General features: G+C 44.1%; 18 protein-coding genes and 1 long non-coding RNA gene across 45 annotated transcripts in view; 5 read left to right on the forward strand and 14 right to left on the reverse strand.

Moving 5' to 3' along the window:
- Positions 1-372: 372 nt before the first annotated feature.
- Positions 373-25,943, forward strand: LOC115577265 (radixin-like). The gene is made up of 15 exons (XM_030410241.1): positions 373-582; positions 4,057-4,147; positions 13,257-13,340; positions 13,609-13,704; positions 14,705-14,827; positions 15,196-15,347; positions 15,592-15,675; positions 16,001-16,147; positions 19,311-19,407; positions 19,511-19,674; positions 20,133-20,263; positions 20,666-20,826; positions 21,320-21,412; positions 21,648-21,884; positions 22,950-25,943. The coding sequence occupies exons 2-15, from the start codon at positions 4,136-4,138 to the stop codon at positions 23,112-23,114; spliced, it is 1,746 nt and encodes a 581-aa protein (XP_030266101.1). The 5' UTR covers positions 373-582; positions 4,057-4,135; the 3' UTR covers positions 23,115-25,943.
- A 1,634-nt stretch (positions 25,944-27,577) lies between these two features.
- LOC115576540 (uncharacterized) lies at positions 27,578-28,766 on the reverse strand. Its single transcript, XR_003982880.1, has 3 exons — positions 28,677-28,766; positions 27,810-27,918; positions 27,578-27,702 (listed from the first exon to the last, which is right to left on the reverse strand). It is a non-coding gene; the product is annotated as an uncharacterized LOC115576540 (long non-coding RNA).
- Positions 28,767-29,208: 442 nt separating this feature from the next.
- Positions 29,209-47,346, reverse strand: LOC115577263 (probable ribonuclease ZC3H12C). 2 transcript variants are annotated; one of them, XM_030410237.1, is made up of 6 exons: positions 47,193-47,346; positions 35,462-36,339; positions 35,204-35,343; positions 34,861-35,095; positions 34,439-34,545; positions 29,209-34,299 (listed from the first exon to the last, which is right to left on the reverse strand). In XM_030410237.1, exons 2-6 carry the CDS (start codon positions 36,268-36,270, stop codon positions 32,708-32,710), a joined length of 2,883 nt encoding a protein of 960 aa, XP_030266097.1. In that variant the 5' UTR covers positions 36,271-36,339; positions 47,193-47,346; the 3' UTR covers positions 29,209-32,707. The 2 variants fall into 2 exon arrangements, with proteins under 2 accessions (XP_030266097.1, XP_030266098.1); XM_030410238.1 differs by lacking the exon at positions 47,193-47,346 and adding an exon at positions 41,543-41,666.
- Positions 47,347-49,902: 2,556 nt separating this feature from the next.
- LOC115576952 (mitogen-activated protein kinase kinase kinase kinase 4) lies at positions 49,903-93,800 on the reverse strand. 12 transcript variants are annotated; one of them, XM_030409669.1, is made up of 33 exons: positions 93,508-93,800; positions 93,093-93,158; positions 77,744-77,800; positions 72,941-73,066; positions 72,556-72,666; positions 72,370-72,460; positions 71,354-71,484; positions 71,156-71,210; positions 70,991-71,069; positions 69,979-70,154; positions 69,789-69,861; positions 69,484-69,694; positions 69,212-69,373; positions 68,514-68,600; positions 67,331-67,786; positions 65,946-66,098; positions 62,691-62,966; positions 61,675-61,775; positions 61,330-61,469; positions 61,021-61,115; positions 60,841-60,849; positions 59,784-59,962; positions 58,588-58,696; positions 57,859-58,167; positions 55,781-55,898; positions 55,135-55,305; positions 54,726-54,869; positions 54,237-54,371; positions 54,011-54,111; positions 53,752-53,901; positions 53,506-53,665; positions 53,242-53,381; positions 49,903-52,583 (listed from the first exon to the last, which is right to left on the reverse strand). In XM_030409669.1, the coding sequence occupies exons 1-33, from the start codon at positions 93,562-93,564 to the stop codon at positions 52,500-52,502; spliced, it is 4,512 nt and encodes a 1,503-aa protein (XP_030265529.1). In that variant the 5' UTR covers positions 93,565-93,800; the 3' UTR covers positions 49,903-52,499. The 12 variants fall into 12 exon arrangements, with proteins under 12 accessions (XP_030265529.1, XP_030265526.1, XP_030265535.1 ...); XM_030409666.1 differs by lacking the exon at positions 67,331-67,786 and having other exon boundaries at positions 61,342-61,469; XM_030409675.1 differs by lacking the exon at positions 67,331-67,786 and having other exon boundaries at positions 55,135-55,302.
- Positions 93,801-97,348: 3,548 nt separating this feature from the next.
- chst10 (carbohydrate sulfotransferase 10) lies at positions 97,349-101,814 on the reverse strand. 2 transcript variants are annotated; one of them, XM_030410388.1, is made up of 6 exons: positions 101,667-101,814; positions 101,080-101,223; positions 100,883-100,992; positions 100,482-100,707; positions 100,078-100,183; positions 97,349-99,241 (listed from the first exon to the last, which is right to left on the reverse strand). In XM_030410388.1, exons 2-6 carry the CDS (start codon positions 101,183-101,185, stop codon positions 98,689-98,691), a joined length of 1,101 nt encoding a protein of 366 aa, XP_030266248.1. In that variant the 5' UTR covers positions 101,186-101,223; positions 101,667-101,814; the 3' UTR covers positions 97,349-98,688. The 2 variants fall into 2 exon arrangements, with proteins under 2 accessions (XP_030266248.1, XP_030266249.1); XM_030410389.1 differs by lacking the exon at positions 101,667-101,814 and having other exon boundaries at positions 101,073-101,223.
- A 903-nt stretch (positions 101,815-102,717) lies between these two features.
- Positions 102,718-105,736, reverse strand: rpl31 (ribosomal protein L31). Its single transcript, XM_030409285.1, has 5 exons — positions 105,588-105,736; positions 104,960-105,063; positions 104,463-104,588; positions 102,874-102,986; positions 102,718-102,790 (listed from the first exon to the last, which is right to left on the reverse strand). Exons 2-5 carry the CDS (start codon positions 105,061-105,063, stop codon positions 102,759-102,761), a joined length of 375 nt encoding a protein of 124 aa, XP_030265145.1. The 5' UTR covers positions 105,588-105,736; the 3' UTR covers positions 102,718-102,758.
- A 2,024-nt stretch (positions 105,737-107,760) lies between these two features.
- On the reverse strand, positions 107,761-119,717 carry zc3h13 (zinc finger CCCH-type containing 13). Its single transcript, XM_030409887.1, has 20 exons — positions 119,553-119,717; positions 118,699-118,869; positions 118,379-118,482; positions 118,139-118,253; positions 117,837-117,948; positions 117,535-117,701; positions 117,289-117,437; positions 116,678-116,878; positions 116,287-116,454; positions 115,859-116,202; positions 115,083-115,571; positions 114,726-114,974; positions 114,051-114,582; positions 112,975-113,087; positions 111,276-112,529; positions 110,507-111,175; positions 110,266-110,409; positions 109,865-110,065; positions 108,969-109,132; positions 107,761-108,854 (listed from the first exon to the last, which is right to left on the reverse strand). The coding sequence occupies exons 2-20, from the start codon at positions 118,858-118,860 to the stop codon at positions 108,645-108,647; spliced, it is 5,547 nt and encodes a 1,848-aa protein (XP_030265747.1). The 5' UTR covers positions 118,861-118,869; positions 119,553-119,717; the 3' UTR covers positions 107,761-108,644.
- Positions 119,718-120,727: 1,010 nt separating this feature from the next.
- Positions 120,728-125,117, reverse strand: cpb2 (carboxypeptidase B2 (plasma)). Its single transcript, XM_030410363.1, has 11 exons — positions 124,988-125,117; positions 124,586-124,661; positions 124,377-124,501; positions 123,715-123,823; positions 123,437-123,538; positions 123,241-123,345; positions 123,014-123,124; positions 122,829-122,919; positions 121,570-121,772; positions 121,353-121,437; positions 120,728-121,263 (listed from the first exon to the last, which is right to left on the reverse strand). Exons 1-11 carry the CDS (start codon positions 125,062-125,064, stop codon positions 121,049-121,051), a joined length of 1,299 nt encoding a protein of 432 aa, XP_030266223.1. The 5' UTR covers positions 125,065-125,117; the 3' UTR covers positions 120,728-121,048.
- A 289-nt stretch (positions 125,118-125,406) lies between these two features.
- Positions 125,407-128,882, forward strand: alg11 (ALG11 alpha-1,2-mannosyltransferase). Its single transcript, XM_030410362.1, has 5 exons — positions 125,407-125,515; positions 126,183-126,404; positions 126,723-127,094; positions 127,181-127,746; positions 127,914-128,882. The coding sequence occupies exons 1-5, from the start codon at positions 125,469-125,471 to the stop codon at positions 128,195-128,197; spliced, it is 1,491 nt and encodes a 496-aa protein (XP_030266222.1). The 5' UTR covers positions 125,407-125,468; the 3' UTR covers positions 128,198-128,882.
- A 1,371-nt stretch (positions 128,883-130,253) lies between these two features.
- Positions 130,254-132,472, forward strand: spp2 (secreted phosphoprotein 2). The gene is made up of 6 exons (XM_030409421.1): positions 130,254-130,473; positions 130,557-130,684; positions 130,784-130,906; positions 131,285-131,395; positions 132,116-132,164; positions 132,312-132,472. Exons 1-6 carry the CDS (start codon positions 130,422-130,424, stop codon positions 132,404-132,406), a joined length of 558 nt encoding a protein of 185 aa, XP_030265281.1. The 5' UTR covers positions 130,254-130,421; the 3' UTR covers positions 132,407-132,472.
- A 344-nt stretch (positions 132,473-132,816) lies between these two features.
- Positions 132,817-179,168, reverse strand: raph1b (Ras association (RalGDS/AF-6) and pleckstrin homology domains 1b). 5 transcript variants are annotated; one of them, XM_030409700.1, is made up of 18 exons: positions 178,889-179,168; positions 163,909-163,992; positions 152,686-152,805; positions 152,217-152,322; positions 151,884-152,078; positions 150,325-150,755; positions 149,478-149,549; positions 147,841-147,915; positions 143,955-144,032; positions 141,995-142,154; positions 141,528-141,649; positions 141,123-141,188; positions 140,880-141,023; positions 140,109-140,219; positions 139,206-139,304; positions 138,960-139,080; positions 138,561-138,697; positions 132,817-137,590 (listed from the first exon to the last, which is right to left on the reverse strand). In XM_030409700.1, the coding sequence occupies exons 3-18, from the start codon at positions 152,803-152,805 to the stop codon at positions 134,738-134,740; spliced, it is 4,890 nt and encodes a 1,629-aa protein (XP_030265560.1). In that variant the 5' UTR covers positions 163,909-163,992; positions 178,889-179,168; the 3' UTR covers positions 132,817-134,737. The 5 variants fall into 5 exon arrangements, with proteins under 5 accessions (XP_030265560.1, XP_030265562.1, XP_030265561.1 ...); XM_030409702.1 differs by lacking the exon at positions 178,889-179,168 and adding an exon at positions 178,655-178,789; XM_030409701.1 differs by lacking the exon at positions 178,889-179,168 and adding an exon at positions 178,479-178,592.
- A 1,826-nt stretch (positions 179,169-180,994) lies between these two features.
- LOC115576793 (T-cell-specific surface glycoprotein CD28-like) lies at positions 180,995-184,152 on the forward strand. Of its 2 annotated transcripts, none has more exons than XM_030409361.1 (4): positions 180,995-181,361; positions 182,584-182,871; positions 182,986-183,119; positions 183,958-184,152. In XM_030409361.1, the coding sequence occupies exons 1-4, from the start codon at positions 181,274-181,276 to the stop codon at positions 184,066-184,068; spliced, it is 621 nt and encodes a 206-aa protein (XP_030265221.1). In that variant the 5' UTR covers positions 180,995-181,273; the 3' UTR covers positions 184,069-184,152. The 2 variants fall into 2 exon arrangements, with proteins under 2 accessions (XP_030265221.1, XP_030265220.1); XM_030409360.1 differs by having other exon boundaries at positions 182,584-182,898; positions 183,958-184,145.
- Positions 184,153-185,056: 904 nt separating this feature from the next.
- Positions 185,057-192,826, reverse strand: fastkd2 (FAST kinase domains 2). 2 transcript variants are annotated; one of them, XM_030409677.1, is made up of 12 exons: positions 192,783-192,826; positions 191,526-192,149; positions 191,324-191,430; positions 191,050-191,158; positions 190,058-190,181; positions 189,738-189,877; positions 189,386-189,558; positions 188,526-188,689; positions 188,027-188,263; positions 187,747-187,837; positions 185,909-186,020; positions 185,057-185,316 (listed from the first exon to the last, which is right to left on the reverse strand). In XM_030409677.1, the coding sequence occupies exons 2-12, from the start codon at positions 192,138-192,140 to the stop codon at positions 185,194-185,196; spliced, it is 1,995 nt and encodes a 664-aa protein (XP_030265537.1). In that variant the 5' UTR covers positions 192,141-192,149; positions 192,783-192,826; the 3' UTR covers positions 185,057-185,193. The 2 variants fall into 2 exon arrangements, with proteins under 2 accessions (XP_030265537.1, XP_030265536.1); XM_030409676.1 differs by lacking the exon at positions 192,783-192,826 and adding an exon at positions 192,491-192,685.
- Positions 192,827-192,840: 14 nt separating this feature from the next.
- mdh1b (malate dehydrogenase 1B, NAD (soluble)) lies at positions 192,841-196,433 on the forward strand. Its single transcript, XM_030409679.1, has 10 exons — positions 192,841-192,929; positions 193,017-193,129; positions 193,972-194,106; positions 194,184-194,326; positions 194,424-194,592; positions 194,690-195,038; positions 195,164-195,305; positions 195,756-195,931; positions 196,041-196,180; positions 196,308-196,433. The coding sequence occupies exons 1-10, from the start codon at positions 192,908-192,910 to the stop codon at positions 196,326-196,328; spliced, it is 1,410 nt and encodes a 469-aa protein (XP_030265539.1). The 5' UTR covers positions 192,841-192,907; the 3' UTR covers positions 196,329-196,433.
- A 306-nt stretch (positions 196,434-196,739) lies between these two features.
- retreg2 (reticulophagy regulator family member 2) lies at positions 196,740-206,019 on the reverse strand. Its single transcript, XM_030409678.1, has 9 exons — positions 205,766-206,019; positions 205,177-205,280; positions 204,546-204,576; positions 204,018-204,147; positions 202,083-202,167; positions 201,624-201,761; positions 201,269-201,357; positions 200,560-200,695; positions 196,740-199,775 (listed from the first exon to the last, which is right to left on the reverse strand). Exons 1-9 carry the CDS (start codon positions 206,017-206,019, stop codon positions 198,991-198,993), a joined length of 1,752 nt encoding a protein of 583 aa, XP_030265538.1. The 3' UTR covers positions 196,740-198,990.
- Positions 206,020-207,451: 1,432 nt separating this feature from the next.
- prkag3a (protein kinase, AMP-activated, gamma 3a non-catalytic subunit) lies at positions 207,452-211,831 on the reverse strand. Of its 4 annotated transcripts, none has more exons than XM_030410100.1 (13): positions 211,290-211,831; positions 211,095-211,134; positions 210,560-210,660; positions 210,368-210,449; positions 210,177-210,235; positions 210,009-210,069; positions 209,857-209,911; positions 209,606-209,732; positions 209,322-209,487; positions 209,165-209,202; positions 208,833-208,979; positions 208,636-208,729; positions 207,452-207,706 (listed from the first exon to the last, which is right to left on the reverse strand). In XM_030410100.1, exons 1-13 carry the CDS (start codon positions 211,305-211,307, stop codon positions 207,684-207,686), a joined length of 1,011 nt encoding a protein of 336 aa, XP_030265960.1. In that variant the 5' UTR covers positions 211,308-211,831; the 3' UTR covers positions 207,452-207,683. The 4 variants fall into 4 exon arrangements, 3 of the variants coding, with proteins under 3 accessions (XP_030265960.1, XP_030265961.1, XP_030265959.1); XR_003983040.1 differs by having other exon boundaries at positions 207,574-207,706; positions 208,537-208,729; XM_030410101.1 differs by having other exon boundaries at positions 207,452-208,729; positions 210,024-210,069.
- A 115-nt stretch (positions 211,832-211,946) lies between these two features.
- On the reverse strand, positions 211,947-216,461 carry cnppd1 (cyclin Pas1/PHO80 domain containing 1). The gene is made up of 8 exons (XM_030410098.1): positions 216,174-216,461; positions 215,455-215,557; positions 215,119-215,200; positions 214,912-215,032; positions 214,616-214,744; positions 214,448-214,509; positions 214,214-214,331; positions 211,947-213,975 (listed from the first exon to the last, which is right to left on the reverse strand). The coding sequence occupies exons 1-8, from the start codon at positions 216,234-216,236 to the stop codon at positions 213,328-213,330; spliced, it is 1,326 nt and encodes a 441-aa protein (XP_030265958.1). The 5' UTR covers positions 216,237-216,461; the 3' UTR covers positions 211,947-213,327.
- Positions 216,462-216,680: 219 nt separating this feature from the next.
- Positions 216,681-227,266, reverse strand: abcb6a (ATP binding cassette subfamily B member 6 (LAN blood group) a). 2 transcript variants are annotated; one of them, XM_030410295.1, is made up of 20 exons: positions 226,928-227,266; positions 225,933-226,456; positions 223,888-224,028; positions 223,575-223,764; positions 223,036-223,128; positions 222,460-222,652; positions 222,215-222,336; positions 221,995-222,104; positions 221,808-221,873; positions 220,599-220,724; positions 220,290-220,366; positions 219,994-220,057; positions 219,811-219,896; positions 219,657-219,714; positions 219,433-219,537; positions 218,933-219,107; positions 218,584-218,696; positions 218,231-218,325; positions 218,046-218,114; positions 216,681-217,944 (listed from the first exon to the last, which is right to left on the reverse strand). In XM_030410295.1, the coding sequence occupies exons 2-20, from the start codon at positions 226,446-226,448 to the stop codon at positions 217,785-217,787; spliced, it is 2,559 nt and encodes an 852-aa protein (XP_030266155.1). In that variant the 5' UTR covers positions 226,449-226,456; positions 226,928-227,266; the 3' UTR covers positions 216,681-217,784. The 2 variants fall into 2 exon arrangements, with proteins under 2 accessions (XP_030266155.1, XP_030266156.1); XM_030410296.1 differs by having other exon boundaries at positions 217,785-217,944; positions 227,147-227,259.
- A 17,579-nt stretch (positions 227,267-244,845) lies between these two features.
- The window catches only part of nrp2a (neuropilin 2a), a 64,020-nt gene continuing 26,315 nt past the window's right edge, over positions 244,846-282,550 (reverse strand). Inside the window, exons 4-18 of one of the 4 annotated variants that reach the window (XM_030409734.1) lie at positions 279,019-279,249; positions 277,445-277,600; positions 276,663-276,832; positions 275,482-275,637; positions 268,168-268,312; positions 265,609-265,784; positions 264,882-265,061; positions 264,643-264,787; positions 259,084-259,161; positions 258,756-258,857; positions 254,729-254,994; positions 254,061-254,157; positions 252,282-252,314; positions 246,721-246,789; positions 244,846-246,467 (exon numbers count right to left, since the gene is read on the reverse strand). In XM_030409734.1, the coding sequence (XP_030265594.1) occupies positions 246,163-246,467; positions 246,721-246,789; positions 252,282-252,314; positions 254,061-254,157; positions 254,729-254,994; positions 258,756-258,857; positions 259,084-259,161; positions 264,643-264,787; positions 264,882-265,061; positions 265,609-265,784; positions 268,168-268,312; positions 275,482-275,637; positions 276,663-276,832; positions 277,445-277,600; positions 279,019-279,249 (2,309 nt within the window). In that variant the 3' untranslated portion in view covers positions 244,846-246,162. Of the gene's footprint in view, positions 246,468-246,720; positions 246,790-246,985; positions 249,814-252,281; positions 252,315-254,060; positions 254,158-254,728; positions 254,995-258,755; positions 258,861-259,083; positions 259,162-264,642; positions 264,788-264,881; positions 265,062-265,608; positions 265,785-268,167; positions 268,313-275,481; positions 275,638-276,662; positions 276,833-277,444; positions 277,601-279,018; positions 279,250-282,550 lie in introns of those variants that run through there. The other 3 variants (XM_030409733.1, XM_030409735.1, XM_030409736.1) reach the window with 3 other exon arrangements.

A 282,550-nucleotide genomic window follows, 5' to 3' on the forward strand; every position in this document is an offset into this window, starting at 1 on the left:
GTCCTTCAAAGTAAACTAGAAACATGACCGTAGGTCTACAGAAATAAGACATCTTTCAGAGTATCTTAAAGCTGTTGGTTAGATGGTTAGCGTACGAAGTGGAATTAACTCTTAGGCACTCTGTTGTCAGTTTTTCATGGATGTTTCTCTCTCGTGTGATCCAACAGCGTCAGATTTTTGCAGAGTCACAGTTGCAACTCTTTCTATTTCAGCTATTATTAAAAGTTAATAAAGAAGTTCATTACTGACTCATTTTACTGAGAGAAAATAATTGAAATTGTTGCAACAGCCTAGCCATAAGTTACTCATTTACCCGCCGGCTGCCATGCAGCTTTTATTTTTAAAGGTGGGACCGGATGCCGCTGTGTTTTAGCACGTCTGACTCGACGCTGGCACCCCAAATCGCCTTACGGTTGTTAAGACTTCCACGGTTTTTCTATGTCTGCGGGAATTTGTTTCGGCGAAAGCATCAGTAGATAAGGAACGAGAGGCAGCGCGGACTTCTCGTCGTGGATATTCTGTTACGTCTGAAGATACCGGGGCTCTCCCATCGATTCGAAGACAAGATACTTCGTCCCTCCGGTGAGTTGCCTCTCCCTAAAAAGATGAGCTACTCTGCAAGTTTGATGCAATAGCGGATATCCTCGTGCTCGACCGATTCATATTTGATACGGCACGGTGGAAATGCCGACTTGTTGCGAAGTTGTACCCCCGAAAGTGCCTGTAAACAGCACTGCAGCCTGCCTTACGTGTTCTTTGAGGCACAATTTTGGAAATGTGTCTGTTTTTGGTGGCAAGTGTGGCTGATAAATTACGGGCAACCCTCTTTTTTTAGGCTTTAAAACTTAACATGCACCAACGAGGCAAACCTTAGCGAGGCTTGTCCCGTTATGTTAGCTAGACTACACCCACTAGCTTGAAAATGTCAGCCTTTCAGCGGGGCCACCTCGACTTCATGGAAAGTACTTTGGCGTGAAGAGTTGGAGAAAGGTTAACAGTTGGTGCGTAGAAGTCGAAAAAGAGCGTTTTGACACGACAAGCTTGCGTACTTGTATTTTTTATTCATTACATCGTGTCACGCTGTCGTAGCTCAGAGTGTTGCAGTTCCCCACCGCTTCTTCAAAATTGTGGTTAAATTACAATGCAGCTGAAGACAAACTCTCGGCGGGCAAAATAGGCAAGCTAATTGCGTACAAGCTACAAGTGGGCATGTCTTCATCTGGTGTACTCAAGCTAACGCAGCACTTCAGATGTTCAGTGAGCGTCCTTAACTTGCACACTTTTCTTATACAGAACCATCATTATGCTCACTGTCGTCCTTTAAGGCCACTATCATTGAGTGCTAAGAGTATTATTGTTCTTTTTTTTTTTGTTGCCAATCTGTATTTTAGACTTTTTGGCCCCAATCTGGATTGTGCTGTAACAGAGAATCCCCTGAGCCTTGGTTTAAAAATAAAGCAGGTGGAATTAATTTAGGTTAGTGACCAACCTGTCACTGCAGGATTGTACGATAGAGGAACTGCATGTCACTTTAATCTCTCAGTATTGCCAAGCAAGACCTCGGGAATGCCTCATTATGTCAAAATAGCTTTCCCCCCCCCCCCCCCCCTAAACACAGGTGGCTTGTTCAGTCATTTGCCTATAAAAGTCATTTTTATAGTTTTGGGATCAGACTTCGTCTATGACATTGCACAGTATCATTAGACCAGATACAAGAGCATCCAGACTGGGCTGATGTGACATGTCCAAATAACAGAGAACTCGTTTCTTGGATCATTTCAGTATCATGTGGCAGGTCAGCAGAGGTCATGCCCAGACTTTAAGGCTTGTGTTTCAACTTTAGAGTACCAAGTTTTTGCCAGATTGGTTAATTGCTCTCCAGCTCAATAACTGCTCAAAATATGCCTAAATTGAAAAGAACAAAAAAAACCAAAAATGTACTCTAGTTATAATGATGATAGATGAAATAGAATAATATATTTAATTATAAAAAATCAAATCAATTCATAAAGGAAAGCAACAGCATTACGGCTTGTCATGATTTTTCAATATGAGATAATAATCAGCAATTCAAGGGTTCACAGGTGCATTAGAACACAGATAGAAAGCTACATTGTAGCTACAATGCAACTGTAAACTTTATCCATTTCTGCCCTCCACTTTGAAAGTTAAGAAGAATTACAGGGACAGCTCTAATAACAAAAATACTGTCTTTTTTTTATCTTAATCTGTAAACTCCAACGGGCCTTGACAGTAGCCTAAAGCTCCCTCACATACACAAAACTGTGTACCAAAAGGTGGACAGAATGCAAGAAGGAGAAGAGAGAGAGAAGTATGCACGCAATACATGCTATCAAAGAAACAAACAAATAAACACAATGATGGTGTAATGCTGCTCGCATAGAGGTTAATGTTACAAAACAGATTTACAAAAACACCGCAGATTGTGTGGTGGGTTTAAGCGTCAAGGGTGGTTGGTCATGATGGTAAGTCATGTCTACTTTGAGCAGAACAGATAGAAATAATGTCATGTCAAAGCTGTGCTGAGTTACTGAATGTGTTAGCATACTAAACATTTACAGTTTATGAAAGTATGTTAGATACTGTTGCCTATACTGTAGCCTAGTTTAAAAACCTGGCCATTTCATGCTTAATCTAACCAAATTGTGTCAACTCAGCCTGGCCAATTTTACCCATCACACTGACCCAAAATCATAGAGTGTACCTAGACGTGAAAACCTGGCAGGGACTTCATCAATGACAGCAGTCCAAAGTTAGAAAAAATCTGAATGGGAAATCTGATTTTTGGCTTAATATAATTAATGGGCAGAATCAGGTGGGGCTTTCATGATACGAGTGATATATGTATAACAATAACCTTATATAGAATATCCAGCAATGTGGTTTTTCCATCTTGTGATGGAATTCCATACAACGTGTTGGTCATTTTAAATATATATTGCAGTGTAAAATGAAAGCATTTTGATTGTGCATTTTGAAGTCTTACAGTGTGCCTTGGAATGCTTTTGAAGGAGACTTGCATTTTATGTTTTTAATACAGAGTATATTTCCTATGCAATGAACCCTTCATAAAATGGAATAAGCAGAGTGCATCTTAAGTTTCCAAACAGCACCTATATGTCATCACCAGAATTACCCAGCAACGCTTCCACTCCATTGTCCTTTCATCCGGTAATTTGTGTCAGGAAGGTCTTTTTATTATGATGAAGTATAACTGCTGGTCACTTTACAGTGTCCATGAGACGTAATGTAATGCATTATGTTTAAAGTAGTTTCCCCATTCATCTTGCAATAGTTACCGTATGCACAGACTGCACGTTGAGTCTGCAGTATGTTGAGACTGCATGCAAAACAACTTCTCTGTGCATCTGGCTGTTTTCCTTGAAGTCATTAACAGATTAAGGAATGGGAATCATTTCATTTATTTTTTCATTCTGTCAGTTCTCTGGAGTAATCTACTTTTGATCAGTTTAATGTGTTTCTTATTTAACCTCTCCACAAACTTCATGCTATGCATCTTCTTCTGTATGCATTCCACTGTCGGCACAGCTAAATTCCAGGCTTGATAATTGAATTATTATCAATTATTTTTTTGTCAATCATTTACTTACAGAGACCATGCGAAAAACTTGGGCTGCAACTTAGAATTATTTTAATTGTTAGTTAGTTGTTTGATCAATAAAATTTCTGAAATTTTAAAAAATGTTGATCAGTGTTTCCCAAAGACGATGTCCTCAAATGTCTTGTCTTGTCTTCACAACCCAAATGAATCTAGTTTACGGTAAAAGAGGAAACCTGAAAATATTTCCAGTTTAAGAAGCTGGATAAAGAGAATTTTGACTTGTCTTAAAAAAAATACTCAAACTGCTGGTTGGTGATTTGTTTTATGGCTGACAACTACTTGATAAATAATTTCAGCTCTAACATACACAAGTTATGTATAACATATTTAATATTTTTCAAAGGCAGCGGCTCATAATTTTTCCCCCATGTATACTGTGTGTCCGACTGAAAGGTTTTCTCTTCTGCTTTCAGGTTCTGTGATACAGGTGTTGTTGCCGTCCTGTGACGGATTTATCCTCTCAGCTGTTGGGTGTAAGGAGAGGAAGCAAAGATGCCGAAACCGGTAAGACGCTGAAAGGCTGTGGATGACATTTGGCATATAAATGTCAGCACCTTTTAGTCAAACTCTGTTCTACAGGAATAAAAGAAAAGTGCAATTCTTTGCAATTAATTTAGATAGTTTGAGGTAAAATGGTTGAATTGCAGTGTAACAACTTATCAGGCAGTAGACAAAACATATAAGTTGCTTTTTTGTTTCCGACTAGTCTGTTTGTCTAAACTGAATCTTCAGAACTGCTCTCTAGTTGTCATAATAGTTGGCCTGCACTGCCGCTGAAAGCTATATTTCTGCATTCTGGGAAGTGGCAGTTTGTTCCCCAAGGCTGCTCCCACTTCTCATACTCCTCTTCTAAGTCCTTCCAAGTCAACAACAGCCAAAGTGTGAAATGAAGTGCCTGGCCCGCAGGCCTCACAACTGCAACACTGCTGCCATTGTTGCTTAAAGGGTGGAGAGAATGCCAGAGACTGGGATGTGAACAACGCCAAAACAAAACCAATTTGATGCAGCCCCTTCATGGCTGTCCCACCGCTGTCATGCTGTTTTTTCATCACAAACAGACTTGGGTAAAACTCACAGTGCAGTCTGGGGATATGCATGTTACTCAACTAGTTTTCAGGTCACAGTAAGAGATTTTTAAAGTATGAAAGTGTCTAGGTGTCTTGTTCCTCTAAGTAATCAAACTATGTCACAGCAGTATTGATTATTTAGTATTACATCATATTTGATTTGAGTTATTCTCTTGAAAAGATTTCAGGGTCAAGTTGCTCAAGATTACATCAGATCTTTCCTAGGAACTGTAATCAACAGGCTTCAGGCCAGTCCTGAAGTAAAGTACATCTCCAGTCCATCTCTTGAAGTGGTGGGTGTTTGTGTCGTCTGTGGGTTGGGGGGGTTTGGGAAACTACAGAAGAGGAACAGCCAGGCACTGATGTCATCCTCCACTTCTCCCTCTAGTCAACTGATTCATGAGGGCACCAGCCCAAAAGCAGCTCCTAGGACAGAGCTGGCCGCTCTGCTGAGAGCAGCATCTCTGTCACAGACAATAACTGACAGAGAAAGTACAGCTTGTCGCAGGGAGGCACTGAAATAATAAACAGAGGAAGCAACAGACATGACCTACTCTGGGACTGATGCCAGACATCAAAACTCTTGAAATGGTCTCAGTGTCAGTACTCATCTATAACCAAGACATAAAATACAGAATTTTGTTTTCAGTTGTGGTTTTACAATGACAATCACAACTTTATTGCAGTTCCTTTTAAACCATAGGGTTCTTGTTTAATGTAATGCTCAGTTTGGAGGTAAAGTTGTTGCAGTTTTGATTTAGATTTTTGGTTGAGCAAGATCCCAAAGGTCAAAGGTTATGGTCATGTTACAGGGATGAGAGAGATGCAATTTTTGCAATATTGATACTTAAGAGGTATTTGGTCAGAAATATTGTGATAGTTGATTTTGTCTTCCCAATCCATCATTTATTTAGTGCTTTTGAAGGCATTTCAAAATTTTGAGATTGTCTAAAAATATTGTGTGATTATTTTAAGGCCATATTGCCCAGCTCTTCCTGACATCATATCCCACCCCTCCTGTTTAGTGCTCTCTGTAGGCTGCGTTGCTGGATGAATTATGAGGTGATAGCACCCCACAGGAAGAGGGCCCTCTCTGGCTTACTAGCTCGTGGCTGCTTTCCTGTTTGCTCGAGAGGGGCTTTGCTGTGTATATTGGGGCCCAGTCTATGTCAACATCCTCTCTCTGTGGAGGTACAGAAGCAAGCTAAAGAGAGACGATTGTCACTGAGGCACTGTCAGGAAGGGAAGGAGTCAGATGGATGAATGTTAAATTAGAAAATTATTGCAAATCAGGAGAGAGAACTGGACATGGGAAATTGTTGAAACTTAGGAGAAACAGCAGTTGCAGTACTAGTGCTTGGCAACATTAAAACTCTGCCATTTTTGTATGACCATTCACAAAACAAAAGATATGTACACAATCAGGTAGACTAAGGCCCTCCCTCTGTATTATCCTTTTAGTGTACCTAGTAAAATCACCAGAGGCATTTCAGAACCCGTCTGTTCTACAGTCAGCTGGACATCAATCAAGCAGATTTTTTAATGTCTTCTTGTGAAAGGGATACTTGCGATTAGGACTGGGCAATAAAACAGTCTCTATTGGATCATGATAGAAATTTATGTTAATAACAATGAGTACATTTGCACATCCTTTTTCATTTGATATGGATGGATCTAACGACATAAATAAACCCAACCACTGCCACTCTGCACTTTTTGGCTTGCACAAAAAGAAAGTGGATGTCATCTGGAAAAGAGGTAAAAAAAAAAGATGACAGGAACCCAGTGGCACAAATGCGACTTTTGCCTTTCTGCTCATTGTGTCGTTGTCTGTTTGCAGAGTGGACAGCAATTGAACTTCAGGACAGAGCCCACAGCTCAGGGAACCAAACAAGCTTCAGGATGGCTTATTTTTTATCAAAGTTCATCTGCAAGTGTGCCAAAAAAGAGAGTGTATGATGCCCAACCATTATTTCTTGGGAGCCAATCGAACACGTGCTAAAGATATGTAATGGAGGTTGGATTTTTGTACAGTTTAACAATAAACTTCATTGTCTAAAATGACACCAGTGCAATGAAGCAGTAACTTTAACAAAGAATTAAATAAATGACAATAACCCAAGGCATCTTTATCTGCCATATAATCTGTTTTTAAAGAAAGTTTTCATATTGGCACATATCGTGCAACGTTAGGCGAATATTGATATTGACATGTGATAGGCCAGCCAGTATCAGCCTCTATCAAATGCCTATTGAATTAACAGAATGCAAACTTTTAGCTATGTGACGTTTTTTAAGACATAAATATTACAAAAACAAAACACTTATCCGTCTGCAGTGCCTTTCATGTTTGTTGTACAATAATACTATTATATTGTTCCTCCTACATAAATAACGTTAGCTTAATGTCCGCCCACAGTTCAAAGCATGCGTGCAACGTTGCGATGTAACTTTATTGTCCAGCTGAGGCCAGCCATACAACAATCAACATAAGCTGCAGACTCTTGATTATTCTCTCTCTGCATCGCTGCAGAATGTTCCACATTCCACATCATAATGCATCTTTCTAATCAAGATATTTCCACACATCTTCTCTCCTCCCCAGTCTTATCATGTTTCTGTATGAAGCGGGAAAAATATTAGCTTATAGTTTCTATCAGAATACACAATAGGCAACCATGATTGCTTGGATGAATTGTTCCCATGCCAAGTCCATTTTGTCATGCATTTGTGCTCTTGTAATTTGTAACCCCCCCGTCACTGATCCAAATACAGCAAGTTGTGACTTGTGAACAGCACAGCGATCTTATGACTTTTAAAACTGTGGCCAAGGCATCACATGTCACACCTTTTTTGCTTCCACAGTGCTTGGATGACTGGGTGGAAGGGTCTCATGGTGGTAGTATTGTGCAATCTGTGGTGTTAACGGGGCTAGTGCTTCCTCCTCCACTCTAACTCCTTCCATTCCCCCTCCCTCTGAAGCCTGCCTCACACTGCAGGGGGGTTAATCAGAGGGACAGACAGCTGCTCAGAGCCCAGCAGGCCAGATTAGTAGCTCTACTGATTGAAGTGTGTATGCAAGTGTGTGTGTCTCTGTCTCTTAAGGCCTCACTCAGCAAAGCTGCTCTTAACAGCTTACAGTAACTAAACAGCTGCACATTTAACAAGGGACCTGTCTCAGTTGGAACTCATCTTGACAGCTGAAATGGAGAGGGGATTTAGAAACATCCCAAAAGTGCAAAGAAACAACAAAAAATGTTAATGAGACCCCTTGAAATATTCATTAGCCTTTGATGTTATTTGGCCTTATTTGTTTACTTGCTTGTCAAGTCAGTGTTTTAGAGCATTCTCGAAGTATGAGGTCTGTTTAGTGACACTGTACATGGAGGAGGGACAGTAAATCATAGTGTTTTGTTCGAAATAGGCGGAGATGCAGTTTAAAATACAGAGAAACAAATACTGGAAGAAGAGAAACTGCTAGCCAAGAAAAATACAGAAAATGCAAACAAGTTAACAAATTTAAATAAACATTGTCATATCTTCCCCATTTCCTGCCATTGGACCTTAGTGTCATGTGAATGTAGATGGACATGCAGATACTCACAATGTCAGCTGGGTTGCATTTTGACTCTCCTGTGGAGATGGATATAAACTGATGATCTGCTCCCATTCTAGCCAGTGTGCACGGTATGTAAAGGAAGTGTCTCGTTGTAGGCTCATGAAAAATAAATTCTCTCTTGCTCCACTCACACTGCCCTTTCAGTGCAGGGATCATGTGCCGATCCTCTGCCTTGCGTTGAGGCGAGACGGTGTCGGCAGAACAGAGGTGTGTCGGTTTGATGGTGTTCACAGTGGCACTGATTCTTCACTCATCACTCATAAAAGAGAAATGTCCACACTTCAACCCACAAAGCAACGTAGCAATGTTACAGGCCCAAACAGTAATGTGGTAACTGTTAGTGTCTTTGGTAATTTTATATAGGAAATAAAATGCTGCATCCATTTGTCTGTCCTACCATCTCTTCATTACATTTCTGTCCAGTAAACAGCGTTCGTCCCTGGCAGTGAAAGCCAGTGGCTCCCGAAGTTGAATAGCGGGGTTTATGTGACTTTTTTTAAAAACTTAAACTCACCATGTCTTTGCTGCCTTCTATTGTGTTGTTGTTGTTGTTGTTGTTACTGTCTCTGGAAACCTGTATTGAAAAATAATTACTGCGACGGTGAACCCTCTAAGATAGGGTCTTAGATAGGGTCTTCTATCTACTTATGGAGATTATGTAATTATGTAATTTAGAACAATACGGGTAACTTTAGCAACCACCATGCATCAGTAAGAAAGCAGTGATGATAACAATTTGTTAGATTCTCTTTATATATTGTAACCTGGAGCACAACAGTGTGACTTGTGAGCTTCCCATCCTCGGCGTGATGTCAGAGGAAAATAGCCACCTTGTGAATGTGGTCTGTTAAAGTCAACAATCAGAAATCTAAACCTAACTCTCCATTTCAAGCACCTATAAAAAGTTATGTAGACAGGCTGTACGTTCCCCACTGCTGTGCCAACTGGATGGATAATGTAACCGATCTAAACGTGTTTGTTGTGTTACCATTCAAAGCTAGGCTACCTGTTTTGTTGAGGATGGATGAAAGTGAGCAAAGGTAATGGGATTGAATTAATCTGTTTACGTTGATTATGGATCATAACAAATACGTTACGTTTTAAAAGTAGCACATAGTCTCACAGTGAGAAAAAACATAATTGTGTATGGTAATCAAAACTGTGGTGCATTGAGATGCATCGATTAAGTTTTATAATGGCATTGTCGCCCTCGGCATCAAATCGTAGGGTATATAGAGAAACCCCACCCCTGTTGTAGGTCACTGCTGGTCTAACTCCTCCCTCTAACTATAACTGGTCTTACTCTCTTTTAATAGGTAATTTGGTCCTTTTAAAGAATTTCTCCCCATCAGTGTGTTTAGCATCACCAGACAGACGATGTCATATAAGGACAGGCTTACAAAAGTTGCTCCTTTGAGACTTCTCAGTTGTCAGCATGTGTGATTAGCAGTGTCAGTGCCTCGGCATGTTGTTGTCCCTTGTCTCCTCCCCCCCTTTTTCCAAGAGAGAGAGGATTAACTGACCGTCTGGTCCATACAGGATTCCACCTCTCTGTGCTCTGTGTGTTGGCTCTGTTTTGGCAGACACACACACACACAAAGGCGGGCCTTACACAAATGCTGGGGAAGGGGCATTCAAGGCCGTTCACTTGGTAACCCCAGCTCAGCACTACATTCTTCATAACGGCTCCTGTCTTAGAAAGTTAATGAGGCATCTACTCTTGAAACTAGTCTTAATTCATCTGTCAGTGAACCATGAAGATGTTCTTCCTGACTTAGCTTGATTTTTATCCCTTTGACACTGGACAAAAAAACACCTACTAACAACTGTTTCTTGTCTTGGCTGGGTGCTACTGGCATTCATTCCTACATCAAATGACTCCAGTAGTCAGAGGTTTATCATCTCTAGCTTGAACTTTGAATGACTCCACAAAGTTTTTGTTTGTGTTTTATTTGTTTTACAGTGCAAAGAACCACAATCAGTTGACTCACTACCACAGACTCACAAGCGTGGAGTAAACATCCAATCATGGAAAACGTGAAAGACACTGGCAGAATGTGTTTATGTCAAAGTCTCAATCATATCACACTGTGTGGGCAAGATGCATAAGCGCAGAGAAGAGGGAGGAGGTGTGAAGGCTTAGAAGTGTTTTTTTTCTGGGTCATAGTTCCTCTTGGTTCTAAGTTGTATTATCTACTGTGCTGTGTTCCCAATGGCTGACATCAGTTACGAAATAGGGCGCGGAAACTTTTTGCCTTATACCAGCTTCCGATGGAACTTTGCAAAATATAATTGGCTTTAGTTTGAATAGTTTTTTACTTTTTTTTTGGTTAGGTTGATTGTGGATTTTTGTCAATGAAACTGTATGAACAATTTGTTGTTAATGGTTAGTATCTGAATCTACAAAGCTAACTGGAGCCAAGAGTCCTTTTTAGCTGTAGATCGTGTTCTGTCATGTAACCATATCCTCAGCATCCTCATTGAAATGATGTTGACAGGGCTGTGTTGTAATAAGCAGCCAATGTCATTGGATGTCAGTGTCATTGGTTTAGAGTGCCATGAGCAATCTAGACTCGCATTCATAAAACATCTCAGAATCACTTGTTGGACTTGCACAAAAAAATAAACTGGGACTAGAAATTATCCAACCTCCAAAGTGGCACTTGATTTAATTATGAAGCTTACTACAAAGGCTGCAATATGTTGGGGGAAAAACATTGCAATATTTTTGTTTTCTCCGATATACAGTTTATTGAAATATGAAAAATACGGAAATTTTCACCAGATAATTTGAATAACTCAAAAGAGGCTAAACAAATGGTACTATAGTAGGATGTGTGTGTGTGTGTGTGTATGTGTGTGTGTGTGTGTGTGTGTGTGTGTGTGTGGCAAGGGAAACAGTTTGGTAAGGAACATACTAAATAAGACTCAGAACATAATGCCACTGATATGAAAAGCTAGTTTCACACACCTAAAGAAATCTGTGCATATCATAAGAAGTTACCTGTTCCACCCCTCTACTACATACTGAACTCTGATTTCATTGTAATTGCCTGAGAGGCTATCCTTTTTGTGAATCCATTAATTGTTCCTCCCATGTAGATAACTGGCATCTATTACACTGTGGGTTAATTTCCCAGTCAGGAATTAAGTCTCGGTCTTGGTGTGAACTCAAAATAAAGTGCCTCTCTGTGTGGAATCTTCATTGAAAGACACATTGGCAACAAGCATGTGAGAAATTTGTCTCAAAGGGGACAGATTTGAAGCTGTGATACAGCAACTGAATCAAATGAAAATTTACCCTGACTGAAGGCAAAATACAATCGATTAGTCACTTAGTCTTTCTTTTGGAAGATGTCCACATTTTCCAGCCAAAATGAGGCCTGGCCTTAAGCAAGTCAGATTATGAACATGTGGAATTAAGTTTAGTCCCTTTCTAAAGTCATGTTATATAAATTAACGCATTACAGTAATAGTGAAGGCCAGGCTGAAGAGTTCATGTAGGATGTCCATGGTGAAGAGAAAGTGCTGCAACCTTTCATGGGTAATTAATGAGAGGGAGACTAAAGGCAGATACATTGTGGTCTGAGCTCCATGTGGCGCGGGGGAGTCCAGCTATGTGCTGTATAGACACAAGTTTCATGGATTATTCATTGCCGGGATATTGAGAGAAACAGAGGGATAGGGCAGGAGAGACAGTGAAGAGATACTGAGAGGAGCGGGAGGAAAATGCAAAGTCAGCGTTCCTGAGGTTTGGTGTATAATTGCTTACAGGAAATGGAAGGTTCTCTTCCTTAGTTTCTTTTTCTGTCCTTTTTCCTTCCCCTCCTTTTTTCTATGGCTGGCTCCTCTACATTAACCTCACTGAAACATAATCTCAAAGTGAGCACATTTAGATCATCCCTCATTCTTCGTGTTACGCTCCATCTGCCCTGCTTTTAGTTTCTCTTTCTTCTTGCACACTTGCAAAACTTTTTGCTTTTGCACTCTGCCTCTTACTTAGGTTTTCGCCTCCTCTGTACCGTTTCTCTCCTCACATGTTGTTAACCGCTACTAGGGCAACATAAAGCTCAGTGTGTGTGTGTAGGTGTAGGAGGAAGGATGTCAGATGCCTCAGAGGTCAGCCCTGCTCTGTTCTGCAACATCAGCTGCTGCTGCTAGGCCCACTGCCAGTGCAGCTTAACAGAGCACAGCCAATGAATGAGTTTCATCCTCTGCTCCACCCCAACAGGCTTTCGAGTAGTAGGTTTGCCTTGAGCATGAGGCTTGCTCACTCTGGCAGTGGAGAATGGAAAGAGGGGGAGAGACACATTTACACAGTCCCTTTATTGAACTTGGGTTAGAATGGAAGGAAATGGACACATTGCACACACACTGAGTAAACATTCTTCTATTCTCTGTTGTAGGAATTCTGTCATTTCCTGGAAGACTCTTTTTAAGACGTTTTATATCACAAAAGATAACAGGGTGAATGATGTCAGAATTAGCAGTGATCAGGGCTACCTCAGATTTGGAAATATAACAAATAATTCCTGATATTAGCTTTTCTCTTTGTGTAGACCATAGCTGTGGCTGGAGACATGATGTTTTTTCAAGTTGTCTGTACATGTCTTGTGAATGTGTTGTCTCAGAAACACCATAAAGGAAGTTCTAATTTGGACGAAATGTCCACTTGGACTGAAAGATGAACTCATTCGATTTTGGTAGTCAAAGGTCAAAGTCACTGTGACCTCATGGAGTCCCATTTTTGTGAATGCAGTGTCTCAGAAACACATTGAGGGAATGTCTTCAAATTTGACAGAGATATTTACTTGGACTCAAGTATGAACTGATCAGATATGGTCAAAGGTCACTGTTGCAGCACAAAATGTAAAGTCTTTGTCTGTGTAGTAGGGCAAACTAACTTCTTGTTGTGTTTATTTTCTAGATCAATGTCCGTGTGACCACCATGGATGCAGAGTTGGAGTTTGCTATCCAACCTAATACCACAGGAAAACAGCTCTTTGACCAGGTGAGGATGAGTGACATAACCAAAAATGTTGACTGATTATTGCTCTCAAAAAGGCTAAATCTTTGGTAGTAGAGGTCATCTTTGTAACTACTGAATATACTGAAGATATTACACACAGTTTTTATATCTAACAATGCACTATGATGGACTTTTTTGGGAGCACTCACTTGACTTCCACCTTTGCTGTTGGCCTTCTCAAGGAGGAGCCGAAAGCAGTACCCCCCCCCAAAAAAAAAAAAAATCAGATTGCATTTTGTTTTATTCTCAGGTGGTGAAGACAGTTGGACTGCGGGAGGTCTGGTTCTTTGGCCTGCAGTATGTTGACAGTAAAGGCTACATCACCTGGCTCAAACTCAATAAGAAGGTCAGTCTCCCCTTGCTTTAAACTTCTCCTTTGTTATAGTAGCCACAAAGAGACACGTCCATTTACATGCCTTCTCTTTTACAGTCTTCTTTCTTTTACTGTCCCTCAGCCTTCTCTTTCGAAATTTATGTCAAGTCAATTTTATTTAAAAGCCCAAAATCACAATCGCATTGCCTCAGTGGGCTTTACAATCTTTCCAGAGAACGACATCCTCTGTCCTTACACCCTCTTTTTGAGTAATGATCTTTCTTTTTCATTTTATTCACACTCTATCTGTTTGTCTTTGATCCAGTCAGTGGCTGTTGTCTTTCTTTCCTTGAAGCTTTACGGCGGTCTCAAGCTTCAGATGTGCTCTTTTACAAGGCTTCCTCTCTCACTATGGCCAACACACCCTCCGGCCTTAACATCCCTGCTATTACAGAGCATCTGTGTTTCAGTGTGCATGAAAGAAATTTACCCTCAACACTCTACACCTGTTTGAGAGGGAGAGAGAGACAGAGTGAGGCAGTGACCACAGAAAAATGTAATGGAAACATTATCTTTGCATTGTGTAGAGAGACTGATGTGTTTCTGAGCAGAGAGGTGTATGCATATGCATGTTGAGGCGTCCTAGCCATGATGTCAGCCTGATCTGTGACAGGATTTCTTCTAACAATGGAAACTATTTTGTATGTGCGTGGGTAACAACTGCATGCATACAGTATGAATAGCACACATCCCCAGACATCCAAAGACTTGTTCAGATTCAGACAGTGACCAGATTACAGAAGTTTATGTCATGAGTATGCTTGTTTATTACAGCCCCCTATTGTGCTTTGATATTGATGAAAGGAAATGTATTTACAAATGATGATTTGAATAGGCGCACAATTCACATGACAAACCAGAGTCCAAAGCTTTGTTATGACTTGTTCTTCCATCCAGGCCACTCACTGTGCAGCTGTACACAGTTGATGTGTTGATTACATGAATGGATGTTGATGCTGTCTTTATTGTCCAGGTGACTCAGCAGGATGTGAAGAAAGAGAACCCTCTGCAGTTTAAGTTCAGAGCCAAGTTCTTCCCTGAAGATGTCTCAGAGGAACTAATCCAGGAGATCACCCAGAGACTCTTCTTCCTACAGGTAACAAGGCACTCACCTAGTCAAGTGTCCATCCAAATGTAGTATAACTGTTTCCAGAAATTGGCAAGAGCAAATGTGAATTAACATGCATTTACATTATAAAATGAAAATCCTAGGAGATGGATGCTTGGAGATGAACAGTCTTTAGTTGCCTGGTGTTAAACCATTTGGAAACATTTTCATATCGTGTAAAGTCATTACCACCATTCAGCTCTCTGCTTGATTCACATTCGCAAGCCATACCGGGTAAATAGTGTATTTAATTGATGATTATCAATACATTTATTTGAAAAAAAGAGTGGAATAAAATCAATAAGTTCTATTGATCTAAAGTTTGTCAACTCCTTAATTCCCACCTGTTCTGCCAGGTGAAGGAGGCCATCCTGAACGATGAGAACTACTGTCCCCCAGAGACAGCAGTGCTACTTGGGTCATACGCTGTCCAGGCCAAATATGGAGACTACAACAAAGATGCACACAAGCCTGGATACCTTACTCATGACAGACTGCTGCCTCAGAGGTACACACACAACTACACACACACATATGTCACACTCTATGTGGTGCTTCTGTGAGCCGAAGTGACTGAAAGCAGAGAGGGATGTGTTGGAGGTGTTCCTTGAGTTTTCACACGCAGACAAGATCCGTGGAAACCTGGAATGTGGCTCGCTCCCTGCTGGAATTTTCAATGATTTCCTCCTGTGGAAACAATTATGTCCCACTCGACATCCCTTCAGGTGAATACATTGTGTTTGTGTGTGCAGAGTCCTGGAGCAGCACAAGCTGACCAAAGAGCAGTGGGAGGACAGGATACAGACTTGGCACGAAGAGCACAGAGGAATGCTCAGGTATGTGTGAAACTTTCCACATCACATTCTTTACCTGAAACACCCCGAGAGTGTGAAGAAACATTTGTGTCTGGGTGTACACCTCTGGGCATGTTGTGTCATGTAGGATGAAGAAGTATTTGTCATCGTCTGTTCTATTGCTTATTGTAGAGTAGATCTGAGAGTGTTGCCTACGTGTATGGCAAGGTGTAATTTGATGGTATGATTTAGTGGTAATTTACTTTTTATAATATGAAAAATTACAATGCAAAAAGATCGGATCCTGGACATTATCCAATAAAGCATATATAACATACAATCTCCTGCTCCTTCTCCTCTTCTCTAGGGAGGACTCTATGATGGAATATCTAAAAATTGCCCAGGACTTGGAGATGTACGGTGTTAACTACTTTGAGATCAAAAACAAGAAGGGCACACAGCTGTGGCTGGGCGTGGATGCCCTTGGCCTCAACATTTACGAACACGAAGACAAGTAAGGGACACACACACAGCACACACAGCAAACAAAGGGATTTGTTCAGTTTATTTACAAAATAAGTGATTAAGTGATGATAAATGACCTGGGCAAAAAAAATGAAAATCAGCATAATCCTTAAAAATACTACATTGTTAACCTGAATAGGCTTCACATTCAAGTTGCCATTAAGACTGAGACATGTTGAGACCTCAGCATTTAGATTCAGATCCCAGTTTATTCAAATATCAAAATGTGTGTGTGTGTGTGTGTGTGTGTGTGTGTGTGTGTGTGTGTGTGTGTGTGTGTGTGTGTGTGTGTGTGTGTGTGTGTTATTTGGGTTTTTTTTTAATGTTCGGATTACATACAGACATGTGCCTGCAAGGGGATCAGAGCTGTGGTTTGCAGTTGATTACAAACAGCAGCAGACACAAGAACAAGTGGTGGAGGCTTTTTTACACAGCATGTCACAACGGATGTGGGTCTACAAGTGTCGTCATAACAGTATCTCTTATACCTGCTGTGTCAAACCACCTTACTACAAGATCAGAATTTTGTAAAGAATTTAGGATTTTGGAATTGAAATCAGTTCTTGACTAAAACTACAGGCAACTTTTAGTTGGATTTATTTAACCCAGCCCTGTCTGGGGTAGGGATGTAACGGTATGAACATTTCACACCGCGGTAATAGTGACCAAAATTATCACGGTTATCGGTATACTGCGGTATTTTCTAAAATGTCTTCAAAATGTTGAAAAAACACTGATAAATTTTAATAATTTCATCAAGATTTATATTTAAATATATTTATTATATATTAAAATAGTCCAAATCCAAAACCTTAACAAAACACTGCAAAATCAACATTAAATAATTATAAAAGAATGTATCAAAACTGTGCAAAATAGGTCATTGGCTTTTTGTGATGAGGGCACATAAGCAGCCTGTTTTTGAAACGTGTCCTTTAATGTCTGCGTTACAGAGGTAGAATGAGATGTAGTGGCAGCAGCACTCGATTGGCCAGCAGACCCTCTCTGTGAAAAAATGAATAGAAAATGTCATTATTAATTATTACTGTCATTGTTACTTAATACTAAGGGAGCAACCAACAGATCACAAAACTCACAATTTAGATCACATCACTTTTGTGAGGAACAGGTTGGATAATTTTTTAGATCAAAACAAAAAGGATTATTGTTAAATTAATTATGAATACTCTATTTTGGCTCTTATTTCTATCTAGACACTTGTTATATTCACCATTTTATATTCTTTATATATAGTCTATTCTACAAATAATCCACAAGTGTTATATATTTCTGATATTACTTATATATTGGCTGTCTGTCTCTCTGTCTGCCTGCTCGTCTGTTGTCAATGGACTTGGTCAATCTGATTGGTCAGATATCTGCTGAGCCACAGGTAGACGCTGCTCAGGTGAAGGGAGCTGAGATGAGTCAGTCATCTCAGTCAGTTTGTGTTCACTAACTCAGTCCACCCAGTACGTGTTAGTGTCACATCCTCCTCACTGCAGCTCTGCAGCAATGTTTGGGGAATTATTAGGTCGACTTTAAAAAGTGAAATCTACAATTAATAAGCGGTTCAGATAACGAGCCAAATCACGGATCAACTTCGTTCAGTTATACCACTATTTGTTCATTTTACATTAGTGACAACAGCAAATTAGACAGATAAAACTCGACATACACACACATCATGCACCCGAGCTTAAGGTTAGCTTACCTTGCATTCGCTGAACAGTTGCGGGTGATGGTCGTAAAGTGAAAGTAAGTAAATTGGAGGTGTTGCCGCCCCTCGCAACAACTTTCTTCTCGCAGCTCCTGCAGACAGGGCTGCCATCCTCGACCAGCTGTCCCTGAGCATTCTTATAACAACCACTATACGCCCAGACTGCAGATTTGGTTCTCTTTGAAGGCGGAAAAATGCTGTGAGGACCGCTACTATCACATCCTCCCCCCACCATGTCTTCTTCACTACATAACAAGTGCACGTTGCCCTCTTGCGCATGCGCCGCAAGTTTTCCACACCGTGGTTACCGACCGCGGTGGTTACCATGGTAATTAAAACTTAAACGGTAACCTTCACCGTCGGGAATTTTACCATGGTTTACCGTGACACCGTCACGGTCTGGGGACACTCCAATGTTTAGATTGTTGACAAATGTTCATTTAAATTATGACACATGTATTTTGGTGTCAGGAAGAATATTTGGAAACAGTTAGAATTGGCACTATCAATGTGTTCACATACCAGACTGCAGTAGATCCTTTTGCCAATAAATAGAACACTGTTTATTTAGTGTCCACAGAGCTGCTCTTGCAGTTACTGTCAGTAAAGCATAATTGAGTGTGTTCTTGTGGAAAAACAATGTAATGGTGACCATGTTTCCAAACTACCCCGAACTAATCTTTAGTTTTCTGCTTTGCATTTCATTGTTCTTTGATATTAACTGAGCCCATAAATCAACCAGACTTGATCTACTATTTTCTCCTTTTGTTGGAGGCTCAGTGCCAAGATCAATGAGAGACGAACAATGTCGAACAAGTTTAGAGGAAGCGAAGATATTTTTGGAGGTGAAAACTGAGGGAGAGGTGGAGAAAGGAAGACTGTATCTGTCCATAGAAGAGTCTTTCCTGTCCTCTGGTCAGATATTTTTTTCCGCTTTAGTGAAAGGATAGATCTAATCACAACTCCTGTAGCATTTCCTGTCACTGCTTTTCCCTTCCTGTATGTTATCTTGGGTCATCACAAGTGCCATCCTCCTTCTCCTGTCCAGGTGACAAAGGAAGGAAATGAGGGCTAGTTTCCTTACCTCTCTTGAGGCAGCGACTCCCTTGAAATTACTTCATCCCTTTTTTCTATTCCTTTTTTAAAACACCCAACATCCTTTTAATTCTTGGCAGGAAGTGACATTGTAGGTTTCATCCACCTCCTTTGCTTTCCTGTTGCTATTCTTAACCAGTATACTGAACAAATTGAAGAATGAGAGTATTCGGTCTCCTGATTTCTTGAACTGTTGTCTGTTTATACAAGGCGCCGTCTGCTGGCTGAATGTTATCAAACATTTGACAGCCAACTGTCTAACATCCTGTGCTGTTTGTCATATTATGAGGTGAAAAGTTTAAAGTGTACATTGTTAACCACTGCTGTCTTTTTTCAGGTTGACACCAAAGATTGGCTTCCCTTGGAGTGAGATTCGAAACATCTCTTTCAATGACAAGAAGTTTGTCATCAAACCCATTGACAAGAAAGCACCTGTGAGTGTCAAATTCATCAGAAGTATATAACAGATAGTCAACAGATATCTGACTTTTTGCCTTATAATAAAGAGTATATTTTCTACCCCTATTTTTTTTGTAGGACTTTGTGTTTTATGCACCACGACTGCGCATCAACAAGCGCATCTTGGCATTGTGTATGGGTAACCACGAGTTGTACATGAGGAGGAGAAAGCCTGACACCATTGAGGTGCAGCAGATGAAGGCTCAGGCTCGGGAGGAGAAGCACCACAAACAGATGGAGAGGTACTGCAGAGGAACATGACCAACCATGTTATCATTTTGTCCCTGAGGTCAGAGGAAAGCCCTCTGGAATAATAATTCAAATATTATTATTAATATAAAATGTTTGAACTTAGAACTGCTCTAAAATAAGACCTGTAAAATTCCAATTAGTCAAAAGAGACCTTTTAATCAAGGCAAATAGTTTGTAAGACAGTTACCCCCCCCACTTTGCTGACGTTTGACAATACATAAAAATATGTACAAACAGTAGCTGTTAGAGATTTTCCACTGGAGGGCAGTGTTGCCTCTTTTACATACATTATCTGAGGCAGGAGGGGTAGTTTAAACCAGTTAAAGGTGCTGCAGCCTCAGCTAAGTTGTATTCAGGTCAGGATACAAGTGTTGTGCTTAGAAAAATATAGATTGTCCCCTCACAAATACTCAAGTATTCTAAAACCTGTCATTGCAAAACTTCTCAGGGCTCAGCTGGAGAATGAAAAGAAAAAACGCGAGTATGCTGAGAAAGAGAAGGAGAGGATAGAGCGCGAGAAAGACGAGCTCATGGAGAGGCTGAGACAGATTGAAGAGCAGACGATGAGAGCTCAGAAAGGTACTCACTTTTCCTTTTATCCTTCCATCTGTTCACTTATCTTTGCTGCTGCTGCCTCCCACTCCTCTCCTTGTTTCAAATTTAGAAAATCTCTCTTTAGCTGTGAGTCATGTCTGTTCATCATAATCAGGAACTGTACAGGTGACTGACATTTCTCTCTTAACCCACTTGTTATTGTTATTACTGTTTATAATTAAGAAAGGCCTGTTTTCCAAGTATCATATTCAGGGAAAATTATGGTTTGGTCAAACCTGATCACCAAATCATACTTTATATGTTTGTAAGTGCAACAGATTTCTCTTCCTGAATTAACAGTATCTGAGCTCGCCGCACATTTATATTTGAATGTGGTGAAAAATACATTGGAATAGAAAAGACGATATTGTTTGTGTCCTTCTCCAGAGCTCGAGGAACAGACTCGCCTGGCCATGGAGCTGGAGCAGGAGAGAAAAAGGGCGAGGGAGGAGGCTGAAAGGCTGGAGAGAGACAGGCGGGCTGCCGAGGAGGCCAAAGCAGAGCTTGCCAGACAGGCTGCAGATCAGCAGAAGACCCAGGAACAACTGGTATACACACACCACAGGTTTTCCTAGTTGATTTATTAGTGCACCTTCATGATATTATTTTATATATATAGAGATTTTATATATTGTACAATGCACAACAACCTGTAGAATCTGACAGACCCACTTTGGTTCACACTTCTAATCAAGGAAAACCTGCTATTCTTTGATCTAGCAAAAAAACCAACATTCAGATTCTCAACAAATGTTTTCTTGGTTGAAATGCTCCAAACGGTTACAAATTAGGAGCTTAACTGGTATGGAACTGGTCCATTTTAGTGGAAAAGGTGTATGGGAGGCTGTTGAGCCCAGTTCTATTGGCCACTCACCTGGCTCAAGCGCAAGCTGCACTTCCACAAACCTCCTCCTGCCGCTGCTCAGTCAGTACAGTCAGCAGCAGTTAACAGCAAGGGGGGGTAGCCCTAGTTAGCTTATTTAGGATGGGTGTTTTTAAAAGTACAGTATGTGTAACAGCAATGTCTCTATCTTAACTCAGGCCTCTGAACTGGCTGAATTCACAGCCAAGATCTCTCTCCTGGAAGAAGCCAAAAGGAAGAAAGACGATGAGGCCACAGAGTGGCAGCATAAGGTCTGCACACACACAATATTACATTGACTAACATTGGCTCCATTATGTAATTTTTAGAGTCTGTTTATAGTTTAACTTACTTAACTTTAATCTTAGTTTAATCAACAGCAGATTTGTTTACAACATGGTAGAACCCCAGACAATCAGCCTTCATTTTCTGTTGGCACATTTTACTCACAGCTGTCCGGTGTAAATCCAGTATGTGTCTGTGCCTTACTTTTTCCTTCTTCTGCAGGCCATGTCAGCCCAGGAGGACCTGGAAAAGGCCAGGGAGGAACTGAAGACTGCAATAGTTGTGGTGCCAGCACCTCTGGGCAGCAGTGCTGAGAGCGAGCATGATGAGCAGGATGAGAACCATGCAGAGGCCAGCGCTGAGCTCTCCAACGAGGGGGTCAGCCAGCTCGACCTCCGTAGTGAAGAGGCACGCGTCACAGAAGCACAGAAGAATGAGAGGGTCAAGCAACAGCTGCAGGTGAGAGCAAGGGGAGAATCTCTTCAGGCGGGTTGGGAAAGTGGCCGCTTGGGAAGTCTGAAAAAATATTTTTAAACCTTTAACATATATACCAATGTAAAGTTTCTTGATAAAATTATAACAACCATGGGAGCTACTCCTTAGGTCAATGAACTGTCACACTCAATATTAAGTTCATTCTAATCCTAAAGAAAATGACGAAAACATTTAAAACTAAACCACAGTACAATATATACAAACATATTATCCATCTCTTTAATCTTAACAAAAGGTTAATCACTTTATTTAACCAAAAGAGATCTGCATCTCACAAACAAGAATAACAATGAGACAATATTATTTTCTAACAGCAGTTTTGTTGCAAAGAAGAAACCCCAGCAAAGAAATGGCAAATCAGGGTAAGATAAGGTATACGTCTTTGTCCATTCTTCTTTAAACTCCTGCTTTTAACAGGAGTCAATGTGCTGGCTTAGACTGTAGCCCAGACCTACTGGTAATTAATTGATCAAACTGAGAAAATCATATCCATCTTCATGTTTTACATACCTCTAAATCTCTTACACAGGCTGTAGCTGGGCTACCGTATAGGCCAGGACTTGTACTGAAGCTATGGCAAGAAAAATTCCAAATTCAACCAGACAGTTTTATCAGATATATCAAGCAAAACCAATTCAAGTGCAGGCCTGTGTCTCCACTGCATCTGTAAGCCTGCGTTGGGCTCCCCGATCAACAGCACTGAAAGCTACTGCACTGTAACTGCAGTGTGGAGTAAAAGATAAATTGTTAACCTCATTGGAAGAATTAATTTTGATCAGTGAACGTGAATGTTGACATACATGGGTAAGTATAGACGTAGATAACGCTTCGCGTCAGTCAAGTGTTTACTTTGAAATGACTGAGCTGTTTTTCCTCTTTTTTGTCTCTTCTTCTTTGCAACCTCAACATCTCTTAATCGGCTACTGTTTTTTTCTCTCTTACAATTATTTTACTTGCTACTTTTCCCTGTGTTGTATTTTTCCTTCCTCCTCATCCCATTCTCATCCGTCCTTGTCTTTGATCTCTCAGACACTAAGTTCAGAGTTGGCCGAGGCCAGAGACGAAACCAAGAAGACACAGAATGACGTCCTACATGCAGAGAACGTGAAAGCGGGCCGAGATAAATACAAAACGCTGCGCCAGATCCGACAGGGCAACACAAAGCAGCGCATTGATGAATTTGAGTCCATGTGAGAACAGCACCCACATCCCCCTCGCCCCCGTTTCCCTCTGGGGTGTCTGCTCCCGAACTTTCCCCTCAGCGGCTGCTCAATTTTCATGGACAACAGATGCTGCCGTCCTTGTAATCCCAACAAGTCCCCCTCAATGCACCAAGGAAATCTTGAGAAATCATCTTGTTAAAAACTGCCAAAGTCCTGCCCCACATCTTGACTCTGAAAGTTATGGATATCTCCGTCATATGGAGCTGCCTCAACACCACTCTAAACAAGCAAATACCATCATACTACAGAGATGATCATTAATCCTCAAGAGTGTACAACCAAAATGGAAGCAATTGGATATTTTTATTTTGAGAAAACATGGCCATAGCAAGCTACTTTCGTTGTTGTTTTTTGTTTTGCTTGACGACTTGTATGCAAAGGTTTAGTATGATTCCATGCCTTCAGTTTAAGATTAACCGTCCTCTCCTCGTTTTTAAGTTGCTTCCCTCTGCTTTTGTTTGACTCGTTTTATTGATTACACCCTCTTTTTTTTTTTTGAGTTGTCTATTGAACACATTGATGCAAGGTTTAGTCCCGGCCTATGAATAAAGAACTGAGTTTTTGGGGATCACTATTTTTATTCAGCTTCAAACGTGCTGCTATGTTACATAATGTCAAAACATATTTCAAGCTAACTGCCATTCAAACTAAAAACAAACACTGCAGTATTTTAATAGTTTAATCTCAAGCTGAATATCAAGTAAAGCAGTATTTTCCTATTTTGATGAACAACTCCTTCCTGTGAATAAAATTGAAACAAATTGACCCTTGTAGGGAAAAGAGCCACCCAACTTGTCACGTGGCAGGTTCTGATGATTGAATGTAGCAAAGGTAACAAAGGGAATGTGTTCTTTACATGCCGAGCTGATGGGATAGCATGTAATGAGCTTGTGCCACTGAACTATCGCCCTCGAGCTTAAAAGTGCTACGGAGATAAGCTAACTGGTAGTTGTGTAGCCTTGCGTGTGTTTTCCAGACGCATCTAAGTGTTTGATTCCCGGTCACCATAGATGGTTTTCTCTGCCTGCCAGCTCACAAAGGAACCCAGGGCGTTACATGGACAGACAGAGGAACCGAGATATGAGGCCGTTTGTCTGTCTGTCCGAGCGTTTGAGTGTTTGGATGTATTTGCGTGTGTTTTGAGTGCGTGAAAGGAGAATGTGTGGATGATGAGGCCTTGGCACCTCTCTGACTTGGGGAGCTTATGAAAACATCGGTCCTCGACCCGGGACAAATCTCTACCTCAGTTATGTTAGCAGTGGTGACTGACAGTCAAACACTCGGGATGCTCACCTCCTCCCTTTCAAAAAGAACAAAGTGGGGTCATGATTTTACTCTGTTGCTGTTGCATCCTCAGGTGGTTCTCCTGGACAGGCTACATTGTGTGAGAGCGCGGGTACATTTGTGGCTGAAATTTCACCCAAACTTGCATTGCCGTGAAAGGAAGTAGATAATCTCTGAAATTTTCAGCTCCGGGTGAAGTTTTCCTTTAAGGGTATATGTAAAACATGCCTCCAAAGTGAGATCTACAGTAGGCTGGAAAGTGTTATTTCTTACCTTTGAAGCTAGCTTTACCCAGCAGTCTCTCCTCGCCCTTGGGCTCGCTCAGCTGTTTTGGTCCATTTTTGCCCAAGAAAAAAACCCAAACAATGTGGAAGTTGAAAATAAATAATACTGCAAACACCAGAATGGAGATGCACTGTACAATAGAGATATCTTTGGTAATCACCTGTCAGGGTCCTTTGAGGCATTTAGGAGCCAAGAGATGCTGTTGTGGTTTTACAGAGCCACCTGGACTGGACTCGTTCTGAGGATGGCCCTCCTGTAAAACATTTTAAATTGGTCTTCAATGCCCGCTAAAAACTTTTGTGTCCTCAGTTGGTTTCACTTTAGGGAGACAGTTTGCAGAACTGCGATGATTCATGGGACTGAGAGGCTTGTGAATACGTAAAGAGATGAGTTATAAATTTATATATTTGTCGATGTAAAGGGACTTTGCTATTGTGATCAAATCTCCCCAGGCTCAAACAGAGAGGAGGCCAGTGTTATTCCTTAAAAATCTGATGATAAATCCTCATCTCACAACATTGTTTATGCTCAGAAAACAAATTGACTCCATCTTTTGTCGGGTGGAAAATATGTTCCTGTTTTTTTTTTTTTTTAAATACATGAAGTTTTCCATTTTTTTCTTTCTTTTTTTTAATTGTTAACAATATGGTGTAAAATGTTTATGGTATTATTTGTTACGATATACTTGACAGCTGGTGTTGCTTTGATATTTTTTTTTCTTTTTAATGGTCAGTTTTAAAGTTAAAGCACTTGTATGAAACATGACACTGAAGCCTGCCTTTTGTGTTTAACTCCGCAGTGTCTGTTGTTCGTGTTGTGTTTTGCCATAAGCAGGTGGAAAAGAATCATCTTGTGCTTCCAGCTCATATTTTTGTATTGTGCTCAAAGACCCCTAAAACCAGCGGCGCGCATTGCCACACCGGACGGCTTCGTTGGAGGGGAAAACTCCTGTTGACATATCCGCACCTCCCCCCCTCAAACAATCAAGCTGTAAGGCTTCAGTTTTTCTTCACAGCAACATGTTAATGCCTGTCCTGTCCCCTCCAATGAAGCCAGCGTCTGTGATGATGCCAGCCCTGGCACCAGCTGTCACCTTTCAACGTTTATTTTCTTCTGTTTTTTTGTTGTTTTTTTTGTCTTCTTATGTTCATGTTAGTATTCTTTGAGGTAGAAGGCGCTGATGGATTACAGTCCATTTCATTGGTTCACAAATAAAAGTTTTAAATTTTGAGCGTTGTGTTCTGACCCGTTTGTATTTGTAATATCCATGCTTATTATTTAGTGTGATTTTAAAAGCATTGAAGAAGCCTTCTTTCAATTTTGGACATTTTGTGGTATTATAGGCTTGAATAAGAAAGATTAGCTAATATAAGGAACTGTCATGTTTTGTCCACCAAAATCAACAAAAAGATGAAAAACTGTAAAACAATGATTAAAATAGTTGCGGATAAACAAATCAATGCAGCTTTAAACTTTCCTTGAAAGTCCTTTTAAACCCGTCTGATTGGTTGGGTGCCTCACTGACCTGTGATCTGCTGATCTTAAGGTCTTCCCGCAGATTATCCATGGGGTTAAAGTCCAGGCTTTAACTTGTCAAAGACCTGACAGTGTTATATTGGTTCTGAACTCGGCTTGTTTCAGTATAAGGAGTGAGTTTTAGCCCTGCTCTGAGATCATGCACCCTCTAAAGAAGAAGCCTTTTTGTATTTAGTCTCATCTATCATGCTTTCAGTGAAGACTGGGTCTCTGTCACACAGAGAAGCATCCATGTGACATTACCTCCATATTTAAGAGCTGCAACTAACAATTCTGTATAAATATTAACCTTCTAGATTTATCAATCAGTATTTTCGTCAGGAAAAGAAAATCTTGAAAACCAGTAGGATGGCGTCCTGATATGAGCTGCTGTTGAACTGATGTTTGGGCTGGACAACGATCTGATGGAGACACAGACGGACACAAACTAAAGTTCAGGTTCAGACACCTGATGTGCAGGTAGCTCAGTGTGTTGGAGTCATGAGGTTGTGGGTTTGATCCTTCAGTCAGTCTAACTTTTGAAGACAGCTCTTCAAATAAAAGAGTCAAAGGCAGGTTCAGGTATCTTGATTGAAATTTGAGGGTTGATGTTCAAAAAACTGCAAGAAACAAAGAGCAGCTCTCAGATCCAGTAGCTCAGGCTGATAAGAGGCCCGGTCAGCAGTTCTGAAGTGGCGGGTTTGATTCTTGTAATACTCAGTGAAGTCTGGAGGTTGTGGGTTCAAACACTGGATACTTCATGTGATTTTTAAACCTGATGTCCAAAACAAAGAGTGAAATCCTCTCGGAAGCAGCTCTTCATCCCCAACTCATTAGCTCAGGAAGATAAAGAGCTGCTTTGAAGACAGAAGGTTGTGGGTTCAAACCTTGCCTTGAGTTTTGAAGGCTGGTGTCCACCTGTCTGATCCAGCAGCTCAGGTAGACACTCTACAGGTCAGAGCCTGACTCTTTTTATGAAGTTACTGCTCAGAAGGAGTGAAAACCTCTGAGAGACTATTTCATTGTTGCATCATGTTAGCTCAGCAGGTTACGACTAGGGTTAGAAGTTCTGAGATTGCGGGTTCAAGTCTTTATCGAGTTTGGGTTTGAAACTGAATCTTATAGAACTCTGTGAAGTCTGAAGTGCGGAATGAAAAGTGCCCAGAGAAGAAGCTCCATTGCTCAGTTTCTCAGAGATGAAAGCAGGGGGTTATGGGAAAATGAACCATCAGCAAGTGAAGTTTTATGATGTGACAGTTTTAAAAAGATGCTGCAGGTCATCACAGCAGGATGAAGTCTTTGAGTTAACCCTGGACGAGCTTCATGAAACGCGCTCATCGTTCAATCAATCTTTATTTGTTCATTTCATATCTGACAACAAAAATCGTCTCATGACACTTTCTACATTGAGCAGGTCTAAACCAAACTCCTTGATCGCTTCATCTGCAGAGAGACATTTCCCTCATGAGCAGCACCTGGTGACAGGGGAGAGAAAAAAAAACAGGGTGAAAGGTTGTTCTGTATGTGAAGCAGTCAACTTTTAGTAGAGTCGGACAACAAGACGAAACGTTTGAAAGTTCACCTCGTCTGTCAACACCTCGGATAACTCCCAACTCATGTTTAACACCTCAGTAGTAACTTGCATTTGCTGCGATAAGTCCACGTTGGATGTGGCAGCTCAGCCCCGTGACCTGAAACAAGTCAATGGAGTAATGTAATAAGTTAATGCCTCTCATTAACACATTCACAGCTGTTTACAGCTGCCAATGTATATTACTGTGGTGGTAAATAACAGTTAAATATTGAAACTGTGTACAATAATAAGACATACTAATAAATACTAATTACAACACAGCACTGTAGCGTGTATGACTCAAAATGAATAAAAAAGTAGTTAAAACAGTGTGTTTGTGCAAGGAGCTACTTACCTGTTTGTTGACATCCGTGTGTTCCGGTAGCTAGACCAAACTAGTCAATCCGTCGAGCGTGCGCTTACTCCCTCACTGGCGGAGATGGAAACGTATTCCAGCATTTTCGTGTTTCTGTTCATAATGTACATGTCCATGTTACAGCCTGTCATGAGCCATGAGCCTTACAATAGCCTGTTAAGCCTGTTAAGTGCACACTCGGTGGATATACTAGTTTGGTCTAGCTTCCATTGACTTGTATCAGTTCATGGGGCAAAGCTGCCATATCCAATATGGCGGCGACATCGACGTATCGCAGCGGCGGGCCAACCAATGAGGCGTCTCTGTATGTCTGTGGCCATAAAGACAAAGCTAAACACCGGAGTTAGCATACAAGCTAACAAGCTACATTTACCAACTAGCTACGTAGCTCGACTGCAACATCGGTGATATGCGCTGTTGCACTTATTACTGCAACCACCGCCATCTTAGCCTTATGGTTGAAACATAGAATGACACATATATAAAGCAGCAGTTCTTACTTGTCCAGCAGAAAGGCCGCTAACTCTGCTTTGCTCTTGACTTCTTAGGAATCCACAGCTCCCTCAACCCTTCGACATGACGCTCTTCCGTCTTCTTATTTCTTCTCTTCCATGTGGGCAACAGTGGGGTATCATTTGATATTGTTTACAATTTGAGTTTGAGCTTGAACCCATCTGACCAGGTAAGAGCGGCACTGCACCTGCGCGGGGGAGGGACACTGCCGAGTCAGCAGCTTATGATTGGCACTTCTCAGACACTCCCCTTTGCTCTGATTGGTTGTGTTGATGCACAGCGTTGGATTCTTGCAAATCAAATTAGGGTTTTTACACAGCTGACCTGTATCTTATTCTGCTGTCAGATCATATGTCAGCAGATATAACAAAGAATAGTTACAGACTACAACGTTAATACCTACAAGATATAAAAAAAAAAAACAGAGCATGCTTAACACAGTACAAAAAACGTCAAATGTTTCTGTCATAAGGAAAGCACGGTTATTATTTAAACAAGCATTTCTTCACTACAACAGTGTTGATGGATCGCAGGTGTTTTATAGCAGTACTCTCTTTAATGAACAATCACAGGTACAGGTGAAAATGTTACAATAATCAATTAGTTACACTGTTTTTCTACTGGTAAATTTTAATAGAATTCAAAACCAAGGATTTTCAACCTATTAGTGTACTGGCCTGTATAGCTTTGAGATATCTACAGCACAGAAGTAAATTCATTGTAATGGTTTCAGTTATCACTAGCTATGGCCAAGTGCACTTCCAAAGCAAACGGCACTGAAATTGAGTGGGACGCATTCCAAAACATGCTTCCTGATACTTTGGAGTAAATGTCAGGCCATACAGAAAACAAGACAGCACTCCCATTTGACTTCATATTGACTGTCAAAGGGTGTTTGTACTGAAACCAATACTAACTGATATATGCAATAAAACATTAACGGAAGCATAAACGTTAGCAGGAAAACAAGCCAGTTTCGTGTATAAGTAAGCCTCGAGGGATCTCAACAGCTAGCATCATGTCACAGTGACGGCAAGACAAACTTCCAGGACAGAAACACAGCTATGTACACAAATTAAACACAAGGAACCATGCAGAAACCAAAAATAAATCAAAACATGCATAACAGTTAGCTGAACATAGTTCAGAGTATTGGATGTGTCATAAGCACAATGCCATGAAGAGGCATTACTTTGGGCCCACTCTCAGGTGCCACACTGACACACAGTGCCAGGAGGCCAGAGAGAAGGCGCTTCTTCAATACACACAAAGGTTCTCTCATCAACAGCACGTGTTATTGTACAATTAATCATCCTTTGTACAATGTGACATGTTGGACAGGAAAGAAACCAGTGGGCTTTATGTAGCTGGCTTGTGATGAACTGTATGACGAGCTCACTCTGTCGACTTTAAATTCCTTGGCGGCCATTTTGAATTTACGCTTTGGTTTTAGTCTCCACCTGATCAAGTAAGGCGGAGCTACGTCCTGCTGCTAGCCAGTTAGAAACCTGACAAACATTAATAGTCGATTACTTATTTATTAAAACAAAAGAATAAAAAAAAAATCTGATCAATCGGCAGTCGGCTAACATTTGACTAGCCATGTAGATCTAAGTACGGCGACCTAGCGCACTCGTGAGCACCCTATGAGGTTGTGATCGACACGGATTTTATATTGTTAGGGATTTAGTTGTTAGAATATTTAACAATCTACTTATAAAGGTGCATCCGAGCATGCAATAAGTCATAGACAGACTGGTTATATCCTGGACAGGTCAGGCAAGGTAATACTAAGGAAATGTTGGCAATAGCTTACTAAGTGCTCAGGTATTTTCCACAGTCCTCATTTTTTTCTGTTTGCGGTGAAGTTTAAATGTAATTTATTTTGAGATACCACCCTTCAAAACACCGTGGACAAATAAGAGAAAAGAGACATTATGTTTAACCCGACAATATTGAACCAAAACTCACCATTTGTGTCTGGAAAGTAGCTACCACGTTAGCTAGCTAAACTTCTTGCTACATCTAAGCTCGCTGTAGTTTTTACCCCAAGTTTCTTAAGTAACTTCATAATTACGGATTCTATGAAGACCCCCATCTTTCTGTTAACTTCAGGCAGAGCTGTAGTGTCACAGACATTCAAAATGGCCGCCATGGGATATGGGACTGACCCAAATATAAAACTTTACTTGTCAAACATGGTTGGGGTCTATTCACTCAATGTTATGATGTTATATTTAATAGAAACACTAGATTAGTTAACAGAAATCTTTTCTTAAATTATTATTTCAAGCATAATGTATTATATGTCTACTTACTGGCTTAATAAAGAAGCTTAAAAAAAAAAAAAACTTAAAATGAACTGACCCCAACCTCACTGAAAAAAACAGACTAATTCGCATCTGTTTTGTTTTTTTGTTTTTTTCCAAATGGCCAGTTAACCAGTGAACCAAAGAATATTTCTCACACATAATTTAATTGGAGCTCTTGTAGGAAATAAGCCAGCTTCAAACCCAAAAGCGCAGGTTAAAGAAGTTGCGATACCTAAACATAGTAGGCAGACAACTCCTTTTGTTTCATAAACATATGTGAAATAATTGTCTCAAAGCAATTTCCACAAGATTAAAAGTTGGAACATCTCGATTGGAACGTAACTGCTGTCAATGCACTTCATCATATAGCAATACATCAAGAGTGTTTGATAAATACAGATCAACAAGTCCATGTACTGTATATAACATCAGCGACTTAGTTAATGATACAATTTGTATCAAACAAGGTTTTTCTCCGTCTAGCATGGATTCAGCTGGGATCTGCTACAGACAACAGTGAGACGCTGTTTAGCCAAAAGCCCGGCAGAGGGAGTCCGTTAAATATATTTACAATACATACATGTTTTTGATTTACCGATGTCCTGATGTTGTCTGTCTGTAGCAGATGCCAGAGTTGACCCAAAATAAAGGGCCAGAGAGCGAGAGAGAGATAGATAGAGAAAGAGAGAGAGAGATGTCCCTTACTAAAACTAAGGTACACACGACAGGGTCACCCATCTCTACAGCTACAACTCTGACCGAAATACTGACGGCATCTCAAATAAGACGACCATCGTTCAGACACCCAATTTTTACCAACATGGAAAAAAAACCCACGAAAGGCCGCACAACACAGACAGAGATTAACACGATACACAGACCTCTGCAAAAAAGTCGTTTGAAACTGTGGTGAAAGGTGATGATGGAGTACCAGATTGGGGATGTGCGACATAACCAATTAAGAGAATCACAAATTGGATGAGGTTTGAATGCTCATCTGCGATACTTTTTTAGTTATGAAGTAGAGGATCCCATCCGTCTGGTGCTTTACAAGAAAGAAAACACCTTTTGACTCAGGTCTGAGCTGAAATACAGTGTACTTTGCACATAATATGCGTGCCTAGTGCCTGTAAATCAGAATCTGGCCATAAAGGTGGTGGAAATGATCAAATCATCCTTCATTTCTGTCGTATTTGATGTATGCAATACCAACTTTACAAGATTTGGCTGAAAAAGTGCCTTTTTAAATGTGATGCATAACGAGTCCTACATGTGAACGCACGAAAATATAATATGCTACTAAATAAATAACAATGAATAACTGGGCAGGTCTAGAAACTTTCTCCACAAGTCGCACCTACTGTCAGAGATTTCGTCAAATGACTCGCTCTCTCCATACTTGGTTATAGTTGAGTTGATTTAGTTGTCGCTGCACAGTGACCAGAGCTGGATTTGGATTATCTTCAGCATTTTCTATTCTTAAATCCTATGCAATGTCTCATTAATGTCATAAGAAAAGATAAAACCCTCCTTGCAGACGATCCGGAAGCGTTCCAGTATTTAAAATTCCACTATGCAAACCCAACGTGCTTGCACAGGCAAATTCCGGTTTGCTCTGATGCAAAACACCCACAGTTTGTGTTTTTCTACTCAGACAACAGAACTCCTATTGTCTCCTAAGAGGAGATCACATTTCCCTTCATTCTTCAGTAGCCTGTTTGGGCTTTCTCTGCGAGGATGGCGGCTGCCAGCTGCTGGGGGTCTGTGACATGGGGGCTCCTGGCCATCACTCGGCTCACCAGCTCCGAGGGGAAGATGTTGCACAGGTTGACGTACACTTTCTCCCTGACGTCCCCGTAGCGGCTGTGTGCTGGGGATTCGGGGTGCTGCGGCATGTAGGAGGGGGGAGGAGCGTGGGAGGGCACTGAAAGGTGCGCACTATGGGGCGGGTACGGCGGGAGAGGGGTGCCGGCTGGATGAGGCGGGTGAGGAGCGTGGGCTGGAGGCGGCGGGTGGTTCAAGTAATGTGTCGGGGATGGGTGGAGGGCTGGGTGGGAGGAGTGGTGCTGGGCGTAGCCGTCTTGCGCCCAGGGAGGAGCGTGCCAGGACGACTGGCGTGTGTCCGGCAGGCTCTGATAGGCAGACGGCTCATACCTGGACGGCGGTAGCGGAGGCTGTCTGTAGTATGTGTCCCAGCTGGGCAGAGCTTTAGCCCTGTGGTGATGGTGCGGTGTAGAGAGGTGTTCATACAGATGTGAGTCTGACACACTCTCCCCTCGTGTCGGGGCCAGGCAGCGGCCAAGGGGGGAGCCAGGAGGGTGGGGGTTGGACTGGGGCAGAGAGTGGTAGTCGCCCGGGCAGCTGGAGCGTGCGGCCAGCGGCTGGTGCTGGAGGTGAGGGGGCAAGGGGTAGAGAGGGCGCTTCGGGGGTGCCTCTGGTGGAGGCTGATCGTGGGAACAACCCTGCCCACGTGCCACACTCAGGTGGTAGCTGTGTACTCCGGCATTAGATGAGTGGCTGTGTTGGATGTTTGTGTAATCGGCAGGATGAAGGCCACAAAGTTCATGGTTCGACAAGGCGTGATGGGGATACAGCCGGCTGTGGGGGTTAGCAAAATGGACGCTGTCTTCCAGTAAAGTGTCTGGGGGGCATGCGGGACACGACCTCTCGCCGTACGAGTCGCAGCTGCTCCCGCAACTCACGCTGCTTTCACTGCCACATTCCGAGCCGGCTGAGCCCATAGAGCCCAGCCGCAGGTCTGTGTCATTGGGGAAGCGACAGTCTGGGCTCCTTCTGGAGGAGAGGCTCAGGCCCGAGTAGGCACGCGTCACTGAGTAGTAGCTCAAGTCTGGAGACTCACAGTGAGGGTAAAGGTCATGGCTGGGGGCTGGTAGAGCGTGAGGAGTCGGTGCTCTGGACTGTTGGTCCTGAGGAAGGCTAAGACCGGATGGCGGGCCGCCTCCTGGGGCCGGGGACATGGTTCTGCTGCTACTGCTGCTGCTACACAGACTGCTCTTCTGGCTTTCGGCTCTCCCCTTCGCCAGCAGCTTCTCCTCGGCGTCGCTGTACGACAGAGCTCGGATGCTAGGGTCTGACTGCCTTTTCGGAGCGCCTTTCTTCGCCTCTATGCAGCCAGCTGGCACGCTGTGGCTCTTCACTAGCCCGGTGTCCCCCTGGTTTTTTGTGGTGACACAGGTCTTGGCGATGGCACGCAGCTCATCGGCCACGGCACGCTGAGGCTGAGCACCTCTTTCGGGGTGGTAGTACTTACACTTGTGACCGTAAGTGCACTTCTTTCCTGGAGAATGACAGAAGGTCTCAGTTTCATTACATCGTAGATATACAGAGATGACCCCCACCAAAAACAACACATCAAAGATACACACTGTCATCAGCCACATTTGTATTCATAGTCTGATCTATAATATTCTTCTCACCATATGGGCACGGCTGTTTTTTCTGTTCAGGCATGACAGGTCTTTTCCTCAGGAAGTTGTCTAAGCTGGGGCCATGACGACCAAGTGGGTCATCCGGGGGCATGAATCTGAGAGACGGGAGAGAGGATTAGAGAGGACAAGACAGTTACATGACCATAAAGTCAAGGACAGTGGTGCTTTTTAAAAGATGGGGCACATTATTTAGATGCCATCTCTCAATTTCAGTATAAACTTAATAGATAGAATAAAAAAATTATCGGTAATTGTCATTTTAAAACCAAGTGAAATGGGATGTGAAATGCCGGATGTGACAAAAGCAATAGCTGCGAATGTGATATGAAAGGTGATCAGTAACAGAGATCTGAATTCAAAATTAGTCATCAAAGTCATCAAGAGCATAGATCCGACCCTCAGTCACTTACTTGTCATTTACAAAGGAATACATGAGAAGCCGCTCGTCGATGAACTTCTTCCACTCGGGCTTCTCATTAGCCAGGTCTCTGTAGTTGTCGTTGGAGACGATGATGCCGTCTGACTCATAGGCCAGCTTGACGATGAAGCGGTCGTCATAGCAAACCACGCGCCGGCCTTGGACGCGCCGCGAAGGAGTGAAGACCAGGATCTTTTCCTTCTCAAGGCGACGCAGGATTTCCTGATCTGTGTGAGAGAGGGAGAGAGCCACGTCAAGGTTGAGAAAAAAAAAATCCTGCGCTAGAGTTTTCTTTAACGACTGCGTGTGTGTGTCGAACAGACTCTTGCACTGACCTGTTATCGGGGCATCGGGGCGGGACTGCTCTTTCCTCCACGCAGGCACAAACACCGTGATGTCATGATGGCCACGCTCCAAGAACCAATCGACGGCCAGCTGGATGCCCTGGCAGGAAAACACTTCCTTGTTGCCATGGCTACGGGACACAATTACGAAACAATTAATATTTTGGGTTATTTTTGAGGGTTTTTACTGTGATGTGAAAGTCTGCTGTGTCAAATCAATAAAGGACATTTTGCTCGTAGGCTGCTCACCTCATGGCTACGTTGCTGCCATCCACCACGATTGGCCGCAGGTTGTCCTGGTCACACAGAGAGTCTGAAGGGCAGGGTGAGTCCGACCTCTGGCTGTCCAGTAAATCAGAGCAGCCGCAGGACGAAGAGGAGGATGATGATGATGAGGTAGAGGCTAATGATCCGGCCGGCTGCTCGCTGTCTGACTTGGTTCCCAGTTTGACCAGCTCTCCCAGTATATCATTGATTAGGGTGTCAGGGCCCAGCTTGGACAGCACCAGTCGCACCGTCTCTTCTGAGTACCCCAGCTTCAGGGCAAACTCCAGCTTGGCCTGGTACTCCTTCCCACCAGCCTCAGGTGCTGGTTCTGGATTGGGTGCAGGTTCAGGCGGGTGCTTACATGGGGAGCTGGGTGAGGACTGGGCAGGGGTGTCATGTTCAAGCTCTGGTGTGGGTTCAGATGGGGGCTCAGGAGGACCCTCAGTGCCTAAGTCCACACACTGGGTCCGACAAAGTGGCTGGTGGGTGCTCTTGCTGTGAGTCAACGCTCCCTCTGCTCCGTCTGGGTCAGAGCCGGCAGCAAGGGTGGCACTGGAAGAGGATACCGGTTCGCCCTCCGCGTCAGACCCAGCGTTATCCTCCACCGCGGTCGACGGAGGGGAATTGGCTGCGCTGCCGGTGCTGGAGCTCTCCCCCTGCTCCTCCATAGCAGGGGGCCCGTCAGCGGCGCCAGCCTGACAGTCAGCCCCCGCTACGTGGAGATACTCCAAATCCAGTCCCAGGTCGAGGATGTGGCCTGCTCCTGCCTCCACATGGTCCTTCTGGCCCATGGATCTGTCACAGACATCCAGCACACGGGGCCGACTGCTGCCCACTCACAAAGCTCGACTCATTGGTGCCTTAAGGAAGAGACAGAAAAGGAAGGTGGGCTGTGAGATACAGACTACACTGGCGCCTAACACCAGTTTATCTCAGTGGAAGGCAGTGTTCAACGTAACTCAGTAAATTGATGATACTTGAATATTTGGCATTTTTCTTTTCTAACGATCAGCAACGATGAGCAAATGAAAATCTGTTGTCGTATATACAGACCAGCCACACCATTAAAAGAACTCACATGTGACGTGAATGACAATGATAAGCACCGCCCACTTACACTACTGGTGACCCCGCCATACCACAGAAACTGCCCAGGAATGGAGGAACATGACAAATGTTAGCTCAAGGCGTCGATCTGACCTCACCGGGAAGTACCCGAACCACTCCATTCCATGAATCAGAATCAGAAATACTTAATGATGAACATCCTGGATTGGACTTGGCTCTGACCCATCGAGGCATGGAAGCAGGACTCCCGAGGGTGTCCAAATTCAAGTTACCTTTTCATTGGCAGGGATTTTTAATGATTTTAATGCCAGGGCTAACCTCTGCTCTGCACAAAACATGTTTCCCCCCCAACACAATATTTTGCAGCAGCACCATCGCTGAGTCCTGGTTAGCCACAGTGTTTTCCCCCCTACCATTGTGAGAGCTGGTGCAGCCAGACTCAAGCCCTGACACAGTGACCTTGTTCCTCGGACCATTTGCACTCAGGCTGTATTCTTACATGATAACTTAGAGTCAACACTAACTGTTATTTTCGGTCAATCAGATTTTTCACCTTTAGTTAAATCAGAACATTTTTGCCTAAGACTTCCAAACACTATAAGGCTGCTGTCGTTTACTCTGGCTCGGAATGGCTGTTGCGGGCAGTTGGGGACTCCGCCGCGGCACGGACTGGCTAACACAAAGAGCCGACGGGGCCTCTCACCCTAATTAATGGACTCCCGCGTTTTTTTCCCCCAGTCTGGCCCCAGTGTGTTTTTAAAGGCCCCATCGCCACAGCACATTAATCCAAGGGGGTAGCAGAGGGTGAGCCGTTTAAGAAAGGACAGCAAGCCGTTAGTGATGGGGCAGACAGACCCTTCCCCCCCTCGTATTCTACCTGGTAATTAAGTTCCATATGCCTCTTCCAACTGGGGAGTGCAGAGTCACTCGTTAAAAACACTGAGGGGCTCCGAAGCTACCGAGCCAATCAACAAATTGCTGTCGGGCAACAAGGGAGTAGGATCTGGTAAGGCTAATCTGATTGGTGTCAAAGGTTTTAGCTGCAACACAAATTGCAGGGAGCACTTTGGAAAGTTAATCCGAGATCACGAAACTGATATGTTAATCTCTAAGAAGGAAAATTGCAGGCCAGGTGTATGAGTATTTTTTTTTTTTGGATATATATTTTCACTTCTCTAAACATGTGCTGGCCCCAGCTTCCTAAATGTAAAGGTTTGCTGCTTTCCATTGACATTTCTGAGAGTGAATAAATCATCTTTGTGGTCCGGACTGTTGGTTGGACAAAAGAAGCAATTTGAAGATACTACTTCGGGCTATGGAAAAATCGGTTGAGCATTTTCCCAATTTTTTGGACATTTTATAGACTAAACAGTTTGATTGTGAAAATAAAGACAGATTGATCTCTAACAAGACAACTCTTTTCTTTTTTTTACAAACTTAATTTAGTAAACCCTCCAGAATAAAACAATACTAGGAATTTCTATGATGTAAATTTACAGTTGGATGTTCCCTCAACCTGGTTGCACTTGAGTATCTCACAACCCAGGAATACAGCTCAGGCCCATGTTGTGTGGACAAAGCAGATGATGGAAAGGGAAGTGACTTAAAGATGGTGGGTTGGAGGGGGTGGAGGAGAGGGTGTATGGGGGGGGGGGGGGGGGGGGGGGTTGGGTTGTCTGGGTGGAGTGAGTGCGCATTTTATGAAAAAGGGCTGCCTAGCAACGCGGCTGAGCTACTGTTGCTAAGCTACAGCTGTTGAAAGCATTCTTCCTTCCAAATGCCAAGACAGAGGCTGCGGCGTTCAGCCGGCGACCCGCCCTCCATGCACACACACACATGCAGACACACACATTGCAAAAAGGTCTGGTGTGGGGGAGGGAGGGGCTTACGTGTGCCTCACTGGCAACCCACCCCGCCAGCCAAGACAGCAACAGAGCTGCAGGAGTTATAAGGACAGGGATCTCTGCATCAACCAGTGTGGGCGTTGATGGTGCCCATGAACACACACAGACACACACGTACAACGTCTGCCTCGCAAAGTGACTCATGTTTCTGTAGAGAGAGTGGGGCCATTGGGAACATTTCACTCGACACTGTTGTGGTCTGAAAGACGGCCAAACTACGTTTCCATTGAAGTTTCTCAAAGCTTTTCACATCATGCAGCCAAAGCATGAGTAGCACCGTCAACGCTGTGTAGACATGACAGTTCAATGACTGGTCAAGGACACAAGCAGAAGGAGAGCATTACTCATATCTAACTACACTGAAAGTCTTTTAAAAGAAGCTCTTTGTGACAGAAAAGTCTAACTAAATGACTCAAATTTCCACAGAATGTCGCTGAACTGAGATCTGGTGTCAGCAGTCGGGTTGGTTATCTAACTACTGACACCGACCTGATTAAGTCAGTCATATTGGTCATGATGTGATCCATCCTTATTAATGAAGAACGTTTCTCTTCGCTGTCATTCTAAAATTCAGTGTTTCCACTCTCAGTTATAGTCACAGTCAGTCAGTTATGGCTGGATGTTGAAATAGAGTAAAACGTTGAAGAAATGTGCGCTGTCGCAACACATTAAAAATGAGTTCCGTGCAATGAAGTGCACAGATTTTAATTAGGGATAAGCCGAGCACTGGTATGAAATTGGTACAACTCTGTAATGGCATATACTAAGTTTAGGTATTGTAGTTGGTACTGGAAATGAAAAAGTTGTATCAGTACATGCCTGCAAAAAATCTCCTTACTTCTGATACCGAATCTGAATGTGACAATAGCGCCACATATTAAAAATACAGTGGTGTCCAGTGTGTGGTCAGATTTGTAATCTTGTGTATTCTTTAATCAGGTAGTCAGGTATTTCAGATTTGACCAACTTTAAACTATTTTGTTGAGGCAAATTACTTGCACAGCTGCTTGGGGTTGTCTATGTCTTCGTTAATGGAAAAACAAATCTAAATATATATAAAAATATGTTAATGTCCCTCAACATGAGGTAATGAACAATAATTGATTTGCATTGATACCAAAACGTAGATGACATATTGGCATTACATTTAAATATTTCAGACGATCCCCAACCTTATTCAACAGGGGACCACAAATCAAAAAAAACAAGAAAATATTAAATAGAATGAACCAATGAGAGTCACTTCGAAGAAACTGATACGGCTGAAGTAGGGCTGCCAATGATGATTATTTTTACCAGTTATACTTTGAATTAGTTATGTTAAAATTCTCAAATAAATATTGATGCCTCCATATGAACTACATAAACGGACTAAGCCATCAAAGAGAGGAGATAAAATAAAAAGATAAAATGTCAGCGACGGAGAACGGTATAAGAAAAAGTGCCACAGTTCACAATTTTCAGAGTGTTGTTTTTTAGAACCTGAAGACATAAACTATTAACAGCCTAAAAAAAAATGCTTTTGTTCACATAATACACAGGTGTGTGAAACATGTGGCGGATTATCATGTCTGATCTTCTATTCTGCGGAGGGGTTCAGACTGCCTGTTTCTTGCTCTACAAGCAGTTGGTGCTGCGGTTTCACATCAACCTCATTTGAATTTTCACAGTCCGGACAAACCTGATGATAACACAGGCTTCTAGTGTGGTCCGAGCCCTATAGAATAACGCATTCAGCGCTTAACAGAATCCCCGAAACAGGCCTCGTCTTAGCGGACCAATGGTGGAGCGACCTCATCGCACCGTCTCCAGACCTCCAGGCTGAGTGGGTGCATCTTTCAAACATCAGCTCCCACACATAGAAGCACCGGTGGCTTTGATGGAGGCAGCAATGAATATGTAACACAAGTCCTTACAGCGCTTTGTATCTGCGAGCTTTGTGTAAAAAGTGTGTGTGCAGTGGGCGAAGGGTTTGGGGTTTGGAGGGGGTGGGGTTTGGAGGGGGTGGGTGGGGGTCTGGGAATGGCCGTCTGCTGGCGGTGAAGCGCTGTAAGCCTGACACTGTGCAAAACTTATTGTACAACGGGGGGGGGGGGGGCTGTCCAATAATAGTCAGCCAGGGGAATACTGATTGTAAGTGTGTGTGTTGGTGCGTGTAGATGATGCGCTAGGCTTTCCCCGCCAGCAGCAGGGCAACAGATGTCGGCTGAGCTGAGCGGCAACTGGTGTCTCCCTTTCACACACACACACACACACACACACACACACACACACACAGTGCACCCCTGTCTCCAAATATCCAATAGAGCGAGGATAAAGACGCAGCAGGACACACGGGCACTGACACACACAAACTGAAGACGCCGAGTCAGATGGTAAAGTTGCACACGCACGCACACACGCGCGCGCACACACTGACACTTTTTCGAGGCTAACATCTTTAACCAATGCGCTCTTTGCTTCATCCAGCCTCATGTGACCCACATAAGAGGACGCTTGCTTTTTGTTACCCCCCCCCCCGTCCCGTCCCGTCCCGCCCCAAAACACTGGCCCCTTCCCCCCCATCAACTTTCATATCAACAGAGATCAAACTGAAATTCAAACAACTGCAGTGTCAGTGTAACAGCTGCAGGCCGGTGTACGACAGTGCTACAAACTCCAATGACTGAGGAAGATATCGTCTAATGTGGAGGTTGAACAGTTTAGACTGCTGTTATACATCCAAAGCCACCATCAATCAGGCCGAGCCACTGGACAGCCACCATCCCCTCTTTAGTCTGAACATTACCATGTGAACTCTACATGACTCGGGCCAAACTCAACAGAATCCAGTCATTCTGGTGCGTCCGCAGCAAAAAAAAAAGTGACTTAGAGTGCTGCAGCTCGGCAACCTGTCATGCAGGTAACGCTGATAGGGCTGATAACACCTTTGCATCATCCTGACGGTCCTAGTATCAGTGCTTTATCAAGACAGAAGAGAAAACAGCCTCAAAAAGTGGATTTTTTTTATATTTAATACAGGCTAGAATGTAAAATTTTAAGTATAAAAGTCAGGTTTTAGGCAAAAAGTGGGGGACTTCATCACACTTACCAGATCTTAACAGATCAATAAGCAATGAAGAAAGGAAAGTTCATTTCCACAGATTTGAATCCTTGGAGACACTGCAGGTGAAGCTGAGAAAAAAAAAAAAAAACAAGTCCCAAAGTTCCAAACAGCGTTTATATCCGAGGCTGACGGTGCAGCGGAGCATCCAACTCCAGCCTCTGTCCTCAGTGTCTTCCAGGGCCGTATCCTCTTTCCACAGAAGCAGGCAGGTTGGACAATGAGTGGCAGAACAGATGGACCAACAATGTCTGCCATTCCCTCGTCTAGAGTGGCCGCCCTTCCACCAATCAGACGGAGCGGCCTCCACAATGAGGCGCAGAGACAAGGGGAGGAGGAGGAGGAGGAGGAGGAGGAGGAGGGGGGGGGGGGGAGTGGCTGTGGGCAAATGCCTGCAACACCCAGTTTCCCCAAGGCACGCGTACTCAACGCGCACCAGCACACACACACTCCTCTCCTCAGCCTGAAAGGGCTTCCCCTGTGTGGCCGATGAATCAACGAGGGGTGGGCGGCCGAACAATGGAGCTGCACAATGGGAGGCTGGGGAGGGCAGCTGCAGTGTGAGGGCTGGTGCTATTACGGCCCGGGGCAGCAATGGAGAACACCTGGCTACAGAGCACCACAGTCACTCTCCTCTCTTTGTTTGGAGCTGGGGGTGGTGGTGGTGGCGGAGGGGAGGGGGGGGTTCAAAAACCGAAAGAAAGGGCCGAGGCTGGCTGAAAGACTAGCGTGGCCTTTAAGAGAGTGCAAAAGGAAAGAGGAGAGTGTGGCCAGGCTGAAAGGGAAAAAAAGGACAAGTGTGGGGGGGCGAGGGACATCAAAAAGTTTTATGTCCCAATGAGTATGAGGAGGGGACGTGTTCCTCATTGTTGCCGCACACTCAGGGCAGATGACTCGGAAGCGCAAATCTTTGCCTTTATGTCATTTATGAGATTACGGAGCCTGTGTGCAAACAACGGAGCCTGAATGAGTCCAACAAGTCACATCCACGTTAAAATGAGTCATGTAAATATCACATATTGAAGACATCAGAGTTGAATATCACACAGTTACAGATGCTACAAAGAACAAAAAAATGGTTTAATTGGGGGGAAAAAAACACTAGGTGTGACAATTTAATATATTTTTTAGCTATTATGATAGGATATTTCTATGGTGGCCCTGAGGATCAAACCACAACCAGATTTCACAAAACACGACTTTTCAGAAAACACTTTTTCAGAAGGTTCGGTCCGATCGAATTTCGCCTCTCAACGCCATGCCGAGCGATTCTCAATGGACCTTGAAGCCCATCTCAAATTTGATCTCAATTTTCCTGCATTACCACTAGGGCTGGGTATCATCAGGTACCTCGCGATACGATACTATCACGATATTTTGCCCACGATAACGATAATATCACGATACAGCGATTCTGCAATAATCGATATATTGCAAGGAATTTCATCCACAATACATCACGATATCTGTGTCACTGAAGAAATTCAGAATTTATTGACTGCACTGAATCCATTTCACAGGAATTACAAAACATTGTCAATCAATCAATTTCACATGAATGACAGCCAAGTAAACAAAGAGTATATTGCACAGTGTCTCTTCTTAACACACACACTGACTACAACTATCATTAAATATCTATATGTGTGGGTTTCAGAGCTACTTAAACCATTTTTTTTTTATTTTATTTGGTTGTATACCTTTGTTCGAATAAAGATAAAGCTGTCCTCTGAAGAGGGGTGGTGGGCCAAAAAAAAAAAAAATCTTTTTTTTTATTTTTTTTTTACATTTTTAAATATCGATATTTGGCACCAGTGTATCGATAACGTACCTCAAGACGAAATATCGCGATATATCGTAGTATCGATATTTTGGCACACCCCTAATTACCACACAGTTCATCATTTAAATCCCCCTTTCATTCATAAAGCCCTTTCAGTGATTATTATGCTGCAACATCGCCAACGTGAACAGCTAAGATAGGATGATCCTTTTTTCGATCCCCCGGAGGAAGAAATTGGGATGTTGCAGCAGCATTTTGCAGACTGACTGACTGATCGATCAACACATCATCATCAAATCATTATCGTTGAAGCTGAGATTTAAGCAGCTACAAGGAACTTTCACGTGTTTGGTGATTCATTTGGCACCATGGCCTGGTGTCTAAACATCTTTGTCTGGCTAGCACGTGCATTTGTTTTGAAAGTGTATAAAGGAAAAGGAGCAATGCATTTTCTGTTTCGAACACGGCTGTTGGTGAGGTCATGCATCGATCTGGGGCCATGTGGATTTGATAATCATAATAATAATAATAACATGACCTCAGCTTTAGAACCACACCACCACACTACAGAGCAGCTTCATTCAGACACACTCAGGCTGAGAGACTCTTAGATTCATCCTCAGCGCTCAAATTAAAATAAAACAGTTGACCCACATACATCTAAATCCAACTCCACCAATCTAACTCTAACAATTAATCAGTTATTTAAAAACATTAGTTACTCAACCAAGGAAATAATATCTAGTTACAGGCAGTATACAATATAACACTACAGAGCAACCTGTGGAAAGCCCAGTGTGATCCAGCCTCTAAGTTTGTAAAACCACCGGAGGGCAACATGTCTGCCAAGAGAAATATCCATTCAGAGAGATAAGGCTCAATATCCGGCAGAATTTATCTTGGCAGCCAGAAGTTAGCATGTAATGAACAGCAACTAAAATCAGCCCATGGTGTCAGCGCGTCTTAGCGCGGGGCTCTCAGTCGGCTCGCCAAATGAAATAAGTATTCTTTCAGCTCGGCGGCCTCGGCAGGAAAACAACCGCCTGATTAAATAAGAATGTGCCCTGAGTCAGCTTGCAGAGTCAGATAAGGGTGACGAGGGGGAGATACAACAGCTGACCAACTGCACGGTATCCAAACACGCAGACAGAGGAGCGCTCTGTCGGCCATCTGTCGGACACAAACAGGTGTGTGTGTGTGTGCTGCTCCCGACAACTGCAGCGGCAACAGGATGATCGTTTTTCTCTGCAGACACAGATAAGGCTGAGCTGCAGACTTCAGTAATGGCTGAAATCGGAGGGATGGGGGGGACAGCAGAGACATAGAAGATGTTTTGATATCCTCTAGAGCTGCAACTATTAGTCCACCAAAAGAAAAGTAGAAAACTTTTCAAAAATATCAAACATTTACTGGTACTGGCTTCTTAAACACAAGGATTTGCAGTTTTTCTTTGGGATTTAAACTGCGATGAGCACTCAAAATGTATTTATTTTTTACATGTTAGAGAGAGAAAAAAAAGATATTTGTGAAAATAATCATCGGCATAATCGGCATATTGACATACACGCTGTGCAATACACACTGACATAAAAACTTGTATTTTTTAGAGACCAGAATGCAAAAAAAAAAGATGCTTGGAGTGATTTCTAATCATTAAATCTATGAGTGGGTCAGCTTTACTGAATTAAAGGGGGCTGTTGGGCCATGGCGGAGGTATGCGCTCTATGAAGTGCGATCTAGTTTTCATGTTGTTGGGGTTTTTTTTGCATATCACTCAGTCACATAGATAAATCTAGTCCACACAAGTTCCTAAAAAAAAAGGCGCTTTTTTAAAATTCCTTGCTTTAATTGAACAACTGTCCAAAACCCAGCAACAAAACAAATCATGTACTCAAAATTGAAAGGTACATTTTAGGATATATTTAATTATCATGTTTATTAGCATCTAACCCCTCCAGCAGGTTAAAACAAATGCTAAAAAAGATTTGCATCTGTAAACCGACCCGGGTCTATGCAACAGAGGGAGACCTGCTGCCCTCATGCCCTCTCTGACCTGCCCTCTGACCTCTGACCCCTTGCATTTCCAACGAACGCCGAAGAAAAAAGAGAAAACAAAAGACAGTATAGATTCATGTTGATGGAGGTGCCTATATGGAAGGCGACCGGACGCGTTTCGGTTTGTTGAAGACGTTTCACCTCTCATCCAAGAGGCTACTGCAGTTCTAACTAACTGGAGGGGGAGTTGCAGGCTTTTGAACTCTGTGTGGGAGTGTCCTTACAGAGTCATTAAGGACTTCTGTAATGAGTTACAAAGGCAACACGTCACAGTTATATATTGCTTTCAGTGGTATATAATATAATGGTTTACTTATTTATATAATATTTCAGTAATATATCACTATAGTTACTTAACGCTTTACTTTGCTGACCGGAGTGAAGAGTTTATTGTTGTTTTTTTTAAAATCCATCCGCACCAACATGGTGTTATTAATATTGGCTCTGTGTGTTTAATATAACCGAGTTTGTACGTTCTTTGTTCAGTCTCTGTGTTGCTGAAATGAGCTGTATTACGTAGGCGTAATGATGAAGCCTAATCCTCCACTTTAACTTACATTCTTGAATCATCATTGTCCATGCATTCCTTGTTCTGTGGACTATGATCAAAAGGCATAAAAAAAGAGATTTTTGTCTCACCGTGTCATTATGGGCTACATTATAGAAGATATAGGTCTAATGTGTTTCATATGAGTGAGCCTACAATGATTTATTCCTATCTAATAATATATCAGTGATCCCTTGTCTCCCTGTGTCAAAGGACCTTCGTTTATGTAAAAAAAATCTTGGCTATTTAATTGTTCTATATAGGTTATGTGGGCACTTTAAGTAACTAAAAGTGATTTATTACTCTACACAGACAGTAATATTGTAACTGAATACATTACTTTAAAATGAAGGTAGCCAGTAATATGTAATATAATGCATTTTGAAAGTAACTTGCACAACCCTGCTCACCATCTCATGGCAACACTCACCAGCTCGGTGTGTCTGCTGCATGCATGTGTCATTCACATCAATCCTCATAGCAGTGTGGAGACAACTGAACGTACAGTATTTGTGGAGATCACTAAAACCAGGACAATACAAAAGAGTGACTTTTGATTTGTGCGAGTGAACTTTGCGACTGATGAAACTATGGGATGTAAGCCAGATGCAGAGATGCAGAAGGATCCTTGTTTTTTTTGTTTTTTTTGTAAAGACAGAAGCCCACATTTTTTTCAAAGTTGATGGACAGAAGTTAAAAGGAAAGGATGGAATAAAAGACAGCTGCTGCTGCTGCTGCTGCTGCTGCTCACTCCACCTCCCCCCTCCTGCCCATCATAAAGCTCTGAACCCAAGCCTGGACTGCCACTGCTCTGATCCTCCTACACTATATGTAGCAAACACACAGCTGTCAGAGAGATGAACGCCAGACAGGTGGAGCACACACAGACAGCGTCTACTCCATCATCAGAGAAAAGACAAACACTGGAAGCGTGTTTTTTTTTCTTCTTCTTCTCAGGCCTCCTTCTCTCCACAGCACGCAAACTCCATTTCCCCTCCACTAACCGCATCTTCACCTGTATTCCGAGTCAAACAGGTGATAAACAACACAGCAGCAGCCTCCCCGTCCTCCGCCTGTTGAAGGGGCTGCGATCTACACAAACTATATTATGGATGTGGTGGGCGCGCGCAGGGGCGTGCACGGTCACTGCAAACCAACACCGTCACGACCTCTCTGCAGCTGTCACCCACACCAACCTGCAGCTCCTCCAGCTAACGAGTCGGCTCGGCCCGACGCCGTGTGGCGGTACTCACCCGGTGAGGGCCGCCGCTCGAGCCGCACGATTCGCCTTGTGAAGAAAAAAAAATGAGCGAATGTTTCCCCCCCATCACATACTGGCGACGCAAAACATCCGGCTGGATTGCAGCGTGACCCAGCCAAACTGCGTCAAGGCAGAGAGAGGAGCGAGGCGACTTCCGCTCGCAGCGCGTTTCAAAATAAAAGACAGCGAGTTACGGGTAAGAAATCCGGGTGGAAAAAGCACGGCGCCCTGCTTATAGGAGCTACATGAAGAATGACCCGAGGGCATCCCTTGAAATCCGCTTCCTGTTTGAAAAACGCACCACATATCGTCAACAAAATTGAAGATAATGCCTTAAACCCATTGTTCCATGCCTTACAAAAAACATTTTTGGCGTAAACCGGAAACTGTATTGTGACGTCCTAAGGCTAGCTTTACGAAACTGCTAACGTTTGGAAGCGGGGTGGTGAAGTAAAGTGCGCAATGGCGCCATCTTGTGTTCACATTTTTTTGTGTACTGTGTGTCCACATTTATTTTTTGTTTCTTTGTTTCTTTGTTTTTATATTCATGTTTTAACTATGTTTTAAATTAAGAACAATCAAATTTGAGACAATGTTGTCAGAGGACAAAGCACCTCATGTACCTGTAAATTAAATAGGCTCTATGATTATTTTACTGAAAATGTAAAATAAAAAAAAATATGTATTTGTGCCCATATAACTTACCTTACCTTAATCATATTACTGAAACAGGTAGGAATGCTGCTTTGTGACCCTCCTTTCACTGTAATATTTTTTGTTAAATGACATAAAGGATGAATGTTTCCGCAACAACTATAATGGCCCAGTTGGTGTATTTCTGATCAATACAACTAAATCACAATGAGGACATCACACACGCATGACTGACACTTCTCAGATACTCCCCTCGGCTCTGATTGGTTGTATTGATCCGTGGTGGTGGATTCTTGCAAATCAAATTACAGCCACTGGGTGGAGCCACAGACAGTGGATTTTTTACACAGCTGACCTGTATCTTATCCTACTGTCAGATCATAATGACAATTTTAGCCAATATAACAAAAAATAGACTACAGCTCTAACTACCCTGAATGATAACGTAACTTGCAAAACACAACATGTTTATGTAATACACTCATGCATTCATTCTTCTTAACAATCTTTGTGAAATGCAGTTTCTCCAAATGAAGTTTGTCATATGTATAGGAAACGTTTTTGCATTTTTACACATTTATCAACCAATCACTATATAAAATGGTGACGCTTGTTATTAATAATACTAGCTACTTTAAAGACACCAGCTCCACCTCAAGCACTGTAAACACAGGACTTCTACTTGTTTACATTTTACACGTACTTTTGCTGTTTAGTACATTATAGCTACTTTAATGCAATTAAAGCTAAGCTGCCAGGACACTATTGTATTCCTAGGAATTCTTTCTTTCTTCTTTCTTTCTTCTTTCTTCTTTCTTCCGAGGAAGTCATACTTCCCAAGGGCGAAAACTCACCAAACTTTACAGAAATGTCCGGCCCCATGCCAGACTTACTTAATTCCAAGGACATGTCTATATTCCTCCTGGGGGGGGGGGCACAATAAGCGTGTACATTTTAAAAACTTAAAAATACCTACAAAATCAACAGTACATGCTACAGTTTTGAAACTTTCACCAAACTGTAGCCCCAATACTGCTGAAACTTTAGTCCACTTAAATTCATTACAAATTATGAAGTCCATCACTCAGTTTTTTTCAAAACCAGTCTAATCTGGCATGAGACTGGACTGCATAAAAATCCAGTCTCATGCCAGATTACCTCAAATGTAAACCCAAGCCAATAGTCCTGATGGTGGCACTACCGCAAGCATCTAAAGTTCAAAACATTGAAAATTCATAACAAATCAACCTGCTAGAACTTCACACTTTCATCAAACTGTAGCCCCAGTACTAAAGAAACTTTTGTACATTTAAATCTATTAAAAGTTATGAAGTCCATCACTCAGGTTTTTATAAGTTTTACAGTTAAAATCTCCTCCCACAATGTTTGCCTACAGTGCACGAAAATGTCTGACTGTAAACACTACTGTAAACATATACCTGCAAATTGATAAATAAATCTTCAATGTTCATGAATGTTCATAATTTTACCTAAAAAACTGAATTTTTGAGAACATTTTGAATTCCGCTCTCATGTGAATAATTGCAGTCAATGCCAGCAGCATTTTTAAACATCAGTTATTCACTTATGGAGCAAATCAATCATTTTTAAAAACATTTTTTACAGTGGTTTCAAATCTGCCTGCACAACAGTGAATGGCTTACTCAATTTGTGAAGCCACTGTTGTATTGCCACTTCCCAATTAGCTCAGAGTGATAGATGAGTCTTTGGTTCCAGAAGTTGTGACTTCAAGCCTCAAGTGGTCCAAAATGAACATTGTTGTCAACTGTCTTGTCTTCCTATTCTCCTGTTTGTTGCTCAGAATTGCCTAAATTTGCCAAAAATAGCCCGGACCCAACCCATCGCTGCGCAGCAGCTATAATGTTTCCTTTACTTTTCCCAGTATATTTGCCTGCCAGAAGTCTTTTACTGTCTTGTGCAAAACCTGAAACTTTTATACATGTTTTTTATGCATAGTTATGATTCAGACCCTTGAGGGTATCCAAATGTCTTCAAAACAAAACTAATGCAAGGAATGACGCCACACAGTAAATTACTTCTGATTTTATTCAATGGAAAAAAAGACCTTCAGGAAAATACAGTAATTCCCATAGTACACACAGAGAGGACATAAATTAGAGAGGCATGGCAGAGAGACGTTTGAGGGGAAAACATGTCACCTGGCACCTGGGTGGTAGAAAACATTTGATCCACGCTGCCACACAGCCAGGGGGCACACTGTGCACTATGCAGGATGTAGAGGATTCAGTGAAATGCCACACTAGAGACTTGAGTGTAATTCGTAATGTGAGCAAAAGTTGATTATTCCTGTACACAAACGTCTAAATGATAGTACAAAAAGGGAATAATACAAAATACAAAACAGGGAAAAAACTGCCCTCAAAATGAACCATAAATATTTCATATCGATGCACATTGGTTTAACAAAACAATTGCTTCTTGTAAACATTTTCAACAAAAGGTGTGCATTACAATTTAAAAACCACTGCAGTCTCATACTTATCTGAAGGGTTACATAATAAAAATTGCAGAAACAAGACTAAAAACTAAGTCAGAGTTAAAAAATATGCCGCTTAGTTCATGCCGTCTGAAGTGGTTTTGTAACACTGCAATTAGAACGTGTGACTACTTTTTTTTTTTTTTTTACTTTTTTCGCTGCCTTCGTTGTTTTTCACAGATGTTCAGAGAGCGAAGGCATCTCGTTGCCATGTTCTGCAGCTCTGAGCGGGTCCCACCTCGGACAGTGAAGGTACCACCCTTGCAAAGAGCAGAACAGGAGAGACCAATTTCATAGACACACAGCCGCAGGATGGATTCTACATTTTAACAGTGGAATGAGTCTAACATGAAGTGACAAACTAGTCTTGCCTTGTCGAGGAAGAAAAGTAAAAATGAAGACATAAAGTTCATATCCGGGATGGAACAATGATCCAGTTCGTGTTGCGTATTTGCCTTTTTCAGTGAGTGAAAACGTACTGCCTGTCTGAAAGCCCAAACGGCGGAAAAGAGAGGTCCAATATTGAATCGTGTGGCTGGTTCAGATTCTTCCTACGGTATGCAAAATCCAAACTTCTTCACTTTTAACCTTCAGAGGATTTTGAGCAGCTTTAATCAGCTGGAGACTCTTCTAAGCAACCATCAAGCTATATGTTAAGCCACCGTCTCGTTTGAAATACAGAGTTGGATGATCGTACGTGTCAGAGACGAGGCTGATGTCATCCCCTTCGTGGAGTGTGGTGTTCAAAAGCTTCTTCTCAGCCCTATGCACACTTCATTCCCTCACCGTCACTTCTGCCCCCCCCCCACCCGGCCTCCATGCTACCTTAACGGCCACCTGCTAATTCTGCATGTCTAATTCACAGTTTATCCTAGCCCGACTTATGACTGATGTTAAAGGAAAAATCCACCTGTATCTCACATTTCTGGGTCCATTTTGTAGTTTTGTGTGTTTTAATATTTCAAGTAGAACAGCAGAATATGCAGAATTTGAGCCAGTGACAATGGGGAAAATGAGCATACACAAAGCCAGTCGGGCAAGAGACATTGCAACACTACATCACGGTATGGAAAGCCCTAAAGAAAATGGCAGATTGATGGCAATTAGGTGGATTTTTCCTTTAAAACGCATCTATGGGTGTGTCCTGCATTCTTCTGCTTTATTTATGTGCAGCAAATCACATAGAAAATATACAGTGTATGAAAAAGCTGGGGCTAATTGTGTCATGCTGTCATAAACAGGGCTACTTCTGTCCGACATAACCTACAGCAAGTGAGGCAATGTGGTAAGAAAGTGTCTGTAAAACCTGGGAGAGTTTGAAGCCCACGACGTGGATTGTAGTTAGTATGTACAAGGTGATATCCAGTACCCTGTATTTAATGTATATAACGAGAAGGTCCCTTAAAAAAAATCTTCACTTCCGGGAGGAGAAGGCAAAAAAGTGAAGACACAGAGGCAGATTTACAAGTCAAGCTTATGAGAGGGAAACTGTGGCGGTGAACTAGTGTTAAATGACATGCTTGACGTGAAAACCTACTGTGGTGGGAATAGGGGTTAGTTTTACCTGAACGGGACCTGGACTAAACACAGCTACGGACAGCTACACTCGAGGTGTGGCACATACAGTATTCTTTGATACAGCAAATGGCCGCGTTTAAGCCCCCCTCCCTCCCCTCCCCAACATCCCGTCATTCACATGCTCAGTGTTTCCTCCGTTCACACAAGTACACGATGCAAAGTTTTACTATGACACATAAAGATTTTACCATCAACAGGCGACAGATCCCACGTCCTGGAGAGGAAGAGGAGGACGGGATCGGCTCAAAGTTTGGTCAGCGGGGGTGGTGGGGGGGGGGGGGTTGGGTTGAGACAAACTTGGAGGCTGGTGGGGGTTTATGAATATACCTCCCCTGCCCCCCAAAAACACACACCGGCCCCTCGCTTCTTTTCGTGATTACAGTCCAATCCATTGTTTGTTTGCCTAAGCAGGTGAGAGGAGGCTGTTCTCGCCGTCGAGATGCTTCTCCAGCTCAGGCTCAAGGCTCGCCTCTTAATCATCGTTGTCAGTCATAGTCACAATCGTCATCTGTTGGTCTTGTCGCGTTGGCTGGTGCGGTAGTATGTCAACTACCAGCTCATCAGTGAGGTGCGTCCCAGGGTCATGAAATACACCTGGCTGGCACCTCCTTGGCGCACAGAGGCGAAGAAGACCTGACGGACAAGGGACAAAGGCAAACATATATGACATGAAGGGTGTTTGGTGGCAATTCTGGTGCAGAGGGTTGTACACAAGGAGGCCAAGATGGAGAAATAAGATCAAAATGATCACTGTAAGACAAACAACACAGCTGGAAACCATCTGAAATAGAGAGAAACCAAAGGAAGGAAGCAAGAAAGGAGGGAAGGAAGTAAGTAAGCAAGGTGTGTATAGAGGGAAGGAGGGAAGAGGGAGGGGAAAATTAGGGAATGATTAGGGGAAGAAGGGAAGGAGGCAGGAAGGAAGCAGTTGGGATGATAGGAAGGATGGAGGTAAAGGGGAGTGGAGAGAGACAAATGACTGGGAAAAAGGATTGAGGGATGAAAGGGAGGCAGTGTGGAAGGATGAAAGGAAGGCTGGAGAAGGGAAGGAAAAAGGAAAGGAGGGAGGAAAAGAAATAAAGGGAAAAAGGGAGGGAAGAAAGGGAGGAAGGCAGGCAGGAGGGACAGGGGGAGGAAAGAGGGAGGAAAGGAAGGAAGTAAGGAAGGAGGAGGGAGGGAGGGAGGGAGGAAAAGAACGAAGGAGGGAAATAAGTAAGGGGGAGGGGAGAAAGAAAGAAAGAAAGAAGCAAGAAAGAAAGAAAGGAAGAAAGAAGGTGAAGAAAGTTCTCACCTTGTCATTCCTCTCACAAAGGAACTTGAGTCTCTGGGCTCTCTTGTGCATGAAGACACCGTCCAGGTGACCCGTCTCCACGGAGCGGATCTCTATGGCCTTCTCACCCCAGCCCATGATCTGGTTTGACCTAATGTAGGCTGCTCACACACAGGGGAGGGAGCATTAGCGCATTCATAGAGATTCATCAGATATAGACAAACCAAGCTGTTTGCTGGAATGAGTTCTACTCTCTCGTTTTCAGTCTTTAATGGTGCCACTTACCCACTGAAGTTGGCATTTCTCCCCACTGCAGCACCACATCCTTGGTGATGCGTCCGTAGGTGTTGACGTAGACACCCTCGTCTTCGTAACACACCAGCAGCTCAATTCCGTCAGTGTTGGGCAAGATGATGATGGCATGGCACTGAATGTGGGTCTGGATCTGAGGGAGAAAGGAGAGAAATAGTTGAGAGAAGACAGCAAGGTAAGGTAAAAACAAGGTAGGATCAGACTGCACCGAGCACTTACATGTGTGGGCAGGTAGATGTCGTAAACAGCACCGGAGTCCACATCCACAGCATGGAAGCCTGAGCAGGAGCCGTAGATGACCTTTAACCTCTGCCCTTCCTCCACCGTCAGGTCGACCAGCAGGGGCTTGTGCACCAGGTCACCAAAAGACTGAGAACAACCATAAAAAAATAAACTCTTCGGGTCAAAAAACACAGAAGGGACACCAGAAACATCAATCTGTGGTGGGTGTAACTCTACAGCCTGAGACCAAGCTTACCTTAAAGGCCATGAATTTGTGGTATGGTTTGGGTGCCCAGGCGTACACCTCCACAGCATTCTTCAAGGCCAGCACCAAGAACTTAATCCTCTCGTACTTCACTAGAATAAAAAGTGAGTCATTTGTGAGTGATAGTAATGCTTAAAGCAAATCCTGGTCAAGTTTGAAACTCTCTCTGTGTGTATTTTATTATTTGAGGTTCGAGAATCTTTGACAGGCAACGTACCGACTTTGTAGTGGACGCAACCCTCCAGGTCGCCTACGTTAACCCAACCCTGCTTCTTCTCCACCTCAGGGTCATTGTGCAAAATCTTGTTTCGCAGCCACGACAGGTAATATACTCGCAGCTTGTTCTTTTTACCTGCAGGAGGTGGAGATTGATTGAGAGAAAGCAGAAGAATGAAACATGGTTTTCACGGCTATATAGTCACAAATCATATCCTTTGAATTGCATATAAAATGAAAAGTCTCATTATCAGTGTTGCAAGTGTTTACAGTTATGGGTTAGTTTTCTGTCCCTTCTCGAAGATGAGTCAGACTTTGAAAACTGTCAGAAAATGAAAGATGAAGATGAAAGATGTGACAGCAGCTCTCAATAGTCCAATGAATAAATCCACCCACCTGTCATCCAAACCTTCATCATTACTTCTGCATTAAAAAAAAAGTAAAAAAAAAAAGTTTGTGTTCAGCACCAAAGGCAGCACATGTAACGTACCTGATATGGTGACTAAAACGTTGAGCCCCTCCAGGACATCCATCTGCTGGATGCGTCGTCTATTGATCAGAGGGTAGACCTTCCCCTGACCGCTTCGGTCCAGGAGCATCAGACCGCTCTCTGTCCCCACCAGCAGATTCACTCCTGGGAGTGCACAAACCAACAAAATACAGTCATATTTCAATTATTACAGCAATTATTACTATCGTGGTTGGGATACATCTCCACTAATCAAAGAGTTTGGTATAGACCTGCTCCAACTAAAAAGTGTAATCATAAAACGTCTGTCTTGAATTGGCTCGACGTGACTGTTAGGATCTTGCTCGGACACATTCGCAAGGTAGTAATTCTATCCTTATATCCATCAAGGCAGTACTGATTCCCAAGCAGAGTTTTGAGATACACTTACCCCAGAGTGCAGCACACAGGATCTCAGAGTTGAACCTCTTCTTGTACTTGCGGATCTCTGGCGTGTCGCTTGGCGGGCGCGTGTTGACTGGGTTGACGTTGACCACTGAGCCTTTACGGGAAGGGTCAGACCTCAGCGGGTCCGCCAGCCGTCCGTCCTGACCAAATGCTGCTGGAATGGGCAGAGAGGTGGTGGAGGTCAGGCTGGATACTACCATGTTGTTAAATTATAAAGGTCCCATATGATGCTCTGCCAGTGTTTTTGCAACCATGGCTGTCGCTGGGGGCACTGCCCAAGGTGGTGACTGATTAGTTGTGGGTACAGTGTGTTGAGTGTTTTGATATTGTATTAATAATATGTATTAATAATCGAGAGATGCTCTGTAATCAAGAAAAGACATGGAAGACTACAATATGGGACCTTCAACGACACTCTAACACATCAAACTAACCTGCAAATGTCCTTTTGCATAACGCTGTAATATAACTATTAGCGACTTGACGCATCACCTTAGATTTCATTTCACATTTCAATTTTTTTCTTTTTAATCAGTGCTGAAAAATATTGAATAAATCCTTCTGTCACTGGGGAAATGACACAGGCTCAGGATTTTTACAATATCGAGTTTGGTTTGTTGGGGACCTACCCATGTTGTTGAGGGAGCTGCCGCTGGATGGAGAGATCTGGAGAAGACGAGGGTCGATGAAGGGAGTGAAGGAGGAGGAAGACTTGTGTTTGGACATGGAGTTGCTTTCTGACTGGGACTGAGAGAGATTTAAGACATTTAGAGTACAGAGCTTTTCAACATGTACTTAACCGGCATAACAAGCAATGGTTTCTCATTATCATTTGGTCTTAAGCACGACATGGATTTATTACACTGTAATTTATAAAACTCACTGTGACTGTCTTAATTACAATAACAACAGGCCCCCTCAGTTTTGAACCTCTACCGCTGGGGGCTCATAAAATAGCATTTAGCTGATCTGTCTTCAATAAAACTACATTTTTGTAACAAACAACTGGGAATACATAGTTGGCACTGCCGTTTAAGTTTATTACAAATCAAAATGAAAAAGATGGCGTGCAGTTGTGTTAGTTGTTTTGAAGCCAACGAGGACAGGAGACGTTAGAGGAAAAACAACATGTGCAACAAGAATGAAGTGTGTGGAGGGAAATGAGAAACGATCCAAACACCGGCTGCTGGGAAGTGTTAGATGAAAAGGCTGTTCCTAATAAAGCACAGAGGAGGAAAGCAATTCCACCACCCAAGATGCATGTTGTTTACAACTCAATCAAACTGAAAAAGAGGTAGTGTTTTCAATTAATCAACATGAAAATTAAATGCGATTTCTTCTCTTTAAGTAGGTCATGTGTGCTTGAGGACTTGCAGCCCGTCCTGAATTTGGCACACAACATGTTCTAATATATTTTCACCTCTACCATCACACCAGGCATGCCACCACCCAACACTGCTAAGACTACTCTAAGTGGCTGTAAAGAGAGATGCTTGTCGGCAGTTCACCCCGCAGAAGCTCCAGTTTAGCTTCCACCATGCCATGAACGCGTTCTACCACCTGGAGGCGCCAGTGTTAGCAGCGACACAGTGCAGTGCAGTGCAGTGAGTTGCAGGAAGGGAAGGAGGTTGCAGCCCAAACCAGGTGTGAGCCAAGCCAGAAGGGGTCAGAGGAGAGCCAGAGTGAAGCCAGGTGGACACAGAGGGGGCAGGATAGGGCGCAGAAAGGCTCTGACCAACAATCAAGAATGGATGCTGAGTTTGTACAGGCTTAGAGATGGAGTTGTGCTGACTACAGATTGAATTACCCAATCCACCTTTTAATAACTAGACAGAATAGCAATTGCAAATCATTTAGGAAACACTTTATGATAACCATCATGTCAAATTTGTTGTCAGTAAAACTTTTACAAATAGTTATTCCACCGTTAATAAACATTTAAATGCTTTATAAATAGTACACTATATAAAGATAACTACACTATCAATTAAGCAATTAAAAAGTATTATAAAGTTAATTTGATTTGCAGCTTTACAATTAACAGCTGCTTGATAAATGGTTTATTTTTCACAGTGAAAATTAATTACAAACTTCAGTCTATTTATCTATAAATCTACCATTTATTATTAATGGTTATTATAAATGTTACCATATTTTACCTTGCTTCACGTCCAGCGGATGGTGACGTAAATATTTATCGGTGACACTCAAGCAAAAGACTTCAAAATACTTCCCTATAGTGGACAGCATAAAGGATAAATTCACCCATAAATTAAAATTAAGTCATTATTTATTCACCCCCACAAAACATTTCGGGAACAACAACAGAGAAAATGTTGCAGATTTACTGAACAACTGAAGGAGATGGAGCTTCTATTAAAACGTAACATATTCTAAGTCTCTGTAAGCACCATGATCCCAACTTGATTTGAAACGATGTCATGGAATTTGGGATCTCTGAGCTTCTGGAGACTTGAATTAGCCCTCAACTTCAGTTGTTCATTTGGCATGGAGGCGAGTAGATATTGACTGAATCTACAATTTTGAATGAACTGTTCCTATAAGCAGTAAATCTTTTACCATCTTGGACTTGGAAAACAAAACACCTGCTATTTAACCCCAATCTGCTCGCTACACGTCTAAGCCTGTACTCTATGCAACAGTCCATTCCTCCATTGTTTGTCTCGGTGGTGTGAGGGCGACATACCTCGATGGCAGTGTACTTGTCCATGGGGTTCTGTGGGGACATGGCAGGACTGGCATGGCTAGATGATGAGGGGAAGGAGGAAGAGGAAGAGGAAGAGGAGGAAGGGATGGTTGTGGAAGAGGAAGGGGAGTGATGGCTCTGCTGGATAAGATCTGGTAGGTGGTGTATGCGACCGGCAAAGCCGTTTTTCTCTGCCAAGCCATGGCCGGGGTGTTGGGGCTGGCCGTGGTTGTGACCAGGGCCAGGCGAGGAAGAGGGGGATGAGGATGAGGATGAGAGATTGACCAACCGCTTTATGTCAACGGTGCTCTGGAAGCAAGAACAGGCACACTTGGGCTCGAGCAAGCAGGTGGAGAAGAGGAGGAGATGTATATTTGGCTGCTAACATGATTCCCATTTCAAAAACTGATCCTCTTATCCACACAGGACACATGAGATATGTTTTAACTCATCTTTGAAGACTATGTTGGCTAAGTGCAATCTATAATACACTAATGTACTAGTTTAGAAATGTTAAATGACAATACCATTCAAAAGGCTCAGTAATACACAAGAAGACAGGAGAAATGGTTGAGAATGAGTGGATAAACAACATGGACACTGGACAAATGATAGTTCTATCAACTAGATAATGCAGAATATGCCTTCCACTAAACAAGAACTTGTCTTGACGATGAACTAAAAAGTTGGCCGTCTCAGTGAATCAAATTCCGATCTCTTCCTCTTTACCTGTCTGATGACCAGTGTGCCATCCTTGGAGGGCGTAGTGGCTTGGTCGCTCTCCGAGTCCTCGACCAGCATGGTCTTAGCAGACTCCGTCTCACCGTTACTCAGCCTCCTGCAGAAGCCATGGGGATATCTGATGTCCATAATCAAACCAGTGTTAACAGTCATGCAGAAAAGCCATGCAACATTGATGCCACTGACAATGCACATCTTAACAAGTGATCAAAAGGGGAAGGAAACACTAAAAACCCTTTATTATAGTGACTGGTCATTAAATGATGTAGCAACTTAAACAAAGACTTTGTAATATTTACTTCCTTGTTTTCTTTTTATTATTTGGAGTGCCTGAATTGCCTGTGGTTTTTGAAGTACTGTTTTTTCCTTTTCAGAGGCCTGAGAGAACTCTTATCTACATTGTATTAAATAGAGTAACCAGTCGGCAAACATTTCAGGCAAATTATTTCTCAGAATGAGAGATACATGCAAGAGACATGGGGCATTTGTTTGCATATGGAGCGCAAGTCATATGGGTTCCTATCAATATTTTGGAGGGATGGAATTGTCCCTACCATGATGTTCAGAGTGACAAGATAATTCCAATGTATGTCATGTGTATAAACAGTCACATAACGTGTTTTATAAATAGCATGCATCATGCCAACAAAAACGAGAATGGGAACCAGGAGCTTTCTCATTATAAAGAGCAGTAATCTGTAGCCAGTAGCTGCGTAGATTTAAAATGAGAGCAGTCTAGCTACCTAACATCACAGGCCTTTCCAAAATATGTCCACTGATGTTATATAATCATGTTAACTAGCATTAACTAGGAAGCTAACCCTGCCATCTGTCATTCGTAGGCTAGTAGTGAGGAGTACACATTAAATGGTTGTATAAATAACAATATCATTTGAATTTCAGTTTATAAACCTCATTAAAATGACACTATTTATGAATATTTTGCTTACAGGAAATAAGCAGAAGGCCAGAGAAGCAGAACAGGATGCGACTCTTCAGGGTGTCAGATGTTACAGGGAGGCTACAGCATTAAAGTTGATGTTCAGCAAATATAACCTTGGCCAGACCTTATGTTATTTAACCTTTCTAAGGCTAATGCATGGTTTTGTGTCCCAACCAATGTTGAGAGCAAACCTACCCCCTCGCAACACACCGCAGGTCCACACTATCACAGTTGTACCTACCCAGCCCTGGAATCCTCAGCTCCAGAAGTGGACTCCTCTCCAGCCTCCTGGTCCACCTCCTCGTCATCTTCTTCATCGGTGGTGCCCGACTCCTCGCTTGAGGAGGAGTAGTCGGTGACCTTGTGGGGAGGCCTCACGTCATCTACTGCACGAAGCTCCTTAGCGAGAGCAGTCAGGTCCTAAGAAGCAAGGCAAGGAACTGTTAGAGAGGCTCCAGTCTTAAATAATTGGCAAAACCCAGGTTGTCTAGAATGATGCTTATTATGCACCAACTAAAACAAAACGTCTCTAAATTGGTGCATCACTTAGATAAAAATTAATTCTCCAAGAAAAAATATAACCAAAGTCATTCAATGCATGACAGGCTCTCGTTTCTAGACAACCTGTAAAAAGCCTTGAAGTAATCCCTCCTAGCTTTATATAAGATAATACCTACAGTGTCAGTTTGAAGAGCCCAGGGATAAAAACTAAGATTTGGTTATGTGGCATATTATTACGAAAATCTGAGAACAGTTTAATTGTTTTCTACTTCCTAAATTAGTTGTACCCTCTTTGTATCCATGTTGCCCTTGACTTGTTTTCCCTTGTACAATCTCAATAATGCAGCCTTGTTAGGTCAGTGACGAGCAAGAAAGGGAGGAGGGATTCGTTCCTGACATGCTTAACAGCGAATAGACCACGTTTTATCCGACAACAAAGCCAGGTGAGATTAGGAGGAATTCTGGCAAGTACAAGGAAACAGAAGGTGCGTGTTTGCATTCAAATGTGCTTGCATTCAGATCCGGGCTCAGGGAGCTACTGCACAGGATTAACCCTTCTCGTGCCATCGATGACAAGCAATAAGGGAAGAAAGAACTGTGCAGGAGCAGGGAAAGATGCCAGCAGGAGGCGATCACATTACAGGCAGAAAGACGGAACTGAAAAGAATTACTGCATCCGTCCTCACAAGGGAGAGACAGTTATTTCATCGCAAACCTTTATTGTATAATGCAATGAGAAGGGCAATGGTGCAGGCATAGCATAGGTGTGATTATGTAATCTCATTTAATAGTCTTACCGCATCACCCTAAGAGGTTCCCCAACAATCAGGAACCATTGGATTCATGAGAAGTTGGACACACCAGGTGGTTGAATAATAAGAGTAGTAGAAAATAGAGAAAGTGGAAATAAAGAAAACAGTTTTCACCTATTCAGCATCAAACAAGATTAAGTGGCACTCTAGTGACAGTGGACTTACAGCTGGTCGACTAGGCCTGGCAAGGTTCTTTTCATCTTGTTTTTTGGAAACGTTTTCAGGCCGCTGGAGAGGCGACCCTTCGGATTTGGAGGAAGCTTTGGGGGAACAAAAGGAAGCAGCATTAGCAAGGGGAAACAGAGGGAGACAGTTGGCTCTTCAATCTCGAATTGCCCGCATCAAAATGGCAGAAATCCTACTACAGCATGAGCAGACAACACAGTAATGAGTAAGGAAGGTGTTATCGCAGTAATGATGATGATGTGCTAATAAGCAGTTAGTTGGGTTAGTAAAATGTAGCCAGTACAGTACCAGGGGACTCACAGCGTGGCCTGAAGCGGTCACCAGGACTAGCCTGGGAGCCGGAGTTAGAGGAGCCGGAAGAGCTGCCGCTGCCTGGCCGAGGCTGGAGCTTCTCCACTCGGTCCCACAGTGGGCGCTGCTCCACGTTACTGTTGCAAATAACAATGCTGCATCAACAAGGACAGTGGAAACACTATTCACAGTAAAAATAGAACATTGCTGGCAATACTTCTCTATCATTATATTTCGATATATGCCAATATAACATGGATTGAATTGAATATTAGCTGTAACAACAAATAGCTGTTGTACAAAAACTACATAATCCAAACTAAAAATACATTTTTCACATACCCGCCAGCGTTCCTCTGCCCGCCCTGGTTGCCAGGCTGCGATGGCAGAGGAGACTCTCGGCGTGACAGCACTGGAGACCTGGATGTTGTCCTTACTGGGACCTGGAGGAGACAGATTTAAAGATCCTCATACATTGACGAATACGTTTGTGTTAGATTATCCCGTTAAAGTGACACCATCAAAAAAACCATAATAAATACCAACTGTACCTCATCAAAAAAAAAAATCAACAGTGTCATAAATGCTTTATTTAGATCCAAAACCCAGGGCTCAAACAGCTTAAGAGTGAAATTCAAGCTTTTTTAAAACCCATTTATGAAACCTAAATTAATTTTCAGACTTTAAAGTATTAATCATGACATCTAATTAGTCATAAGTGCAACTACAAAAGACCTTTTTTTAACCACAGCATATAAGTGTATAAGGTTTTAATTTGTTTTGATCATCATCTTTTAATCCTTTTCCAATCCTAATCCATTTTTCGAGGAGTATTTTCAAATTCAACAGTTACAATTAAGCATTTTCCAGACCTTCAAGACTGTGTGAGAACCCTGAAAGAAAAACATACCGCTGCATCATGAAGCATTAGCTCCAATGGGAATTCCAGTGGAAATGACAAAACGCTTTCTCAGTGACAATAGAACATCTCCGACATCAGCACCCCCGCAACACACCAAGAACCAATTTAGGCCTGAGGAATGCGTTTCTTTAAAATTAATATTGTGTTAAATCATGACAGAGCTTTGAAATACGCAATGTTCAGAACCTTTTTGTCATTTGTAGACCTATACATCCAAAGTGTCCTGGTTAAATTTGAATAATATATTTTGAATAGTTATTTTTGAATTATGTTCAATGGTAATGAGAAATGAGACCAAACACAACACGGCAGACACAAAAAGACAGGTTGTGGTTGAGCATGAAGATTAGTTAAGTGATTGTCATGAAAGGATGTGAATGAGGGAGAGACAAGGTCGGGAAAGGAACGGGGTAGGGGGCCCTCATCAGCTCCTTACCTTGGGAGGTATCTCCTCGCTGCTGGCCTGGTGCTGGGCCTGAGGGTGATGGAGGGGAGGTTGGGGCTGGGGGTCAGTGCGTGCGGGCGATGGGTGGTGGTGGTGGTGATGGTGGGGGTCCTGGGAACGCAGGTGGAGTTGTGCAAAGCTAGAGGTCACGCCGCTGGGCTCGCTGAAGGACTGGGAGCGAGCGACCACGGGCGGAGGAGGAGGAGGAGGAGGAGAGGGGGCGGCGCTGTTGCTGCTCTTTAGAGCAGCCAGGTGGGACCACTGGACCTTTTAGGGGGTGAGGGAGGGGGGAGCACAGAAGGAAGAGTAGGAGGAGGAGGGGGGGAGGTGAAACAAGCAGACAATACAGTGAGACATGAGGGAAGATGTGTGTGGCTTTTCACATACATGTGCTTAGATTGATAACACATGCATACAAGCAGACAGAGCACAACATGATATGATGATGTGTTTGAACTCATATTCATTGTCTGGACCTCAGATTGATGTAAATGCTTAACCTCTTAATGAACGCCCCCATTCTAAGGTTCTTTTTCCAAAACGACATACCGAAATTAAAAGCATGACAGCTCCCACAGTTTGAGACTCAGGGATGTGCTGTACCATTGGAAAGGTAACACCCTCAAGTTTTTTCTAGAAGTGTAAGTGTGATTCTATGACATACTGACACAGAGTTACAGAGGTTGGAACACAGGTTTTGGTTTCCATCCAATTCAAATATCAATAAACTGACTAAAATATAAGGTTTCAGGTATGTCAAAAGACTAAAAAAAATTGATTTTTCACAATTTTTTTTCTAAAGGCATGTCTGTGCGTTTTGCTTGGGTCCTTTTTTTCCAAGAGCGCCTACTGAGATTCAAAGGCTTATAACTTGAGAACCACTTTACCTAGAAACATAATCTTGGCCTCAAATGAAAGCTAAGACCCCGGGGGTTTCTTGCTGGTTCGACACTTGTAGCTAGTTTCGGGTAAAATGACATGGATATTCCCATTCTATGGACTCTTGGCGAACTATGAAAAAAAAATGTGGCATGATGTTATAGCTGTGGAAAAAGGGAACACTCCGAAGGTATGTAGGCATTCTTGCTTCTTGCGGTAGAGGGCTCTTTCTAATGTTGTGTCATGGTGACTTTAGAAGGCTATTACATGGTCTGGAAATAACTTTTTTGGGCTTAAAATAATCACGACAGTCTCAGCTTTCCAACAGTGAGTATATAATGTTAAGATCTGATGCTTAAAACTATTAGCAAAAAAACTATTAGTTTTTACGAAGGGTGTTCGTTTAGTGAAAGGTGTTCCTATGTTGGAACGGTGTTCCTTAAGAGGTTAAAGGTATAGTCAGGGATCATTTGGGGAAATATGACGCCTACACCAAGCGCCTGTTTTTAAATTTTTGATTTTGTACAAATGAAACAAACAAGATACAATGTGTTTATTAGTGAGCTTCTGAGGTGCTGTTCGGCAGATTTCTTTACTTTTGCACAAAACCAGGTAACCTGCCTCACCCTGTTTTCAGTCTTTATGCTAAGCTAAGCTAACTAACCAATGGCGCCAGTCTTATATTTGGCATAGAGATTTGAAAGTGATCTCCCAGAATTATCCCTTTGACCATGTTTTAAATGATTATTTTTTTAGAAAAAGACATTGTGTGTTTAAATACATGTAATTCAACTGTATCAGTAGTTATCACTTTGCAAAAAATACACAAACCTGTCATATACAGGGTTCGTACACATTTTTCAAGGTCAAATTCAAGCACTTTTCAAGCACTTTTAAGGGTCATTTTTAAGATTTTCCAGCACCTTACTGCTGGGGTAAAACACGTATCTAAAGGAATATATATACTTGTGATTTTTTCTTCACTTTTTATCACAATTAAGTACATTGTATTATGCTGTAAACATCTAAAATTATATTCTATAATAGCAAAAACTTCAGAAATTAATTATCCAGTCTGATCCCAATTTTGTAAAAGACACAGAGTTATAATGTCAAGCACTTTCGAGCACTTAAACTAAAATCCAAGCACTTTTCAGACCTGGAAAACACAACATTGAAATTCAAGCACTTTCAAGGATTTCAAGCACCCGTACGAACCCTGCATATAATAAATGGCGTAAAGTGGAAATTTGATTGATATACCTAAAATTGTTCAATGATGACCCTCAATGGTGACTATTTAAAAACACTCTAATAGTCTCAAAAACAATTCCCTCAGACTGGTCCCAGGCAATACAATAGAGATGTGTTCTGTTTTGTATTCAAAAAGGGTTGCACATCTTCTGCACCAGTGATCGAGTGTGCACTTGGTAGTTGCTCACTGGAAAGAAAAATGTTGTGGGAAATGAATGGAGCAGGGTAGGGTTGAATCTTAAAGGCTGTTGACACCTGACATAAACATGCATTTTTGTGAGTCATTTTGTTAATTTTGACATGTATACAATCAATATAATGTTTAATAAATCTAGTGTAAATGACGGAATCAGTTGAAACCGTATGTTCAAACAGCTCCTATATATTACAGGTAACAAGTTTTATGCATGAAAACAGACGGGCTGGTTCAGTGATGCCGCTACAAACTTACAGTTTGTACAAGGAAAGAAACAAGTTTACAGGAAGGCACGGATGATTTAGAATTTGCCAAAGTTTGTTTAGTTTCTCCTCTCTCAAAATTGTGCTTATTTTTAAGCGAGTCTGAGGATATTGTGGTTTCTAGTTCAGAGGTGAAAAATCAGTTAAAACTGACGCTGTGTTCACAAACATCTGCTGCTCCTTGGCAGGTGAGACAGCTCAAACACGTGTTTTGCATCACAGTGAACCACATTGAAATCAAACATTGTGTTTTGTGTATATGAGAATCCTGTCATGGCTTCTTCTTCTGTCTTACCGTGGATGTCAGTTGAGTAGGGGGCCTTTTAATGTGGCCCAGGAAACATTGCTAAAAGAATGTGGTCATACAGTATATGCATATCCCCAAGTGATTAAGCTTCAATTTACAGATTAAATCATCTCTTTCCAAATATGTCATTAAGGCATTGTTATAAACAACTTTCCAGTTTTCATTGCATAATCTTTTCATCATCTAATTCTAAAAAGAAGGAAGATATCAGGGCTCAAGAAAATTTCCTCTCAAGTCCTCTGTCCCTCACTGCTGGATTTGTGTACCCTCGGGTTTTGTCAAACAGCTTAGCAACAGAGAGAGCATCAGGAGACAGAGGAAAAGGCAAGGGAGGAGGAAGGAGTTACCTGAGGCTCCATGGGCCGGTGCATGGCGGAGGCCTCAGAGGAGGAGCTGCCGTTGGAGAATGGTTCAGAGGAGCGGGGAGGCAGAGGGGGCTGCTTGGGAGGAGGGGCAGTCTGAGGGGAGCCCTGAATGTTCTTACGGTACCGCTCGTCGGCCTGGGATGAGGGGAATGGTAAAGGATAGAGATGGGTCAGGTGAAACATTTAAATGACTGAAATAAAGTAGATAAAGATCAAGTAGAAGGGAACCACTTCTGAGGGATTTTAAGTCAAAATTGACTGCTTTCTTTTCCGATTCAAAATGGTTCCCATCTCCTTGTTTTTTCTAACGTCCCTTAGGAGTCATTTGTCACACTCAAAAACCTTCATATTTGACTGACAAAGACATCCGTTGACAGTGATCTTAAACATGCTTTAAGCCCATTCGAGGCAGCCGTACAAACAAGTGTATGTGCACAGACAGAGGTGTATACGGGACTTTTTAAAACACATTTGAGTGTTTAACGGAGGAAAAAAAATCATTGTTAATGACACGGAACAGCTCAGTTGATGACAGGAGAAACTGCTTTCGCATCCTGCATGTTAGTCTGGGCCTCAGCCGTCGTCATGCAATGGCCCAATCCACACACATCGATAGTCAGAACAGCCTAATTGAAGAATAGTATCATAGGTAGGCCATTCAAGATCAAGAGAAATTCCTAGAAACTGTGGGTCTGTATTGTTCTGAGGAGAAAAACCTCTACGAGACGATGACAAAAGAGACAATTGACTTTTGTTTCTTCTGGTCAGTGGATACAAAAATTTAAAAACGATGGAAACTAAAAAAATAAAAGCTTAGAGGAGGGTAACGAATCATCTTTATTTTAGTGGGGAAACAAAAATAAAAGATCTGAAAAGGGAGCCTGGAAATAGGTAATCTTGCTTATTTTTTCACTTTCTCCCAAACCTACCAAAGTATTATTTCTCTTTCTCTTGTTCAGCCTGTTTAGAATGACAACTGAGACGATGGTTTTATTAGTCGAGGAGACTAGCAACACTGCAAGTGAGAGCGAGCGCCGAGAAAGAGTGGAGGAGAACAGCCCGGTTTTATTCAGGACGTAAAAAGGCTGGTGCTGGTGGCTGCGAGCCCGTAGGTTTCCCTTCTCTACCATACCCCCCATTTGTTTCACCAAAGGGGTCTGGCTGAGAGGGCCTGCGTGGTAACAAATTAGTTACTGCTTTGGAATAACACTATAACAGAAAACGCCAAATTATATTAATCTATTTTGGCTAAAAAGAAAAGCATTATTTGCTGCTCGCACCACCTCTATCATCATGGTCGCTGAGGCCATTTGAAAACAAGCAAGAAAAAGATGAAAAGAGCAGGCAGCGCCAAGGAGGAGGTTCACCTCTCTGATAGGCTGAGGGGGATGACTGTCAGGCTCTGTGGACCTATCGAGCTCCAAACTTTCTGCCTGGGGAGGTTCAGAGTCAGTGGGGGTTTCAGTCTGAGGGGGGGCGGGGCTGGGACAGGTCTCATCAGAGTCGGTCCCCTCTGGCACCGCTGCCTGGGATATTTCCGAGGGGACTGTCTGAAGGGCTTTGGAGGAGGTCTCATAAGCACCTTTTGGTACAGAAACAGCACTGTCGAGGACATGAGCTTGAGGGGTTGTGGGGAGGACTCTGTCGGGGGGAAGGGTGGAGGTCTGCGGAGGTTTGCTATGGTCTGAGGAGAGTTTGGTCTTATCGCCAGGCTGCTGTTTGGATTCGTGCTGGAGCGACAGCAGGTAGGCCTGCTCCTGCTGCAGGCGCTTATGGAGTCGCTCTGCCTTGCGCTGCTCCTCGAGCTCCCGCCACTTGAACTCCTATCGCAGAGTGTGGGGTTGATTCAAGGTGGTGAGAAGAGACGGAGAAGCTGGCAGCCTGCCTCAGCCTGACAATCTTATGCTGACTAAAAATCAGTGCGTAATCTTTCAAATCCCTCTCTAAAACACACTTATACAGACAGACTTTGGCAGCATTTTTCAGCTTTATAGTCTACTATCTCCATTTTATTTATATGCAATACTTTACTTAATAGTATCTCTGGCTCTGAAGGTCACTTGACTGTGTATTTAATGTTTTGTAAAAACATACTGTTTTACTCTTGACAAGAATAACATGAAATTGAATGAATCTAATAAAATATAAAAATGCAGTACCAGTAGCATATATATAAAAAAAAAAAAATAAAAAAAAATAAAAAAATGTGGGTTGGTTAAAATAATATAGAATGTGATTTAAAAAATCCAAAAGTAATGCAAAGGTTTGTAATACAAGGGATTTAACAATTTGACGATCTGAAGATGACTCTCTGATTTGCCCAGTTTTTAAATCAAAAAGGAACTCATAGTTAAATAAGTCAAGTCCATAACTGTGATGCCATGTAATTTATATGAAAAGTTTACCTTAAAAACACTAAATTAAACTCCAGGAAACCAAAAAAGCAAATGAATAACAACACTACTGAAATCAATCCCTCAGGAGAACATCAGGGATCATTTGCAATAATAACATATTTGATGCCGTATGTAAGGTCTGTGTGTGACTGACCAGTAGCATGGCCTGTTCACGGAGCAGCTGCTCCTGCAGCATCTCCAGGTGTCTCTGCTCTTCCTCCAGCTGACGCCTGATGTACTCCTGTCAATCAAAACAAAGCAAAGCAACCATTGTTATCAGTGGGCATCCAAAGAGACCAAGTCATGAGTAGGAATACAATGCTGAGCTATACATTCCATTGCCGTTTCTGATGTTTCTGCCTTACAATGATCGTCTCATTCGAATAACAATTTTCAAGTCTCACAGGAGACATTAAAGGCACTTAATCTGTGCACCATAGTCAACAATGTGTCAGCTGTGCAACCTTACTCCCTGACTGCAGAAGGATCTGGCAAGGACATTGTATCTTTTCTGCCACTACACAGCTTTATTTCCATTCAAGTCAAGATACACGGTAAAAGCGTACACAGTAATTGCAGAGTTACATAATTATTAAGTTTACAGAGCTTTGGTGCCATTTCCTTTTCTGTGATGTGGTTTTTGTGAAAACAGTGCTAGAGCCTGTTCTTAATCATAACCTTAGCACAGCCACAGCTTGTGTTTCCTGCATTTTAGAACTAACCTAAAAAAAAAAATCATTTCTTCCCAGCACAACAGATATCGCCTTCTGCCGTGAAAGGGCATACTATTGCAAAATTAGTATGCCACAGCCCCTAGAGCATCCCAGCTTGATAAATCAAAAATCAGCTGACCTGTTCACGATCATTCCTTCTCTTCTCGTCCTCAGCACGCCGGCGTTCCTCCTCTTCCTTACGTCGACGATCCATCTCTTCAACGCGCCTCTTGTCCTCTTGCTCACGGCGTCGCTGCTCACGCTCCTGTTGCCTCCTCATCTCCCGTTCGCGTCGCTGTTGCTGCAGGTGGCAGGAGACAAAGAATTGTCAACATTTCTCAACAAGAAACCTGATTTTAAGTCATCCGGTCACATCTTTTAAAAGCACGATGAAAAAAAAAAATAAGCTACCTCCTCCAGCCTTCTCCTCTGTTCCTTCTGCTGCTCAATGCGTTTCTGCCTTTCAGCCAGTAGTTGGCGCTTGTACTCCTCCTGCTCCCGAAGCTGCTGCTCCTGGAGGAGCTGCTGGCGACGGAGGGCCTCTGATCGTTCCTTGTTCTCCTGCTGCAGGCGGATGAAGTCACGTCGCAGAGTCGACTCACCTGGTACATTGACAATGGAGCTGCATGATGGGAGGAAATGGGACAGAGCATTAGTTTAGATACAAGAGAGACTTTAAATACACTGATTTTAGTGCTGTATCTAATGGACCATACCTGGGCTCTCCCTCCTGCTCTGGGGGATCCTCTTCTTCCTCCTCACTGCCACTATACTCATACTCTGTCTCATCTGCATAAGAAATAAGAATCACTCTGAGTTCAAGAACTTCAGAAGAACACAAATTTGAAAGGTTTCCAGGTTTTCTGTGATATTAAACAAAAAAGAGAAAGACGGAGACATACGCACCCTTTTCTCCCCTCTTCTTCTTGGTACGGTCGATGTGGTCTTTGAGCTGAATGCGGACTTGCCTCTCGTTGGGTTGGTCTCGGATGAAGGGGTGCTTCAGGAGCTGCTCCGTCGGGGGGCGCTGCGTGTAGTTCTTCACCAGACAGCCCTCGATGAAACTAAAAAACTTTTTGGACCTTCGGGGATTGCAGAGGAAGAGCAGGGAGTTAACAGAGAAAAACAATGCGTGGCGGAGAGGGTGACGTATATAAAAGGAGACAGTGGGTGCCAGACAAATATTTCAGCCATGGAAAGATAGAGCACATCAGTGGATCCTAAGTAAAACGGACATTTCTGCAAACAAGCTCCGAGTCCAAATTAACAACAGTCCCTCTCCTACGGCCTCTGGTTTCTCTGTGTTCATTGAGGTTTATCCATATGGACAGGCATCATTGAATCTTTCATCACATGTATGCCATGAAAACTCTGAAATATTGGGCACAGTACGATGAAATTATCGTCACAATTGCACCTGCTGATGAAGGCGCGGGTTCATTTCACTTTCGATTAAAAAAAATTAAACGATCAAACAGCAAATAATCATTTTTTGTTAATTCAAGATAATAATCTATCCATCTATAATAAAGTCAAAGCTGATCCATAACATAACTTCTGTTAAAATAGGAACTAATCCATCTTAGCTCCGCCAGCTACAAAAAAATGTTAGAAGTTGGGAGTTTTTTCTGCTGTGTGTGCCAGGAGAGGCTGAGCCTGCCAGAGCAGGTGTACCACAGATGTTCACCGAGGAAAGGCCAACAAACTTCAAGCCTCTGTAGCTGCCTTGTCTGTTGTCAGAGATAAATTCAAAATGCACAGGCACACAGAAAGAGGCCAAGTGGGAAATATATAGAAAAATATCTTATCTTATAGAAAAACCTCCTGTGTTCCGATTCATTAAGGTGTAAAGAGGATTGGAAAGGATAGAAATACTCACACATGCACAAAGAACACATCTTTTGTGCATGGTACTCACCATTTTTTAGACTTGAGCCTGGGAGGAGGATTTCTTGGAATGAGGAAAAGTGCACGCATAGGGTGCATGTCGCAAAGCGCTGAAAGAAGACACGTACAAAGCAATAAGATTTTAGAGACCAGTCAAACACAAACACACCAATATTAAGAAAAAAATGCTACTCACGTGGTGCTCCTTCAGCCATTTCAATAGCTGTGATGCCACAAGACCACAGATCACTCTGTGAAAGCAGAGGATGCTCATTAACCAAAACCACACAAACACACATGCCTAGACAAATCAAGGTGCTCACAGGTACGATGCACCTGTTTCACACAATAACATCATGTCATGATTGCCTGAGACTTCTGCAGAGGCTCTTACCCTATAGTCGTATGTGGCATCTGGGTTCTCGTCACAAGCGATGACCTCAGGGGCCATCCAATAAGGGGTCCCGATGAAGGTGTTTCTCCTGCCTACTGTCCGGTCCAGCTGAGCACTCACGCCAAAGTCAACTACAGAGAGTGATTAGAGTGATCACCGTCAGACTCAACTTGGAATTAGACGTTCCTTTCAGGAGAGACTTAGGGTTTTCATCACTGTTATTTTCATACTTCATCAGTCACACCTGAAGCAATTTAGAGCTAAGAAATAGACATTCACACTATGGCAATTTTCCTCTGGTGTGACATTTAGGGGTGGGAGGCTCAAATGATGGAATAATGTCATAATTCTGCATTCACTATCATTTCACCGTTATCCTATTATTCCGCCACTGAAAAGACAAATTATAATGAGGGACACTGATCATACATATGTCAACAACTCCTGTGATTCATTTGCAACAACAGAATTTTGGTCACCAAAGCTTTAAAAGAACTAAAAACACTTTTTCTTAATCAGCTTTATTTCCACATTTGTCACCCTGTTTCTTATTTCTTACAGCTTCTAAGTGGGTGGGGCTTAGTTGGGAAAACATGATACCATGTAAATCTTTGCTCCCATCAGATTGTATGGAAATGTGGATTGAAATATAAAGACAGCTGTGGGGTTAATTGCTTTTATTGTCGGTACTGTCAAATCTAATCAAACCACGCCACACTCACTCATAACTGAGCAAACTCTTTATATAATACCTAAATATTTTTTTCTTAGATTTTTGATAACTTTGTCATAAATACATAGAATATGCACAGGATTTGTCTCATCCCACAATCAAGTCAAGAACGTGGTTTTTGATTGACAACTAAAAAATTCACAAAGCGTGTCTAGAAGTTGTATGCTTTCCTTAGGGATATGCCAAAATTGCACAATGAAAACTGACAATGGATCCTCAGTAGCACGACTGTGATCTGACAAAAAGTTAGCGAACAACAGGAAAAATCTACATTGCCACTCACCAAGTTTGACTTCAGCATTCTCTGTCAACAGGACGTTCTGGCCTTTGATGTCACGATGGATGACGTGGTGGGCATGTAGGTGAGCAAGACCCTGAGGAGAAGGAGAGAGAGGAAGAAAGGCACAGGACATGAGTAAGGGGAGGTGAGGCGAGGCGAGGAGAGGAGAGGAGAGAAGAGGAGGCTCACCCTGAGGATCTCTCTGGAGATGTAGGCTATCCAGTCTTCCTTGAGCTGGTTCCCTTTGGTGTTCTTCACCAGGTCTGTGATCGAACCAGCTCCACAGAACTCCATCACCAACTAAGCGAACAGGTACAAAATATGAACGATCAGGAGGGAAGCCCATGTTATTTGATCAAACAATGATAACATTAATATGCATAATGCTCGTAAACACTGCCAAAATATAGGAGACCCCAGTGGTATGAAAAAAAAGAAAATACCAGAGGGCAAGGGAGAAATGAAAAATTTGAAATTTCATAGAGCTTAAGATAACTGAAAAATTAAAGTGGTTGGAAGAAATAATCATTGCGGCTGGTCATCTTCACTTCCTGGAATGGATTTGAGGGCTTACCCATAGCTGGTCGTCGTGCCCCGGGGGGCTCTTCTTAATGAAAGCACCATAGTAGGTTGCTATGTTTCGGTGATGGGAATACTTCTTTAGCATATTGATCTCAAGTTTAATTTCCTCCTCTTCATCCTGTGAACACAAACAAACACACACACATGTTACGGAGGCACAAAAACACAAGTGTGTTTATGTTTTATGGTGAAAATAACATCGTTGTGTAGGCATCATTGGTCATCCTTTGGCCTTGAGTGACATTTTATGTCAGATTCAAATCAATGCACTTCCATAATTAGGGTCATGGTAAGTGTCAAGCTGTGTGACAACGCCCTGGTGTTTTCATTTCAATCTGACCAGGCCTCATCGGGCCAATGCGTCTTGGACTCAGCTACATCACAATGCAGTAGGAGTCGTCCATCTACTGGCAAATTATTCCTTTGTTTAGGGATTAATGATGCATGAGTGAGTCTCATTGTGACTTGATGTGTACAGTAGCCATTATCAGTAATCCCTTTTAAAAGGAAAACTAAATATACATTAGATCGATGGCAAATCCCCCACAGATACACATTAGTGTGGGGCTGACATTATCCTAAATGGAGTTAAAGAGTCCAGCCCTGCCTTACCTACAAAAACACAGCAAATATCATGTATACTGGGAGTAGAATCCCTTAATGAAAGTGCAATAAATCACTAGGAAAGGGATGGCTTTAAAAATAAGCAACCTAAAAATTAGAAACGAAAACCAAAGAAGCGAAATCAGTGAGTTTATCCAGAGTTTAAAAGCTAAATCAATGCGGTGTTTAGTGTCTATTGGAAATGGGCCTTTAGTGCAAGCAAACGGAGTAAACCTGTCCAGTATCACAACTTGATAAAAAGGTCAAAGCTAGCTGCAGCGCTTGCTCCCTGCTTGCACCCAATAGCAACTTGACAATGATTAACAGTGACACACTAATTGAACACATGCAGGGAGATCAGCCCGCGAGTGGTTTGCTTTACGGTTACACAGCCTCTCCTATAGGAAGTACAGTGGGAGGAGGGGGACCGAAACCAAAGGCGGGGGGTGGTTGCACAGCATTATCACTGCAGACTACAATGTGTTGGGTTCACTTATTCTATTCCACTTATCATCAAACCACACAGAAAAAACTGTGGCGAAATGAACAGAAAGATGATCATGCCATGTGTATGCATCACCAATAGCAAAATGGCAGTTGGCTGTCTATGCAGGCAGCCATACTGCTGCTGCATGACTCGTTTGAGTTGACGTAAGCCTTTCTGTTGTGCGCACCCCCAACCCCAGCCCTCCCCCTCTCTGCTTTGCAGCTGTTGGATTATCACACTCCCCGGCAGTGAAAGCCTCCCTGCCACAGGTCAGGTGGGGAGGTGAGGGAGAGAATGACACACTCATACTCATGATGTGTGTCAGAAAGGGAGAGAGAGAGAGAAAGAGAGGGGAGGAGGAGGTGTAGAGATTTGTAATCTGACAGCACTGAGGATATGAAGGAAAACAATGTGTCGGTGTACAATACACAATTATTAATCTGTGGTACTGGATCTCTACCTCAATGTCGAGAGGTCTGGCAGCTACACAAGAACCAAGTCACTATCTGCAAACCGTCCAGTCACCTCTGCACGAGAGGATTGGAGATGATTTTAATATAAAACATAATAGAGCTTAAGTAGAAACGGCATCCATTTTTAGCTTCAGGGCTAAATGGCAGCACAGAGGAGGAGTGGAGGAGTGTTCGGATTTGGGAATGTGGAGCAGGGATGAGAATGTGGGTCAGAGTGACACTGGACAGGCAAGCGTGCCTGTGGATGAGCTCTACAGCCAGGACAGAGGAGGAGAATTGCATCATGGCTTACGAAACCTCAGTGGCGATGAAAATAAAATGTGGACAACCACTTGGGTGTAATTAAGATACAATGAAGCCTTAATGGGCTGGCCCAACATGTTTCTGCACTATACACCAACTTTGAACATTAAAGCAGCTACAAGAAACTTGCAGCGACAAGAAATGTTGATTCTGGTCGCCCCTGTGGACAAAAATAGTAAAGCACCACTACCTTGTGTCTTAAGATCTTTATCTGACTGGCACGTGCATTTGTTTTGGAAGCGAAAGAAAGAAGCAACGTATGACATTATTTGTAGGTATCTGTATACATTCTTTACTGTTGATGAGGTAAAGTAACTTTTTCAGGCTATGCAAGATCAGTACCTGTAACATGATGAGGGTGAAACAAAGTCAACTGTGTTTTAGTACCGTGCCACCGGACTACAGACGATAAAAATAAATTGAAATTAATGATGTATCTGTGAAATTAGATTCCCCTCATACTTGTGCTTCCTTTTAATGACTTCTAACATAGAAATTGTCTTTGGAATGTTTCACTATTTTCTGACATTACAATCAATTATTCATGAAAAGAATCTAAAACTAAAAAGTTTCACAGTCTATCCTACCAAATAATATTTTTTAATTTAACTGCAATTTTTAATGATGCTCTTTGAAAGTCTACACATCCAATTCATCTTAAGTACATGTTCAATGCTGTCATGGCTTATCAATAACAAAAAATTTAACTAACATTTGGTTGTAGACCTTATTTACATGTTGTGCCACAGACTACAGAAAATTACAGTTTAAGTTAACAGAAACAAGCAGTTTGATATGGGGCACTAGCAAAGCAACGCAATACATAACATAAGCATAGTAGAATACGTCAGATAAGTTGGACCACCATATTTAACTATATAACTCTTTAAATGTTGCAGTACAGCTTAAAAGGGCAACACAAATAAACAAGTTTGCCATCTTCACATATCTCCACAATGCAAATCATAGGCCAGTTTTCTATCTGAATGCAACAGCTGTTGATACCGTGATGTTACAGTGATTTGGTCTATAACCTTTGATAGTGCAGTTTAATGCAATTCAATCAAAGCCAAATGGACTTAACAAACTTTTTTTATTGGTTTATTGGTGGAAAAAACACAATGAATCATTCAATGTTGCGCAGGTAATAAACATCTGGTTTACAATAGCTCTAGCCCCAGTGAATGTTACAGGCACACACCCAGTAATCATATACACTGCTAACTGGAGCAAACTCTGTAGGTGGGTGCAAAGCCTTTAAGATGCAGATAGGTGACAAATGACAGGAAATGATCAAGAAGCGCCTCAGTGGCGTGCTGGCCCACCATGAGCCTCCAGAGCAGCTTCAGTGCACCATGCAACAGATTCTACAAATCTCTGAAGCTCTACTTTGATTGAGATGATTTTCACTTATTAAATCAGTGAGCCTAAAATCATTTTCATTTCTCATGTTTTTCAACACAATTATTGACCGTTAGTTGGATATCTTGTATATTAAATAATGGGCCATTTCACTTTAAAATGAGAAACTACTGCAGAATTGATTTAAAAAAACTAACTTATGGTAAAATTGGTTAAGCCTCAGTCTGTACCTGCTTTTTTCTGACACATGATTCCTATGAAACAGTAGCATTGTTGATAATAGGTTACTACATGTCGAGAAGGCACACCTACAGCAGTATACTGTCACGCAGAAGAGGAAGCTGTTGGGCAACATTTTATATGCAGGTCACACATGATAACGAATCAGACAAGTGTGTCAGTGTGACTCATCATGACGTAGCTTGATGTGAGGAGTGGCAGCAGGCAGGCAAGTTGGGGCATACGGCTTTCTGCTGTTGCATCAGTAGCCTCTTTTACCTCCTCAGGGTTATGTTGATCACAGTACCAGTGTATGTTGGGAATATGTGGCCCTTAGTGGTGGTAAATGTGTCCTTATAAGGGTTGTGAGGCAAGGCTGAAATTTAATTGATGACTTTATATTTTGCTCCTCCAGGGAAGTTGATGAACTCAAGGCCATAAGTGCAACCAGAATTCACCAGAGAGGCGCATGTTGTGCACAGTTACACCCATATTCCTCCATCATTATTATCGCTGTGTGGGTGGTTGGCCCTGCTGGCCTTCACTGCCACTCTGAAACCTTCTGCTTTGTGTTTCTGCACATGTGCACTGCATGGTTGTGTGCGTCCTCTTGTCTGCAGACAGGACCTCCCACAGCTGAGGGCAGCCTGCTGGCTGCTAAATGACGCACTTCACTCAATAAGCATCCTGTTGCCTCTACCCTTCTTCTGCTGTTTATTATGGGGAGGGGGGTCATTACAGAGAATGGCATTTTCTCCTCTGTAAGCTTAAAAACATTTAGACGTCAGATCCAATGGAATGTCTACTAATTTTAATATCAACCAGACAAAGACCCAATTTATGATATAATGAGGGTTGGGTAGGGGGGTGGGAAAACACTTCTAACAAACACTTCTAACAAACAATAACCTTATGGAACTTCATGGATTTAAGCTGCAACAAAAAACTCATCAAACATCTGACGTTAATGATCTGTAGATAGAAAGACACACCGTACCAGTATATATTTTCTATGTGTGTTTAACAAAAAAAAAAAGAGGCTGTAAAAGTTAATTTCCCCAAGCTGTAATAATACATTTTAATGAGGTGTTAATTAAATAGAAGCGCATATGTGAAGCCAGTAACCAAAATGTGATTGAAAAGGTAAAATTGTATCATTTCTAAGACGGGTCATTCTGACTGCCGACGTCATTAGTAATGACAAAGTAAAGTTATCAAGCTCTAATACTGAAATAAAGCCCATCATGGTGTGCCTAATTTGTCGGCCGTTGTACCCTCTGCACAGGGACTGCCGTTCATGCTTATGTTGTGACGTCAAACTAAAATAATATCTTGAGTTTATCCTTACCTCCGTGACATCCATGACTTTAATGGCAGCCAGCTGTCCAGTCTTGACATGACGTCCCTGTGAAAAGACAAAAACAGAGGTGAGCGAAAAAAAACATGTAATCTTATTAACTGTCAAATGAATGGTTAAATGAACTGGGAAATGAGTGCAATGTATCACAGAGAGTAAAAGCATTTCAGTAAATTTCATCACATTCCAAGTTATCAATTTGTATTTTTTGCATATGTAGGTCTGCAACTCACAATTAATCTGCACATTGGTTTTCTGCATTATTAGTTAACCGCATTAACACATTTTGCACATAAAAGAAATTTCAGGATATAATTCACATCAATTGATTAACTGAAATCAATTGTTCAATTGTTTCCATCATCAAAAAGTACAGTCTATATCCCATGGTTTCATAAACCTATTATATAAGTTACATACCACAAATGAGTTGATTATTCCCAAGCTATACAGTCCCAACATTCCCAGACTCCTCTGCTCTCCTAACACCATACTGCCACTCCTTACATAAACAAAGGACAGAAATAGAGGCCTCTACTCTATGTCCATTCCTCCCATCCCCTGCCCCGAAACATAAAACATGGGACATTTTTGGGAGCTGGTCCCACTGGGTACGGGTATTCCCCCTTCTGACTCTTTAAGACAACACTGCAGCGATAAGGCTGCCGTGTCTTTGCTGGTCACTGCAGCAACTGTATCAGGGGACACGTACATCAATACCCTGCACAGACCTCGTGCACGGCTGCGGAAGGAAGAGGCATGCAAATGCACAGTCATACCGACTCAGACTCACATATGAACACCCCCACCAACACCATCATCTTAGCCAATGCATTCCATAGTCACTTGAAACTGTATGGATTATGACAATAAAAGCTATGCAGGCTTAGGGGCCCCTTTCTTTTCACTGGGCAGGAGAGGGGGATGACAGAGACACTTTACAATGCCTTTAATCCTCTCCACTTTGATCCCATGGGTCGCCACAATAAAAACAACACTGAAACTGTCATGATGACTGTCAGCTCCCTGGCTACTACTAGTGCTGATGCAGGCCGCAATACTGGGTTACCCGTCATAGGTGTTACAAGACAAACTCAGTAGTCAACCTATGCCTTAAGTGCAATTGGACTGTTTGTCATTTGAAAACATGTAGTGACAGGAGTTTATCAATTAAACTAAAGCTGCAACAATTGATAACTAGGTGCCAACTTTTAAATCTATTGCCAACTGATTTGATCGTTAATGGATTTGAGTAGTTTTTTTAAAAAGAAAATATGGCAAGATTCCCTGATTCGAGCTACATAGATTTGCTATGTTTCTGATGTCTTTCCTCCTCTAATGAACCAAGTATCTTTGTGTTGTGGAAAAATGAGGGAATGGGTCCTCGACCTGCCTCATCTATGGACTCAATTTGACTTACTTTGACTCACAACCTGTGACTTGACTTGCCCAAGAAAAAATTACTTGGGACTTACTTGAGTCTTGGACCAACTGATTTGATCATTTGATCAATGATTTGCTCTGAAGATGAAAACAGTCATGCGATGAGATCTCTTAAAATCTTATTTATCAATACTATTGTGATGCCACAATTTTTTGACTGAATGTTATTGTAATTTGCTAATTTGCATTAAATTTATCTAAATACTTGTGTTACATTTGCTTTCAACTTTAAGTAACAAATCAACTACAAATAATTTTGTTCAGTTGCTCTAATAAAGCTTAACATTTTTTGACAACATTTTTAATATTACGCTAACATATAGCTGCATAGTAACCTACCTACTATGGTGATTAAAAATGGCAACTGTATTTTCAGTTTCAGCAACCAAAAGCTGATGTCTAGTTGCCAAACTTGCTGTCTGTATGAGAAAATGCAATTGCCATATTTAATTTGTTTCAGCCCAAACAATTAACTGATCATTTTGATTATACTGGTAGTAATACTAATCCATCTAAGCAAACAAATAACCTCTTAGTAAACAACAATGAATCAACCATGTGCACTAGTTTTTGTATTACTATGTAAAAATTAGCATCTTAAAAATAATCAAGAGATTTCAAATTGCAGAAATTATTAATATGTTGAATTAACATCTTATTTGTAGCTATAAACCGCAAATTAGGACTCAACACCACTGACTAATTACCACCAGTCTCTCTCTTTTCTATGACAGGAATCAATGTTGATTAATACCCTCTGGCACACACTCACCACCAGGTGTACACACCGCACCTTCATAGGTTAAATGAATCATAAAAGTGGGCCAAAAGGAGAAAGATCAGGAACCTTGGAATTCAGACACTTTCTTGTCTGATCTCTAGCATCCCTCTGCTATTAGTACTAAATCTAATTCTGAAATGAATACTTTTTTTAGACAAAGTTTGCTTTGATAAAAGGACATATTCACATTGAGGCCATCCAGGTATTTGAAGGATACAGCTGCCATTAATCTCTCGTTTTGGCTGTTAATAAACAAAAGCTGTTAATTCTTCCAGTTCTACAGTTGACTGGACAAATGTAAAACCTCTGACAGCATCAAATGCCTGTCTATATTAAATGTATTGATGATTTATAGACCAAAGGGTTTGGAATAGATACCAGGAGGTGAGGATATGAATGTGCCAACCTTTTTTTGCTATGATTTCTTTTCTTTGAGCCTGAAGAATTTATGGTTGCATAAACCCAAACGTCTCTCGGCTTCTGGGTGGAGATAGGGTTATCTCGACCACAAAGTTATTGCATTTTGATACCACAAAAGAACCGGGTTACACAACATTAGGACATGAGTAATGAAATGAGAGCCTGGATTACACACAAGTTTCTTGACAGGCTTTATCCCCCCACATCCATCCGTCACTGAAATGAGGAAAACACTGAGCTGCTGCTTTGGAATTAACACTATACCCTATAAGTAATTACAAATGATGTGAATATGTATAAGTTCAACAGACAAGTTTTTGGAAAGTTGTATTTGGTAAAACTGTGCTGCAAAGTCTGTTCAACAGATCCTATAAATCTACTATTAAGTAGGCTTTTCTAGGAAGGACTGGCAAACAATATCCTAGTGCGCACCAACAGTCATGTATTCTCAATGCAACTGTAAATTCAATATTATAAATAGGTTTTCAAAAAACATCTCAATGTTGTGACTGCAGATTAGGCCTATGACTAATGATTACTGTTATTATCCATTCATTTGCAGGACATTTTTTTTTTTATTAATCTGTTCTACAAAATGTCAGAAAATGGAAAATAATATCCATCATGTCATCTCTAAATAGTTTCTTTTGTCGAATCATAACAGTCTGAGACCTTTATTGTCACATATGACAAAGATAAGCAGATACTCCTCACAACTGAGAGGCTTAAACTAGGTGATGTCATTTTAGCATGGCAGGGATAATAAATAGCTGTGGCTGTAAATGTAGCTTTTCTGTACCTTTAGACTTGACAAACTCATCTGTTATGTATCCTTTAACAAAAGATTTGTTTCCAATGTACTACAGCATGTTGACAGTACATTTTCTGGGGCTGTATGATACGGTCAAAAAAATCATATTGTGATTGTGTGGGAATGGTCAATATCAGCATCACAAATTTCATTTTCACTGAAAAAACTATTAAATCGTGATGATGTGACATTTGTTGGGGTCGTTACCAAACACACATCTTTTCTTACATCTGGAGAACAAGATTTGGACGGCAAGACATCTCTGCAGCACTACACTTCCTCATAATGTTTTGTAACAGATTTTATCCATAATAAATTGCAGCTTCTTTTGATATTGAAGTTAGCCATGTTTCCCTTTCGATTATACTTTGATCAGTTGATCCTCATATCTAGGAGTTCAAAAACACAGTAGTTTAAAAAAGACAAACAGAGAGGGATGTTTTATAGTTGAACTTGGTGATACATTTTCAAAATTATTCCAAACCTATCTTTGGCATTTACACCCTGTACTTATCTGCTGACATGTACACTAACACCATAATAACAACAACAACATTGGATATCAATATCAATATTGAAATTGAAATGAAAAAAAATCTGTAGCCAAAATATATCATTCTATATCTTTTTTTAAATTCCCAAATCAACAGTTCCACCAGGCCCTGAAACCATTCTCCTGACCCGAGTTTCAACATAGATCTGGCACTCCTTGGCTTTGGTAGGGAGGGGCTGGTTTCTACAGTGACTACACTATTATTAACTTATTACAGATATTGGTGACCACATGCAGCCCTCTTAGCCGTAAATGATGCCCTTCTCAATCATAAGGACATTCAATCATCTAGTCTAACAGCTCATACAGGAAGATTTGCGGCATCCAATGACTGACTTGAGGAAAGAATAGAAGTATCTGACATATTGACGTGATGATCCCGCAGGGAACAAAATTCTTTGCCTGGCATAGTTCTATGGCAAGAATAGTGACTGACCAGATTTTTGCCTGTGACAGTGTGCTATGATGCATTTTAAAGATGCAGATTGTTAGTATTCAATCATTTGGCGTTGAAGAGACATCATTATTGTAAATAAAGACCCTGGTTTATTCAGATTCAGAAACCTTTCAAATTGAAAGTGATATATGGTAATGTCTGTGCTTACTTCCCTCATGTAATCTCATCAGAACAAAAACAGAAATTTTCAGTTACGATAATATTAAAGAAAGCAGTAAATTCTTAGATTTTTCGAAGAATTAAAAAGCAAATGTGTACCATTGACTGAACCAATAATCTAACCCTTTAAACAGGCTAGGGTTGATCACAGGAGGGGCTGCAGTGCGGCTCTGAAGGGCCCCCTCGAAGCAGCCAGTTACTGCTAGGCGGGGCTGTGGAGGGGTTATCTGAGGCACTGAGCTATCACTCAGCCCTCCCTGGCCTCCATCTCCACTCCTCCCATCACAGCTCCACTTAACCATGGCCAGATGTGCTGCTGGCCTCTCTCCAGCTCAGCACTAAACCACTGACTGACTTATTGCCTTTAGAGTCAGGGACATTAAGTTAAAATCTACCCTAAAACTAAATGCACTATTCTATGAGAGCTCAATTAACAATGCTGTGAGAAGAAATCTCACTCAACACTAGAAACTCAATGTGAGGCTCTAAAAGGCTGCTCTATTAAACTAAGTGCTGACATAAGGGATTTGTAGAATTTCAACATCCCAATTTAATGCACATTATTTCAAGAGCATGTATAAACCAGAAACTGTGCCTCTTACACTGTAGGTGCTTTCATAAAAGCCATGTTTTACTTTTAACTAAAAAAGGTTTCTTCCGTTGTTGTCTGCGTTCCCATTGCGGTGTAGCAATGTACATTTTAAGAAATTTCTTAAATCGATAGTGGATTAATTATCAATAATATAATGAAATATGCTGGACATTTTTCCTTTAGCAAACGGTTTAAACCACTGACATGATATATGTTTGGTGTAAAATCAGCTGGCTACATGAAGAGATAAACAAAAACATAAAGTTAATTGAATTTTAAATGAAATAACCCAAAATAATGATAAATAATTAACATCCCTATCGTGGTGTAAAGACCCGTGAAGATGAATTAAATTATCCCACTAAGGTTATCAAAAGCCACAGCTGTTTTTACATGCAATTTTTCCGCGTGACTTCACAACAACAACAAAAACCTGGCAGTTGTTGATGGTCCATTTGTCGGATGCTTTCTTCAGCAACACCATGTTGATGTGTTGAAGCACTATGAACAATAAAACAACTGGTTTGCAGCTGCAGATTTTTAAAAATCTGTGGCTGAAATTTTACTGGATTGTACCGGATTTATTAGAAATGTTTTGCAATGCAAACCCCACTCCAAAGATGCTGTGCTTTTGGAAAGCACTAACCAGCAAGCAGGGACTTTTTTGGAGGTGAATATCGTCCGGTAACCTAATACAGATCCTGGTCCCTGCTATGGAAACGTTCCTCCAAAGTTTCCTAGTCCCAGAGGAAAGTTCTTGCAGCGGAAACGCTGCTCATGTCCACAGTGCTTCACTATTCTAACTAGAGAAGGGCCAAAATCTTGATACATCAATATATCGTTATGTTTACTCCATTGAAATGATCCTCAATTTTAATGAGCCATAGCTATGTCCTGCCTTTTAACATAATTCTAGTAGTTCGGCCATTGGCCAGTTTATTGCCATTTTGTTGGACAGGACTGCATAAACTTTTTTATATGTTGTTTCATTTCAGTTCATGTCAACTTCTTTGAAACTGACACTGCAATGCAGTAAATACATAAATTCCTGCACATCGCCTTTTTAATGGTATTTTGTATTTATTCAATAAACAGATCACTGTTATGGGCAACATATGGTAAATCATATCACATAGTGAGTTACTCTTTGATTCCCAGCTCTTTTACTAATTAAATTAGTATTTATGTTTTCGTGTGGATTTTCACTTAACAGAAGTGAGCAGTAATGCCCAGCAGTAATGTTAGTGGTCTGCCTGCAGAGACGGTGTGGACAAGGGGGGGAGAGGACTGTTTCCCATACAGTTTTCCACATAGCTGTTATCTGCATTCACATTGATCAGAACACAAAGAAGCTTTCCCTCCCTGTATCTTGCACATTACTGTAAGATCAATCACACTCAGCAACCATTTAAAAATTCTGTCTAACCAGGTCAACCTTTTTGTTATCCAACAAGACTCTGGGCTCACGCCCCCAATGATTGGACAACACAGTGCTCAAACTGAGTGACACGCTTTCTAACTAGCCATGTAGGTGCAAAACAAACTCTGTGTCATGTTATTAGTTCACACAGTGTGGGAGGGACAGAACTGCTGGCTGCCATGGTTTGGTTCTTTGAAAGGTCACTGGTGAGAGTGTGCATGTGTGTGTGTGTGTGTGTGTTATGGGTTGTTAACTACCAGTGAAGCTGTAGTAATGAGGGCTGGATGACTGGCACAGGGTCAAGCAAAGATCTGAGGTGACATTTGATCTGGGAGAATGAGTGGGTGGGTGGACAGAAGGTAATAAACGGCTAGTCACGACCTCCACCTACCTTGGGAAGCAGATACAGCCATTATGAACCTACACCTCTTACTAGACACATCAGAAAGAAATGATCAATCAGCAGTAAGCAGCAGCACATGACATCCAGGGCTGTGCCTTGCCCCATGCCTCTCCGGGCTGAACCACTTTATACTGCTACTGCATACCAGCACACTGACCCAGTTCTCACACACGCACACACATACAACCTCAGCACCGTTGCCTTTGCTCCGGCACTCCCCAGAGAAGTAAGGATGGAAGTGGCAAAGACAAAGACAGCAACGGAGATGAGACTGGATGGAGAATAAGAGACAGAAAGTGAATGGAGAGAGGAGGGGAGAAGCTAGGTAGCGGAAAGGACGACAACGCAGTGACAATGCATGCAGAAAGCTGAATAAGAGTCTCAAACAGGAGGCCAGCTGATGTGACTGTATGCCTATTGATCACAGTGCAGTGGCTGGCTGCTGTAAGTGATCGGAGATGCATGGTGAAGTCTTTCCTACACAGGAATTTAAACATAAAATGTTATTTTATGTTTGCATACAAACATTTTCATAGGTAAGTTGTCCTGAGCAAAAGAATAGGCCGATCAATGTTAAGTTTTGTTATGTTCATAACAACATTAACATTAGCAAACATTTTACAGAATATGACATCATTGACATAATGTCATTGATTTTACTGTTAAAGAATAACTAAAAAATCATTCAAAAGAAAACATTTATCCGCAGACTAACATTGGCTAACGTTAGATGCCAGATAACCATCAAAGAAATAGAAAGCCATATTCATATGCCGTCATAACGCAAAATTAGCCAATGTCCATTATAAGATAGGACTGGCTAACAGTTGCATGTGGCATTAACACAAATGGACATATGATTTGATTAACGTAAGCTTGACAACGGGTCTTGATCTTACTGAGTCTGTGCAATAAGTTTGTAATTTTATTGATTTATTCATTTACTTATTATGTATCTGTTAGCACTCACTTACCACATATTGTTAATATAAATGGTTACTTTCTTGAAAAAAAAAAAAAAAAACATAATAAAGTGGCATACAATTTTTCTTGTGCGTCTTTGATTTGCCAAAATCAAAAGAAGTGATTGACAGTTGCCCTGCCCATTTGAAGCCTCTGGTCTGCAGAGACACAAAGTTGACGTCACTGGAACTAGCTGGCCCTTGTCAGTGGCTTTTCAGCAGACTGAGCAAGTAGAATCGGCGACTGAGCCGGTGGTTGAGAGAAATCACTGATTTCACACTAAATCAGTGCATGAGTAGAGAAACAGAAAAAAGAAAAAGAAAGGGGGAAAAAAAGAGAAAGTTTGTAGCTATAGTATGACCTCACCCATTTAGCGCACATTTTTCCACTTTGCCTCTGTGCAAACGCCATTTGCAACTTTTTTAATCACATATTCTTGGTTAGAAGTGGCTGTATCAGTGAAAGCGAAAGTTTCTCTTATGCGAACGACGAATACACGCCAACGCCATGTGGTTGTATGACGAGTTACTACCTCTAACGCAGACATAGAACATACAAGCCATTTGGCTTCGGCTGTAGACTTTGCAGCACGCTTAAGTGCATCTTTTTGGCCAGGACACAGGGGTCAATAGGTGATGCAAAAGTCAGCCTTTGTGGCCACAGGTTCTTTGATGTCGATTAGGTGCGTCTGCGCCCTTTAAGAGAATGAGAATTTCCTCCTGAAAAAAACCCAGTCCCTTGATTTGGACTGAGGTGTTTCCCCATTACATGAGGGGATCTACTGGTCCCTGCGTATTAAGACATTTCTTAAGGAAAAGTGATCTTGAGGAGGGAAGAGCTGTCAAGTAGACGCACTGAAGAAAGACAGGCAAGAGACTGTCTCGCCTGCCAGCGCCTTTGTGTCTCATCTCAACGCCGCTCGGGTAATGAGGTGGCTCAATGAGCTACACACAGACAGTGGGGTTAACGCACACACAGACACACACACGGACCGACAGACACAGAGAGTTTTGTTCAGGCAGCGTGGCCAGTTAGGGGACGTTGTGGGTCTTGTGACACCCATTAGGGAGAGGGTCACTGTGAGGGACAAAAGAGATGCACACTGTGTTGGCCGGGGAGGCTGCAGAGTGGAAGAGTGTGTGCTTGCGTGTGATATTTGCCGCTTTAACTTGAGCTTGAAATGTTTCACACATGCCTTTCAGCTATTTAAAAAGAGCACAAAACCAATGCAGTTGCTCGCCTGCGTGCTAACACAGTGTGTGCATAATAGAAACAGAGAGCGACTGTGGGACAATATGGGACCCTGGCCCCTGCTGCAGCTTGGGTGACACATTCAACACCCCCTGATTCTGACCTAAAAGCTACATAGCCAATCAACAACCAGGCTCCCAGGACCTTTACCAATGGGCACTACACACGGGTCATTCATTAGGAAAGAAGGCAAGTACTCAAGGTCCGGCAATGTCACCTAAACCAATGGACCATGTCATTAGATAATATGTTCATGACACTTAGTTTGACTAGGAAAGTAGTCAAAAGCCTATATTCCTACATATTAAGTGGTAAGACAAGAATTCTGCTAGCAATTATTACAATTGTTATTTTCATTAAGTACAATCTGCATAGGGTTAGATTTGGAGAGTAAATACTGTATTAATTCGTTCAGTGCAGATTAAATATTTTCAATACTATGGCTATACCAAAATCTTGCATTTAATTTCACGTAGAAACAAAACCAGTGATGTGCAATTCACACATAGTTCCACCCCACTGCCTTTAATAAAATAAATAAATAAATAAATAAATAAAAAACACGAAGAAGGTGAGAAATGTTTCAGTTTAGCACGGCTGCTCCCACACGGTCTGATGCTTTACAACAAAAATACAGAAACCTCAAGTCTGTTGAAATATGTACGCAAATAGAGTAACGCTTGAGAGATCCATTTCCAGTTACAATTTTGGCCTCCAACGATTGTGTAAACAACATGACTGAGATAAAACGATTATTGTGATGTATTCCACAAGACAATGATGCTTTTGTTTAGCTATAGTACACCCATATCTGAGTGGGAAATCAGCAAAAGCCACCAGCCAAATGCTATTAAATTATGAAATTGGTCGACACAAAACAATGATTTACTATTCAGTGGCTGGTCATTTTGATTTATCTGTTAATGGCTGGCAGATGTTCACATATCTATTTTTTTTTTTTTTTTTTTAATAAAAGCCCAAACTCACTTAATTTTTCACTCTTTTCTCACATTTATTAGACCAAGCAACTACTAAATTAATTGAGAAAATAAGTGACAGAACAATCAAAGATGAGCATTATTGGTATAAGAAAATATTGTTTTAATTTGTTTTCCAGCTGAATTATATCAAAGTTCAATGAATTATGTCCATGTAATCAATATTGACTAAAATGATTGGGATTATGATTTTTGCTATATTTGAGCATCCCTAATCCAATGTGTTACCAAGTGAAACATCTGATTTACTGTTGATGTCAACTTTAATTAAAACTTTTATCGTCCAAGTGTAAAATATCTGCCACATTTCAGGAATCCCTGCCAAAATTCTTTGCTTTGTGAGCATGTTAAAAATAAACAGTAGCCAAATTAGCAAAAAGACTGGTGATTTTTCTGTACTACATATATTAATACTGACTGACCAATCCTGGTTCATTAACAGAGACGGCTTAATAATTCCGCCCTGCTCTGTTACAGGACTGAGGCTGGATACCCTACAGGCAGTGGCACAGGGGTCGATGAGGATTAAACTGTAGTCAGACATCACCTCCCACCCCCTCTACGGTGAGCTGATGCATGGCATCGCCGCATTGAAGTGACACCTGGAGCGCCATTCACTAGTTTAAAAACTACATTAAGATTTCAGCACCAGCCTATTTTATAAAACCCACAATCCTCAGTTTCTTAATTTCTGAACAAACATTCAAAGCACCTTGCTGCTTTGATCACTGCCCTGAAGTAAGCGCCAGTCTCGCCCAGCACCATATGGCACCGGTGGGCATTTAACAGATTGTATGATAGGTTCTGCTCCCTTCTCGGCAACAGTCTCCACCCCCTGAGCCCGTCAGGCATTGCTGCTAGCCCCCCTGAGGACAGAGCTTCTTGTCCTGAGGGCAGGGGCGAGGCTGCCCCTGTAGTTGAGGGACAAAACAAAGGAAGGAGACGGAGGACAGGGTTGCTGAACTACCAAAAGATACTGTAAAGTTATTTTGTATTAGTTTGCTGATGGATATTTGTCTTATTACTGCAAGTGCAGTGCATGTGCACATAAAATATGAATCATCTTTCCATTTGGTGCTTGTGCTTTGGTGAGTATTTGGCCACATGACCCTGCCTGTGATTGTACCAAGTACAGCCCCCAGTCTAATCATCAGAGATCGTAACCATTGAATAAACACACATGCATGCTCAATGTAACATAAGGACATGAGACGGTATGAAAATTCTGGTGGGCACAGCCATGGCACACCCTATGGATGCAAAGCAGGCGGGGAGGCAGGTCAGCAGGGCCCCTGAAGCCTCAGGCCTGACTATATATGGCAATTCTGTAGAGCAGAGGGGATCTTCCCTGCATACCACAAACAATTTCAGGAATTATGTCTTTTTCTAAGTTATCATTACTCTCCTTTTTTTTCATTCCTACATCCACAGTGCACCTGAGATAGTGTGCAGAGCCAGCTGGTTCCGTGCCAACTGATAAAGAGTGAAGAGAAACTCAGAGAGAATCACTTAGTGCAGTGCTAGAGCAGTCCTTTCTAAGAGTGTGGCTATAAATGCATCAATCAATGCTCTTCTATTGAAAAATAAAGCCTTTTCCTGTGGATGCATACAGAATCAAAGATATTTCCATTTGGCAAGTAAATCTCTGCAGGCTACCTGCCACACTGGCGGATAAATGTCTGCACCAAAACAGTCATGTAATTAAAAACTATGCTGAGAGTCTCAGAGGCATTTTGTTGTCATTTAGAGGTGCTTCTGTTTTTCTATTTTTACCATCGCCAAGGAGGTTATGTTTTCAGCCTTGTCTGTTTTTTGGTTGGTTGGTGTGTCAGCAGGATTACACAAAACACTACTGAAGGGATTTCAACGAAACTTGGATGGAGGATGGGTCTTGGCCCAGAACAGACCCCATTAACTTTTGGTGTGGAAATGTCTTCACATTTTTTTTTTATTGTGAGTGTCAATTTAATGCCGATATTGAATCAAAACTGAAATCAAACAGGAACTATGTGATTGGAATTAGACTGATTTGGGCATTACTCATCACTAGTAATGCATCCAATGAAAAAATATTTACAACAAACATGGAGGCCAATATATCAACATGAATCATCTGCTGGATTACAGCACTGTCCTTGTGAGCCACTTTAAACACAAGTGAGGAATATGGCTACAGATGCCATGTGAGAAGTTTGGTTCTTATTTCAACAATGCAGCAGCATTTCACTGGTAATAAATAAATAAAACGACGTGGTTAAAATGCTGGTGTTGTAATAAATAAATTCCTTTTATGGTCTAGTTTTCAGAACAAGCATACGATAACAATACCTTTCAAATTGATCATTCACTTCTGTTGATAAGACTGTACTCCAGCAGTGCATCCAATCTGTAAATAGTTCCAAGCATCCATTCTGTATAGCTGGCTGCCCAGAGCAAAATAAAGTGATTTTTTTTTTTTTTTTTTTTTTACCCATAACGTAATTTTCATTATGGCCGTCATTCAGAATCTGCTGTGCTGCATTTTCAGAAGTTGACTGTAATCTGGCACCTCTCCAGGGGCAACGGCTGCCCTCTTGGCAGAGAGTCCAGCTGGAGAGCCAGCAGCACAGCATGGCACACAAGAACCTTGACACGGCTTTTTGGGTCTTAGAGATCAGCTTGGTTCTTTAATTTTCTGCGGAAAGCTGCACGTAGTGCAACACAACAGAGATGCACAAACAGATTTAGGTGGAATCTGATCCTAGGCCGGAAGTGATAGGTCTTAATCAGGTCTTTAGCTTCATGTTTTTTTTTGACATATATTGATACTATGTCTAAAATTGGAGCAAATTTGTTTTTCTACCAACTCTATCTAACAAATGTATCCAAAGTCCAGCTGTTGAAGAATATGTTTTGACAAAATAGGGTCTACAATAATCAAAATTGTGATTTATATCAGGAACTCTACGATCAAAGGATAAGTGAACAAGATTACAGATCTGACCAGACATTCTAAACAGGCAGCTATGGACCAAAAAAGCTTGCAAAACAGCTTTTCTACATAGTATCATAAAAGGTTTTTATGACAAAACAATAACCCTTAATATCATCTCACAATAACTGATCAATACATTATAATTGGCTGATTGGGAGAGTCATAAGGGGAAGAAATAAATTAAAACTTATACACTTGACATCTGTCGTGAAAACTAACTTTAAACTCAATATTTATCAAGATTAGACATACTACTCCCTACAGTCCACCTTAAATGACAAAAAAGTCAAAAGGCAAATGCCTCAAAGAAATCAAAAGTCACCACAAATCAAAGAGTAAAGAACGTTGGTCACATTGTGTTTCCTAAAAGGGCCTTGCAGTCTGTGACCAAGTGCTTGACAAAGCAGAAAAAAGCCCTCAGTGGGAAAAGAAACTCCACCCCGTTTTCAGTTGGGGGGCTGCTGTGATTATTCAGTCGGTTGGCGTTTTGAAACCCTGCGGACAAACTCCTCCTTTCTATGGATCCGACTGACTGACGGACTGAGAGAGACCCAAAGAACGAGGAGACAAACTCAGCTTTGTGAGAGTGGTGGGGCAGGTTCTGTCTGGAACTGGACAGCTGCTCTTCTACCAGTTGCAGCCACCCCCCCTTCCCTCCACCACCACCACCACACTCCCACTGCACATGCTCACAGGCCACATGCTCATTCAACTGGTTAACATGACTGTCAATGCACCGATCGAAAAAAAGAGGCTACTGCAGCATCGGGCTCCACTTTGCTACAGACAGTTTGGCTTATCTCAAGCGGGCTGTTTACGACCGTGTCTTTGTGTCAACTGCAGGCTAATCTGACAGGCCCTCTCTTGTACGAGCTCCATTCCCACACAGCAGCACTCGCAAATAGAATTAGCATTGGACAGTGAATGGAGCGAGAGATTAAACTGGACAAAAAGAGGGGAGAAGCAGTAATTCTCCGTCCCATACGCCCGGCTCAAAACCATCTGGTGGGAAGATAGCGCGCGAGCCTCACACTTCCTAATGACAATCATCCGCTCCGTCTCTCCACGAGGGCTCATTTCAGGTGGGGCGATCGTATGAGCGCATGCACACCGATGGGTTCGCTCTGGGAATTGAGGCACATGCGGGGGGTGGGGGGGTGGGTAACCTGGAAGTTCACTGCACTAGGGGATTGAATGCAGGTCACTGGAGCACTGTAGGCTGTCAGAATTAAATACACAGCTTAGCTTGCTGCTTAGTGCACAAGCAAATTGATGTATTTTTTTTTTTGTTTTTGGCTAGCCTATTAACAGTCTGCGCCTTGGGGAAACTAGATGTCTGCTCAACGTATAGGTATGTGGTTAAATGTCATGAAGGAGTGTGGCAGCCGGCAACAAAATGGAGCCTCCACTGACTAGCTTAGCTGCAGCAATAACAACACAAGGGGGCCCATTACAACATTAATAGGCTGGGAAAGGATGTCTCTCTAATCCAAGGCCATTCCCTTTAAACAGACTGACCACATCTTCCTCCTCTACGTCCGCCGCCTTTCCCTCTCTCTCCCCGGCGATGCCTTTCGACAGCCGCAATGTTCATTTTTCTACAGAGAAATGTGACACAGAGAGCAGATGGCCCAGAGATGTTGGATTCCCATCCGCTGAACTGAAAAGAGTCCTGGATTTGGACAGGATGTGAAATTAGGTTTTGTTAAAGAAAGAAAAGAAGAATGAGCTGCAGACAGAGACACGAGGCCAGCAGGATTATGACAGACAGATTTCCCCATCCTCGCCTCCTTACCTACTTTTCAGTAAGGCAGGTGATGTAAGATCGGTGATGCATCAGACTGTAGACTGTCTGATTCACTCTTTACACTAACCTCCCTGCTGAATAACACCCTGATCAGACTGATAACCAAAACAAGCTACTATCACCAGAAACACCATTACAATCTCCCCATTTCCTTTTACGTGTGGTGTGGTCTGATGGCAGCATTTGTGAAAGACGTGTCTTTTCACTGTCACTTCCATTGTTCCCAGGCTTGATAAGGGGAGCAAAAAAAAAAAAAACATTGAGCACTGTGAAAACAGGACAGGCCATGCACTGCGCCTCCAACCAACCTTGTATACTTGTCCATAGGTGCCATTTCCAACTACCTCCACCAATTCAAATATCCCAGCTGGATCCTGAAAAGAAAAAAAAAGACAGAAGGACGATTCAGGGTAAATAAATAGCAGTGTTAATATTTTTTTGTTCTTTTACACACACAACATTGTCCAGTGTGAGCCAGCTGTTGCGCCCTGGTCTACCCTACATGCCAAATGCATCTCGAACAAAGGAAAACCAGACACTGGCAACACCTCGCTATGGCTCAGCGGTCATTTTCAATACTTCGGCTCTAACAAGAAGGGACACTGGAGAGCAGGTTAAATCTCGCCAACGCTAGTCCGACCGAGGGACGTGCGTTCGGTCGAGCCCTGTGAAATAAAAGAGAGCGGCGAGCAAAACACACGGGCTCGGTTCGGCAGCACTCACCCGCAATGAAGCCAAGTCTATGTCTACTAGACTTTTAGCTGGAGAGTCGTTCGCCATCTTTCAAATAAAAAGCCGAGCTTTCCTTTGCGTGAACAAAAAACAACTGCCGCTGTATCATTGGAGGGGACTTCGGCGTGCAAACGAGACAGAGGCCGTCGCGTATTCCTCTCTGTGGGCTCTGCTTCTTAGCAGCAAATGCTGGGATCTCTCTACTCCATGTTGAGGTGGCAGCAGCGGGCTCCCTGTCCGCTCTCTCCCAGCTCGTGCCACTGGCGACAAGCTCGAGCGAAGACGTCGACTTCCGCCGAGGCGTTTCAGCATAAAAGCCTCGCTGATGTCCCTGTCTCGTTTTGCGAAACACTGACATGCAAAGTATCCTTAAACAAATAGGCCAACATATAATGTCTCATCAGAGTGTGCCTTCTTTAACCAGTAGTGGAAGAAGTACTCAGATCTTTAACTTAAGTTGAGATAGAAGAAGAAGAAGAAGAAGAAGAAGAAGAAGAAGAAGAAGAAGAAGAGGAATCTTTATTTATGGCAAATATACAATAGACGCAAAGTATCCTTAAACAAATAGGGCAACTGTTTTGGGTTTTTTTTTAAGCCAAATAATGTCTCATCAAAGTGTGCTTTCACTAACCAGTAGTGGAAGAAGTACTCAGATCTTACTTACTAACTTAATTTGAGATAGAAAAAGAAGAAGAAGATTTTTATATGTTACATTATGGAATTACAATCAATGATGTATCTACATGTAAGCATTACTTACTGGTACATCCATTTTTGATTGTATTTAGTGCAACCAACCTTAATCAGTCAATCACTTAGGAATTAAAGCTCTCGGATAAATGTATTGGAATATTAAATAGCTATATTTATATACGAGTACCTCAAAATTGTATTAAAGTGCAATACTTACTGTGTATCTTGTTGTTTTTTTTTTTGTATGGACCTTGAGTCTGAAAATAAAGCTTATCTATCTATCTAACTAACTTAAATGTAAGACTACAAATACTTGTGTAAACGTAGTTAGTTTTTGACAATTCGCAGTCATAGCATATTCTCGTGTATAAAAGCACAATGAATGCACATGTCTGGGATAAGTCTCGTGCAATCTGTGTCAGCCAGTTTTCTATGAAATGAAATGAATTGCAGTTGTTCGTTGATTTTTCCTACAATTTGTTGTTTTTCCTTCCGAGTACATTTTATGTTGAAAGTACGCCAGCTAGGTTTCCGCTTTTCTCCTGCCCTCTCCGGTCTGACTTGACGCAGCCTCGACTGAGAACCGCACAAACACAGGAAGCCGGTCGGCTTCACGCAGAAAAGAAAAAAGGGCTGGGCCTCGAAGCATAAAAAACGTGGACACGGAGGTGATCTTTAATGCACCCTGCACACATACGATCCTCATCACCTGCACACCGCCCCGCGTGTTTTCATATATACAGTCGCACCAGCAGGAGGGCCGCTGAGACAAATAGAGGCAGACAGGAGGATAGGAGCCCCCCGCCCCCTCCTCCCCTCCGCACAGCATCCTCATGGACATGCGCATGTTCGACTTCAGTGTCAATATTGGTAATCATGGGTGTGGCAAGTGAGCAATCTGAGAAGTGATGTTGGGTATGTTAGTTCCCAAAGTGGACTCTAGGGAGGAGCATGGGACAGAGGGAACACATAAAATCACTTCATCATACTGGCTTCTCATATGAGAGCTTTCACTGTGTACCCTCTTCAAATAGTGTTTTTTTTTTAAAAAAGATCCAAACATGTTTTCATTTTGAGTGTTTCGCCAGGGATGTTTTGCATCACTCTCTGTGAAGATTTGTGATAATCACCTCCTTCATAATATTAAATTGGTTGGAGATTAATCAGAGCACAGTCTCCAGCCTCAGCTTCCCACCAGGCAAATCAATGTATAGGATGCTGAATTATTAAGGGGAAAAAAAATCAGTCATTATCTTTTCATCTCCATCTCAGTGTAAAGTAACGGGAAGTTTTGGGTCAACAAACTCTTTTCTGGATCCTCACAGCCAGACAGCGTTGCAGCAACTAGAGTAGATGGGGGGTTTAAAAAAACCTTAAAAGCATTAGAAAAAAAAGAAAAATGGGTCCATTAAGCTTGTCCAGTGTATTACAAGTCTCTAGATCACAAATCGATTTTTACATTTTTAAGCCTAAACCTTATTGTTATTACAAAGCTACTGAGTACATACCCCGCCTGAGAACTTGACCGTTCATCAAGGGTGAAAATAACGCGTTTTCAAATCAGTTTCAGCAACAACAAGAGATTCGCTTGAAAAAAAAATTAAAAAAAAGGAGAGTTAATAACGCCTTTTTAATACATTTGTGATAGTAGGGTCCCGGAGGATGAGCTGTTTTGTGAACCACGAAACTTCACCTAGCTTTACGTCAGCATAGGGATTTACATTTTTAGGCATAAGTTAATAGCATATGGTGGTAATACACTATATCCTGGAGTGGTCACATAAACAGAGGGCTGTTTGAAACCCAGTGGCACTCCCCCAGCATCTTACAGCCCTCGAGGGCAAATGTTCAGCCGCAGCGCTCCAGTTATTTATCACCACTGTCAAACAGAAAAGAGCTAATCTTTTGCTTAAACAAACTTCTACCCAACATTCAAACGACAGGACGGGACGAACCAGTCAGACAGGGCGATAGAGGTAACCACACATAACACACAGACACACAAGAGCATACAAGCACAAAGCCTCACTCGGGGGCACCAAGTGTAATACTCGAGACACTTAACTAACGCTTAAGCTCCGTAAATCAACTTAAATCCATCCGCAGTAATGCAAAGCTTATACAAATGACCCTGGTAATGTCATCCCTGTTCCACCCCGCATCGTCTTGAGGTGTTTGTTGCTGACATGTGGCTGTGAAGTCATTATTTTGCCCTCATTCATAGGGTGCAAGTGTCAGTCGCGATGACATTTATTCACTAGTTCCACAGAGATTGTGGCCTCATTACCAAGCAGTGGTATTTTGAATGTTTTACTGCCACCTTGGGGATATTTGATAGTGTTGCAGCAACACACAGCACACATTTAAACTGAGGATGTGACATACAGTAGCTTTACTGCTCCTTTTCAGCGCTCACATACATTTTTTTTGGGCCGCAAACAACTATTTTTTATTGTCTGTTCATCTGCTGCCTGTTCGCTGTTTGGTGTATGAAATGTCAGGAAATGGTGCAAAGTGTCTGCTTCACCAACCCTAAGATGATGCCTTCAAATGCCTTGTTTTTGTCCGTAAGGAAAGATGTACAGTATAGTGTCATAGAGGAAGAAAGAAACCGGAAAAGATTCACATTTAAAAAGCTGGAATCAGAGAATATTGACTTGTTTTCCCTAAAAAGAATTTAAAAAATCACTATAACCAATTTATTGAGATATATAGTATCATCGCCAATAGTTGGATGGTAGGTGAATAATTTAATAGTTGACAACAGGGCTGGGCGACATCGTGTAGATATTTTGTTTAAGTACCCATTGGTCAACCCTATAATATTTTTGCAATATCAATATTGACATTATGTATTGCGATATATTCTAGAAATATTCAAAATCAGTTTGAACGTTATATTGCACAGCCCTTCTTTCAGCTGTGGGGTGTCACAACTCGCTAAATCCACAATTCACTTTGTTTTTTCAATTTTAACGCCCCAGTTTGATTCATTTCATATTTCTTTTTTAGCACAGCTGATTTTCAACATTTTGCCTGAGAGCAAACTAGCAAAAAAAAATATTGTAATAATTTAAAAATATATTATATGAATGCCCAGCCCTAATGGACAGCTCATCGACCGAGCTCTAATGCAAACTCACACATAAACACCAACACTTTTCTACTAGCAAAGATGAAAGAATGAAGCCTTAATGAATCCTGTATTCTCACTGCTAACAAAAAAGCAGCAAAGAGCACTTTTTTTCCCCCCACATGGAACTTTATTACTAACTAGCTCTTGTAATATGACCACCTGTCCAAAAGGTCACCAGGTGGGTGCATGGAGGCAGTACCGTCTGACAACTGAGACACTGTTTGCACCACCCGTCAGCAGGTTAATATTATAAATAGCAACATGTAATACAAATGTTGAGTCGCAAGTCATGTTAAGAACATTTACACAGTACATGTCTGATAGAAAAATGACCCTTCAAAATACAGTGCCAGTTTCCTTCATTGTCCCAGTGCAGTTAACAGCTAAATAAATGCATAAACAAAGCATTTGTTATCTTTTGTCAGTTTAAATAAAAGGCAGAGCAACCAGAACAATGGCTACAATACAGATCGGGGCATCGCCAAGGTTGTCCTTCGTTTTCATTTTTGATGCCACACCATGACATTTGAAGAGTCATTTACTGTCCTGTGAGACATTAATACGCCTTGTATGAAGTCAAAATGGCAAAAATTGTAAAAAGTTAACACGGATTTGTAGCTCATAAAAACTTCAATGAAAACTATCATTTTCCAGCCAGTTCCTATTATATTCTTTTTTTTTCTTCACATTCCTTGTCCAAAAATGTGAGCATTCCTGATACAGATGGTCCTCGCCTACATCTAGTATGACAGGAAGGAGTGCGGGAAGGACACGACATGTCAAAACGAGTAGCACTGTCCACAGCTTTCCTCGACATGATGAATCATTAAACTGATTATCCATACAGTGTGGTATAATAGCTACATTACAGGTTGACGGGCCTGTACCCCTGGCATTACAGAGAATACCCCAGACGTACGAGGATAATTAAGTCATAAACATTAAATATAAAGATGACACGTGTCTCAATTTGAACTGTACCTGTACTTCGTCTTTATATTGACCTTTTTTCCCCACACAAACTGGTAAACTCTGTTGAATCTCATTATGCGACTGTGTGGCCAGCACTGACATGCCATGTTCTGTAGCAACACTGTCCGCCTCCCTTCGGCGTATGGTGACTCTATAGGTTTGCTAACGGCACACTTACAGCTTCTCTTTCATAAATATTGTTAATAGGCAGGGCTTTTCAGTCACTGCAAATATGTAACAGTGAGCAATCTACTGCATACCAGCCTTGTAGGCATGTCAGTCAGCTACGATACACCTCCGTCTCAGTAAGTCAAAGATGTTGAGAGGATTTTATATGAAAACAGGTCAGGTTTTAGTCAGTGTTAATCATTTTAGTTCAGTAGAAAGTCTGGGCTCGGGTAACCGAACAGCTGGAAATCGCCCTGGTAACGTGCGTAGAGACGCCTGACGTCCCGCTTGCTGATGCCTGAGAAGTAGTGCTCGACCTTTGTCCTGTTGTAGCGGGTGATGCCTGGAGGAATGGCGGGGTACGACACCAGCTGATCGATGCCCGCTGCTTTGAGGATGTACGGGGCGTCTTGCTCCAGTGTCTCATGGTGGCCCACTGCGCTGTAGTGTATCTCGCACGGTGCGCACAAGTCCGCATACGTCACCCAGTGAATGATGTGTTCACCGAATTGCCGGTCCATGCGGCGGCGCCCTTCCACGTCGCCCAAGTACCGGACAAAGTCTTCAAAGTGCAGGCCCGAGGCCGAATGGTCGCTGTCACGATGGCTCTTGCGATACTTACGGATGATGGCTGGAGCGATGTCATGCTTGTACCAAGGTTCAAAGCGAGGGTTCTTCACAAACTTGTCCTTGAACGCAGATATCAGGCGCTCAAAGGGATCTCTCACGATGAAGAACTTAAAGTAAGTGCTCAATCTGTTGGGACACAAATGTTTGGTCGATCAGTCAGTTGAAAGAAAATTAGTTGCAAACTGTTTTGACAATCGATTCATCGTTTCAGTTTTTCAAGCAAAAGATGAAGGCTTACTGAATTTTTTATTCTTTGGGTTTTGGACTGTTTAGATATAAGCAATTTGAAAACATCAGTTTGGGCTCTGGGAAACTGAGACGAACATTTTTTACATTGTTTGGCATTTTATAAACCAAACAATGAATTGAGAAAATAATTGGCAGATTAAGATTTTTTTAAACAAAGCTTTTTCTTTGCATTTTGGCATTTGAACACACCTCAACAGTGTTCAAGTTCACTGAAAAGATTTTGGAAAACTCCTTCCTGAGTGAAATATTCAGAAACGTCACGGTTCACAGCAGGACGGACAGAAATGGAGATTTTTGGAACTTTCTAACACATTCTAACTGGGCCTTACCAGTGTATGTAGCATCACTGGTAAAAGTAAACTTGGATTATGTGTAATTACATTGTGGAGAATGACATTTGCACATTGACAGAATGGATGTTAGTAGTCAAATTTAAAGGAAGATAAACATACATTAAAACACAATGATGGAAAGAGGGAAAAATAGCTGACAATGTTTTAGTAAAATTATTTCTGAAACATGACTTTTTTTTAAAAATACCTGTATACGTGTGGGATTAGGCCTATTTAAAAAAAAAAATGTTTTAAATTAAAACAATCCTTTTTCGCAGCCCTGCCTCGCAATGGATAATACAGTTAGCCAAAGGTTGTTGCTTCATCAGCAACTGTCATCCAGCCAACAGTGCACATCTATCACAGCGACTCCACACCAACCTGTGAGTAATTTCCTGCGGCGTGAGTGAAGAGAGACGGGGCAGGCCGTTCTTCTCGTGATCGTGAACAAGGTTTTCTGGGATCTCCTCCACTGTGGGGAACGCTCCTGCCAAACATGAATAATACAAGTCATCAACTGAGTTCTCTAATTAAACAAAAAGAAGATGAGTCAATACTGCAACCTCATGTTTAACAAAAATGTGTAACTAGATATTTAGAAGACTGATGGCTAAATTGCAAATGGTATTTATCAGATACTCCTTGTTATTAGATTAAGGTGTTCATTTATTGATGCCCCTTGGGAGAAATTTGCAGGTAACACAGCAGTACAGAGGGAAATAAGTGGTATTTACAGAGGGAAATAAGTGGCAGTAGAGTCAACATGTGCAGAGTCCCACATTTACCATTGAGCACAATTAGGACCTTCTTCCACTGTGTGTTTCCAACTTTAGGTGTCTGGCAGAACAAGATCTTGTGTTTGTCGCAGACAAAAATGCGGTCCAGGACAAACTTGCTGATGGAAACGTGAGTCAAATTCCTGAGGCTGCTGTTCTTGCATACAGTCGAGAGCAAGTCGATTCGCCTCTCAGAAACAGACTGCCAGTCTGACATTGTAGGTATGGCTGAGGGCTGAAACACACACACACACACACACACACACACACACACACACACACACACACACACACACACAATACTAATGTGACTGATAGCTTAGTTTTTCATCTGACTGTATAGAAAAGAAGTGATCGTTTCAAATTGAGTCAGGGGTGGAGGACATCTGGTAACAAGCTGCATTAGTCACCTGATCAGATGGCTTTGAAGCTGGTTTTTCTGGGTTGGAAACCGAAATGGGTTTAACCACCTTGGTTCCTGGCACTGTCCAACTCTGACCACCAGCCCTCTCACCATAGTCTGAAAACACATATAAGACTGGGCTGATCACATGAACCTCTACAACTGTCCCGTCTTTTGTGATCAACATGCGAACTTACAGCTTACCATCCACTGCTCTGAAGCTGATGAACTTGCTGACAAACATCAGGATGAGCAGCACCCAGCCGCAAGCCCCGAGGAGCAGCCAGTGGTGCCGCATCGCTTCGCCCATCAGCCGACGGCCATGGAAACACTGTGCGGCGCTCCCACCTGGACACACAGACAGCTGACTGTAGACTGTACTGGACGAGCTAGCTGTTAGCTTAAATATTGGCTGACAACACTAATATTAACAACCGTCTACAAAAGCCCAATATCAACTAGCTAAACTACTGTAACACCTAACCAAGCTAGCATTATCAGCGTGTTAAGTTAGTATAGCGTTATGAGTTAGCTGGAGAGATGACATTGCTTAGCTACTTAGCCTATGTTGTATATGGTTAGCTACCAACGACTAGCATTAACGTATCCAAATAACTGAATTCAAGCTAGCTAGCTGGTCAGTTATTTAGCCAGCCAGCTAGCCACACCTGTCTATACCACAGTGAGTAGTCATGAAGAAGACAACTTCAACAGTGCTAACGTTCATTTTTCTAGTTGGTAAATTCAATACGTGAAAACCGACACAGCGCCAGAGCAGCTCCATGACTTACCTTCTTGTTTAGTTACAGCTAATTTACAGTTGGACAAACTCTGGAAGAAATGTTTGACGATGCCATCGCGTCTATCCTGCTGCTGCCTCCCTGTTCCCTCACAACAACATCCGACTGCTAATAAATAAGCAGCGCCCCCTACTGACTGCTCTGCACCAAAGGACGTTTAAAGGGACAGCGTACATAACATAGTTTGTATTAAGCTTATCCAGATGTTTTAATTCATGGTAATGATACTATCTCAAAACAGATCATAAAGCTGCTCCGTGCAGTCAGGATACTTCAGACTGCAGAAACAGTGATTCTAATAGGAAAAATTACCATAGTTTAATTTCAATTAGTCAATCCCACACAGGTTTGAATGATTATCATGTAAATGTCACAGCTGTTTGTGTGCCACACCATTTAGGCATTGCAACTGCACTTTACTTTCCATTAAAATAATGTGCTTGAGAATCAGATGCAATCCTTTCATTATGTAATCATGACAGCATATACAAATACAATGGGTCAAATGCAACTCATGATTGTTGCAGTGCAAATAAGTATAATATATGACTACATTTCATAATTTTACACATGATTGGAAGATTTCAATGAGCTGGCAAAGCTGCCAGCCCATTTGTGTACAAAATATAAAAAATTCAAATAGCACCCCCTACTGTTTTAGGGATGGGACACAGACAATTAGGTACCAAGACAGCATCATCACTGTCAAGAGAACATTCTAACAAGATATTTCTTTGCCATACAGAGACAAGGTCTGCCTGCATTACTAAAACACTCATTAAATGGTGGAAGCAGTCAAATTACAGTCTCAAACATGTCATTACAAACAATCTGTTTGCAAGGAATGTGATTATATTTAGACTGATGAAGAGCAGGTTTGCTCTAAACATCAATACTTGACTTGGTGCATAACTAATTTGGGCATTGGAGCTGTGTTTCATATACAATCCCCCACAATCATTATAAACATGAATCTAAATTCAAGATAAGTAAATGACATTCAGTTAAGTGCAGAAGCAGAAATAAAGACAGAAGACAAGAGTTCATTTTATTTCATTTATTCCACTCGCAGAGGGAACAAATTTAGTTTTCATCAACATTGACTGTCTGCAGACCTGTAGGAAAAAAAGGGAAACAATTAGTGAAATGTTTATTGCTTCAGGTGGTGAATGACAACATGAGTGAGTACCATATTCACCTTTGCAAGTGGTGACAGGAACGTATGTGACAAGGGTGTACAGTTTGTTGGGAGAGTCCTCGTCCTCATTACGCTTCCTTGACAGGCGTACGCGCATCCTGTATGGCACGTTCCTGCAAAACAGACGTTAACATGGTTACTATTTTTACTAAATTCAAGCCACTAGAAATGGTTTCACATCTGTGCACCGATCAGCAGATTTGTCAAGGCTCCAACTTTATGTTCATGTTGGAGTATTTGTCAAAATATTTATTATACACTATAATAGAGCTGCAATAATTGGTCTATCAACTGGTTGATCAAGAAACGAGATCCCAGACTATTTGGATGACCTAATTGTTTCAGTCATTTGTCCACATAAAAATGTCAAAACATTTTCTGGCTCCAGCATCTTCAGTTTAAAGGGTTTGTTGCTTTTCTTTGTCATTTTGTTAGTAAATGAAGAGTCTTTAGCTTCTGAACTCAATGATGGACAAAAGAAGCAACCTGACGACATCACTTTCAGCCCTGGGAAATTGCGAGGAGAATTTTTCACAATGTGTTTGACATTTTAAAGGCTAAGCAGTTTAATCGAATAATCCAATTTATTGATTATGAAAATATAGATGCAGCCCTACACTATCCTGTTGATGCCATTTTCAGAGAAGAGTAATGAACATAGGATATCCAAGATATGCAGACAGCTGGGTAGCATTGTTATTTCTCATGTCTTTTTCGCTTCCTGGCAGTAATTAAGAGAAAAAAAGTGCTTACAACAGCTCACTCATAGTAACAGGACCCGTCACTAAGTCCTTCCACCATCAGCACAGAATTCGAGGATTTCTAATTTCTATAAAATTGTCGTGTGTACCGAAGGCACTTCATGTCGGAGCAAGTTTAACATTTTTATCTCACAATAGTCACCAGCGACTTAGACTTGAATTACAAGCATAAGGTTACACCTGTTCTTTTTTTCCCCCACCCATTATATTTTTTTTGTGTTGTATAAGCTGAGGGTAGAATTTCTCAAACCACATGTTGGAGCATCATGTGGCACAGACATTACTATAGCACAGTCACTGCTTATATCAAGATGTCCACAGCAACACTTGGAGAGGCAGGTCAATTTAGGAATATGGTCATTAGAATTAACTTAATCTACATTTTCCCAACAGGTTAAATGACTGCATCAGGTGAAAAACAAATGAAACAGAATTACACTTTTAAGACTTTAACATCAAGATGTGGACTTTCACGAAGAAGAACTTGACTCACCTTATTAATTCAATTAGAAACAGAAATAGTTTTAAAGTCTTACTGACAGTGCTACACACTTTAAGCTGCAGCTTACATTGTGTATAAAAAAAAAAAAAACACTACAGTTTAGTAGGCGATGGCGCCAACAAAAATACACATTTCTGCTATATTATGCCATCTCACAGAAACAGTCTCAGCACACTCTCCTTCAGGTAGCACATGCAGGACAGCGTGCAGAGTAGTTTAATACTTAAAACGACGTTTATTTCATTATTTTATGACCATCAAGACATCAGTCCATGTTGGGTGTGTGCTCTTCCTAAGATGTGTGTACCAACAGTGCATCATCTCACCTGACACCCTTGCTCCACACTGCCTTGTTGAGGCGAGTGTCAATGCGGACATCAGGGGTTCCCATCTCCTTCACGGCGAACTTGCGGATCTCCTTGATGGCGCGGGGAGCCCTTTTCTTGAAACCACTGCAGGGAGACGAGGCCGTTAATGATACAGAACGCAACCACTCCAATGCTGACAATCATTTTGCAATCCATCAAACAACATTGAACACTTGTTGCCTGAGCTTTCTGCTTCTCTACTCTCAAGGATTCAGGTTGATGTGAAACACTGTCAACGACACCAACTATGCTAGCAGCACGGCTAGCAACATTTTAGCATTGAAACCACTTAGAAACACTATCATTATACCTTAATAACTTGATTAAAAAGATGAGATGAAATAACAGAAGAATCGTTGCTTAGAAACCTATAACGCCGTCTTTAAAGCAGCAATTTGCAGCAATGTCCCTGAATCAAGCACCTCCAGAGCCGTCAGTGTCCGTGCTGTACTTACATTCCATGGATGCGCTTGTGGATGTTGATGGTGTACTCTCTGGTCACAACCTCGTTGATGGCTGAACGCCCCTTCTTTTTCTCTCCTTTCTTGGTGGGGGCCATCTAGTAACAACATACGTGCATTACTGCTTGAGCATATTATTCAAAGTCACTTATTAGCTTCAGAAAAAAAACACCACCACCAGCAGCTTCTTTGCTAGCAGAAACAAGGCACATTTTCGGATACACTGACGCCCAATGTTAGCACAAACCTTCCTTGCTTAAACACAATTCAACGCAAGCCAACCTGCGGGCTAAACGAGGGGATAAGTAGGACTTGCGTTAAAACAGCACTTTAGTCAAGTGCGAGCGTTTTAGGTTATAAGCTATGTCACACATTGTCTTTCTTGCTAATGCAAAATGTGAGCGCTTCACAGCCGGGCAATATGAAGCCCAGCGCTCGGTCCAACGCTACCATTCACCGCTTTTAACTATCTTTCAAGACGTTCGAACACACCAAAACCCTTATATTAACGACAATGTAACACTATTATAAATGTATTGACTATGTGTGGTGTCAATTGCGGGTTTAATATCGCGGGATGGCGTTAGATTGTAGAAATATAATTCCCGACAACAATACTCACTTCGGCTCGTAGTTGAGACGGAAGTCGGAAGGACGGATCTAAGGCACAGGATTGTGGGTAAAGGAAACCGGTCCGTTTTATATGATGTTCGTCAGCAACAAATGTACGAGTACAGGTTCCTCTTGGTATTACCTTGCCTTGTTCAACACACTCGCACTGTTAATATTTGTACTGATATGCCAGCGTAGGAGAGAACACAAGACACATTTCCACCATTCACAGTATATGTCATTTTTTATTTTGTGTATTAGACTGAAGAGATGGTGTTCAACCGGCAATTAGTCACCTGGGGCCTCATTTATTAACCAGGCGTACAATGACTTGAACAGAAAACCATGTTTAAACGGGTGTTTATAAAATATCAACTTACCTCAAAGTCTAGACTAAAGATATTTTCCTGCTGGTTATGGAGGGATATACAGGACACATATGCATCCAAGCCGGTGGTAGACTTTGAATGAGCTTTATAAAAATAATATGCAGCTGTGACACACTCAAAAGAAGCGCGTGTAGCTTTGTTTTTCAATCCCACTTCATACCACAGAAACATATGTGTTGTCTCGCAGTTTCCTCTAAATCGCTGTGATCTCGTTTTCCAAAAAGATACATTTTCTCTTTGGGTCCATGGCTTTTCCTGGCACTATATAAGACGTGATCACAGGCGTGAAAGTCACAGACGGGGTTCTTAGAACCTGCTGAAGCAAGGTTTTTATTACTCAGCATGTTTTATGAATCGAACTTAAGCACACTAATGGAAATCGTCTTAAGACTGAGTACAAGTAAAATTCTGAGATCGCTTTCATAAATGAGGCCCCTGGTCTATTTTATTGTCTTTCTCAGACAATATCTACCGCAGCATATTGCTGCAATGCCAGACAAACAAAGCACTATCATGTAACGTAAAGTTTGTTATAACAAAATGTTTTTATATCATTAGATATTTACATGATTACATCATAAAAACTTATTATCATAAAATGAAATATTTTAGGATATAACAGTGTGTATTACCTGATAACAAACTGTTAGAAAATAAAAGTTTATAACATAACTTATATGTTAAAACATGTGTTTCACATTATAATATAGTAATATTACATGAAAAAATATTTTTAATATGAAAGAAAATAATGTGAATAAATGTCATAAATTATCAAGATGAATGTTTAGGTGCTATATCATGATAAATAACATATTGTAAGAGTAGATTACCTAATAACTTGAAAACCTCTTGTTATAACAAAACTATAAACTTTTCACTTTGTAACATGATACTAATATTATTTTATTTTTTTCCTGACATGGCAGCAATAAGCTCCCACAGCTATTAAACATAAAAAACAATGCTTGATAGCTTACACTTTAATGCCACTGCATAACACTTAAATTGTGACTTACTGTCAAAGTTTAGGAGAAATGTTATTTTGGACAAATTTGCAAGAAGTAGCACCGAAAGAATTCTTAATGAAGATTCATTCTTAAGAGGTAATGTGTGGTAATGTGTCAAATTCATCACTTAAACCTCAAAATGCAATAGTTTGCATCGAGGAGCCATCCTCACAGATCTCGTTAATTCAACAGGATGATCTAGTGCTACATTTGAAGTCCTCCAGGTTCCAAGTCGTCCTTATTTGACAAAATTTTAAATGTCATTCTACATTTATTTTACAGTAAAAAAAAAAACCCAAACAAAAATACAGCGTCAAACCAGATATCATTATTTGCACATCTCAAAACTGAGTTGGAAAAAATAAATATGTAGTAGAAAAGTGTTTTCCGACAAGAGTTGTGGGCTGACTAAAAGATGGCGGCTATATCAGAGCCCAATCTCTTCATGTCTGTAATGTCACTTAGATCTCAAGTCACAGTTGCATGGGTGGGGGGAGGCATCATGTTGAATCCAGGGCTCTAAGATAACAGCCTTCCCCATTCTTATTAGGTTCTTTAAACTGGTCAGTGCATCACTGACGCTGGCTTTGTCCATTGATTTTGTGTCCGAGCACAACCTTCTCTCTTTTCAAGTGTCAACTGCTGGACTAAGAGTGTTGATATAACCACATCCCAGCAGAGGTTCAGTTTATCCACTTGTACCAGTCTTTTATTGTGACTCTGGACGGTCAACCACTGGAACACAAACGTGATGTGAGGTTGAAATTAATTATCTTTTCAGGCATTTTTTTTTTTTTTTTTAAATCTAAGCAGCCTAGTGTCTTTTCCTATAGCGCACATTTTTGGCTCCTTTTTGGATGGTGTTGGGCTGGGGAGTTCCACATGGCAGTGTTGGGAGATCTGGGACTCTGCAGTCTATAGTGTGCTCTGCACTCACTTCAGTTCAGTTCAGGGAGACATTGCCAAACCATTCAAAAACAAATACATCAAGCAATAATGTTTTCCAATGACTGACAGATGTAACAAATTACATTCAATAAAAGGAATAGTTTGGCAGTGCTTATTCATGAGAAAACATTCAAGTCCCTGCAGGATGTTTCAGTGTCGTTGGTCAGTTACACTCTGCTGCAAACGCTCAGCAGATATTTTGTAATATGGTGTAAACAAAATGGTAATATCATCAAGAGTCACGTTGTCAGAAGGCTGAACAGTCACTTCATACAAAGCAAAAGACCCATTACAAAAATGAACATCTAACCATTTAATGCACAGTTGTAGTAACCAAATGCACGATATATGAAAACAAAACAGTCATTAAACTTGGTTAGGCGGGTGAAACAGACAATTAAAAGCTGCTCTAAAACACTTGTAATGCAGAAAAAAAAAAACATGACGTCATTTTAGTTTGCGTTTTTTAAATTTCTCGTACATGGTTCATTACATACCTCCATAGGCTAGAATGTCCAGTAGTCTATGGCACAGCACTTGCAGATCATCCAAAATATGTAAAGCATCACTGAGTAAGAATCACAATGTTGCCGTTTGTCTTTATTCTCATGACTAAAAAGGCTAGGTATGTAATGAAATGGGACAGAGTCAGGGGAAGAAGGAGGAAGGGCTTAGAAGTGTTCACTTTCATGTGTTTTGTCTGAATAAACCCATTTTCTTTCAGGACACACACACCTCAGGCTGTGCAGTGGTGAGCTTACTACTACTACTACTACCAGCTGCAGCCACGTCGGCTGCTGGGGCTGACCCACCGTCAGACCTTTCTGGGCCTGAGGCCTGACCGGCCATGGTCCTTCTGAAGAGACGCATGCTCATCTGTAGCAGCTCGTTGTCTACCACAGGCGGAACGGGATACTGCTTGGTGAGGCCCTGAAGAAGGAGAAGTAGAAGTAGATTTAAATGACGTCTGGAGAAAGCCAAGATTGGCAAAGGATAAATGCAGTATTCAATTCAACTTCCTGACAGCGGTGAGACGACGTCTACCTTGTCATTTTTTAGCAGCTGCCGGCGTATGGCGAAGTCTCTGCGGGCACACAGGGCCTTGCAGCAGGGCCCAAGGTTGCTCAGTAACCCTGCCCTCTCCACCCGCCTGTTGAGGGCTGCCATATTTAGAGCCCCCAGATCATGTTCAAACAGCTTTTCAGCATCTGGCAGGAGAGAGTAAATCAGCATTTAAGGATGCATCGCACAAAAACAGACTCAATTACTCTTTCGAATTTCTAAGTACAAAAACACACACACTGTACAGAAATGGCAGGTATAATAAACCCCATTATGATCAAAATGACTTGTTTTGCTGATTCAAACAATGTAATCATGTAACTAATTTAAAATTAACAAATGAAAAAAGGGCAAGCATTGATGTTAGGTCATGAAGAAAAAAAAAAAAAAATCAGCGATTGAATTTCAAATGATTGTGACAAATACAGGTTTCAGCAGCCTTTCAAAGCGCTTTCAAGGTACCTAAACCGAACATTTCAAGCCTCTCAAAGCCTTCATCATCATTTACATTTAGTCATTACAAAATCACTTCTACATTGTAGCTATAAATGCGATTGCAAAAAATAAAAGTTTACTGAATCCCTTTAAACCAATCAATGTATGTTGTCACTTATTTTACCAGCTGTTAATATTAACTTGGATGTTATGATCATGGTTATTTAAAAATTAAATACGTTTAAAATATTACAAGATTTTCGGTTTACATGAGTGATTGTGCTGAGGATACCTTTCGATGGAAACAAACATTTTGTAAGTATATCAGAATTTAAGCATATTCCTCACCCTGAAAACACAACGGTTATAATTAAGCCAACTTTCAAGACTTTGCACAAACCCCAAATTAAATATTCTAGGGTTGCATGATGTATAAAATTCACCTTTGGGGTCATCCAGTTCAGACTTGCACACCTCTCTGACCTGCTCCAGGAGCTCAGGCCCAGCAAGTCGCTTGGAGATGCCCGCCCTAAGAAGCACCGCCCCCGGGGTGAACCGGAGCAATGCCGCCCCTGCTGCCCGTGGCTCCTGCTTCTGCTTGGGCATCAGACTGGACCAGTCCACATCAATTACATCCAGAGGTCCTGTCGGCACATAGATTAGGGGATTCATTTAAAAAAGGAAAAACCTGTTTCTTCACAATCTTTTTGATTGTTTGTTAATGAAACAATCAATCCTTCAATATATCATGATCCAATATATATATTAAAAAAAAAGGAATACAGAAATTAACTTGCAAATCATTTCTATACAAGACTCTCAATAAAGATGCATTTCCTCTTACCTGTGATTTTCTCATCATCTTGCTGATCCTCTTTTTTCTGGCTGTCGGCCAGAATTTCATCAAGCTCATCATCACTGATTGGTTCATACTCCTCTCCAACAGATGCAACAGACTGTCCATCGTCTTCTTTCCCATCATCGTCTCCTGAGAACACAAAGTTTCGTTTATCTTAATATTGGGAGATTTTTTAAGGACAAATGAAATGCACCTGAAAAATGCGTACAAGTTTCCATCTTCCTACCGTCGATGCTGTCCGCCTTCTCCAGCTCCCGCGGCTCTCCCATCAGATGGTGACTGTTGCTCGGTTTCTCCGGCTCTGCGGGGCTGAAGGCTTCTCTTGGCAGCAGAGGCTCATAGTCACTCCTGTCCTGTCTCATCATATCCCCTCGCAGGTCTCCTCTGATGTCACCTCTCAGTTCCCCTCGTCCTGGAGCCCTGGGGTCGCCATGGGGTGGTAGGTCCATCATCATCATCCTCTCCCTCTCTCGATCGCCGCCTCTGTCACCTCTGCTGTCTCTCTCCCGCTCCCTCTCCCGCTCCCTTTCCCGCTCTCGTTCGTGCTGCTGGATGAGTCCTTCGGGGAGTAAGCGTTCTCTGTCCCTGATATCCCTCTCCCTCAAGAGAGGCTCGCGGCCAGGTCGCATCAGAAGAGGCTCCCGTCCCCTGCTCGGCCAGTCCCTAGGTTCGGGCTCCCAGTCTCTCTGCTGCTGTAGGGGCTGTTGGAGGAGGAGCGGCTGCTGCTGCGGTGGCTGCTGCTGCGGCCTGAGCTCCTTTCGCTCTCGCTCCCGCTCAAAAGGCTCTCTATCTCGCTCCCTTTCTCGGCTGTCGTAAGAGCCGGCACGGGACCTGGCCTGCCTCTCAGAGTCAGGAGAGCTGCGCCTCGAGCTGTGGCTGCGGGAATCCTGGCGGTCTGTAAGACAATAGTAACAGATATGGGTCAGGCTCGGATCAGTTTAACAAAATGTTAATTGTTTTGTGTTGATACAGGTTCATGATGTGTGTTCATCTACCTGAGGAGGTGCTGCGGCTGGGCTCTCCTCTCCTCAACTGGTCAATTCGAGACTTCCTCTCGGCCCCTGGAGGGTCATTCACGACCGCCCGTTCTCTCTCCCGCTCTCTCTCGCGCTCTCTTTCCCTCTCACGCTCCCTTTCTCTCTCACGCTCCCGGTCGCGAGAGTTGGTGCCTTGCAGTCGGCCTCGGCGGGACCGTGGACCTTGGGGATCTTCTCTGTGGGCGGACTCGTTGGAGGGTGATCGCAGGCGTCTGGATGATGCGCGGCTCTGGTTGCTTCCCATGCTGCTACTGCGCGCCTGCTCCGGTGGAGGTTTGCGGAGCAGGGGCTGGGACATGAGGGGCTGTGGAGTGAGAGTCTGCAGTAGCATCGGAGGATCCTGGGGGATTAGAGGGGCAATGGCAGGGGGGTTGCACCGGTCCCTCTCCCTGCCGCCCCTGGGAACACCTCTCCTTAGAGGCTCAGCGGGAGCCCTCTCAGCAGGAGCCGGGGGAGCTTGCGTTTCAATTGGTCGGTCTGTGACCTCCTCATCTGACCAGTCACTGAAGTTGTCCATTTTGGACAGTGGAGACGGCTCAGTGTTGCCTCCAGTTCCGCGGTTATCAGGCCTCATGGAAGGCGGCGGTGTCCGCGGGCCTCTCTTTCTCTTACTATGCGGCTGATGAGCTGCTGTGTCCTCGTCAGACACATCAGATTCTCCTCCTCGAGACCGTTTCCTCTTCCGTTCAAGCGCCTTCTTCTTGGCTCCTTTCCTGGGGGAGTATAAGGGTGGAGGTCCATCTGTAGAACTGCCAGTTGGCGGTTCGGGGTTGAAACGATCTCCTGCACCAGCCAAGCTGCTGGCAGCGGCAATCTCCTCATCTTTGCGACCCTTCTTTAAGCCCTTCCTCTGCGATTTTGTCTTCTTTTTGCCCTCCTCATGGGACTGGGAGCCAACGATCTCTCTGTCTTCGCTGACAGCGACAGGAACCGGAGGTGGAGTGGACTCTCGCTGGTCTCTGCCTCTGCTACGGGAGTCAGTGGGGGTGTCTGCAAGATGCTCTCCACGCCTTTCGCCGCCTCTGCTGCGTTCTACGCGTGGCTCCAGGTCCTCGAGGCGGTTGCGTACTTCCCTCTTGTCCCCGCCTCCTCTGCGCTCCTCATCCTTCCAGTGACCGGGCTTTTCATCAGATGAAAGAGTCCTTGGTGGAGAACGTAGCAAGGGCTCCTGGGGGCGCACCACCTGGCTCAGCAGACGATGCTTGTCACTACCTGCACGTACACACAAAACAGTCACATAACCAAAGTTTTAAAGCGTTCAAGCAATAGCAGACGGCCTCTCAGCGCCACTCCTGGACTAACAGATGAGGCTCTTGATGGGAGGCATTTGCAATCCTTTATGTAACAGCAAAATATCATGTAAAGCAGCCCTTTGATATGATTGCCCTTAAATCTAAGGCAAAGATAATCTGGTTTCCCTTATTGGAATGCATGCAACCAAAAGACAAGAAATTGAGGTGAATTAATACCAAAGAGAAATAAAACTTAAAATTATTGATCATTGCAGTGCAGTATAGGAGAGATGCATTCCCATTTAAATAGGGGTGTGTCCTTTCAGAAAGAATATCCCTACTGTCAGATGGAGGCGGACACACTGGGCTGGGGAGGAGGGGCTGTGGGTGGAGCTTGGCCTGCCCTCGGCCAATTGGGCGCTCACTTTTGTCCTCTCCACTGTTGTAGCCGTCGCTGTCTGCCGGACTGAGGTCTCGCGTCACCCGCTTGGGCGATGGTCGGGGGCTCGGGCTGCTCTCCACCCTGGTCCTCTTACGACTAAAAGGGAGATGGGGAGGAGAATTATAGCAACAAATGTAGAATTATCATGGTTATCATTATTACAAACAAAAATGCATACGTTAGCATTTATCCCATTATTGGAATCCGCGTTGTTGTTTTAAATCAGAATGCTGAAAAAATAAAAATAATTAAAAATGCACTACGGTAACTAAAGTGATCTGATTAATGTAGTGGAGTAATAAGTACAATAGTCACATTCAAAATGTAGTGGAATTGAAGTATGAAGTAGCACAAAATGGAAAAATTCAAGTGAAGTACAAGAACCTCAAAACTGTAGTTAAAAAGGTGCAATACTTTAGAGATGTCCACCTGTCGAATTCATACTCAAAACAAATAGAGGGCAGCATATCACTGGAGTGGCTAGCTGCTGCCAACACTGTAGCTGCTCAGTTAGCAGTGCAGCTAGCAGTCTGGACTGTGAGCTCAGAGCACCAGGGCAGTGTGAGTGTTTAGCATGCTTAGAAGATCATTACATTAAAACTGTCATTCTTCGTTTTCTGTTGATAATTTTAATTGAGTGTTTTCAACTAACAATCTTACATATTGCACCTTTAAGTACAGCCCTCAAGTAAATGTACTTAGTTACATTCCATCGCTGCTCGTGGCTGGGTAGCCATTTGAAAAATTGTAGCTGGCTATATAATAAAATAAAATAAAATAATGTAATGTAAAGAGTGGTGTTCCACAGGGCTCACATCTAGGACACTGTAAATTGTACAATTTTAATATCTTAATAATTTTGAGTAATCTTTGCTTTATTCCTTTACTGAATAACATTACTTCCTCTGGCCTCTACAAATACAGCACATTTCACACATTATTATCATTATTAATACCCACGTAAAATTCAACATGGCAAATTTCAAGGAAGTAACATTAACTTAAAGGAATATTCAAAATATTTAAACAATTAAGGGGTAGGTCAAATAAAATCCATACCTTAGTTTGCGGTCGTCCCGGTTGTCTCGAACAGACCGGTCATCCCTGGTGTCCTCTCTCCTCTCCCGCCTCTCCTCTCGTCCTCTCTCTCGCTCCTCCCACTCTCGCTGCCTCTCCCGCTCCCTCTGCTCCCGCTGCTCCCTCTCTCTCTCCCTCTCCCTCTCCCGCTCCTTCCTCTCCCTCTCCCGTTCCCTCTCTCTCTCCCTCTCCCGCTCCTCCCTTTCTCTCTCCCGCTCCTCGCGCTCCCTTTCCCTCTCTCGCTCTCTCTCCCTCTCCCGCTCTCTCTCCCGGGCCCGCTCCCTCTCCGCCTCCCTCTCCTTCTCCCGCTCCTTTTCCCTCTCCCTCTCTCGCTCCCTGTCCTTCTCCTTCTCCCTCTCTCTGTCCCTCTCCCTTTCCCTCTCTCGCTCCCGGTCGCGGGCCCTGTCATCTCGTCTGTCTTCTGTTCTGTCGTTCCTGCGATCGTCCCTCCTCTCATCCCTCTCAGACTCCTCGGATCTTCCCTGGTGTCTGTTGGGAGAGGCTGCTCTTTGATCTGGAAAAACCAAAAATTAAATGAAATAATGAGTAACTATAATGCAATTGGTTCTTCTATTTGATTGGCTGTGAATTATTTCAACACATGCATTTATGTCTCATTTCAGTTTTCAAAAAAATGAAGCAATCCCTTCGACCCACCTCTCTCTCGGTTGTCTCTGCGGTCCCGCTCTCCGTGCCCTCCTCTCCGGTCGTAGGAGGAGTCTCTGGCCGGCTCTCCTCTCCTTTCAACCTCGTAGCGGTCCCGGTCCAAACCCCTCTCTGAGCTTCTCTCAGTGGCGCTGCGGTCTGTGCTCCTCTCGGCGCTCCGCTCACGCACCCCACTGCTTCTTGACTCCCAGTTGTCGTGGCTGCTTTCCAGTTGGGAGCTCCGGGAGTTTCTGTTTGAGCCTGGTAGAGGAACAAATGAGAGAAGGGATGACATGACACCCGCTGAAAAAAGGTTCAGTGGTGATGTATTAGCTATAGCGCAAGTTTACATGTAATGTCGGTTCTTGCCTTTATCAGACGTTTCATTGGCACGCCCTCTCCCTCGTCCGTTCCTCTCAGCTCTGTCCGTCCTGTTCTCCGTTCTTCCTTCAGCTCTCCCTCCATCTTCCCTTCCATGACCTCTTCCATAACTCCTATCCTCCTGAGCCGGTTCCTCCTTCCTGTGGGTGTCAGTCCTCTCCCTTTCCCTCTCCTTTTCCCGCTCCCTTTCCCTCTCCTTCTCCCGGTCCCTCTCTCGTTCACGTTCGCGGTCACGGATCTCCAGCGACTCTCGACTGGAGCGGGTCTCTGTCCTGCTGTCTCTGGAGTCCTTCACGTCCCTGGTGTCTCTGTGGTCACGAGAGTCTCTGGTTGTTTCCCTTCCTCTTTCACGGGCGTCCCGTCGCTCGCGGGCCTCTCTGGTCTCCCTGTCATCGCGGGTGTCCCGTGAAGAGACCTGCTCAGAGTCATAGTCGCGGTCGTCGCGGATGCTGTCCTTCTCTCGCTTGCTGCGGCTTTCTGTAAAAAAAAAAAAAAGAGAAACAAAGCTTAAAAGTGATCCAACGTATTATATAAAATTCAATACTGAATTCTCTCTCGCCTGCTTCAAGAGGGAGGAAAAAAAACTAGTCAATTGCTACATTTCCAATCACAACTCAAGGCAGAAATTGTCAAAATTGTTACATATTTGTGTGCTATAACGTTTAATCAATACAGACACGCCACAAATAACCCAAATAAAAAAAGCTGCAAAAACAGACGAGAGAAAAAACACAGACAAATACAGTCTAATTACACAAAGTTACCATCTCTCCGCTCATGTCTTCGCTCCTGGGCGGGCGGACTCCTCTCTCTTTCACCACGGCTCCTCTCGCGGCCTCTCGAGTGCCGCCGGCTAGGGCTCGACCGGTCAGATCGGCGGTGGGGCGAGGAGGCTTCGTGGGAGGCAGGAGGTGATCGGGAGCGCCGGGAGCTCGGAGGGGAGGGGGCGGAGGCCTGGGCTGCTGTGCTCCGGTGGTAGGCTGGAGAGGAGGAGCGACGCCGACGCGGAGACGGAGAGTGTCGCTGAGCAGAGGAACCCGAGTGGGATGAGGGGGAGTGGTGCCGGGGAGGCGTGGGGGTGCGCTGGCGGCGTGGAGGAGAGGGAGACCTGCAGTGACAAAGTATGGTTATTATCCTGTATTCTCTGGTTAAACTCTACTGTTATAAGGAGGCATAATGCGCATGCGCTAACCTGCGAGGAGGGGAGGCCAGTGCAGGGGCCTTGTGGGACAAAACTTTAGGCGAGGTGGATTTCTTCCTCGCTGAGGGAGAAGTGCCCCGAGAAGGCGATGACACGCTGCCAGAACGCTCCTCTGATGTAACTGACCGCTTGGCCTTGTGTGAACTGTCTGACCGGTCCCTATAAACAGCACATGTGCAGAAGGATGAGTGCCAAAGATAGAACATAACTGATGAGAGTTTCCTTGTGTGAATGACCACAAAGAACACCAGCGGGACTCTCATCTTAATAGCAACAACTCAGTAAAATTGAAAGAATATTAACATGTAACCACATTTAGAGATAGTCATTTTTTTTTATTCTAGACCGTAAAATGTCATCTGATGGTCAGTCCACACTGTACCTGCGTTTTTCCTTCTTCTCTTTGTGTTTCTCTGTATCGCGTCCCCGATCTTTCCCCTCCTTCTGCTTCTCCTCGGACTTCTCCTTGTTCTTGTGCTTGCCTTTGTGTTTCTTCCCCATCACAGGAAGGTCCAGAGGGACTGGCGGAGGAGGACTGGGGGTACGGGGCCCCTTCTTCTTATTGTGGCCGCCTTTAGAAGACCTGGTTAGAAGCGGAAAGAAAACGTCTTTTATTACGTATATTAATAACAATATCATTCAAAGATGGCGTTTTTCCGAAATACAGATGAAGTTGACGACATCAGTTTAATTCATTTGTTTCAGGGGGACAGCTATCTTTTTTTGCACTAACTTAATAAGCAATTGTTGAAATGAATAAAAGAAAGCAGGCCGTTAAAATCCAATTTGTTTTCATTTTAGATGATTAAATATACTACAGTTCACACACATGACCACCCGGGTTATTCAAACTCATACATACATACATACATATATACAGTATATATAGGTGTGTTTCCTGCACGCAATCAGTTCTAACTTACGATGAGATGTCACTAAAGTCTGTCTAGTAGTTTTTGGGATTAAAAAACAAGACCAGTCCCAGACTCCTACCTGGCAGTTTCTGTAACCGGGGAGGACACGGACGCCTTCTTCTCTTTCTTCCCAGAGCCCGGGCCTTTGGTTCCACTTTTATGTTTTGGGGATCCACTTGACTTCCTGGATGAGGGCGAATCTTTACTGCTCAACTGCTCTGGGGAGGCCTGAGGGACAGAAGAGGACAGATAAGGCTGAACTCTCTACAAATACAGCTACTTGAGCAAACGAAGCGATGGCACAAACATTAAACTAGTGACTTACCTTCGACATGGCAGTGGCTCTTGTTTTGATGGGGGCCTCATCTTTCTTGATAACAATTTCCTCCCTCTTTTCCAAGTTCTCTTGCTCCAGTTTCATCAGCTCACGTTGAATCTTCTGGCGCTTCATCTCTAAGGATAACTCGTAGTCGTAGTCACCGATATCTGAATCTTTAAGTCGAACAAAAAAAAAAAAGTGTGTCAGTTCAATATTAATGCTCTTTGGTTAGTTTCAAATGACATCAAATGGAGAGCATTTGTAGCATGAATAAATCCTTTAAACTTGAACAAAAGGAGCTACTGAACCTTCACGATTAGTTTCCCACTCTGTGGGCTCTTCTTCACTGGCTGGGGTGCGCTCCTTTGTAATCTTTATATCCTCCTTTTCCCTGCGTCGGTTTCTGGAGGAGTCTCTCGGCTGTAGATGGACACACACACACACACACACACACCGTTCCAGATTTAATACAAAATAATTCAGATCGTTCGCCAAAATCAGCTTCAGATTCAGGGTCAGCGGTGTCACCAGTCTTTATTTTAAAAAAAATCAGCCATCATTTATCGCTATTACTTTAAACACGTAGAGACTAAAGGAGCGGATAACTCACTCTAACTGTGGGGGATGTGGGCTCGTCTAGGTCTCGCTTCAGGTTTTCTGGGTCAACATCCTGTCTTTTATTCTTCATCCTCTCCCGCAGATCACCTGTGGGTCTCTCGGCTGACCTGCTCCATTAAGACGTACACAGGCACAGACAAAGAGGCAATGTGTCAATAAGGAAAAAAACAGTGACACACACACACACACACACACTGCGATTCCCATGCTAAATTACAGCAAGCCATCTTACCGACTAAAGCTAAATCCTTTGCCCCGTGGCTGAGTTCCATGTGTGTAGCGACAAGTGTTGCCGTAACTGCAATTACCTGTCTTCAGCCAGTTTCTACAATGACTCTGAAAGACACAAGCATACAAGTCCGATCAGATGAAGGTTCATCCAGTTAAGAGACTATGTATGACTTATGAGTGCATTTGCTGCATGTGGTTATGGTTTGGTGTAGGAGAAAGTTAACTGCACATGAACAAAAAAACAAACAACACAAACAGAGACAGCCTCAGGCAGTGTTTGGGAATCCTTAGGCCCATATGGGTATTTTAGGTTATACATACATCAGCAGCATTACTCCCAGTACTGGGGCCAAGTCTTTCGAATACACTGGGCCGGCGGGAGGGGGCGGCGGGGTTGCTGGTGCTGCTGGTCGTGGTGCTGCTGCTGCTGTCAGATATGGTTTTTGAATTCTCCACTGTTACCTTCCGCCTGATCTTGGACATTCTGCAGGACTGGACACATGACAGACAATGCTTCATCAAATATCTGTGAGTTATCATTCGGAGCAGTACAAAACACACACACACACACACACACACACACACACACACACACACACAAACACACACACTAAGACTTGCGCAGAAATGTAAATGAAGTGCTGATCAGAACTTCCTCCTCCTGTTGTTTCACTACACTGCATTCATTCATTCTATTCCACCGGGTCTGATCACTATAATAAAGCAACTTTTCTGAAAGTTTTTAACTTCTGCACACGAGTGCCAGCATGTTTAGCTCTCCCCCGGGTAGCAACATATCCAAAACATAGATGCACGCAAACGGCCTGTTGTTATCCGTGCAGCTGCTCAGCGCTTACTTCCAGCGAGCAGTCTTGCATGCTAGCTTGAGGCTAGCTAAAGTTCCGAGCCAACTTCGCGACGTAAAAGCCATTATTTAAGTCGTTCGCATTCACATTAGCGTGTTCGTGAGACTCAAATGTCAAGTCGGTCACTGGCTGACGTCAATTCTTTTTTTTTGCATGCCTCAAGCTGAAAAACAACAAGCGAACGGAGGCTAATGCTAAAGTTAGTTAACCAAAGAGCTAATGACTTCATGTTGTATCTTAGCGCGGGGCCTTCAAGACATCTTCACCGGCGTGCCTGCTGCATACTGTGAACACAAAGAGCCGTCTTACCCAAGATATAAATTCGGCGTCGCATCTAGTTAAGTCCAGTGAGTGGATTCAGCCCTTGTAGAAATAACAAGGCTTATTCTATAAAATCAAAGGCAGAAGCTGCCCGGAGTGCCTTCATATTGGCGGAGGGGTGCGCATCATATGCCGCGTTCTTCTTCTCTGGTTTATTACGGCGGGTTTTACTCCGCTGCCATCTACCGGACATCCGCTGCACGCTTTTTCATTTTCCCAGTTCTTCTCGTGCTGTAGCTTACAACCAAAACGTACCCATGAAAGCCCTTTATCTATAGATGGCAAATTAATAGTCGTGCTGGTAGTGATAACAGTGTTCAGTAGTTATTTGGTTGTTTGTAAACGTCTTGGCTCGCAAGGCGTTATACCGAAAGTTTAAACCGGAAGTGTCATTATTTTATCGTGTCTGCCTTGATAAGGGCTTTTCACGCATGCATAACGTTAGTCTCAACCCGTGCTAACATTAACGCAAGTGCGGTATGAAAAACCCTGTGGTTTAACGGGGGGTTGTTTCTCATTTGGCTCCAGTATGTGGGTTTACATTGATCAGGTTGCTAGAGTATGTACTCGTTCTGTGACTGTGTAGTTACTATTTGCAACCACCAGAGGGCGACACATCCCACGATGTTGAGATCCCGGTTTCCGGGATACTCCTACAAAATAAAGTCCCCCAACTGGCTCAAACAACATAAGGTAAACAAAAATAACAAAGTAACATTTTTTTTTTAGTTTTTATGAAGCAGATGTGTTTTATTGGAATGCATTACAGTGTACATGCCTTGACAATGTGTGGATAAACAAATGTATGCACAGACTACACCACTATATACTCACAGTGTTGTTTTCATGTTAACACAGTGTCACCACTACAAATAACACCACTATATCCTTACTATTGATATTGCCAATGTTAATAATTGTGGGATATTCTCACAGTGATCTAGTTCTCATTGGAACTACTTTCTGCTTAAATGGAAGGAATGTGAAATGGAGTTGCATCACTATGGCCCTTTTTTCAGGGTACTAACCGCTCAAAACACTTTACACACCCATTCACACACTGATGGAGGAATTTGGGTTTAGGATTTTGAGTACACAACGACATGCAGGCAGGGGATTCGAACCAGCGACAAGTAATCTGTAACTTCAGTCAGTTTAATGTGTTTTTCTTTTTTTTTTTTTTTTTACAGTTTCTTTTACAGTTTTTATTCCACAAAGCGTTTCTTAATCAACACACTGCAGTTACTTTTCCGTGCCATTTTTATACTCATGTATGCATACACTTAAAGGAATCTCCCATGATACATGTTAAAGGAATGCTACAAAAACATCTCCTTAAAGCAAAAAAGAAAAAAAAAAAAATACCTTGAATAACTATCAGATTATACTTAAGGCTGTGATTAAAGGCTAGCTGATCTGACAGTGGTACAACAAAGTCTTTGTTAGCAGGCTTTCACTTCAACTTTAAAGTCAGGTGTGACTGCTTATAGGGCTGGAGCAGGACTTGTTGGCGCCTGTGTTTTCTCTATAACCTTGAGGGCGATGGTCTTCGCGGCGGTCAGTGCTTCATTGCAGGCCTTGGGAATGTGAGATGGCGGCAGCAGGAAGCCATACCGCCCGCGATCCTGGAGCTCGAATGTGAAGGAGTACTTGATGCCGAGGTTGTATGCCCAGTCGTCGGAACCTCCAGGAGCCAAGTCTGGAGAACAAACGTTAAGAGTGACATCAATATATTTTTGACTGATTCAAGTAAAGATACATTTTCTATTCAAAACAAGTCTCACTTACATATCGTCTTTGCTCCGGAACCATATCGATAGTTGTTCCTATAATATCTTCGAATTTTCTGGGCAGCTTCTTGGGCCATCTCAAGCTTTAAACAGAGAACATCCACACAATCATCCAGACAGAACATTAAGAGTCTGTCTTTAATGCCAAGTTACGGGAATCGACGTCGAGTGGGACGCTTGAGTGTCTGGCTGGGCCGTCCACTCGGACCACTCACCAGGTCTCTGTGGTTCTCCGCTTCCTCTACGGTGCAGGAGTACGGGAAGAGCAGCATCTGAGAGTAGGAGTGGATGGTGAGGTAAAGCTGAACCGTGTCCTTGTTCTTGCGCAGGAAGTCGGCCACGGCCTGGGTCTCTGGCTCCGACTCGGGGAACTCGCCGCAGTAGATCTCAGTGCAGGGCTCGTCAGACGCCCCCTCCGCTGGAAGAAACACATCGCTGGGTCTCATAGATGCTGCGACAATGTGTATATGAATGCATACGAGATATTTCTTTTGAATTTAAAGTGAGGCACTAACATTGAATAGGTGAAAAGGCCATTTTTGCAGTTGAGGATAGATTTAATGGGATTTAAGATATTTAAAAACTACTGTGGCTCTACAGAGTGTTTAATATTAACCGTGACTGAGGACCTTCAAAATTGTGATTAAATATCGCAAAATAATTTCCTCATCACATCAAGAACTTTAGACATTAATTTGAGATAAATAATTTTTTTTGGAAAGTTCCGCACTTTGAGATTATCAACCATTATTTTGAGATTGTAAGACATTATTTTTTTAATAAAGTTCTATTCTTTTTGAGATACTAAGTTATTTTGAGACTCCTCGTGGTCATTTTGAGATTAGTCAATATTTTGAAAAAAGTTGGATCATTTTGAGATACTGAGTCATTATTTGAGATTCTCAGTCATTTTAAGCCACGGACATGATTTCAAGATAAGCAAGTAATTATTTTGAGTATTTCGAGGAAAGTCATTATTCGTTTTATTATTTTTGAAATACTGCGTCATTATTTTGAGAAAGTTAGACTGTGTTTGAGAGAGTCAGTCATTACTTTGACAAAAGTGAATATTTTGAAATTCATAAATCAATTTGAGACACGAAGCGATTATTTTAACGCACCAAGACATTATTTCGAGATAAGTGAGACGTTGTTTTGAGAAAATTAACATTTTGAGATTATACATCATTATTTTGAGATACTTTTTAATAGTCATTATGTTGAGAAAATTCACCGTGTTATTATTTCGAGATCAGCGAGTCTTCATTTTGAAAATGTTTTGCATTTGAGCTTATTAGTCATTATTTGGGGGAGGTTTCGATTTGAATTAAAAATAGTGATAGTCAGTAATTATTCTGAGACACTGAGTCATCATTTCGGGAAAGTTGCTCCTTACAAAAACTTACAGGATCTTTTTTCCCTCCCTCACATTTCCCTCCTTTGAATTGGACAGTAGTGTGAGAGGAAGACTTACTGCACCAGTTGGCATCAAAGTTTCTGTTGAGGTCGACTCCGATGCAGCCGCCTCTCTTGCTGACGGAGCGGTTCTTCCTCCACATCCTGTTCTGAGACAAACAAACACAACAGGGGCGGGTCGTGAGTCCGGCTGAAATCCCTCCCTGTAGCGCGGAGTACCGGTTCCGTTTCATGCATTCTTACTGTTGTCCAGGTGTAGTAGTATCCGTCAGGGTTCATAACAGGCAGGACGTAGACATCCATGTTGTCCAGGATGTGAGTAATGTCTTGGTTTTGCCTATAAAATGACAAAGACTGTGGGGAGGAAGGGGGTTGATGTGAGTGTTAGCCAACAGTGAAACTGACAACCTGACAGCAAACACACACAAAAAAAAAAACATTTTTGTTTAGAAGAGATTAAATGTACTCACGTGGCGTACAAACCATAAGCAGAACGCAGGAGAGACCCACTCCCTGGCGTGGATCCCACAGTCGATCCACATTGCTTTTTTGTTCGGCCTGTTATTCATAGACAACTGAGGAGACAGGGGACGTCAAGCGTGAGGAGGGCATTGTAGAATTCACGTCACAAGTCAGCTGAAACACACAACTTGATCATCGCGGCACCTTCAGGACGTAGAGGGGCCGCTTCTCGCTCGAGGAGCCAATGAGAATGACCTCCACCGTGGCCGGGTTGTCCTGCTGGGTCCTGTTTATCCAGTAGTAGATCTACAAATGGAGACAGCGTGCTTAAATGTAGACTGTAATATGTGCAGCGCCTCATGACATGCCAATGCAATCCAGTCCTGCGTAATTAGCCCCGATTGGGGAGCTTAAAAATTGAAAATTGGCCCCCGAGAAGGCGCCATATCAACAAAAGCCGAATGTTCAACGGAAATGCATACATCCTCCAGACTGTGATATCTCTCGTAGAAGGTGGAGCCGCTTCTTGGGTCGGTGGAGTCGTTCCTCGTCTGCATTTCAATCAGCTCATTGGCGTTGGCCAGTAACACCCTGAAACGAACACATCATGTTGTAACAAGAGATTGTCACATTTGTTCAAAACTGCAAACTTTTCACATTATAACAAGAAACTTTGCATCACAATATACTATTTATTATAATGTGATGACGTATGAAGTTAAGAAGAGGCTTTTCCTGTTCAAACATTTGACTGTTTATGTTGTTGTCACCTTATAATGTGGACAAATTCACATCGTATCAAGGTAAATAGCATATTTACATAAAATATAGCTTGATTATAACGTGTAAAAAAGTTTTTTCATTGTGAAAATATCTTTTTATAACGTGAACCGCTATGAGGAAAAAGTTTTCGCCTTTAAAAGTTCGCATCCCACCAAGGTGAGTAGCATATTTACACGACATAACAGTAAATCGAGTAACATAATTACACGTTTTCTTATTTTAACATGCAAATATACATGGAAACTTCTTGTTATTGCGATAATCTTGTCACATTGCAGTCTAAAAGCCTACTTTTATCCATTTTTTCTTTTTCTAAATTTGGCAGCAGTGAGCTTCCGTAGCTGTCAGGCCGGCATCTTACTCATGAGTGATGGCGTGTTTCTGCAGCAGGCCTGCGACGGTCTCTGAGCTGTTGGCAGGTACAAACAGGTGGACCTCAGTCTCTTCTTTGATGAACTGAGGTGCGGCCGGCTGCCATAAGGCTGTCTGGGAGAAAACATTTCAAATAATGATTCACAGGAGGACAAAAAAAACCCCCACTCAATCACGGATAAAAGGAGAATCTCCCACCTCATATTGTGTGGACACATTCTTCAAGATGTCCACTTGCTCTTTCGTCGTCGGCGTGATTGAGAGAATCTGGTCACTGGATAAAAAGAAAACAGACATCAGTAAAAGGCATTGTCCCCCATGAATGATGCAGACACCTCTGGACCAATCAGGCACAAATATGTCACAATGTTTTAGACAGCGACAGAGGCGAAGAGAGTCATTTTTTGGGGGGGTTGTGGTTTTGTTAAAATTGTGTCAGTGTTAGGAATAAGCGCCCTCGTTCTGGTCCCACAACATTCATGGTATACGGGCGTGTGTTTGCTTTACTGTTGTCATGAGATAGTTTTTTTCTTTGTGGACAACAGCAGATAACAAACAACTATAATTCCTTGGAAAAGAAAATGTCACAAGTCAACGTACCGTGTTTCCGTGCAGTGTCCTGTCCTCGGGAGCTTGCCCAGATTCATCAAAACAAACAAAATCAAAAGACCCTTCATGATGTCAGACTCAAGACTATTAATGACTGAGGTTTGTTCAGAATGTGGGGATAGGGAGACGTTATTGATCGGAACAGTGTTTATTTAGAGTTAAACATTACTTTTTTTTTTTTTTTTTGAAAGACGAGGGCATAGATCAGCCATCATAGCTGAGAGGGAACGGCCAAGTGGCTCATTTTGTTTCAGCTTTAAATTCAGCACCTTAAGTCACAGTTTATGTTTAATTAACACAGGTCTGAATTAAAGGAAGCTTCTTAATGTGGCCGTTCATCAAAAACGAGCTGGAAAAGTGGTTGTAGTACCACCTCCTCGCCGCTCGGTGGCGCCCGCTAAATGTAACAGCAGCTGTAAAAACAGGGCAGGAAACTTGGAAGGCGATGTGTTGTTAAATTTCAGTTGGCAAGATGTCGGGCCACGATCAGCTGGTCCACTGCCTGTGTGAAATAACCAGGTAAAACATAATATATTTTATCATATTATACAGTACGCTTGTTTTGCTTCATTGACGCGACATGTTTGGTGCTGTACGTGTAGTGGCTTTTACCGGACGTCAACACGGTGGTGACATTATAAAGAAAAACTTAGCTTACCTAGCAAACTTGGCTAACATTTAGCCAATTCATTGCTTATAGCCCTGTAGATAAATACAAGGCTGATGTGTTCCGGTTACTTAATCATCATAAATAAAAAGCTCTTTACTGTATCACGCAAATGTAGGCAAGTCCTTGTTTCTAAAACCTAGAAGGCAATATTTTTTCATTGTGACTAAATTGTTGTGTTATATACATGTGTGATGCTAGTAAGGGAGTTACTTTTGATCAGCCACAATGTTACAATAATATTTCAAAAATACTTGGTTGTAGCTGGGGTTTTGCTGTGATCTTTTCCTTCAATCCTCTTTAAAAAAAGTATTTTTCTTTATCAGAAGAGTATTTCAAAGTATGATCTTATAATTCTGACCCCAGAGCAGCCCTCCTCAAAGTCCCAGAAGCCAATCAAACACACGCCTCACAAGTATTAATTTGTTTAATCCCTCTGAAACTTGTTTTTTTTTTTATGATATACAATGTGCTTGCTGTTGCCTGTAACTCCCTGCGTTGTGCCTCTGTGTGTCTCAGGTTGCTGTGGAAGTTGCTGCTGCCCCTGGTGTTTCTGTGCGTGCTGCTGATCGCTGTCCTCGTCCTGCTGGTGCTGGCGGTGCGTCTCTGGCTTCAGAGCAGCAGGAACGCTCGGCGGGCGAGAGATGGTCGTCCCACGGTGGCCTTCTTCCACCCCTACTGCAATGCCGGTGGCGGGGGGGAAAGGGTGCTCTGGTGTGCAATCAGGGCTCTACAGAACAGGTAAAGCGGACGAATATATTTTGATGACCTTTTTTTTTTTTAAAGTTTACAGTTTGGTGTGTCCACTTTCCCTCACAGGTTACTGATTTACTGCATTTACCAGTGTGCTGTCACACAGTCTATTCAAACCTGGGTCTGTGGTAAAGTTATTATAAAATCATTGGGTAATAATTTTATAGCTAAATAGTTCATAATAACAGATATAAATTGAATAGAGAGGAAAAATCAGTTATGAATGCAACCAAAACAATCTGTAGCACACAATACTTAATGGCATCAGAATACCCTGTTGTGTAAACTTAACCCACATCTGCACAGGTATGTGGACATCAACTTTGTGGTGTACACGGGGGACCTGGGTGTGACGGGCCAGCAGATTCTGGAAGGGGCGCGACGCCGTTTCAGCATCGTGCTTCCCAGGCCGATTCAGTTCGTTTTCCTGAGGCACCGGCTGCTCGTGGAGCCCGGCCTGTTTCCTCACTTCACCCTGCTGGGACAGAGCGTGGGCTCCATCTTCTTGGGATGGGAGGCGCTGACGGAGTTTGTCCCGGACCTGTACATCGACTCCATGGGCTACGCCTTCACTCTGCCCCTGTTTCGCTACCTGGGAGGCTGCAGCGTGGGGAGTTACGTTCACTATCCCACTATCAGCACTGACATGCTGTCTGTAGTGAGAGAAAGGAACCCCAGGTAATCGCTGCGTGTCTAATGAATTGCCAATATGGCTGTGATAAATAAACATTTCTGTTAAATAACACAAACTGCTGATGTCCTAGGTTCAACAACCCCGACTACGTCTCCAACAACCTGTTCCTGAGTGCTTTCAAGGTGGTCTACTACTGCCTGTTCGCCCTGCTCTATGGCATGGCCGGCTCCTGCAGCGACCTCGTCATGGTCAACTCCTCCTGGACTCTCGATCACATCCTGTCACTGTGGCGCGCTCCCAACCGCACCAGCGTGGTCTACCCGCCCTGCAACGTCAGTGCGTTCCTGGACGTGCCGCTGGAGGAGGACGGGGACAGGAAGTGCCACTCGATCGTCTCCATCGGGCAGTTCAGGCCGGAGAAGGACCACCGGCTGCAGATCAAAGCTTTCAAGAAGGTGTTGGACAGGAGGAGGGAGGGGCTTGGGGGCAGGGAGGCTCTGAAGTTGGTCCTGATTGGTGGGTGCAGGGACCAGCAGGACGAAGACAGGGTGCTCATGTTGAGGGGGCTGTGCCAGGAGCTGGGTATTGGCGACAGGGTTGAGTTTAAACTGAACATATCCTTCGAGGAACTGAAGCGAGAGATGGGGGAAGCCACCATCGGACTGCATACCATGTGGAATGAACACTTTGGAATAGGTAATTAATGCTTCTACTGTCTTATTCCCATTTCTTCTTCTTTTTTTGATTTCTAAAGAAGGTCTAGGTGCTATTTTGATGCTGTGAAAGTATCAAATCGCTCAATCCACAGAGAAAAACGTCTGTGATGATATTCAAGGTGCAGTTTAATTTCTTTCCCTCTCTAGGCGTCGTGGAGTGCATGGCAGCAGGGAAGGTCATGCTCGCTCACAAGTCCGGCGGCCCCAAGCTGGACATCGTGGTGCCTTTCGAGGGCGGCCAGACCGGCTTCCTGGCCGACGACGAGGAAAGTTACGCCGAGGCCATAGACCGGATCCTAGCGCTGCCGCCCGCCACGCGGCTGCAGATCAGGCGCAACGCGCGTCAGTCTGTGGCTCGCTTCTCAGATCAGGAGTTTGAAGCATGCTTCCTCGCTGCTATGGAGCCTCTGATGGGAACACTTGAACGATGAGAGGGGGACTCATTGCGTGCGTGTGTGTGTGTGAATAGTTACGGTGGATAGTTACTCTGAGCACCTTTTCTTTGATGCACTTAGGGCTGCGTTCACACTGTACGACTGGTGACAAAATGGGATTATGTTGATGCACTTACCGCTCACATGCTCGTACAGGGCAGACCAAATTATCAACACATGCCGACACCAAGCATTAGCGCACATTAATTTGTTCTAAAAGCAGAAGAAAATGTAAAACTCCCACATAAGACGACCTTATATATCTCCGTAATCCACTACACCATGTTTTGAGGAAGTGCTCTTCCTCTTTTCAGTTTCTTATCATTCTTATGAAAAACCTGTGCACAGTTTGGGTACATGGCCCCTATCAGAAATAATCTTTTTAAAAGGTGAGCGCTTATTAGGTACGAATAGGATCTAATTCTGTCTACAGAGTAATGAATGCAGCTGCAGAAAACTGTGTAGTTCTGTCACACATGTATCTGTAAATACTAGATTATATTATTGGCTTTTTTTTTTTTTTTTTTACAAGACACATTCCTTTTGTTTGTAGTGTCGGTTTAATTAAAGAGATTATATTATATTTAATGTGACGGTAACGGGACTCAATGTCATGTTCAAAATGTGAAGTATTTTTTTATATTGATGATGAATGTAATAAAGATGAAGATATGATGAATAAGGGGTTGTTGTATTGATATTTCTTGATCTTCTTGATGTTGTTGAAGACGTTTCACCTCTCATCCAAGCGGCTTCTTCAGTTCTAACTCACTGGAGGGGGAGTCGCAGGCTTTTAATCTCTGCGTGGGAGTGTCCTTCAGAGTCGTTAAGGTGTCCAGGGGTAGAGGATCGGGTTGCTGAGCAAATACTCTACAGCAGTGATTACTGTTGGAATATAGAACTATTTAACACTATTTAAGAAAAAACTTCAGTCATCAAAATTTGGGCAGGAATTATGAAACTAAAATTGGTGAATGCTTGGTATATTCAGGGTTCGTACGGGTGCTTGAAATCCTTGAAAGTGCTTGAATTTCAAAGTTGTGTTTTCAAGGTCTGAAAAGTGCTTGGATTTTAGTTTAAGTGCGAAAATCATAGATTAAAAGTGCTTGACAATATAACTGTGTCTTGGCAACATTGGGATCAGACTGGATGGTTTTCTTATTACAAGGAGAAATAAAATCAGTCTGTGTGTGTGTGTCGTCACGCACGCAGCCTGGTAGAGAAGGATGGCTGAGGAGAAGGTGAATTTGATGCAATTTGGACTGATGACACGTTCAATATTAATAAACTTTGATGAATAAGCGAAAAGCTTATAAAAGTTTATGTCAAAAAAGAAAATTACAGGGTGCTCTCAGGTCTCTCTTTGTCCCAGTGCAAGTGTACCTGAAGAACGCCAAGTGTTTTTCCTATCATGAAACATCATTTTAGATGTTTACAGCATAATACAATGTACATAATTGTGATAAAAAGTGAAAAAAAATAATCATGAGTATATATATTCCTGTAGATATGTATTTTACCCCAGCGATAAGGTGCTGGAAAATTTTGTAAATAACCCTTAAAAGTGCTTGAAAAGTGCTTGAATTTGACCTTGAAAAATGTGTACGAACCCTGTATATTTGTTCAATTGATTATCAGAATTGTTGCGGATTATTTTTGTCAGTCAATTATCTGATCGGTCAACTGTGTCTTTAAGCTCTCGGCATTCTAGACATTAAGAACCTAAAATAACAAAATTGTAGTTCTTTTGGTATGTTACCAATGCGACATATCGGTCAAAACCTGTGGTTGCTTACGTTGATGAGACCCCAGTTGTCTTTAAACGAAAGTGTTGAGTCAGCAGTGAATTTTAAGACCCCAAGCACGTTATATTTATAGATTTAAACTCATTCAAATAGATACTTTTACGGGCCTATTTTGCCTTGATACAAAAGCGAATTGGAGTCATACTGCGCACATCTGAACATCTTCATTGAAAACCTTTGAGAGAGAATCCGGTGGTGCTTATTTAATTCACCCTGGAATCAATAGTGCTGTACAAAGGTTAACGGCCACTGTGTGAAGGAAGCAGGACGGACAACAGGGAGAGAGTTGTGTTTTTTTTTTTTAGGGGGTTATTGAGGACAAGAGGCGGTGCAAAGGGGTATGAGGACGAAAGCTGAACATATTTAGAGGACGGTGAATGCAGAACTGGAGCTACTGAAGTTTGGTGCTAGTCAAGATGAAGTCCTACGTGATTCTCTTGGCCCTTCTGCAGACTCTGGGCTGCTCGGGTGAGTGCTTCTGCTTGCAGACTGACTTAAGATGGATCCAGTAACTGACTGAATTTTTTTTTTTACACATCCTTGTCCTGTAGGAATCCCATTGTACAACTCTGAACTGGAGTCCATGGCAAACCGGGGTCTTGGTGCAGCTCTGGAACAAGTGAACTCTGTGTACGCTGTCAGCCATCTCTACCGGGTCACTCGAGGCTCTGTCAACAGGGTGAGTCTGCACATAAGATTTATTAAACTGCTTTTTACAGGTAGTAGTCTTAGGGATGTGTTATTTGTGGGATTATGACAAATGTCGCATGTATTCCAGGTTATTCCCATGGGCCTGAACACGGTTGATCTGCTCATGACATTTGGCATTAAAGAGACAGAGTGTCTGAAGGCCTCTGCAAGCGACCCCCAGACGTGCGCCTTCAGACCGGGCTTCTTTGTGGTGAGACACCCGAGTTCACCAAGGCGTGGACACATTGAATTTCACTTCATGATGGTTTGTTTTAATTTGGTGCCACAGAGGTATAACACGTGTGAGGAAATGCAACAAACCACATAAAGCTTAATGAAATCCTGATATCCAAGTTGTGGGCAGGACACATGTTGACACACTGATGCTGCCCACTGTTTGCCTTGGCACGAACTGACAGGAACAGAGTGTGTCGAGCAAATCTGTTTTTTTCCAAAGAAAGCGGTGACGTGACAGTGACGTGTGATCCGAAGAAAACCAAATTAGCTGTAACAAATACTTAGAGATGCTTGTTTTTTTTGTGTGCAGAATATCAAAAGCACCTTCCTCTCCCCCTTTTTACCTCTCCAGCCGTCGTTTTCCTGCGTCAGTAGGGTCCGGATGTTGGAGACCTCGGCTCAGGTGGTTGCTCTCAGATGCGGCCACGACGGGAGCTCCAGCTCCAGCTCGTCCAGCGAGGAGGTGAGGGCACAGAGGAAGTGTTTTTCCCAAACTCTTTTTTTTTTTTTCCCATTTTCTGTTTTGAGACTCAGTATTAGTAGTAATTATATTGGCTACATTTATTATTATTAATTTTTTTTATAGCTGCTGGTACCAAACATTAACTTGAATTATTACATTTTTTTTCTTATAATCCTCACATTTAATTATTACAAACTAACTATGATAAATAAACCCATACCCTAATTTAGGACTGGGCAATATTGCTTTAAAATAACGCTCTATACAGGGTATCATGTATCGTGATATATATACAAACTAGGACTCGATGCCAAAAATCTAATTTCATGATATTTTTGACCAAATATCATGATATTGATATTGTGACAGTACGCTACTGTAGGGATAAGTTTTGGTAGTTTTTCATGAATAGTCATCAGTGATGTGGATGTAATGGCGGTAGTGGGTAATAGCAGGTATTTGAATAAGTAGAACATAACATAATTCTACATAAACATAACATAATTCTACTTTAATGTAGTCTTTCAAACCAGTAAAATATCTACACTTATCGTTAACCTGATATGAGGCTATATGTCATCTTAGATTTTGGGTGTCATTATATAACATCAACATATTGGCTTGCCCTAATGAAGGTAAACATGCCAAGCTTTCCAATGCATTCCAGTGTCCTGAGCTATAAGGTGCATAATGAATAATGCCAAGACTTTGATTCCACAGATATTCTCAAGAGGGAGACACCAGTTAACCGTCCCATTTGCAAACAGAGGTAAATGCATGTTTACAGATGTGATGGCACGATCGGTAACCGCAACTTAAAATTCTAAACCAAACTAAAGATAATGCATATGATTTTTGCCTTTTAGTTTTTAGCATACATTATCACTGCATGTCACTGACCGATTGCTCTCAACAGCTCCGGCTCCCTCTGCACCTCCTGGTCGGTCCCTCCACGGCCAGACGGTGGAAGTCCAGCCCAGAGGAGACACTTTCAGCAACTTCCTGGTGTAGGTTCAACTTCAAAATTCAGACGCTAATCAGCCGACAAAATTGAATTAAAAAGTACTTTGCACATGATGTCTTTTTGTCTTTTTTTTTTAAAGGTATTTAATTGGTTAAATGACAGAGCTGCTAATGATTCATCAAGATTTCAGCCCATATAATTTAACTTTAAAGGACTCCCAAATGATGTGTTAGTTGATGCTAAAGTTTTTTTTTTTTGTTGTTTTTTAATGCAGAGCTTGATAAGACCACTAGAGGGAGTACAAGATCCACTGACCAAACAAATATGATCCCATTTGAATTATTTGTGCTTAGATTGCGCTGCTTAAGGGCATTACAATGAGTGCATTACCTACACAGATCTTCCCAGCCACGCCTCACCCAAACCACTCGAACAAATGAGGACTCTGAGACAGATCGAGGTCTGGTTTGAACATTTATATTGTGATTTTTCAGTTTAAATGCAAGAGGACACATTTACTCATCTGCAACCACGTTTCTTCATTTCACCTGGCCCCCTCACATGTTCACATCAGCACATCAATAACTTACATACTGTACTGTAGTAAACATCCTGTTAAGGACAATGATAATCAGTTATAAGAGACGGCGGCGATCGCAGCACCGTAGCGGAGTAGGACAAAAGAACAGCATGTTAAACTTGGTTTGTGTGGAAACAACCAAAACCAGCTTCACGATGAGCTCGATGAACCTGTGGATTGTAATGGTCACGTAAACCATTTTCACAACACATTTCCACACTATAAACCAATTCAGAACCAATTTGAAACAGTAATGATATGTCATCCTGGCACACAAGGGCGTGTTGAGATCGCGTTTCCTCGAAGGACAGCACTAGCACCCTAAAAATTAAGGCATTGCTGCTAGAAGTTAAAACCCTTCATGATCCACTCCGTGCACCACAGTTGAAGCAGTAATGGCACCTTAAAGAAACAACATACAACAGACACACAAAGTTGAAAACATTCAGTCTAATGCCAGTCAGATGATTTCTGTTATTGACTACATGATGCTCTGTACATTAACCAGACAAATGTATCTTTTTCAAACTGGGTATACTTCACATGACTGATTCCAATCTGTACATTCTACTTCCTGATTTGTAACACCGTGTGACTTTAAGAAGGCGGCGGGGTGGGGGGGGGGGGACCGACATTTAACGGAGTAGCAGCTGCGACTGTACAGACACAAACTGAAGGATAAGGTCCAAAAATCAAGCCAACGCACGGGGAAACTCACACAGTCCACAAAGATACACCATCACAGCCCCTCCCCTCTTCATTTACAGACGTCCATTAAATAAAAAGTGGATTTTATTTCCAGTTGCACAGTCCAGATTCCTCTGGAACTTTGGAAGAAATCTCCTTTCTGCTTTGACCTCTGTGCAAGACTTTGGGAGTAAGGCTTCCTCGTAGTGGTGAAACAGTCTAGAATTGTTTGAGATTTTAAAGTTTTTTGTTTTTTTTTTATTACTGAATCATTGCCTTCATGTGTGTATTTCAGGGTTTCTTTCAAATATGCCTTCCCCTATACATTCCATTGTGCCCTAATATCGTGTTCCTCTGTAGACTTTGTTGACCAGCTGTTAAAAGACAGACTTATAAAAAAATCCTTCCGTTTATCAATCATTAAATAATTTTATATAAAAGCAAACCAAACCGTCCCCGCTCCACAAAGGCCTTCCCTAACTACTTCACCACCATATAATCATACATACATGCATGCACACGATACATGTATGCATACGCAGTCTCTCTTTCTCACTCATGCACACACCAGCTTGTCCTTACATGAGGTCCATGCAGTACCAAAGCAGAAAGATCCTGATGTGGTTTTTGTCTCGTTTTTCGTTGGGTTTTTTTTGTCTCCAGTACGTGGCACAAACTTATGGCAAAGAAGCGGATACATGGTTTGGCTCAGACCTGGATCCAGTAATATTTGCACAGTTCTTATTAATGTTTATTTTAATCTGCTTGGTGTACCAGAAGGGTGAGGTTTACCATACAGGGTAAAGCAATGTCTCCCAGAGAGTTTAGACAATCACAGAAACTTTTCTGTGACCTCAAACTTACCTGCTCCAGTCTTAATTGTCCCAGTATTGTAGACCCCACAGACCCAGAATGCCAAGCATGATAAAAATAATTAGCAAACACTAATTGATCATGGTCTGGTTTGGGTTTTAGTATATACACAGTCATCCATTTAACATTATGATCCCAAGAGGACAGATGGAATTCAGGAATTTGCTTATGAATGTTTGCTTCCATATATTTACTCATTGTCTATTCGTCCATCTTTACTGTGTCCAGATCTGCAAGTTCAACACTCTCCAGTAAGTTTGGTGGTGTCCCCCCGTTTTGGTGGTGCAGGCGGGGGTCCTCTTCGTAGCGTTGCATAGCCTGAGATGTTTCCGGACATATAGCCGCCGTTTCCCCCGTTGCTTTGCTTTCCTTGGTCAAGCAGCAGCTCAGGGGGAGGTGGAGGCAGTGCCATGTCGTCCATAGTCCCCACAGGGTCCAACTTGCCCGTGAGACCAGCTGAGTTGAGAGAACCTTGGCGACCCACCGACTTGCGCTTCAGTGTCCGGTTGAGATCCGCCAAGAAATTTGGCTGGCCAGAGCTGCCCTTTGGGGAGGTGGGTGGAGGTGGTGAGAGCGGAGGGGGCTCTGGGGTGGTGTTACTGCGCCTCACAAGTGTGGGTGGAGGAGTCTTTTTCAGTGAGCTCTTCCCCCATGTTGAGTTGCTGACAAGGGAGACAGGCGGAGGAGGAGGAGGAGCCTGGGGCTGTGGGTTGACCACGGCTACCCTTGGAGGTCCTCCGCTGTGGGCATCGCTACCAGGTGGTGGAGGAGGTGGGAAGAGCTCAGAGGCTGGCGGAGGAGGTGGGAAGTAGGCGCAATCAGGTGGTGGAGAGGGGAAGTCTCCGCTGCATTGCTTTACTTGGCTCACCTTGGCCTGGAGCGCCATGGGCAGGTTGGCCAGGTTGAGCTTGCCTGGTTTTGGGGGAGCAGGGGGTCCAGTTGAGGGGTCTTTGGATGGTGATCCAGTAGAGGAGGAGGAGGGACATGGGGAGGAGGGAGGGGTGCCCTTCTGTGGGGCAAACTTGCTGAGCAAGTTTCTCCTGGATTCCTCGTAGGAAACTGAGGCGTTTAATTTTACACTGGAGTTCCTCTGAGGAGTGGGAGGTGGTTTCTTGCCTCCTAAATTGAAGGAGGGCGAACTCCTCGTGGGGGAGCCCAGATTTCCAGGAGGAAGGGGAGGAGGAGGCGGAGTTGGGCCCGTGACAGGAGCTGGAGGAGCTGGAGGAGGTGGCGGAGGAGGAGGAGGAGGAGGAGGAGCTGGGAAGCCAGCATTGCTGTCTGGTGGAGGAGGAGGGAACTCTGGAGACTGCAGCTGCTGACCTCCTCCAGGCTGCCATTTTGGTTTGGTCTTGACTGCAGGGGGGGAGAGAGGGGCTTTGGGGCTGTCTGTGTTGTTGGCTACTTGGGATGAGGCTCCTGGAAACTGACTTGCCAGTTGTTTCACCAAAGACATGGCTGGGGCCCCTCCCGTGGAGATGGATGTCGGCTTTGACAGGCTGTGCTGCTTGGGCAGAGTTGGAGGTGGATGACTGGAGGTGTGGCCTGCCTGAAGGCTGAACTGCTTCTTGAAGGGTGCAGGTGGAGGAGGGGGTGGAGGTGGTGGCGGGGCCGGGCCACCCAGGACAGCAGGAGGTGGGGCAGGGGGGAATGGGGAGACAGGTGACACTGGTTTAGGAGCCCTATGAGGGACAAAGCCTGGGGTGAAAGTTTTGGGTGGCGCTGGTGGCGGTGCAGGAGGGGGCGGGAACTGGGATGGCACTGGGAACTGCTGAGGAGGAGGAGGAGGTGGTGGTGGAGGTGGGGGTGGAGGAGGTGGAGGTGGTGGAGCAGGGGCAGGTGGTGGAGACTCCTCAAGGCCTCCGTTGGGAGAAAGGAGGTCCCGTGGGGGGCTAGGAAACCTTTCCTTCAGTGTCTGCTTCAGCCCGTTATTGTAAACGGGCTGGCTCATAGGAGCTGGTTCAAAAGGGGGTGGAGGGGGAGGAGGAGGAGGGGGAGGAAATGCTACTCCATTGGTCTGCGGAGCAAATGGAGGTGCTGGGGGTGGAGGAATGAAGGCAGGTGGGAGGGAAGCTGGGCTGGGAGGTCCCAGCCTCAACACAGCCATGGCTGACCCAGGGGTTGGCATGGATGGTGGAGGGGGAGGAGGCGGTGGAGGTGGAGGCGGGACATTAGTCCTTGCCGCAATGTGATTCACATTGATTGGTTTGACCTGTGCTGCAGGTGGTGTCGGAATTGGGGGGAGAACTTGCTGAGCTGTTGCATGGAGGTGAGCGGGAAGCTTGTGGTTGCCACCCGGGAACGCCTTCTGGTTCTGCAGCCTGGTGATGGTGCTGTACTTGTACATGGTTGGAGCCGGTGAGTGGTGTGACACCATCTGAACCGGTGGAGGAGGGGGAGGCGGCGGAGGAGGAGGTGGGGGTGGAGGCGCCAGCTGTTGCTGCTGCGGGGGCATATGGTTATAGTTGTTGCAGGTCTGTGACTGTTGTGGAGACTGTGGTGTTGGCTGAGGGAGCTGAGGTGGAGGCTGCGGGGCCTGTAGAGGAGACTGAGGAGGCATGTGCTGGTGTTGTGGTTGGGTTGGTGTCTGGGGGTATGTTGACTGGTGCTGAGGCTGGGTTGGTGTCTGGGGGTATGTTGACTGGTGCTGAGGCTGGGTTGGTGTCTGGGGGTATGTTGACTGGTGCTGAGGCTGGGTTGGTGTCTGGGGGTATGTTGACTGGTGCTGAGGCTGGGTTGCTGTCTGGGGGTATGTTGACTGGTGCTGAGACTGGGTTGGTGTCTGGGGGTATGTTGACTGGTGCTGAGGCTGGGTTGCTGTCTGGGGGTAAGTTGACTGGTGTTGTGGCTGGGTTGGTGTCTGGGGGTATGTTGACTGGTGCTGAGGCTGTGGTTGGTGCTGTTGGTACGGCTGCGGCTGAGACTGAGGCTGTGGCTGGAGCTGGGGCTGAGGCTGAGGCTGAGGCTGCGGCTGCACCTGAGGCTGGGGAGGGGGCGTCAGGGCCGGGTGATCGACTGAATGCTGGCTATGATGTCGGTGACTGTGAGAGCCATGCGGCAGGGTGCCCGATCTGGATGCCTCCATCCTCATATGCTAGAAAGAGACGGTGTTAGATTAGTTTAGTGCATGACATATTCTGGAACAATTATACAACAGGTTTTTGGAAATCTGTCTTTAAAATAGGGCTTTCCCGAATACTTCATGCTTCATCAACAACATTGAGATAACAATTGTAAACCAATTTTATTTATTTTGCATGTCAAATTATTCTGTTTAAATCAGGTATTTTCCGTACTCAAAATATGAGTGTTATACTCTTAGTGGAATTAGATTTTACTGGTGGCTGTGTGGGATTCATGTGGTGACGTAGAGAGAAGGGAGGAGATTGCTATCTGCAAAATGGACAAGTTAGCTAAAACTAAGAAAATACTCAGCAGCTTTCACAAGCTGTATAGCGGCAATCTAAAGCCATTTTTAATACCAAAACTAGCATGTATATGTGGGTTTATTAAATGTGGTAAAGCCAGCTAAAAATAGGTGATTAACTCCTTTCCCATTGTTTGAGTTTGCCCTTCTTTTTTTTCTTGTGCTTCACATTTAATGACATGAAAAATCTTGCTCTTTTTCATCTCAGTTCAGCTGCTTGAAAAAAGACAGACAGAAAGCTATTTACACTCCTACAGAAAGGGGCGAGTTAGCATGTCAACATGAGTGTCATGTTCCCATCACTGCTGATCAGCACTGTAGTAGCACACCCATGGCTACAACAGAATCATCTTACCAGCCTATGAATGGATGATTGTTATAAGGGTTATATTTATGTATGAGCATTCGCTTGGCGTCCAATCCAGACATCATCCCTTTCATACCCAAGATGTCGAAGAAATCCAGTTGGAAGCATTTTAAGATTGCGGATGATGAATGACTTTTTTCTAAATTGAGGATTTTTGGTAATGTTATAAAAAATAATAAACATTCTAAACTTCATTTGAGAACCTCAGTATAAGCTTTTAATGTAAAAGAAGGAGATTTTGTACAGCCCTACTTTGAAAGAAAGCCATACCTTGGTGTTTTCCTCGATCTGGGTACCTCTCTTCCAGGCCTCAGAAAAAATGGAGCTCACCACACTCTGGGACCGGCCATGAGACGAGCCTGTGTCCACCCCACTGTCGGAATGGCCTGAGTGATTTGACTGGGACTCTGGAAGGGCACAAAAATGACAAAAGACTTTCTGAGCGAGGTGTACTTTTTTAGTAAAGTCAAAGTATAATTTATGTCAGGTTATAAGTTCTTGAATTACACCAGAAGAGTAGTATACTTTTATTTGAAGGAAGTCTAACACAAGATGCTAGTAGGTTGCATTATGGGAATTATAGGATCTAGTGTTTTTGGAGCTTGAGCTTTGAAGAAGTAAAGATCAGATAATCTATTAAATCTACTAAACTTAAGACAATGAACTAACCAGGTATGCTGGCAGAACTGGAGCCTGATCGGATGCTGGAGGTAGAGAGCGAGGACCAATCGTAGGCTGCCTCTGTCCTCTTCATGGCCTCCTGGTAGTTCATATATAGTTGTTTCCCATACTACACAGAAAACATACGCACACGTACACAGTGAAAAAACACAAGAATAGAATGTAGAAAATTAATAAACACAATTTGTTTCAGAAGTGTTGGATGTCAAAGCAGAAACTTGGGTTTAGACGCACCTTGGCGATGCGAATTCCGTTCACCCATTGGTGCAGGGTCCTGACATCATCACAGCACAGATACTTGATGTACTGTGACTTCTTCTGGATTTGTGGATGCTGAAAAAATAAGTAAATATGTATATAACCATCACCAGTTCCTCACGTCAGTGTTTTTCTGGTAGAAGGGTGGAATTTTTTGTATTTGTTTAACATCCATCCCTGTTGGTCTTAATTATGGTCCTAGTGCTTTAACTGGTTGCAGCACTAATATTTTCATATTTAGTTACTTAATCATTATCAGGGCTATTTCTACACACCAAGACAGATGCTTTTTGTTTGTTATTTCCATTCTATTTAGCTGTGCTGATAATGTTCTTATGTTAAGTGTCCAAAGGATCAATCATGTCCCCGCTTCCCATTCACTGTCTAAGTAAGCAGCCTTCCAATGCAATCTGGCAGCACATATACATGGTATATGAGTGGCTGCAAGTTTATTGGCTTTAATGCATTTTTAAAACAAAAGAGATGACACTTATTAAATGGCAATCAACCTAAACAATTCTATGGTTGTTTTTTTAAAGCAATTTGCGAGTGGTGTTATGCAGTATAATGTTGTACTGGCTGTGAAAACAGATCTCCCTTTGAGACAGTAAAATCTAGATAGGTATTTTCTAATGGAAGGCTAATGGCTGTAAATGCATTGAGGATTTCCGTCTGCTCTAGTAAGTCTCTGGGGACCATAACAATGATTGTACATATTCACACCATTATTTTTAATCCATACATAGGGAGAGAAATTCACAATTTGTCAGTGTACTTGTTAACATGCTACATATTTGTTGCCGTGCAAAACGCTTCCATGACATTTGCAGGACACAGAACACAACATTTCTCAACTAAGATAGCGGAACAGTGCTTCACCTTCAGGGCCAGGCAGTAGTCGGTAGGAGCCTTGTATTTGCTGCGGTAGTCCTGGCCATAATACACGTTAACGTGGTCCAACTGGAGGAAGCACACCAGATCTCTAGATGCCTGCAGGGAGGGAGACAAAGGAGGACGGACTGAAACATGGTTGTCTTTAAAAAGGGACTGAATGAAGCTGCTGCCCTGTGCAAGGTGGAGAAGTCGTGTGTCAGTTTGGATTGACTAGATGTATAGAAACATGCAACGCAATAGTTTAAACTACATATTAATGGTCTAAAAGTATTTTTGGAACAAATGTTGTTTTTGTGCTTGAAGAAAATGGCTCTAGATGGGCTTTAAATATGTTATAATATTTGAGAGGGTGATTACACAGATCTAAATTAATTGTATCATGCTTTTTTCACAGCCTGAGCTGGCACTCTAATGTATTGTAGGAGTCAACCTACTTTTTAGCTCACACAAGACTGCAGGATTTAAATAAGGCAAGAAAGTAATGCAGCTACTGAATGCTAATGTGGTGTTACTGAAGACCGTGCAGAAAGTGTTACAGTTTGAAAATGACTTTGGAGGATGATGGTGCTAAAAATAGAGCACATGTGCACAACAAATCGTGCAGTTTCTGTTGTGTTCAAAGTAACCCGGCTCTAAACAGGAAATACCACAGAGCAGACTGTGTGAATCTGGTTCTCATAACCCCAACCCACATTTCTGTTCTCCATCTTCATTTAGGCTGGGTACCATGACTTGTGTGCCTAAAGTCTCACTGACCTTGGCTTTGCCTTTGGGGACGTAGTAGATTCCTGATGCCCTGAGGAGGAAGTAACGTTTCTTCCACGACTTCTTCCCATCCTCTTTCAGCCACAGGACACCCTCTATCTCCGGTACTGACACAGAGCCGCCACAGAAACACTCCTGATACATACACATGAACAGAAATTGATGTTAAAAGTTTTCCTTCCGAGTCCTGACTTGCATTTATGTTAGGGAAGTCAGTAGTTTATATAATCTTACCTCTAATAAAGCCTCCTTATTCCTGTCAGCCATTTCAGATGTCTCCTTCCGTCCCAACAAATAGTTCTGGAGACGATTGAGAGCAACAGTAAATACAGGACAGGGAGAGGAGGGAGGGGGGAAGTGTAAAATCGGTGGCTCACCTTGTCTTATGTTAAATAAATTATTCACCTTTACTCGCTTTAGAGCTTTGACCTACTTCCATCCCTCCTACACAAACATACTCCCTTGTTCACTCTCTGGGCTGTGCAGGCACTGAGCATGCATAAACAATGTGTTTGTGTGTATAGCATATGCTTTCAGCATTTATACGCTGAATGCAGAGCGGCTACAGAGGGCACTGAGAAGATGATCCATCCTCGAAGACCTGTAGTCTATGTGTGTATTGAGGTGTAAGACAGTCACCTGAGGGTTCTTGAAAAGAGCGTATTTCTCAATGCGTTCGATGAACATTAGCTTGTTGTGGCTGTCCCGGGTCCAGTTTAAAAGGTTCTCCACCAAGTTCTCATGATCTTCAAAGATACGCTCTGAGAGAGAGACAGAGAGAAGGAGAGAGACGAGGGAGTAATGACGATGAGATGCAAGATACGCACTTTTTTTGCTGACGTGCAAATATGCACGTAATTTCCTCCCTCCAGGGAGTTCTGTTATTTGGGTGGGGCAGAACCTTTAACGGTGAGCCTGGTAATTAGCCTGAAGCCACAAACAGACACAAAGATCACAGATAATGAAAACACATTACGTGATTGTCACCCACATTGTTTACTTTACTGTGCATTCTACTTTGTGCCACCGGTGCAGACTAAAGCAAACCATAAACGATGTTTATTTGACGAAGGTGTGGTGGAAACGATCTGCAGCTGCTCCCTTACCCATCTGTAGTTCATTGATGGTTTCCACAAGAGACCAGTCAGGGCTGTAGCCACAGTGGGACTTATCCAGCAGGCTGTCCAGCACCTGCCTGACTGTCTGCCGCTCATCCACCATCATGGTCTTGGAGCTCTCGTCTGACATGTGGACCCTGATCACGAGCTGAGGAAGAGGAGAAAGAGGAAGGAGATTTAAAAATCCATGCAGACATAATTTGCACTCCCGATCAAATGTTGCTTTATAAAAAAAAAACTGCCACCGATTACGTATGTCAACAATGTTTTTCTACATTATTGAGGATTATTTACCAAAAATCTCATAATGTTAATATTTAGTCAAAGTACGATTAGTATTTGGTCAGTAACAGAGCTATATTCAATTTTCTCGCCCACTCCTAGCAGTTTTCAAATGCTTTTGAGGAGATTTCAAAATATCAAGATACATATCACGTACGGTTACACAGACTTTAAGTGTTGCAATATCACTTAGCACAGTGTAGCATGAAACAGGAATCTATGGGGACAAATGGGTGATTATTTTCACTCATTTCTTTGGAGGAAGCACACCCAAACGAGCAAACCCCTTGAAAATTCATGTAATTCCTTAAAGGCCTCTGGAGCACAAAGTGCTTGGAACATTTGGCAGTCGGTTAATTTCATATGGACATATTTCAAGGCACAATGTTTTACAGGAACAGTCCAACTCAAATCAAGCCAAAATCTGGTTTAGAGTACTGGAAGGACGAAATCAGATCTTGTGCTTGTGAGTCTTGTTTAAATACTTTAATCTATTAAAGCGGTCAGTACAGTCACAATGTTACATATACACTAAACACCAAAATCTAATAATCTTGCAAAAGTTTCGCATCCATAGGCAACAAAGTCTCCCATAACAAGCAAGCTTAAACTAAGCTGTATAAGACAAACTCACACGTGCCAAATCTAGCCTTACACAATTGCAGCCCACATAAGACTTGTCCTAGTGGGAAACCAAATAAAGCCCTCAATTCCTTGACCTCCTGTTTGTGCCCTCCCACTAGGAGCCTGACACCCAATCAGCGTGTGGGTACAGTGTACTGAGCGGAAACTTGGACCAATGAGAATGCTGGGGGGAGCTGTGAGACTAAGACATGGGGAGTCTGACCTACATTTCTCACAGGAGAGACCCCACAAACCCCCTCGTCTGGCAGCAAAAAAGTTTAATCAAACCAATAATCCCACCGCTTAAAAAAAGCTATGACTTTGAACCCTTTATCCAATACAACTGTTTCAATGTCAAGAATCCAAAATAAAGTAAAATGTGTGGATGTGTAGACTGCTGACACAGACAGGACTTATAATTTAACACATCACAGCATCACGCTATGCTGTCCAAAGGTCTTTATGTCCCAGCTGTACCAGCACTCTTTATCCTGTCGTATTGTATTTACTTGGAAGGATGAAGTCGAGCCCTGTCCGTCGAAACACTATTGGGTCTCAACCATTCATTGCATTTTAAAAAGGCCACCATTCTGTTGCTCTCATTCACAAAGACAGTTCATTCACTGGCCGAAACACTGGCAAAAAAATGGCCTGCCTGTGGAGTCCCAAGCCATCTTCCCAGCGGACACGTCATGGCTTTCAATGGAGCAAGGCGCCCCGGTTGTTCACCAAATACCAGCGCTCCTTTGGTTGGATTGGGTAAATAAGATGTTTTGTTTAGAATGTGTCTGCATTGTCTCGCAGCGCTCCCTTTCGGATTTCTCGCTCCCTCCCCGCTAGATACACACACATAATCAAACACTGCAATGACCTATTTTCTCTGCGCCTCACCGCCTCGCTGTGAATGAAGTTCACAAAGAAATGCAGTGTGCAGTGAATATGACAAGACAGCGATTATAATGAGTCAGAATGTTTCTTTTAAAGGAGAAACTGAGCCAGTGAGTGAAAGCCTGCGTGTACAAAAGGACAAAGGTGGTCCTACCTTTTTGACCTGTGCCTCTTTGATTTTTTCCAGGGCGACTCGTATCCTCTCTGCCTTCAGTTTGGCAGCCTGCTCCTCCTAGATTGACAGACAGGAAAATGTTAAATATAGTTGTCAAACAATAATAATAAAAAAAAACCCCAACACACATACACAGATACCCTGACAACTAAGAAAGCGTTTTTGGATTTCATAACCTTGCCTCATCCTCTTCCCGCATGTCTTTCATTACTCGCTGGCAGGAATAAGACATCGTGCACACACAACTTCATTAAATAGTAAGCAGACGTCTCAACCATTTAAATGCGCAAGCCTCGGGGCATGATGGCGCATGGTGTCATGTGCAAAACCTAATCCAATTGCTCCATGCTCTGGGTCGCTTACCTGCCCCCGCCAACAAGATGCCATCACCTCCATTCCGCAGGTTGCTTCCACGTGTGTGCGGTGGGTGTGTTTTATCACTTTTGTGTGAATATCGGATCAATCCCTAATAATCACCGTGATGGCTAAAGTGCTGCTATTGCGACATCGCTACGGTGTTCCCTCAAATATGGCGCTCCACTTGCCGTCTATGGTTCCATATTGGATTCATATGGAGCTGCAGCGGCTTCCTTTGATCTCGCTATACAGCAGAAGGGAAACAATAGTAGAAGATCCCCGAAGGGCGAGAGGCTGCGGATGAGTGTGGGATCAGTTCGGAAAGCCTCTATGCCCTCCACTCAAAGATGCAACGATCTCCTGCGAAGATCAGTCACATCTCAAGGGCAAAAATGAGGGAAATATCCAGATTCGTCCATAGTTAAAGCCTAAAAATGACCTCTTTGTCAGTCGTCTTAACATAGAAAGATTGAGAAAAACAAAGAGAGAAAAAAAAAGGTGGTCCGCTCCCCACCTTTCACGTTGAGCTACTGGCATTGAAAAAAAAAAGCAGATAAGCTAGCCGAGACTTAGCTGTGACTTGGTGACAGCCCAGGTTCACAGACTTGCAGACATGTGCGCCCGAGACGAGCACAACTTGACTAAAACCCTCAAGTGAGACAGTGGGGAGGACGCCCCTCCCCCTTCTACCATCCCACCCTCTCTTCCTGCTTCTCTCTCTCCCCCTTCTCCATCACTCTCTTCCTTCCTCTCTCTATACATCAGATGCAGGGGTCTGGGAGCATGCCCAATCGATGGAGCGTAATCCCCACGAAAAAAACAGTACAACAGGGGGGTCGGCCAACCAGCGAGCCCCGACTGCAAGACCCTGCTACTCCTTTGTCCAATCAGGACGAGGTGTGGAGAGTGTGACCGACACTGGCCCCTGAGCTAACCTACAGTGACAAGGAGGGAGGTAGGAATTTGGGAGAGTGAGAAGCCGAGGTGCTGAATATTTGAAGTCATGTGCATGTACACACAAGCATGTGTGTTAAAGTAAAAGGGGGTGAGGGGTATTAACAACCCCAAGCCTCTTATCTCAAGAACCCCCATCCCCTCTCTTTGACCCAGACTACCTTTTCCACATGACCAGCTCCAGGGCACATGCACATTAGTACAATGAAGCCAACACTCTGTTTGGCCAACACATAGTGGCAGGCTTTTAGTCAGCAGAGTGCGTGTGACAGGGGGAAGAGGTCACGGGGGCTGGGCAGATTACAGTCCAGAGTCAATCTGAGTCACACTGTCGGTTTTGCCCCATAATTGTCAGCGCGGCCCCTCCACATCTCCCCTCTCCCCTCCATTATTTCCTCACCACATGACACCCACACACCCTGCTTTTTATTAGACATTAGTCTGATTCCTATTCCACAGGCGTTTTCCCTTCCACTTTCACACTCAGCCACACCAGAGCCAATTTTAAAAAGGCTCTTCTGCCTAGCCTGGAAAAAAAAAATCTTGGCATCTTCTCCCTTTGATGTCTCTCCACACTCTCTCTCTCTCGCTCTCCCCCTCTCTCCTCGCTTGTTCCCAAACATCCTGCACTCATTCAGTATTCTGATTCGCGGGCGAGGAGAGGGAGAGAATTTGTGAGTCCATGCGATCCCTGCTCCCTCGCTCCTGTTCTCTGGTGAAAAGTGTAACACTAACACATAAACTGCCTCGCAGCCTGTACGCCGCGGGCAATCTATCCTCTCCCCGCCTTTAAAAAACGCTCAAATGCGCTCTGCATACACAGACAGACCGAGAGCCGATATGCAAGAAATCAACAGCCTTGAAAGTTGAAATCATTCCATTGTTTCGTAATTCAAAGGGAAAGTACGAAACTGCCCCTCCAAGATTTTGGCTGTAAAATTTCCATGGACAGATGAATTGTGTGGATATTACTGTGAAAGTCAGCCAGCTAAGTGTTGGCTTCTATCACATTCAAATAAATGGAGATCACGGGGAAAGAGTTTTGGAAGGAAATCTGCAATTTAATGCCGGTGATCTCTCATGGGGATCTTTCAGTTTACTTTCACATGAATAGCACAAGACTGAAGTCTTTAACCTGGAAGGAGACTTTTTCCAAGTCCTGAAAGTAATCAAAAGCATTCTCCGGAATCTCCCACACCCATGCTTAAACTGCCAACGATTTGCATAATTTGTGCTTTGTTTCATATTCAGCAAATGCTCTCTGGATTTAAATCTCAACAAGACTTAAGGAACTCTTGACCTGCATCATCCACCTCTATTGGAATCTCCTGCATTGCACTTGGAAAGCACTTCATGTGTCGTGTAGCAGCTACAGTAAATCACAATCAACAGTGGCCAACTTTAAAGTATAAACCGACACACACATCTGATCGGCATAAGCTTTGCGCGAGAGCCAAAGGCTGCAACCAGCGCTTTTGCAGGGAAAAACGACTGCTGCCAAGAGGTTTACGGTAAAAAAAAAAAAAAAAAACAAGCGTCGAGGAACTCACACATGATGGAGAAACAGATGTGACTGATAATATATATCAAACACCAGAACACAGAGGGTTCTCATTCCAAATAATGCAGGTACATTTAATGCATCAAATAGCAAAGTGAATGTATTAATGTTCACCCTTTAAAGGAATAATTCACCCAAAAAAGGTAAAGAGCCATTGTTTTTTGGAAGAGAATGCTGCAACACTGTTTATCTGTGAAGCTCGGCAAATGTTTTGTTTTATGTCACCACCCATTAAAAAACCCAAATATATTTGATTTCTGACATCGATCAATTCTGTTGTAGATTCATTCTCTTTTGACCGAGTCATTGTTTAATCGACTCTTCATTGCAGTTCTAATAACATAATTTCACAAACAGTTGCTGTTCCCTGCACAAGCTTTCCTTTCTAAATAAAGGGAGTGCAAATCAAAAGAAAACTGCAAGGAGAAAGAGAGGAAAATGTATGAAATGGAGACTCATTGGCAAAAGGCTGCCTGCAAGTCAAAAAGAAATGCTGAAGCAAATCGGACTAAAACAATCAGCCCATATGGGTGGTACAGTATGTACAGGGCGGGTGTTGAAAAATAATACAGGGGCAAAATCCATTCTGATACGCTGTTGTGTTACAGTCTAAAAATCATTTTCTGGCATGGCAAATTTCTCTCAAATTGCCTCATTTATTTTTCTTTATTTGTGCATTACTACATTCCCAAGAATTCTAATGCAGCTCTCATTATAGACCTGATCCTGTCGGAGAGGGTGAGAGAGCTCTTCCAGTTGAAGAAAGCCAACATCCCCTCATTGGCTGAGAAGTTGTATTTCTACTTCTTTTTTTATTATTAAGTAAACCAATAAGGTGACTTCCTGCACATGTTTTCTGACAGTCATTGAAGCATGGATTTTTCCACTTATACACATGCAAAGCAGAAGAGAGGCGCAGTGTGCACGGACATGAGAATATCTGATGAAGAAGAAGAAGAAGAAGAAGAGGAAGCGAGTGTATGAAGAAGTCACCTTGGTCAGGAGGTGAGAAGGCTTTCCAGCTATGCTTTTCAGAATGAGCGAGGTTTCTCGGTCCAGATAGGAGTGCTTTGGGTGAAGAGAGAAGAGGGGGATAAAAAAAAGGAGAGCAGAGGAACAGACAAAATGTAGAAAGGTCAGTGCCAGATGATTCTTGGAGGCTGATTAATTGCAGGTATTTTGATCTTTTTGTGTATAAAAGAAGCGTGGCAGAGAGAGGTTTCCATAGATGGAGTGCACAGAATTTGTGGATGTCATTAGCTGCAGCTGTGGGTAAAGAAAGCAATGATTGTGAGAAGTACTGTCGATATGTACAGAGCAAACATGACTGTAATACATTGCATACTGTGCATTCAGCTAACCTGTAGTCTACAGCTACTTTCACAAACACACCCGCAGTCTCCCCTCCACACCAACCGCACTTTCATGCTTACTGTGCATGCATTATACACAATCCAAAGGCTGCACACTATAGTTACCATCTCAATTATGATATCCCCCTAGTCGAAATGTAGTTGTAATTCAGTTGTAATTATCAGAGGCCCTGTTCAGACCCGTTATAAAAATGCCTCCTGAGTGATCTGATCACAAGTGGGAAGCTCTTAGTGGAGGCATAAATGCACCGAGAGGTAAGATCACTCCAGACCACATCCGAGGCGGTCTGGGCAGCGTGAGACCACATTCTTTTAGCAGTGAGTAAGCGAATGCGTCCATGGCCACATAAAAGGATCGCCTACTCAACTGATGTCACCGGCGTGACAACAACGAGAAGCCACAACAACCGGCAGATTTAGCAACACACTGTCGGATTTCCAAGTTGTTCACTAGAAACTGCAATGTCTCCAAACTACCTTAAAAAGCGTGCAATTTTGAGAATTGATGAGTCTGGAGAAGCTTAAAAAAAACCAGCTACAGCAAATTCACTCTTGTAAGTTCGGCATTAAATGCAATAGATGAGGTTGTCAGTTTGAGTGTCAGTTTGACGCGGTGGCCCTGTACCAGCCCGTCTGCTTTTACATCTAAGGTGCGTCTTATCTGCCAACATTTAGCGGCTGGTTGAAGACACCATTTAAGATGATTTCACCATTTGCATTCGATTTATGAAGGAAGACAACCATTACATCATGATTATCATTATATATGGATTTTTAAACATAGAGTTACCAATTAGTGACCAATATAGGCTACATCTTTGTCACCCCTTGGGAAAGACCCCTGACTCCCTTAAAAAAAGCGCAACTTTGTGAGTTGTTGAGTTAGGAAAGACTTTTCGTCTGTTGTGTAAAAAACATTGTGGCCTTTGGCTCCAAAGATGCAAAGTCATATGACACATGGACGTGAGATCTGATCAAGTGGTCACTGGAGATGCAAGTCTAGATGTGTTCTGAAGTCAGGTGTGAACTGCTGACTGTCCAGTTGTGGTTGGATCAATTGTGGTTGGATCAGTTGGATCATTCAGGACAGATGTTAATACCAGGTCTGAATAATGCCTTGGGACCTAAGAACCTCTGTTTAAAAGGTGAAAATTAACATTTCCTCAATACATGACTGAACTCCAAATGATTAACCTGCAGCCTTAAATGTGCAAAACGCATACATGCACACATACGATCTCACACTCTTGCACTTACAGTGGCCTGATCCATTTCACCCTCTCGCGAGGTGAAGTTAAGATGCCGTCTGGCCCGTCGCAGTGTGACATGCTGGGGGAAAGTCAGGAGGTGCAGGCAAGGTGTGTGTGGACAGAGACCACAGGTATAGGAAAGGATGCAAACACAGATAATATGATCACATGCGGGAGGGGGGGGGACAGGGGACATGCAAGATACTGTGTTTGAGTGTCAACCTCCTCAGTCTTAACTGAAATACTATCTCACTTTCTTGGTTTTACTTTTGTCTTCTTCTTTCTCTCGCCTTTAGCTCTCCTAAAAGTTACCTAAACACACATATCTGTCATATCTACACACAGTATATTGGTTAAGATCTTTGTCTCACAAAACAAAACACTCAAATGCACCTTTGAGGACGTTTTGCTTTTGTTAGAGAAGCAAGATTCTCGGTGAGTGAACAAAGGAATTCAGAAGTGGTAGATGTTAACATTGTAATCCACATTTAAGAGCCTTCTGGGAGATTACAATGTTTTATTGAACACACCATCTGATGCAAAATACATGGGCGGTATTTGTGCATCAACACATTTCAGGCATGCAATTTTGTTCAAATGGCATGCTCTGTGGTTAAACATGCAGGACCAGAGCCAGACTGAGGTCAGTTCAGGTTACTGAGATTTTCTTAGAAAATCCCCCCAAAAGTTAATATTGCACAGCAGATTCATGTTTTACTTACCATTACATGTGGAAATGTACACACAGTCTTTCGTACTGCGACTCACAAACACACTTTCTCATTAGCTGATATGTCTACATGTTGGCCAAAGTGTGTTTCCGTGTGTTTTCCATGGGTATTCTAGAGTCATACCTCTGTGCTGGTCTGGTTCTGTCCTTGCGTGCTCGGGCTGCTCTGGCCCTCCACCTCTCCGCCCGCCGTCACTTTATCGATATCCAGCGAGTCCATGCTGGATGCTGAGGCACACGCCGAGTTTACACTGGACCGCTGGGAGGGAGCTTCCTGCTCGCTGACTGCGCCCACTGAGCCTGTCCTTCGGTGCTGTCCTCCGCCGCCGGACGATCCGGAAGAAGGCCGCCGCAGCGTGGTGGAGGAGAAAGAAGAGGAGGAGGAGGAAGAAGAGGAAGAAGTCTGACGTGCCGCTTCATCCATGCTCAGGGAGGCCTTCTCCAGCTGAGAGGTAATGTCAGCCAGGGAGATGTTGGAGGCTGCAGGGCGGGTGCTGCTGCTGTTGCTCCGTACGGTGTTGGCTGGGGATGCCCGGGTACTGCTACTGGCACTTCCTGTTGGGGGGTTAAAAGTTTAAACACAGCGCAGATGGAAGTAGAGATAAATAGTAGATGGACAACATTTTAAACCCCCAACTGTTGGGGTGCTGTGTAAAAACACCCATAATAGTTTTAAGAAGAGTTCCTGAGCCCATTTAGCGATATCATCATACGATCGTGTGGACCTTGCACCATCCTTGCTTATGAATTCCTAAATTCTATTAATCATTCAGCCTTTTTAGGATTCCCATTTCATACCCAATCATTATATTATCAACCTGTGGTATGGTCTGTACAGGTGAGCATTCCACAACTTTTCCAATTGTTCGTTGCCCCTGTAGCAACTTGTTTAAAACTTGTTGCTGACATCACACTCCAAATAAGCATATATTTACAAAAATCGATCAAGTTGATGAGGTCGAACATTCAATATATTGTCTCTGTATATTGTCTCTGAGTTTATGTAAAAAGGTGATTATTACATAGTGTTTGTTTTACTTAGCATCCCAACATTCTTTGGCATCAGGGTTGTATATGTGATCACAAGATGTTTTTTTGTAGATTGACATATTCTTAACATTACTGAATTCATGGCGTACTCCAGCTGGATTTCAGATGCTATAGGAAGTATTTATGAACATCACCACATGTATACAATATGCTTAAACAAATCCATTAGGTTAGGTTGTTAAAATAGCATTTTTTTCTGGTTATCATTCACAAATGCCACAATGGCAATGGCCATCGATCGTGTATGCTAAAGACCACATTTTCCTGCTGCAAACAGGATGCTGCCAATCGTCCTCCCCCCTTCCTCCTCTGTATTATTACCCTGCGTGTGTTTATTTTGTCTTTGGCTTAAGTGAATGTTGGAAGGGATTTTTTTTCCCCGTCAGCATTCTTCCACCGTTGGAAACACCAGAAGAAGAGTGACATCTTCCTGTTTTATTCCAGAAAGCATTCCTCCTTTGTGTTCCATGTCCAACCATTATTCACTTACATGGAAAAAAGCAGAGTATGGCTGAAGATTCTACACAAAAGCCTTATTTGTTTACAATGATGATATGAATGTTTATGAATTGTATGTGTTTTATTGTTATAATACAACACAAAGCATTATTGTAAATGCACATTATTCATTACCTCCGCTGCTTCCCCCTCCACTGGTGCCTGTGTGCTTGGTACTGGCACTGCGCCCCCCAGGGGCCCGCTGCTGGCCCTTGCTTTGGCCACGAGATGTGGAGTTTGGTTTGGAAATGGTATTGAGCTCCTGCTCGATGGAGCACAGGTCGGCCATCAGGGCGTCCAGGTCCACTGTGTCGCCCTGGTTTAACGCCTCTGCAGGGAGCAACAGATCAGGCAGGAAGAACAGAGAAAGGGGGAAGGGTTTAAAGATTTAATTTCTCTGATCTTTTTGGATCTGTGCTGCCATTATACTGATCTGGACCACTGTCAATGAGACGGCAGAGGTCTCACCGTTTATGTTGTACATTGAGAAGCGATAGGAGAAGTTGGCCATGTTTGTCTCCTGTCTGAGAGGAGGCTTCTGCAGCGCCTTCTGGGGCCTGCCATCATCCAGACTCTACAGAGCACACACAGACACATACATTCAAAACATGAGGTGCACATATGGAAAACCCTACTCATTGTGACGTTACAGTCTATGTAGAGGATCTAAGCAACCATGTCTTCCTGCTAGTCTCCTTGGTCACACACACACACACACACACACACGCAAGTGCAAACCTGCACAAATGCACAATGTAAAGTGGTGCTGGGAGAGGAGTTGCTAGGATACAGTATAGGGAGACAGGATTAGCAGTGTTAAGGTTGCTATGGATACAGCCCCTTCCTTTCCATCTGTCTGTCTGCTCTTCTACCTGTGTCAGTCCATATATGTGTGTGTAACCAAACCGCCCCCTCTTTTTTTTGTGTGTGTATTAACCTGTGTGAGCTTGTCCAGCTCTCCCAGCCAGGCTCCAAACATCTTGTCCAGGTCCTGGTCCTCCTTGTCGCTATCCTCCTCTGCGCCATGGTCCAGCTCATCATCTGACACCTGCTCCATCTACAAATTCACACGCACACACACACACACAGAAATAGAGGGAAGGGATTAGGAAACCGTCAGATGATTCTACACATGTACACAACTTCACACGCCATCACATCACACCCACATAGCAGGAATGATCTAAAGGAGGGGAAAAAAAAAAAAAAACCTTCAGCTCCGCTCATGCCAACCTCACTGCCTGTTACCATGACAACCGCTCATGGACCCCTAGCGGGCACCCTGCTCAGTCTAATCGTGCCCTGTAGTGTCCTTGTGTGCTTGCTCACCGCTGACACACCCATCATCTTCACCTCCAGCTAAATCTGAAAGAGAGGGACGCTGATGGACGACAGGAGGTGCGGAACACCAATCAATATCGCCTAAACTGATGTACTTTCGGGATCTATAAATCTGCACTAAATCACTACACCAGCAGCGTACCCATGGAGAAGATATCAATCTAAGCACAGTGAAAAGCACAAGGAGGTGGTATTGATGGCTGTATGAAAGAATTCCTCATAGATTGCTATAGGGGTGTGAGTGCAGGGAGGCACAGCGAGCTGGTTGTGAGGGCCCAGCTGTGTGCTGTCAAAGGTGATGACAGAGCTCCCTCTACTGGCCACAAAGGAAGGTGGCACAACTACAAGACACAGCTGTGCGCAACTGAACAGCTGATTGTCTCCAAAAATCAGCTTAATATAACTCAGTCAGTTTTTCACAGTTTTTATTTTTTTATTTATTTCACATTTTAGAGATTAAACAATTAATCATGAAAATAATCAGCAGGTTTATCAATAACTAAAATAATCGTTCGTTGCAGCCCTTCTGGATATTAACATTTTAGAGAGGTAGAAGAATGTATTTTTTATGGATATCTAATGATTAGGAATGACCAAACATCAGATATTCTGAGGATAATTGGGAAGGTTTGCTTGCTTTCATAAAAATCTTGGAACTAATCCTATAGCACATTCAAACAGGACAAGACACCGCAAGATATAAATCAGTGTCAGGCCATCTAGTACAGAGTTAAAATGCGCTGAAAGAAAGAAAACTACCGGACCCTTTTCATTCTATTCAAGGGCACGCTTCAGTAGGCAAAGCACTAAATCCAAACATGAACATGAAGGAAGTGGAGCAGACTTCAAGCGCAGCGTTATACAGAGTGTTACAATGATTTGTGACCATGTCTGCTGACGTCGCTCCTTGTTTCTTCACAGTATTACATTCTAGGTCAGCTAAAGCTTTTTACCCAACCTGATATTAAACCACGTGTGTCACACGGTCAACTTTTTATCTACCGTTAACGTCGGCATCAGAGTGCAACTGCACTTTTCCCCTAAGAGTGCTTCCGTCTTGGTACACGCCAGCGCCCCCCAATACAGTCCACTCAGATGGAATATTCCCAGGTAATCCCATTGATGTTCTCAGGGGGTGTCATTCCCACCCATTCACCACGCTCTATGGTGTCAGTCACTAGTAGGGACTGTACCAAACCAGGATTAACCCCCCTGGTGACCCCTGTTCTTTTGATCCAGCAAACTGTGCATGTGTGGCTTGATGTGTGTATGTGTGGCTTTGTGCGTCTAAGCCTTTACGTTTACACGGAATACTTGGGAGCAACGTTGAGTCATGCTTTGTTGTTCGAAGGCGATTAAAGCCGGTAATAAAGAAGGCAGCAGGTGAAAGGCAATAAAACAGAATGTGTTTGGCAAAGTAAACAGGAATATGATAGTAAACGCATTAAAAATCAGTCAGCTGAGGACAAAACAAACACACGCAGCAGCTGAGGGACGCTTGTTTCAAAACCACAAGCAGTCATATTCCAGACAGTGCATATGCTCAGCCACTTAAAGTTAAAAAATACGATCTCGCAATGTGCCATCCCATTCCATTCCAGCCTTTATGGCTCTCCAACTGCCATTTCAGGGTAAAGCTTTCCTGTTTTGGTGCGCATATCAAACTGAGCGACATGGAGTTGTCATCTTGTGCAGAAAGATGGAGCATGTAAACAAAAACAAGTCAACCAAATGTGTGTGTGTGTGTGTGTGTGTGTGTGTGTGTGTGTGTGTGTGTGTGTGTGTGTGTGTGTGTGTGTGTGTGTGTGTGTGTGTGTGTGTGAAATTATATCCATGCACTCGTGTGTGGGAGTCAGAGCAGGAAATGGCCAGGATGTACAGAATTCCAAATTTCCCTCATGGCCTGTTCCTTGGCAGGAAACTCCAGCTGTCCTTTGGTTTGTCCATGCCACTTACTGTGGAGGGGAGGGACCTGTGGGTGAGAGGAGGGAGACCCCCTAATTCTCCGGTCCTTTAGGTTGACCCTGTGGTTTACCAGAAAATGAAAAAAGTACATTGTTTTTCCATCACTGAAATTACATGGTGCCATACTACCGCCAAAGAAACATTTGTCTGCTTTGCTACCCTTAAAACGTGGCTCCATATGGGGCCCTCTGGTTACAGACATATCCATTTGGGGGTTCCCCAGCATGGTTGAGTGTCCTTGCTCTAAGGCATGACATCATGCCTGGCTGGAGGCAGGCAGGAAGAGGATATGGCTATAATCAAATGAGCTTGCATTGTGTTTGCCGACGCTCTCTGAGGTGCTTCCATATGTAAATACACCAGCGAGAAATGGGCCCAACTGCAGGACAGTTTTAACAGCTGTGTTTAAACATCAACACGCCTGCAGCTTTTCCCACTAGTTAAACACACACACATTTCGCGACAAGGTGCATACAGAAATGTGTATATGCTGGCGATGCATATACAATGTAACTGCACGAAGAATAAAAATGAAGCATACTCACAAAAACAAAAAGCTCTTTGAAAATAGCCCCGCTGCTGTCATTCTAATGGAATCACAGCCCTGAAGGCAGATGATGCTGAAGGTTTAAGTGAATTACCACCTGAGGCCCTGCTTTTAAGCTTATGGAGCATGACCCTGAGAGAGACACAGGGGTGTGTATGTGGCTGTGTGTCCACAAATGGACTGCGTCAGGGATCATCGCAAACCAAACGGTAGCCTTGGCCTTTCCCCCTCCCCGATACTGCACGGCCCCTCTCTGTTGTCTGAGCATGACCGGCACTCATCGGTCTCCTGTGACTGCCGGCTGGCACAGAGGTCTAGAGTGAAATGTTACAAGGTCAAAGGTCTTTCCGATGGAGTCTCTCATGCAGTTCCCGCTGATGCTGCAGTGCTGGCAAAAGGAGATGAGGAGTGACTGGAGGGGGAAGGAAGATGAAAAGTGTGCTCTGGGAAGACGAATCTTTCTAAATCTTAAGGAAAGCACAGTGGGCTTCTGGTGCAGAGGAAGATGAAGAGCTGGAGGAGAAAGAGGAGGAGGAGGAGGACACGTCTATCTTTAGAATAAGTCGTTCATATCAGAGAGTGTCAAGAGGATTGGAAAAGGGAGCGGTACGAAGACTAGATGTTAAGACGCTGAGAAGAGAAGGGTCTAGAAAAGTCAACTCACAGGCTGCAGATGTACTTGATCTGAATTATGCAAACTGATTATGCTACTTGTTGATAAAAAAATAAAGCGTACCATCACTTAGGGAAAGAAAACACAACCTCGCTGGTTTGAAAATGAACCCAGTGACTTCTTGTCACATGTTGTTAGGTCATACCTCTTGGAACGAATGAATGCTGCCCGAGTGCTATTTTCACACCACATGTGACACACATATGGAGTCCCTCCAAGAGACATTTTAAGTTCATTCAGGGCATATTTATTCTCTTTGGATATATAATTTCATCAATTGATCCATCTCAAATAATAAGGACAAATAATAACATTATATATATCATACATATCTTTCTTATGAACTCATCCTTACATGTACATGAATGATCATTGTTGCTGACCTACATATTGCACATGTGCGCACTTATTTCTGGGACAATACATCATCAAACAAAAGTAGTTACCATGAAAGGCCTAGGGACCAACTTCAATGCCTCTGTCACGGACATTTGCTATGGGTATTCCCAAAATGTCTGTGGGTCGAGAGGAAACTCGAGCAACCAACAATTACACAAACTCCGCACAAAACAAAAGTGTGAGGCGACAGTGCTAACCAATAAAAAAAAATAGAGAGAGAAAGAAGAAGAGGCAGGCCCTGAGGAAAGAGAGAAAGACACGCAAATATCTGGGTGTGACGGAAAGATAAAGGGAGAGTGCTACATGACATCATAGGTCAGATTAGGTCACCATGGCTCGCTCCCTAATTCAGTTTACATGATGGGAACAGAGCACAGTTGTTCATTTGGTTCACACAAAGCTGAAATCTACTTGGGTGATTCACCACACTCACTTAAGTAGTTGTACTCATTTTTTTGGGTGGTTGTGTTTTGGTTAATACTTCAACTCACTTACTTTCCAGTCACTATAGTCACGGTAATGGGAAAGTGTACTGAAGAGAGTGCGTCATTTCCTGTGTGATTTGGCTTAGAGCCAAGTAAGGGCTAAAAGACTGCTGTAATGTTTGGAAATGTCATACTTATATTCCGATTACTAATATGAAAGTATGATAATCATTTTGAAAGAAAGTCCTGTTTGTTGGACTGAATTTTAATGACTTTTTGTGAAAATAAATAAAGTGAATGCATATAAGGGAGAGGAAAACAGGGCCCTTCTATCATGCTGAAGCCATTCAGTGACTCTTTCAGCACCTCCCGCCTTGTTCCCAGCTGACATTCAAACGATGAATTGCTTCTAACATTAAATAAAATCCTTTCATATTTCAGTCACACGGGAAATAGGAGGGCTGGGTTGTGGAATATGACCTTAGCTGTGTAAACACTATTGTGGCCAGGTACTCCTGCTGCGATGATGACGATGATGATGAGTGGATGTTTCCATCAAGAACTTTGAAATTGACTATTTTGGGACCAAATATGACACATTGTGTGTGTGTGTGGATTGTGGAGGTTGATGGAACTGGGCGCTGGTCCTTTGGCTCTCATCATCTCCACCTTGGAAAAATGGTGAATTACACACAAACATCCAAAGCCACCTTGTCGTACGAGCCATTTTCTTTTTCCCTTTACAAAAATAACTTGCAAATGCCTGACACTGCTCTTCTAAAAATATTTCCCGATACATCATACCATCAAATGAAAGCAAGCCAAAACGGAGATTGTTCAGGACTGGACATGGAGCTAGAAAACAGCTTGGCAATTAAAGAAACTCAGTGAACTATTATGAGGCATGTGTAGAGTGTCGTAGTGTAAATGTAGCGTTGGATATCTTGAGAGTTTTGTGGGACACGAATGCCAACACTGACAGGAGCCTCCTGGGGCAGATGCAGAGAGACAAAGCGCAAACAGAACAAGTAAAACATTTAGCATACCAACATGACTCGAAATAGCTCAAAACACAGTCATTCATCAGGTCAGCGAGAGACGATTCAATTCATGTCATGAAGCTGTGGGTGAGTGTGAGTGGGAAACTCTACCAGGAACACCGTAGCAACATAATATCTTTTAATAGCAGGCAAAGCTGCTGTTGTGTAGAGATATGTAAATACAAACACACAAATATTTTCATGTAATGATTTCTCTGGGTAAGATCCTAGCATATGTGAGCCATGGTGTGCCTGAAACTGCTGCTAATTTGAAAATGCTTTTATGACACGATTTCAAATTTTAAAGACTACATGTCACAGGGGTTTTATTTATATAATGTTGCAACCCTGGAAAATAATAAAAAACAGAATGTTCTTCTTGAGCATCTTAAAAAGGTTCAAATCCTGTGCCATGTTATTCCTGACCTCTTTTCCTTCACTTTTTCATGTCAACCCATCATCTGGTGGGAACTGTGCTTCTAGCCAGACCATGAATCACCTCTTACACACACACACTTGTGTCTGATTGTCATCATAACCCGCAAGGTCCATAAACTCGAGCCATAAAACACACACTGAAATGCCGAGTGTCGAGATATCGTAAGGATGCCCTGTGTCATAGCGAGGCCGTTTAAAGCCATTATACACTTAGGAGCTTGTCATGTGATCTGGTGTGCGGCTAGACAGCCAAACGAAGGCGTCTGTCACGAATGACCATTTATTGCCGCTCTCACATGTTTAGTTTCACTGCCTTTGACAGAAAAACAGACACAGTTTCATTGTAAATGTGCGGGCATGTAATAACGGTTATTTCCAGGCTCGTGTTTTCAGCGCAGCCTGTGGTTATTCGCTCATTTCCGCTCCCATCCCTTCTTACCCCTCTTGCCTTGCCTTTTTTCCTGGTCAACTCCCTTCATGTATAGATGTTACAATGGGAGGGGAGCAAAGGAGGCCAGGAATTGACGTCAGTTTGTCAAGTGGACATTTGTGCAGGACGAGAGAGGAAACTGGCTTAAAGCTTGAGCTAGCGGCGCCAGTAAAAGAACTCTTTGAAGGGAGTGGCTGGTCGGTTGCTGTCCAAAGTACGACCGGGCGGGCCAGTCCACCTCAACTGACCTATAGCGACCACTGATGTCTGACTCAAAACAATTACATAATTGTGTGTGTGTGTGTGTGTGTGTGTGTGTGTGTGTGTGTGTGTGTGTGCGTGTGTGTGTGCACGCGCATGCGTCCTCCATGAGTGACAGATGCGGGATGGATCCTTAAAGGTTAACGAAAACAAGCTTGTGACAAGAAGAGCAGAGGTTTAATTAGGGAGAAGGAAATAGGTAAGGGGGCAGGGAGCTTAAAGGTAAAACCTGCCTGTACACACTACATACCATCAATGGATGATTTCAAGAGAACATCCAACCTCCATTAGATATCATAATGTAACATTAGATTTTTTTTTCTGTGCAGCTAGATTAGGCAATGACTACAGGATGTTCACACTGAATGTCAAATTGCACTCATTTGGTCCCAAACACTGTAATTTAAGTATATCTTCAAAAGGCAAAACAAAGTTGTTGAGGAGAGTACATCAAAAAGCCGGTCCCAAAAAAAGTCCCAAATTGGAGCTGAGCTGCAGTCATTAATCAATCAATAGAAAAGTCAACAACTATTAAATGAATGGCTAACTACTTTAATAATTAATCAACTGATTTAGTCATTTTTTCAGTAAAAATATCAAATAGCAGCTTGCATATCTTCAGCAGCCTCCTACAACCATGGACTTGCCATTCTACAATGCTGCAATCAATATGTTTTTTACACCTATATGTTATCGTCGTTTACATTGTAGATACATTTTGTCCTATAGAAGTCAAAAACAAAACATTAAAAAAACTAGACACGCGTTACATAAAAGAAGAAGAGAGCACTGAGGGGGAAGAGAGATGAGATGGGTAACAAATAGGCCAGTGAGTAAAGCTGGGGAGGGAGTGATGGAGGGAATGATGGATAGGTACAATAATGGGAAGGAGGGAGCCAGCTATTAGGTTGTGAATAAAGGAAAGGGCCTGATGGCCTAAACAACTGCTCCGGTGTCATTACTCAAGCGCGACCAACAGCCTGTGAGCAGTGGACCAACTCGCACACAAACACACACATATGGTTCCACAAACACACACGAACCCACTCAAGCGCAGCGTGACACAGAGATCCTCTCGGGCTTATACAGCCAATTAGGAAGGAGGGGCAGAGAAAGGGATGGGGGACAGAGAGAGGGGAGAAAGATGAGGAGGATGTCAGAGACGGACAGATGGAGAGGGAGTCGGGGGGGGGGGGGGAGGCGAGGGAAAAGAGTGAAAATGCATGGTCACACTGGTGGGCGGTAGGTGTGAGGACTCGGCAGCTCACCAGCATCAGAGTGAGCCAAACTTCAGCTGCCCTGTATCTAGTTGAGCAGTCATCGCCATGGCAACACACACGCACATCTTCACGTTGACAGCTGTGGACTGACATAAGGCTATCGCAAGGCTTCAGTGTGAGCTTGGCCTACACCCTCACTAATAACATATTACCGTAACATATTTGATGTGATGTTTCCACATCCCTGCCTGCAGGGTGTCCATCTGCTTGTTCACAAAACCAGAGAGCATTCAGTTTGCATGGACTTCCGAAATTTCCCAATACTTCATGAGAATGGGAAGAAAAAAATCGGAGGCGGTTGCTGGGCAAAATGGCCGGCTACAGTGTGAAAGCAGGCTGGAAATCAAGCAACACACAAGTTGGCAAGTCTCCGTTCTTGTCTTATTTGGATCTCTCTTTCCGTTTCTGACTGTCCCCCCTCCCTCCCTCCCTCCCTCCCTCTCCCTCACTTGCATGCAGACACAGAGAGGATGCGTCAGCTTCCCAGCTTCTCTGCAGGGCAGCAGTCCAAATGTGAAATCAATAGTCTTGTCCCTGCCCTCAGGAGATCGGGTTACATCCACACACATCCGTAGGTAGGTATATGCACCCACACACATAAAGGGGCTCAGGTTGTATGCTGCAGTGGCCTCACACACATACACACGCACGGACAGAGTTTTAAACATGATGCAGCACTGCAGCAGCCGACAACAGAGGCCGACCGCTGAGAGGAACTCACTACACATTAGAAACTGGCACTGCTTAAAAAAAGATGCGAGGCCTGCCGCTCTGGTAAAACATCATGTTATAAAAAGAGATTCAATGCTAAAGTAAATGTTAGGTAAATTCTCAACTGATGGTTTTCCACTTTTTGTGGAACTGAAGTGTGTTGCATGCCTTCATTTTGTATTCACCTGGTCAGGAATGTGTGTGAATAAATGTGTAGCCCTATAACAAGAAGAACCTGCAGGGAATCCTTTTGGATAGATGGTTTGTGCTTGAAAAGTAAACAGGAAGTAGTTAAGGACTGTTCTTTCTTAGATATCAGTGTCACTTTAGATAAGGGCAACTGCAAAGAAAATATCAATAAGTTATAGACGTTTTGATTCCTCACAGGACACAGCCTACTTCACAATCATACCAGTTGGAGAGACGATGTGACCTACAATAATCTATTTGCTATTTCAGAGTTTTCAGTAGTTAAACGCTGTGTATAGCGACAATCTTCTGTCGTCCTCTACTGTAAACTAATTAAATCATTATGCTGCCAACTGAATTTCTTTCATCATGCTTTTGTTGCTCAGTCTAGCGGAGCAGGAGTTTTACATCTGCCACCTGTTAGGGGATACAAAGTACAGTAGATATAACATTCTGCACAAGGCAACACGTGCCCAAATACACACACACACGCATGAATAACCCATGCGTGAACAACACATTCTTACTGCAACAGGCCAACCGTGTGCCATGCGCTGTACCTAAAGGCAAAGAGAAATACGCACACGTCTGCACACATGCCACTAGCAGCTGGGAAAGTCTTCCTCTGTTAGCTTACAACGTTTCTCATCTCTGCCATTTGCTCAGTCACTCGCCCCATGGCCCCTGCAGCTGGCCACTGACTGGCTTCCGCTGAAAAGATTCTTGTTATCTACATTCAAAGCAACTGTCTGGGCGTGTGTTTGTGTCTCCCATCAAACAGACAAAAAATATGCCAGTCTGTTTCCTGCCACACCACCTCTAGCATTCCTGCTGTCCCAATACACTGCCATCCTGCCAATGTTTGGTTGCGCACACAGATAATTACGTTATTTTTTTTTATCATTTCCCAAAGGCCTTTATTGTTGCGACTTGTTTGTCTTCAGGAGCAGTGTGGGAGATCGTTTCAAGGACAGTTCGTTTTTAGGATGCTCAGTGCAAGAATGGAACTGTCGCCATGACACCACATCACTGAACAATGCAATGTGACCCATAGCTCTGCACATGGGATGTGCACGCTGAACAATATTGATGGCAAGTGTCAACGTCGGTAAGCATCTCTGCATGACAGATCCCTCCTTAACACACACACACACACACACACACACACACACACACACACAGCCATCCGCCAACAAGCACATCCAGAATCAAACCTTTATAAACCCCTCTGACTGACACACAAGCATCTGAACTTCCTGGAACAGTTTAAGTCCAGGGGAGCAGGCTTCCTCCACTCAGCCTCAGGCGTCCATCACCGCTGGGGTCTCAGTTTAAAACCCGGCTTCCTTCCTTCCACATCCCCACTGCTGGGCTTTTTACGCATCACTGGCTTGTTTCCAAAGATAAAAATACAGTACATCCTACTTTGTTCAGACGTTCCTTTTTCTAATTGACAAGCTCCTTTTTCCACCTCTGCAACCAGTTTTCCTTTGCAATAACACATTACATATATGATAGCAAACCAGTAGGTCATTTTATTAATTGAGTTTGGAATATTAATGTGTTTATAAGGTTGCAATTTTTCTGGTTCTGGTTTCTTGTGTTCTCTGTCGTTCAAGCCCAGGCCTCTTACTACCTACCTTACTCTTATGATGCACTTTTTATTTCTATTTCCTCTCATTTGTAAGTTCAGAATAAAATTATTGGTAACAAATCTGACACCGATTGTGTTTACTGACAGAGGCTAAATATCAATGATTTGCTGTGCGGGTAGTCAATCTAAAATTGTGAACGGTATGTAATTACCAAGTTGCTATCCCTTGGATAAATACAAGTGGAAACACTGAGACTCTTGGTTGCAAATTCAACACAGATCTGTGATGGTGAGAGAATAAAGGCTCACTGTGAGGAGCATCGCGTAGCTACAGACCACAGCCACGGTTCGCCCTCACATGGTTCTACTTTAGTCAGGAATTATCTCCTTCGGCGAGGAAGCGTCTCCCCTGACAAGATCCTCAGAGGCTTGACTCCCCTTTCATTTGGCTTTGATTTACAAGGCCTTCTGACGGAGGCTTTTGGTGGGGGGGTGAAGCCTGCCCCTCTGCTGTGGACTCACCCCTTTTTACTACAAACAACAAACACATAGATCCACAGTGTCAACTGGAGATTCCACTTTTCTGAAAAATGTGCTGCAGTGGCATGACAGATGATCGCTTGCTGGAGCACATGATGCCTCAGACATGCCTGTCAGAGGAACAGCAACATTCGAGACCACCTTAAATAGAACATGGCTGGCAGCTTGCAACAGCACTTGTGTCAAAATAATGATCTTTGTGGCATTTGTTCATGGAAGGTTTTGCAAAGCCTCCTGGCAGCAACATTTTTCCTCTGCTCTGAATTTATTACCCACAGAAAGTAGCAATGGCACCATTAACGCACTCCAGTTTACAGGAACTCTTACCTCTGAAGTGGCTTTCCCTTCTTCCTACTGAGGGTAAAGGTCAGATGAAACCACCACTCCGCTCTGTGCCTGGGCTGTTATCCCCTGGAGATGAAAAAGGGGAGAACAAAATGATTCAGTCGGTGTCTATTTTTATGATTCTAGTAGCAGAACAAACCCCCGTTTTTGGCCCGCTCGCCCAAGCCCATTAGTCAGTGAAATACCAAACTTATGGATCGCATGTGCTCGTGTTCACCGCACTGCAGGGGCAGAATTCAGAGACTTGGCAGCTGGAGGAGAGCAGGCTGATTTCACTGTCACAAAAATGCAGAGGATTAACTTTGGAGGGTGCTCCGGCAAGAGACTTAACTACACACAGGCAAAACTGACACGTACAGCCAGAAAGACACTTATCGCAAAGCTCTGAAAGCAATCAAGCACAGTTCACCCCCTTCATTATAAACTCTCTTCGTCATTACAGCAAGATTAAGAACGTGACATCTGAGCTGCGGAGGCCTTCTTCATTTTACTACAGAGCTTTTCAGATCCACACGCCATCTCACACACGGGCAGCTAACATGGCAACCACCACAGGCTAATAATTTCACAACATGAGTCAGAGCAGACACTCAACCCTCGTCAAAACTCTTTACTCGTGTATTCACTATGACTCACCAAGGTCTCAACAGTGCTGACCGGCATTTCAGCAAATCATCAACTCATACACAACAGTGCTGACTCATACCGGCCTAACCTTGTTTTATCTAAAACAATCTGGATGCTGATTCATAGTCTGGTAATTGAACATAATTTGGGCATGTCACACACACAGGTTGGTTGTAGGTTACAACATGCTGAGCTGGCAGGTAAATATCAGAGCTACAATTTGGTCACAAGTGTGTGTGTGTGTGTGTGTGTGTGTGTGCGTGTGCGTGTGCACGTGTGGCAGGCAGCTGATGTTGTGGCTAACTACTAGGAAGCATTTCCCGCTGGCCTCAGCTGTTCCATCGCTTTTCTACATACCAACTGTTGTTCAGCCACAGCATGTGGCTCCTCTCTTGTGCGTGCGTGTGTGTTTTCACAGCAAGCAGACTTCTTGTAACAGGGAGAGAGTGTCAGGAAGAGTAGTACTTTGTGTGTCATCCATATATGTGTCAAAAACACACAATTGCCTGCTCGGATAACCGATCACCGCAGCCCCACCTCCCTCTCCCCCATCTCTCTGGTGTAATTTGCACACAGTTAACGTGTGATATCACTCAGTCAACACAAGGCCATTGAACAGGTGTGGCAGTGACACATGGATCTGTGCAGCTGCAGCGAACACATTTGCTCCAGTCACAACAGCGCCAGGAGCCGGTGGGCAGCTGCTCCCGTGCTGAAAACAAAGGCAGGGCTGCGGCACATGCACAGACAAACATAACCAATGTATAGATCCCCTCCACACATGTGTAAGCCAGGGCATACATCAAGATGCTCTAATGTGTGTCTGACCTGGTTTTGTATAAGAATGTACCGAATTAAGCACAGAAAAGGCTCTACTTCTTAAGAAACTTAAGAATGCTAAATTATTGTGCCTATTTCTTGTCAACTTTTACAGCAACAGAAAACATTCTGACTTGAAACATCACAGCCACAGTCTGAGTAGAGCAGTGTCTGATGCTGCACCACCAGACAACGCTGCAGCTCTTTCCTCAGGCTGTGAGAATCCTGAACTTATCATCAACACCTCACCATGAATAGTTTATAATTGTGACTTGATTGTTACTTATTAATAGAACAGTTTGCATAGTTTAAAATTTCTTGTGTGTGTACCTTAGGGAGGTACAACCTTGTCTTGAATAATGACAATTAGAGTACATTTAAATCTTGAATAAAAATCCTTAATATGACACAAACTCCTCCCTCATTAAATATTCCAGAGCATATGATCACAAGCTTGACTGCTGGACACAAGATGTCTCCCACCTCACTGTATTTCCACATCACACTCGTGTATGCCGAATATTGGACCACGATTCAAATTCAGCAACCGTAAGAACAAGATGAAAAACACATTCTTGACCTCGATATCAAAAAGTAATCGAAACAGGTTCATGAAATTTCATTTTTCCAGACATGGCATGTATTTTTCTTTTCAGTTTCACTTCTAAATTCTGTAATAATTATGGAAAAAGTATGCACAATAAGAATATTGTCACAGTCTACACACCAATGCTTGTAGCCAATAGTGGCATTATTGCCTTTTGGAATATTCATATTTTCCTGCAGCAGCATTAGTTGTTGCACACAACATGCATGGGTATGAGGAGAAGAACTGCTCAGGTATACGCAGAGTTGATACAAAGTGAGAACATACGACTGCCCAAAAACATGCCTTGTGTATCACCGCCTTCAGAACACTTTCTGTTTCGACAGACTTTTTATGTGGCCTAGATTGGTGCCCCACTTCAACAACAGACCAAGGGGAAACACAGGCTCCTGTGTAGTGGACACAGGTGTCTCCTTGTCCACCCGCGCTTCCCCCATTTACAGCACTCCTTCGGCGCAACTCATTTCCTGTCGGGGCAGGAAGTGGGAAGGAGGGCAGGGCAGTGAGCGAGCAGGGGTGATGATGATGTCACAGCAGGAAAAGAAAGACAGGACTGTTGCAGGGGGAAGCACATAATGAGTAAGCAGGCGTCCGGCAGAGCTAAGCACACGATACAAGTGCAAATTCCAAATATGTGGCTTTTTCTACTAATCATAGCACTTCCTGTGCTAGACTAATCATCCATCTATAAAAAGACACATACCGTAATATGGGTTTTACGTGACCACATAACAGACCTGTCCCAAACTGACATTAAAGAAGGGCAGAGATGACACACGACTCCCTACAAAGTTTCTTTGTTGCTCAGCATGACACACCAAATTAACTGGCCAGATCAGTGTACATTATGCCCCTCAGGCAAAGACAATATACCTTTCATACTGATATATTGTGTTTTTGATTCACATGGATTCCAGGTTTAGAAAGATTATACTGCAATCATCTGTTTGTCTTTCAATATGGTTCGACTTCCAGGAGAGAAATCTTTATTTTAAATGTCTCCACTCATACCATACCAGAAACATCTAATCTACTGTAAAACATTCCATTTCATAACACATAAGATTGCAAAATAAACTCTTTCATTCCGATTCTCTAGTTTTGCTGAGCGATGCCAAATCTGATATCGCCGATGAGTATTAGCAATAATATACACCATAATAAATTAACTGAGTATTGGCCATATGTGCTCAGTTCACATTTAAAACATTTTCATAGTCATTCTACACCGATATAATCAACATAAATGATGGCCTAAAAAAAAGGTCCTGGTTGGCCAAAAGCGTCATGATTAGAATCACCACAATTATTAGAGTAACATAAGGGAATTTAACTGTTACTTTATACAAAAAGTGGAAAATATACAGAATTTTTTAAAGCATATTGTACATGTTTTAAGGATGTTTTGATATGTGTTTTAGTGTATACATGAAGGTGTTCAAATTACAGTAGCTGTGTTTCTAAACTTGGGTCACACTTGAAAGAGACAACCTATCTGAACAACAAAACATGAACATCTTTGGAGAATACAATTCAGCACAACACACACACAGCCTTATAAATGACTGCAACTACAGTTGAATCATGGCATCTCTTCATGAATCTATCACAGTGCTGGAAATGTATTGCATTAAATGGTAAAAATTAGGGATGTCCCGATCAGGTTTTTTTTACCCCGATCCCGATCCGAGTCCTTTAATATTTAGTATCTGCCGATACCGAGTCCCGATCCGATACTTGGCCTTAACTAATATTTTCCTAGATAATACAGCTGTATTAAGAGAAAAAGTACCTGCATCCAAGCTGTTCCTTAATAGGTTTTTATTATTTTGTTGAAACAAAGTATATACTTTAATATAGCTCTTAATTATTCTGCATATGCTATTACAACATTGGCCTCCACCTTCCTTGTGTTAGCAGGTGAGTGTGTGATGCTGCATTGTGACAGCAGACCCTCGTGTACAGCCAGCTGAAGTGTGTGAGAGACGCAGCTCACGCTTGGTACCTCCATATAATCCTTTGCTTATTTCATGTACTTTACGTTGTCACATAAAATGACGTGGACACGTTGCTTGTCTATTAACGCGTTCAGCATCTCCTGGATTGCCTGCTTTACATGCTGTATGAGTCCCACGAAACTGGTGCGCATATACCGGCATGTTGTAACTCGAAAGTGGCATAAATGTAATGCAGAGATGGTAGGGCATACCGGGGATTCAAAAACTCCAGGTGACGAAGAAAACCCTGATCCCCTATTACGGAGATGAGCTGGTTTTCCAGAGCGATTAATTTGATGACCCTCTCTGTATTATTTGTGGACATGTCGCTGAGGATATTTCTCATAACTGAAAGTATCCGCGACTGTTTGCTGCTTTGGTCTCCTTGCCTGTACTCTCGAGTGAACACGTTGTATTCTTTGAGTTTTTGTTTTGTATATGCTGTATCAAATGAGTAGTAAAATGCAGCTCCGCGAAACGGCCGTATAGCAGATGTTACATGTCGCCGTTGGACTGCTTTCGCTTTCTAACTGACGTTATTTCCACACGGCAGACACTTTATTCACAGGTTTTCACAGTGTAACACCACGCGCGCGTCTGTGTTTCGCCACAAATTGTGCTCTGACGTTAAAAAAAAAAGAAAAAGAAAAAAAAAATCGGGCTTGGGTCCACGTTCAAAACTGCCGATTCCGATCAGCGGAAAAATGCCCAGATCGGCTCCGATCCCGATCCTACAGATCGGATCGGGACATCCCTAGTAAAAATGTATCTATACCTTTTGTAATCCCTATGGGTTTGCATTGTGGAGGTATTATTCGTAGACATTTTGGAAAAACTCGGCAATCTGTAATGTTATGAGATCATAAAACTACTTGCAATTTAACATTAAAATAACGGCCACCTCATAAACACAGAGGGCAGTCTGCTATTAACCATGCATGTCAGAGTGACGCAATACAAATAAATGATTAAAGAGGCATTCCACTCATTCATGATGTGTCACATGATAAGATAGCATCTGGAAATGTGTTCTACTTCTACACTGTGTTTTATGAGAAAATTACCGTTCAAGGCTATAAACTGGTGATCAACTTGGATTCACAACACATAAAAGATATACTCCGTATATTGCTAATGATCTGTAGAACAATGGCTTGAGATTTATTGATCAGAAACACCCAACAGCTTCTTAATCTGGTTCAAGAACAAGATAAGGCCTTAGCAGTGACCCTGAGCGTTCTTGTAAGGGCACTGAAGGTAAACTATCAGTCATCTGATTGATGGTTCGCTACAGAGCAGATTCTCACTGAACAGGTGCATTAGTATTGATCAGTGCACTGCTTTTATACCAAGTAGAGTGCAACTCAGGAGAGGAGCAGCTTCTACCGGTACACACTGGACTGCTACCTCTTTGCTGGTTCAATGGAAATCACAACAAAAGTCATCTGAAAGGGCCTCGCTCAAAGTCTGTGACAAATTCAACTGACACATCACTTCATGGTACACGAGAAATGCTGAACAATAAAGCTGTATATAATCATTTCAAATTAATGAATTTCAAGATAAGATACTGACATGGCTGTCTGCGCCACTGCGTTGTATGTTGCGGCTCAACCTGACTCACATCCTGTACCAGGTAATGTTCTCGATTTCATTTTTCTCAGCAGACAGTTCCCCCTCAACGTGGGCGGGATTCTTAGTTGTTCTTAATGATGCTGCGTGAAAGCTCATCTTCAACTTCAACGCAATACAAACACAGGAACGACGGAGGCTATTGAAGGGATGGTGTTCTTGATTGCTGGTACATGGCTGTTTGTCCCAGCAAAGAGACAAGACTTTGTTTTAGAAAAGGCTCATGATGTCAGGACCAAGACTGATGAAAATGTGGGATATTCTACATCAGAGTGCAGACAAGATGGCTCTGGTTGGCCAGTGTTGCAAAATTGATGATTCTCTCTGACCAATTTGTGGTCTTCAGTGTTTTTACTCCAGCTTGCTTGGGACCTTGACCGAGGTAAAAAAAATACCAGGTGCCATCCACATTATATGAAAAAAATGGAAAACCAAAAAAAGAATACACCATAGCAAGTTGAGTCAAGATGTATGATGAAAGGGAAAGGAGGAATAAGGAGGTGCTTTCCAGGTAAACACTGAATTTCAGTTGAAGTGACTCGCCCGTGACTAATTTGAACACAACCACCAAGATGGGCACTTAATTTCATTCAGCGTACTCAGTGCATGCAGACGCCAAAGGGCAGCTCAGTCACGTGACAAGTAAGTCTCACACCAAGGCAAAACAAACAACCTGCTCTCTTTATGAGCTTTACCCCATGGTGAAGGTGTTGTTGAACTTACCCTCCACTATCATTTGTCAAGTTTTCTATTCCCACTTGCACACAGTAAAGTCTGGTTGCGATTACAAGGAGCTGATCTCCTCTCCTTGGTGGGATTCTCCACGGTCTGTGCAGTGAGCGCCGGGCTCTGGAAAAACCACACATGGTGGGAATTATGGAATAATGCTGTGTCAGGAATGTTCCCACGATGGCCAGCAGGATCTGATGGAGGTCTCAGTGGCTGGCTTGTGGGGTTTATGGGTAATGTAACACACGCATACAGAGTTACATGATCAAATGTCTCTTGTGTTAGTCTACATTTGGACCTCCTCTTGTGTTGGATCAAAATAGTCCTTTGTGTGTGCACTGGTTTCATTTAACTGCTAAAAGAAATCAGCTCTCGGATCTCATCATTAGCACAGCTTGCTCACAGCTGATCAGCTTAAAAGACTGAAATCTCACATCTCATTTACACCGTTTCGTTCTAATAATCTCCCGTCGGGGACTATCTGCAGCAGTGCGGGGGGAGGGGTCAAGCTGAGTGACCACAAATGTGCCCAGTGATACCTCCCCTTTGCCTAAAAGCCGGTCATGGTGCCAAACTCATGGGCAGATCTCAATTCAGTCACTGGGAGTGAGGTTGCGTGTGTGGCACGTGGGCCGAAATAATCAGGATCACTCGAGAGTGAAGATCAGTGGAGCAGAGCGTGATTAGCAAGCTTCTCAGCCACTAACTTAACCCAGAGACTCAGTCAATAGAGGCTCGGGCTCCCTCACAGAGCTGCCAGGGTATTAGTCAATGAGATTTGGCAAGAGCAGCCACACAGGCACACATACTGTGCTATTTTGTGAGATTAGGCCTGCAGGTTTGAGTGACTGTCAAGGGATTCTCTCGCAAAAATGTGTCAATCTACTTCTACCGCTTTCACTTGTATTCTCTCTGTTGTAGGTCACAGAAACTCCCGATCCCTTCAGTGTCCTACATGAACCCTGATGTAAAAAAAAAAAAAAAAGGGAAAATGAAGCAGCCTGCCAACATGAGTCTGTACAGTGAATGCAGAGGGCTAGCTTGAAGCCAAGCATTGTGAGAAAAGTGCGACTACCAGACATTGGCAGAGGACGCAAGGAAAGGAAGAATGACCTCAGTGTTTCCAAGCTGTCGTATTTCACATGACATCAGCTGCTCTGAAGAACACTTTATTGGTTCTCATAAACCTCTCTCTCTCCCGTCCTCTCCCTCCTGCAGCCAATACTTCTTTCCTCTCACCATTTCACATTTTTCACGCCCCCCCTCCTCACAGGTGTTCTTTCAACTTCCCCCCTCAAGTCTTTGTTGGCAGCCAAGCTCTACTGCGGGGTCACTACTGACATGGCGATGTGTGGTGACCCTTGCGGCTCTTGGCTTTCAATGTTATGAATGGGCAATGGGACGAGGGCAGGCTGCTTTTTGATCCCATCTCATTTCCCTTTCTTGAGGTCTCAGTGCACGCTTAAGTACCGCCTTAATAGTGTAGCTACTTGAGCTGGGGTAACTTTCATGATCATAAGTGAGGGTGTAGTTAAAAGTCTGATGGGGGGGGGAAAAGTAGGCTACAGTGCATATTTAATAGCAAAACAAGCCACTCCGGCCCCAGTTTCTGGTGTACTGCTAGTTTGTGGCTTGAACTGAACACAGAAACACTTGAAACAGTTGGAACATTTAAATAATTAAATAGAGTGAGCCTGTTTTCGTCTTTATGCAGTGTAGCAGAGACCCTTCAATTGCTACGATTCAAGACGATGACAAATTCCAGCGTAGAAGGCTAGTCAAAGCCTTAGTTTGTCAAAATCTTACAATTTCCAATAAAAAAAAATTGTAGTTTCATATCATTTTGGTCTATTATTATCACCATCAATGTGTGCAAAAACTGGATAAGCTTGAGCAGCCAATTAATAAACAACAGCAAAAAAGCTAGGACCATTAGATCCATTCATTTTGGGAGTCCTGACAACAATATTATGATACATGTCACATTATAGACAATGTTAGTGTTTCTTCCTCTTTGGATTAGGCATACAAGACACTGCAAAGGTATATTCCTGTCCCCATAGCTTGGATGCTGAGCCTAAACTCTGTAATGGTCGTGAAAAAACCCTTAATTCAATCCAGTGCACGCTCAGGTCTGGAATTAATTTTCTATGAGTGGCAAGATACGGGTTTGTTCCAATAATACAGATACTGCCTTTATAACCACACACACAAACAAGACACCCCTGACACAATATGATGCTAACCTCCTAAAAGAGACACCAGAAAAGAACACTGTAATCACTGCATCCCCGACTTTCACTGATAGTCTTATTATGCCACCATTGTTAGTGTATTCCAACCCTCGGCGGATTTGACTGGAATGCAACACGGAGGTCGATGATCAAAAAGCAACTGTACAAGCCTAAACTCATCTAAACAGAGGCCATATAAACATTTGGGGCCAAGAAGCAGGCATTTCACAGTGGGGCGAGGGGAAAAAACTTCACTTTGTTTGCATGTGTGCGTGTGTGTGTGTCTGCACGTGTGTGTGTGTCAAACCCTTTGAATGATGGACTGCAAGTGTTACCAGAGACTGCAAAAAAAAAAAAAAGGGAAAAAGAAAAAGGCAAACAAACGCCATCAATCCTGCGCACACATAAACACACAGACACGCAAACTGCTGTTATGGTTCCATGAGAACTGGCTGAACTCTGCACAGTGCAGAGAGGACACAGGAAGTGGCTGCGCTGATGTGTATGCCTGGCTGTAATCCATTGCATGATCCAGCCATTTAATTCAATTTAATTAAGGACACAAAATAGCGCACATGAAAGCAATACAGAGAGTGGGAAATAAATCCACTTTCTCTTTCCATATCCACTCCTTACCCCAGACAGATCATACATCAACCGGTCAATAGTGTATATTTTTTAAACAGCAACCGCACAAGCCAGGCAGCACATGTATAATTCCTATGAGTTTGCACTTTCTGTGCTCTTAAAACTACTCGGCCTGAAGCTCTCCTGCTTGCCTTAAGCATTTTGTGTTCATGTCAGAGGCGCATTATCCATGGCTCGGCAATAAAGGCTGTCCGTCCACGCAGACAGGCCGTCCCATCCATCAAGCCGTCCTGTGGGCTGTTGCGGTGGAGCTTTAAGCTGGACTTTGCAGTGGATTACATAGGCAGGTGGGGTAGAGGAAGAAACATGACACCATAAATCACCTCCTCCACTGCACGCTCTGGGTTCCACTCACAGATACCTGATGCAGCTGCTGGAATTCAAACTGAGAATTCCCACTGGGATGAGATTCCCTTTTCCAACCTAGGGTACTAAGATCAGTTTCAAGGTGATTACCCAACTGTGTGTAACCCAACTTTAAAATAGGTGCATAAAAACCAGCAATGAGCCTCGAGGCTTTGTGACAGTCACAGGTGTTGATCATCATGTGACTGCATGATCAACAGTGTGACAGAGAGTAGCAAGACAGGGCCCCCCATTTCCTGTCACGTGTGCTGTTAGTTTAACAAAGCCTGATCCCCTACAACAGTCAATGGGACAGACCATCTGTAATACAGAAGAGGGGGGGGGGGGGGTGAGAATCAGCCACCTGCCATTGTCAAAGTCACACTGATTAATAGCTGCCTAAGCTGCTTACACAAAATGTACAGTGAAAGAGGTAGCAAATAAAAGGGACAATTAATGAATGAACAATACAGCCGGCTGCACATGTATCATGGCAGATCAGCGAAAAATATAGGAAAATAGGTCACGGAAAAGCTGTGTGTGGAGATAAAGACCGACAGACTAAGTTGGTTATGTAGCTTAATAGATGGATCAAGACTCTGTTGATGACATTTCATAGACACAATATCTCCTTGAAAACATGCTTATAAAAAGCTAAAACAGATCATGTTAAATGTGGGTGTCTGTGTCCCACGGTTCTCTACAGACCCAAAACAATTTAAAAGAGAGAAAATACATCTCAAAGTAGCAGAAGCATCAAATACTCTTAGCATAGTAGCACTGGTATGTACTAGCATGCATTACTGCCACAACAAGAATATCAAAGGAGTGCAACCATCACTTTTTCGCACTTGAAGTCTTGCACCTCATTCTCTCCACCTGCAAATTATAACCCACAACTAGATGCAACAAGTGCAGACCAGTCATCTGACAGTTGTTAAAAGGTCATGTGGGAACTGAAGAAAGGTAGACGAGACTGTTCGAAGGAAAATTACAGCATTACATCATAAATAACATGCTCAAATCTAGGGTTTGGCTGATGGTTGGCAGTCAACCAGTGAGCCCTCTACCCTTGGAACATCGTGATTTTAAAAGCCTGTGATGCGTCTCCATGTACTGTTTATTATTTTCTTATTAACCTAGCCTAAAAGGTTAGACAAATTCAAAAGGCTCTGGTAGACTGCCGGCACCAGTGTTTCTTTTAATCACAGCACTGATGGTGGAAACCAGCAAGTCAGAGGATGCTGTAAGGGCAACAATGGGAGCTTGTGGTGACTATGGTAGTCAGCTGATGAGGATTCTCCCTCCCCGCATGAGCAAGTGGGCTTTCCTCCAATGGGACAGCCTTTCTGAACTAAGCCAACCACAAAAATCATTACCAATGTTTCACTGTCATATCCTAATTTGATAGACATTGCCCAACTCTACTGAAAACAATTAATCAATGACTTCCAACAATGCTGAAGTAGCTAAGCGGGGACTCTTCCTTTAAGAGTGTAAATCCCACCAGGACTGGCCTGTACTAAAAATGCATACACTCGTGATACTGCAAAGTGCTCCGGGAGAAACTGCTCACCCAATGGCACAGATATGAAAACTAACATAGGAAAGACATTCAATTGTAGGTCAATCTTTGCCATTTGTGTCTCTACTTATCTTTATATAGCAGTGTGTGTGCGCCTGTGCGCTTCAGTGCACCTGCTGAACAAGGACCCAGATCATGTATTGCCCTGAAAGGAGAGGAGGGTGCCCTCCTTCTGCCTACTTCGATCAGCAGCAAGAGAGTAGAGGCTGCGTTGTCCATATATCACACCGACACACCTTCGCATCTCTTGACCTTCATACATTTCATGATGGTGAGTACATACTGTATATACGAGAGTGAAAGTCCATGTTTTTTTTTTTTTATCCTTTCTTCAAATCAATCATCACAAAAGAAAACACTGTATGTGGATCTCAAACAATTGATTTCCTGCCATACAGGGCACCGATATGAGTTCTCTCAGTATGCATGAAAAGGCTAACAGGAAGAGCAACTCCCTGGAACAGTAGAGGTTTCGCAGGCTACAGGCAGGCTGGTTAGCCCATTTGTCTTTGTTTCCAAATGGCAGGGGCAGCTGCCACCAAAGGTCAGCAAAATGTTACCAGAACAAGGCCCTATAGTGGCTGCAACCACGTGCCTGTGACAAGAGTTGGGGACACACCCGAGTGGAATGACACAGGCGCCTTTTCTCTCGTTTTTACTCATGCACACAACACACCCATAATGTTGCATCTTGTTTGGCATCAAGGAGCTGGGCTCTGATGCAACCTGTAGGCCTTTTCTAGTTCATTCTCCACTCCCCAACACAATGCCAAGGTAGCTCCTATCAATGGAAATATCAGGTTACACTCTACCCTCCAGCTCTCCATCAGGTTGTGTTGAAGGCTGCGTTTGAAGTGCCATCTTCCCCCTACCCTTCTTTACCCACCTACACCCCCCGGCTGTAACACAACCTGGGTAAACTTACACCATCGCCACCCCCAGACTTGTCTCAGTCTGGAACTTTTGTGCAGCAAAGTCTCATGCCCAAGGACATGGGCGGATGAATGGATGGATGGGTGGATGGATGTCAGACATGGCCGTGGCGACTCGCACGGCAGAGCCAGAAAAGTGCTGACAGACGGACAGAACAACACGCAGGACATGCTAATACACAAACCAAGAATAGCTTTCAAATCTCTCTTCTCTAATCTTTGGGGATCATTTCCCAAGCCAGAATTTTTCTGACAACTGTTTTTCTCATCTGATCAACTACATCCCAAGGAAATCAAGCATACAAAAAAAAAAAAGGATGAAAGGGAGCGGAGGGATAGAGGGAGGAAAGCAGAAGGGGTTTATTTCTTCCTTTCCTCTTTTGGCAAAACAAGACAGAGTGGGTGAATGAGAAAACCACGTTTCTGGTTGTGTGTTTTGAACTGGTGCTTTCTTCCAAAATATATATCCCCCCCTCTCTCCCCAGATTCCCCTCCTCAACAGCCTCAAGAAAGAACGCTGGCAGTGAGGAACTCCTTACATGCGCTTTTAAACAGAGGCACTGAAATGACACGCTCTTTTCTAACATATGTTTTACCTCCGTGGCTGGAAATGTAATCCGTGACTGAGCTTTTTATGACTGAGCTGTTCTGTCTGAAGGCGATGACTTCAGGGCTATTAAGTCTACTGAGTGAATGTCTTGTATGACCCTGTTACATGATGTCCACTGTTTACTTTTGGGCTGTTTGGGCGTTTGCATCAATGCCATCACAACAAATCCTTGTCCTTGGCCTGTTATCAGTATGTTTGATATGAAGGATGGCGAATCAAACGGGCACTCGTTGAACTTAATTTCTGTGATACTGCCACGGCCACGAGGACATAATCCTGTTGGAATTCGGCCGCAGGGGCAAAAATAAGCCTGAAAAAGTTGTCTCAAACATAAAAAAAAAAACAACCCAGACCAATCCCTCCATTTTCCCCAACCAGATGATAATGAAGTTCTTACGAAACACTTTCATAATGGAACACAGCACAGGAAACAGACACAATGAAAATGCCCGAAAGGAGCAAACACAAAATATCACTGGGTTTTCCAGATGTGCTTGTGGCATCACTCACGACAATAAGCAACAGCAAGACAGCCGAGCGAAATCTGGCTCCAACGTCTTGCCATTTTCCCTTTGCAAGACACATGACATGCTTTAAGGCATGTGCCCGAGGGGAAGCGACCAGAAGGCCAGCAGTTATTTTCGACCCATTAACTGCACTGTAAGCGAATGGGTAGCATTGTTTGTGGCACTGTCTCCATGCCCAGAATAATGTGCTTCTAGTCTAGTGCTTTGAGGATGCAAATCAAGCGTGCCTTAAGGACACAGACGGTCTATTATAAAGCCACTGTGGGGAATAAAGGCTGGGCCAAGTGGCTTCTTAGTGGCCCTTTTTTTTTTTTTTTTTGCAGCGAATCCAGTTTGTTTTGTGTAGTCACCCCTGAATGGAAGCGACGCCGTTAAATAGCTGTCGAAACCTGGCCTTGGTAGTGTGAGTAACACACACACACACACACACACACACACACACACACACACACACACAGGGAATGTTTACTGGATGAAAACCTGGGCCCATATGGTAGTCAGCCAGACAGTGGCATGGTGTTCTGCCCCTGTGCGAATGACCTTTGAACCCCACTGTCAGTGAAGGGCCATTATCTTTCCAGTGTTAACGTCTGACTGCAAGCAAAGTCTGCATGGGGAGGAGTGTTCAAGTAATTTACAGTCTTTCTGGTTGTTAGTGAACCTCTCATTAGTCATTTGTGCCAGTAAAGCAGCAGCAGAATGAAAACACAACATGTGTCTGACCTTAAAGTTATCCACAGGGCTTTACATGAACAAAAAAAAAACAAAACAAACAAACAAACAAACGTGAAAGCGTCATAGTTTTTGGGGACATGTGCTAATTGTACGTGCTAAACGAGGATGCTAGCGATAATTGGGAATAGCCACTGGTCAAGCTGGCTACACGTTATCCAGCGGCGTCACCCAACAAAGGGAATTAAAACAGTGTTGCGGTGAACGAGGTGGCGAATAATGAACTCGACCCGGCCACAAATTAAGTACATCACCACCTAGCTTGTGGCTTCTTAATCACGCAAAATGTGGAATAGAAAAAGAAAAATTCCCGCTGGGATATAAACATTAGCGCGAGCAAACCATCGGCCATTAAGCTGATAGCCTCCTCCCGTTAAACAGGGTGGAGACTATACATCTCCCTCTCTGTTCTGTTAGGCGCAGGGGAGGAAAAGAAGGTTGAAAAACACCTCCAAACCGGCTACGACACAGTCCGAACGCCTGGGTTTGGCAACATAACCAGCAAATACATCACAACAATAGGCTCACGTTCAATTTGCCTCTCCCGTGTGGAAGCTGCGGCTCTTTTTCCAAGTCGGCCCGGAACGCTGCACGCCCTTTCTCCCCAAGAAAGGGATTGTTCAATGGCCGCATAGGGGGGGACACAAGCCCCCCACTGACACAGCCACACCACAGACACCGTTTCCAACAGACAACGCAGTCACCTCGGGCTGTTTCTTCATAACTGGTGGTCCTTTTCTTTAAGAAGTGTGGCGAGCATGCAGCACAGCTACTCCTGCGTCTCCTTTCCAGAGGACATAATCTAGGATGGGCTGCCGGTGTTTGGCATACTGAACTGTATTTGTCACTGGCATTTTAAGTATCCGAGTATGCTTTCTTAAGAAAGCGAAAGGGGGCGAATTAAAACATGTCGGAATAGTAAAGAAAAATCCACTTACAGCCAAATGGGATTCACAAAGCGGCTCCTCTTTTCTCCCGTGTTCTCCAATGGCAGCCAAATATCCCTGTCCTCAGGGGCAAAAGAAGGAAAACTCCTGATGTGATATGTGTAATTATCTGTTTAAAACAGGAATAAAGCTAAAGACTGCCCCTTGTCATGTTTTCACACGCTGCCTCCTCTAGATATACATTCCCAGTCCCTTTCCCATTCTTCTCTCCCTCCCGGAGCTGAGGAGGAGACACGCTGCGCGTCTCCGTCGTTTCCTGTCCAGCCCAGACCCCAAGGATGCCTTCACTGCCTGTCGAAAATATCACTATGAGAGATGGTAAGAGAGAAGAGGAAAGACCACGGTAAATGTTGGAGATTGCCTGGAAAGGCAGGAATTGCCGTGTTACCCGAGTTAACCAACTGACACGCATTAGCGCAATATTTTGCTACTTAATCCGTAAAAATGCCAACTGAATGCCCAATTTCGCCTCTTTGTCTCGTCGCTTCAATGCAAACGGGACAAAATCGGAGTTTTGCAGGAGCAGTGAAGGCAGCATCAGCATCCAGTAGTTATTCCCTGTAGTAACTGGTAGTAGATTAATAATAATAATAATAATAATAATAATAATAATGATAATAATAACAATAACAAAACAACAACAACAATAATAATAATAATAACAACAACAACAATAACAACAACAATAATAATAATAATAATTTATTTTGCTCTCTTTTACTCAATGTGTGCTAACAAGAAAAAAGATAAATTAAAAAAATTAAGGTAAAATATGTAAAAAAACCAAAAAACCAAAAAACAAACAAACAACAAAACAAGAAAAACAAACAAATCCAAAGTAAGTATGAGTGAAGCTGCACACTTAACCACGCTGGAGCTCAGCATGGATTCTTGCTGATGCTCGCTTAAAGCCATCACCACAACCGCCGCCAGACAAATGGGACTTGTTCCAGATTAGGAGATTACGTGTCATCCATATGGACACATGGAATTACTAACCCGTCAATCCCCCTCATCCATTTTCTGAGTTAGAATTTACAAACATTTTTGGAAATGCTATAATCCCCACTTCACAATCCCATGAATCTGTCACCGTGTGTTGCCACACAAAGTAAATATTTTCGACCCTTTCATGGTCTCTAATCCCTGCTCTCGGCTGTTAGAACTGTACACAGCAGGACATGGGGGGGGGGGGAAATTAAATATTGTTGCAATTAGAAGACTGGAGCCAAAAGCTGTGCTCCTCTCTTACAGCAGTATAAAACGTTAGCAACAGGCTGAACAAAATAAAGTGCTGTGTTGCCATCTAGTGGAACGAGAAAGCTGATGCCTATTCCACTCAACCCCATTTTGTGGGCACAGACGTGGGGTTTTTAAGTCAAAAATCAAAGATTCGGAATTTACTACACCGTGGAAAAGGAATTACCTTCTCTTAAAGCGCAAACGCAGTACTGTTTTTTCTCACCTACATGTATCAGTGTGTAAGTGTGACACACTCAGTGACTCATACAGCACAGAGACAGTTTCTCTAGCACGTCTCCTTGACATGTTCTCTCTGCCAAGTCAGCCTTTGGGCTACCTCTGTCCTTTTTGTGAGGCAATGACACAAATGTCGTTAATGTCTACTTGGTGCTCCCGGTTGTGTCCGGTAAGCCTTTCCACGTGGCACACTGGGTCATTGCACTTTTGGTCACTCACTCCACCTCCAGCTGTGATTGCAACATTATTCTTCTCACACTGCCATCAACATGCACTTCATGTTAGCATAACAGCTTTTAACGCCTGTGCACTATTTCTTCTGTGACCAAGGTCTTTGCTTTCAAACACAAAATAATAAAAAAAAAAAAAAAAGCATTAACAAACAACACACATTTTTGTCCCTACACAATGGCCCAGTGCAAAACACTACACTGAGGAATACAGCAGCTTCCACGCTACGTTACTCGACGCTAACAGAATTTGTCCTGCGGTGACCTTTAAGCCTACATCAATACAGGAACCTGCTCTTACAGTAACACAGCTTCAGACCTCAAATGTCATAAAAAAAAAAAAAAAAAACTCTGGGACAGGATGGAAACTTCACAAGAGGAGGAGTCTATGCCACAGGATGTTTTCCTCCGAGAGAGGATGTGTAAGGTTCAGTCATCGCAGCACCGTGGGAGTGCTTCAATCAGAGGCAGATATGATGCATTACAGTCAGAAGAGCGTGTGCAAGGAACCGGGGCTGATGATATCGGGGTGACAGATCAGATTTCGTCTGCAGCGTTACACTGAGTCTGAGGGGAAACTCGAAGGTTTTAAGGTGATGAGGAGAGGCCTCGAGGGCACCATTCTGCTGCTGGAGGCAAGTTCACGCTCTGGGCGCAAAAGATCAAGATGAGTGCTCGCTGGGTGTTCATGATCCTCGCGTGCTGCAGATTGTCTCACGCCGATCAGCCTCACCAGGGCAGCCGCGCCTGCTACGGTAAGTTCTGTCGGAACGCACAAATTCTCGCTTTGAGCGATTCACATGCTTGTAGTCAGCAGGTTCATTTATTCATTTAGAACAAGGGCCACATGTTCTAACATCCGCAAGCGTCAGCCAGATAAAGGATCGTTGATTGGGGCCGACTACAGGCTCAAATATCCAACTTAACGACCTCTTCGTCTCTCTGCACTCTCTCTGCTGCCAGGGAATGGAGAGCGGTGATGGCAGGGGTGGCATCAATTCAAAATGGCTCGTTCAAACTGAAAAAAAAAAAAAAAAAAAAAATGCTACCTACTGACTACATCTTTACCAAGCATATGCGGTTTCATATCCAGTGGGTTTCAACACTCTTGAGGTTAGCACCCTCAAAAGTAATGTAGTAATGCTTGAATATTAATGTGGGCGGATTATGTGATAACTGCGGTGGTGCTTGTAGATGTTCAGGGTGGGTATTGAACCTTCACGGGTTGACAGCATTGGTTAGTTTAGGTACCTAAAATATGGAAAGTTGAGCCGCGAGGACGAAAAATGTGTTTGTTTGTCAGGTGTAGTGAAGATATTCTTTGTTAACGGCTGTTTATTTGTTGGTTAGTACCTGATGCTGGCTGAATATGTGTATTAACTGTTAGAGAAACAGGTTTTATTTGTAAAAAGACAACCGTTTTGGTTCACAGTGCAGAAGGCCTTTATGCAGGCACGGATCCACGCACCAAATCGCACTAAAACACCTAAACCACGACCTTTTGAGTGAGTCAAGTACGCCACTCGCATGGCAAAATGCCTGCTTTTCAGGTGAAATGTGAGGCTGCTTAAAAGAGGTAAATGGGCTCAAGATGTGCTATTATTTAACAAATTCCGTGTGGGGGCGGAGTTGCTGTGAAATGACGAGTTTGAGTTTCGAGGGCTGATTCCAAAGATAGCGAGATTAAATGCAAATAAATCTATCTTTGCAGGAGCTGTAGCCGTGACAAGCCGTTTCCTTTGCAAAGGTGTTTGGTGATAGGCACCCTGACTCAACCCACTGCCACAAGAAAAGGCTTTCTTTTCTCCAATTCAAGAGTTTCAAAGTGTTAAAAAAGGTCACACTGGCCGCCTTAGTTCATCACCAATTTATAGAGATAGCGGATTTGAATGTGTGTGTGGAAGAGACACCTACTCTCAGGAATCAGAATAAAATGTGCACCCTGAATCATTTTTTTTTTACATCGTTTCTCTCCAGACGCGCTGAAAACTGTCTGCGTTTCCGCCGGAGAAAATGTGTCCGTGCCATGTCCAAAGATAAAGGAAAGAGCAGAACTGGTGACATTCAACCTTTTTCAGAATATGGAACAGGTTTACAACCACACGTGCAGCCCCGGTGCCTGTACAGTGACCAAAATGGGTCTGCACGAAAACACAGAAAACACGTCGGTCAGTTTCGTGCTCAGCGGGGTGAATGCCAGCGACCATGCCCTCTACAGATGCGAGATGAAACACGCCTTCCCGCCTCCCTTGATAACAGAAGCAGGTGATTTGATCCTTGTACTCGTGAAAGGTAACTATTCCTCAAAACAAAACACCTCTAACCTTTGTGCACGCACAGTCCAGTCCACTGAATCCTCTCTGTGTTCGTTTCTTCCAGGACACCAATGCAATAGAACCCCTGAGGTCACTGTGACAGCTGCAGAACAGTACTGCGGATTTTACTGGATTTTGATTCTTGCACTTGTCAGCCTCTACAGCATAATTGCCACCGTACTCGCAATCTTCAACTGCGTAAGTTATTCCACAAGAATGCTTGAAATTCCGAGTTCAAAATACATTTCTTTGACCTTTTTCGGGTGTAGGAAACGGAGAGATACGGACTCGAGTCAGCGATTTGATGACTCGCCTCGTGATTTGACAGAAAGTAAACGACTTGACACTCAGCTCGGAAGTGAAAGAGTTAAAGGGGGCGCTCGGTTTGAGTCTGTGTGGAGTTGTCATGTTCTCCCCATGTCTGCCTGGGGTCCCCCCCCGGGTAGTCCAGCATCCTCCAATAGTCCAGAGACAGTGGCGGTTCTAGACCAGTTTTAATAGGGGGGCCAGGTTGGGGCCGGCTTTTTCGTAAGGGGGCACATACAACCCAGAAAAAAGGACAAATCCCTCATTCAGACAAAGCAGTGTTTACAATTTCAGCAATTTGATTGGGCAGTAAACTGCTGAGACACTTTATTTCTGCCTTTCCCTTCAGAACAAAATCATTGCAAGAAATCTGTCATTTTGTTATTAATGCAGACTCCCTGTCAGGGGGGGCCACTGTTGGACCCCCCTAGAACCGCCCCTGTCCAGAGACATGCCGGTTAGGTTAGCTGGTGACTCTAGATTGCGAAAAGTGCGAAAATATAAGAGAATTATTAAGAAATGCATCCATGTCTGTTTTCCATACATCAATTTCTGCAACGATTATGAGATTTTAGTTTTCATACCACAGTATACCGTAAAACCAGTTCACCTCATTGTAAATATTCGCGTCCCTTGGCCTTGAAATACACACAAAAAAAAGGTAGGAATCAGTCGACGCGCAACTTTGGCATTAGCTTCACTTGTTTAACAGTCTTCACGTGTGTCACAGGTCAAGTTGAGGAGGACGGATTCCCAGAGTGACTACATGAACACCAAACCCTTACCAGCAAGGGACCGCAGGAAGAAAAGAATTCAAAATCCATTCCCACGACACTTCTGATGACCTGTGCGCCATGGGACTATTTGCACGCCTCTCATCATCACTTTATAAAAAAAAAAAAAAGACTTGGAGGGGTCCTTTGTGGTAGTTTGCCCTAAATGGAACATTACGTGTGAGGCTGTGTCTGCCGGTAGTATCAGCAGAAGTAGCAAACCTTTTACAGTTGTGTATGAAGGGAAAAAAAAAAAAAAAAGAAACGAAAAAAAAAAAAAACAATAAAGAAAAAAAAAAAAAAAAACATTTCACCCAACAGCTTTGGTTTGCTCATTTCCTGTTTCACCTACTCACTGTCTCGGGCTGTCACACACACAATAAACTGTAGTTGGAACCCCCTGCTTTTGTGGTCGAAACAGAAGGTGGTGTCTCAATGAGGGGATTCAACCACATGTAAAGGGTTCACTCTTGCTGTTAACCCGTGTGATCGAGATCAAGCTGATAAAGGGAGACCACACTGTCAAGAAGGAAAAAAGAGCCGTTAAAAAAAATCTTAATCTCATACGGCCGATTAACATCGCGCTCTCTCTTCAGCAAGCATGCTCTTTTTTCTAAGAAATTAGAACGCGTTCTCGGATTGTTGCCATCACGGAAGATGATGTGAACCAGATATACAAGAGGGAGAGGCACGCTTCAAACAATAACAAGCTGCACCGTTTCCTGCCTTCCTCCCGCTACTTCTTCTCCCTTCCTCATGCTTTCTGCAGATGTGGCCAATTCAAAGGGTTTCTACGTTCACCTTGCTCACCTTGCAGTTTCTGTGCAGTTACTGCAAGAGCACACACTGGTTTTATGAGTGTAATACAGCGGCGTGATCTTACTCATCGACTACCGCAAGCATCAGCGAGATTAACATATTGTTTCTGTTAGGTTTTTATGCCGTTTCTTTTTTTTTTCAGGGTGAGATGATTAAAAGCAAAAAAAGGCTCACGTTAACACATTTTTTCCCCTTTCCATGAAGCGACTCTTCCAGCGAAGAAACGACTCTTTCGCAAACTTTACAAAAACACACCACGTTTATTCAAATGCTTTAATACATTCATCCCTTCAAAGCTTCGAAGCGCACATCAAAATCTGCGCGTTCATGACATTTGCACAGTTCTGGCAGCCATTTAACAGTCACATCTGCCCTCAAGATCCCAGTTGCTCCGTTTCTGGTCGTGTGTCTGATCCATGGCGTTCTGGAAAAAGCTGTCTGCTGAGGAACTCCATCCTCTTTTCCTCAGGCATGCCGTGCAGCGTGTGCTCCGCTACCTGGAGAACAGGAGTAGCACCATGGACATAAATGTCAGTGAGTTATTGTCATGGAAGAACAAAATGACGAAAAATAAAATAGAACATTTTTCGATGAAATTGGCGCATTGTTCACTCCAGCTGTCATCAAACCTTAGGTGATGTGGCTGTTTTAGAAAGTTATGCAACAACTTTAAAATAACCATCGTTAAATAACAGTACACTAACAGTTAATTAAACTTTAGATTATAGTTATTTAAGTGTTAACAATTAAATGCTTTAGAATTTTTTTTTTTCTTCAAAAAATAGTTTATTGAAAAGTTGCAAATGATGCATGATAATTTGTCAATTGTTCATAAATACCGTGTAGCTCATCTATAAACATTATTTGCATGGCCATTATATGGTTTTAACTGATTTCTATAAATCTTTATGTTGTATAAGAAATGGTTTACAAAGAATTCACTGTTAACAGTGAAATAACAATGAGACAGTTTAACTATGAATGTACCATTTATTGATGATGGTCATTATGAAGAGTTACCGGCAACATCAGCATAACAGAGCTCTTTGTAGAATGTAGAAATATTAAATTGCGATCTCTGAGTCTCACCGTTACACAGTCATATCCCAGGCTGTTCAGATGACGAGTCATAGCAGCCAGTGGACCACGAGGGTGAGACGTACCGTGGCAAAAAGGGTTTGCCGTGCAAATAACTGCGATTCTAGGACACCAAGACAAGGGTTTCTCAGCTTAAAAAGGTCACCGTTTGAATAAAGGTGCAGGTATGACAACATGAAAGTGGAGGTTCGGTTGTAAGAGCGTCAAAAATGTGAAACCTGAGCAGGAGACTCAGACTTGTGGCTTTCTCTTCACTAAGACAGTGCTACGTTTGTAGTTTTGATTTCCTTTGATGCACACTTAGCGACAATCTGTACTCATAATTAACATTTCGGTAACAGTCAAGAGCAGGCATTGTGCAACACAAACAACTGTTGAAGTGTATTTCTACAAATTTCTCAGTTCGCCTAATGCGATGAGAACCATTTTGGTTGAATTTGCACAGGCAACATGCACCAGCAGACTGAATAACTGATTTAAAACAGAATATTTTACTCAGGCCAGACTAAAGATCTAAGCACAGAAGTGAGAAAGGTGAGTATGTACATGCTTTCCAGTCTTTCACAGAGCAAGACTGATGACGAAGGACGATACGGCTTGGGCCACAAAACTCTGCGACGACTGAAACGCTAAATTTGCTCAACGTGTCACTTCTTTTAAATCTCTTCCTTTAAATCTTAACTATAAACTATTCATCTATATTTCATTTTTATTGTACTTGATGTTTTTGTGAAGCAGTTTGTAAAACTGTCAAGAAAAGCGCTCTATGAATTAAGCGTACTACTGTTTTTTATCATTATCAAATTAAATGACTTGAATTTAGGAGACTCTCTCTGACGAGTTAAACGCCATTTAGCGTCGTCTATGAAAGCATATGAACATGTCAATTCTGAATATTTAAAACAATGTCAATATTAATTTTTTCAAAGTATCACTACGCCTTTTACTAGGTGCATGGACGCATGCATCGCTGTATTGCTTACACAGGCCTGTTGCCTCATGAAGTACATTAAAGTAGAGGCTCGTGCTAAACACACAGTGCACAAGCCTCGTTTTATCTTTAAATAAAAATCTAAAATGTTACGCCTTCAATGTCATGTCAATTTTTCCTCCTGGTATTCACAAGATATGAAAAGATATTTTCAATGCTGAAGCTAGAAATTCCAGTAACTTAACAACACACACTAACACATACAAAAAGACACCAAGAAGAAGACTTCTGTGCATAAAAAGTACACGTTAACAGAAATCCAAATGGTTAAAACAATAAATGCAATTTTGTATGTTGTATAATGTTTATTTCCAACGGTTGGAAATAAACTCTTAAAGTTATGAAAGTCTAAAACTTAAATTAAAGTGGATACACACTTTATTTTTTGCACAAAATCTGTAAAACAGAAAACGTGATTTTTTTTAACACCTATGTTTCAACCAGTTTTTTTTACATCTTTGCTGCTCGGTAAAAGCGACTGACTGATTTCTCACCACTAACTTTTTAAAAGGTTTCAAAATGGTCTTCAAACTCTGTAGTGCCCGCTATCAGTGTGGTGATCCATATAAGTGACAAACTGCCCTGCTTCTGCAGCACTATTTTATCTTATCTGTTTAATTTGATCCTATTTTGATGCTTTTTCTCACAGTCACGGTGTGCTGTATGTTGACGTACACAATCATGGTGTGCGTCAATGCCCGACACTGACGGTGCAGAAAGCCCAGACATCTCCACCTTCTTTTACCAAACATGACATAAGCACATTAACTGAAAAACGGTACGTGCCAGTAACCCTAACCCCAACATATGACTGCTGAAGCCGCTGCTGGTAACTTACCTTTGACTGCTCTCTGCTGGAGAGCGACATTCTGCTTCACTCGCTTCAGTCACAGAGGGTTGGTGTGTCAGAGGTTTGGTGATTACACCATCTAAGAGTCAACACACACAAAGACACGTCTAGCATCACAGTTTCTACTACAGCCATTTTCTTTAAGTGAAAGATATTAGGGTCATTGTCACAATAGGAACAGAAAATGATTAACCGTCTTTCTTGGATTTTTTTAACGAGGAATCATAAATATGCAACTAAATTTCTGTCCTCCGAGATTCTGTTTTACCTATGACGTAAGAATTCTCCAGCACCACCATTTCCTGCAGCACTGTGTCTGCCTGGTCCCCCACCAAACTCCGCAGGCTCTGCGAGAGCCACGGCTTGTCTGATGGAATGCTGGTGGTGAGGTCGCCCAGGACAAATGGGGGGACGGTCAGGTGCTGAGGGAGCTGAGGACGGTCGAGACGGAGGCACGCGTCCACCGTTCGAAACATTCTCTCATGGTTAATGACATAACTGGGCACTGTAGAGAAACAGAGAAAGGTCAGATGCCAAAAGTAGTGGCCTGCAATGTGGAAGCTGTCTTTCTGTGACATGCTTTGTCTTTTCTTAGTACAGCACCTGCCTTTTTTTGGCTTAGATGTGCGTGTTCACTCAGAGTTTTGTAATGATATTTGAGCAGTCAAAAGAAAAAAGGTGGCGGGAAATAAGTCACACGGAAAAAGACGAAGAAGACAGAATAGACTGGCAGGACCGTTCATGTGTGAGTGAGTCCGCTGTCTTGCCTGTAGTCTTAAACTGCTCCAGTGTACTGCTCTGCAAGAGTTGCTCCAGTGGCGCAGAGGGGAAGTGGCCCAGTAGACACAGGTAATACACAGTCTTTAACAACTCAAACTCAGACATCCTGGGCAGATAGGAGACCAGAGCCCCGGTGAGACCATCCAGGAACCTGGAACAGCAACATGAACAACAGATATGGAAGTTATATATATATATATAGAGAGAGAGAGAGAGAGAGAGAGAGAGAGAGAGAGAGAGAGAGAGAGAGAGAGAGACGCTCGTTATGGGGACACACACACACACACACACAAAACGCTCCTCGTCGCCAGCCGACGGATGGACGGACGCTCGTCACCGTCAGCCAGGAGACAGACGGACAGACGCTCGTCATGGGGGGGGGGGGGGGAATCTCTTTTTTTACGAGAAGACCGCGGCAGCCCACAAACACCCGCTACAAAGCAGCTAACATTGAAAATGAGTATAGTGGCGCTGAGCTAGCAGTATAGCGGGGCAGCGCCACTGTTCCACCGGCTGGGGAGAACCCTGTAGAACTATGCTTTTTTCAGACTAGTGATTTCCGCTTTTTGCTTCCTGGTGGTTATCATGAACCACCTCACCATATACAACACCAAGTATTGTTTTATATATTGAAGTGTTTTCTCTGGGTTTTCACCTCTTTCAACTAACTGGACACACACATCTGATCTCCCAATCTGAACAAAGACTAAAGTAAATTAAAAGACAGCAACTACAGCAGAGTAACAGCAAATACAAAAACGGATGATGTCTATATTGAGTTAACTGTATGGAAATGTTTGCATTAAGGGCCTGTTTATGAGCAGGATTAGACAAAAGAGCAACCTACTGTTGTCTTTGGTGCTGCAGATCAAAGTTAAGAGAGGAGTACACCTTGAGGACACAGAGGAGGTCTCTCAGTGTTAGAGCGTCTGGATTGGTGATCACCCTCTCGGCAAACGCCTCCATGATTGCAGTGGGACAGAAGAGAAGGCTCTCGAACGCTGATAGGAGGATGACCAACTGAACAGAGGGGAGGAAAAGTCCAGAAACGTAGAGAAATATGACTTATAATATTATATAAAACAAATACTTGTACAATATGATTACAGGCATGAAAGAGCAGTAAAATGTAAATTATGACTATGTATATTCAACATTTCAGAAAAATGGGGTGAGAAAACAGTTGTCTGTCGCAGCACCTGTTTGTTGGACCATATGTCCATCATAGACGCGGCGTGGTCCGACATGTCAGTGAGCAGATCCAAGTCTCTGTAGAGCAGCTGCTTACAGGACTGCAGAAGTTTATACTGTCCGCTGAAGGGGATTACATTGAGGTTTTCTACCAGAGAGAACACATGCGGAGGAGGGACAGAGGAGGGATAGCAGGTTGGTAGAGCTAAAACACTAACATTTGAACACACACTCCTGCAAGCTCTTACAAAACACGGCAAGATGTTATCCAATTTTGTGACGTCATTTTGATTCAAACGATTTTTATCCTGTCAGAAAAATATTTTACCTTTGATCTTGTTACTGCAGACATCCAGGAGGGGTTTGGAGTAAAAGCCCATTGTGGCCATGGTGGATATCATGTACAGGGTGTTGGGGAGGCTGAACTGGTCTGTCATTGATAAAGCTTTTCTCTGGAGGAAGCAGAGTGTAAAATGAACGCCAACGTGGAAGTGGATGAAGACAGCCTGTGATTTGTTAATTTTAACAGCCCCCTATCTCCTTAAACCTAAATCCCTGACGGCAAAGGTCCAGAAGAGCTTAGTTTCTAACGTGCGTTATGATTCGTTGCCACGTAAGATATCCGATTTCCTGTGCCTTCATATTAGCACTTCGCATTGTCCCTGTTGATAATAACCATGGTTTCAGATCTATGATGAATGAAGATTGCAAGCTTATTATTATCATTATCATCATTATTATCAACAGCTTGGTTTCGCTATTTTCTCCCGTCGTTGTGTCTCATCTCCTCCGTCGCGTGACTCAAATCACAACGCTTAATAAAATACACAGATTTCACTGGTTGAGTAGCATCTCGGCAGATGATTCAGAACATAAGCAATTGGTGTGAGAGTTTCCGGTGCCACAAGTCCTGTAAAGGCTAAAAATAAGCTGTGACGGTTGAGATACTACCTAAAAATGTTATAATCCTTAACAATCAGTACAAGGTGTTTGGGTCTGGACCTGGACAGCAGTAGGATAGTAGGATAGTTATTGATGGCACCTTGCGTGGTAGCCTCCGCCACCAGTGTATGAACGTGTGTGAATCGGTGAACGCTGACATGTGTAAAACACTTTGAACGGTTGCTAAGACGAGAAAAGCACTATATCAATACATTCAGCAATTACACACTGTGCAGACTGTGAACTGTGATGACAGAGGTAAAAACGTTGATCGATCAAGAGTCAGGAGAAAGCAATCATAATCCCGGATGATGTTAGAATCACAGACACGGGCAACTGAATACCTAATATCGTCAAAATCCAGACTCGTAAACCAACCTCTAGTTTCCGTTTGAGCTTCAGCGGGGCATCTTTCCCCACGATGCGCATCATGGTCTGGAGAAGCACGACATTCTTGATCCAAGGAAGACGGGTCTCCACTTGCAGCCTGGGAAACAGCAGCGACAAACAGCAATGCAAATCAGTCTTAAGGAGTGGAGATAAAAGTGTACGGTGATTCCCGAGGAAAAAAAGAAAGGCCTCAAGTGTGTCAGATGACTGGCATTGATTGTTTCTTTGCAGTCATTCTAAAAGGTCATTTAATCACACTGACCCCATGCCTTTCTTAAGCGCAGCAACATTGGGGGTGCCCTCCTCTATTTGATCCAGACAGGTGGCTAAGACAGAAAGGCTCTTCTCATCCAAGTCATTCAGTTTCTCCTGATAGAGGACAACAAGAACAACACAGAACCATCAAGGACAATGCCAACGTGGAAACATGTTTGTCTGCTGTAAGACAATCTATTACTGCCTACCTGGCTGGCTCGGAGGAAAGTCTGGACCACACGGCTACGTTGGGGGACACCCAGTTTGACCATACATAGGAGAGAATAAGCGATGTCCTCGCCGGTCATGAAGCGCACACGCCTCATGGTATGCTGCAGTAGCTTTTCAAATGCAGGGTGCTCAAACATCAGCTGCAGCTCGTAGCGAGCCTGCTCCTCGGACATCTTCTTGGTGGTGGACCACATCTGGGTGAGGCAGTGGCTGACCTGACTAACTGTGGGCGCGTACAGGCAGGTGAGGTCTAACACGTCCGACGGGGAGCCACAGCGCACCAGGCGGTCGGTGAAAGGGGACGACCGCTGTCCATGCCTTGTGGCAGCGATTTGGATCACGGCGGGCTCCTTCTCCTCCAAGTCCTCGCCGGGACGACTATCGTAGGAGTAAAACCTCGCCGAACCGATAAGAGTCCTCGGCGGGCATGTCTGACTTTGCCCTGTGCGCCAAATGTGCGCCAGCTGTTGACTGGAGACAGACGCATCCGTGATTGACGCTGTCGCCGAGAGTCTGCCAAGATGCCAACGAAACCGACGGCTGCAAAAGTGCAGGCTCCGTCTCATGACCTCTTCTGTCACCCTGAGAGACATTGTTCTGTACTAAAAGGGGGGAAATAACAAGCTACTACGACGTCATTTATATCGGCACGTCTCCTGTGTGGAGCAAATAGCTGCTAGCTTACAAAACAAAAACTTGAGGTATGAAGTTAATAAGAGTAATAGCAACTATTACTATTACGTTAACTATCCGACTGACTCCTCTGCACATTCCTAGCCGCATACACTGTTAAAATACCTAAGTATTTCGTACAAATTATATATATCAAAATACTAACGTTACAACCGGGCTTTCAACAAGGTCAGCAGACTTCCCTTTTCAAGTAAACAACACACTGACTAGCTTACATTAGCTAATGTCAGCTAAGTAACTAGCCTCCCACCTTATTTATTGTGTTAACCGAGAGCGTAAAAAGAAACAATTGTCCCGAAGTCACGAATGGTGCCGAATGTGCCATGTGATATTTGGCAGAAACAGCTGAGAAACTGGGCTACATGAGATACATCACATTTTAGCTAGCGGGCACTACACGCTGCAGCTTCATGCTGTGTGCGTCGCCATATTCACTCCCCCTGTCAACTTGATAAAGCACGTACATGCTATGTAATAAGTAATGTTTAATGCTCTAATAAAATGTGTCAGGAATAATTTGTATAATTCTTAATAAAACCAACCTCTGGCCTTTTGCAATGATAGGTCGCACAGGCATCATAGCAGGTCCAGATTTCTTTTCTTAGTCTGGTGCTTCTACACGGATTCAAATTAGCGCAACACACCCCGTTTCCTAGCAACAGACGCAATGGCAAAAATTGTGCTTGCTGGTAAAGTTCGACTTTACTTTCTTTATCTTAAAGCATTTAACTGCATATCTAAAAATGTCTGATTTTCTGTGATTTAAACCTCTTTAGGGAGAGCAGACTGCGCACTTTATGCGAAAGCGGAACTGTTAGCAGACACTTTGCATCGATCTCTGCCAAACTTCACGGTCCATCGGATCTCCATCCTCCCAGATGAATGGAAGGTAAGATTTTTTATTTATTTATTTATTTATTTTTAATGATTCAAATCAGAGGGTTATTTGACCCAAACCCTAACATGCACAAACATCAGTCAGATATAGGACCAATGAGTGTGGAAGACTAGACATATTCAACTGAAAATACTAGCAGCTGGATGGGAAATTATTTTGAATTCTGTTCTTGCACTACATTACTGTATCTACTATACACAGGCACCACAAAATAACTGGGGGCTAGTTTTACTGGGAGTGAAGGCGGGCTTCACCACAGTCTGATGGGGGGGGGGGGGGGGGGGGGGAATCCTTGATCATTATTTTTAAAAGGGGGTTAATCTGTTTAGAATGTCTCTCACAATTTGCACTTTCCAGTTTCATTGTAGAGGAAAGAACAGTGTTCATTAGGCTACTGGTTGGAGATTGGACAAATGTAAGTTCCGACGATGAACTGACGTCACTGAATCAACAATTGAAATCAATCAAAATGAGTTGAAATAAATCTGCACAGGTTTTTGAGAATCCTTATCAAACCGACTCTTGAGATCAATGCCAACAAATGGCCCTATGTCATGATGTGTCTTCTTATTGGTTTATATCACCTCTGAAAATGCCACGTAAAACCTATCATCTCTACTTGCATTGTTACCTCATGGAGATATTTTTTTGTGGAACACCAACTGCTTCTCCTTCTTATTTAGTGAGGCCTGCAAACACTCTTTCTGGCCTGGAAACCAGTCAGTCAATGTTCTGCTGCTCTGATTGGTCTTTATGTTTATGAATCTTTAGTGTACTCTTCCTAAACTTATTTGTCTTCCAACTCATGTGACTTCTCACTGGTTTCCTGTTAGGAATGGCTGGAGGCCACGTGCAAAAGAAATGGCTGGAAGCACGAGGAGTCTCCTTTGGTTTGGAGGGACCTGGTGGACCAGGGAGGGAAGGGGATGCTCGTAGGGGGGTACAGTGACTTCCTAGAGCATTGTCAGGTAGGCACACCTCAGGTTTTCACTTTTTAACTCACACTTCCAAAACATGCCAGTATCTTATATCAGCGGTTGTGCAGGATTACTACAACATCACGTCGGACATGCCCACAGATGTGATGCTGAGTGTCGCGGCAGAGAATCTCGAAACCAAGATGAACCTCGTCGACGAGGAGCAGCATCGTCTGAGTCTTATCAAGCCCCTTCACGTATGGATCAGCAGGTGGGTTGGTCGGAAAAAAAACTCGAAACCGAAGAAAAAGAGGAATTTATGGGACGGTCTGAGTGTTAAATAATGCAATTTTCCCAAACCTCTCTAGTGCTCTCAGCCCGGCCTGCCACTTCCTGATCCCAAATGTGATCTCTGCTGAGCTGTTCCCCCACGTTTCTGCAATCAGCCTCCACCTATTGGACCTGGATAGGAATGAGGAGGAATTGCAGCAACTGAGGATGGAGACGGAGGACCTGGCACTACATCTGCTCCATCAAGTATAGGATTTTGTATTTATTTTCTCCCCACTTCTTTATTTTTAAACGCTATCATAAGAAAAATAAAGCCATCTGATTTATTATTATTTATTAACAGGTAACCGTTCACACAGATCTGGAACAGGCCTTCCAAGAAGCAGATGTCATTCTGCTGCTGGATGAGGGTTGGTCTGATGGAACAAAGAGTGAGGATGAGGAAGAAAAGAAGAAGAAGACTGTGAAGGCGATCTCGGACAGGTACAGGGAGTACGGACAACTGATCGACACAAGGGCCAACAAGGAGGTGAAGGTGATCGTGTCTGGCGACTCATTCGCCCACCTGAGATGCTCGCTCCTTTTGGACAATGCGCGCCGCATCGACAGACACCAGTTTGTCACCACGGCGACACAGCTGGAGAATGAAGCCAGAGCCGTGGTTGCAAAGAAGCTGAAAGTGAAGACTTCAGGTAGCTTGTATAAACTCTCTTCCTCTCTCTCTGGTGAAACTGATTTACCTGCTGTACATCCCCACTGCAGTTATGCACGATCACTTTCAATGCAAGATAAATCATTTCTCCCTTTCCTGCTCTAGATGTTGCAAATGTCCTCGTGTGGGGAAACATCAACGGGAGTTTCTACGTTGACCTGCAGAGGGCGAAAGTTTTCAACTATGACGGGGCAATCAAAGGACCGGCTTTCTACTCGCAACCAGTCGATAAGATTCTTTATGAAAGGTTTGTAAAAAAAAACCAGGGGTGTAAGAAATGATCAGGTCCTTTCTGAAGTAAAAAAAAACCAAAACGTATATATTATTTATATAAGTGTACTAGATACCTAGTATATCTGGTACCAGAGTTCAAAAGTATAGCTTGTTATGAATATACTTTACACACTGTACTATTATGGGCTTATCTCATTGTTTACTTTTCTGCATGCTATTTACTGGTCATCCCCACCCATCTGGCACTCTGGCAGGCTAAACAAACAGAGCATGATAAGGTCTGGCACTCATCTACCATCAAATTACAAAACTGCCTACCAAAATGTACCCTGCTGCGACTCAGCTCTCTGCCAATGTTGATTGCACAATATGTCTGACCCAACAGTTTGACTGCTCTGACCAGAAGCATCCCGTCTTGGGATAATGCCCAAAAAAAGCCAGTAATCCTCCTTCTGTCTTCCAGGAAATGGTTGGAAACAGACTTTCAAGACATGGTACGCTGTCGGCGTGCAGCCGTGGCTTCAAAGACCTGCCGTGCAGCTGCCATGTCGCTCGCCAATGGGATCGTCACCGTCCTAAAAGCTTGGAATGGCATTTGTGGTCCAGATGAGGTCTTCTCTATGGCCGTACTCTGCACAGGTGAAGATGCAGCCAAGCACAATGCGCGACAAAACGTTCAAATTTCAGCTGTGATTTTGACTGATCCAGCTAGAGTCGGAATGTGATCGTCTTTTGGCTACTTGCGTAGGGTACTACGATCTCCCAGATGGCATCGTCCTCTCAGTTCCAATCACCTTCGTAGACGGTAAATGGTCCGTGCTGTTTGATGTAACTGTTGGTGAGGAGTTGAAGGAGAGACTCCATCTTTCTGCAAGTGAACTCAGGCAGGTACGTAACGAGGGATACTCTAGCATACATTTTCATAGCGACAAATGTTGTTACTACTCGAACATATGGTCTTTCAAAAATGCCTCTTAAAAAAAAGGTACAAAGCTGTGTGTTTTTTTTCCCCCAGGAAAAAGAACTTGGATCATAAAATTGCAGGAATCTTATGAATAAAGAAGACAGTTGATTGGTATTTTAAAATGATGCGTTTTGTTGTAATTTTCTGTACATAAACATTAACAAAAAAGGATAGAAATTGATCAATGTTCCCATTTGTAGAAATTTAGATCTCCATGTGTTTCTTGATCAGGTATAGGCGTTATGTAAATTCTGTGAAAAAATACCAAAATGCTTAACGCTTACGTGCCATCAGGAATTCCGCAAGGGTGTGATGTCACAACAATACAGACACCACCCTCAGCATGGTGGGGCTCGCAAAAACTTGGGCAGAGCTGTAAAAGGAAACACAATGGGTGGTGACTGCTCTGATTAAGCATCATTCGGGACCTTTTAAAATGATCAAAGTAAACAATCCAGATACATTTCAGAGCCACGTCTCAAGTTTGTTTCAGTTTGTTCTTTTATTCTCTTACTTTCAACATGTGGAGTTGCAGTTTTATTTGACCAGCTTTCATGACAATATATCTCCCTCCCCCCCCCCTGCTCCGTGAAACTCATCCATAGCCGTTATATTTCTAGATGTAAAAGATCAAACTGAGTACTTTATGGAAAAAGGAGAAATTAGAAAATATATTCCTTTTTTTTTTAAAATTGTACAGTTCAGTAAGTGCTTTTTTTTTATAGTTCAAGAAGCAATATTTTGAGCATATAACACACTACTACCATACACAAACTAGTCTGTTAATATCCTTCTCTAAATCTGCTGTTTTCACTTGCCACCCATTTCCTTTGACAGCTGGGCGGTCTCTAAAATTTGGACACATCAAAACTTGTATTCCCCCCTGGTTGGTAATTAAATATTAAACAAACTGAATTTAATGGGCTCTTTTAACCTGAAAACATTCAATTTTTTTTTCTCACAAATTGTGCAGTACTTTGTCAGCTGACAAGGAGAACTTGAACAGAGTGCTGTTTTTACATGCAGAATATACACGGTCTTTTTAAGCATTTCTACACTATACACAAGGAGGCATTGACTGAAAAAAAAAAAGAAAGGGTTAGTACAAATACGATGCACTACGACAAGTCGGGAAATGGACACATACTCTGCAATGCTATATTCAAATCTGTACAACCCACCCCTGAGATTTGGATGCTGAGTGGTTTACAAAAGCAAAACTGGCCTCTTTATACAGTCGGGCATAGTGCTTATCTCTTTTATGTCGTGTTGACAATTTCCCCCCAGCAGCGGCCAGACACAGCCTGTGTAATTTAACGATGTTCCTCCGAAAACAGAATAGAAATCTGCTCCAGTAAAATGAACACTCTTTTGAAATCTCACCTCGAATATTGATCATGGTAAATACATGCGTGATGCATGGCATGCATGGACTTGTCGCGGCACATAGGAGGTTATTTGGTAAATATACATATCCCAGTGATGACTGTACATGTACAAATAAGCTGTCTCCCAGGAAGTCTGTGTTTCTCAACAAAAGACCGAGAATAAATTCATTTACATTACGGACCAATTATATATGAGCGTGTGAAATTAAATTCCTATTCACAAATATGAGTAAAAACGAGGCATCGATCGTAGAGGAAATCCGGGGAAACATTTCGTTTATCTTGCCACATCAAAGTCACTTATGTGTATGGGTAAAGATCTACTACACGTCAACATCCAACTATGTCAAAAGTTTCCAATTCCAGGCAACAAGTGAAAGACCACTAATGACCGAATGTCTGTCCAAACTGGAACCTTAGAGACCTTGCAGGTAAGGATGAAGTGAAGGATAACACTATTGTTTCTACTCACGCTAACTCTGGGAATACGAAACTACATTTCCAACTTGCACGTCCACGGCGTCGTCATTAAAACAATTATACAATCATTGTGGGCAACGGAAAGGATTAAATTTACTTTTAACTCCCCCCCCCTTGGCCGAACAATAAAGTTTCATCGACTGGCTGTTAAATTAAATAATTTATAGCATATATTAATAGTTATATAATCCAACATTTCAACTCTTCATAACACCATCTAGATAAACATCTGCTCCTGAACGAAAACAAGGTGGAAGGTGAGCCAAGGTAGAAAATAAAGGCATCATTATTGTGACATCAGACTGAACGAGGAGAGCAATTTCACTCCCCAGTGATACATTTGCTAGCCAATTTATCAAACAAATAGATGATCGAGTAAAACTAGACTTAATCAATGACAACAATGACGTCTCTGGAACTGCTGACCCAATCCAGCTCTGCCCTGAACCTGCTCTCACTGAACATGATACCATCAGGCCTACAGGCAGAATAACACCACACAAACACTCTACCGTAAAAGCACTGTTGATGATTTCAATATTGATGTGTGTATTTAAGTGTACGAATCAAACTGTGTCTTTGTGAATGCCGTCTGATAGTAGCTGATGATCCCGCTAATGTGATGGTCCTGGACTAGAAACAACTCAGGTACCGAGGCTGAACGCACCCTTGTAAAGCCTATAAAAGCGTAAAACGCACCAAGTAATCTCAACCATCTTCAACATAATCACTGACCAACAGAATTAAACGCCAGACTCTTTGATAAATGTTTTGTATATAGCAGTATGTATGGATATAATGTAGTTCTAACATACAAATGAAAACAAAACAGTTGGAGGTGGGGGCATGGGGAGGCAGCAGGGAAGCTATGACTGTGGTTGATGCTGAGGGGATGCAGGTGTCTCTGAAGCTCCTCCCACCACCTGTCTGTCAGAGCTGAGGTCCAGCCCCTCGTCCACCAGCTCCAGTTCACTTTGGTCCAGAAGCTCAAAGTCCTCTTCCTCGGTCGGAACTAGCGTGTCGTCGGGCATCTCGTCTTTCGTAATCTCCTCATCCAGGTCCTCGTCAGCTCCCAGCGCTCCTACTGTAGCAATTGTAGTGTTACCAGTGGCATCGGTGGGTTGGGTGGTGGTCTCCAGAGCACCTGGTGGGGTTTCGGTGGGAAGGAACTCAGCCAAGGAGGGCTCCTCGCTGGCCTCACTGGAGCGCAGCAGGGCTGACAGAGTGTTCTGCACCACAGTGGAGATGGCTGTGCTCACTATCTCCTCGCTCAGGGCTTCCAAGGAGCGCTGCGCACCCTGGGCCGCTGCTTCCTCCTTCTCCTCTACCCCTTGCCTCCCTGCTTCCTCACCTGCAGCCGGCATGGCCGACATGCCCTCCTCACCCCCAGGTGGTCGCCCATGTCCGTTGAAGTGCGTGTTCACAAAGTGGAGCGGAGATGCTAGGTGCTGGATGAGGAGGCTGGCGGGGCTCAGTGGTTCTCCCTCTGACTGAGCACCAGCCTGGGCTCCGTCAGCCTGGCCGGGGCCTCGTAGAGGGAAGTGGAGCAGGTTATGCTCGATGGACGGAAACTCCTCAACTGAGGGGAACTCGGGGAGATCCCGCATGTATGGCTCCTCTGGGTCACTGTGTAAACTCTGCTGGTCCAGATCTGTAGTCGAGAACAGACAGCAAATAAAATCTTACAGGCTGGCCTCACAAGATACTCATTTAGTGCGAGGCTGATGCATTTCTGAGTTGCTGCTCACTCGCGTATTTGTGTTCACATAGGCTGCTGCTGCTGCAGCATGGCTCCTGCCTGCGCCATCTGTTTACATGGAGTCTGACTTTGCTTATTATCAATAAATATGAAGATGTGATTTTCCTTTACCCTGCTGAAAGAGCGATGGAAAAAAAAACTGACCTTGTGTGAATTCTCTTCCGTCTGTGAGATATTCTACAGATACAGACATTAAAACTGTACTGAAACGCTGGTATGATGTCCAAATGAATCTCTACAGGTCGTTTTCAGGTCTGACCGTGTGCTAATGCAATTGAAATATGCTAGTCAGGTGAGGAGGGCGACTCATGCATGTAGTGTGGCCAGTCTAACCTGTTAACATGGTTAGACTGAGAAGCGAGAGGTAACGCGTTAAACACGCATTCAGCGCGTCCAGCCTGCAACTCGACTGGCTCAAGTATCTTAGCCAAAAATAATAAACAAAACATTATACCAATAGCTCCAACGATTAGTAGATCGATCAAAGAAAATTACAAAATTAATTGCCTGTTGTTTTTGTAATTGAGGCATGAAAAGGGGAAAAAGAACATCTGCATTCACAGACAAGAACGCCCTGTTATGAATACCAACTGGCTCCAGAGCGGACTGACCCTGAAAAAACGAATTCTGTGTGGGCATAACATCAAGTGTGACTGTGATACGCGTAATCGTTTACCTTCAGACAAGTCAGTGAGCTGAGGAGTGGTGGCTCTGGACACTGAGAACCCTCCACTCTCCAAGATGGACGCCTCCTCGTCCGACAACTCCGAGTCCGTGATGGCCATCGCCAGAGCTGTGGTCTTCACATCCACCTGACCAACAAAACTTGCAGCGTTATATCACTGCTACGACACGAACGTATCATAATGGTTTTCAGAATTGCCCTTTATTGGAGCCTTGTGGTTAAAATAAAAAGAGAAAAGGGCTGAATATATGTGAGACTTGGCATCAAAATGTCATTATACAAAACAGGCCATAACTCACTGCAATGGACTGTGACCTTCAAGGACTGATACTGACAGCAGTAAGGCAGTCTGGTAAATTACCTTTTAGCTTACATTGTGCTCTGCAGGTCATGATTCATTCCACAGACAAGGCATAGTGACTGACGACCTGGCAAGTCGTCAAAATTGCCAATTCAACACATATAACTTTTTTACTACTACAGTTGCACTATTGGAATGTGGCAGTACTTGAAGTATATTCCTTGAAGCCATTTACTACATCACACCGAGCACCCCTCCCATTCCAGCTAAAATAATAAAGCCAACACATTCTTCGCTATCCACTCTACTGCTCCTTCCTCTGCAGTACACACACCCATAAAAGTCTACCTTATGTGTCGGCGGAATCCGGATTTAGTTTTCAGGTGTGTGTGACCGTACCGTTGGGGCGAAACACGACAGCTCCTCCTCGCTCTCGCTCTCCGTTTCAGCTCTTGGCTCGTCTCCCTCCTCCATCTCCTTCTTCACCTCTGTTAAAACACACATGCGCGCATTTGAAACTCAACATTCTCATGGTGACGCTGGCTATTCTTCCTGCGTTTGCACGGTTTTGTGTCTTAGTATGTGGAAAAAGAAAGGTCATCGACGCCTATTCAAAACTCAAGCTTCTTGTGTAACCCTTCCGTCTCTTATGCCAAAGTCCTGGATTAATGTTACAAGCAGAAGCATGAATTTGATCTATTGCACACGAGTTAGGGCGATATCTATATCCTGAAGGTGTCACGGTAGCACTCACTCCTCTTGTCATGCTTGCGGTGCTCGGTGTCCCCCTTCATGCTGTAGTCCAGTTTCATGAGGATTGGCTCCAAGCCCGTGTACATCCTCTGGATCAGTTCATGGTACACCACCAGCGGCCACAGCAGCACGCTCAGGACTGAACAGGTGCACAAACCAAACATTGACAACTTTACACTGCCCCGCTTCTTCACAGGCGGCAAAGCAAGACGTCGCAAATTTACACAGAGTCTATGTGATCTACGGAAGAGGTGTGAGGAAACGGGGTTCAACAGGTGACGTAAAAAAAAATAATAATAATCCACCTGCTACAAAGTATTACAATCCAAGTATGACCGATTAGCTCGACAATAAAATGTAATTACACAATTGACTGCTATTACTACCTATAATCACACACTCTGTCATGACATGCACACAACGCAATGTTTTTTTTTTAATCATTATGTAAGAGACTCACCTATGATATAGGAGATCATGATTCCTGGTACATAATGTCCCACCACGGCAAGTACAAAACAGCCACTGCACATCATCACACAGAACTAGGAAACAGAGCGAGTAAGCAAAATTAGCCGATTACACGTTCAAGCTGCAAATGAAAACAAGTGGTATGTGTGCAGGTGTGTGATGCGTTTGTGTACGATAGACGAGAATGTCTGAATGAGATCTGGAAACTGCAGCACCAGCTGAGATCAGACAGTTTGCATCCTGGTTGTAAAATCTCATATTTAGAATTATGTTACGATAGTTATCGACTTTCTTTGTTCATAAAGTTTTTCTTCTTCATGTGCCTGTTCCCATAAAAAAGGGGGTTCCTCCGCACAAAACGGACTGATCACGGTCAGTCTGAGGAACAGGTTGTTATGAGGAGTATATAAAAATATTACATCACAAAGCAACAGCGCTGACAAAACTTCGCTCGTCATGTAAATTCATCAATTAACAGATTTATTTTACCACTCAAATGACTCTCAATCCCTGACAATCAGTTCTTTCAGCTGCAGTACCACGGACTAGGCAGCTAATCAGAAAATGAATGAAATTGAACCATTACCTGAAGCAAATGGGGCTTATGCTTAAAAGCCTTCATGCATGGCTAACTGAATGCATGGCGGTCCCCATGGCAAAAAACACAACCCGATACATTCAGTTTGTGCTGCTGTAAAAGAGTCTGTATCCGCTCGGGTTGTAGTGCAGCAAAACTTACTATGTTAATCTAGAAGCTTAAAAGAAACACCTTTAAGAGATTGAAAACTCCGGCTTTAGACTCTGCATACCTTGCTAACCCACTAATCCTCCTTCATAGTACAACTCTACAGCACAAGGCAGATTATAAATAAAGACACCAGATAGTCCAGGCTGAATAAACCCATGCTTTACAGAGTTACACTTAAGAGAGTGAGGGATCAGGTATCTGGACGGCGCACGAGCACGCTCTTAAAGATCTACAAACAATCTCTTAAAGATCTTCATTCAGTGACGGCCGCATTTGTTGAATTGTTTTTTATTTCCTCTAGATTTAACTATGAATTTACAAGTGCACTCTTTAACCAAGAATACAAATATTTGGGGTGTATGTGTTACTGTTCAAGGGTTCAATCACATTTTCTGGAATTTTTCTTCTTCCATTGACCAGATTTGACATCAAAATACAAATAGCTAGATGTTAACTGTTTAAATGAATGGCTTCAAAATCAAACTGTTAAAAAGGTATGTTACATTCTCAGTATGTATGCTGTTGAGTTGCCAAATATTTGCCAGAGGATAGTCGCTATGTACTGTAACTCATACGAATCAACTGACACCAAGCCATGGAGACAGTGATGAATGCAGTCACAATGGAATCGCCTTCTTATGCAAAAAAAGTGTCCGTTGACTTTTCTCACAATTCATAAATGCATACAAGCAGGATATTTGTGATTTATATGTGCAGTCACAGATATTGCCACACCTTCTTTCAAACTAATATAGTTGCAAATGTCCAGATTCGGAAGACCCGCGGGGCAGAGGTGTGACTTCCAGATGTAGAGGCAGCTCTGTGTAGGAGTGTGTGTTCAGGTGCATGCCATATTTCTTGCCTGACTTTCAACAAAATCAAGTTTGCTCCGGCCTGCCCTCTCTCACGAAGAGTGGCTGCCTGCTCAAACAGCCATGAAAAACCCTAATCCTGCATTATCAATGTATTTATTCTTTAAGTAGTTAAGCTTCCTTGTAGTCTGGAAACACATATTTTTCCATTTTCTCTGTTTTTCTTTCGTCCATACTTATCCAGACCTGGAAATCACTAAAAACAAAATTCCACACTTGTCCATACTGCATAGGAGCCCTGCTGTTCCCAATTCGTGTACCGATTTTTCCTTGTGTTTCAGTGCGAAGAGTCAAAGCACTGTACCTTGCCATGGTTTTGGTGTTTGTACTGCAGCATCTCCTGCAAGTACAGGCAGCAAGTCAGGTAGCTCTCAGCCAGGTGGTGGCTGAGCTCAGGAATGCTGAGCAGACGCTGCTCCGTGCTCATTGTTTCGCTGTATGCAAAAACAAAACCCACACACACACACAAACAAACAAACAGGGGAAGAGAGGACAGAATTAGGGCTTGTAAAGAACGGAAATCTGTACTTAAAAGTGCCTCAGACCGCACTTATAGGATTGCCGGTGGATTCTGTGGTCATGTAATGGCAGTGGAGTGAGGGAGACGCACACAGATGAACACAAATACGACAGACGAAACTCGGAGGAAGCCTGCGATTAGCTCTGATGATACTGTGTGACACGTGCAAGAAGATGCCACAGACATAAAGACAGGATGAATTCAACAGATGCTCTCATTTTGAGCTGCTACCAGGATGTGAAGACACACGGAACATGACATTACTTCAACAAAATGACACGTAATCTTGTTTATCATGTACACACTACACACCTTTCTACAGGGTGAGCATCTGCATGTTGAACTGCAATGGGAGAAAAACACAATTAGCAGCACATCATGAAGCATTTTTTTTTTATTTTTTATAAACAAATGAAATGAGTGTGTAAATGAAAGTGTATGTTGCCACATCTGATACGGTGGATACAATGCAGTGTGTTTTATTAAATGTTTATAGAATAATCAAGCAAATGTGGGATCTCTGATTTTCTGTACACAAGTTTTCATTTAAGGGTGAGCTTTCCCTTTAATAGCAACAGGGTATTGGCATATTAGTGTGACAAGTGTCAACATGGCAATATCTGAATTTTGGGCCCCCCACTATCAGCCCCAAAAATCTGATGGTCAGGCTCTAATGAAAGCTCCTTCCTGAGTGAAAGTTGCTCTTGAACTTTATAGTATCATGAATCAACCTGATGTCCCCACTGGGAACCAAACCCCCCCTACCAGGATGCTGTTTTTGCAAGTTAAATGAAGTATTGAAGCAGACAAACACACTGTGTAAACATCCTACAAAGGGGCATTTTTACTTATAGAGATTTTAGTTCACTCAGCAGCAGTGGATTGTTTCTTGTGCGACAAAGCATGAAGACAAGATTCAAACGACACAAGTGCCTGGGCTTACCAGTAATGATGGGCAACTTGGGCTTCCATCTTTCCAGTAGCATAAGTCCCAGCAGGGACACACTCAACATGAACAGAGGCCGCAGGGAGGTGGATGACAGGAGCCTGTGGAGACAGCTGGCTCATGATCAACATATAAACACGTGATATAACAAACATACATATATGATGTCACCAAAACGCACTTCCACATAAGACTCAATGAATACCTCCACAAGGCACCTGTGTTTACTGACAGCTGGTTAACAAGGCCTGGGCCAGTCAGCATGACATGAGTGTTTGTTGGGATTAACCTGACCTGAAGCTAACAAGAGGAACATGTCACGATAACTCCGGTTGTCCATACAGTCGGCGCATTAACGTTTTCCCTGACGGAGTTCAACACATGACGCCATATTTGTCGTGCTTAAAAAATGAAGTGTTGACTTGCTGACAAGCTGCGTTAGCATCGGGCTAAAGACGTGGGATTAGCTAACTTATCCTGACATTCACTCCTAATAGCCTCGCCGACGTTAGCCAGCTCGCTAATGGTGTTCAATGCAACCTTGTCGAGCTGTCGAAAAGGCAGAAAAACGGAATTCGACGTTTACCAGAATAAAGTGTTGAGTGTCAGGGCGACAGAGATGCTGTACAACGGCCTCTCCCAGACCAGCAGCCTCTGCACCCACAGCAGCAGGGGCTCATACTGCGATAGCCAGCCCTGAAGACGCTCACGCAGCCGGACGAGCTCCGGGTTTAGGTCCCCGCAGGCCTGCTCCGAGGTTCCTGCCGGGAACAGAGACTCCAGGCCGACCGAAGACGAGGTAACTGAGGGGCGTCTTCTGGCCTCCTCTCCGCTCGCCATGTTTCCCCCACTTTGTTATGTTGTTTTGGCTATCACGGGGTATATGGGAAGACCAGCGTCAAGCGTGACGGGCCTTTAAACAACCCAAACTTCCGGTTGCGACTCTCAAAATAAAAGCGATTTCTTTCAGCGCAAGTACACAAGGTACTGAACACCTTAAAAAGGTGACTAGAGATTTATTTGGTGAATGGTTATATACGTGTTTGGAACTGAAATGGCAATGACGGAACCACAAATGTAAAACCAAAACTGCCAAAAAGGATGTAATTGTTTTTTAATGTTGTTTTGATAATGGATAAGTCAATATTTAGCAAACGGACACATGTTGTCATGGTTAATCAACGTTATGTAATATTTTACAAATAAGTTAATATTATGTAAAATGTTAGACTATTAATTATGCAATTTGAATAAAATATAACAAATATTATATATTTTTTATGTACATAATCTGACTTTACTCTGAAGGCGATACAATTTCCGGCCTTATTCTTAATAATTTCTTGAAACTTGATGTACCAATGACACAGATGGGCGGACGGATCTCGAGGCCCGTCACGGATGAGAAAAAAAAAAAATACAGTCACGTGTTTCCTTGTTTACTGTATAGAGGGGATGGGGCGGAAGCCCAAGTGCGCCACCGTGTGGCTGAGGAAACTGCTGCATGCACGAGATGTTGGATAAAACACTTCAGACTTGAAAATTAAAGCTCTCTCCAACATGTTTAACCTCCCTTTACCAGTAACTTACATTACTTATCATTTATATGCTATACATTTTGATGTGTGTTTAGTTTTTTGTTCTTATTTTGTAATCTCCTCTATATCAGAATTCGCAAAGGGGCAGTTCATCTCGAAATCAAAAACACACATTTCTCCTCTTACCTGTGGGGCTAATCATTCATTGAGATTGTTTTGGTGTGAGTTGCCCACTTTAGGTAGATATCAGCCATAGAGATGTGCGCCTTCCCTCAACAATAATGGAACTAGATGGCACACGCCAAAAAAAACACACTTGGAAAAACTTAAAAGGAATGTCTTTTTCCAAGAATCATGACCCGGTTACTCAAGATAAACCACAGTTCTTGCTGTGAGAAGTTTCATGCTGAACTATTTTCTTTCCTTATCATCTACATGAATCTGCTCATGGGTGAGAGAATAGCTGACGACAAAAGTTCACACGTGGTCTGTGGATTATTTGAGTAACTGTGTCATCCCTTCTGAAAAGAAACATTGCTGTTAAATTATTTTCAAAGGTATTTATTTAGCGCTTTGAGCACCACAAGTGACATCTAGTTCATTTTATTCTTAAAAAAAAAAAAAAAACTGATAGAATTGATTTATACACACTTTTGATTTTGGGGTGAACTTTCCCTTTGAGCCATAGTAAAAAATCTGTATTTCTCCAGGAACTGTACACTGAGCAGACCAGCAAGCTTTCATACAAATGTTTAATACAGAAATAAACAGTATTAAGAAAACATATATTGATCAATTTGATCAAAAGGTAGCCAATATGGACATTGTGCTGGAGACCTTTAAAGAGCCATTACAGTATCATGGTCAGCTCACTGTCCATTATTGTGACCTGAACACAGCACATAGATCAGAGAAGACATTTTATACAGCCGCACAGCCAGTGCATTGTAATTCCTTTCTGATCTCTCACTTCACTGGCAGGTTGATCTCTGAAAGGCATAAACAGAGGACACTCAGCAACTATGACGGGCATCACCTAAAAAAATGTAAAGCCAAGCAGCACATGCTTGCCTGTGGGTTTGTGCGCTGGATTCAGTCGCTTTCACGCAAGAGTGAAGCGACCTGAAAGCGGCGCACGGTTTCGTATTGCACATGCATGAAAGAATGACGAGTGAGGTTACAGGAATAGTTCCCCCACAAGTGAAAATCCAGTCATTATCGAATCACCCGTGCCAACGAAAAGGTCGGGTGATGTTTTGTGGCCCACAAAACACTTGTGGAACTTCACAGCAAAACAGCGAGGCAGCTTTCTCCCGAACGACTGAATGATGGGTACTTTTAAAAAGGGACTTGGATTACACTGGAGACGCTGTTTTTTTTTTTTTGGCTTTGGGAGCCCCGAGAGCAAAAATTGGTTTAATAAGACGTTGTGTACATGTTTTTTACAGGGCAAAAATCTGCTAAGCTAAAAGCGTTAGCGTACACGCCAATAGATCAAATCAATTTGGGATCTTGGAGCTTCCAGCGACTTGGATTACGCCAAACAATCTGTATTTTCTTGGGTGGTAAATTGCACTTTTACACATGTTCCCATTCACTTCAGGAGTTTTTGGGAAAATGCCGGAAGAACGTTGTCCTGTGAAGCTACTGCGAAGTTGACTTTCCATCGGCATTGAAGTTGAGTGGATAAAGAGTGAATTTTCAATTTTGGGAAAACCTTTCCCTTAAGCCCTCTGGGTGCTGGTCACCAGTTAACAGGGAGGGTTGTTGTGGGGAAGATGGGGACAAGTTGAGGATGCAAAGAGGCTCCAGGGCCTACCTGGCTGGATACATGACCAGGACTCAAGCCTACACAGGTGGTAAAGGAGGGAAGGGGAACCCTCCGTCCCCGGGTGCTAGGACAAAAGGGCATCAATACCTGCCGGGGTTAAGACCATGGCCTGCAGCAGGTCAGACAGAGAGATGATGCCCCTCACCACGTCAGCCCTGTCCACCAGGACCAGCCGATGGACCTGGGATAAGCCGGAAAGTGACAAGGAAAGAATGCTCACCTCTTATTCTCTGATGTTAAAAAAAAAAAAAACATTTAGTAACTCTTCGGAAGAACATATCTACCTCAGCTTTGACAATACGGTCTATGATGGTTTCCAAGGCTTCATCAGGGTAGCACTTGATAACCCCTTCCACATAACACACGCGCCGGCGAGCGGCCTCCTGCATGGTCATGTCCAGATTGTTGTAAGTCTTCTGGGCCGCTAGATTCTGCCCACGGAGCAAAAACACAAGACAGTCGCCTCAGTTTCTGAGCAGGTGTCGGCACGCAACGCTGCTATACGCAAGGATAATAAAATGCAGGGGGTGATGGACAGTGTGCGAATAGAGCCCCACAAAGAAGCGTTAAGACGTTAGATTTCTTGAGCGAAACCACGTCTGTCTTGTGTACTTACGATCACATCGAATCTTGAGTAGAGGGACACCACTTTGCCTGCAAAAAAAAGACAAAACAACACATTTAAGGGAATATTTTTCACAGTTTTTCACGCTACAGATGGCCGAGCGGATTAATCGACGACGAAAATAATCCTTTTGTTGCAGCCCTTGTACCTTGGTCGTCCACCACAGGTAAGGCCGACACCCGCCTCTCCACAAATATGGAGAGGGCGTCGTAGAGCGTCGCCGTTTGCCGAATGGTGGCGATGTTCCTGAACGTTCCGATCCCCAGCTCCTGGATCTGCTTCCCGAGGAACGCGGGCTTGGGAACTTTCTTCCCCTGCAAAAAAAACAAACATCCAAAACACCACAGCAGAAGAACATTGATGTCCCCCCTTTTTTGTGAACGACGTCAGGTGAAATGGAAGTAAACCACAACCAATGAAAAGCTCGCTCACAAATATGTGGAGGAACTTGAGGATTCTTTTGTGGGTCAGAATGTGCAAGACATTCCCCGTCTGCGGATCGATGACCGGCAGCCTGTGGATCTTGTGTTTGAGTAAGGAGTAGATGGCATCAAAGAGGCTGCGAGGAGGAGACAACAAAGGGAACGTTCACCGCCTTGGCAGGCTAGACGGGTTAAGTGGAATGTAAACAAGAGATAAAACGGCATTGAAGATCTCATCGGAGTGCGCTGCGCTGCCCTCACCTCGCCTCCGGGGAGATACTAATGAGGAAGTGATTGGAACACTGTAAGTAGACGTCTAGATAAAGGAAGAGAGAGAGAGAAGAGCTCTAATGGTAATCCACACAGACGCATGTGTGAGGAGTACATATAGTGGATCTGTATTGCTCGTTTACTTTGAAATGAGTCACCTCTCCATGTCGAGATCTTGTGGCACTCCAGCTCGTACATTTGAACCTTTTTAAAAAGGGAAATGTCAAGTTAGGGCGATCATTTCTGCAGAAGGAAAAGATCAAATCAATCATATAAATGGCAATGCATGCAATGAGTGTGTTCGCGCTCACCATAGGGGACTTGTAATAGCAGTGGAGGATGTTGATGAAGTCTGTGATCGTCAGCATGCCTGCGAGAGAAAAAAAGAATTTATTTTCGACATTGTTTTTGTTGCATTTCAATTTATTGAGCCCTTTACTCATTTTGGCGTTGGCAGTTTGAGTCCTCCGTGTGTGTCGCCCTTTAAATCTACTCGCCTTACCCACAAATCTCTGCAGCTTGCTGTCCCATAAAGGCGCCGCCCTCAGGCCGTTTGCCACCAGTGCAAAAAAGGCTTTCTTCACCTTCCGGAAAGTCATAAATGTGAGGGGGTTTACACGCACAAAAGATGCTCCACACACATTCAACTTTTTATATTTTCCATACGAGACACAGGAAGCGTGTAAAATCTTACTTGTAGTGTGGTGTCAAATATGACCAGTTTACAGCTGGTTGGAATGGCTTCATAGCAGCAGTGGCTTTTCATGAAATTCATGTAGATGGTGTCGTCACCCTCTGTGAGAAAGCACACGTTTTTTTTTTTTTTGCTTAAAAAAAATTAAAGCTCGCACACTTGCTGGACAAATATTAACTGTTACAGGAAAGTACTGTACTATTTTGAGATACATGTCATTTATTTTTATTTTCTTCTACTTAATGTCTTTTTTTGGAGCACCTTCAGGAAGCGCTGACACACACACACAGAGATCAACAGACACACACTCCTCTCAAATTGTAGTAGTAGCATACAGTGATATAATAGACTGGATATAATCCTAACAGGGGATACCTTACTTATAAATTGATATCACAGAGCACTTCCGCACAGTATTATGATGACTTTTGTTCATGTAATTCAAATCTGGGTAATTCCTTCACCTCTGCGTCTACATGTGTTCAAGACAGACCACAACACACACACACACACACACCAATTTTTGTAACCGTACCTTGTTTCTGCATTTCCTGCTTCTTTACTGGGAATGACACCTGCAACGCAGCGAGGCCAAACATTCTTCACATGACATTGTCACAATAATTTAAACATCGACAAGACGAATCACCTCCACGCCACCACTAACACTTTAAACACATCTCAGTTCCTCCACCCCTGCTTATATATTCACCCTGAAGTAACTTTTCACCTGTGAGAGAGGCTCCATGATTCTCCTGTGTGTCCATGAAAAAGTCAGTCTGCAGAGCAGCAAACTCGAACTCTTGGCGACTCCTGCGTGGTTTGTTACCCTTTCCTACAAAGCAGTCGGGGCTATATTAGGAACTCTCCGGCGGTATGCGACGGGGAGGGGTGAGGGAGGCTGGCGCAGCGCCCAGGGGGGAGGGGACAGGCCCACATTCTGCCAAAAGCTGGACGCCTGCTTCCTGTCCCTGTAACGCACAACCATCATCGCGACGCGTTCACGGACGTTTAAGAGGGAATGCGTTGGCTTTCAGGATGCATTCCCAATCTGCTACCGTCTCTGCTGATCACGCTCAGTTGACAGTATTTATTGGCTGCGGCACACAAAGTGGATTTTTGGCGTAGAACTAAACGTTACAAAGGTGTTTTTACAAAATCTGGGTTATGTGATTTGCAAGAACATGTATGAAGAAGGTACAGTTTCTCCTGCCATGTCAGATGTTACAAGGCACAGACTCTATGGTCTATATGGAGTAAATGTCAAGGCTACATACAGTCGAGGCTTTTACGAGAGGCTACACATACAAAGCATAGCGTTTGCCGTTAACCTCTCACCGCAGTGCGTTTTAAATTAATGTCAACGCAGACAATGACAAACAAAACGTCCAAAACAAAGGCATTTTTTATTTGCTCCTTTTTCTACAGATTTGCATTTTCATTTTTTTCATATTTTTTTTTTTTTACACCATGTACAAAAATTTAAGGACTTCGTGCTTCAAAGTGTATCAAATTCAAAACGCTCAGAGCAATTTGTCAAAGGTTCAATTTACAAAGCGAAAACGTCTCTGGGACCGCGTGTAGCTGTGTACGTACAAAGTCATCCGTTCTTTACGTCTTCTTCTGGTGCAGTCTAATGCAGTAATGATGGAGTGAAACAGTCCCGTAGCAATGGAGGTGGAGCCAGGTGTGCAAATTCCAGACAGAGAAAACACTGCTGTTATCTTTCAACATGTTATCTTCAGAAAACAAACAAACTGAATGAACCCCCAGGAACACATCTTTTGTTTATACAGACCTTCTTCCCCTTGGAGAAACTTCTAGATTAATCTCTTAAATGTGGCTACACGTTACCCTGTTACACAAGTGGCTTTAAGATTATGTGACATCCCACATAAAAAAAACCTCCAAAAAAACTGATGAATGCAGACTGTAAAAAATTTCTGTGTGGTTGATAACAGTTACACTGTTATGGAGGTATGGAGATGTTGTCTGCACTCAAACAGGTTCCTTTCTTAGGAGGCTTACAAGGACGGGAGACAGTAACAAATCTGGTGTACAAAATCAGTGCTTGCGGCTCGCGTGTGACCGATGTAAAGCTCCTTGTTCGGAAAAGAAAAAACACATGGTAACAGTGAGCAAAATGTGCTGAAGCCAAAAAATGTAGCAGGCGTAGTTAACCGACTTAGTTCATTCTTCTCAGCGTCCCATCGTAAAGAAAAACTTGCTGTGAGACCTTCGGCGTTCAGATATGTTGTGAAACTTCCACACGCGCTTTCATCAACCTGCCCAGTAGCAAACCTGCTTTAACGTGATAACTCAACACGGGGGCCCCTTCTTCAACTACCACAGGTCTGAGTTTCTCAGCGACGATAATGTTGCTAATGAAACAATTTGGTTTGCAGCCAAAAGAAAAAATTAAAATAAAAAAGAGAAACAAATCACATTTCTTTTTTTCAGAATCCCTTCACATCTTCCCTCTGCAGCCAAAACAAAGCAGGGCGTTTAACTGAACACTATGGCGTTGCAATTATGGCAATAATGTATTCTGCAGGACTATAAGTGAACTTCCATCCTGTGGCTCAAACTCTCACCCTGTCAAGATGTGCCTCGTAACTCTTGCCTTTGCGCCTGTATTCTAGATGTGGATAAGTAAAAAAAAAAAAAAATAACAGGACACAAAGCAGCTGATGAGTGATGAAATCAACGCTGGTTTAACTTCAAGAGTCCAGAGCTACAGGTTGACAGGAGGGGGAGGTCTGCAGTCTCTAGCCTGGCATGAGCAGAGCTTGGGCTTTGTCGACAGGTAATATAGACTTTGGATGGCAGGGTCCAAGCTGTACAGGGGGGAACACCCCCAGGCGAGAGTTCAGACTCGGTTCGGCCCCTCCAAGGAGGCTGGAGGCCAGCCATGGTGCGTGACGCTGGTGGTTATCAAGACGACCTTGACGGCCAAGTGCTGAGGTGTTTCTAAGCCCACACTGAAGAGGAGGGAGGGTTGCAAGACAGCCAGGACAGAGGAAGGAGACAGGAGACCAAGTTGGGGGAGCGTCCATGTCGGAATTAGTTTCGGGATGCGTGTGACCCATCGAGGCGAGGAGGGAGCCCCAGAGACACAACAATGACGTCTGCGAGGAAGCCGGCGGGGGGCTCTGCGTGAGGTGCTGGTCCACTCCAAGTTCTCCGGTCTGGCGGGTCAGACTCTTGTTGGCCAGAAGGCAACAGGGGACGTGCTGGGCTTCAGACGGGGCTGCGGAGTTGAGGTCGGAGGTCTGAATGTGGGCCGGGCTGATCTCTGGTGCGGGTGGCAGCAGGGACTGGCTGCTTCTGGAGAGGCTGAGCTGGTGCAGCACAGCGCTGGTGGCAATCAGTCCAGCCACACTGGTCAGATAGACGAGCCCGAGCATACAGGATACCTGAAAATAGAACGAGGTTGAATCGGATTATCGAAGCCAACATTTGTTTGCGGCAGAGCTTATTTCTTGAATAACCAAAAATCTAACGGGAAAAAAATACTCCCTTTGGCTTTTTGCCCAGGAAACCAAGGCGATGCTAATTTCCACATTTACAGTTTTGATTTTAGTGCCACAAAATTAAGAAAACTTACACCTGAAACATCCCGGGCACATAAATATCTCCTCATATTTTTCTCACCTTTGTAAAGTGCTGGCAGATGGCAGTGAGGGCCTGACTCCACGCCGATTGTTCCAGTAGAACACAGAGGTCGGTGTAGGTGAACCAGCCGCGCTTCATCCCCTGCCGCTCTGCGATGCTGCGGAAGGTAGAATCGTAAAATCACGTCGACTGGCTACGCAACCGCAGTGCTGATAGAGTACCCAGCCTGCTTATTTTAGCACAATGTTGAGTTCACCGTCGCTGACCACCTACCTGGTTTCCAGTTGACTTAGTATATCAAATAAGTCATTTGGCTCCGTGAAGAGGCTCCACTCCTAAAAAGACACGACATGCTGGTTAGAACAGAGGCCGTGAAGCAAACACACACACACACACACACACGTGAACACACGTCGCGTGAAAAAACCTGCACACGCTTACAATGGCGTTCAAGAAGTTCATCTCCAGGTTATTGACAGTCTTGACGTCCAGCTTCCCGGCCGCTCCCCACTCGTCGTTGAACACCTCTTCTTCCTCTCCTTCATCGTACAGGTACTTGCTGGCAACCATCTAATTAGATGTGAAAGATGAGAGAGATTAATCGCAAAAATCTGCAATACAGGGCTCCCCCCCAAAAAAACCAAACTATTGTGGACATCCATACTTAAACGAGCAGAGAACATGCTAAAAATAACAGTGACGCATTTAGGAGAACCCTTTGAACCGAACCCACATACCATGGAGATCAGGAAGAGGTCAGAGGAGGAGATCTTTTGCAGGTATTCTGGGTTTCTGTGTCGGAGCCTTTCTATGTAAACCAGAGCCAGCATCATGGCACACGGAGAGATGCAGGCCTCCCTGAGGACACAAACAGATGTGTTTAAAAGTGTTATGACTGGTGGTGCTTTGTTTTGATCCACGCATACATAATACACAGCACAAACCTGGACACGTGAGCAGCATACTTCTTCTGGAGCTTTCGGATCGGGCTCGGGGCAGACTTCTGGAAGATCTCGACAGCAATATCTGGAGAAGACGAAAGAATCAAAAAAAGGCAAAAGTTATCTCAAGCGATTATCTATTTAAGCTGTACATTGACCAAGCTGGGAAATCCTTTAAAGTTGTGCAAAAACTTCTGCTTTTCTGACACTGCCTGGCAGCAAGTCAGAAAGAAGGGCAAGGACATCCAGTGACTTATTAAAGGAGCATCAGAGAGGAGCTCAGGTCTTGGTACTACTTAACTGCCCGAGTTTAAAAGCTAAACTTTAACGTCAACTCACCTGTAACAGGGCAAGAGAGGGCATCTAAAGAAACGTCTTTGTCCAGGCCATAGTACAGTCGCTTTCTCACTCGTTCGGTCAACTTCTGGTGTGCAGGAAGAAACTGTAAAAAAAAAAACACAACACAACATTAGCTACCTGATTAGCTGCAGCATTAGGGAACCAAGCTAGATCATGTCAGTTGGGAGGCATTAGCCAACCGAGCTGCTTAACGGCGGTTGAAACGCTGACGTTACCTGCAAAACAGCATGCTAAGCATCAACTTTAACACGAATATTCATAAATGCGTCTATCAACACTAGGCACATGACTTTATCAGCAGCTTTATCAGCAGCTGTAAGCTGTAACCCCCCTGTAATACTCTACTTCACAACTTTAGCCAAGCTAACGTTATGCCCTGGCTGGTGAACGACGAAGTGAGTGTAGCTAACAGTTTAGCTAACAAACTACAAGCGTCAGCTATTTTAAGTGAGTTAATAACGTTTTTTATTTTTCCTATCTGAAATGTTTAAACGCCACATTATTCAGCTTGAGTTTAAACACTTATCAATGTCACGTTCACCTCGCCAACAACAGACCGTGGCTAGGTAGCTTCCTGGGACATCATGTTCAAATAAGGGACTCGCTAGCTGACATTGCTAAACACAGCTAACCTATTGCGCCTAGCGTTAGCTTCCGTATTGTGTTGAGCCCAGCGTGGCCATAACTCGAGGACGTACCGTAAACTCCTGGAAGTCCGAAAACCGAAAGGTCTTCTCGTTAAATAACGCGTCGAAATCCATATCTTCTATAGATTCAACATAAGTCAACCGTGTGTTGAAAGGGCGACTGCTCGGCCTGGTTGCCCCGCCTGGCTAAGTAGAGCTCAGCTAAACAACACGCCCTGACCGCGACTGTCAGTCAGCTGTTTGCCTCGTTTTTTCTCTCCAGACCAGTACAGATGGTGGGGCCAGGAGGGGGCGCGCCGAGGAGCTGTTACACAACAGTTGTAAACTCCCATCAGCCAAAGGAACCAGTTATTTTTATCTTACTGATGGTGTCTATCAATGGAAACTAGCTGTACTACACTTATGCATGCTTTAATAATACTAGGCTGGTGTGATCAACGCCTGCTGATGCAAAACTATGTACAACTGGAATAATCTGTGAGCTGCGAATGCTATCTTAACATGATCTATCAAAACTGGACTGGAAATTGTTCTGATTTCACAAACTGGAACACCAGGGGAAGAAAAAACCCTTTATTCGCATCTTTCAATGCAAGACAACGGAAACATTTACAAAATGTAATAATCATGGACAACACCTTTTATGAGGTAGAAACAGACATCCCGAAAATTCCTAGTCAGATATTGTGTATATGACGGCATATAATTACATATTACAGTTAGTGAGAATAATGGTGGGTAGACTGTTGTTACTGCGTGGGCTGTTTAAGTTTGATGGGATGTCGTTTTCATGGTTTTTCTATTGACTTTAACTGCCCAGGACAGGCAGACGTGGATTGTACAACCTTATGTGAATGTAGATCATTTTATAAAAACACGATTGCAAGATAAAAACACAATGATGTGACAAGCAGCACACCCCGCTTTACCTAAGTGATCCAAAGTATACAGAGGCTTACACATTTATATATATATCAAAAAATACATCACTTTAAATAACAGCAGAGCTCAGAAATCAACTACCAAAAACATTTAAATAAAACACAGCTGAATGAAATCCCTGACAGCTCGTACACCAACTTGATGCCAGTCGTGTGATATTATTCGGTGGGCAGCAGAATTCAACAAGATGCAGTGTTGAGGCTGTGATTAGAGCGTTTTTATCCCCTTACTTCTTGCAATTTTGTATCTCTAAATAATGTCCATCGCATACACTATTTCAGGCTTAACTGTAAAAAGATCAGACAGCATCAACAAAAGTCAGTGTTTAACATGAAAAATAAAGACAAAAACATTTTAAAAATGTGGCAGGAGCGCTTCTTAAAATAATATTCTTAAAAGAAAATCCGGTGTGAAGATAAAATAGTAAAATCTTGGCGATAATCACAATTAATATCACGGGGTGTAAAAACAAATATCTTTTGACACAGTTGGACACGACCGGGGCTTGTACCTTATCATTTTAACAAGCACCTTCCCTTATCTCCATGACTTGCCATTGCACATTCAGTTTGAAATTTCATATAAATAAATAAAATGTTCATCTTAACGAGTGTACGTTTGCGTTAACGTCATCCACCTGCTTTTTTTTTTTTTTTTTACAATAAAGAGGGGAATCAAAATGTAGAGTTCTCATTTAAGAGGAAGCACAAAGCGGCACATTCAGTGGCCGTGGTCCCCCGAGGAGGTGGACGGCGGCTGCAGCTTCTCGGACTTGCGGTCTTTTGATTCGGACTCTGACGAGGAGTCCGAGTCCTGGGCCTGCTGCTGGTTCATCCACATGTCGGCGTACAAGCCTCCCTTGAGCAGCAACTCATCGTGTCTTTGGATGGAGAGAAAGTGAATCACTCAGAATTTGGTGAAAAGAAGAGGGTTTACCGTATGGTTGTCAGTATGACGCTCAAAACTACAGGTCACACTTACCGTCCTCTCTCAGCGATCCGGCCATCGCTAATAACCAGAATCTGGTCGGCTCCGATTATGGTGGACAATCTTTAAAAATGAAAAGGTTCACACAACACTTTAGACAAACCACTGATATCCTAAAAACAAAGAAAATAGAGAAAAAACTTTCAGAAGTAAAAGCCTTCACTACACGTGTCTCTTACCTGTGAGCGACAACCACTGTTGTACGATTGGAGCAGACTTTAGCCAATGAAGCCTGGATGTTGCGCTCCGTCTGTGTGTCCAGTGCTGATGTGGCCTAAAGAGAGACAGTATTTGTTAAAACAACAGTAGGAGCAGTAACCCAAGCCACACAACATCAGTACGGAGGTGAGTGGATATTTACTGAATTGCCATTTTTTGGGGCGAACTAATACTTCAAGTAAAAGCTGAGCAGCAACTAATGAACAATTAGCAATAGACAAAAGGGCAACAAAGTAGTGTCGGATTCAGTGTTATTCGATAAATAGCAGGACAGCATCGGTCCGCATACAATCTCTCCCTTTTGTAATCTTACCTCGTCGAGCAGGATGATCTGCGGTGCTTTCAGGATCGTTCTGGCGATGGCCACTCGTTGCTTCTCTCCTCCACTCAGCTTCAGACCTCTTTCACCCACCTGTGTATCATAACCTGCCAGAAATAAATGTAGGCGAGAAGGTTTGTGCATTATAGAAGATCGTACAGAGGACTTCATTTTGTATCAAATCATTTTGAACATGAACAATAGAGAGTATAGTAGATGCGTCCGTAAAATCAAACCCAAAAAACGAACAAGCAAAACAAAAAAAAAATCCCTCTAAGCCATTGCTGTGGCTCAAAGAAACACAAAGCTGTCCTTCACAGAAACACAGCAGAGTTAATCTTACCTTCAGGGAAGGTCATGATTTTATCGTGTATATCAGCAGCTATAGCAGCCTCCTCCACCTCCTGGTCGCTGGCAGAGATGCGGCCGTAGCGAATGTTGTTCTGGATGGTGTCGTTGAAAAGCACGGTATCCTGGGGAACCACGCCGATATGAGCTCGCAGAGATACCTGCTTCACCTGAGGAGAGACGACAGAGACGTAGTAAGTACTGGTCCAGAGTGTGCCTGTAAACACACACAGCTGCATACAGCTATGTTAGAGACATTGGAACTTGTGCTTTTATTGCTCTTGGTAATCTCGAGGGCAACATAACAAGGTGCTAATTCATGCCTCTAGTAGTCAGATGACTTCATTTGCACATGGAATGATGTACAATGCTTCTAATGCATATGAGACCTCGCTAATTACTTCTGGTGGCACTATGTAAAGCTTTCATGCTATGCTACTAATAGATCCTTGAGCTTTGTCATCTCATATACGAGTTCTGGTGGCAAACATTTACTTTTGATATGTCCTGGCCATCGATGCGAATGCAGCCTCCCTGAACATCATAGAAACGGAAGATGAGTCGAACGATGGTGCTCTTTCCAGAGCCCGACGGTCCCACCTGGGGAGAGAAGAGAAACTTAAAATTGCACAGTCCCAACAGAACACAGGCAGCTCAGCTGTATGAGTGAGTAGAGGGCAAAATCTATCTTTTGAATTCAAGCGGTTCCTTAGACTTACCAGGGCAAGTGTCTGTCCCGGAAGTACAGTGAAGGAAACATCGTTGAGAATCTCCTTCCTGCAAAAACAGTAAGACAGTCCTGTAAAATAGAATCTAGATAACGTCACATAATTCTGGTTCCAACTGGGCTATAAAAATCAACTGTGAACCGACCCATTCGTGTAGCTGAAGTAAACATTCTCAAACTCCAGTTTTCCCAGTTTGTAGAGAAGATTCCCTGCGTTTACTTCATCTTTCACCTGCGCAAGAGAACAAACACAGACGATATTAAGAAACGTGACAATAAAAAAAGCATTTAAAGACAAAGACCAAAGACTGGCGAGTTTTAAAAAGTACCTCTTCGTCTTCTTCGAAAAGCTTGAACATGCTTTCCATGTCAATGAAGGAATTCTGGATCATTCTGCAAAAAAATTGAGCCAAATGTTTAAAATAATTAACCAAGCGCAAAGGAATGAGGTCAAATAATGGCGCTCTGGGACTGTAGAACGGGTCGGCTGTGAATCCCAAAGCATCACTTTTTGACAAGATGAAAAAACAACTTTTCCTATAAATAGCAACCTTCAAAAGCTGATGTATTTTACTATGCTGCCGTCCATCTTAATGAGTTTTAAGCTGTTTCTACCTCTTCTTACCTGTAATAGGTTCCAAACCAGTTGAGGGGGGTGTACAGCTGGATGATGTAGGTGCCAAAGAGAACAAAATCTCCAACCTAGAAAAGTGTCAAATGAACTACGCTGTTATTCTTTACATTCTAATTACTGAAACACACCATACACTCTGAACAGCATTTGGTTGATGAAGTTGAAGGGAGGAGTTTTCTACATAATACCGTCTCCTTTTATTGCAAAAACCAATATAAAAGGTGCCAGCTGGCTTGAGAGAGCTCTCCAGGCAGTTTCTGTTGGCTATGATGTGAAAGGAATTTCGTAAGTGACCGGTACCTGAAATCTTCCTTCAGTCACAAAGTAGGCACAGAGCAGGGAGCCAGCCAGCAGGCCTGATCCGATGATGAGGTTCTGTGTTTGGTTGAGGAAGGCCAGGGACGCCTGGGTCTTCCACTCCGACTCCTAAAAAAAACAGGAGGAGAAACATACAAATACTGATTTCTTTGTAACAACAACAACAACAACATAAAGAGTGATATTAGGAGCCACAACAGAAGGCTAACTTCTTCACTGCTCCTTGTGTAAATGCAGATTTGATAACGCTGAGAGCTGGACACTGACTCATGCCTAAATAGCACATGCCATTTTTTAAAAGTGTGTTCTTTACTAAACTTTAATGTTTTGAAACATCAAAAAAAAACGTATCTCCTGGAAGGTTTATCTATCTGCTGTTAGGCAACTTGCAGATCGGTGTTGCTATCAATAACCAGACAGGGACACGAGCGAGCTATCCTCAAGGTTTGTTTTGACAACGAGCCGACATTCTCCTCAAGGCGAAGCTTATCTTCAGTATTCTGTTAAACTAAAACAGAAGAGGAAGTTGTAGACATTGTTGAGGCTGGGTTTCTTGTCACTAACTTGTTAAGTAGCTTAGTTTTCAACAGTGGGTCAATGATAAATGATCCAGGTTGTCAATAACTATTATTTATAGACAAGGTGTTTCAAGATACTGCTTCAAAGTGCTGATGACTGCAGTAGCTTGCTGTACTTTATTGCTTCAAAATTTCAAATGTTATACCAGCTGTTATCAGAATAATAACATTATGTTACAATGTTAGTCTAACTAAGGCTTATTTTGACAATGAATGACTCTGATAATGTTTTTTTTTTCATCCTATTGCCAATTTAATGTCAAAGAAATCTGAAAATGCTCATTACAATTTTACAAAGTGACATCTTCAGACTGTTTCTTTTATCTATCCAACAGTCTGAAACCCAAAGGCTCTTCAAATACTATCAAAAATAACAAAGAAAAGCAGCAAATTCTTCTATTTAAGAAGATGGGACCAGCAAATGTTTTAATTTTTTCCTTGAAAATGACTGAAATGATTTAGCGATTACCAAAGTAGTTAACTTATCGACTTATAGATATATTGACTCATCGTTGCAACTCTAAATCTAGCATGGTGCTAAGGAGTTGACCTGTCTCTGCGCAGAACAAAAAGAGGGTCAAAATAGACACTTATCTCAGTACCGCTGACTTACCTGATATTTCAAGATGGCATCCTCAAATCGGCCAACCTCGTAGTTCTCCGCATTGTAGTATTTTACCTATGGAACACACAAAAGCAAAAAAAAAACAAAAACAAGTTGGACAAAATTTGACATCTTGGATAAATCAAACATCTTCATGGACCAAAGCGGCTGATGGGCAAAAACATTTTTCACATACCGTCTCGAAGTTTAACAAGGAGTCCACAGCCTTCGTCTTGGCGTTGTTGTCCTGCAAATTCATGTCTCGTCTGTACTTGGCTCTCCATTCAGTGATGATGATGGTCAGAGCTAGAGGAGATATTATCAAGCAATCAGAAATCTTTATGTTCAACTAATCACTTCATTTAAGATTATGAAATAAATGAATAGAGTTCTGGATAGCTATGGTTACTACTCACTGAGGTACAAGGCCATGCAGACGAAGATAATAAGGCCGAACCAGGCGTTGAAATAAGTGATGAAGTAGATGATAGAGATGACGATGTCAGCGATGGTTGGGAAAATGCTGAACACAATGTAGCTGTGTAGGAAAAAAAGAACAATCGAGACAATTTCAGGGATTACATATGTCCAGACCAAACCCTGGTCCTGCTACTTATCAGGAATTTTCTGCTGAAATGTTGATGTAACGTCGCCGTCCTACCTGAGCAGGCTGTTAATGGACGAGGTGCCGCGGTCGATGCTCCTCAGCACATCGCCGGTTTTGCGGCCCAGGTGCCAGCGCAGGGAGAGGGAGTGAAGGTGGGAAAAGAGGCGCACTTGAACCACGCGGTTAGTGTACTGTTGCACCCGGATCCACAGGAAGGAGCGCATGTTACTGACAAACCCTGAGGCACCTGGGAGGAGGAAGAGATAACGGCGGAAGCGTCAGATGAGCCGCTCATGTGAAACGTGATATGAGACAGAAAATCAATGTGCTGCACTGCTTGTAGAGTATTTACATTTCGCAGAAGCTTTTGTGCAAAGCGACTTACAGTAATTCATACATGCATTCACACACTGATGGCGGTGGCTGCCACGCCAGGTGCCGATCAGCACATCAGGAGCGGTTCAGGGTTCAGTGTCTTGCCCAAGGACACTGCGACATGCAGACAAGGGGGAAGCGAGCCAGCGACCTTCTGATAACAAGACGCTGGCTCTGCCCCTGAGTCTGTCTGTCAGTCTGTGAAAAGCGAACACTATACATTACACATCCACAACATGACCGAGTTGATCCTACCTGCCCCGCCGCCCTGCAAGAACTTGAGCAGGACATACAAGCACACTGTGGTAGCCAGAGTTCTCCAGCTGCTGCCGTCAGTCAGTTCATTCACTGAGGGAGGGAGAAACACAAAGTTAAATGAGAACAAAGGCTTGAAGGCTTTTTCAATTGAAGACGTGGTGGATAAACAAGATGATAAACGAGACGCGTAAAATGTGGAAGGTGTTGCCTGACGCCTGGGTGTTTTATATGCGTCTCTCTGGCCCTCTGGCAGTACTAAACCATCAGGCGAAGGATGTCTTAGTTTTATCACATTGCACATCCTGAGGAACAGTGTGTGTCTCATTTGTTGAATCTGTCTACAAGCTTCTTGGTGTGTATTCAAGCTCACTTGTTGGCATGTTTTTATCTGGCTCTTGAGGCTCTGGCTCAAATTGAGCGAGTCAAAACCACTATTAGCTTGTGGCTCTGGCGTGTAGTTGCAGAAACGGGCCATTTAACTCTGAAATAAACAAAACACTTGTGTCTACAGGGTTTGGTAGAAAGAGGTCGCTCACCAATATTCTTGTAGAAAATGGGTACAAAGACATTAATGGCTCTCTCGACTCCAAGCAGCCCCAAGCAGAAAATGACCAGGAGCTGGAGGATGATGTTGTTCCGGGGCCACATGTAGGGAACCAGGAGACGGACTTTCCTCCTGAAGCCGTGCCAGGTGGACGGGTTGTCTTCTGTTCTGCCCAAAAGGCTCTGAGATATACCGAACACAGAGTCGCATAGCGTATAATAGTGGAATAGAGGGCATGTCTAAAGGTGGTTAAGCTTTGAAATACTGTTGGGAAATGAAAGTGTCACAGGTTTTAACTCCACTACCTGCCCACTGTTCTCCACGTCCCGCTCATCTTCATTTATCAGCAGCATGTATGGTCTCCGTGGCAACCCCGGAGCTTTGAGACCGATGAAGAACAGCAGCCCGGTGCCCATGTAGCGCATCAGCCACAGAGCAAACTGGACCTGTGGGGTTCATAGGCGGTTAACATGGACATGCACATCTGGTAAATCAGCGTGTGATAGCTGTGCATGAGGCAGTGACTCAGCCGATGACCGCATTAGGGTGTGTCATTCATTATTCAGTGGCCAAGCCTCTGAGGAAGTCATATCAATATATCAACATACAAGTGAGTCGTGACTGCTATATATTTCACAATAGTCATTGTGCGCTCCTTTCAAAAAGGAACTTTAGACTGGGATTGCCCGATATGTTTTTTCAGGCCTGACTAATCAGTAATCAAGGAGACTGATAAACAACATTTGGAACCAATATACATTGTATATATTGATATTATGTTGTTACCATGATATAAGACTAAATATCGTATTAGAAGTGTTGTGTCTTCCTGGTTTTAAAGGCTGCATTACAGTGAAGAGATGTTTTTTCCTGAACATACCATCTTTTTCTACTTGCTCTAACTCTTATTTTCACCCACTTAGTCATTATATTCACATTACTATCGTGTATTTTTTCAAAAATCTAATTGTGCCATATCTACATCGTATACCCTTAGGGCCCCCCATGGATCACTGCGCACTTCTGTTTTACTATATTCACGTATCTGTACTTTTTAAAAATATCAAAAACCATATACTGATATGTTTCTGTCCTCTTCTAGGTCACCATGGTGGAGATAGCCCTGCTTAACCTTAGTTTAAGATCACCAGATCTAGGATCCCCATCGAGTTCGTCTCACTCATAGATACCAGACACATTATTCCCTGAGAAATGAATGAACATTCCAAATTACACCCCATCTTGCAATGTTGAAGAAAGTGGGAAATAAATCCTGGATCCATTTCTTTATCTGTCTCCGCACCCAACGTTAACAGGGTCTATTTTGGGTCGAGAGCGATCCTCCATCCAAGTCTTGTGGAAATGTGCTCAGTAGTTTTTGTGGAATCTTGCTGATAAACCAACTGACCAACAACTGGACTCAGTTGAAAATGTAACTTCCTTGGCAAAGGAAGATGGTCTTTTTGATTTAACTTCTAATGAGACTTTAATTTTTAAGTCTTAATCATTGGATCCTGCATTATTTTATTCCTGCTGTTTATTTATTAATTTATCTTTATCATATCATTGTTTTATTGTTGTAATTTTTAGTCATGTGTTAGCTACATCTATTGTTATTTATTGTTGTCTGTGGCATTTCAAATATGCTACATGAGCCAACGTGGTTTGTCTAAAATGTGCTATGAAAATAAAGTTCTGTTGAAATAAGCTCAGTTGACAATTGGCTGATCCCTGCTTCACACTGAAAATGATGACTCAAAATGATTAAAATGCAGGATGAACAGTTAGAGGAGCACTACTGCATGATGACAAAACAAGTTAAGGACAGATCAAATCATGCAGAGTACCCTTGACCACAGGAAGGTCAAGTCATGCTTGCATTTGCATAACCAGAGTTGAAACTACTAGAAACTGACTCAGCATGGGAGGGGCAAGACTTCTTGTCTTTTCTGATTGGTTAACAGAGTCCCTTCAGGGATCTGAAAGTCAGACTGGGCAATGACTCGGCAAAAAAAAGAGGCTCTGGTGACGTTGCAGTTGTTTTTGCATTCCAGCCTGTCTCCCTCTGACAGCTCGGAGAAAGCTGATTGTTATACTAGAAACACAGGCTGCACTGCTTTAAAGTTAAGCGAGTCAGAAGACACACCCAATTAATAGATAAGTAACCTTTGGCTGACCAGACTGTGAAAACACACATCAACATTAAAAAACACTGACAGAGATGTGTGTGTTAAAGATATGTATCCTTTTTGAGTTTAAGGGGGAAACAATCAGCACATTCTTAAGTAACTGAACTTGATCCTGACCGGATAGGAAGGGACATTAATTGTATGACAACAATCATTCCTACCTGTTGTTGAATTGTCTCTAGGCTCCACCACCAGTGAGGGCTATACCAGGAGACGAAGGCCAAGTTCTCAGCTGAGAAAGCCACAGCCCAGAAAAGCAGCAGGGCTGCGCTGTGGCCCCTTGTTCGGTCCATCACCAGGACCCTCCGTCTTTCCACCCGGAGCACGGCTATGGCCCAGACCCAGCCCCCCACGGAGAAGCAGCCGTACAACACAACATAGCCTGGGAGCTCTCCACCGCTGGCAGCCCGCCACACCATCCCACCCAGAGACTGGACCAGGAGAAGGATGGAGATGGCCTGCTGGAAGCCGTAGAGGCGGGAGCGTGGGATGAACTTGGGCTCCATCGCCGTGCCATATTTTTGATAGAATATGAAGTGGATGGTGCCGAGGAAGAAGGCGATAGTGAGCAGGATGGTGGGGACCAGAGTGAAGTAGAAGCAGGGCGAGATGCCCTCATCCACCCAGGTGTGGGAGATGGAGGAATTGGCTTCACAGTAGCTCTGCATGAACACCATGGCTGCAGCTGGGGAGGGACGGAAATAATTTCATTAGATACAGTGCAATAATGGACAAAGTGCAAGATCATATGCAACTACTTAAATGACTGTAAAAAACAACAACAACAATAACACACAGTCAAACAGTCTAGGATAAGAGCAGGTAAACATTTCTTTTAAGAGTCTCTGCACACACTGAGCTGGCTGCTCGGCTCTGCTATATTAGGCTGTGAACTTCAGGGACATCTTTAGTTGCTGGCTCACGGTTCACCACTGCACCTGTTTTAGCTTGCCGGTTATAAAAGACCTCCACCCATTTGCCACACATTACCAAAATGTCTGCCAAAAGCGATGGTCAGAGCAGATACAGAGAGACATGCCTAGGGAGATAACTCCAGTATCATTCAGGGAGGCGAAAGGAATGTTACACTATTATAAACATGCATTTAAGAGGCTCCAGACATAAACTGACACACTGGTCTTATTAGTTACATTACCTTCTCCGCCGGGTGGTTGCTGTCAACCTCACAGGGCTCTCCACAATGCAGACCCTCCACTTGTCAGCAACAGAGGTTACTCGAGAGAAGCTAGCAAGCCCACTTAACACTATTAGTTAGCTGTTAGCTCTTGCAGTCGGCTAAAGCTACACACAGCCTTCACACAAACGACAGATTAGAACGTGACGGACTGGGGAGAGTGTGCGATAGCCTCCATACTTATCTAGGTACCGGCGGGCACTGCTGCTATCGACCGCGCGCGCTCATGCCGCTGCTGTTGTCCTTGCTGCGCGCGTGTTAAACAACAGATCGATGACTCGGCACTCGACGCTTTACGCAACAGTGTTCGACTGCACGACCTGAAAGTCAGCGCCCCTCAGTGGATGAAAAGGAAGACAGGAAGTTGTGAGTGTGATCATTTATTTAGGGAAAATCAAGGAGGTTACGTTAAGTGTAAAAGTAACACCACAGTCCATCACAGATAAAGGTCTGCATTCACAGTTTTACTCTTTAAGTTGCTATTTCAAGGAAAATATAGCCTCAGTGCTCAGTATGCTGAATAGCTCAGTCTACAGTGTTATGATTGTCATACATTATCTTTACCAATTCATTCACATGGAACTAGCATTTTAATGTTGTCAATGTGGAACTAAGATTTTACTAGTTTCAAAACAGTAGTAGTTTGGGTGTGGAGTCACTGGAGTGCCATTAAAAGTAAAGGAAAAAAATAATGAGTAAATAATAGGGGAATATAGAATGTCTAAAGTGATTCAAAATACTTTTCACACATTCATTCATAATTTGTATGAATCATTTATTAGATCCCTCTTCATACTTATGTGCATTTTGTGCAGTTATTTAGCAAAATGATTTTCCTACTTCCTTCTTTGGCGCAGAAATGACTCCATAATTTGGGTAGTGTATTCCATAATATTGCTTTCTGATCATGTGTTTTGGATAAAAGTTTCATTTCTGTCAGGTAGTGTTAATAATGGAGTAAGTAAAAAAAAAAAAAAAAGACTGTATTTTCCTCTGAGATGGTTGTAGAGTCACATGATATTGAAATTTACTAGAAGGTCTTCGTGCATTTAGTTACATTCTACCACTGGAAATAAAATACAATCAATTCGCAGATTGATGAGCCATGCTAAAGCCATGTGGTTCCAGCGTAGCTTTAGTGGCACTGTTATCAAGCCAATTTCTGTCACTTCCAATGCTGTGGACTAGGCATAAAAAAGCATCAACACTGGAGAAAGAGTCTGCAATTTTACAAGATGATCAGTAGATGGCACTAAATACTAAGGTATAGTCAGTGGAGGCCGCTGTAGAGAACAGACTCATGTACGAACAATAGTTAATAAAGAGAAACCCCATGACCATACGGACAGGTGGTGAGAAAAAACAACCCTGGAGATTGTACATAATAACAATGTAATCTAATTGCGCGATATTAAGTGCGAGCGGTTTGTAATTTTACTGCTGTATTAAGGCCAGTGACTGAGTGATTAATGAATGTAGCTCTGAACATAGCAACCCAGACTGAGTGCGCCTCTTCGACTGAAAAGAGTCATTTTCGAGTCAAAGGAACGCGAAAAAGAACGCCGTCTTCCAGTGACGAGAGGCTTTAAGTTAAGAGCTTTTTCCATCAAACCGTAAATTCGGGGTTTAGTACAAAGGCGGGAAGTGACTCAAAAGCCAGCTGTCGCATCTGTCCTTCCTATGAGGAGGAATAAAAGACTCTTCAGAAAAAGAGAAAAAAAAAAACATGTATGTGTACCTGCGTGTGAGAGGAAGAAAAATGGGGAAGCGTATCCTCATGGAGTGTTCATAAAAAAAGGAAGCGAAAAAAGAGCTTGTGATGTCTTGTGCGAGCGTACACCCACACACACACACACACGCACACACTCACACAGGAATCAGGCTGGGATGGAAAGGGGGGGGGGGGTAAATCTTATCATTTAGAGCCTTCACAATGGGCATAAAGAGCTGCTAATCTGCTTCATCTCCCCGGCTCTTTTGTGTGAGTGGAAATGGACCTTCTGTCCATCGGCTGCTTGTCACCCCCGCTCCTTTGTCTCCCGCTGGATGTGATGGCCTGCCCATCACAACCCTCATTTCTCTCCCCCTTTGTGGGGCGTCCCTACCTCAGCGCACAGACTCAGCTGGAGCCCTATAAGTCCTTTAGGTGGGCCCTTTCTTGCATTCAATCCCACCTTTCCTTTCATTCTCATTTATGCTTCTTTGTTCGCTTGAGGCTGCCCGACACGTACGCATGGAGCAGGCTGGGATGTGTAAGACGGATGTGCGCGCCAATCTAATCCCTCGATTCGGCGGGCGAGGAATATCGGCGGTGTTAGGAATGCCACGTCCAATCTCATTAGCAGCAGGGGCGATCAATGAAGCTTTCGGGTTTTTTTTTTTTTGCTGAATGTAGTATTCACTGAAGGATCAGGCTTTGCGAATTCAGTTCTTAGCACAGAGCTCACTGGCGGATGACCTTTGCTACGCCTTTAATACCCACAAATCACCCATGATCTATTGTGTGGAAGAGTTGCTACCGAGTGTGCGGACAGGCTGCTCATACAGAGAATGCGGCCTGGCAGGCGTCTACCTCCGCTGCCGTACGTCTGTATAGCTTATCTGCCAGAACCAACCCACGGTTAAATACGCAATTTCCTGGAAAAAAAAAACACAGAGCGCCAAGTTCTCGGTTTAGACATCTGGTCTAGGCTCTTCCTTTGGCCCACATGCTGACGATGGCTGTCTGCAAAGGAAAAAAAAGGAATTCGCCACTCGTGAAGTTTTTCCAACATGTTTTATCGTTGTGGTCCTTGAGTGAGCGGAGCGCCTACAGATTTTGGAAGGAGGTACACACATCTAACAGGTTTTCTTTCAAAGGACCCATAAAGTAGAAGGTAACGCGATGTCTTTTTGGAGCGTGAAGCACGACTGGGTGCTGGAGAGGCACTGAGAAATCAAACGCTCAATCCACAGTCCAATCAGGAATTGTGCCTATGATCGAGCTGTTGTGACACAACTACACAGCCATGGTGGCTGGTGCCTGCTCAGGCGTGCGAGGGCAGACCTATCAGAGCACACTAGGTTTTTAGATGGGGGGGGCCTTTAAGAGACGGAGCTTTTAACACAGAGGGCGAATAGATGTGCTAAAATGATGGACAGTGTGAGAAAAAAAAGGATGAACCTGAATCTTTGTATAATATGGGACCTTTAAGGGACTGGGAAAAAATGAGATGCTGTTATGTTTTGACACTCTCGAGCTTTTGAACGGGCGAGTAGCTTCTCAGAACACGGGGTCGATGACCTCTAGCTTAAGAGATGTTTGAAAGAGCTTTTCACTCGGAGGGACTTTCCGCTCGGCCCGCTGGGCTCGACATTGTATCTCTGAATTTGAGCTTGAACCGTCCAACCCTGGCAGCCCACGGAGAGCAGTTCAGCCACCTCTTCCTGCTGCAAAGAGAGCAGCACTGGGGGATAAGATCTCCTGCGAAAGCGCTCTCTGCAAACACAAAGGGGCTCCCTCCGACTGCTACCGCTGAACTGCACCCTTGCCACTGTCTTCTATATGTAGACAGACAGAGAGGCAGAGGGAGGTCGGAAGACAGAAGGTGTGTGAGACGGACAAGTGAGTAGAGGGAGTAGAGGGGGAGCGTGTGTGTGTGTGTGTGTGTGTGTGTGCAAGATAACATGGGCTAGAGAAAACCAGTGCCGTCAATGTGTGGGCGAATCTGTCACAGATACAGAGGCAGATAGGCTGAGGCAGAGCGGTATTGTTAGAGAGGACACAGAGCCCCGGACTAACCCATCTACACACTTCAGACACAATGGACTGGAAAACTAGCAGCACTCGCCTTTCTCCCGCATGCCAGACGCACATGGAAACACGCACACACACACACACACACCTTGCACAGATGAAATGTAAATGTGTGGATTTGGTCTTATCAACCGCAAACTCCAGTTGCTTTCATTTCTGTGCATCAAAGCAGTGATTTAAATGCCAGAGCCGTTACGTCCTGAGTGGCACCTCTCTAAAAATCTTCTTACAACACCCCGCTTCGACCACTAGGGGCATTCCCACACCATAATAATGCCCCGTGGCTCCAGATGAACGGGAAACAAATGGAACAAAAGCGGGTTAATGTCGATCAGACACGGTCAGAAGTGAAGGCGGACCTGTGCTTATACTGCACTAAACATCAGAATGAAGGGTAAACATAAATAAGTGGCATGGAAGCACTTTAGATTGACTGCTCTGCTGCACCAGTGACCATAGTATATCCATACTGATTAAAAATGCTGCCGTGGATGGGAAAGCAAGCAGCACATTTCTCCTGCACTCTGCTCCTGCCCTGAAATAAAAGTGGACTGAAGGGAGTGTAAAGATTCACAGATATGACGTCTGTTTTAACAAATGGGTTTGAAAAACTCATTGATTATCGTGTAAAATGGTCATTATATAAGCTCTTAATCCTCTTGAATAATTTAGACATTTATTAAACCCTATTTTATCATCGTTATCGCTACCTTTATTCAAGCTCGAAGATCGTTAAGGGCGGGCCTGCATTTATAACGATGTCGATTAGCGGTTTAAGACGGCACAAAAGACGCAACCTGTTGAGAGATACGGAAATTCAAACCATTGATTAAAACAGGTATATGAGTGCAGTTAATTCAAGATACACTAAAGACATGGAGACTTAAAGCAGATCTTCCAATTTCATGTCAAAGTGGAAGAATTTGCAGTGAAAGCCAGTCATTGCACCAACTTCGAAAAGGACAAATGAAGCAGAGCAAACACACACAGTGGCAACATTCCCAGTAAGGGACGACCACCAAACTTTTATAAGCATCACCAGTGCCAAACCTAAGAGCAGAATGATAAATAGCATTCTGGAAGAAGGAACATGTGGAATAAAAAAGGTGGCGTATCTGCTTCTTCTTAACCGGTCCCACAGTGTTAGTGGAATGATAGACCGCCGGACTGTTTTTTTTTACAAAAAAACCTGGCACCTATATTTCCCACAATGCAATTTAACCACTGAGTGACATCACTGGAGGCAAAAACGGTAATACAAATTTTTTTCGCATGTGCAGCTGTACCTAACGCGCGTAAAAACACTCCGCAATGTGTGAAATTGTTTCCCTTATAAGGGTGGAGGCAGAGGCATGCCTGTAAATCACATCACCATAACCCAAAACTGAGAGAGAGACAGATTTTATTTTATGACTATAAATTCCACGGTTCCTTTTACAGTGGGGATAAAAAAAAGTTATTGCTGTCATCATTTCTGTCCGCATTTGGAACAAGTTTAAGATCACTGAGGGCGAAAGTTGGAGAAAGTTAAAGGAGCGCTGTGGATTTTTCTGCAGCTGGGTGGGCAGAGCGAGCAACACAGTACGAAATTCTACCATCCAACATGATTTTAAGAACGCCAGGAATGTCACAGGCGGCTCGAGATGATGCACAAATGCAGGATTATTTCATTAAAAGCCACAAACTAAACACAATTTACTATTGAAGTCACTTGAAAGTAAACAAGAAGTTCCGTCCTTTGGCCGAGGCGTATTCTGAGATGGACTGATCTCTGCAGCACAGGTTGAACAGCCTCCTGTTGCCCCCCTCTTTACAGTCACAGATTTTGCGGATGTGGGGGTTGACACCACCACCAGTGACGGAGGCTTTGATGAGCGCATCCGGCTCCTCATGGCCTCCAATGGCCTGCTGCAAATGTCGTGAGGATGATGCGTCTGACCTTCAGATACTTTGACGAGACTTCTGCCAAAATCCTCAACCCCAGAGCGAGCCTGCACTGGATTTCAGCACGACCACGGCTGCTTCTGGACGTCACGGGTCTGTCAGAGCTGCATCCTCGATGAGTGCGAGATAGGTTAATAAAAAGTCTTGTTAGGTAGGTCGGGGCTACTTCTGCAGAAAGTAAAACCGCCTCCTTTGAAGAGCTAATTGCGACTTTTAACACATAGCTGGTCTGGGCTCAGTAAAAAAACCACTGCACTGCGTAACCCCAACAGGGCCAATCATCTCTGGCCAAGATCCCGAACACAAAAAAGGGCAAAATAATGAAGCTGTGAGCAGATGAAAGAACAAAGAAGTCAGTTCGGATGGGTCGCTCGGTGCCTGACGTACACCACTGTGCAGCAACAAAAAGAGAGGGGACCGCTACTTAGCCCACATCCCAATTAGAAACCAAACAAAACACAAATCTTCTTAAACCTAAGGGAATAAACAAAAAAAATGATCAACTCATAATAATGATGAAATTTAAGCCCTGGGTCAGACGGAAAAAAAACATGAAGCTTAAATAACTGTCGATGTGTGGAGACACTGTCTCTGAGGAGGACGTGGAGGGGGAAAGTTCTTTAAAAATGTACGTACAGTTACTAATGACCTGCTCAAACAATGCAGTCAGTAATGTTATCCAAGTATCGCAATATCATGTTAATGTAACGTGATTACTTTTAGTTACTTTTGGATGACCGCAATAGTCAACATTGAAAAAAAGTAGACGAGAGAAAAGAAATATCAATACGATGGGTTAGGGTTAACCCTTTTATTTAAACCTGATATTGCACGCATGTGTATTTGGTCTCACTAAGACCTGAGTTATGTTGTGTAAGACTCGTGAATTATTGTCATGTTGCATAGAATTTTTATTTTAGAATTGTAATTGTTTGTAATCCCGCTTTTTACTCAATCTATCTGTAATCTAATTACATCTTTTTGCTGTAACTTTACCAGAATACAGTTACCTTTTAAACTTATTAACTGTATTTATATACTTGTTTTAACCAGTGGATTGAATTTTTGTAGCTCTCAACGTGCTGTATCTTTTATGACATTTTAATCGACATCCTTATAACTGAATGCCTGCCGTTAACGACCTTCGAGTTTCGATGAAGGTAATAATAACGACGGTAAAATAAGGTTCAGTAAATCTGTAATTTATTCAGCGGATTAAAAGCTTATATAATAACTGTTTCACGTGAAATCAATGACTTTTCAACCCCATTCTTCTCATACGTATGTTAAAGACAGACTTCATATCGGTGCATCTTTACGCGCACCCATAAACGTGTGGTACAAGTCAAAAAATATGCAGCCAATTTGTCATTGTAAATATTGTTCGGAATGTATTATTATTAGTTAACCACTGGGACTGGCGTGCTGTGTGGTCTGGCTGCGCCCGATCTCATTCCGGTCCATGGGGAAAAAAACACATACAGGTAGTTTGTTTTTCTTTAAACCAATCACATCAGTCTTGAGGTGCGCTAAACCGGGGAACCAGCAACAGTGTCAGTGCAAAATATCATGAGGGAGAACCTGATTTCCACTTGGGGAGACGAGGTTTAAATAGTCACAAGAGAGAAAAAGGTAACATCCAGGTTACTGTCAAGGTAACCTGCATTATCATCGTGGAGGTTTTCTGCCACAGAGGTTGCTGTCATTCCCCACTGGGACGTGGATTTTACCATGCCAACAGGCTACATGTGGTGAGTCAGACTGTGCTCGTCATATTCCCAGAATACTTGATTTTCACACGCCGCTAATACGCAAGTGGCTTGTGTCATTTCCATGTCCTTCCTCCCTTCCTTGTTGCAAAATCCGAAATGAGTCCAGATGTTTGATGTGAGCACAGATGGGAAATTTCTGAGTCCTTTCTCTGGCGTCTCCGTCGTTGTTTTGACCAACTTCCTGCCACGATATTGATACTGACATTTCTCTTTCCCACCAACGACCGTGACCTTTGCTGAGCTCACCAGAAAACAAGATTAACCAATATCTGGTGGACTTTAGCGAATGTTATTATTGTGCTGCAACAGTTAAAATACAATTTTTTGTTGAACCCGCCACGTCATCTGTGGCTTTGCTTCACGAGAAAGCTCTTTTGTATAACTTGCTTACGAACAGACAGCTGAATTATTTCTTTCTTTCTTTTGGCATTTGTGCTCTAAACCACGAAGCTGACTGTGAATGACCTAAAATTGATCCTGCTGTAGTTGATTCCGGTTCTCTTATCTGCTGTATCCTGTTCCTGTGCATGTCCTAGAGCTCGAAAATGGCTGCGAGAGAACCTAAAAATGATTCTGTGAACATAACAAAGCCGGTGGATTCATCACACGACAAGTGCGCGCGCGAGAAAAAGCGCACAACCGCTACACATGCTGACTGTGATTCATCCTTAACGACTCTGAATAATGGAGTATGAATGGAGAGGTATTAAATGAACTGGAAGTGCTCCTATGATACCTCCCCCCCCCCCCGACCCAAGACAAGATTAAGAGGAGGCACCTTCCTGCATGAGCAGCTCCGCAAGCCCGGGCTGACTTCCACGCACGGGGCTTGCCGGGGACGCTGCCACGGAGCGAGAGTGTCAATTTTTAAAAGAGCATCTCTTTCCTCTGGGCTGGAGGGTGACAGATAATGCTTTTGTGCATTACCGAGAGGGGAAGGCCATCCATCACGTGGACGCGTCGGCCTGCGCGTATGTGTGTGCGTGTACAGTGCGCACGTGGGCTGATTGTATGCAGGTGGCGTGGCTCTCCTCAAGGCTTTAGTGTGGTTGTGGAAGGGGTGGAAGGGGTGGAGGAGGGGGGCGGGAGCTGGAGGCCTTGCGGGTAGATGTAATGCAGGCAAAGCATCTGGAGACAAGGACTCTCACTGGTGTCAAGCGGGGGCGGGTTATTTATTTGGCTGGGGGTCGTGGGAATAATGGAAGCATCTTATTGCTGATGAAGAACTGATCCTCGCAGACACACTGCAGCGCCGGCGGCGCGCTTCGTGTCAGAGGCTAGCTTTTTCAGCGACAGGGCCGATTGGTGGGGAGGAAGGAGACACGGCAACACAATAAAAAATACTTATATATATATATATATAGGCAGTGCCAACACACAGAGAAGATATTCATCCATATTCATGAGTTACGGGAGCGTTTTTTTGTTTTTTTTTCCTAATGGCAACATTTTTGACAGTATCACCAGCGGAAACCTCAGCAGGGAACGAGAGTGTGCAGCAGGAACGCTCGCATTCTTTCTCCCTTTGCAGGGGGAAATATCAGGTAAAGAAAAAAAAAAAACGATCATATTTTGGACACAAATTGCAGGAAAATACAGGTGAAAAGCAGTGAATTTCTATGCGCATAATTTGCAAAACCTTGTGTATTTTTCACTTCTTTATCGGGGAGAAGACCCACACAGTACGGTACGGCACTTCCTGTTTAGCCAGGTACTGAGAGGGAGGTAGTTTGACCGGCTGAACTTGCTCTGTTTAGCACGGCATGCTTTATGGGCGGCTAACGTACGACGACGCCGATGCTAACGCTGCTCCTGCCTCTTGTTTCCGTAACAACTAAATGTGAAGGGGACAGGCCTCAAACCAAAAAAAAAACATGGGGACTAAACACATGGGGACTAAAAGTGCACACACACACACACGACTAATATAAAACAGGCCCATACATGCGAACAACAATACAAACATCCACGCAGGTGTAGTTCTAATTTCACACATCCATCCGGGAGCGACCCACCGGTCCACCTCCTCTTGTTATTTTCCCGCCCCGTGTGTGTGTGTGTGTGTGTGTGTGTGTGTGTGTGTGCAGAGGACGGGGCAGGTGGTGCGCGCTCCCCCCTGGTTCCGTCCTCTGAGAGTTATTACTGTTACAAATAATCCCACGATGACGCCGAGCGCAAACAGTTTCAAAAATAAAGACGGGATATTGATTTGATATTTGCGGGACGGCGTTCGCGAGGTGGGGGGTGGGGGGGGGGGTTTTCGGTCCGCTTGTTTGTTGTTCCTTCCCAGTGTATATATGGAAACTGCAGCGCCGCGTCTTTGTGTGTGGCCTTGGTCATGGGAGGAAGGCCTTTGTGCAGCTTGCTTACACTACGGCGATGTGTTTACTTGACTCCCCGCTTGTGCCCCAGTGGCTTGATGCTGTTATGTCTCCAAGGGCCAAAACTGTAGCTTGAGAGGGACTGATAAGCTGATTGAGCAGGCCCCCTTTTTCCTCCTCGCCGTTTGGTTATTACGCAGAACGATTGTCTCATTTGTGTACAGTGTATTTTCTCCGTTTTACTGCCTTCTCTCTCCCTTTCCTCTCTAAATCAGTGCACTTTTTTATGAATATTTTCCGAGCCGCTAAAGCGCGTGGGAGCACGGGGGGGGGGGGGGGTTTTGGGCCCATACAACTGTGAGATTCACCCCCGTGATATAATAATTCAGGTGAAAGACGATAACGCGGAAAAATGAGAGGAACGCGCAGAGATAAATCTCCAGAGCACTCTGCAAATGTCCCATGAATCTACCCCCATGACATCATTCAGCGTGAGCCTCTGTTTGTTGTTATGAAGAAGGGTGTTTGCGCGCGTGCGTGTGTGTGTGTGTGTGTGTGTGTGTGTGTGATGAGATAGAGAAAAAAATAAGGGAGAGGGATTGCTAAGTTGGCGGTTTGAATGATGTTTAACTGGAGCTCAGCACAGTTGAATGAGGCTGTAAATCCGCTTTCTCCCGGGTGCAGTTACTCAGAGCGCCATGGTACAGAACTATCAGAGAGAGAAGGATGTCACCACATTACTGTCGCACGCACACAGACACACACACACACACACACACACACACACACACACTCTGCCTACCTCCTACAAGGCATAAAATATAACCCGTACCATCAACAGCAACCCACTCAGAGGATTGAGGATATAAACAGAGCTCAGAGCTCCATCCCACATTAACCAAACACAGAGAGCTTCTCCTCTTTCGAGGCTTCACATCTACACTGGCCTCTCTGGCACGTAATCTCTCCCTGCCACATCACTCTTCCTCGCGAGCTCAACACCCCTGATGATCAATTCATGAAAACAACAAGACCGACAGCTACGCTCTCGCGCCAGAGTGAAAATCAAGCGTGCCTAAATAAAAAACGGAGGGGAATAGTTTTTATAAGGTCAATGATTTTCTCCTGCTATGATAAAAAAAAAACAAGCCAATCCCAGAACACCCCTCGCCCTTACATCGTAGCCCTGGCCCCGGTGGATGTTGGAGACCTTGCGCTCCCTCCCACCTTCTGTTTGAGGACGCCCCAACGATTGTTTTTTTTCAGATCCTCAGGGAGATCTTTGCCACGAGGTGCCATGTCGAACTTCCGGTGACCAGTATGAGAGAGTGTGAGAGTGTGAGAGAGCGCTCCCCATGCACACCTGAGACCTTGTAACACTAACGAGTCACATGACAGCGGGGAGGGGAAAGTGGCTAATTGGGCCCAACTTGGACATTTCCACTTAGGGGTGTACTGACTTTTGTGAGATACTGTATTTAAAAGTTGCTGCACTTGGTACGACTGCTCTGATATCAGTGCAGACTGGCTACAGGGTAACAGTAACAGCTTTTATACGATGACTCGATTGTTAGTGTGAAGTTGTGAATGAACTGCAAGCGTCTCCTCTTCCTCCATCAGACAAAAATGGTAAGTGGCACTGTGCGAATAGCAGGGTTGCCACAGTAACGCAAGAGAAATCAACCACAGCAGAAGGCGGCACATTTGGGAATGTCCGGTCGCATCTGCGTACGTGAACGCCATCGGCAACCGCTGATGACATGCGAGGGTCTTGAAGGGTTGTCTCATTTCACAGGGGAGATTTTCCCCACTCCCCCTTGTGACTCCGTTCGGAGGGGCGAGGCAGCTTGAAAATGAGGGGCAGGGGCAAAAATAGGCAGCGGGGTTGAGTGTTAATGACTGCAGACCTTTCTCCACATTTAATTAAAACTTCACTTGAGGGCATTTATCAGAGCAAGAAGCACCAGAAAAACATTCCCTATATCGGTTTATTTACCGCCGAATTTCTGCCAACGTCGTGACGCGGCGCCCAACCTTGTCAAAGAGGAAATATGGCGGGCGTTCACACGAAAAGCCGCTCCGTGAACACACGTTAGTCGTGAAGCTAATTTGATTCAGATGAGGAGATTTATGTGCCGAGCCGAGGAGACTCGGGAGGTTGTTTTTTTGTTTTTTTTTACGAAGGGTAGAATCGTCAATTATTTTGGAACAGATGGGTCTCAAAGTGCAATTGAATTTGATTATCGTCTCAATGGAATACATAATGAAAGAGCCCTAATTTGGAGAGAAAGTTATGAGAAGGCCATTTCAATTACTCCGCGTGCTAAACTCGGGTACCAGCGTCGCACAAACGATTCAGGCGTTCGGATGATTTTCCATTCCTTATTTTTCTTTCTTTTCTTCCCCTTTAATGACAGCGAGAGTGAGTCGTGATGAGCGCAGCTGTTTATTTGCCTGTTTCTGAAATCTGCCCCAGCTGCGTTTCTCGAAAAAGCGCGTCGCCTTTGTCGCCGTTAATTGATTAGCACTTTCCACCAAACGCAACTTTGTTTTTCGCTCCATTATCGACACGCTCGTTCGAATAATGACACGCCTGGCGACTCGGCTCCGTTGAAATCTTTTGACAGATTCCGAGCGAAGGATTGTCATCCGCGCCGGCACCGAGCAGATTATTACAGAAGCTCTGAGACGTTTTTGTCCGAGAACATTCAAATCCTGACAGCCTGTCAAGTGTGATCGCTTTCCTTTACTTAACATGTGATTGACAGATTCGTTTTTGGCTCAGGTTCGAGAGCTCACATTGATTAAGGTTTCACAGAACCTTCTTGATCTGTTTTTAGAATCGACTTGTGTTCAATGATTTGAGAATCATCAGTGTTTTCTTCGAGCACTGCCAACATGATCACTCTTTCCCTCCTAAATACCATCATAAAGACTCAGTCGCTCGTAGGTGGACCTCTGACAAAACCAGAGAAGGTTAAGAGGAAGTTGATTTGTGTGTGGGGTAACTTTCGCAAAACTTTCAAATCCCAGCGCAGAGTTTGATGTGACTTCCTATCCCACATTAAAGGGCAACTCAATTTTTAGACATCAAAGTCTGTTTACAGGTGTTGGGGAGTATTACTGCTTATGGGAAATAAGTTGTATAAAGCTTAGCAGGCTTCTGCAGACCTCTCCTCGTCTGCGCTTGAGGCTAAACACTCGAGGTTTCATTAGTTGCTCCTCGCGAAAGCGCTGGAATCCTCTGACTGCTGGAGTTGAATTGCAGGTAAAGCGTGCATCTATTTTCCACGAGTCTTCCTTCTGTCGATTGGGATCTGTCAGTGGTGTAGAAGTGCAATGCTTAATCGTTGGAGCGCTAACATACAATGACATAAAAGAGCTTTTATGTAATTGAACGTTTACTCAGTGGCTGCTTTATTAGGCACGCATGGACAACAGCTCTGCAATAACGATCCATCTTTTCAAGTTTGTACTGTTCAGTTTTTTCTGACATCATCAGAAATGCATCCATTCCATCATGCTTTTATTACTGAGGTCATAGCTAAAATGACAATTCCCCCTAATATCAAAAATATATGTTTCTCCTCTTGCAGTGCTATTTATCCATTCGCTGTACAGATGCCTGCCTCCTCTCTGGTATAACAGAACTGGATTGCAATTGGCTTTTTTTTTTTTATTTAAATGTGATATTGTAGTGGACTACATGTATTGCATATACATGAGGGTAGCAAACACCTCTTAATATAATGCAGTTCAACCATCACCATTGAGTAAGACCTCTATGCAAAAACATATAATCTAAAGGTCCCGTATTGGAGAGGGTAAGGTGTCTTCATAATCATGAAGATGGTCTAGGTGCTGTCTAATTACTGGAAAAAATATCAAAATGACGTTCACACCCCAGCCAAGCCGCAGCTGATGTGTAAATGTGATGCACATGGCCTGCTCAGGCCTGTGAGAGTTGACCAATCGGGCAGACCGGCCTTTCTTCTGAAGTTTTTTTTTAAAGAGACAGGCACAAAACAGGGTGCTCTGACCAAGGGTGAATAGAGGTGCTGCAGCAATGGACAGTATGATATAAATCAGTAAAGCATTGTCTGTTAGACACCCAAAATAAAGTGTAAAGCTCAAAATTATTACACACTGTGGGGCCTTTAATTAACTTGTCTATGACGGAGCAGTTGTTTGGGATTGCATTAGTTTGTATAGATGTCCCTAATAAAGTGAGAGTGTGGTATCAGTGGTGTAAGAGATTTCCTTGGGAAATGTTAACATGTCAATTGAATATTTAAACAGGCCTACAGCACAGATCTGAAGATTCCTCTTAATAAGAAACTCTACAATCACTTAAACAATACAATTAAATAATAAAGAAATCCCATCTCAAGCAGTACTTCTACCAAACAATTCTTGTCTCTGACGTCAAGCATTTGAACTGCACCACCTTCACTCGGACTCCACCACAAACACTTTTAGACAGATGGTTCAAACCCACAGCGAGAAGCCTCCCACCATGGCAGATAACAAGTTTCTTGGGCTATATAGGGCAAGCATGACTGTAAACACAGCAGCCCCAAGTGGAGCGAACAGGTGGCCTACCACATAGGACCTCTGGTCACGCTGCGTCCACGTCAAAAGTTCAGTTATGAAGAACCGCTCAAGTCTTTTCCGTTGCTCTGTACCATATGTTGGCATTCAATATGAGACGCTTCCGTGAAAGCGAGTCCGGGGCTCTGCGCCCCAAGCGTGCTGCTGAGCCTCCCAGCGTGAGGCTTTAGCTTCAGTCTCGCAGCATCCAAAAGCATCAAATCACCCTCAGCATCTTTTTATCAAGTTAATGTCCTCTGTGCTGCCTGACAATAGCGAGAAAGCTGGCCTAGTTTGGAGCTCTGAACGCAGCTTTTCTCATTCCGCTCATTTCCTCCATGCATTTGTTTTCCGAGGCAGTATCCTCTGGTGGCGGGGAGATGATAATGTCACGGAGGAAGGAAAGTGATGGTCTGCCTGGTGTTTATACAAGACTTTGGCATTTGTTGTCATTGGGTCTGGCGTCATTGGCAGGCATGTTGCCACAGAGCCCCTCTCTATCCTCCATCCTCCATCCTCCACGCACACACACACTCCCCACTCTGACCCATATAGGTGCTTTGAACCGCTGGCAGGCCCGACAAGATTATCTGGGCCCCCTTCCCAGGAAGACCATTGGGATGTGGTTTGCGTGGTGGTGGGCGTGCATGTATGAATCAGTCGGTCTCCGCGTGTGCATGTGTACACGCAGCGCCGCTGCAGCTTGTGACAGCACTCTGGATGCTGTTGAAAGAGTTGTACGGTTCAGTCCCCAGGTGGATCTCCTCTTCAGACTGTCACCGAAGGTGCACGGAGGAGGATATGGAGGATTTCAGAATTTTGGATTTCTCAATCTCTCTTGGGAAGGTATAATTCTGTGTTAATAACATTCTTCATGACTGCATTCCAAGCTCTTCCTGAGACCTTGATAGACCATGCCTCACCATGCTAGCGATCTGCGAGGAGCCTCTGGGCGGTGAAGCTAAAGGGAGGTACTAAGCGATAAAGTTAGAAAAGCAAACAAACTTTCCCCTTCCCAACTGCGACGACTAACGCGCCGCTTGTTTGCCCTCTCCTCCATCTTGATTACATAATCCCCCAGATTAATTAGCTGTGCGTTTCAGTCACTTCCTGTGGCGCGACCCTCAAATCGGCTCCCTCCGCAATCTGGCCTATCGACTTACAGGGTGCCAGAGCTTTTTCTTTGAAGGCCGCCTCGGCTTCAGAGGCGAAAGAACTCTCTGATCTGACGGCTAAAGGAAAGGGCCCCTGCAGTGTGCCGTTACCAGACTGATAAAAACCTAGAAAAACAACATTTGGGTACCACACACACTCCCAGGGAAGGAGGGGAAAAAAAAGAGAAAATTAAGAATAATTTGGTTGTGAAAACAAGAGGTGGTATGGAACAATGACAATCTGGCTCCTTTGGTAATTTCCTGTCGGCGTTCATTCCTGTGATGTGGTCGTGACTGTTCTGCCGGGATCAATCAAACCTGCGAGCAGATGGCATCGCGCTCCTCCGGCAGACTGGGGGATTGTCTGTGTTTTTTTTTTTTTCTTTCAGAGGTGGTAATTGGCCCGCTATGTCACGGACCGGAGCATGCTAACAGCCACTGCCACCGCCGCTGTGCAGCGACAACACGTGTAGTTCTGCTTTATGTGGCCCACAATGTGGTACCTGTTCTACAGGCTCCATTTCGCATCAGCTCAAAGTCGCGTTAAACGTTGCTGTAATTAATAAGCTGCGATAACGGTCCTCTTCAGTGAGGAAAAACACATTTCAGAAGCGCATACAAGCGGAGAAATGCACATTAACTTCGGCTCCATCATTAACCTTCCAAGCTGCGACTGCAAAAGCCTTCACAAGCCCCCACCATTCTGGCATCCAGGACACCCTTAGAGTCAAAGATATCACATTCTGGATCAGAAACGCTGTATTTGCTAACCGGGGCTTGCATTTAGGTGCGGGAGGCTTATGTGGGTAAATGGAACCGTGTGTGGGGAGACTCAGCAAGCTGTATAAAAGAGAAGCAGAGTAATTGCATGTGCACCGTATGAGCGTGTGTGTGTGTGTGTGTGTGTGTGTGTGGCTGAGACGGCGGGCACTTCAAAGCTTTGATGTTGAAGCTCCTAAATGAGGGCCACCAGAGGTCCAGACTAATGGGACATCATGGGGAGATTAGAGGCCAAGTGTAGCTGGCTGACAACACAACATTATGTATGTATGTGTATGTGACAGAGAAAGAAAGCGGGAACATGAGCGTGCGTGCGTGTGTGTGTGCGTGCGTGTGCGCGATCACCCGTGTGTATTCTTTTTTTGCAATTAAAAGTGAAAGTTTGGCTCGGAGTCTCAGATGGAGTTCGCGGGTAATTGGACGGGAAGTGTTTAGTTGTGTCCACAACTGCTGCAGGAAATGTCGAGAAAACATCATTCAAACTTCTTTTTTTTTTCTTTTTGGTTCTTTTGCACATTTTAAGAAAAATCCTTGCCATTTTTTTTTCCAGTATGGTATAAATCCTTTATTAAATAATCATAACAATAATTATAATAACAATCATAAAAAGAGCATTTCTGTACAAAGACCCCTTTAAAACAACAACAACAGCAGTCCGAGCAGTGCGAACGGGGAGGGAGGGGGGGGGGGGGGTCCTGTCCTTTTTTTAACGTTGTTTGGTCCTCCCAGGCAGAAGGGGTGTGGGCGGGGGGGGGCGCGCTGTGACTGTCACTGTCACTGTCAGTGTCAAATCACTGTATCTGATACTGGCTCCAAAGGCAAACTGGATCCCCGAGGCTCCAAGGCACTTTGAAGAGAGTCAGTGGGGTCCAGAGAATCGGGCCTCTGAGGAGAGGGACGGCTTGTGTGTGTTTTTTTTCGTGTGTGCATGGCGACGGTAGATGGGGTGAAATGTTGAGTGCACGTGTGTGTGTGTGTGTGTGTGTGTGTGTAGTAGGCTCTCAGCAGCATACATTGTTCCCTTCATCTTTGCGAGCGCCTCTCGGTACGTGTGTGTCCAAAGTTTCACGTGTTTATCCGGAGAGGGCGTGTATTCATGTTCTGTATACACGTCTGTATATACAAGCGATGTGATGTGTGTGTGTGTGTGTTAGCATGTGCGCGGGAGGGAGACCATTTCGCCCACACTCTCCTTCTCATGGCTTATGAGTCCGTTCAGAGACTTTCTGATTGGTTCACAACCATCCCTCAGAATGCCCACCTCGCCAACATAAAGAAAAGCCCCAAAAAAAACAAAAACGTAAGAAAATAGGCGACAGTTAGCCAGCAGGACGAGGCGAGGGTGTGATCTGTGTGTGTGTGTGTGAGTTGGGAGGGTGGGGTGGGGCGGGGCGGGGGGTTAGGTCCTTTAAATCATGGCTTTTTTGAGGCCCACGTGTAAAAACGGAGAGACCGATACCTCCTCTCTCGTCTTGCAGTCGCCTCAACGTTCCTTTTTTTTTTCTTTCCGAGAGCAGTTCGCTTTTTTTTTTTTTTTTTTTTTTTTTTTTTTTTTTAAGGCTTGTTGTGTGTCCGGGCGCACACAGTCAGTGGATCGAGAGGAACCCGTTCTCTGGCTGCGAGCTCGCTTTTTTTTTTCTTTTTCATCGCGTTTGGTTTTTTTTGTGTCCTCGCGAATAGAAAAAAAAAAAAAAAAGCACAGGGAGAGCATCGCCCCGGTTAGAGAGAGAGAGAGAAAGAGAGTCGGGGGAGTTTTAGTGCTCTGTCAGTCATGGGGTCTCTCTCTCTCACTCTGTCTTTGTTTCTCTTTCTCCTGTGGTTTTTTTTTTCAGTCTCTGCCCTTAACAGCAATCCATAGGTTGCACCGACCAAAGCTCCTTGACCTTTCGCCATTAACCACAATGTAAACATGACCTTCTCTTTGACAGGAACCAGCGACAACTAAATCTAACAATAACTCTCCCTTTCGTTTGAAAAGAATGTGTTAAAATGCCCCCCCACCACCCCTCCCTCCCTACCTCTACACACACGTACACTTTCTTTGCATCGTTTTTTTTTTTGTTTTTTTTCTACTTATCTTCCATCACAGACTGGCAATGGGCCAGAACGAAAACATTAAACAGAAAAGAGAGTGACGGAAAGACAAGCTTGATGGACGTGGTCGGTGACTAAAAATACCTCAGACTGTCAGGAACTAAGAGGATAACTGAGGCTGATAGGTAGCAGGAGTCTACGACGGAACGAAAAAAAATAAAAAAATAAAACAAAGCCACGGGCCACACAAAGGAGCTAATTTTCTAGGCCACTGTGTTCACATGTGATCAAAAAAGACGCTCTCTAAGCACGTTCCTAACCTACCACCTTTTTCCAACACGATGTGTTCTGACTCGGTATGTGTAGCGTACAGTTATCCAGTTTCAAAAGTAGACCTCTTACAAATCTATGATGCATTTATAAACACTTCTCTTTTGGTGGAGCAGGGATCTGTAGTTGATATGTGTAAGATTATAGTAATTTTTTGAGGCATGACATCCCCGCAACGGAACAATCCATCTGGGAACCCCCCAGTCTCTCTCTCATTGGTCGTTTCACCACAAAAGAAAAAAAAAACTACCAACACGGGACCGTGCCACGTCTTCCAAGCAGGAACAGTTCTCAGTAGAGTTCAAAAGTGGCATTCTTGTCGTCCGCGTTGTCCGGAGAGCTGCACCGACGAGGACGTAAACTGACACTAAAGTGAACTGGAGGAAATGAAGAAAGTAGCGAGAGGTTTTTTTTCCGCAAAGTGGCCGTATCTCTCCCGTCTCCTTTTTTTTTTTTTTTTGCGTTTCCTCTCCCCTCACGCCTCGGTGCAGCAGCGCTGTTGGTTCAGTTTGACCTTGTGCTTGAGGCCGTCGTACAGTTCGAAGTTGTAGTTCTCCAGGGTGGTGGAGGAGCGCGATGACAGGCCGCTGTAGGAGCAGGTGCAGTACAGGAGGAGGCCGGCGCAGACCGCCCCGAGAAGGACGCCCAGGGAGCTCATGACGATGATGGTGACCAGGATGGGGTCCAGGGTGTAAAGCCACGAGTTGTCCTTCTCCGAGACGCGCGTCACGGGAGGCTCGGAAGATGGAGACGCGGTGTTCCACTCGGGGAACTGTAAAGCTGCGAGGGGAGTGGAAGAGCAGACGAGAAAAGTTAGTTTTATGATGGACAAGCAGCGCTACAAAACTTTGCTTAACTTTCCATCAGCATTGGGTTACGCAGATCATGACTGAAGCTTCATTTTTCAGGTGAACTCATCCTTTAACCTCTGGGGAATTTGCGGTAAAAAGCGCTCGTCTTTGAGGGTGTTCGGTGGGCCGACCAGTGAATTCTGAATGAGCTCTACGGATCGAAAGGTGTCATAGTGCCTTACCTCCGCCCAGCTGGTCTCTGCCACTGAAAAGCCGTCCATCTCCAAATTCATTGGGCCTCTTAACTGTTTCTAGAGAGAAACACAGGGAACACGGTCCTTGAGCATCAAGCAAATACTGCACACAACAGTATTTACACAGCACAGGCTAGAATCAGCAATAACAGGTGGCACTGGTGATGAGTTTGCAGGATATCATAAATCGTGTTCACGTCTTGCAGATTCTGACAATTTAGAGATTTGGCATCCACACACACACACGCAAGGCTCAGACTTATAGAAAAATATGACTTTATTAATAGAGAAAGACCATTATGATACATTCCTTTCAAACACACAGTCATCACATAGCATACTGATGGCATAAGACTGTTCATTCCACGTGGAGAAAGATGAAAAACAATGTCGACGTCAAAATAACTGCCCATCGTTATCACCATTAAAACCGTTGACATCGTCGCAGTCACGTTTAAGAGTGGTGTATAAGATGATTAAAGAAGAAGAAAAACAACAACAACAACAACAACATATAAGTAGTGCTCGTGATGGTCTTGCTTCCCGCTCTGCGAAAACTAACAGCACTGCCGGGCGGTGTGTGTGTGTGTGTGTGTGTGTGTGTGTGAACTTAAAATTGATATGTGAGCGTCTGAATTGGAAGATTACAAGTGTGGTAAAAGTAGCGATGGCTGCAGCACTTTAGCGGAGCCCAGTAGCTCGAGTGTACTTATACTTTAGATTGGAGTTTTCTTTTCACTTTTTGTGAGTGTGTGTGTGTGTGTGAGTGTGTGTGCGAGAGAGGGCGAGTGTGTGCGCTTGCTGCTCTTGGCAAGCACACAGGAGTGGGAGTAGCTGCTTGGCAAAGGCCCGCGTCTAGATCTGGAGGTCTTCGACGGCCAATGGCGTTATTAATGCTGTTTCCAGGGCAACTGAGTTTGGCAGCCGATTGGGCGACGGAGGCGCGGCGGATGGGAGGGGAAAAGTGCTTACCGCAGCCTTAATAAATGTTATCCGTCCATTAACTAATTACAACCATCAGAGGCTTGGAGCGTAACGGTGTTGAGATGGACCGGCGGGGGTGTCCAGTCTCCCCCCACCACCCCCTCCTCCTCCCCCCAGGTTGATTTAAAAGCACACAGCGAGAGCGTGCCAAAACACACGTTTTTTCTTTTTAACAACGGGGAGAAAAGTTCAGCCACTAAATTGCGGCGACGGATTCGAGGCGGTTTCTGCTGAGCTGTCGCCTAGCGGGCGGTGGATATCTGCCGGTGGGACGGATCACCAAAACACAGCCCGTTGAGCGACAGAGCCAAGACCTCGATTTTCTTTCAGTCCGGGGCGTTTCGACGGAGCCAGCGTCAGCTCTCACCACTCCTGCGCTGACTGATGAGAAGAGAAAATTGGCGCCAATTTGTCTATCAGGGCTTTGAGAAATTTCACAACAAAATGGGCCTTTAGATCCAAAGATATGTTCGACGTTAGGAAAGAAGTGTCGTGTTTTATCTTAAGAGCCGTTCATGGCGTCGTATGGCACTAAACGAAAGGAACCATGCGCGGCTCTGGTTCTCATAACGTCTTGGAACGCTTCTCAAGGGTGCGCGTATACAGGAAAGCGCCGCGCTTATGGCTCCCAGCTGGTCCGGGCGGCATTGTGGGATTTGTAGGAGCTATAAATCAAGAGCGAGGCGGCGATGGCGGACAGCTGTGTCTATTTACAACCCTAAAAACAACAAGCACACATTCCCACTGAAAACACAACAAGGCTCGGGCTCGCCGCGGCTTTCATCTGGGGCGGCTCAAAGAACAACGGCGAACAACGGGAGTGGGTGGTATGGAGCAGAAAAATGGGAGTGGAACAACGTGCTTTATTACGCCAGGGGAATCAAGATGAAACACTAAACACTGAAGACGGCTGCATCCATCACTGACTGACGCCTTTATCAGGAGAAGACACCATGTTCAATCAAACGAGCCTGGTTATCTCCATTCCTGATGCGGGGACTTAAAGTATGATGGATTTGCATTCCTTTTGTTTTAAATGTGCACATGCTCTGTTGAAAAGGACAATGGGAGGTTTATTATTATTATTTTTTTTTTTTTTCCCTCCTCCGTTACAACACCCTCACTACTGGTACAACTATCACAGCTATCTCGTGTTTTTATTACAGAGATACCAAGAGCTTTATTTTCTGGGGCTTGCCAGATCATTTCTGCAGCGAGCTCTCTGAATGCCTCTCAGCCTTAACAGTTCTCTCCTCTCTCACTTGGCACTGCAGAGCTCCTCGCGTCTCTGGGGTCTTGTTTTAGCCTGTGGTTTGGCAGCTCTGGCTGGCTCTCGCGGCGGAACCGGCTCGACCACCACCCCCACCCCCCCTCCTCTTTCCAGCCCACACATGTCTGTGTGTACGTCCACGCTGGGGTCATTTTCAGGAGGACCGCTGGGGGTTACGAGGAGCCAGACAGCGCTCAATGGTCCGAAACAAGCTGTTCAGATAAATAACTTGCTCAGACTTGAGTCCTCTCATCAGGAGCAGCATAGTGTGAAATGTCAACAACAAACTCCTTAATGGGACAAAGAAGAAAACAGCAACCGAAGCTACATCCATTAGAGACAGAGAGAGAGAGAGCACAGTGTTTCTTTGCAAATGTTTTCACTTGGCAGTTTAGGACAATGTCTGTGGCACCCCTTGCGACTGTAAACTAAATGAGGAAGGGGGTTCGTCCAGTTGTGTCAGTCCCGCGGCATCTACAACGCCGATGCCGCTGACATGACAAGTTGGTGTCCTGCTCTGCCAAACATAACACAGCTAAGTGTTTCCTTTCAGCAGAGGGTACGGTGTCGGTCCCGGCTGTCCAACCTCACTGTCAGGACTGGCTCCACCCCTGGGGTGGCCATACTGGAGGACCAGTTAGAATACTGGAAGCACTGCGAGGAGCTGTGATAGGCCACTGACAGTTGGCTCTTCTTGGTGGCCAGATGTTGGCGGCAGCAACAGAGGGCTCTGACCAAGATGGCCAACGCCAGGAGCAGGAGGGCACCTCCGGCGGCCATAATGTAATACCAGTGGATGGGCAAGGGAGGCACAGGAACGCCTCCCCCTGGTGGAGAGATACAGAGTAATTGGCCAGCGGGAAAAGAGAGGAGTGGCACTTGTTTATTTTCTACATTTAATCCTTTTTCTATCCCTATTGGTCTTCATCATACGAACAGCAGGCGTGCACCTCATGTGAGCATGCACAAGCATGCCAGTTGCAAAAAAATGAAATACATCTCCAAGGCCAAAAAAAAAAAAAAAAAAAAAAAAAAATCCAAATGCATCCTTGGACTACAAGTTTTCACACCAAGATCATCAAGAGATTTGGTTTGAAATCAGTCCAATGGGTGATCCAATCAAATGCTATGCAGTTATCTTTTTTTTTTTTTTTTTGCAAAGCTCCAATGAACTGACTTGGTGTGAAACGAAAGCCAAAATAATTAGTTATAAAAGCACCCACACACATTGAATTAAGGAGCTTCCTCTTCCTGTTTCGCACTGGCACAGGAAGTCTCAAACAGCCCCCTGATAAAGTCTCAGAACCATGCAAAAAAAAAAAAACTCAGTCGGACACCACATGGGAATCCAACGTTCCAGCGCTCTCTCTCTCTCTCTCGGAGCCGATGCTGGATTGGGATTTGTTATTTAGCTGGCTCGAGTTGGCAGATTTGTTTTGAGTACATAATTTATCCTGTTCTCTGTTCTTGGGTTTTCGTTTTTCCCTTTCCTCTCATGCATCAGCCTCCTGGCCAGTCCTCTCCTCCTCGAGCCAAGCTCCGTCTCCTTGGAGACTATCTCCAAAGATCCTCTACACTGCTGCCCCTGGCTTGAACCCCCTCCTCAAAATTCTTGGTAAGAGCCGACTAACCACCCTCCAAGAAGCCTCTACTCGACTATCCAAGGCTGCTATGCAAAAAAAAAAAACAACCCCCGAGGACAGTGACAAGCTAAAAAAAAACGAAGCCCACATGTGCCATCCAGAGCTGCTGTGGAGAGCCGTACGACCAAGAGAATGTCAAATTGAACTAGGGAAAGTGAAGCAGAGCCGAATACATCCTGATTTTTGGTCCGTGTCACATAATTACAGAGGGAAATGGTGCGTGCTCCCGCTACTTCACACTGCACACACTCATTAGACAGAGCTGAGTTAGGGAGAGGAGAGCGAGACACCCCGTGCTTGCCGCTGCTCAGTCACTCTATCTGATTGCTTTCCACTGGGGACACTGGTGTGTGTGTGTGTGTGTGTGAGCCGCGATATTAATGTGTGTGTTTGGTGCATGTTTGTCAAGGGTTACAGGCTTCCAGCGTGAGGCGTGCGCGTGAAGGCGCAGGAGTGGAAAAAAGCCGAAGAAGTGCACACACATCACATTGAAACCCGCCAAGCTCTTATCTTATTGGAAGACATTATGAGATGCCAAAACACTAACATCAATCTCATAGAGTCCCCCAGGATGCTCTAAATATTTTTCATGAGGCAGACAGTTATTTAAAACCCTTCAGGCTGTGTCAAGGCAGCCGAGAACTGAGAAATCCGTAGCTCTTTTTCAAATATCCGACTCCGTGAGGTGCGCTCGATTTAGCTCGCCTCGCACGCGGAGTTTGCTCTTTGGAGACTAATCCTTTGTTTCCACCGAGACTGACAAGGTAAGACTAATGCACAGCAACACATTACTGGAACCATCTCATTTTCCGACTAGGTTAGAGTTCGGGTGAAAATTCAGTGGGCGTTTTTTGCAAATTCAACAATTAGGATTTTCAGCGAGGGGGTTTTTCTCGCATTTTGTTCGGTGATGTCTACATGCCGGTGGTGGTGAGATGGATCCGGCCCGTGCCTCACTCCCAACATGTCAAACACAGCAGCCTGTGGTTCGGTGGCCCGAGGCGTCTTGTAGTCAGCCCCCTAGCCCCACTTCTTGAAATGCCCCTTTGGGTCACACACAGGACTTTCCCCCCGTGGAACCAACATTTGTGTCCCATTTGTGGGCGTCTAGATGAATTTGTTTTTCAGTTAACATACGTAAATTAGGTAGCGCACAAGTGACATGAGTGAGTTTAGTCATTTAAACCCAAAGTATGATCTTTTCCTAAACCTAACCATGTAATTTTTTTGGCTAAACCTAAGCAAACTGAGAGCGTTTGACCTTCATAACAGTCTGAATGTCAGCAACTTTATTTTGAAAGTCCAATTCGGAGCCTTTCACGCGCAAAACTTGAGCGTCATTGTTTGAAGCGCAAGGCCTCGGACCAAGCTGCTGCATTAAATGATTTGGGAGTGAGGAAGTGTGGATGAATCGCTAGTTCAAACATGAATAAGCTGCTTCACGACCGGTCAAAAGTTCCTAGCAGCGCGGTTAATCTGGGATCACACAGCTCCGGCAGACTCAAGCCTCCGTGTCGCCCGCTCGGACTGGTCGTTTAACGGTCCGGACGACTTAGTGCCACCAAGCAAAAAAACCCCCAGGCTAGTGCATACCAACGGGCAGGAAGCAAGACCAGAGAGGAAGTGACATCATACCATAAAGTCAGACTCACCTGGATTTTCGGGAGGAAAGGCGGCGAAGGGTTCTGCGAGGACAGAGAGAGAGTCGGGCAGACATGGAGAGACGGGAGCAGAGAGACAGAGGGAGAGAGGGCCGTTAGATAACTTTAAATACGAGGGAAAAGTCAGCCAAATGTCACACAAATGTCACGAGACTATCAAACTCCTCCTGAGGAAGTTTTACTTAATTCCTCAGATAACTCACACGAATTATGGCATTTACTCAGCTCCTTTGCCAGAACGCAATTTTTCAAACAGTGTACATTGTGCGAGGTGGGAATTTGAGACGGCCGCGCTGAGAGTCTATAGGCTACGCGTGTGTGTGTGTGTGTGTGTGTGTGTGCGTGCGTCTCGCAAAGTTCCCTCATTTCAAGTTGTTTATCTGCGGAGCCCAGTTAAACCGGAGCGGGGAGGGGAGGTTTTTGGCTTGCTGCAAATGCACAGAGCAGAACCTTCACTTTGATTGCCCGGAATGCAGACACAAAGAGCTGGTGTGTGTCTCTGCGTGTGTGTTGTGTGTCAGACGGCGTATGTCTATGTGCGCGCGTGTCAGGGGGTGGGTTGAAAAAAAAGAAAGAAAGACGGAAACCGGCTTGGGAACTGGCGCCTTTTGGCGGGAACGCTGCGAAAAACTCAGACTGCGTCGGGTGATAAGCAGCATCCCAGAATGCTCTGGGAGCGGGGAAAGGAGAGGAGGGAAGGTAGGAAGAGGAGGAAGCACAGCAGCGCAGAGGCAGGGGGGGGGGCTGGGCTGTCATCTTTGCCTTTCGAAGCTCGAGACTCTCGTGTCACAAACACACACACGCACACGCGAAATGACTGACAAACATGACGAAACACACAACGTGTGTGCCCTGAGCTGGGGACACTTAACGCACACGCACGCATGCTTCCCCTCTATTACACCGTGCCTGCTCCCCTGCTGTGGTCCGGTTCCAAAGCACACTGGACGTCAGTCAGAAGTGATGACGGCAGGCTTTTGGCTCTGAACCACAGGCTCGGTCTCTGATCTGTTTAAGACCCTCTCCAGAGCCCCTGCCCGGGCCAGATTAAGGAGGCTGCGCTGGCGCTCGGCTCACACCAGGCACCCGGAAAAACTTGCTTGGGAAACAGCCTGTCTAGTAATTCCCTTTGACGGCCCGGGAAAGAGCTCTGTTTACAAATACGACAGAGGAGTGAGCGCGCGAGCGATGGAGGGAGAGGAGAGAAAGAGAAGAAGAGAAATCTAATGAAACATAGATTAGCATCGCAGGGGCCCACGGGGCGTTTATGGCCTACTTTTCCTATTCTTCTCCTTTTCATTTCTTCTTTTTTTTTTGCGGAGGAATAAACGCTGTCCCTCCCTCTCCTTCCTCCTTTCATCTCTGCGTTTGGTGGGCTCTTCGGAGGAGAGGCTGTCTCCGAAAAGCTGGGATGGGAGTGCGAGGGGGGGCGGAGGGGAGAGGGAGGATTCGGGAGGGGCGGGGGTGTTTATCGCTCCATGTGTGTCACTTTTTTAAGGGACCTTTAGGCTAGAAGTGGAGGAGGTGGTAGGGAAATGGAGGGAACGGCAGATTGTTGGAGGGCGAGATAACGACGAGAGGCGATGGTGAAGTCGACGGCGGATAAGAGGGAGCCGGTGGGTCCCGCTCATCTATTTTTATTTATTTTTTTCAATATTTTCGTCTGGATGGAAAATATCTTGGCAAAGTGATGCAAAACTAAAAATACAGTCGATCCCTGTCATCCTCGTGAATGTGAGGCCCCCGAACGTGTGTTTGTGTGTAACTTACGTGTACACTCTTTCAGTGGGATGCTGGAGCTCATGTGGATGTTGTCGATCCAGATGTGTCCTCTGGTGCCGTGCACAAAGAAACCCTCCATCACAACCTACCGCAGCCAAAAAAACAGGGGAGGAAGAGGAAGAGGAAGAGGAGGAGGAGGAGGAGGTAGGAGTGGGGAAAGAAGAGGAGGAAGAGGAAGACGGAGACAGGATGAAGGCGACGGGGGAGCAGAGGGAGGGGGAGGGTGGAGGCAAATCGAGAACGGGGACAAGCGGGAGGAGGAGGAGGAGGAGGAGGAGGAGGAGAGAGAAAGAGGATGAAAACTTAATACGGCGCCTGTGATTTCAAAGTTGCACTCAACACTCGCAATCATCCTCCCCTTCTCTGCAAGCGTCTTCCACTTTACTTTTTCATGAGAAACATTAACTGCTTGTGATGTCTCTGACAAATGCATCGCAATCCCCCAAACAGTCGCACACAGCCGACAGAGGCGGCGCGGCTTACTTTAGCTGCTTTTGAAGTCAAACCTGGCCTAAGGTGACAGAGGGGTTAAAAGCGACGCTCGGAGACGTATCCCTCTCTAAGCGACCCCGATTTAGACATTAAAGACACGTCGCTTTTTCTAGGGGAGACGTAAAACAGAAGGTCTGACCCACATGCCAGAAGTTTCTTTCTACCTGAAAGTCTTTAGGGGAGCGAGGCAGGATGGTGCGACCCTCCTTCCAGACGGGGCCCTGATCGTCTTTCAGCGTCCACACGACGGTCTCCTCGTTGTGGGTGTCGCGCAGCAGGACCTTGAGGTGGCCCTGGGCCTCCCCCGACAGCTGGTAGGAGAAGAGGAGGCAGAGGGGGCCCGTGTCGGCCGCCACCACGGGGCTCACGAGGCGGGCTTGCTGCTGCTCCGTCTTCAGGCTGGCGTCCATGTACAGGTAGCTGTTGAGCTCTGGAGGTAGATTTGATGGGATGAGAAATTATTAGTCTTACTATAAGTGCGTGCTTTTTCTTAATCTGGCACAAAATGGCGTATTGACGTTCGATCCTTTTCCGCATGTCCCGGCTGGAGCTGGACCCAGATGTGCTGTGGTTGCGCAGACTTACTTTGTGATTTTTTTAATTTTTTTTCTCTATATCTAAGCTTATTTACCAGCTTTGAAAAATCCTTAGAACTTCAGAAACCTTTGTCAGGCCCCGAATGGATAAACTCAGGAATACGCTGGATCAAGTGGAACATAAAAAAAACAAAAAAACCCCCCCAAAACAGTTGGCATTGGAGAATTTCCCGGCAACAATGTGCAACCAAGCTGCTTTTGTATTTTTAACACATTGCCAGAAATGAGCGGAGCTTTTGTTTTAACCTTGAGTATGCTGGTTGCTACAGTCAAACCAAAAATTGAAAAAAAAAAAAAAAAGAGCCTGATTTAATGGATTTTCATTTCAGCCCTCGAGGCGATAGAAACTAGGAAATTTTAAAAGGGCTCTGAGATCCGCTATGAATGGACGCTGCTGGAATGAGTCTGCGGCGGTACACATGGAGCACATTCACACACGTTGCATGTATACGCTCACGCGGTTCTCATCATTAATCACCACCGTTTTCACACAGAGGAAGACGCATATAAATCCATGTGCGGCCATGTACAGTACGTGTTTTCACACAATCACAGCTATCTCCCACGAACCAAAAAGAAAACTAATCACCAGTTGTTAACAGGAACGGAATCACCGCCGCACAATTGTCGCGGCGAACAATAGGGATATGACAAATATAAACACGCGGAAGAATAGAGCCAGAGCCGAGAGCGTCACTCGCGCACGGTAGCGCCACCGGAACCCCCAGCCAAAAAGACCCTCGGGGCCTATTTCTCTTCATTCCCTTCCAGGTAAATGACCTAAACAAATGGGGAAAAAAAAAAGTCCAACAAAAAAAAAAAAAAAAGAAACGCACGCCACTCCATTTGTTTACACAAGAGGATGTTTAGTTTGCAAATTGGATGCCGACATGAATTCCATTGTGAGAGAGTAAGATTGGTGAGCCCCGCTGCACTGAATGAGAGTGTGCGCTTGTGCCTGTGTGTGTGTGTGTGTGTGTGTGTGTGTGTGTGTGTGTGTGAGAGAGTGACTCAATGAGGCGTCTGGTGAAGAATTTCTTAAGTGGGCCCTGTGGGAAAATGTCCAGTATCAACAAATCTGCAGATTAAATCACCTTGCTTTATCATGGACAACTGTGTCTGTGTGCATGTGTGTGTGTGTGTGTGTGTGTGTGTTTCCTCCTCTCTGTCTTACAAGCAAGGAAAAAGCAGTCCGGGGCAAATCAAAGTAGCATTCAGGTATCTTCAGAATACGTGTGTTTGTTTTAGTTTTTTTATTGTTTCCTGGTAACGCCACAAGGTTTTTTTTCTTTTTTTTCTCTCCAACACAGCATCTGCTTTTCATCCAGAGCACCTTAACAGCGGCGTCCAGCGAGGAGGGCGTATGTTTTTTAGCGCCAGCCATGCTCGGGCTATTGAGTGACTGGGTCGATAACCTTTCGCTGTGTGTGGGCGTGCGCGCGCTCTCTCCCCGGCAGATCCGACAAGCAGTATCTGGAGGGACAAATCTTCCTCCGACTTGACAGCTCCCCTCTGCCCGCCATACGCCCAGACTCGCCTGTGTGTGACACTTCAGACAGTGAGTGTGACAGTGTGTCCCTTGGCCCTTCGCAGCCCTGGTATCAGCGCGTGTGTGTGTGTGTGTTGCGCGCCTCTGTGTGCTCTCCCTCGCTGTGCATGAAACACTTTTTTAATTTTTTGTTGTTGTGCGTACACGCCTGGAGAGGACGTGCGAGTGAAACACATTTGTGGCTCCGCGAGGCGTTTTATCGCTCGTTTAATACGCGCGCCGAAGCCTCCTCCATCGCCTCTCTGCCTCGTGTCGGAGAGAGCGGCGTCGTGCGGCGAGCCCCCCCATTGTTGTGCCTCTTGTTCGCCAGACAGCTCATAATCGAGACTGCCTCTCCATACGCGGGCACAACAGAGCATTATTAATCCATTTCACAGCGGTTCTCCTGCAGCGAGAAGCAAACAAGGATTCAATCTATGAAGCCTAGTTAGCGCGCTTTTACTAGCGGGGGTAAATTACGCCAAATAATACAGTAGAAGGTGGCTAATTCCACCTCTGTGCCTAATTACGGGCTCCGCGACCGAGGTCAAGAGGTGAGGGTATCATGGTTTCTGGCTCACGTGAGAGAAAAAGGAACCCCGCGGAGGATTGAGCAGTGACTCGATAGCAGTGAAATAATGATCTTGCAGTTGGCTGGGATTTTGACCTTTGCCATCTGGAGGGGAGAAAAAAAAAAAATCAAAGGCCAGCGCGGCGCGTCAAAAAAACGGCTGGAAATGATACTCCATACATGAAAGCCACAACCTGACTAATCTAAGCGAACCCCCTTTTCCCAATCCGACCGTGATGAAAGAAGTCGCTTTGAAGCCCCCCCCCCGTCAGAGATGGTTTTGACCTAAATGGGTTCACGCTTCAGGAACGTCTCTGCCTTTCGCCGCGTGATCCGTCGGCCCCGCCGAACACGACCCAGGTGACATCACTAAATTTCGAGGGAGGGGGGCGGGGGGGAGGCGGTGCCGAAGCTCTTGTTTAATTCTCTCCAGCTGGAGAGATGCTGAATCTTTCATGGAGACTTGCTCAAAAAGCAATGAATTCTAAAAAAAACACGGTTGTGGATAACAATCCCTTACCCTGCCTGCCTATGAAAAATTATAAATAGCGCCATAAAAAAAAAAAAAAAAAAAAAAAAAAACCTCCCTAAGCCCAGCAGGAGACGTCTTCTGTAGTTTTTTAATAACACGCCAAAAGCTGCACTCTTGATCCACGGGTATGTATAAAGGGAAAGTGAATAATTATTTCTTCAAGGAGCTTCTAAGTAGATGGAAGTCTACACAGCATCATTTGGGATGTGCCTGAGGTAATGGAGGGGCAGTAACGGACGGCTGGGAATAACTGCTCGTCTTTGGAATCTCCTGCTCTGAACTTAATTGGAGCTACTGGGTTCTTAACCCCTTCCTGCGGAGACTTCGCGCGCTTTGACACGCGGAGGCGGGCGAGCGGAGAGCCGGGCGTATGTCGCCTTGTGACACATGCGGGGCCCCCCGCGTGAGCCCGACACTGCGGCGTCGGCGTCTCCCTCCCTCCGATTCCCTCAGTTCATTTCCATTCTCATTCGCTCGGGAAGAGCGAGCGCGGCTGGCATACGCCGCCGCCGCTAAATTAGACCGGTTTCAATTTAAGGAATTATTTTAATCAAATTGAAAAAGGGGGACTCAATGAAGATACACAAGGAGAATGACTCCATTTAATTATAGAAAACAGTGCCTCGTCTAGACCCGCTGAAGTTGATAAAATAAACCTAATGCATTTGTGCTTGTGCAATTTTCTGTGGCCAAATGAAATTGCAGCTGCATACATAAAAAGCTCTGCAGCAAAACGGTCGACAGAGGCGTGGTGCAAGAAACCCCGAGACGTCAACCTGAGCTGCTAACTGCGTTGTTTTGTAAAATCACCCAGATTTAAAGCAAACCCTGCGGGTGGATGTCCGTCAAACACTCGCTGCGCTGAGAAAAAAAGAAAAAAAGCAAGCTCGGAGCCGTTCTGCTAACCAGACAGCGGCAGGTGAGTCATGAGCAAATCTTCCCGTGACTGATGAGGAGGACTCACCGTGGCTGTGCAGGGACCAGAGGAGAGGGGCGTTGGAGTCGTGCGTCCACCCACACAGGCCGTGGTCGAAGTCGCACACGCTGTCGGACGGAGGAGAGGTGGCTGCTGCGGCGGCGAAAGGAGGGGAAGGAGAGGAGGGAGAGCGAGAGCCGAGGGGCAACAAAAAAGGCATGAGGAATCATTTCAGATAGGGAAGCATTCACAGCTGCTCTACATAATGTCACACAGCCATTAAGAGGCTTTCATCTTTGCTATTACCGCTCCCTAATAACACCATTAATCCAGCACATTCTTTCGCTTTCATGTCAAACACCCGGTGTGGTCTCACCTATGGTCGTGACGGGGACCGTGGTGGTCTCCATGTCGGGCAGAGTCGGCGTGGCGGTGTCGGCCGGCGTGGTGGTTTCTGCGGACACAAGACGTAACTCAGGTCAAAGGCGGTTGTAAGGAACAAAAGCTCAGACATCATAACGCTGTAAAGAGGACACATTAATCACCACCCGGTGTTTGCTTAAGAGATTATTTGTGCATGGGAGTTTCTCCCACGTGAAGGAGTGCCAGGAAATCCATACAGACGAGGAAGGAAGAGGAAGTGATAAGCAACAAAGGCGGAAGGAACCAGAACGCATCGAAGTATGCGTCTTTATACACCTTTAATGGCTCTCCACTCTGCCTGTATTTTTCCAGTTGAAAGAAGAGCTTTAAAGGAAGATGATGAGTTTTTCCACAAACAGACTAAAAAGCTCGAAAAAGTCCGCGTGAACCTGGAGGATTTTGTCGAGCCGCGGTCACTGGCGAAAAACTTCATACCAGGCTGTGCCTGGGCTGTTTTGTTCAGCGCAGCGTTTAGAACGGGGCCGCAAAGTGTTTCACGTGCGTTATGTTCAAGTTCAAGTTCGGTTTATGAGCTTTTTAATGATATTTCAAACAGGAAACTAATGAGTTATGCTATACCGCTGCCATGGTTCAGCACGTAAACAGCGTGTCCGAGTCGCCTGTATATTCAGGGTGAGTTAAAGCACACATCATAACCGAGGGAGGCTATCTCTATCCCTCATTTCCTGTCTCCATTCGGCCATCCAACCCCAGAGTGTCGGAGACAAGCGGAGGCAGATAGCCATAAGGCACCCAGAGGGGGGCTCCCCCGGTCATGTTATGTCTCGGTGCTCCGGCGTCAGTGTCCGACTCAAATATGCAGACGTGCAGATACGCAGGGCCAACGTGTCCACATGCTAACGCGCACACAGAGATGCGGAGTCACACACCGCGCTGATGGATGGACACGTCTGACCGACTCCCTTCGACCTTGGACGGGATGATCACACTCTGGGACCACTCACAGGGCTGTCAGGGAGGACACACAGCACACACACACACACACACACACACACACTCCATCCCGCCCTTTTTTTTTTCTCACGAGCTGTCGAGTGCGTTGCCCCTTCACTCTATAACTCACGGGGCGCTCAGAAAGGAACGCGAAGCGAAACGTGCGATCATCTCGCCGCCATTACCGCCGATTTAAGCGCAAATATATCACAAAAGAGAGACAAACAACACGCCAGCAGTCGGGCTCATTAAAACGCATCACATGTGCGCGCAAAAACAGACACATGTTGAGCAGGCCGCGGCTGGAATGTGAAGGGGGGGGGGAGAGAGAAAAAACGCTGCGTTATTGGGAGCAGATGGGTCGACCCGGGTGTGTTATGGGGGTTTACCCGGAGGTTTGGGTCACATGGATGCACATTTATCACGTGAATAAACCATGTAAGCTGTTCTTCCCTCAATTTTCTGTCAGCGCAACCGCTGCAAAAAAAGCCATCAACAACACATGTTTACACAGCGCCTTGTTCGACGAGTGTTCCGCAAACACAGATGTGTGACCTCGGCTTCTTTTTTCCTCCCATTTAATTGACATTGATGAACGCCGAAAAGGGTAAGTGTAATTCTTGAGCGTATCATATTTCGCAGTGCTTTGTTAGCGTTCCGTGACATGTCTCACTTAAGCCCCTCCCGGCAGATTTGAGGCTTGGATGCCTGGTGATCTCACGAGAAAAAAAAAAGAAGCTCATCAGTCGGGGAGAGAAACACAACAAGCATGCAAACATTTCTGAAAAAAAAAAGAAAAAAGGTCAAACGGATTAATTACCACGTTTGCTGAACGCCTGCTAGTAGTCCGTGCCGGAGCCTCCTACTGGTCTTCCTGCACGACTACTGTTATCATTTAAAGACTATGAAAGGCACTAAGGGCAACAAACGCGGCGTGATGCGCAATTGATCCGCTCAGAGGGACTTCCTGTGGAAATGAGCGCGACGGCGCCCCAGCTGGAGAAATGGCACACATGAAAGGGCCGGCCACAGCTGGCGACGGCTTCTGACATTCACCCAGCGTTAATGTCACGTCCTTTATGCCTGTCATTAACTACCTAATGAGACTCTTATCGCTGCCAGCCCACCGGGAAGGTAAAGGCAAGCAAAGCGGCCCCCTCTTCCTCAAACCGCTCTTCCTCCTGAGCTTCAAACGCGACGCCGCCCTTGTCTCTTTTGCTCGGACTTCCTTCTTCGCTTTTTCCCTTTTTCGAGTTTACCTCCTCGCGCCTGTCCGGCCTTTGTGTCTCGGGACCAGGCGTCAAAATAAACCGAGCTGCTGCGCATTACCTGGACACACGAGCGCGCACACACACGTGTAGGTACGACTAAACACACATAAACACGAGACCATTAAGATTCTCCCCCAGCTCCTGAGCACTCTGTGCTTTCAAAGGTCAGGCCTTGTCACAGTGTAAATGCGCTGACCTTTCCCGGGTGTGACAGGGGTGTCGGGGGCAATGGGAATGGGACCGACTTGTGCGCTCGTGTGGGTCCGTGTGTGTTTATGGGGGAACGTGAGAAGAGAGCGCGTGTGTGGGTGTCTGTGACCTGCCCACCTTGCCCCGAGCCGTGTCCTTGATGTGCGCGAGGGCTATGTCACGGAGCTGCGCGATGAGGCCCGAGAGTGCGCAGGCAGGCAGGCAGGCAGGCCGGCTGTACATGCGCAGCAGAGGGCCTCGTAATGCAGGAGAAGTCCCTCTGCAGCGGGGTGTTGTCTTACATAATGTGTCTACTGCTGCAGGTGATGATGCAAGTCATCATCATGCATGGGATGAGACACCAACACTTAGAAGCGGACCCAGGGGAACTGCTGGCATAGATAATGGAGATGCACGCCCCGCCTGCACGTACAAACGCACACCGGGGCAGCACATGCTCGCAAGAATACTCACAGACACACAAAGATCCTGTCTTTTTTTTTTTTTTTTTCAAACACGCACAGACACCAAAAACACACGCATACACGGGGCCAGAACTCTCCGCATAAAAAGACATCGCTCACTCCCCGAAAAGCTGACTCAGCAATATGTCGGAGAAGGGGAAAAAAAAAAAAAAAATCTTCAATTATGTAGAAAGCCTTTCTGTAAATCTCTGCTTGGCAGTCCTAAGCACATGCGCGTGCACGCACGCACACACACACTCACACACACACCAATGAATGGATGCGCACACACGCACGTTCCCACGCGTACACCGTCCAAAAGAACGCGATGGAAAAGACAGGAAGCCATTTTTTGATATCCCGCTGGGCGGGGTTAAGTGCGCAGATCGAGGGGCCGTCCGCACCCGAGCTGCAATCAATTAACTGATTAACTGTCGACCATTAAATTAATCGCCAGCTATTTGAATAATCGATTAATTGGCTCGAGCCAATTAAAGAAAAAGTACCCTGATTCCAGCTTCTTAAACATGAATATTTCCTGGGTTCTTCCCTCCTCTATGACTGCTAACGGAATCATCGGGTTGTGCAGAAAAGAGACGTCCTGAACAATACTTTTTTTTCAATTAATAGACCAAACAACTAATCAGTTAATTGAGAAAGTAATCCACAGCTAATAAGTGTTAGTTGCAATCCTTTACCCACACACACACACACACACACACACACACACACACACTCACACGCATTAAAGCTTTTCTAAGAGGACGGGCAAGCTGTGAAGACTGTGACATAAAGAGCTTATATGAAGAGCCAAAATAAGTACTGGACCATTTTTGAAGGAGTCAGAAAAGCCAGTGTGACACCTGAGGTTTTATATTACACGTGTGTATGTGCACGTGCATGTGTTTGTGTGTGAGTGTGAGCTCTAAAACCAAAAAATGATCCTCCCTGGAAAAAGGCGGAGACGATACTTTGCATTTTTCTTTTTTTTTTTTTTTTTTAGCAGATCAGTCCGTAAAATTTCCTTCCTGAGCTCATACATTTTTCATTTATCGGCGCACACACACACACACACACACACACAAAAACCTGCTGAGGTTGTGTGTGTGAGACAGCTGTGTGTCAGCGCGAGGGGGGGGGGGGGGGGGGGGGGGGGGGGGGGGAACAGAAGGAGTCAGGACCAACAGCAGCGAACATGGAAAAAAGAGGTGCGAGGAGCGATGAGTAACAGAGGAGGAGAGGGCAAGGAGGAGGGAGGAGGCATGGTAACGAACAAAAAAAAAGGAACAAAAAACATTTATGGACCCACGCACTGAGCCTCGGGGCGGGAAGCGAGAGAACTGCAACCATGTGTAGGAGCGGGGTGAGAGACCTTATTCTGCCTCGCTGTGGTAGCGAGCTGCCACGCTCAAACTGAACCAGGCAGGATTTGGGGTAAAAAAAAAGAAAAAAAAAAGAAAGACAAAACAGCACAGAATCATCTAAATAAAAGATATTCAAAAGAGGGCTTAACTGAAGACAGAACAGAGAGAAGTGAATAGTGTGTGTGTGTAAAAGGGAAGTGAATGATTTACTGGATGTCAGCAGCAGTCCACTACTCCTGCTGAGTTTTGGATGCTGGTGAACAATGTGTACCCCCCCCCCCCCCCCCACTTCATCTGATAATGGAAAAAGTGTTAAACCCTGAACCTGAGGCTCTTGTTCTTTTCACTTTGTTTCCAGCTTTGTGGTTACTGTTCATTGCTGGGTGTGCACTTCACTTCCCACAGGTCACGTGTCTATCAAGCAGTTAACGCAGAAAAAGTGGTGGAAAAAGTATGTATATACAAACTTTAAGTAAAAGTACGCATTCAAAAGTGTGATCAGATAAATGTGCTCTTCACCAATCAGCACACGCAAACAGACACACACACACACATCGCCTCCATAAAGGCATGGCCTAACTTGTATTTACAGCGTTGTGTGTGTGGGCGTGTGAATGTTATACACGTCCCTCTCTCTGCGGTTTATCTTGTGCATGTGTACATGTATGACGGCCTGCGCTTGTATATAGCGTGTCGCGCTATACAGCCCAGCCATCCTGTCCAGGCACAGAGGGAGTGGTAAATAGCGAGGGGTCCATATGTGCGCCGGAGCGCCGGTGTGTTTCTCCAGCGCCGACCTCACATCTGGATAACAGACCCGCGTCGGGAGAGCCAACGAACCAACGCGCTCGCTCCCTCTCTCTCCGGAGGGAAGCATTCCTTAAACCGAGCCCTGTCCACTCCCTGTGACGCCGACTCTTGTTGCGGGAGCAAAACACGGAGAAACCCAACTCATCGTTTCCAGGTGAAACACGTCCGAATTTGCGACCTTTGAGGAGCGAGCTTTCACCGTGCTATCGCCTCCCCCTTCTCTCGGCCGACTGCGGGTGACTCTTTTCACCTCTGGCACACTCTAATGACTCTCATGCATATCTAATGTGAGCCTCACTTTCTCTGGTGAGAAACCTTCCTCAAGGTCCATTCAGTTCTGGTTAGATCACTTCAGTTCATTACAGTGCGGGGCAAATGATTCAGCCTGGAATAGTGCAGGCAGTGAATTATCATATGTGAAATGAGTCCCTGTCGCGGAAGCAACGGAAGAATAACCTACCTGGAAGGTCGCAGCCCAGTATCTCCACTCTCATCCCAATTCCCGCCGGAGACCACCTCTCCGGGTAGAGCCTGATGTACTGGGCGACGGTCTCCTCGAAGTGACGCAGCTCCGGGGTGTCGTAGTGCGTGTTCCCCTCAAAGATCTGTCCGCAAATACAAAAAGGTTCAGCGTCAGCTCGACGGTTTGCAAACATTCGGGGACATCGTTTCCCCATCTCGTCTCCCTCCGTCACCCACCTTGGGCAGGCTCGTCTTGCTGTCCATGATGAAATTCCAATCTTTCGCGTTCAGGCTGTGTGCCACTTTGTACTTCCTGACAAACGCCCGGTTATCTGTCGTCGCTCCGCTCCCTGCGTCGCCGCCCCGCGCTCCCTGGGTGATCACTCCGCGCACCGTCTTAGGCACACTTAGGTCCACCTGTTGGAGATTACATTCAGATAAATTGTGCTTTACACAAAACTAACGTGGCTTTGTTTAAAGCAACCACATTGTAGAAAGTGATACGTCCTATGTAACGTATCAAAACCCTCCATCGAGGGTCTGCGTGTAGAAACTTGGCGAAATGAGCCGCCGGTGATGGCTAGTATAAGAAAAATAATGTTTGTGAGCTTTAAAGCATGTAAACATTTTAGTAGACACCTAAAATAAAAGTATAAACCTGGAAATGAGCATAATATGGGACCTTTAATTGCAGCTTTGCTTCTCGGTTTAGGTCATTTGGCAGCTGGGACGGCAATATGTGGAAGCCGGTCGTTAAAGCTACTTTTAGGTTTGTTGCACATCTAAACATGACATTTTTCACCCTTGTTATTACCCCTATAACACCACGACCCAACTGCTGCTAGCGTTTGCCTTGCGTATCTCTCACTAAACATGAACCCCGTGACACAGAAGTTAAAGTGATGAGTGCTCGCATGGAAACGTACAGTCAGATGTACAACAAACGATTACAATCCTCTTATACCTGAAGCCATTCCTCTCCAGCCAGAGGTTGTGCGGGCGCGGGGAACCAGCCGGAGCGACTGGCCACCAGCCGTGCGGTGCCGGGACTCCACACGATGTCCCTGCTGGTGGAGGCGGAGATCTGGGCGTCGGGGAGCAGGCCGGACAGCAGGCCCTGCAGGTCTGAGCACGGGGCATCTGAAGCGGAGAAGGGCAAGAGAGAGAGCTTTAACCTTCACCTTCGGGGGCACGGTTGAGGGAGAAGTCTCGGGCGGCGACCTAACATACGCTCGCGCTGTTGCACACTCTCCCACCTGGGAGCTGTTAAGCTTCACCGCAGGATCGCGCTACTGGCCGCTAAAGCATTAAGAGTTTCGCCTGGAGCGACCAGGAGAGGGTGAGGTGAGAGACTGGGACGTGCGGTGCAGCGCCATTCATGTTAAATACACAATTAGAGAGATAAAAGCGATACGTTAAGGCCGCTTTTGAACAGATGCACATCCCCCGCTGTGCATTCAACGCGTTTGTTTGCCCGCACTGTGCCTTTGTATCCGCATACACGCAAAAGCACTCGGAAAACGGAACTCATTCAGATATGGATGAGCGGGTAGCATCGAAAGCAACTTGCCGAGGGGAGTACGCGGAGAGGGAGGAATGAGGATTAGGGGGGATAAGAAAGGTATAATGAGAGGAGTCTGGTGGCAGGGTAGGAGAGAGCGGAGAGAGCGAGAAGAAGAAAAAAAAAAAAGAGAGAGAGAGAGCAAGAGACGGGGAGCTGAAGTCGACGGCTCGGGGAGACGGGGGAGGAGGGCAAGGCGTAGAGATGACACCCCTGCGAGAGACAAACAGTGGGAGAGGGAGGGGTGGAGGGAGGAAGAGGGCGACACAAGGGGTGGCGAGGGGCGCGGAGGGAGGTGGGAGGTGGAGAGCGCCTCGGGAAGAGGAGGAGGAGAGAGAGGGCAGGCGAAGGGAGATGGGATGAGATGTTAGTTGTGCTGACGGTTTAAGAGAACACAGATCAAAGTTTCATGCTGTTATGTCACTGCAGAAGCAGGAGATGTAAATAATGAATAAAAGGCACAGGAAGCGTACGTGTGTGTGTGTGTGTTTGTGTGCACCTCTCCAAGGGGCGTGCCCGCTTTTGAGGTCACGTACTATATTTAGAACAGCCGCCTGTGTGTGTGTGTGTGTGTGTGTGTGTGTGTGTGCGCGCGAATGTACCTGTACTGTAAGGGCTAATAGTTATTTCGATAGCAGCTGTTGAGGCTGCGGCGAATCACAGTTTCTGATGTAAGAGCGAACAGGGAGCCATGAATGATTGATCGGCGCTCGTTTTTCCAGATACGGAAGAGCTCGCGGAGCTAAGAGGACGCATCAAAAAAACAGTATCCAAAACCATGAGAGGGAAAGAGAGGCGGCGCTGGGGGAGCCGGAGACAGAAAGCGAGCATGGAGGAAAAAGTGGGAGAGAGAGGGAGAAGACACTGGTGGTGCCTCTGGAAGGAAGAATAGAGCAAGAAAAGTTTCCTTTAATTAGCCAGAGGCTTCCTATTTTTAAAAGATGGAAGTGGGAGTGTGGGAGAGAGCCTAAATACACGTGTGTGTCCCAGGTTTTTAAGGTTTAGGAAGTTACTTTTCGCTGATGTTCACTGTATTTTAAGTTGATCTCGTGTTTGGGGATCTTTGTACACTGACAAAACAAAATGCCGACAAAACAAAAAGGATGTGGCATCGACGGCGTGCGTCAGCATGAATTTAAACTTACAAGCAACTGAGGGGAACCTGTCTTTTTCAACGTTACACCGAGCGTCTGGCAAACAAGACTCAGGGTGAAGCCGGCTCTCTCTCGCTGGTGCAAGGAAAAAAACATTAATTCAAGAGACGTTTTAATCAGCGGCTGATTGTGGCGCCGTTTTATATATGCATGCAAATTAATCTCTCATTACGTGTAGCATGCTGCATTGAGATTTGTCTCCGATTCAGCTTTTTGGACAAGTAATTGCTGTTTATGTGAGGCTTGGCTTGTCTTGTCTTCCTCACACAACTATAGAATGGAGCTTGGGTGCATTTCTATCTGAAAGGCAAAATTGCACAAACTGCCTACTTATTTGTTTAATATTCTGCTATTCCTCAAACCTACATTAAATTTGGTGAAAGTGCTTTAGTTCTACGTATGGAGGTTTATGAGAATAGGATTAAGGACTATAGACCAACGAATGCACATCGTAAATTCATTGTCTTGATGTAATTTGTTGGTTGTTTAAACGTCTGTTGCTCGTTCTTTTATATGGAAAGTCTAGCATACTGCTGTCTGGGCCGGGACTCTCTCGGAAAAGAGATTCTGTAATGTCAATGTGAAAATTCCCTGTGAAATAAAGGTTAGATTCAAAGAAATGAGGGTTCAAAACGGCTTTTTTTTTATGGCAAGACAGGAGCTAAACATTGCTGGTTGGAGTCCCTTAATCACTAAAAGAGGACCAAAAAAAGCAATTGGTGAAGCAACAAAAAAAAAAGAATCTTGGAAACAACAACTTTCTTCGGGCAAAAAACAGGTTCGAAAAATATAACTTTCTGACACACACCTGTAATTTGGCACCCGTACAGCTCAAAACGCAGGGCGATGCCATTCCTCCAGGTCTGTGGCCGGATCCGAACGAACCGGGCCAGAACCGGCTGCGGGACCCGGTTGAGAACCACCTCGGCTGGGTCTGTGTTGCCGTGGAAAATCTGGTAGAGCAAAGACAAACAAAGGCCGGTTACTGACAGAAGGAGATGTACTCTTCATGTCTTATCTCTGTCTTTCTCACACACACACACACACACACACACACTACATCTCCACACCCACCCACAGTGCACGGTTTCGCTCGGCTACACACAGACGCACACACAGTGGCAGGCCGGACAAAGCGGAGACAACCCAAACACGGATCCGATGTCACCATCCCAGCTGTCGATGTGTTTCGGGGTCAAGGGTTCGGCGCTGGGAGGCTGGGAAAGCCGGGGCGATGGATGAGGGTTTCTCTCTTCTCTCTCCTTCTCCTCCACAGACACACACGCACACACACACACACACACACACACACACTCCAACTCCCACACACACCTCTATGCTGGTGGCCGCGGGACGCCGCGGGAGACGTGACCCGACACGGGCAAACATGATTAGCCGTCAGACGCAGGAAGGCCGTCCAGGTGGGCAGGATGTGAGTGAAATTCACTTCCTGAGGCGTCCCAGCGTAAAAGCGTCAACATTCGCTTCTTCTCTACGGGGCACTCCCTTCCTTCCATTTGCTCTTAAGCGGCAGGGAGGGGCGGCAAGGGGTCGGAGGGCAAATATAACCGGGGTGGTCGAGCCACTTCCCGTTTCGGGTCGAGAAGCGCCGGGCGACGCTCGAGGGCGCCCGATGGGGACATTCAATGACAGACGCGAGTCTTCCTTTCTTTCCTTTGTGTGTGTTCTCCAAACCATAACTCCCCGTTTGTAATTACCGCTCCTCCTCAACTACCTCCTTCCTCCTCAGCCCTCTGATTACCTCCATTTTTTCTCCTTCCATTCCTCGTCTCTCAAACCATACACTTGATATCTCTCCACACATCCTCCCTCACCCCCTGGTTGCCTCGTCTTTGCTCCTGTTGGTGGCTACAAACGAAAAAAAAAAACCCACACACATAGGAAACCACAGGAACCCACACACACACACACACACACAGACTGAGATAAGCAGAGGAAGTGTCTTTTAACTGACTGAGCGACTGTTAAGTGTCATCCACTCTATCTGTCTGTGGTTGACCGGGGGCCGGCTGTTGATTGACAGAAAAACCACACGGACTAACATCCCAGCAGCTGCACACAATGGAGAAAAAAAAAAAAAACGGAAATGCGACTGCTACAAGCAGCCGAATTAAAGATTAAACGTTCTAAAAAAAGAAAAAAAAGGTCCGTACATGCTTTCTCTTTTACTCTTATCCGAGCACGGGATGATCAAACCTCAGGAGGCACCCGTGGCCTAAAATGTTTGATTCCCTCTTGTTTTGAAAATGTCGTTTTTTTTTTCCCCCCATCAGAAGTGATAAACAGTCAGGTTTCGGCTGGTGTTTCAAAATAATACGCCGCCATATTGCTATAAAGTGACCCATTTTGTATGAATTCCCCGTCTGGCGCAAACCCCTCCAAATTGATACGATATTCCAGAATAAAATTCCACAAACCGGCGGGAATATGAGCGGTTCCACTTCAAAAAAATCCGACTCGGGGGGATTTTATTTGATTTTGGCATGGCCTGATTTAATCAAAAGGAGCTGACACTGGTAATACAAAGCAAGCGCGAGTGTTTGAACAGATAAGCGAGGGGGTCTATCCGCTCTGTATCTGCCGCTGGAATCGAGGATAGACAGCCGTTGTGTTTACCGAAGAGGCCAAACGGTGGATGCGGGCTCTTATGGGGGTTATGTAAACACCCGCGCAAAGAGAGCTTGCCGCACACACACACACACACACACACACACACACACAAACAACCGGTATCCCATCCTCGCCGCTCCCTGATATTCTGTCTGAGAAACAAAGAGCAGCGGGGAGAGGGAAACCAGCAGAAAATGAGCGCGGGGAGGGAGAGTCCTCAGAAGAATAGTCAAAAACAGATGATGGGAAGGGCTGAGAGAGAGAGAGAGAGGGAGGAAAGGGAAGAGGTTGAATGGAGGGCAGCAGATACGACTGAATGAGGAATATCAACAGAGGAATGTGGAAGAGGAGTAAGGGAGTGGTGGCGGGCAGGAAGGAGAGCACAACGGACAGATTCATCACCGAGGCAGGAAACGTCTCATAAACGCGGCTCGACGGCAAACCGACATCTCAGTATTACATCCGATGTACATAATGCTGACAGTTTAGCTTGCTTTGTTGTTTCGTTTGGCTTTGGAACACAAAAAACATGTGACTTTTTGAAAATAATCTATCCGCTACAATAAAGCCTTTTCGGTGCACTTTTCTACTCCCGTACATTCGGACATCAATTATGCGATAAAACCTGCGCTAAAGATAAATTACGCGGCGAAAAAGGTGAATTCGATCCATCAACGGCTCAGGTCTCAGACGTGGAAAATCGAGAGATGCCCGTAAAAAAAATACCCATCTGTTCCAACTTCCTGTAAACGTCTTGTTCCAATCGCGCGAGATGCCCGCCATGACTAAAAGGCCATTATCTGGTGCATTACCGCGCTGCCAGCTGCTTTTTTTTTTTTTCATCTTTGGATAAAAGCAGGGAATATGGCCGACATTACTGACACAAAGAGAGAACGATTTGTTCAATACGACTCGGCTCGAGGGGGCTCTTTCAGTTTTACTTTTGGAGCACTAAGACAGGGGGGAAGGAAAAGGAAGAAGACAATGAGGAGCTGTCAGCCGGCTCAACTTCCTCCCATCTATTGTCACGGTACCTGAAGGGTCGCTCATTTGACCCCTCGCCCATTACTTCCAAGGTTAAAGGTCAACAGCCTCGGGAAGCAGATGGTTGGTCATTGACCAGCTCGTTGATAAGATGGTTACTTTTTGACTCGCTAGGAATTCCCGACATGCACGAAAGGAAATGTACGTTTCGTTTTGTCCCAGACGGGCAAGGCCTGCCGTCTAGACCACCTCTGTAATCTGCCCGACGACTGGCATGTTATTCTTTTGCCCGTGTACGTCTGTGTCTGTGTGAGCCCCACACGTGACGCGCTGGGCTGAATAATTAACATCGTCATGTTGTGTCTCCTGGTGTGGAGAGTCATGAAAATATAACGAAGCGCCGCTCACACACACACACACACACGCACACACACACACATAGCAGCATGCGACGGTCAGACTTATGTGTGTGGACATTGGCAGGACGCAGGCGCCATGGGTATTTAACAATTGATGACCTCTCCGGAGAACCAGGTCACCGTGAAAGATGTGTGTGTTTGCTTTATAGTAAACACCCTCTCTACGGATCTAACCAGCAAACAGAGTGAAATAAAGCCTCCTGAAGAGACTTAGCGTCCCTTTTTTGGAGCGAATGACATCTCTTCTCTGGAAAAATGAGTGGATAGATGGATGGATACACCCTAGCTTGATCCATTTACCATCTCCCTCCGTCCTGTGTTTTTGGCACACGTCTCCTTCCGCTGCCAGTCTTTTCCTTTGCGCTGATGGCACCGCGGGGAGACGCGGCGAGCTCTGCGCAAAGCATTATCCGCTTTCCCCCCCCCCCCCCGGTTATTCCCTCAATCCCAGCCTCCTTCTCCGTCCATTACGCTCGTGATCCCCGTCTTCTTCGGTCGAGTTGCTACCTCTGTCTCGCTCTCATTCTTTCTAGCCATCGACCATAACCCCCGCCGCCCCGTCTTTGCTCTCTCCCTCTCCCCTCGCTCCGGGTATGAAGATGTTGACAGTTGGAACTGGTTCCAGCTGGCCGCTCTCCTCTACTAACTCTGAGGGCTGGCGGTGTGTGTGCGTGGGCGTGTGTGTGTGTGTGTGTGTGTGTGTGTGGGTGGGTAGAGGTTGAAGCGGTGATCCTCAGAAATGGACTTACACCACCTTCTATTGAAGTCTTCCACATTTCACCAGTGTTATCGGCCGCGTTTGACTGCCGGCCTGCATGTCTATGCGTGTGTGTGTGTGTGTGTGTGTGTGTGGATCTTTATCTCTGTTAACATATGCAGAATTATGCTCATATTAGCTTGAAGAACGAGTAAGTGAAAAACAAAGCTTGTCTTTGGGTGTGTTTTTATGTGTGTGTGTGTGTATGACATGGTGTGATGGAGGAGCAGGCGGAAATGCTGCGTGGGCTGTTTTTATTCTCCCCTCCCAGGTTACTTGTGTGTGTGTGTGTGTGTGTGTGTGTTGGACAGCCTCAGCCTCACACGTGTGTTTTTGGTAACACAGTGCTTGCCTAGCACCGGGGCTGATGGGATTTTCCTCACAGACGGATGACAGAGTGTGCCTTTAATGTTAATTTGTCTGGGCGCACATGTGTGTGCGTCTGTGTTACCATTAAAAAAATCACTGTGTGCTTGTATCTATCTGAGTGTGTGTGTGTGTGTGTGTGTGTGCGAGAGATATGCAATCCCTAAGTGTGCTCGCGTCTCATCAAGTAATGAGGCGCATATGTGAGTAGTGTGATTTAGAATTAACAAGTCACATGGGTGTCAAAGTGAAAATGTGTTGGCATGCAGAAAAAGAGTCAGAAAGATCACACACACGCGTGCACGCTCACTCACGCACACACACACACACACACACGCGCGCGCACACACGCATGCACAAAGCCTGTTTGCTGGTGTGACTGAGGTGATTGCAATCTGCAGCGCTGGTGTTTTTCCTCTTCTCTTCCTACACCGCACCAAAAAAAAAGCGCCATTTCCCACAATGCCTTCCCCTTTCCAGCGTCTCCCCCTCTCTCTCTCTCTCCGCCTCTGCCTCTCTTTCTGTCAAATAATCTTTATTGGCATTAAATCCCACGCTCTTTGTTAACACAGCAAATAAGGGGCACAAATCTCGACAATAAATGGCAACGCGCTCTCTCCCAATAACAAACACAAGCGAGGTACCAAACTGCCAGGCCAATCCTTTTATTCATGGGTGATTCATATCTGATGCAGAGAACACACTCGTGGCTCAACCTTCCACAAACACACACACGCTGCACACGCCCGGGCGCGCGCGCTCCCTTTCCAAAAGCCACATTAGCTTCAAGCTCACTGTTAAATGACAATTAAAAGAACCAAATCCCAGTCATTACAGAACCCCCTGACGAGAACTGAGCTTCAACCACTTAAGGGCTCTTTGGGGGGCTTAGGACGGGCTAACTGGGAGTTTGTAAGACATGACTGGTGGATTAGCAGTCACGGAAGATTCAACAGCCCACCGGGACCAGACGAGGAACCTGACTGACAGGGAGCGAAAACTCCAAAGTCAGACCGGGCTGAAAAGTTGTGCTTTTTTCGGAGCGCAATTTGTCAAAAAAAAAAAAAGCATTATTCCCGAATCGAATCCCATCCATCACAAGAAATACAAAGAGAAAGTTTCACCCGAGGTGATCTAATATGCCATCGCCGCTTTATTATACATCAGAGGACTTGAACGCACAATAAATCCTTGAGGATTTTAAAAAGAGAGTTTGGAGGAATAAACGTTGCAACTTTCATCTCGTCTTCGCGGTCATGAAAAACAGATGGCATACGTGAGGATATCTATAGTTTATGTAGATAATGTAATGCTCCATTAGTAGACGTATCAGGCTTGGTTTCCGGGTTTCAGCTTGAGGAATGTTCGCAAAACTCTCTGGCTGAGCTTTGAGCCGAACACGTGGATTCGGTGTTAGCCATCAAAAAAAAAAAAAAAAAAAGCACGGCGCTGGATGTCTCCCCCCTCCCAACACACCGGCCTCTCTTTGGAAATCAAACCATTACGCGGATCTGCTATCTTTTATTGATCTCTCATCCTCCTGCCGGACTCCGCGCATTCTAAAAGCTGAAAACATAACCGCTTTTTTGAAAGCGGGCGCTCGTAATACAAGCGGTATCTCTACCAAATGCGTGTTGATGCATCTGTCTGAGCCCGTGTCTGAGAGTGTCTTATGCGCAGACGGATTAGCGGAGTCAGATTACACGGCACAGACAGACAGGAACACATCATATACATATGCGCACACACGCGCAGATCCTGCAGAAGGAGAGATCAGCCAGCGGTTATTTAAAGGGGGGGGGGGGGGGGCCTGTGGATTTTGCATGTGTGTGTATGCGGGAGGAGTGGGGAGGCATCTGGGGGGGTGGGGGAGTTCTAATAAATTGCACAGATGTTGACTTTTTTAAGTTAAATCCACGTTTCACTCAATAATCTCCACATCAAATACCCCCCGCTGGCCTCACCCAAACCAATCACTGGCACACGCAGAAGGGAGCCCCCGCCCCCCGTCAGCGTGGGTAAACGTGTGTGGATTAACCCTCAACATCCACCCAACACCCACCACCCTTTCCACTCTCCATTTTTTTCTGCTTGAAATCCTCTGTGACCTTAACCCAGATATGAGGGACAAAGTTCAGTTCCCCCGGAGACGGGCTTACTGTAGGTCGAAGCGTGACAACAACAACGACCTGCGCTGTACATGCATCCACACACCCGCCTGTGCGTGAAGCCAACCCCCGCTCCACCTAACACGCAAACAAACCGAGCAGGGATACGACGAGGCTCGATGGAAAGCACTACACGCCGCCAATCTCGGAAGATGATGTTGCCATGATCCCCTTAAACACAAACCTGCTCCGTTCACACCTGGTATGACTCCATGGGTTTCACAACCCCAGGTGTGTGTTTGTGTGTGTGTGTGTGCGCGCAGGGAGAGATGATGAATTGCAAAGCCCCAGATAAGGGCACATAGAGGACTCCATTGTTCTTGTTTGTCAGCTTCGCCTACTCTCTCTATCTCTATCGCTTCCTCCCTCCTATTGCCTCTCCGTCTCCACCTCGTGACTGGGGGTCATGACTCAGGTTCATAAACAGTCCTGGAAGGGGGGGGGGGGGGCGGCTCCCTCCAGGAATGTTGCGTCCATTGATGCGGACGCACACAACAGCCTCTGTTGTCGGGGAACTTATCTTGATGGTAGTAAAGGTTAGAGAAAGAGGGCCTTGTACCTGCAAGTTCAAATTCTGGTCACGGAGGGTGACTTTTTGTGAGCTTGTGGAGCCCATTTTTTTTTTTTATCACTTTCACAAAAAATAAACAAAAACTACTTGTGTATTGCTTGCCAAATGGCAGCAGGGCGAACAGACTGTGGCGAGGGTGGGGTGGTGTCTTATGGGTGTCCTTCGACACCTCACTTCACCGGTTTTCACCGATGGGTGCCAGCGACGGGCGGTTTTTAAATCCTACCTTGTGGTTCTTGCCGTGCCGGTAGACCATCCAGTCCTCCCCGTTGGTGCTGACCTCCAGCTTGAAGGTGGTGACGTAGTAGGACTTCTGCGTCTCCTTGGAAACGGCACCCTGCGTGGCGATGCCCGTCAAAACCTTCAGGAAGTGGAGGTCGACCTGGAAGAAAAGGAGCACACGAATGTGAGAATTGATGACGGAATAGAAAAGAGAAGAATATGAACGGACGGGCGGAGGGTGTTGTGGTGGTCAGGGCTGATGTAGATAACAGAGACAGACCAGCTGCTGCGTCTATCTGTCACGCAAGACAGCAGGGGATGGACGCCGACTGTGGCCTGCTGCTGACGGAGCTTAGGTGCTGTCCGTGCATGTGTGTGTGTGTGTGTGTGTGTGTGTGTGTGTACCCTTGCATTGTCGCGTGCGGGTGTGCGAGGGGAGGAAGGCTGGAGGCAAAGATCAATGGCGCAGTGTTAGGATGCATTCCTGTAGAGCACCTTCATCAATCACGGGGGCTTCTCGCCGCTCTCCTCGTGTGCACGCTTCTGTGTGTGTGTGTGTGTGTGTGTCAATGCATGCATGCATACGCGCCGGTCTGAGACAGGAAAGATTGAGAGCGCAAAAGCACTTCCTTATCATCGGTTCACAGTTCCTCTATTTCCTTTTCAGCGTGTGTGTGTGTGTGTCCTGGTGTAAGTCCTCACTGTATATGAGATGCTGCCGGGCCTTAAATCCTCTCCTCCATCCTGCTGAAGCATCACTGAGACAAATTCTCGACATGTATCGTGCTCAACGAGGGACGCTAATGCCGATTCAGATTCGTTTGTATTCGTGCGGTCATCGTAGCTGATAAAACGTCCCAATGTTGATATCTGACGTGAGTAATTTTGCCGCGTTGCGCTTGGAAAGTGTCTCTCTCGCCAACGAAAGTGTCCCAAAAAAAGGGGAAATGTGCTTTATCACTTCCGAAAAAAGACAATTTCACATGGCAGTTGAGTATTTTCACACGTGGATTGGAATTTCCACATGCGGAAACAGTTAATGTACTCTGAATATCTTTATTTTCTCTTCTCACACTGTGATTAAACCGACAATATTTAAAGGTCAAGACTTCTTCAGCATATCCAGGTAGGAAACAAAGCACAAAGTACACTCAGTATGTGTTGTGTGATACTGAAGGGTCTGACCTGTATATACTCCTTGTTGCTGTCCTCCGAAGGCGTCCAGGCGTTGTCGTCGTTGTTGAGGCGAGCCTGGCGCGGCAACCAGCGGTTGTCGTAGAACGTCGTGGAGGCGCTGATCTGATCGTCGCTGATCTTCCCCGACTCCATACCGAGCGCCATGCTGCAGTGGAACGCTGATGGGAGAAAGCGCAGCGTTAACTGTACACTTGTTGATGTGGCTTCGCGGCGGAGATTATAAAAGAGGCGTGGAGGAGAAAAAAGATGAAAAGCAGAGGGGAGGAAAGTTAAGTAGAGCGGGTGACAGATGCAAGGAAACGTATTAAAGAGAATGAAAGGGGAGATCTGAGTGGCACATTATAGAGCTTCAAGACAGAAAAGAAAAGGTAAAGCCAGACAGAGAAAGGGCAAAAGGCGACATAAAAGCAGCCCAACAGGTGAGCGGAGGTAAATTGAGGTGAAGTTAATTTATATTCTAAAAGAAAATAGCACGAGTCTACTTCTGAGAAATCACACTCTCTGAGGAGAGAGCGAAGCAGGCTGAGAGGGGTGAGAGAGAGCGCCGAGATTGAAATAGCATTACAGTCGGCACGGCAGGAGGGATCGAGGGGGTGAGGAGAGCGAGAGAGGAAGAAAGAAAGATGAGTGTCGGCAGGGCTGACGGAGAAGAAAGAGACAAAGTAAAGGTGTGAACACAGACAGGTAAACAAATCTGCAGAGAGCGTTCACACACACACACACACACACACACACACACACAAACTTGCTTGAAGTTATCTGGCACTCACAGTCGCTGACTTCTTTGTGCGTCATGTTGTATCGGGCGGAGAAGCCGTCTTTGGCCACGGCCATGTCGGTGTGGAAGGAGAGCGACAGCAGGCCGGAGGACGACTGGATCTCCGGGGGGATCTTTGTCCCGCAGTACCGGCCAATCAGAGGAGCCACTGCAGACACATGAATCAACATCGATGCAAAGGTTGATGCTTAATGTGGTTAATAACTTTCATAGAGTACAGTGTTTATGTAGGCATGTTTCGTTATTGCTGTATTATCTGCTTCTCCTATGCGCTATGAGAAAAAATATCAAATATATCTCCTTGCAGCATCTTCGTGGTTCTTCTATGCAAAACAAATAAAGGAATCCAACACTGCAAAGACAGGTTTCCAGTGGCCACGCTGCTTCAGTAAGTGTTGTCTAATGAGTCGCAGCACGCTTCCCCCCCCCCCCCTTCCCATCATTCCCCTCTCTCCCTTTTTCTCTCCTGTCCATCCCTCCATCTGCCATGTGTGCCTCAGCCAGGGCCCAGCAGGGGGATTTGGAATCCCGGCCTTAATGCAAGCTGCACTGGGATCAGCTGCAGACACACACACACATACACACACACACACACACACATTGGAGGGAGGATTACAATAGTCTCAAGAGTAGCTCCCTCACCAGACACCAAATTCTTCACCCTTTTTCCGTCTTGTCTCCCATCCCTCTTTCATGCCCGGGGACTCAGCTCCCTGGAACTGGGTTACACTTTAATTTCCTCCTAATTCTCAACTTTAAATGGTATAAATTGTTTTCAGCTATCAAAGCCCCTAAATTCAAGGCTATAATTGGAATTTTAAATCCACTTGGATCCCTTTTTAGCAACTGAAAATAGAATAATTAGAGCAAATCCTCAGTTCTCTGCTTTATATTTCAAAAAAAAAAGGGGGGGGGGGGGGAGAGAAAAAGAAGGACAGTCGGCGAGAGCAAGGTGGGAAGTGAAGCACTCGCCGACGCTAATGTGGTTTTCATCGGCGCTACAGCGGCTAACAGCGGCCGCTATCAAAGCCCTTGATAACATCCTCAAATGTTTGCCTTCGCCACTTCCTGATCTCGGCTGAAGGGCCGCTTTTCGCAACACTCGCCACCTCCTATTGGACGCGAACAGATACTCATCGCGGCCGTCACTCTCGCTTCGCCCGGGGGAGGAAGGAAGCGCTAGGTGATAAGGAGGGAGGACGGGGAGCATAGGAAGGGGTTGATGAAGGGTGTTATTATGGAGAGGGAAAAGGGGCATGGGAAAGGGCCGCTCCTCAGGGGGGTGTCGGGGCACTTACAAGCTCCCTGTGTGAAATAATGTTTCCTCTATGTAATGCGAAGGAATGCAAGGCAAGGGCCGCTTACATCAAAGAGAGCGATGGCTGGTCAGGAAATTGAGGACTGGTATGTAAATTTGGGGGGAGAACGAAGGGGGACTGCCTGAATTTGTGTGAGTTCTGAATGTGGTTATGAAGTGTGTGGGTGTATGTGTGTTCTCCCCGAGACCAAAAAACATAGATTTTCATTCGTCTGCGTGTGTGTGTGTGTGTGTGTGTGTGACCTCACCTTGAGGCAGGCCGTCCCACACGTCCAGCCAGTCGTACTTGCAGTCGCCCTCCCCCACCAGCAGGGGGTCGTTCTCCAGGTCGAAGGTCAGGAACGTGAGGGTGATGTCCATGTGGGGCGGGGCGATGATCATGTAGGAGCACTCCAGGTTGTGGGGGTATTTATCCGGGAAGCCCGGGGACTCGATCATGCCGGAGGGGCTGGTGAAATTGCGGAAGCAGAACTCCGACCCTGCGCGGATGCAAAGGATAAGAGGATATTCAGAAATGGAATAAGCAATCGGTCATATTAGGAGGAGATACGGGCGAGAGCAATCGATCAGGCGGAGATATCTCATCTGACTTGCAGAGGGTGTTGCAGAGAGTCGTTCATCACTGACAGCGAGCTGGAATATACAGTAGTTGTGGTGCCGAGCCACACAAACACACACGGTTTATGATTACCGACGGAGGAGGAAATACACAGTGAGAAAATGCCCAAGCAGGCGTGTCTAACATTGCATTAGGCGGGCAAACAGCTCTGTTTGTGAGTCGCGGGGTCCCGACTCAGCGGCACCATGTTTTTGACGCAAAGTTCCAACACTTTCCAACACCACTGAGTTCATGAACAATTAAAGAAAAAAAGTGACAAATATGTAAACAAAGATTAATCACACTTGCAGAGCAAACGGATTATAAACAAAGGATCCGGGATTGATTCGGGAAAAGATGTTATCAACACCCTTGAAGCGCGGTGGGAGCTCCCTGCAGACAGGGTGTGTCGCTAATGCTTTTAGCTTAGCGGCCACAGTGAAACATTTTGGCTTAAAAGGGTGTCAATAATGTCATTTCAATCAATTTGGGATCACGGGGCTTCCGGAGACTTGGATTACAACATACTTTGTATAAAAAAAACAACATCACAGGGCGCCACAGAGCTCGCCGGGCACCAATTGATTTGTAAAGATGTTATTTACACACTCAATGTGCAGGCCGATGATGCCAGAATGTTCCTTTTTGGGTGAACTGTTCCTTTAAGGGCTTTATTTTGCCTTCATTAGACCCTGTCCTCGTACATTTGAGGTTACATAATAAGACATATTCAATGATGCACATTTATTCAGGGCTAAAGAGAGCGAGCTGCCTGACCCCGGCTCTGTTTTATACATTCAAAACAAATATTCTCTCTTCCCCTCTCGTCTTCTTTGCACTCCATCTCTCTCTCACACACACACACACACACACACACACACACTCGCGCACACCACAAACGTTGTGTAATGGTTCTAAGTGGGCCCTCTGCGGCGGCTCCTCATTAGCCATGCAGATTTATGCGCCCTGGGCGGCTCACCTTGAGCGGCGGCAGCTGTGTGGCTCAGATCATCTACCCATCAGCCACTGCTCGGCTGGGCCCCACTGGGGAGCCTGAGTCACGGCCGAGTGTTTATGGACCGGCACATCAATGAGGATGGCGGGAGGAACTAGCGGTCCAGCTCGCACACACACACACACACACACACACACACACACACACAGAACAGACAGGGGTCTCTGCACAAATGTCACACACACAGTTTCATTCACAAACCCTGGCCGTTTTTCTAAGTCGGTCCATTCGCCTTGAACACTTCTATCTTCATATGAACGCTATAAACAGTCCGGTCTGTTTAGATCTGTGTCTTTCTGCGTCTCCGTCTATTTTTACGCGCGCCAGAAGGGCAAATATCTTCATGTGATAATGTTGCTAAGAGACTGGAGGATTCTCATTAGATCTTTGTTTAACTGCACATGTCAGAAATGCCTGCGGTTGTGACCTTTCTAAACCAACTGATGGTGCTTAAATCACTGCTCTTCTTGTGGCTATTTACAAGTGCGCTCGCAGCAGACGTCGGCGTTTAACAGCCTCTCCGTCTTGCGTCTCGGCCACGGATGCAGCCATAAACCGTTCTCGCTATAAATCGCATTTTTTGGGTGAGCTGGAGAAATGTAATCTTGGGGATTTGTGTACGTGGACACACATTTTTCTATTTTTTTACTCGTGTCGCATATAGAGAAAGATTCGTGTCCGTGCACACAAATCTTAAAGATGACATTTCATCAGTGTTTCGCAAGCTGCCATGGCACTGGGAGGCCCGGTTGAAACCACTTGTGCGAGATCTGCGACACATCTTACGTTTCCCCTTTGCCAAGAAGCTCCCAACTGGCAAGCGCAGTAACTAGCATAAGGAAAACGAGTCTGTTCTTGCAGTATTTTCCCATCATTAAGTGTGTTGGAAAGCAGATAGGGAGGTCAGGTTGAAGAGGCTCAGGGGAGAAGCCTCAAACCTGGGAAAAGTGGATCCAGCGGCACTGCACTGTGTCAGAAAACTGCCAGGTTGGTCTGATAAGCAGATACATATTCATAAAAGCAGTGTTCGGGAGCGCAGACATGTTAACAGCACATTCCTTCCGCGGCATTCTTCCGAGGCACCAGGCCTTATTATCAGGCAGCCCTATAAAAGCAGAGGGTCGGCTGGCTGCTCGGGGCCCTCCCCTGTCTACACTTGGTTAATGGCAGAGAACTGACCCCAATCAGCAGCGAGAGAGGAGGGGGAAAAAAACTCAGGAGACACGCACTGTCTGCGTCTCTCTCGCTTTGTTTTCCCCCCCCGTTCTCCGAAGCTTCCGCTCGGCTGTTTTCCCTTCCTTTTTCCTCCTTTGTTCGTCCTCCATCCACGACGCCAATTATCCTACATCTTCTCGCTCCTTTGCGTCGCGCGCGCACCTGTCAATCTATCCGTTGTGCGTGCAAAACACTGATGCAAATATATACAAATTCCGCCCCCCCACATGTTAAAAAAAAAAAAAAAAAAAAAGAAGCAATGCTCGACCTCTTGTGTCGACTCCCACACACACGCTGCAACATCAAAACACTCGTGTTTCATCTGGCTTCATGCTTGGAGCCTGGCTGCCTACACACGCACGCACGCACACACACACACACACACGCACAGAACTAGGCATGTTGAAATATGATGGTAATTTACAGCAAGGTACCGGAGCTATCTCCTCCTCCCCTCCACCGCCGACCTCACGTCCCTGTGTTAAGCGTGTTTTTGTACGTGTGCGTGTCTGCAGTAACTATGTGTGTACACATGAATGCTGTGGATCCATCAAAGCAGTGAGATGCATGTGACTGCAATGTGCTCATAATGGAACCGTAAATGAACTATGCAGTATGCATGAGCCACATGCCCAGTGCGGGTACGCCTTTTATTAAGCTCCACACACGCGTATGCTTCGCTTCCGGCCTGTTTGTCTCTCCGTATGAACCTCCTGTGTGTGCGTCCGTGTCTGAAGGTGTGTGTGATAGCTTCACAGTATGTGTGAGACCCAGTAACACACTGGCCTTGTTTCTTACTGGGTCACAGTGCAGCAGTCTGGAGTCCTACTGCAGAAAAAAACTTCAATCTGAGCACAGCTTGACTCCATCGCCTCCAAACACACCAATCTGTGTTTTGAACTGTGTGTTTTACACACGGCGCGCACGGAAAAAAAGCAGTCAAACGCTTCAG

This window comes from Sparus aurata, chromosome 24 (genome assembly GCF_900880675.1).
Source record: "Sparus aurata chromosome 24, fSpaAur1.1, whole genome shotgun sequence".
NCBI lineage: Eukaryota > Metazoa > Chordata > Actinopteri > Spariformes > Sparidae > Sparus > Sparus aurata.

Coding starts and splice junctions, on each gene's coding strand:
- LOC115577265 (XM_030410241.1), top strand. Junction 16,148..19,310: donor ATTTACGAACACGAAGACAA/GTAAGGGACACA, acceptor GTCTTTTTTCAG/GTTGACACCAAAGATTGGCT. Junction 20,827..21,319: donor AGAAGACCCAGGAACAACTG/GTATACACACAC, acceptor ATCTTAACTCAG/GCCTCTGAACTGGCTGAATT.
- LOC115577263 (XM_030410237.1), bottom strand. CDS start 36,270: ATGGGCCAGAAGGACCATGTGGAGGCAGGAGCAGGCCACATCCTCGAC. Junction 35,344..35,461: donor GGCAGCAACGTAGCCATGAG/GTGAGCAGCCTA, acceptor TGTGTCCCGTAG/CCATGGCAACAAGGAAGTGT. Junction 34,546..34,860: donor TATTCCTTTGTAAATGACAA/GTAAGTGACTGA, acceptor CCCGTCTCTCAG/ATTCATGCCCCCGGATGACC.
- LOC115576952 (XM_030409669.1), bottom strand. CDS start 93,564: ATGGCGAACGACTCTCCAGCTAAAAGTCTAGTAGACATAGACTTGGCT. Junction 77,801..93,092: donor CCTATGGACAAGTATACAAG/GTTGGTTGGAGG, acceptor GTCTTTTCACAG/GGACGTCATGTCAAGACTGG. Junction 69,862..69,978: donor GAAGAAGAGGGGAGAAAAGG/GTGCGTATGTCT, acceptor TTTCTTATGCAG/ATGAGACAGAGTATGAGTAT.
- chst10 (XM_030410388.1), bottom strand. CDS start 101,185: ATGGGCGAAGCGATGCGGCACCACTGGCTGCTCCTCGGGGCTTGCGGC. Junction 100,993..101,079: donor CAGCTTCAGAGCAGTGGATG/GTAAGCTGTAAG, acceptor ATGTGTTTTCAG/ACTATGGTGAGAGGGCTGGT. Junction 100,184..100,481: donor GGTCCTAATTGTGCTCAATG/GTAAATGTGGGA, acceptor CATGTTTGGCAG/GAGCGTTCCCCACAGTGGAG.
- rpl31 (XM_030409285.1), bottom strand. CDS start 105,063: ATGGCCCCCACCAAGAAAGGAGAGAAAAAGAAGGGGCGTTCAGCCATC. Junction 102,987..104,462: donor GTGTGGAGCAAGGGTGTCAG/GTGAGATGATGC, acceptor TCTGTTTTGCAG/GAACGTGCCATACAGGATGC. Junction 102,791..102,873: donor TCCTGTCACCACTTGCAAAG/GTGAATATGGTA, acceptor TTTTTCCTACAG/GTCTGCAGACAGTCAATGTT.
- zc3h13 (XM_030409887.1), bottom strand. CDS start 118,860: ATGTCCAAGATCAGGCGGAAGGTAACAGTGGAGAATTCAAAAACCATA. Junction 117,438..117,534: donor GAGCCACTGCCATGTCGAAG/GTAAGTCACTAG, acceptor TCTGTCCCTCAG/GCCTCCCCAGAGCAGTTGAG. Junction 110,066..110,265: donor AGATGATGAGAAAATCACAG/GTAAGAGGAAAT, acceptor ATGTGCCGACAG/GACCTCTGGATGTAATTGAT.
- cpb2 (XM_030410363.1), bottom strand. CDS start 125,064: ATGAAGGGTCTTTTGATTTTGTTTGTTTTGATGAATCTGGGCAAGCTC. Junction 123,346..123,436: donor GGCCCCTCTACGTCCTGAAG/GTGCCGCGATGA, acceptor CTGTCTCCTCAG/TTGTCTATGAATAACAGGCC. Junction 122,920..123,013: donor ACTACTACACCTGGACAACA/GTAAGAATGCAT, acceptor TGTTTGTCTCAG/AACAGGATGTGGAGGAAGAA.
- alg11 (XM_030410362.1), top strand. CDS start 125,469: ATGTCGGGCCACGATCAGCTGGTCCACTGCCTGTGTGAAATAACCAG. Junction 125,516..126,182: donor TGCCTGTGTGAAATAACCAG/GTAAAACATAAT, acceptor TGTGTGTCTCAG/GTTGCTGTGGAAGTTGCTGC. Junction 127,095..127,180: donor GTGAGAGAAAGGAACCCCAG/GTAATCGCTGCG, acceptor CTGATGTCCTAG/GTTCAACAACCCCGACTACG.
- spp2 (XM_030409421.1), top strand. CDS start 130,422: ATGAAGTCCTACGTGATTCTCTTGGCCCTTCTGCAGACTCTGGGCTGC. Junction 130,474..130,556: donor GCAGACTCTGGGCTGCTCGG/GTGAGTGCTTCT, acceptor CTTGTCCTGTAG/GAATCCCATTGTACAACTCT. Junction 130,907..131,284: donor TCAGACCGGGCTTCTTTGTG/GTGAGACACCCG, acceptor TTACCTCTCCAG/CCGTCGTTTTCCTGCGTCAG.
- raph1b (XM_030409700.1), bottom strand. CDS start 152,805: ATGGAGCAGGTGTCAGATGATGAGCTGGACCATGGCGCAGAGGAGGAT. Junction 150,756..151,883: donor TGGAGGGGGAAGCAGCGGAG/GTAATGAATAAT, acceptor ACCCCCCAACAG/GAAGTGCCAGTAGCAGTACC. Junction 149,550..150,324: donor AGAACCAGACCAGCACAGAG/GTATGACTCTAG, acceptor ACTTTCCCCCAG/CATGTCACACTGCGACGGGC.
- LOC115576793 (XM_030409360.1), top strand. CDS start 181,274: ATGAGTGCTCGCTGGGTGTTCATGATCCTCGCGTGCTGCAGATTGTCT. Junction 181,362..182,583: donor GGGCAGCCGCGCCTGCTACG/GTAAGTTCTGTC, acceptor GTTTCTCTCCAG/ACGCGCTGAAAACTGTCTGC. Junction 182,899..182,985: donor GATCCTTGTACTCGTGAAAG/GTAACTATTCCT, acceptor CGTTTCTTCCAG/GACACCAATGCAATAGAACC.
- fastkd2 (XM_030409676.1), bottom strand. CDS start 192,565: ATGGCACATTCGGCACCATTCGTGACTTCGGGACAATTGTTTCTTTTT. Junction 192,150..192,490: donor CGGTTAACACAATAAATAAG/GTGGGAGGCTAG, acceptor CCCCCCTTTTAG/TACAGAACAATGTCTCTCAG. Junction 190,182..191,049: donor AGCTCAAACGGAAACTAGAG/GTTGGTTTACGA, acceptor TGCTTCCTCCAG/AGAAAAGCTTTATCAATGAC.
- mdh1b (XM_030409679.1), top strand. CDS start 192,908: ATGGCAAAAATTGTGCTTGCTG. Junction 194,593..194,689: donor CACTACATCTGCTCCATCAA/GTATAGGATTTT, acceptor ATTTATTAACAG/GTAACCGTTCACACAGATCT. Junction 195,039..195,163: donor GCTGAAAGTGAAGACTTCAG/GTAGCTTGTATA, acceptor TTCCTGCTCTAG/ATGTTGCAAATGTCCTCGTG.
- retreg2 (XM_030409678.1), bottom strand. CDS start 206,019: ATGGCGAGCGGAGAGGAGGCCAGAAGACGCCCCTCAGTTACCTCGTCT. Junction 205,281..205,765: donor ACACTCAACACTTTATTCTG/GTAAACGTCGAA, acceptor CTGTCTCCACAG/GCTCCTGTCATCCACCTCCC. Junction 201,358..201,623: donor CCGCAAGCATGACAAGAGGA/GTGAGTGCTACC, acceptor GTGTTTTAACAG/AGGTGAAGAAGGAGATGGAG.
- prkag3a (XM_030410100.1), bottom strand. Junction 210,236..210,367: donor CAAGCTGCAGAGATTTGTGG/GTAAGGCGAGTA, acceptor TTTCTCTCGCAG/GCATGCTGACGATCACAGAC. Junction 210,070..210,176: donor GCTATTACAAGTCCCCTATG/GTGAGCGCGAAC, acceptor CTTTTTAAAAAG/GTTCAAATGTACGAGCTGGA.
- cnppd1 (XM_030410098.1), bottom strand. CDS start 216,236: ATGGATTTCGACGCGTTATTTAACGAGAAGACCTTTCGGTTTTCGGAC. Junction 215,033..215,118: donor TATGCTGCTCACGTGTCCAG/GTTTGTGCTGTG, acceptor TTGTGTCCTCAG/GGAGGCCTGCATCTCTCCGT. Junction 213,976..214,213: donor TCTGCCAGCACTTTACAAAG/GTGAGAAAAATA, acceptor TTCTATTTTCAG/GTATCCTGTATGCTCGGGCT.
- abcb6a (XM_030410295.1), bottom strand. CDS start 226,448: ATGGTGTTCATGCAGAGCTACTGTGAAGCCAATTCCTCCATCTCCCAC. Junction 220,058..220,289: donor TGGTTTGGAACCTATTACAG/GTAAGAAGAGGT, acceptor ATTTTTTTGCAG/AATGATCCAGAATTCCTTCA. Junction 219,108..219,432: donor ATGGCCAGGACATATCAAAA/GTAAATGTTTGC, acceptor GTCTCTCCTCAG/GTGAAGCAGGTATCTCTGCG.